The 288,358-nt window shown below is 44.9% G+C and overlaps 2 protein-coding genes across 8 annotated transcripts in view; one reads left to right on the plus strand and one right to left on the minus strand.

Annotated features, from left to right (window-relative positions):
- The first annotated feature begins 1,908 nt into the window (after positions 1-1,908).
- On the plus strand, positions 1,909-199,880 carry INPP4A (inositol polyphosphate-4-phosphatase type I A). Of its 6 annotated transcripts, none has more exons than XM_073590559.1 (26): positions 1,909-2,060; positions 77,213-77,277; positions 81,359-81,540; positions 86,014-86,058; positions 94,646-94,764; positions 102,462-102,578; positions 105,601-105,680; positions 106,548-106,659; positions 115,801-115,891; positions 120,982-121,129; positions 121,935-122,065; positions 125,218-125,322; positions 127,115-127,223; positions 129,126-129,143; positions 133,355-133,538; positions 139,812-140,030; positions 147,810-148,062; positions 153,090-153,122; positions 154,392-154,564; positions 156,480-156,603; positions 157,321-157,447; positions 159,125-159,265; positions 159,718-159,815; positions 171,010-171,122; positions 171,748-171,902; positions 193,221-199,880. In XM_073590559.1, exons 3-26 carry the CDS (start codon positions 81,450-81,452, stop codon positions 193,351-193,353), a joined length of 2,919 nt encoding a protein of 972 aa, XP_073446660.1. In that variant the 5' UTR covers positions 1,909-2,060; positions 77,213-77,277; positions 81,359-81,449; the 3' UTR covers positions 193,354-199,880. The 6 variants fall into 6 exon arrangements, with proteins under 6 accessions (XP_073446660.1, XP_073446662.1, XP_073446664.1 ...); XM_073590561.1 differs by having other exon boundaries at positions 147,810-147,948; XM_073590563.1 differs by lacking the exon at positions 153,090-153,122 and having other exon boundaries at positions 147,810-147,948.
- Positions 199,881-272,135: 72,255 nt separating this feature from the next.
- SCIMP (SLP adaptor and CSK interacting membrane protein) overlaps positions 272,136-288,358 on the minus strand; it is a 64,746-nt gene continuing 48,523 nt past the window's right edge. For both annotated transcript variants that reach the window (XM_073590600.1, XM_073590598.1), the window contains 3 exons: positions 274,522-274,608; positions 273,792-273,893; positions 272,136-272,570 (listed from right to left, as the gene is read on the minus strand). In XM_073590600.1, coding sequence (XP_073446701.1) covers positions 272,497-272,570; positions 273,792-273,893; positions 274,522-274,608 — 263 coding nt within the window. In that variant the 3' untranslated portion in view covers positions 272,136-272,496. The remainder of the gene's footprint in view (positions 272,571-273,791; positions 273,894-274,521; positions 274,609-288,358) is intronic.

The following is a 288,358-nucleotide window of genomic DNA, read 5'->3' on the forward strand; positions in this document are numbered from 1 at the left end:
CAAGTTCCCTTCCTCCCTAAATTGCGGATGCTTATTCATTTAGATCAGTCATGCAGCTTATACTGGACAGATAAGGTTTTGCCAAAGGCAGGTGCAGACTGGCCCACGGGGGGACCAGGTGAGTCTTCCGGCGGGCCGTACCCAGTTTATTATTTTGTAGACGCAGAAGTCAGTGGGAAATGTAATACTTGTATGTTGCTGATCAATGGCCCCCAGAGTCAATATTACCGCTGGGTCCCTTACCACCCCAGTCTGGCACTGGCCAGAGGACACATATTTAGACAGGAAGCCAGTAAGGCTATCGACATGATTTATTTTGCTTCCTTTAATGACCATCCTGCTGTAATGTCATCATGAATAAATGGTGGGGCGCAGTGTCGGACTGGGGTGCCAAGGGCCCACCAGTAACATTGACTTTGGGGGCCCACATTTCACCTGTAAACAAATATTACATGACCCTGGTTCACAAATTTACCTCTCTTTATATTAATAAAATGGGTAGTTTGGTTAATGAATGAGATGCTGCTTTTTTCTGTACAGAGAGAATCAAGTGAATTATAATAAGAATCTTTATATAGCGCCAATATATTCCACAGCGCTTTACAGTTTAAAAGTTTCAAAACACAAGTCATAAGTAACAACGTTAACAATACAATAATTAAAGCAAAATAAGACGACCCTACTCGTGAGAGCTTATGTGGTAATGGCCCGGATTGGGGGGTGGTCCACTGCTTACCGCGACCAGACGACACAGACACCAGACGGAGGCAGATTTTGGTTGCAACAAGTCCGAGTTTATTGGCCGTCCTCCTGACGACCGTAGCCTTACACCGCAGCTCCTTTACAGCTCTCCGTATTCAGGCCCGGGTACCTTCACCTTCCTTCAGTCGCAGTGACGTTCCTCTCGGATCTTTCGCTGGGGCTGCCCTAGGCCTATCTACCGCCACCAGTCTGAGGTTGTCGTCCAATCGGCACCCCCGGGGCCTCGTCTGTCCTGCGGTTCTTTGTGTCAGGGCCACCCCCCTGACTGTCTCTTCCTATCAGTCCTCGTTGTCAGTTCTCTGTAGTGATTCTTCTCCTCCTGTGCTCCTCCCGGGACTAGCCGCACTCTGGAACCCACTCCTGCTCTATTTATCCCCCCTCCTCGGTTCCTATCTCCCCGCCCCCATGACTAAGCGGTTTCTAAAGCCCTAAGCTGCTGTCAAGTCCTGAACTACTCCCCCCTGCCGTCTTGTGGTCAAATATAGGTACTGCACTCCTTTTCCATCTTCCCCAGCTGTTTCCCTTCTGTCATTACAAACATCTGTCTACAGTGCACAAACCGTCCCTTCTCCCTTCAGTCAAGTCACCTTCCCCACACTTATAATCTACAATGAGGTGGGGGAGGTACAAAGTACAGGTGTGTATTTACAATGATGGTCCAGCCATCTTGAGGGATGGATGGAGATAGTGAATGGGCACACATCCACATAAAATGACTGTGATTAGTGAACGTGATAGGCCGCTCTGAACAAATGTGTTTTGAGGGAGTGCCTAAAACTATGCAAGTTGTGGATAGTCCTAATTTCTTGGGGTAGAACAGTATGACAAGTTTGACAATTATGACAAGAACTGCCCACACTGTAAGGTTGGGGGCCTAGATTTGCACAGGGGCCCGCCGGGGATTCCCCTGTGGGTCAGGCCGAGCCTGGCGGTATTTGGCCTTGGAGTTCTGAGTATTCATGAGGGGAAAGGTAACTATTTAGTGCTATATTTCCAGGAGGAAAGGACCAGCCTGCTGCTTCCGACTGATGTTACACAAGGTATGCACTCACTGACCCCTCATGTAGCCCACCTATAGGCTGACAGTGACAGGAGGAGCAGCCCCGGCTCTGACCACAATGCGCGCGTACAGTCCCCAGACAGCAGCTCTGCTGCGGGGCGGGGCCAGTGACGTCAGGGGGCGGAGCTGGAATCTGTGCTGTGGCTGTAATGCCGCTGCTGCTGCTGCTGAGAAGAAGGACGCATCACCAACCTGCAAGGAGTGGCTGCTCTCCCGCTGCCTGACACCCGGCATGGAGGTAGGGGCCGCGCACAGGGCGTATGCGGGCTGACTGACAGCTGTCACACGGCGCTGCCAGCCTGGGAGGAGGACTCGGGGGCCTGCAGAGCACTGGTCCGGAGACAAAGTCCAGGCTCCGGCAGCCTCGTTCCAGACGTGGTGGGCCGGTCATACAATAAGGCTGCCCTTACTGCTGAGCCTGGTCCGACCTCTGGGACACTGGGTCTGTACGGAAGGAGGTGACACAGTGCGTGATGGATCCGTGTATATTACTGATAGATCATGCGTGCCCCGTGTGTGTGATGCATCACCTGTCTGCTGCTCTATCATGTATATATGTATGATGGATGGAAGGACATGATAAATTGTGTATGATGTATCCAGTGAGGTGATGGTACATATAGTGGTAGCTGTATACTCAAGGAAGCCAATACTGCCCAATATTATATATGTATTATGTATGACCTATATACCATACTACCTAGGTTATTGTTTCTTATCAGATAATTCTTAATATGTATAGTGTATGTAACAAGGTGATAATCCATATTCTGAGTAGTAATGAGAATCTGCCCCCAGAGATTATTGTATCTGAAATGTTGCGTTACCAGTGTGAGACATGTAGGTCAGGAGAGCAGACTGTCAGTCATTACGTGTCTCATGCTGGAAATGATGTCTAGAGGCAGATTCTCTTATAGATCAGTGTCCGGCCCATAGGAATAGTTCATTTTATATATAAAGGAAAACATGGATTTCTCCGGATTAAGGCATCGGATCCGATATCAAGGTATCATTTTATTAATCTTCCTATGACCTACATGCCCGTATAGACGGCCTAGGAGGTTGAGCCTACTGACAGATTCCCGTTAAAGGGAATCTGTCACCTATTTTCTTTGGCATATAAGCTGCGATCACCGCCATCAGGGGCTTATCTACAGCATTCTGTAATGCTATAGATAAGCCCCCGATGTAACCTGAAAGAGAAGAAAAACACGTTAGATTATACTCAGCGGGGGCGGTGGGTGTCGTGGTCCGGCGCCTCCCATCTTCATACGATGCCGCCCTCCTCCTTGCTTCTCCCTCAGCTCCTGCGCAGGTGTACTATATCTGTCCTGTTGAGGGCAAAGTACTGCAGTGCGCAGGCGCCGGGAAAGATCAGAGAGGTCCAGCACCTGCGCACTGCAGTACTTTTCTCTGCCCTCAACAGGTCAGATATGGTACACCTGCGCAGGAGCCAAGGGAGAAGCAAGGAGGAGGACACCATCGTATGAAGATGGGAGGTGCTGGACCGGACCGCGACACTCACCACAGCGGACCACGACACCCATCGGACCGGACCGAACGCCGGGGTGAGTATAATCTAACTTTTTTTCTTCTCTTTCAGGTTTCATCGGGGGCTTATCTACAGCATTACAGAATGCTGTAGATAAGCCCCTGATGGCGGTGCCAGCAGCTGATAGGGCTAAAATGGGGTGACAGATTCCATTTAACACCAGTGGTAGTTGGGAGCCCTGTTGGAGATTTTGCATTGGGGCCCATGAGCTTCGTACTACACCTCTGTATGTAAGGTCTCGTTCTGATGCCTCTTATTCTCTCGTCCGTTTTGTATCCACGTTATTTACGCATAGAACAAGTACTCGTTGGGTTAAGTTCCCACGATGAGGTTTTGACCCTCCATATTTTTGTCTTGCCGTTCCAGCACAGTGATGGGATTTATAGAAATCTCGTGCCCACTCTGCTTTTTTTCCGTAATGTAAACTGACCTGCGGTGCGTTTTTGAAATTTGCAGCTTGACAATTTCTCTTGTGGCTCCACTGAGTTTTCTGTCGGATTTTCCCCATAGACTTGCGTTAGATGCAGATAATCCGCAGGTAACAAATGCATCACCTGACAGGTTTTTGATCTCTTGGATAATGTTTTCAATAGCATAAGCAGATTAGAAAAACGCCACACAAACTGACATGCTCATTCAGCCCAAAAATGGATCCTCACAAAATAATGTGTCTGAATGTCATATCTTGAAACCCATTGACTTTGCTGGGATGCCCAGAGTCACTGCATTTTACTGTAAAAAACGGATCCACAAAAACGCTGTGTGTGAATCATGGCCGTACCCAGCGAGGGGCAGGGGGGCAGTGGCCCCCCTAGAAGCAGGGGCACTCGCCTATCAAAACTCACTTGTATGCTGCAGTGCTCCCATCCTGCACCAGCTCCAGACTGCAGGGGGCAATCTCCCCTCCTCTGTCCTGTCTTCAAGTACTGTCACACTTAGCGATGCACCAGCAATCCCGACAACGATATGACCCGGTCAGGATCGCTGGTGCATCGCTAAGTGGTCGATAGTGAGCTGCCACACAGGCAGATCTCACCAGCGACATAGCAGCAGTCGGGGGTCGCTACTTACCTGTCAGACGAGGCGATCCTGACATCCTCCCGCCCGTGTCCGCTCGTCGCCACAGCAGGAAGCCGACGACGAGAATTGGCCCAGGCCCTTCTCGCGCGATCAGCGATAACCAGCGGGGGAGCCGGTCAGAGGTAAGTATCACACACAGCGATATCACTAGCAATATCGCTGCTGCGTCACAAAACCAGTGACGTTATAGTGATATTGCTAGCGATATCGCTTAGTGTGACGGGGCCTTTCTGCCGTCTTCACCAGAGAGAGGAGGGGGAGGGGTGCCTGCCCTGCACAGCATCTGATTCCTGGGCCCCGAGCTGGAGAAAGTGAGAAAGTTGTGCACACGCTGCAGCTGGCAATAAGAGATAGTCTGCAAGAGGGACATGCTGGAAATCTGATTGGAAAAGTGAGAAAATTAGTTATTGCCGCCAGAACCCCTGAAATCGATTCCATCTTGAAGAGACGTGCTGGGAAAGGGGCAATTGTCGATCAAGCCACTCTGTGGGGCAGCAATTATTTAATGATTGAGCACTTGCGAGTGCAATGCGAGAAACTCGCACGTCAATAGCCGGCACTCGGGACCGGAGTGTACGGCTGCCGGGTATTGATGCGCAAGTTTCTCGATTTGTACTCGCAAGTCTGACCCCGGCTTAAGGCTGGTTTCATGCTTTTTTTTTTTTTTTTCACTTTTACAATACAAATGCTTTTACAGCGCCAGTTCACTTATAAGCGGTCATGTGACAATTGCTCAACCGTTTCTTATAGATATGGCGAACCCTCAGGTAACCCTAAATGAAGGTCAATGGACACAGGTGGCTGAATTGAAGGAATTGCTTAATCACCCATTTACCGGTGACTAAAAAATTACAAGCTGAGGATTTAGCTCCTGGCATTTTCAAAAGGGAGTGGAAGAACTTGCTATTTTACCTGTCCCAAAGAGGAGGTTTAATCGCAGATGGCATTTCTGCTTCAATGAAATGGAGAGAGACACAGCTATTGGAAACTAAAATTTTTCTGGCAGCTGTTTATGTGGACCCAAGTCATCGTATATTGCTTGATGATCAACAGCTTACTAAAGGAAAAGAAGCTCTGACTGAGGTAGCAGTTAGGATGAGTGGCCTACAGGAGGACTGCCAGGCGCAAGAGGACTTGGGTCCTGACAGTGCTACTGCTGCCATATCTTCATCCTCATCAGATGAGGAGTTTGACTTTGACAAGTATTTGGATGACATGGAGCAGGCAAAACGTTGCCGCAAGGAAAAAGTTTTCACTCCATCTCCTATAGGAAGCAGATTGACCATATTTCAGCAAAATGTTTCTCTTGCTCTCAAAGAAATAGAAAAATTCAACCATTCATCAAAACTGACTGTGCATGAGGCAATTCCTTTATACCCGGAAATTGTTAGAGATGTTGCCCATGTGGTTACAGCTTTGCCTCCAACCCAAGTTAGTGTAGAGAGGTTGTTCTCTGGCCTTAAAATTATTAGGTCAGATTTGAGGTCATCTATGAAGGAGGATCTGATGGAGGCGATACTATTTCACAGAACAAAATCATAGACTGCACAGATGTTATTTAGTATGTTTTTTTTGAAAACTGTTTTTATATGTGTGTGTGTAATCGATATTACATAGTGTATTACATATTTACAATTAATTAGTTTTTTGTGTTCTAAAGTTGTATTCCAATAAATATGTATTATGTTTTATCTAAATATCTTGATTATTGTATCATAAAAATGATTAAATGTCTGATGTTCACATTGTACTACAATAAATTTTTCACTTAAATATAAGCAATATATGTCGGAGTCGGTGTAAGGGAAATTGAGGAGTCGGAGTCGCAGGTTTGGCTTACCGACTCCACAGCCCTGGTAATCGGCACATGGCTGTATCAGTAAAGTTGTGTTAAAGTCAAATACCCAAAAGAATAAAAAACAAAGCCGCTTCATTTAACACATGACATATCAGCAAGTGGCAAAAACCGCAGCCTCAAACAAAAAAAAAAAAAACCGTAACCTAATTTACTTATAGAGGGAAGAAAATCTGCAATCAAAAACTCATCAAACTCGTCTGAATTCGGCCTAAGGCCGGGGTCACACTTGCGAGTACAATGCGAGAAACTCGCACGTCAATAGCCGGCACTCGGGACCGGAGTGTACGGCTGCCGGGTATTGATGCGCGAGTTTCTCGATTTGTGCTCGCAAGTCTGACCCCGGCTTAAGGCTGGTTTCATGCAGTTTTTTTTTTTTTCACTTTTTACAATACAAATGCTTTTACGGCGCCAGTTCACTTATAAGCGGTGATGTGACAATTGCTCAACCAGATAACAGAGTGGAATCCTGACTGTGCGGAATCCGACCATGCGCAGTGCGCCTTCCGGAACGCGTACACCAGGCTTCTGAGGCTCCATGTAGTGCGGGGAAAAAAAAGCTGTGCGCATGCGCGAGGTATGTATCAGTGCTGGTGATGACGCCAGCTTTTGTATGCCAAGTTATCACGGCCACAGGGGCGTAGGCTGACTAGTCTGGGGAAACTAAAGCCTCATCTACTAGTAGTCAATGCCCTCATTTGCATATCATAGGCGGACTTTAGAAATACTTTTTCTAAAGATCTGTTTATGTGTGCTATGTAGATACAACTGCTGGTGGTTCTTGGGACCTGACAGGTTCCTTTTAAGCTTTTGTTGCTGGTCAAGAGGCTGCATATTGCATGAATTTGCAAATAAAGAGTCTCAAACACTGGACTAGCCAGATCTTCCTCCAGGGAAGGACCCAGCCAAGGGGTGGCTCCTTTCGGAAACCACCATTACCACCATATTAAGTGGCCCTTTAAGTCAATATCCAGCTCTTTATTTGCATATTCGTATTTCCCAGGGAGCATTGCACCTAGGATTTCACTGTGTTTGAGCGCCTTTGCCGGCTGACACAGTGTTTCCTTTTACTGGTCTCCCTGAGGTCAGTGATTGTTTCGTGATGTTGGTGTACTAAGCATTGCTCCCACCTAGCCACAATCCTACTCCACACTGATGAGGGGCAACACCCCGAAACAGCTGTCTGTGGATGGATACCTGGCCTTGGTATTTTCCTTGTCATATCTGTAAACTCGTGGAGCTGGATATTGACTTAAAGGGCCACTTAATATGGTGGTAATGGTGGTTTCCGAAAGGAGCCACCCCTTGGCTGGGTCCTTCCCTGGAGGAAGATCTTGCTAGTCCCGTGTTTGAGACTCTTAAATGAGGCTCCTTATTCGCATATTCGTATTTCCCAGGGAGCATTGCACCTAGGATTTCACTGTGTTTGAGCGCCTTTGCTGGCTGCTGCAGTGTTTTCATTGACTGGTCTCCCTGAGGTCAGTGATTGTTTTGTGATATTGCATGAATTACCTATTGGAATCCACCCTCCATGGGATCCTGATCACGGGATCCCCCACTTTCTCCACAAAGAGGAATATGTGATTGATGTGTCTTGTGGTTTTCATATACAATAGATAAAACTACCGGACAAAAAGTAGGATAATAGTACAGTCTTGGCCAAAAGTTTTGAGACTGGCACAATTTTTGTCCGGCCTCATTGATTTTAAAGGGAATCTGTCACCCATATTTAGTGATATCATGTAAAGATATCACTAAATTGTGCGTCCCAAAAGGATTCTAGTAGGGCTTTTGACTCCCCCCGACCCTGCACCTTTGAGGCATAAATACCTTTTTTGGCTTGTTGGGGACGCATGCAAATCGCCGCGGTCCGGTCTGATTGGTGTGGCTTAGTAGTCTCCCCCCCCCCCCCCCCCCTCCTCGGCTTGCTTCACGTAATCTTCGTCTGTGAATACCACAGACGCCGTTGGTTTCCGCGCTTACGCAATGTAAAGGCCCCTGGCGCCTGCGCAGTATGCATTGCCCAACTGTGGGCGAAGCATAAAATCGCTACTGCGCAAGCGCCAGTATTTTCCAGCGCGGTCTATGCCCCAGAAGTCTTCACATGCAGGACACACAGGGCATAGGCCGCGCTGGAAAATGCCGGCGCTTGCGCAGTAGCGATTTTATGCTTCGCCCACAGTTGGGCAAAGCATACTGCGCAGGCGCCGGGGGCCTTTACATTGCGCAAGCGCGGAAACCAATGGCGTCTGTGGTATTCACGGACAAAGATTACGTGAAGCAAGCCGAGGAGGTGGGGGAGAAGACTACTAAGCCACACCCATCGGACCGGACCGTGACATTTTGCATGCATCCCCAACAAGCTAAAAAAGGTATTTATGCCTCAAAGGTGCGGGGTCTGGGGGAGTCAGAAGCCCTACTAGAATCCTTATGGGACGCACAATTTAGTGATATCTTTACATGATATCACTAAATATTGGTGACAGATTCCCTTTAACTCTTTTAGTCAGTAGTTTCTATGGTTCCTGAAGTACAATTATAAACATTTCATAAGTTTTTACATTTTTTATTGACATATACATCAGGTTTATGCCAAGACTTTATTTACAGTGCTGACTCTTATTTTTCAAGACTTCTGTAAATCACCCTGGTATTCTGAACATCAGCTTCTGGGCAATATCCTGACTGATAGCAACACAGAACCTGTGCTTGGAGTTTATAACAATGTCTGTGTTTTTGTTTGTACACCTGCTTTTTGAGAATTGACCACAGGTTCTCAGTGGGATTGAGATCTGGCGAGTTTCCTTACCATGGACCCAAAATGTTAATGTTTTATTCACCGAGCCCCTTAGTTATCACTTTTGTCTTGTGACATTGTGCTCCATCATGCTGGTAAAACCATCGCTCATCATCAGTTTTGCTCCTGCATTGTTCCTGTTGGAGGATATTTAGATACCATTCTTTGTTTATGTTCTTAGGCAAAATTGTGAGTGAGCCCACTCCCTCAGATGAAGAGCAACCCCACACGTTGATGGTCTCAGGATACCTTACTATTAATATGACACAGGACTCACAGTAGTGCTTAACTTTTCTTCGCTGGACAATCATCCTGTCCCAAGCCATCTGAAGGGGGCTACAAATATTGAATCTTTACAGAGACGTGATGTATTTATCAATAAAAAAAACATCTGACTAAGGCTATGTGCACACGTATGCAGAAAATTTCTGCATGAAAACCGGGCTCCTTCCTAGAAAACGCGCGTTTTTGCACGATTTTTTTCCGGAGCATCCCCAGACACACAGAAAATAGCCATAAATGCGGAATTTACCGCAAAATTAATGAGCATGCTGCGTTTTTTACCGCGAAGCGTTTTTTCGTGGTAAAAAAAATCAATATGCACAAAAAGTGCAAAATGCATTAAAATGAACGAGAAGCTTCTTTTAGGCGTTTTTATGGCGGATTTTTTGGTAAATCCATGGGAAAACCGCGAAAAACCCCCGCAACGTGTGAAAACAGCCTAAGGCCAGGGTCACACTTGTGAGTGTTATGCGAGAAACTCGCGCATCAATACCCGACACTCGTGACCGGAGTGTGCGGCTGCATCGAAATACATGCAGCCGCACACTCCGGTCCCGCGTACCAGCGACAGTGCCGGGTATTGATGCGAGAGACTCGTGCAAGTTTCTCACATCACACTCGCAAGTGTGATCCCAGCCTAATAGATCTAGCAGCAAACTTTGTAAAAAAAAAATCTAAATTTGTGTCAGCCTCCAAACTTTTGGCCAGGACTCCAAAAAGTTACTTTTTGGTTGGCGAGTTCTCATCTAAAATGGCATTTATAATTCTGCATGCTACTTAGCTGAAATCTCTCCTGAATCCCTGCTTGTTCCGTGCTTGGATATAATATTCGCTGGAGCATTTGCTGGGGATAAATCACGTGGACTTGCTGTGGGCATTGGCATTGAAATGTAGGATGTAATTTAGACTGGTATTGTTTACCTAGAGTATAAAAACTAGTATTTTAGGCTTGGGCATAAAATGCAGCAGCTACTTTGCATGGGTATGTTCTATTTGAATATGCAAATGAGTTAATATCTGCCTGTTTTTTTTCCCCTTTGTTGCTTGCTGTAGCTTTGTGAGTAAGTTTACTACTAAACTACTGTAGAATTCCACTTTCCAATATCTTAAGAAATGTCATGTATTATATTAGTAATTTCAATTTTGCTGTAGCTACTTGATAAACAGGGGTCTTAGATGGATACATGACATGATAATTAAGATATGATTATAATTTCTAAACTTTCCTAATTTGCCATGAAAGTAAATATTCCCACAATAAATAAAATATGCAATATTGTAACTTTGAAGTAAGAACCCTACATGTCTTCTGGTTCTGGTTCCCTTTTAAAAGGTCTGTCTGGGACTTTTACATGGATGGGCAATCCTAGAAATAACTTATCAAGCAACTTGACAATTTAGCTCTTATTAAAAATCCTCTCTCTTCTCAAGAATGGGAAATTTTGTTTTATTTTATAATTTACAGCTTGTTGCCTTGGATACCGGTCACCTCTACTGAGTATCATAAGTGGCCAGTTTCTTAGGCAAGGAGTGTGCGTTTGCAAGCAGTTTGGAAAACACTGCTGTATGGTAAACTCCAGCCCTCACGGCCCCGCATCATGTTTTCAGGATTTCCTTAGTATTACACACATGAGTCTGTCAGAATGTGTTGAAAGGTCCATTTCCTGTAGAATACCAAGGAAATCTTGAAAACACGTTCTGTTGGTGGCCGTGAGGGCTGGAGTTTGGGAAGCACTGGTTTACAGCTAGCAAGAGCTGCTCTGAAGCTGCGCTTCTTCCATGCTGCGGAGGCAAAACTACCTCTGCTTGGAAGGTGCACAAATCGGACAATCTGTGGAACTTTGCGGCAATTCGGATGGGACAATCCGTGGAACTTTGCTACGATTCGGAACCGTCTATCTTCAGGAGTGTACTTGACCCTGGCAAGCCCAAAGCTGGGAGGCAGAGTAGTGTGTAACGTGGTGCGGGCGAGTTACTTGTCTTCCACGCCCTGGCCTGCTACATGAAAATTCGGGTCCTGGCTGGGTGTGTGGACTTCAGCTGTGATGGCGGTATGACCTTGCCGATCCCAAGATGCCATTGTTTTCGGCTGGTGTTGCAGAATTCAATTAGAGAGACCATAGTTCATAAATAAATGTATTTTTGCTGAGCAATAACTTCTGAGGAACTATGTATAGCAGATAGTAGGCATTCATCTTCATGGATGTTTCTGTTGTTACATGGAACAATATCACACGCTTCTTCCTCCCTTTCCGGGAGTCACTCTCGCTTTCCACTTCACTTATCTCTTCTACCTCAACAGAGCCGAGCACACTGTCCCGGGAGCATCCTCATCCCCAATTACGGCACTACAGTTCAGCAAACGAGTCCTATACTTCCACCAGCAGTTCCGTGTTCTTCTTACCTTAGGGGGGAGTTTTCTATGCCAACATGGCCACTACTTAGCTTTCTGTTTTACTGATGCCTCTGGACTGCCCCACGGGGATTTCCTCTTTGTCTCACCTACGATTCCTTCTCTGTCCCGTTACCCGACTGACAGACAATTGCATAGCATCCCGCAAGACAATCTGCACAGGCTCAGCTACTTTTTACTTTCCTCTCTTTCACTCTGGACCGACTCCAGACTGCGATTTCCTTCTCTGTACGATCTTACTATCCGCTCGGTTGTCTATTGGCACAGGACACCCACTGATCACGGTTCTGCTCTTCAGTCAGAACTTTGGTCTGCTACTGCTGCAGGCTTGTCCCTGTCATTCTCCACAGAAACTCCCTGTTGTCCCCATGTTTAGCTCCTCCCCCTGGGCTAGTCCCAACTGTCAACTCCAACTCTTCCTGCTGTGTTCTAATACTGGGTAGAACACAACTGTTATACCCCAAAATATTAATCATTAGACATTTCAAACACCATTGTTTTTTTTACATACAGTATCTTCAAGGAGGAACGTTGGCAACACTTCCACCTTCTTACATACCGTAAGGGTATGTGCACATGTGGAGTAAAATTTCTGTATCTCTTGGTAGAAAAAACACAGCTGCAAAAACAAGCATTTTTTTCATGCATTTTTGACTGATTTGAGTGAAGTCAATGGTGAAAAACGCGGACAATTGGCATGCTGCAGATTATTTTCTGCATGTCAAAAATACTCAACGTGTGCATGATGCGTCAGGTTTCTCATTCACTTTGCTGGCATCACGTTTTGTCATTAATTGGCGCAGAAAAAAAATGCAGCAAATCTGCAACGTGTGCACACATCCTAAAGAGGATACCTTTCTTGATGTTACCTACTCCTGGAAAAAACTTCTTTACAGTTGTGGCCAAAAGTATTGACACCCCTGCAATTTTGTCAGATAATACTCAGTTTCTTCCTGAAAATGATTGCAATCACAAATTCTTTGGTATTATTATCTTCCTTTAATTTGTCTTAAATGAAAAAACACAAAAGAGAATGAAGCAAAAAGGAAAACATTGATCATTTCACACAAAACTCCAAAAATGGGCCAGACAAAAGTATTTGCACCCTCAGCCTAATACTTGGTTGCACAACCTTTAGCCAAAATTACTGCGACCATCCGCTTCCGGTAACCATCAATGAGTTTCTTGCAATGCTCTGCTGGAATTTTAGACCATTCTTCTTTTGGCAAACTGCTCCAGGTCCCTGATATTTGAAGGGTGCCTTCTCCAAACTGCCATTTTTAGATCTCTCCACAGGTGTTCTATGGGATTCAGGTCTGGACTCATTGCTGGCCACCTTAGAAGTCTCCAGGGCTTTCTCTCAAACCATTTTCTAGTGCTTTTTGAAGTGTGTTTTGGGTCATTGTCCTGCTGGAAGACCCATGACCTCTGAGGGAGCCCCAGCTTTCTCACACTGGGCCCTATATTATGCTGCAAAATTTGTTGGTAGTCTTCAGACTTCATAATGCCATGCACACGGTCAAGCAGTCCAGTGCCAGAGGCAGCAAAGCAACCCCAAAACATCAGGGAACCTCCGCCATGTTTGACTGTAGGGACCGTGTTCTTTTCTTTGAATGCTTCTTTTTTCTCCTGTAAACTCTATGTTGATGCCTTTGCCCAAAAAGCTCTACTTTTGTCTCATCTGACCAGAGAACATTCTTACAAAACGTTTTAGGCTTTTTCAGGTAAGTTTTGGCAAACTCCAGCCTGGCTTTTTTATGTCTTGGGGTAAGAAGTGGGGTCTTTCTGGGTCTCCTACCATACAGTCCCTTTTCATTCAGACGCCGACGGATAGTACGGGTTGACACTGTTGTACCCTCGGACTGCAGGGCAGCTTGAACCTGTTTGGATGTTAGTCGAGGTTCTTTATCCAACATCCGCACAATCTTGTGTTGAAATCTGTTGTCAATTTTTCTTTTCTGTCCACATCTAGGGAGGTTAGCCACAGTGCCATGGGCTTTAAACTTCTTGATGACACAGCGCACGGTAGACACAGGAACATTCAGGTCTTTGGAGATGGACTTGTAGCCTTGAGATTGCTCATGCTTCCTCACAATTTGGTTTCTCAAGTCCTCAGACAGTTCTTTGGTCTTCTTTCTTTTCTCCATGCTCAATGTGGTACACACAAGGACACAGGTTGAGTCAACTTTAATCCATGTCAACTAGCTGCAAGTGTGATTTAGTTATTGCCAACACCTGTTAGGTGCCACAGGTAAGTTACAGGTGCTGTTAATTACTTAAATTAGAGAAGCATCACATGATTTTTCGAACAGTGCCAATACTTCTGTCCACCCTCTTTTTTATGTTTGGTGTGGAATTATATCCAATTTGGCTTTAGGACAATTCTTTTTGTGTTTTTTCATTTAAGACAAATTAAATGAAGATAATAACAAAGAATTTGTGTTTGCAATAATTTTCAGGAAGAAACTGAGTATTATCTGACAGAATTGCAGGAGTGTCAATACTTTTGGCCACAACTGTAATTGGTCCATAAACTATATTTTCCAACCTTTTACAGTAAAAATACTTCCTTGCTTGAGAAATCTAATGTTCTAAATTGCAATGCCGAGCAGTTACTGAAGCAACGTGTAAAAGTTCCTTCTTGCTGCTGTGAAATTTTAGTTCCTTTTCCTCCCCACATTTGCTTTCATTTGTGGTTTTTAAGCGATATTTTTCTTTGGTTATTACTTGCAGATAACATGGTAACACAGAACCCATAAATAAATAAAGACTCAGACACCTAAGTTGGAAATCAATGGCCGTGGTGTTTATTCAGGGTTACATGAATAAATTAAATATGAATAAACCAACACCATAAACTTTAACGGAACCAATCCGCTAATATACTGGGCGATTTTACCCACACGCCAAGAAAAGAGGCGAGGCCCCCCACCAAAACAGCAGAGCCATTGTTCAATCATAGACTGAAGGTCCAAATTGAAAATGTCTAATCCAATATCAGATAAGTGGACAGAATCACTCCTATACAAACCGGGAGTAAGGCTATGTGCCCACGTTGCTTGTTAAAACGCACACAGAAAACCGGACTCCTTCCCAGAAATCGCACATTTTTTTCCGCGTGATTTCACCGCGATTATGATCGCGATTTTCACGTGCGATATTCAAGCACTTTCCAAGCGATTTGAAGCATCGCTTGGAAAGTGATTGACAGGTTGGTCACACTCGTCAAACATAGTGTTTGACAAGTGTGACCAGGTTTTTACTATTGAGGCCGCCTATGCGGCATCAATAGTAAAAGATAGAATGTTAAAATGCTAAAAAAAAATAAAAAATCGGGGTATATTTACCTTCCGGCGTCCCGCGCTGCATTCCCGAGCATTAGCGTTCCCAGTAATGCCTTGCGAGACCTGTGATGACGTAGTCTCGCGTTACTATAGCGATCTCGCGAGACTACGTCATCACAGGGCCTTGCCGCAAGGCATTACTGGGAACGCTAGGCCGGGAATGCAGCGCGGGACGCCGGAAGGTAAATATACCCCGATTTTTTTTTTATTTTTTGTTCTTTTTTTTACAGGGGTATGGTACCCAGGGCCTGGAGGACAGTCTCCTCTCCTCCACACCGTGGGTACCAACCGCACATGAGACGCTTAACTTCCCGCATGGTGGGCATAGCCACATGCGGGAAGTAAGCGATTCTCATGCATTCCTATGGGTGCGGAATCGCGGCAATTCTTTGCGATTCTGCACAAAAGAATGAGCATGCTGCGATTTTTTTCTGTGATGCGATTCCGCCGCGGAAAAAAGCGCAGCATTAGCACAGCATGTGCGGAATGCCATAGGAATGCATGGGGGGCGTTCTGTACACGATTTTTAAATGTTTTCGCAGCGTTTTCGCACCGAAAATCGCGGCAAAAACGCTTAAAAATCGCTACGTGGGCACACAGCCTTAAGCCTTCTAGGCCCCATGGTCTGAAAGAGAAACCATGTAATAGAGACACAAAACGTTCCATCTTTGAATTGACTCTCTTTCTAATCTTGTCCAGAAAAATTAAATTTGGAGTTGACCAAAGTAATCTAGGCACAATTTCGGAAAAAAAGCAAAAGAAGGACCACTAAATTAAAGTTTTAGGAACGATAGATCATTCCTCATAAAGGATAAAAGATCCAAAGTTTTGATTTTTCCGATCTCGTTACCACCCAAATGAATAATAATTAAATCAGGTGGCGGCATGGTAGACGATAGATGTTCTAACTCATGAACTAGATCTCTCCATTTCATCCCCCTGATGGCGTGTCAGGGGACGTGAAGAAGGGAAGCACTAAAGGAAAGTTTTTCTGAATAACAACGCTGACTAGCTCTTTTCCGAGCCCAATAAATAAGAGTGTCCAATTATCCATACTGTCAAAGGATCTGCAAAGGGAATGATAGAGTTAATAACTATACAGATTAGGATGAATATATAACTTAAACCTTTTTGAATTCCATCTGCCTAATTTCATAATTTTTTCATCACAAATCCCCAATCTTGCTGCTTCCATTGCAGGGCCAATTTTAAATGAATGAGAAGAAATTTTCAAATGACCTTTACCTAATCGAACCAAGCATTTTGTAAAGATTGCATTGAATTGGAAAATAGTGGCCGACTCTTTGTTAGCATGAACAAAGAGCGGACCGGGATATCTGGTCTCCTAGATAACCATTCCCTTAGATTTGCAACTGGACAGGTAGAGGAATTGGCAACAGAGTTTAAAGAAATATTAGCACCCCTACCCAGCTGGTCCGTCTTAGATTTTCTTATATGCAAGACAGCATAAGGGCCATTAAATAAAATGTCTGAAAACATCAACCCAGATGGAGCAGACTTCTTGGCAGAGACAGCTTCACCTACCCTGAGAGCAGCGAGAAAAAGGTAACCCCTTTCTGCCATATGATGTACTATCTCGTCCATGTGCCCTGGGACTTAATTACCATGGACGAGATAGTACGTCATATGCGATCAGCGGCGCTCACGGGGGGAGCGCCGCTGATCGCGGCCGGGTGTCAGCTGATTATCACAGCTGACACCCAGCACTATGTGCCAGGAGCGGTCACAGACCTCTCCCGGCACATTAACCCCTGGCACACTGTGATCATTCATGATTGCAGTGTACCGGGGGCATAGGGGAGCATCGCGCATGGAGGGGGCTCCCTGCGTGCTTCCCTGAGCCCCTTGGAACAGCACGATGTGCTCACGTTGTTCCGAGGGCCTCTTCCCTGCAGGCCTCCAGATCCAATATGGCCATGGGGGCCATCGGGGTCCTGCAGGGAGGCGGCTTTCTAAGTGCCTGCTGAGAGCAGGCGCTGAGAGAGCCTCCTCAGTGCCTGTCAGATCGCTGATCTGACACTGTGCACTGCAAAGTGTCAGATCAGCGATCTGACCCTTTATAGTAATGTCCCCCCCTGGACAATATAATAAAGTAAAAAAAATATCGTGTAAAAATAATTTTAAAAAATCCTAAAGAAAAAAATCCCTAATTTTTTTTGTAAATAAAAAAACAAACAATAAAAATACACATAGTATCACCATGTCCGTAACGACCCGCCCTATAAAACTGTCCCACTAGTGAACCCCTTCAAAAAATAAAAAACAAGGCAAAAAACAATGCTTTATCATCATACCGCCGAACAAAAAGTATATAAACATGGTACCGCTGAAAATGTCATCTTGTCCCGCAAAAAAACAAGCTGCCACCCAGCATCATCGGCAAAAAATAAGTTATAGCTCGCAGAATAAAGTGATGCAAAAATAATTATTTTTTATATAAATGTTTTTATTGTATAAATGTGCCTAAACATAAAAAAAATATAAATGAGGTATCGCTGTAATCGTGCTGACCCGAAGAATAAAACCGCTTTATCAATTTTACCACACGCGGAATGGTGTAAACGCGCCCCCCCCCCACCTAAGAAATTCATGAAATGCTGTCTTTCTTCATTCTGCGTCCCAAAAATCGGAATAAAAAGCGATCAAAAAATGTCACGTTCCCGAAAATGGTACCAATAAAAGCGTCAACTCGTCCCGCAAAAATAAGACCTCACATGACTCTGTGGGTCAAAATATGGAAAAATTATAGCTCTCAAAATGTGGTGATTCAAAAACTATTTTTACAGTAAAAAGCGTCTTTTAGGCTGTGTGCACACGTTGCAGATTTTGTGTTTTTGCCGTGTGCTCATCGCAAACAGTGGTTCCCCCCACATATGAGGTATCAGCGTACTCAGGACAAATTGCACAATAACTTTTGCAGTCCAATTTCTCCTGTTACCCTTGGTAAAATAAAAAAAATTGGACCTGAAGTAATTTTTTTGTGGAAAAAAAAAGTTAAATGTCCATTTTTTTTTAAACATTTAAAAAATTCCTGTGAAGCACCTGAAGGGTTAATAAAGTTCTTGAATGTGGTTTTGCGTACCGTCAGGGGTGCAGTTTTTAGAATGGTGTCACTTTTAGGTATTTTCTAGCATATAGACCCCTCAAAGTGGCTTCAAATGTGCCTGAAAAAAAATGGTGTTGTAAACATGAGAAATCGCTGGTTCCAAAATTGTGCTGATGTAAAGTAAACATGTGGGAAATGTTACTTATTAAGTTTTTTTTGTGCAGTATCTCTGTGATTTAAGGGCATAAAAATTCAAAGTTGGAAAACTGCAAAATTTTTGCAAAATTTCCATTTTTTTCACAAATAAACGCAAGTTATATGAATGAAAATTTTACCACTAACATGAATTACAATATGTCACGAGAAAACAACATCAGAATCACCGGAATCCATGGAAGCGTTTCAGAGTTATTACCTCATAAAGGGACAGTGGTCAGAATTGTAAAAATTGGCCCGGTCATGAACGTGCAAACCACCCTTGGGGGTAAAGGGGTTAAACAAAAGGCCGCTCTAAACAAAACTACTTCGAATTGGTTTAAGCATACTGAATCTATAATCATACATAGATCTTTTAGTAAAGAAAAAAAAAAAGGACGTCTAGTATCATCCCTTAAAGGTGCCTTTTTTGAACCCTTTTAGAAACTGTTTCACGGGGAATAAACTAGATAGGGGAGGTTTGCCAGCCAATTTTTGAAAAAACGATAGAGAGCGATTTAGATACAGCTGAGTGAGATTGGCCTCTATTATCTAGAAACTCAGCAAAACTTAAGGTACTGTCACACTTAGCGATGCACCAGCGATCCCGACCAACGATATGACGCGGTCAGGATCGCTGGTACATCGCTAAGTGGTCGCTAGTGAGCTTCCACACAGGCAGATCTCACCAGCGACATAGCAGCGGTCGGGGGTCGCTACTTACCTGTCAGACGAGGCGATGAAGACGTCCTCCCGCCCGCGTCCACGCGTCGCTCGTCACAGCAGGAAGCTGACGACGAGAAACGGTCCAGGACGTTCTCGCGCAATCAGCGGGGGAGCCGGTCGGAGGTAAGTATCAGACATAGCGATATCGCTGCTACGTCACAGAAACCAGTGACGTTATAGCAATATTGCTAGCGATATCGCTTAGTGTGACAGGCCCTTTAAGGCTGATAGTTCAGAAGACTCTAGATAATTGTTGAATGAGCAAAAATTAACCCATTGCTTCCATGTGGCTTAGTAAACAGCTTATGATTTTGCTGCCAAAGAGTTCTCGATGCACGTGGGAATTAATCTTGAACTAGGTTCCAAACGTGAGGGGGGCAGGGCGTCGGGTCATTGTCGGAGTCTGGAGCCAAAAGCCGGAATGTTGCCCACTGCCGGTGACAAATAGAGTCAGCTGTCAAAGTTTTATTGCTAGGTAACAATTTAGATTTTAGCTAAATATTAAATTTCAAACAGTGTAAAACTAAATATCTAAGGATTCTAGCGGACAAAATGTTTTTTGAAGAAAGAGTGTTGGTGCAAAGAACTACACCTTGGTTATCGGTCAAAATTACAACTCTTTTATCCCTTAACAATGGGCCCCAGAGAAAAATACCCATGAAAATAGAAAAAAGGGCTAAAAATATTGTATTGTTAGTAATTTTTGGCAAAATCCATGAATCCAGCCAGGACTGCCCTAACCAGTGTGAAAAGCAGAAAACACCAAAACCAACAGAAGGATTAGACGAAAATAATAGGGGGATTGAGTCAGAAAAAATAAAGGGCCTGTAAACAAGAAATACCATTAATTTCGTCAAGAAACTTAAGCCACACCCTCCTTAATACTAGCACTTACCCGGACATGAGATCCAGATGAATGAAGGCATTTAGTGACGTCATAAAGACGCCTAGAGTATACCCTTCCCATTAGAATGACTCTTAATGCAAACCAAGGAGAGATTGGAGCTCTTTTAAGGTAACCTTTTTCTTCGAGAAGACCAACAAAAGAGCATCACGCAGCTTATGGATTTTTTCGATGGGAAGCCGACATTCCATTTTTGATGAATCTAACACTATGCCCAAAAATTCCAGAGTATTTACCGGATGGACTGTTTTTTCTTCTGCAATGAGAGCTCCAAATTCATTACATAAAGAAATAAAACCGTTAAGAAGATTAAGGCAAACCTTGGAACCAGGGGACCCTATGAATAAAAAAAATTGTCCAAATAATGCAGGACGCCACCTTCGTCAAAATTTGATTGGACCACCCAATGCAAAAAGGAAGAAAATAATTAAAAGTAAAAACAAGAAAGGGAGAAACCCATTGGAAAGCATTTATCAAAAAAGAATTTACCTTCAAAAACAAAACCTAGTGAATTGAAACCAGCCGGGTTAACGGAGTATATGAAAAACAGACTGGATATCAGATTTGGCTAATAATGCATGCCTGCCATAAATCCTAAGAATGTCTACTACTGCGTCAAAGGAAGCATAATGAACCGAACATAACGATTTATCCACTTCATCATTTAATAAAAAAACGTGAGGAAAAGTTAAGTAGTGGATAAGTCTATAAGAACCCGGTTCCTTTTTGGGCACTATACCTAAGGGGGAAATGCGAAAATTTACAAAAGGAGGGTGGTTAAAAGGGCCGGCAACACGGCCTAAACTAATTTCTATATTAATTTTAGACCTGGCTATTTCCGGAAATTCAGATAAAGAATTGAGATTTTTAACAACGGTGCAGCCAGAGCAGCTAAAAGGAGGTACGAAAAAACCTAAGGAAAAACCCTGATTCACGACTCTCTAAATCAGGGTAAATGCTTAGCCAAGGCAACATTTTTTACCAACATCACCGGAGTCGGAGCGTTTAAGAAAAATTTCTTTACTTTGAGAGGGCTGAGAATTCAAAGCTTACCTTTTGAAGCATTTAGTCAAAGAGTGAGACCCACCACAGAGAGAACTCTCATGCCTAAACCTACAATTGTGAAGCCATTTACATGAAGATTTGTTTTAAGCGAAGCATATTCCTTTTTTGGCAGGTAGGGCAGACGGCTGTTTAGAAAATGAGTGTCTCTGCGGGAGCATCATATTTACCCAATGGCCCACGTCTTTCACTCCCCATTCCACCTTTGGATGTACAGATAGTTATGATCAAGCATTTAGGCAGAAACTAAGCCAGGCCATGCCCCCAAAGTTACGGTAGGCCTCTAAAATAATATCTAGATGCTAGAAAAGCCCAGTACAGAGGTTAGGAAATTCCTCACCAAGAACAGCAGAGTAGATTACAAAAGCCTGGAGCCACTTATTAAAGGACCTAGCGGGACCTTTAGAATCACTACTAAATCTGTCCTCCCTTTTGTCCAATTTACTCTGCTGATATCTCTGAGAAGGAAGTAAAGAAAACAGATCTACATAACTCTTGCTTCAAATGAGTTCCTTAACAGAGGAACCCAATTGAAAACCAAGAGGTGACACCTCACATATAAGAGCCTCCTTAAAGAGTGACTGAGGCACATTAGCAGTTATAGGATTAAGGCCAGGCTGAAGCTCCTTAACTATAGAAGAACCAGCTATTGCTAATTCTCCCATAGTTTCAGCAAGAATAGAGCTAATAAGGGATTTTAGCTCTATTTGAGACAAAGACGGGGGCACAGAAAGCATCTCACCCCTTCTTGAATTGTCCTGGTCAGGCAGCTGGCTCCCACTCAAGCCCAAGGCAGGGGGCCAACGGAGCTGATCCGGGACTTACGGTTGCGATGTCTCTTCCTCCTCTTGGTCCGAAGCAGCCGTTCTCCATGCGAAGGTGGGGGCTGAGTCTGCAGGGGGTCCGGCATACAGCCGCCGGGGGAACCGCCGGCGGCAGGCACCGAAACGGCAAGGGCCCTGCAGCGCATTTACGGCCGCAGCTGCGAGATGGTTCCTCGGCGGCTTCAGATGACGCGGACGCTGGGTGATGACGGTGCCGGAAATCTCGCACAGGGCTGCGAGACTTCCTGGAACGGGGGAGGAACGACTTCGCATGCACATCCTGTGCGCGGCTTCCGGAGCTGGGACGCTGACCGGGAAGGAGTATGCGAGCCTCAGTACACTCTTCCTTCTTGCGCTGCCGCCAACCCCCGCCGGCCGGCGGGGAGATCGTGGGCAGGAACTGGAGCAGAGACTTTGCCCGCTGCCAGGGCAAGTTTTAAAGCTAGGCAGCTCTTCATCCACTCCGCTCCATCCTCTTCACTGGCTCTTTTCACAATCTGCTGCAGTAAGTTGGGCTGTATCCATCTTCTTTCTTCATAAAAACTAATGCGCAAAGCTGGGGAAAACTGGTATATTTATACAAAAATTCTTCCCACTCTTTACAAAAACTGACCAATCCGTTTACTCAAAAAGAGCGTCAAGGAAAACTGGAAAAAACAGAAATAATTAGCTCATGACAGACAGCTTGACCGTTGACCTTTGACCCAGAATAACATTGCAATATGACGGATGTTACACAATACTCCTGAATATGAATTTTTAGATAAAATTAAAAATATGTAATAGGGTCCGTGTTCCCATGCGACCCGCCCCCCCATACTACGCTACGGGGAGGGCATACATTCTATTTATATGGTGACAATTACATGGTGAAAAAACTTCTTATAACTAAGGGGAACACAGTCTCCTTTCGCCGCCACCTTCTGCTCTTCTGCATAGTTCTTACAAAAATTGAGATCAGAAGTTGGTGAGAATCTGTGGTCCAGAACCGTGTCCCCCCAAATCTTTTTCACTTTCTTTGCTGCCAGGATGAAGCACTTCAGGCAATTCATCTCTCTACTCTCCGTGCAGGCGACAACCCAGGATGTATCCAATGATACCGATCCCACTTGTCTCAGGACGTATAGTCTTCTGGTTAGCATGGAAGACTCGAGTAATTCCAATTAGACAAAGAGAAATGACCCAGTTTTTAACCCCTTACCTACAATTGACGTAATATTCCGTCCATGTGACCATGGGCCTAATTACCATGGACGGAATATTACGTCATCGCGATCAGCGGCGCCCACGTGGTGAGCGCCGCTGATCGCGGCCGAGTGTCAGCTAATTATCATAGCTGACACCCGGCACAATGTGTCAGGGGCGGTCACGGACCGCCCCCGACACGTTAACCCCTTGCACACCGCGATCAAACGCGATCGTGGTGTACCGGGGGTTAAAGGGAAGCATCGGCAGGGAGGGGGCTCCCTCCGTGCTTCCCTGAGCCCCCCACAGCAGCGCAATGTGCAGCGCTGCTGCGGGGGGCTCCTTTCCTCCAGGCCCCCGAATCCAAGATGGCGACGGGGGCCTGAGGAAGCTGGCTTCCTCAGTGCCTGCAAAGCGCAGGCATGAGGAAGCCTTCAGCAGTGCCTGTGTCAGATCGCTGATCTGTCACAGTGATCTGTGATGTGACAGATCAGCGATCTGTCACAGGACAGTGATGTCCCACCTGGGACAAGGTAATAAAGTAAAAAAAAAAAGTGTTAAAAATAATTAAAAAAAAATCGCTAAATAAATTAGTAAAAAAAAAAAAAAAAAATATTCCCCAATAAATCCATTTTTTCAAAATAAAAAAACAAAAACAATAAAAGTACACATATTTGGTATCGCCGCGTCCGTAATGACCTGCCCTATAAAACTGTCCCATTAGTTAACCCCTTTAGCGAACCCCTTAAAAAATAAAAATAAAAAACGAAGCAAAAAATAATGATTTATTATCATACCACCGAACAAAAAGTGCAATAACGCGCGATCAAAAAGACGCATATAAATATGCATGGTACCGCTGAAAACGTCATCTTGTCCCGCAAAAAACGAGCCACCATACAGTATCATCCGCAAAAAAATAAAAAAGTTATAGCTCGCAGAATAAAGCGATACAAAAATAATTATTTTTTATAGAAAATTGTTTTCATTGCAAAAAAACGACAAAACATAAAAAAACGACCTAAATGAGGATTGCTGTAACCGTACTGACCTGAAGAATAAAAACGCGTTATCAATTTTACCGCACGCGGAATGGTGTAAACGCACCCCCCCAAAAGAAATTCATGAAACACTGGTTTTTGTTCATTCTGCGCCCCAAAAATCGGAATAAAAAGCGATCAAAAAAGTCACGTGCCCGAAAATGGTACCAATAAAAACGTCAACTCGTCCCGCAAAAAATAAGACCTCACATGACTCGGTGGGTCAAAATACGGAAAAATTATAGCTCACAATATGTGGTGATGCAAAAACTATTTTTACAATAAAAAGCGTCTTTTAGCGTGCGACAGCCGCCAAACATAAAAACCGCCATAAATCGTAAATCAAACCCCCCGATATCACCCCCTTAGTTAGGGAAAAATAATAAAATAAAAAAAATGTATTTATTTCCATTTTCCCGCTAGGGTTAGGGCTAGGGTTAGGGCTAGGGTTAGGGTTAGGGCTAGGGTTCAGATTAGGGTTAGGGGTGTGTTGAGGTTAGGGTTGGAGTTATAATTGGGGGTTTCCACTGTTTGGGCACATCAGGTGCTCTCCAAAGGCAACATGGTGTCTGATCTCAATTCCAGCCAATTCTGTGTTGAAAAAGTCAAATGGTGCTCCTTCCCTTCCAAGCTCTGCCATGTGCCCAAACAGTGTTCTACCCCCACATGTAGGGTATCAGCCTACTCAGGACAAATTACAAAACAACTTTTGGGGTCCAATTTCTCCTGTTACCCTTAGGAAAATAAAAAATTGGGGGCAAAAATATAATTTTGCGGAAAAAAATGTTTTTTTTATTTTCACGCCCAGGCGTTATAAACTTCTGTGAAGCACTTGGGGGTTCAAAGTGCTCTCCACACATCTAGATAAGCTCCGTGGGGGGTCTAGTTTCCAAAATGGGGTCACTTGTGGGGAGTTTCAATAGTTTAGGTACATCAGGGGCTCTCCAAACGCACATGACACCCGCATACCAATCCATCAAAGTCTGCATTCCAAAATGTCACTACTTCCCTTCCGAGCCCCGACGTGTGCCCATACAGTAGTTTTCTCCCACATATGAGGTATCAGCGTACTCAGGACAAATTGGACAACAACTTTTGGGGTCCAATTTCTCCTGTTACCCTTGGGAAAATAAAAAAAATGGGGACTAAAAGATGATGTTTGTTGAAAAAATACGATATTTTTATTTTCACGCCCGGTCGTTATAAACTTCTGTGAAGCACTGGGGGGTTCAAAGTGCTCACCACACATCTAGATAAGTTCATTAGGGGGTCTAGTTTCCAAAATGGGGTCACTTGTGGGGGGTTTCCACTGTTTAGGTACGTCAGGGGCTCTCCAAACGCACATGACACCCGCAGACCAATCCATCAAAGTCTGCATTCCAAAACGTCACTACTTCCCTTCCGAGCCCCGACGTGTGCCCATACAGTAGTTTTCTCCCACATATGAGGTATCAGCGTACTCAGGACAAATTGGACAACAACTTTTGGGGTTCAATTTCTCCTGTTACCCTTGGGAAAATAAAAAAATGGGGACTAAAAGATGATGTTTGTGGAAAAAATACGATTTTTTTATTTTCACGCCCGGACATTATAAACTTCAGTGAAGCACTGGGGGGTTCAAAGTGCTCACCACACATCTAGATAAGTTCCTTGGGGGGTCTAGTTTCCAAAATGGTGTCATTTGTGGGGGTTTTTTACTGTTTTGGTACATCGGGCTTTCCTAACGCAACTTGGTGTCCGATCTCAATTCCAGCCAAAAACGTCAAATGGCGCTGCTTCCCTTCCGAGCTCTGCCATGCGCCCAAATAGTGGTTTACACCCACATGTGGGGTATCAGCGTACTCAGGATAAATTGCACAATATCTTTTAGGGTCCTGTTACTTTTGGAAAAATAAGAATTGAGGGTGAAAAGATTATTTTTGTGGAAAAAATATGATTTTTTAATTGTACTGCTGTACGTTATAAACTTCTGTGAAGCCCTTGGGGGTTCAAAGTTCTCACCACACATCTAGATAAGTTCCTTGGGGGGTCTAGATTCCAAAATGGTGTCATTTGTGGGGGGTTTCCACTGTTTTGGTACATCAGGGGTTTTCCAATCGCGACATGGTGTCCGATCTCAATTCTAGCCAAAAACGTCAAATGGCGCTGCTTCCCTTCCGAGCTCTGCTATGCGCCCAAATAGTCATTTACACCCACATATGGGGTATCAGCGTACTCAGGACAAATTGCACAATAACTTTTAGGGTCCTGTTACCCTTGGAAAAATAAAAATTGGGGGTGAAAAGATCATTTTTGTGGAAAAAATATGATTTAATTGTACCGCTGTACGTTATAAACTTCTGTGAAGCCCTTGTGGGTTCAAAGTTCTCACCACATATCTAGATAAGTTCCTTGGGGGGTCTAGTTTCCAAAATGGGGTCACTTGGGGGGTTTCCACTGTTTAGGTACATCAGGGGCTCTCCAAACGCGACATGGCGTCCGATCTGAATTCCAGCCAATTTTGCATTGAAAAAGTCAAACAGCGCTCCTTCCCTACTGAGGTCTGCCATGCGCCGAAACAGTGGTTCCCCCCCACATATCAGGTATCAGCGTACTCAGGACAAATTGCACAATAACGTTTGCAGTCCAATTTCTCCTGTTACCCTTGGTAAAATAAAGAAAATTGAACCTGAAGTATTTTTTTTGTGAAAAAAAGCTAAATGTTCATTTTTTTTTTAATATTCATAAAATTCCTGTGACGCACCTAAAGGGTTAATAAACTTCTTGAATGTGGTTTTAAGCACCTTAAGGGGTGCAGTTTTTAGAATGGTGTCACTTTGGGTATTTTCTATCATATAGACCCCTCAAAGTGGCTTCAAATGTGAAGTGGTCCCTAAAAATAAAATGGTGTTGCAAAAATGAGAAATCGCTGGTCAATTTTTAACCCTTATAACTTCCTAACAAAAAAAAATTTTGGATCCAAAATTGTGCTGATGTAAAGTAAACATGTGGGAAATGTTATGTATTAAGTTTTTTGTGTGCCGTATCGCTGTGATTTAAGGGCATAAAAATTCAAAGTTGGAAAATTGCGAAATTTTCAAAATTTTCGCCAAATTTCCGTTTTTTTCACAAATAAACGCAAGTTATTTGAATGCAATTTTACCACTACCATGAAGTACAATATGTCACGAGAAAACAATGTCAGAATCACCGGGATCCATGAAAGCGTTCCAGAGTTATGACCTCATAAAGGTACAGTGGTCAGAATTGTAAAAATTGGCCCGGGAGTTAACGTGCAAACCACCCTTGGTAGTGAAGGGGTTAAAGAATCCTGTTGATAAGTTCCAGAAAGGCTAAAAAACTAAAATTTTAAATCGGCACCGTGTCATTTCCTTCAGCGTTTTTTCACCTATAGAAAGCAACGAGAAAGTAAAAAATGCTGCAATAAACGCAACAACTCTTTTGGCAAGTAAAACTAACTTTATTAAATATGTGCTATAGACAAAGGACATATGTCATTCGCATCTAGAAAAAGGATGCAAATAATGCTAAGAAAAGGCACGAAAACTGGGTTTTTCCTGCCAAGAGTAGTTTTTCCTGCAGCAAAAACGCTTCATGTGAACATAGTCTAAATTATCATATGGCGCTTAGCTCTAAAGTCTGTTTTTTTTTAGATTGTTTCCAGTGCAAAAATCTTACCAAAAAGTGCATAAAAAAGCACAATAAAAAAGACACATTTTTCCCCCAATTTACATTTGGAAACAGGCCAAAGAAATGACAATTTATGCCTTTACTAACATTTGATGATAAACGCACTGAGAAAACTTGACTTGTCCAGTATAGATGCATTTTTGTATTCAAATGAATGGGAAACTTGTTGCGAGCAGATTTGAGAATCATTTTTTAATGTGATTTTTCAGAGCTGAATCTCTACAAAAAAACGCATTAAATACCGTTAACCTACTCTGTTGTGCTGTCTTGCTTTACACTGCAGCGCTGCACTACGTCGTTAAGAGAAACCCATATTGGCAGATTTTCAAGAGCAAAATAAAAGCTGCTCTGTGATTGGTTGCTGTGGGTAACAGAGTTTTTATTTCAGACAGTTTCATACTTTACAACTAGTAATACTGGCTCTCTGCCATTGTTAATTACAACAGCAAACCTTTGTATTGCGCTACTCTCAACGGACTCAAAGTGCATAAAAAGGAGATCTATCGCCAGATTTCACAATGTAAAGTGCACAAAGTATTGTATATAATATATATATATATATATATATATATCTCTTAGACCTGATAAGGTTGGTGTATTTGATGTCAAAATTGATTTATTCTAATATTAAAATAAGCATTTTTTGAGTTCAGCCAAAAATTGAAATATCTCATAAGTTCAAGTATATTCAGTGTCCACCAGCCTAGCCTGTCTGACAGCTGCAGCTTGTACTGAGCACTGTGAGAACTCAGCAGGAGCCAAGTCACTGGAGCTTTCAATCAGACACAGTGGGCGGAGACTCATGTAAACTTTCATAAAGGATTATGCTTCCTTCCTCTGTCAGGTATGGAGTGATTGTTGGCATTCCCTTTAATTTGTATGGCAATTGTGACCAACTCTCCACTGACAGAAACATCCGGTCCCCAGCCTCCCTCCATCCGGTACACCATACTCCTTTTACGTCTCGGCATGTTCTTGTGTGATTCCCGGTGCCTGGTCAGATCACGTCTTCCTGCTCCAGCGCCCAGGACTCTCTGCTACCGAAGTACCGCTTTGATTGAAGGTAGGCAGGTTTTCATTTTTATGCCGCACTTTTAACTTTGTTTTAATTACCCATTATTGTTAAAAGATTTTTCTTTATTTATACAGCAGCAGCTTTAGCGCAGTGCACTATTATATTTTGTTTATAATAATGTTTTAATGTAGCCACTGGGCGCTGCCATCTTGATTTGCAGATCTGTGGAGGACTCATACAGTCTGCAAATATGGCCGTCCCTGGACATAGGAGACAGTGGTCGGTTCCCGACTAGTGTTGAGCGATACCACCCGATTCTGATAAATATCGGATCGGAATGGATCGGCCGATCTAAAAAAAAAAAGTATCGGGTATCGCCGATTTCAATCCCAGAAGTCCCATTCAAGTCAATGGAACTGAAATATCGGAATTAAAAACCCCCTTTCTTTCCCTATAGGTTAATTCTACATGAAGAAGCACAACTAATAATAATGTAGAATGTATTGGGGGAGGTGTAGGAGACATTAAAGCCATAGAGGTTTAGCCCAATCAAATGGAATAGCAGGAATTACATTTTTTTTTTCAAAGACGTTTGGAGTTACAAAGATATTTACTATGTTAACCTCTTTTTATATTTTGTCAGATATGTATGTTTCACTACTTCCATGCTCTTCACCTTCTTTTTTACTTCTCCCACACTTTCTCCTTCATCATCCTCAGCAGCATCTTTTTCATCAACTTCTTCTTCACCTTATTCATCATCTTCTTCTTCACCTTCTTCCTATTATTCTTTTTTTTACATTCTTCATATTCTTTTTATTCAACTATTATTCTTCTTCATATTCAACTTCTTCAGCTTCTTCCTATTTTTCTTCATCATATTCTTATTTGTGTCAGGCATTCCTGTAGTTGTTATCTATAAAAGTTTGAAGATTACACCTTCCGTTCAGCCTGTGACAACAGATTTACAACAGGATTTGTCCGCGTTCAGTTTGGCCTGCAGCAGCAGACCTTTTCCAGGGGCACCACGAGGAGGAACGGGCTCACCCCCATACACTGCTTAGTCTTCTTCTGCTTATAAACTAGATAATATCATTTGCTCTGATTTTTAGTCTTATGCTTAATGTTCTTCTGCTTTTGGTTTTTCTGCTTCTTGGTCTTCTGTCTCTTGTTGTTCTGCATCTTGGTGGTTGTCTTCATGTTCTTTGTCCTCTTGGTCATCTTCTTGAGGGTCATCTTTTTGGTCTTCTTCGGTGTGGTCTTCAGGGTCGTCGTCTTCAGGGTCATCGTCAGGGAGATCCAGAGTGATAATCAAAAAACAATTCCACAAGCTTGAACTTGGAAAAGTAGCAGAAGGTAAAAGAAGGCTGAGGAACTGCCGAGAACCAGCTGACGGTGCTGGAACCCGGGGGGGCAGCAGAAGGAACAAGAGCCAATGGCCCAACCGTGGACCAGCTGACGGTGCTGGAACACGGTTACTAAGCAGGAGGTACCTGTGCTACAAAGCACTACCAAGGACCAGCAGACGTTGCTGGAACTCGGATACCGAGAAGGAGGCACCTAGGCCAAAGGCTCTGCCGAGAACCATCTGACGGTGCTGGAACCCGGGTGGGTAGCAGAAGCTGCAAGAGCAAATGAAACTAGCGAGGACCAGCTGACGTGCTGGAACCCGGAGGGGCAGCAGAAGGAACAAGAGCCAATGGCACAACCGTGGACCAGCTGATGGTGCTGGAACACGGTTACTAAGCAGGAGGTACCTGTGCTACAAAGCACTACCAAGGACCAGCAGACGTTGCTGGAACTCGGATACCGAGAAGGAGGCACCTAGGCCAAAGGCTCTGCCGAGAACCAGCTGACGGTGCTGGAACCCGGATGGGTAGCAGAATCTGCAAGAGCAAATGAAATGAAACTAGCGAGGACCAGTTGATGGTGCTGGAACCCGGAGGGGCAGCAGAAGGAACAAGAGCCAATGGCACAACCCTGGACGAGCTGACGGTGCTGGAACACTGTTACCAAGAAGGAGGCACCTAGGCCAAAGGCTCTGCCGAGAACCAGCTGACTGTGCTGGAACCCGGATGTGTAGCAGAAGCTGCAAGAGCAAATGAAACTAGCGAGGACCAGCTGATGGTGCTGGAACCCGGAGGAGCAGCAGAAGGAACAAGAGCCAATGGCACAACCGTGGACCAGCTGACGGTGCTGGAACACTGTTACCAAGAAGGAGGCACCTAGGCCAAAGGCTCTGCCAAGAACCCGCTGACGGTGCTGGAACCCGGATGGGTAGCACAAGGTACCCATGAAAAAGACAAACTTGCAAGGCCGTGAGCCGGCCGAAGTTACCTAAACCCACAGTCCTACAGGGGGTGCTTGTCCTATTGGCACTACGGAACCAGCCTTTATTACCAGAACCCGCAGCCCACATAGGAAGCACCTAAACTGCAGGCACCATAGGCTCGACTAACCCGACGGCAACACGACAGGACAACGTATTGGTGGCAAAGTGACGTTGACACTACCCGGAAACAGCAGGCATGCTGCAACCAGGCTGGGCAGGAGGGAGTGCCTGTGCCAAAGACACTTCCGAGAACCAGCTGACGGTGCTGGAACCCGGATGGGTAGCAGAATGTGCAAGAGCAAATGAAACTAGCGAGGACCAGCTGATGGTGCTGGAACCCAGAGGGGCAGCAGAAGGAACAAGAGCCAATGGCACAACCGTGGACCAGCTGACGGTGCTGGAACACGGTTACCAAGAAGGAGGCACCTAGGCCAAAGACACTTCCGAGAACCAGCTGACGGTGCTGGAACCCGGATGGGTAGCAGAAGCTACAAGAGTCAATGGAACTACCGAGATCCAGCTGACGGTGCTGGAACCCAGAGGGGCAGCAGAAGGAACAAGAGCCAATGGCACAACCGTGGACCAGCTGACGGTGCTGGAACACGGTTACTAAGCAGGAGGTACCTGTGCTACAAAGCACTACCAAGGACCAGCAGACGTTGCTGGAACTCGGATAGCGAGAAGGAGGCACCTAGGCCAAAGGCTCTGCCAAGAACCAGCTGACGGTGCTGGAACCCGGATGGGTATCACAAGGTACCCATGAAAAAGACAAACTTGCAAGGCCGTGAGCCGGCCGCAGTTACCGAAACCCTCAGTCCTACTGGGGGTGCTTGTCCTATTGGCACTACGGAACCAGCCTTTATTACCAGAAACCGCAGCCCACATAGGAAGCACCTAAACTGCAGGCACCATAGGCTCGGCTAACCTGACGGCAACACGACAGGACAACGTATTGGTGGCAAAGTGACGTTGACACTACCCGGAAACAGCAGGCGCGCTGCAACCAGGCTGGGCAGGAGGGAGTACCCATGCCAAAGACACTTCTGAGCAGCAACTGGCGATGTTGGAGCCCAGGATCAATCACGGAGCAGGCTGAGGCATACTTGGAGCAAGTTTTATATCGGTTGTACACTACTACTGATTGTAACCGTACTACACTTAGGCCTCTGTCTCTACTGTCTCTAGTATTTCTTCTGGCCTCCAACCCTGCCAGTTGCTGCTCTGAAGTGGCGTCTGCACAATCCACACTTGTTCCTCGGTTACAGGGGCTCTGTCACGTCAGTGGATCCCCTGATGTGTGTCCGGCAAGGTCTCCTGCTCTGTCCACATTCCCACTACTAGTAATGGGAATGTGGACAGAGCAGGATATCTTGCCGGACACACATCAGGGAATCCACTGACGTGACAGAGCCCCTGTAACCCAGGAACAAGTGTGGATTGTGCAGACGCCACTTCAGAGCAGCAACTGGCGGGGTTGGAGGCCAGGGGAAATACTAGAGACAGTGGAGCCAGAGGCCTAAGTGGAGCATGGTTAAAAATCAGTAGTAGTGTGAGTTTAGAGGCAGCAGGAGACTTTGCCATCCACACAGCAGGGGAAAAGCTGGCGTTACTGAACCCCACTGACACAGGAGCGAGTGTTTCTATCTGTGCGGACGGCACTTCCAGGCTACAACTGGCTGAGTTGTAGCCCAGGATCAATGCTCTGAGCAGGCTGAGGCCTACTTGGAGCGAGGAGAAAATACGATGTAGTGTGAGTTTGGAGGCAGCAGGAGACTTTGCCATCCACACAGCAGGGGAACAGCTGGCATTACTGAACCCCACAGACACAGTAGCGAGTGTGGTTTTTCTCTGTGAAGACGGCACTTCTGAACACCAACTCGCTTTGTTGGAGTGGAGCCCAGGATGAGGCATGGAGCAGGCTGAGGCCTGATGGTGTTGGCATGTGGAGGCAGCAGGAGACTTTGCCGTCTACACAGCAGGGGAACAGCTGGCATTACTGAACCCCACAGACACAGTAGCGAGTGTGTTTTTCTCTGTGAAGACGGCACTTCTGAACACCAACTGGCGTTGTTGGAGCCCAGGATGAGGCATGGAGCAGGTTGAGGCCTGATGGTGTTGGCATGTGGAGGCAGCAGGAGGCTTTGCCGTCTACACAGCAGGGGAACAGCTGGCATTACTGAACCCCACAGACACAGTAGCGAGTGTGTTTTTCTCTGTGAAGACGGCACTTCTGAACACCAACTGGCGTTGTTGGAGCCCAGGATGAGGCATGGAGCAGGCTGAGGCCTGATGGTGTTGGCATGTGGAGGCAGCAGGAGACTTTGCCGTCTACACAGCAGGGGAACAGCTGGCATTACTGAACCCCACTAACACAGGAGCTAGTGTGTGTTTCTCTGCGAAGACGGCACTTCTGAACACCAACTGGCGTTGTTGGAGCCCAGGATGAGGCATGGAGCAGGCTGAGGCCAACTTGCAGCACGTTTTATAGAGGTTGTAGACTACTACTGATTGTAACCGTGCTCCACTATGGCCTCCGGCTCCACTGTCTCTAGTATTTCCCCTGGCCTCCAACCCCGCCAGTGACAGCTCTGAAGTGGCGTCAGCACAATCCACACTTGTTCCTGTGTTACTTGGGCTCAGTCCCGTCAGTTGATCCCCTGATGTGTGTCCGGCAAGGTCTCCTGCTCTGTCCTCATTCACACTACTAGTAATGGGAATGTGGACAGAGCAGGAGACCTTGCCGGACACACATCAGGGGATCAACTGACGTGACTGAGGCCAAGTAACACTGGAACAAGTGTGGATTGTGCAGACGCCACTTAAGAGCTGTCACTGGCAGGGTTGGAGGCCAGGGGAAATACTAGAGACAGTGGAGCCAGAGGCCTAAGTGGAGCAGGGTTAAAAATCAGTAGTAGTTTGAATGTGGATGGAGCAGGAGACTTTGCCGTCCACACAGCAGGGCAGCAGCTGGCGTTACTGAACCCCACTAATACAGGAGCTAGTGTTTTTCTCTGTGCAGACGACACATCTGAGCGACAACTGGCTGTGTTGAAGCCCAGGGATTATAGTTCAGGTGGTAGAAACATGAACACAACAGAAGACCTGGATACAGTTGCCAACCAATTATTTAGTCGGGAAGAGGACTGGCAAATTCTGGGGAGATCCAGGCCTTGTTCATTTTCAGAAAAGTAAGCCGGTCGACGTTATCGGAAGAAAGTCGCGTGCGACGGTCTGTTAGTACACCACCTGCGGCACTAAAGACGCGTTCCGATAATACACTGGCAGCAGGGCAAGCCAGCACCTCCAATGCATACTGGCTAAGCTCTGGCCATGTATCCAGCTTAGAGACCCAAAACTTGAAGGGGGAAGAGCCATCTGGGAGTACACTCACAGGGCAAGACATGTAGTCTGTCACCATCTGACAGAAACGTTGCCTCCTGCTGACTGGAGCCATCAGTGATGGTGTAGACAATTGTGGCGGACACACAAAACTTTGCCACTTTTAGGCCATAGTGGTCTTGCCTTGTGCTGAGGCGCTGCCTCTGCTCCCTCTTTGTGCCGAGTTTCCTCCACTGGCTCGACGCACAGAGGTGCTTTGTAAAGCACTAGCACCACTGCTGTCGGGTGGAATGGAAAACATGATGGACTGCACAAGTGTGTCTTGGTACTCCCGCAGTTTACGCTCCCGGTTCAACGTTGGTATGAGGGTTTGCAAGTTGTCCCGGTAGCGAGGATCTAGGAGGGTGTACACCCAATAATCAGCCGTGTAGAGAATGTGGGCGATGCGGCGGTCGTTTCTCAGGCACTGCAGCATGAAGTCAACCATGTGCTGCAGACTCCCAACTGCCAAAGAACCGCTGTCCCCTGCTTGAGGCGTGATCTCTGCCTGCTCTGCATCACCCCACCCTCGCTGTACATACTGACTAGAGCTTTGTGTACCTCCCTCCTCTGGAGAGATGTCTTCCTCCTCCATTGACTCCTCCTCATCCTCCTCACAAAGTGTCCCCTGCCTAGGCCTTTGTGAGGAACCACGTAGCGCAGACTGTCCAGAAGCAGATGGCATTTGGGACTCCTCATCCTCCACCTCTTCCAAAACCTCATCCCTTAGTGCTGCAGTGTTTTGTGAAGCAGGCAGATAAGGGGGACAGTCATGCTGACTAGTGCATCATCTGCACTTGCCATCCGCGTGGAATCATCGAAGGCATGCAAAACGAGGCAGCTGTCCTTCATAGAGGCCCACTCAGTGGTGCTGAAGTGTGAACGGCGCACAGTGCGACTTGTTTGCACCTGATGCAGCTGGTACTCCATGACTGCTGCCTGCTGCTCACACAACCTCTCCAACATATGTAACGTAGAATTCCACCTGGTGGGTAGGTCAAATATGATGCGATGTTCCGGAAGGCGTAATCGGCGCTGCAGAGCAGCAAGGCGCGACCTTGCCGTGCTGGAACGCCGCAAGTGAGCGCACTCTATGCGGATCTTGTGCAGCAGTGCATCAAGATCCGGATAGTCCCTCAGAAAGCTCTGCACGACCAAGTGAGTGAGGTTGCCTAGGCCAAGAGCTGCCACCAGATTTCGGCCATTGTCACACACTACCAAGCCCGGCTGGAGATTCGCTGGCACAAACCACACGTCGCTCTCCTGCTTCATGGCATTCCAGAGCTCCTGCGCTGTGTGGCTTCGATTCCCCAAAGAAATTAATTTCAGTACGGCCTGTTGACGTTTGGCCACGGCTGTGCTCATATCGGTCATAACAGGCTCCTGCTGCGCTGTTTCAGGGGAACTTGAGTAGGAGGAGGAGTCAATATGTACAGACTGGATTCCTGCAATCTGTGGAGTTGGCAGAACACGTAGAGCGCCACTCTCCAGATCTGTACCCGACTCCACAACATTGACCCAATGGGCAGTGAGGGAAAGGTATCGTCCCTGTCCATGGTTACTGGTCCACGCATCAGTGGTCAGGTGGACCTTGCTACTGACGGCGTTTAGTAGCGCATGTTTTATGTTTGCCTCCACCTGTTTCTGCAGGGCAGGGACGGCTCGCCTGCTGAAATAAAAGCGGCTGGGCACGGTGTATTGTGGGACTGCCAATGCCATGAAGTCCCGGAAGGTGTCAGTCTCCATCAGCCTGAATGAGAGCATTTCAAGTGCCAGTAGTTTGGCAATGCCAGCATTTAGAGCCTGTGCTCGGGGATGGTTTGCAGAGTATGGCCACCTTTTCTCCCATGCCTGTGCTACCGATGGCTGCCGAGTGGCCTGGGAGTGTGAGGATGACTTGGACCGTGGTGCTGTGGGTGGAATGTCACAGGGTCTCCGGACAAACAGTGCCAGAGGTTCTTCCTTGGCGATCCTGTGAGGAAGCCGAACCAGCTGTGTGTGAGCTGGAGGAAGAGGCCCCAACACGAGCTGAAGAGGTGGTAGGTGGTGCTGTACGTTGGCCTACGTCTTCAGTGTGTCTGTGTAACTCCACCTCGTGCTTGGTCCGCACATGTTTCCACATATTAGTGGTATTGAGGTTGCTGACATTTTTTCCTCTTTTGACTCTCTGATGACACAGCTTGCATTTGACAAAGCAAATGTCATCTGTAACTGTGTCAATAAAGGACCACGCACTGCAAGTTCTGGGAGCGCCCGTTTTGCCTTTTGAAAGTGGAATGCTCCTAACGGGTGCCGAAGTGGAGGCTACAGGCAACCAAGTCTGCCCCCTCCCTCTCCCTCCGGTTTTGGCCGTTCGGGGAATCTCTTCCTCAGAGCTGCTCTCACCACCTTCCTGTTCCTCACGCCATGATGGGGCAAGGACCTCATCATCTACACTCCCCTCTTCAAACACCTGCTTCTCCTGGGTTGTCTCGCCAGCACCATACGCACCAGAAAGTGGTAACTGAGTCTCGTCAACATCTGATGCATACTGAGGTCTGTTGACCAAAGATTTGAAAGTCAGAGTATCACCAACTTTCTGGAGCTATTACAATACAGGCAGGTAACCTACAGTTCAAAAGATGAGGCTCCAAAAAAATTGGGTAATACTAATCTGGCTGCAGCTGAAGGGCACAAGCCAGAAAAAGGCTCCTATATCTACTCCTATATAGTGTTTGCAACCAACCAATGTAGATGGATATGGATAGATGCACACTAATAGGAGAAGAAAAAATGAGCTGCAATTAAAGAAAAATATGTGTGAGGCAGTGACGCACGCAGAGCTGCCTACAACCAGACGTAGCTGCAGGACACACTACTCGGAGTGAGCTGCACTCACACAGTCAGAGACCTCTCAGACAGCCGTGAACAGTGCAGCTAAGTGGGCACTAGCACTGACAGGCTGCAGAAAGGCTCCGCTGTGTACTCCTAGAGTGTTTGCAACCACCGTAGATCAGAGGTGTATCTAGGCTTTCTGGCACCCGGGGCAAGAATTCGGTTCGGCGCCGCCCCCATGTGATTTCCACATTTAGCCATGCTCTCCCTAATGCTCTCAATGTTCAGTGAAAAACTGAAAAAAGCAGGAAGAGAAGCTCGTTGTCACAGGACCATAAGTATTAAAATAGCACATATGAGTGAAGTGTCCATGTGATGACTACTGGAACCTGCAGAGCTGAATCCTGACATTGCAGCTTCTGAATTCTCACAATTAATGCACTGCACACTTTTAGGATTCTCCCGTACCGGTGGTAAGAGTACACGGTCATGTCAGCACAAGCATGTGATTTGTATACTTCTGGCCACATTCCGACTAGACGTGCCCGGCCTCGCTCCGTTCATTTTCATTGAGTGAGGCCACACATGTCTAGTCAGCATGTGACCGCATGTATGTAAATTACAGGCATGAGAGAATCCTGACAGTGTGCAGTGCGCACTGTTAGAATTCAGAAGTCTGCAGTCACATAGAATGTCTGCATACTCAGCATAAACCTGGACAACCCCTTTAATGTTCCTAACATAAATAAGCGCATGAGAATAAGTCAGTATCACAAATAACATTTACATCCAGGTACCTCATAGATGACGTCGTCTCTGGAGTCATTCTCCTTCTTTTCTTCTTCTTGTCCAGAACGCATGATGAGTTTTCTCATCCACATCTCATCTCTGCAGACTTCCATCTTCTCTGGTCTTCTGCACCAACTCTCCATGCGATGCCCTTAAAGATAGAAGTGTCATTATAATGCTCCTAAATAAAAATATCTGCAATATACTGTCGCCTCACACTATTCCCCTCCCTCCTCATACTGTCTCCTCTAACATCCCACCTGTTCACCATACTGTCTCCTCATATATTTACCCCCTCACTCTCTATATTGTCTGCTCACACATACCCCTGACTCTCCATATTGTGTCTGCACACATCCCATCACCCTCACTCCCCATACTGTGTTCACATACATTTTTCCCTTCGCTACTCATACTGTGTCCACATACATTTACCAGTTTGCTCCCCATACTGTCTGCACCCATCCCCCATACTGTATCCTCATACATGCCCTCATACATACTCTTCATTTTGTGTCCTCAAATCTCCCCACACACATTGAATCCCCCCATCCCCACTGCAAATACCACCACACATTAAATCCTCCCATCCCCACTCCAAATCCCCCCCATCCCCATGCCAAATCCCCCACACACATTAAGTACCCCTCATCCCCACACCAAATCCTCCCAGATATTAAATCCCCCCAACCCCCACTCCAAATCTTCCCACACATTAAATAACCCCCCATCCCCACTCCAAATCCCTCAAACACATTATATATCACCCCCACTCCAAATCCCGCCCTCCCATCTTCAGTGGTTTCTTTAGCTCCTCAGTGGAGCACATTTAGGGCTCACTCTCACTTGCGAGAGACTCGCACGATTCTCATGCGAGTCTCTCGCATGAAAACACGGCACTGCAGCCGGCACTGGGACCGGAGCGTGTGGCTACATAGAAATACATGTAGCCGCTCACTCTGGTCTGAGTGCGGACGGCAGTCCCAGGTTTCATGTGAGATACTCGCACAAGAATCGTGCGAGTCTCTCACAGGTGAGTATGAGCCCTTACCACCAGTGTTCGCTCTGTGCACCAGCGAGTGATGTCAGCAGCGTGATCACATGACATGATCACATTGCTGGCGTCGCTCTGACCCGGCTGTCAGAGCTTCAATTGTGCTGGCTTCTGTACAGATGCCAGTACAATTGATCCCTGGGAGCCGGCACACTGCAGCTTCTCTGCGCCGGCTGTCAGCTTGACAACCGACACAAAGAACGGCCGACTCCCTGGCTCCCTACTTGCTGTCCTATATGTTCCTCATATTTCTCCCCCTCGCTTCCAATATGTTCCTCATATTTCTTCCCCCTCGCCCCCAATATGTTCCTCATATTTCTTCCCCCTCGCCCCCAATATGTTCTGCATAGTTCTCCCCCGTCGCCCCTATATGTTCCTCATAGTTCTCCCCCCTCGCCCCATATATTCCTCATAGTTCTTCCTCCTTGCTCCCCCATGTGTTCCTCATATTTCTCCCCCCTCGCCCCCCCATATGTTCCTCATATTTCTTCAGCTCCATTGCCCCGTATGAAGCTGGAGCACTTACCACCAACCACAACACTGCCTAAGCATCACTGCCTGCCCTGTGTCTTTGCCTCTGAAGAGCCAGCGAGTGACGTCAGCAGCGTGATCGTGTGACCTGATCACGCTGCTGGCGCTTCACTGATGCGGAAGTGCCGGCGGCGTCAGGGCTTAGAGATAAACAAGTGAGTGTACTAGCGTCTGAAGACGCTAGTACAATCCTTGGGAACCGTCGCTTAGCACTTTCTCTGAGCCGGCTGTCAGTTTGACAGCCGGCTTAGAGAATGGGAGAATCTAAGTGTGGGGGGCGGCAGAATGCCGCCGACGGGGAGCCTCCTTCTGGACCGCCGCATCAGACGGCCCGACGGCGCCCCTCTGTGGGCTGCGCCCGGGGCAAATGCCCCGGCTGCCCCCCCCCCCCGTGGATACGCCCCTGCCGTAGTTGGATACGGATGGATGCACACTAATAGGAGAAGGAAAAATGAGCTGAAATTAAAGAAAAATATGTGTGAGGCAGTGACGCACGCTGAGAGGCCTACAATCAGACGTAGCTGCAGGACACACTACTCAGCGTGAGCTGCACTCACACACAGTCAGAGACCTCTCAGACAGCCGTGAACAGTGCAGCTAAGTGGGCACTAGCACTCAAAGGATGCAGAAAGGCTCCGCTGTCTACTACTAGTGTTTGCAACCAACGTATATGGATGCGGATGGAAGCACACTAGATAGAATTTAAGAAAAATAAGCAGCTCAAAAAGAAAAATATGTATGAGGCAGCAGTGATGCACCCTGGGCGTCCTACAACCAGACGTGGCTGAAGGACCCACTCCACAGCGTGAGCTGTACTCACACAGCCCTTGCAGACAGCTGTGAACACTGCTGCTAGGGAAAAGAAAGTTACAGTGGTGGTTTATGTAGCCTGGTTAAAGCACAATATGTTTGGTAGAATCGCTATTTCTAACTGTCCCTCACAGTCTTCAACAGCAGCCTGTACCTAACTGAATTCACAGCAGAGTGACCAGAAATGGCGGCGGCGGTGGCTTTTATAGTGCATCATGACATCATTTCAGCAGCCAATCACAGCCATGCCAATAGTTAACATGCCTACATGCCTAACAGGATGTGCCCACACTTCTGAGGATTCCCATTGGCTGAATCAAAGCGAGCGGGCTGATAGCATTATGGGAACTTCCGATTCCGGTATCCGATATGAAAAAAGTATCGGAAGTCAGTATCGGAATTCCAATACAGCTAATATCGGCCGATACTTGCGGTATCGGAAAGCTCAACACTATTCCCGACCCTAACATTACAGCCTCATTAGCAGTGAGCTGGGCATGACCCTGTGGGCTGCACAATTCACTGATTGCTGTAGGTGTGGCTGGGCGCCATTTTACTGTAGCCCAGTGCTATCCCCTGAGCTCCACTTACCCTCTATCACAGGACCACTTGTGGCATAACAGGTTCTGTGTTGTGAGGAGAGGCTGTAGATATGGAGAAGGTGGACAGCAGAGAGAAGCGCTCACTGGAATCGGAGGATGGAGAGTGGTGAGTGCTGGTGACTTGCCTCTATGCTCCTCTGTCCTGCTTACTCCAGGCTCTGCACTGTGCTTCCATCTCCACTGGCCTTCTGCTCTGCCTCCGCCTCCTCACTCACACATGGTCCCAGTGATCTCTGGTAATCTGGCACCTTCGCTTTTATGACAGATGGCTATCTGAGGACAGTGACATATACAGCCGATAGTCTAGTGTATCACACTCTCCTGTGTGATAGTCTGCTGAGCTGTGTATCTAATCCTATCCTGTGTGATACTGACTTCTGAGCCGTGTATCTAATCCCCTCCTGTGTGATACTGTCTGCTGGGCTGTGTATCTAATCCTATCCTGTGTGATACTGACTGCTGAGCCGTGTATCTAATCCTATCCTGTATGATACTGACTGCTGAGCTGTGTATCTAATCCTATTCTGTGTGATACTGTCTGCTGAGCAGTGTATCTAATCCTATTCTGTGTGATACCGTCTGATGAGCCGTGTATCTAACCCTATCATGTGTGATACTGACTGCTGAGCTGTGTATCTAATCCCCTCCTGTGTTTTACTGCCTTCTGAGCCGTGTATCTAATTCCTATCCTGTGTGATACTGACTGCTGAGCCGTGTATCTAATCCTATCCTGTGTGATACTGACTGCTGAGCCGTGTAATTAATCCAATCCTGTTATACTGCCTGCTGAGCCGTGTATCTAATCCTATCCTGTGTGATACTGACAGCTGAGCTGTGTATCTAATAATATTCTGTGTGATACTGACTGCTGAGCCGTGTATCTAATCCAATCCTGTGTGATATTGACTGCTGAGCCGTGTATCTAATAATATTCTGTGTGATACTGACTGCTAAGCCGTGTATCTAATCCTGTCCTGTGTGATACTGACTGCTGAGCTGTGTATCTAATCCTGTCCTGTGTGATACTGACTGCTGAGCTGTGTATCTAATCCTATTCTGTGTGATACTGACTGCTGAGCCGTGTATCTAATCCTATCCTGTGTGTTATTGTCTGCTGAGCCGTGTATCTAATCCTATCCTGTGTGTTATTGTCTGCTGAGCCGTGTATCTAATCCTATCCTGTGTGATACTGACTGCTGAGCTGTGTATCTAATCCTGTCCTGAGTGATACTGTCTGCTGTGACGTGTATCTAATCCTATCCTGTGTGATACTGACTGCTGAGCCGTGTATCTCATCCTATACTGTGTGATACTGACTGCTGAGCCGTGTATCTAATCCTATCCTGTGTGATACTGACTGCTGAGCCGTGTAATTAATCCAATCCTGTTATACTGCCTGCTGAGCCGTGTATCTAATCCTATCCTGTGTGATACTGACTGCTGAGCTGTGTATCTAATAATATTCTGTGTGATACTGACTGCTGAGCCGTGTATCTAATCCAATCCTGTGTGATATTGACTGCTGAGTCGTGTATCTAATAATATTCTGTGTGATACTGACTGCTAAGCGGTGTATCTAATCCTGTCCTGTGTGATACTGACTGCTGAGCTGTGTATCTAATCCTGTCCTGTGTGATACTGACTGCTGAGCTGTGTATCTAATCCTATTCTGTGTGATACTGACTGCTGAGCCGTGTATCTAATCCTATCCTGTGTGTTATTGTCTGCTGAGCCGTGTATCTAATCCTATCCTGTGTGTTATTGTCTGCTGAGCCGTGTATCTAATCCTATCCTGTGTGATACTGACTGCTGAGCTGTGTATCTAATCCTGTCCTGAGTGATACTGTCTGCTGTGACGTGTATCTAATCCTATCCTGTGTGATACTGACTGCTGAGCCGTGTATCTCATCCTATACTGTGTGATACTGACTGCTGAGCCGTGTATCTAATCCAATCCTGGGTGATACGGACTGCAGAGCTGTGTATCTAATTCTGTCCTGTGTGATACTGCCTGCTCAGCCGTGTATCTAATCCTATCCTGTGTGATACTGACTGCTGAGCTGTGTATCTAATCCTATTCTGTGTGATACCGTCTGATGAGCCGTGTATCTAACCCTATCCTGTGTGATACTGCCTGTTGAGCCGTGTATCTATTCCTATCCTAAGTGATACTGACTGCTCAGCCGTGTATCTAATCCTATCCTGTGTGATACTGACTGCTGAGCTGTGTATCTAATCCTATTCTGTGTGATACTGTCTGATGAGCCGTGTATCTAACCCTATCCTGTGTGATACTGACTGCTGAGCCGTGTACCTAATCCTATCCTTTGTGATACTGACTGCTGAGCCATGTATCTAATCCTATTCCGTGTGATACTGTCTGCTTAGCCGTGTATCTAATAGTATTCTGTGTGATACTGTGTGCTGAGTTGTGTTTCTATTCCTATCCTGTGTGATAAGAGAAAACAAGGGCAGGGGCGCAGACATAGGGCTTCACCTGGTATAAATCAATTAAAATATAAAAGTACTCTGGAGTACTCACCCTTTATGGGTTGTGTTCAGACACAACCACTCTCAACGTTTGTTGCAGTCATATAGCTGCTGCAGAGCTCGTGCAGGTGGACAGCGTCCACTAGGTATCATAAGTTGAGGATCCAAGAAAAGCACTTCTGAGCATCCGCGCTGCTTTAGTTATAAGAATTCTTCAGAAATCCATATAAATCTTTCAAGTTCTTTATTATATGTACTACAGAAACTACGCGTTTCGAGGTGACAAACCGCACCTCTTCTTCAGGTTACAGTACAGAGTTGTCTGTACTGTAACCTGAAGAAGAGGTGCGGTTTGTCACCTCGAAACGCGTAGTTTCTGTAGTACATATAATAAAGAACTTGAAAGATTTATATGGATTTCTGAAGAATTCTTATCACTAAAGCAGCGCGGATGCTCAGAAGTGCTTTTCTTGGATCCTCAACTTATGTATCCTGTGTGATACTGACTGCTGAGCCGTGTATCTAATCCTATTCCGTGTGATAGTCTGCTGAGCCGTGTATCTAATCCTATCCTGTGTGATACTGACTGCTGAGCCGTGTATCTTATTCTATCCTGTATGATACTGACTGCTGAGTCGTGTATCTAATCCTCTCCTGTGTGATACTGTCTGCTGAGCCGTGTATCTAACCCTATCCTGTGTGATACTGACTGCTGAGCCGTGTATCCAATCCTATTCTGTGTGATACTGTCTGCTGCGCCGTGTATCTAATAGTATTCTGTGTGATACTGTGTGCTGAGTTGTGTATCTATTCCTATCCTGTGTGATACTGACTGCTGAGCCGTGTATCTAATCCTATTCTGTGTGATACTGTGCTGAGACGTGTGTCTAATCCTCTCCTGTGTGATACTGACTGCTGAGCTGTGTATTTAATCCTATCCTGTGTGATACTGACTGCTGAGCTGTGTATCTAATCCTATCCTGTGTGATACTGTCTGCTGATCTGTATATCTAATCCTCTCCTGTGTGATACTGCCTGCTGAGCTGTGTATCTAATCCTATCCTGTGTGATATCTGCTGAGCCATGTATCTAATCCTGTCCTGTGTGATACTGTGCTGAGCCGTGTATCTAATCCTATTCTGTATGATACTGACTGCTGAACCGTGTATCTAATCCTATTCTGTGATACTGTCTGCTGAGCCGTGTATCTAATCCTATTCTGTGATACTGTCTGCTGAGCCGTGTATCTAATACTATTCTGTGTGATACTGTGTGCTGAGTTGTGTATCTAATCCTATCCTGTGTGATACTGACTGCTGAGTCGTGTATCTAATACTATCCTGTGTGATACTGACTGCTGAGCCATGTATCTAATCCTCTCCTGTGTGTTACTGACTGCTGAGCCGTGTATCTAATCCTATCCTGTGTGATACTGACTGCTGAGCCGTGTATCTAATCCTATCCTGTGTGATACTGACTGCTGAGCCGTGTATCTAATCCTATCCTGTGTGATACTGACTGCTGAGCCGTGTATCTAATTTTATCCTGTATGATACTGACTGCTGAGTCGTGTATCTAATTCTCTCCTGTGTGATACTGTCTGCTGAGCCGTGTATCTAATCCTATCCTGTATGATACTGACTGCTGAGTCGTGTATCTAATCCTATCCTGTGTGATACTGCTCTTCTGAAATACTCTGGGCTACTGTCACCCTGCTGGTTTTATGCATGATCTACATGGTGGTATTGTGTATGATCCATATGGCGGTATTATGTGTGGAGTATATGGCGGTATTATGTGTGGAGTATATGGCGGTATTATGTATGGAGTATATGGCGGTATTATGTGTGGCGTATATGGCGGTATTATGTGAGAACACTATGGCAGTATTATCTGCTAAAAGAGGATCCATTCTAGGGTGGTTCTGGCTGAGCACCTGCACACAGGTCAGGGGTAATAGTTAGGTGCAGTCAGGGGTGGGCTGGTGAGGCAGCTGAAGAGAGGGGTCTCATTTTTATCGTTACTATATGGCTACATTTCGCCTGTCGCCTCGCTTTCACACATCGCCAGGACAGGATCTGAGGAGGGGAATGGGGTCTTTGCATGCAAAGTCTGGATCAGAACAGGCCATCAATCAGCAGAAATGTTTCCTGGATTTCTGTGGAGCAGACAAGAAGACGGTCCATCCATGTGTATAAAACACAGCACTCTATGTACAATCCCTGGCACCGAACAGGGTGCCCCCCCATAGGCCAGCACATTGCTCTCCTGAAATACTCTGTGCTGCTGTCACCCTGCTCCCAGAATCCTTGCTGCCTGCCATCCTTGGTGACTGTTTACTTGTCAGTAACTTTGCAGTCACCATCAAAATGGCTGCCAACTGTGTTCCTAGATGTCATCCTCTCTTTTCCCTTAGCAAACATCCAGAAGGGGAGGAGAGGAGTGACACCACACCCATTTCAGCAGATCCCGCCCATAATTACTGCAGGGCAGTAATGTGAGCTAGTTGTATACTAGGTTTTTGTGCCAAATTTCAGTAGCTGCTCCCCCTAGTGTTAACAAGTGGAAATGCCAAACTTTTTAAAATTATTTTTCATATTTTACTAAATTATAAACAAATGATAATATTTTTTAAGAAAATTCTTTCCATTTTTTTCAATTGCTGAAATTTTTTTTTTTTTATGGCACCTTCCCTTTAAGGGGTAAAAGGAGTATTCACATCTCCATGAACCTATCCCAATATGTAGTAGGTGCAATAATAATAATATTAGCAAATACCTCCAACTAGAAACGTAATTTATTCTTTTGATTGACCTGATGTCACCTACCCCATGTGCAGGGCATTGCAGCAGCTTAGGTATCCATGGTTACAACTATTCATATAGTGACAGTTAATTGTTACTGGTTACCTAAGGCCTTTTTCACATTTCCATTTTTTGACGTCAGTTGAAATCTGCCAAAGAATAAAAAAACGGATCCGTTTCCGTTTGAGAACAAATGGATGTACCGGATCCGTTTTATGAGAGAGAGAGCTATTGAGGGGTTCAAATGCTAGTCCATGCAAATCTGCCGGGCATGCGCACTTGCAAATAGCGGTCTGCCACTACAAAAAAAAGTTTCAGAGTCCGCCTGCTCCGCTCGGGAGGCGCTACAATTCTAACGGATCCGTCTAAAAACGGATGCAACGGACGACCGTCAGTCAAAATCCGCCACTAATGCAAGTCTATGGGGGAAAAAACGGATCCACCAAAAAAGGGGCGGGTCTGTTTTTTTCTAAAACTGGCGGATTTTGACTGACGACAAAAAACGGAAGTGCGAAAAAGGCCTAAGCTATTGCAATGCCCTGTACATGGGGTAAGCAACATAGCGAATCAGAAGAACTATACTACATTTCTAATTGGAGGTATTTGCTAATGTTATTATTGTTACACTTTCTACATATTGGGATAGGATCTTGGTGATGGGAATACCCCTTTAAATACAAACTTACTATTATAAAACATCAGGGAGGCTTCTGATAAATGAGTCCGACCTTCCGGAAGAGTTCACATTTCACCTAGGCGCTGCCCAAATCCCACTGAAACCAGTGGTTCTGAAGGTTTCCTGAGCATGATGGCGGAATGCTCTATCGCTAGATGGTGCCTCAGCATTCATGTGCACATTTGGGGACTGTGCTCCCTATCCACTGAGGGGAGAGACCTGTTAGTCTAAGATGAGTGGGGCAGGGAGAAGCCTCCAGAGACCTGCCATTGACTAGTCCTCCTCGACATACATATAGCCTCCACCAGCTTTTGAAAGTGTTTTCCCTGAAATACTGCAGCGATGTAAAGTATACAGGACTGCACAAAGTCGTCTACTTGGACAATCCCTGTGTATTCCCCTCCACAAAATAATAACACTCTGACCTTCGGTGTCAGCACTGGCTGTCCCTGGGCTTGCGTGACATAACAATGTCACACAAGCCCCAGTAGAGCAAGTGCCAACAACACTGGAACGCATCCGGCCCAATAGGTGAGTATAAGTGTTATTTTACAGGGGGAAAATCTAGGGATTGAGAAGGGGTTGTCCCCAAATTAAATGCGATTTTAGCCTGTACTGTCGAAGTGACAGCTGTAATTCGGTTACTATTAAGTTGACTAGTTTTCACAAATCCCCTCCTCCAGTGTTCTAATTTCTATATATAGTGCTTTTTTGCTACATGTTAAAGTATATTTGTTTGTTTTACCTCACAGCCTGACTTCCTCGTTCAATGACTCTATTTGACCCCTGATCATGCGATTTACGGTGTAGAAGTTCCACAGTTAATGCACAAGTACTGCCACAAGTTTTAGGCCTCATTCAGACGTCAAGTTTTTCTCGTACATGTTCTGTCCATAGATCACGTACCTATTGTAGTCTATGGGGCTGTTCCCAAGTCCATATTTTTTTTCGGACTTAGTGGTCCACAAAAACCCATGCTAGTCTATGGGTCCGTAAAAATCATAGACCGCACATAGATGCCATTCATATGCTATCCATAAATATGTAAGAGCAGCTTTTCAGTTATCTTTTTTTCAAATCATATGAGAGAGTCATTGATGAAACTATATATTGTATTTCGGTACAATTGGAAATGATGGCGCAGATTTTACTTTTCTTAGTAAACAGGGCAGGACTGTTTACTCCTCCATTGTCTCCATGATCAGCAGTGCTAGTTAAGCCGTCTCCTGTTCTACAACCCTGTCCATTTACTTGAATGGTCCTGTGTAGTGTCGCCCACAAAGAAAATGGTCAGGGGCATGGCTATACAAGGAAAATTACAAAAGGACCCCCAACACTTCCTTCAGGTACTCAATGATAATGTAATGACATATTCTACAATTTTTTCATTAGCATCTTACATAGGAATAAAGGTACAGTTTGTGGGCAAGTAATATTTTTAGCGACATTTTGGGAAACCATAATAATTTCATTAGTAAAATATATATCCAAAAACCAGAATACAGGTCAGCAGTTAGTGTGAACCCTAAAAAGAAAATAATTACAGGAACTATTTGTTCAGCGTCAAAAAAAATAATGGGCTACACTGAAGAAAGTCCCTTATTTTTGTAGACCTTCCAGGAATTCGCACATGGTTGGCAACCCTGTTAGGAATACCGCTTTATATTTTTCTTTTTGTTACTTTTCAGAAGTGGTTTTACAATTTCTGAACACCCCTGTCCTCTGGCAGCACTTCTTGTGTATTTCACTTCATCTCCTCTTCCTCTCGCTGTCGGGGTACCTCAGGGCTCAGTCCTTGGCCCCCTTCTCTTCTCTCTCTACACGGCCCCAATTGGATAGAGCATCAGCAGTTTTGGCTTTCAATACCATCTTTATGCTGATGACACACAACTATACACGACCTTACCCCCATGGTACTACAGAACGCCAGTGACTGTCTGTCTGCAGTCTCCAACATCATGTCTGCCCTCTATCTGAAACTCAACCTCTCCAAAACTGAACTTCTGCTCCCGCCATCTACTAACCTCCCTAAACCTGACATTTCTCTCTCCGTGGGTGGCACCATAATAACACCCCGGCAGCAGGCGTGCTGTCTGGGTATTATGTTTGACACCTAACTCTTCTTCACATCCCATATACAATCTCTTGCCCCCTACACCTAAAGAACATCTCTAGAAAGCGCCCTTTTCTGACCATGGAAGCAACAAAAATCCTTACTGTCGCCTTGATCCACTCCCGCCTGGACTACTGCAACGCTCTATTAATTGGTCTCCCCGTTACTCGACTTTCCCCTCTCCAGTCCATACTTAATGCAGCAGCCAGGGTCATCCGTCTGGCTAATCGATACTCAGACACGTCCGCTCTTTGCCAATCGTTATATTGGCTGCCCATTCATTATAGGATCCAATTCAAAGTACTTGTTCTCACCCACAAAGCTCCTCACAGTGCGGCACCACCCTACATCTCCTAACTCATTTCTGTCTATCGGCCTAACTAACCGCTGCGCTCTGCAAACGACTTTCGACTAACCTCCGCACTAATCCATACCTCCCACTCCCGACTCCAAGACTTCTCCTGCGCTGCGCCAATCCTCTGGAATGCTCTACCCCAAGAAATTAGGACTATCCACAATTTGCATAGTTTTAGGCGCTCCCTCAAAACACATTTGTTCAGAGCGGCCTATCACGTTCACTAATCAAAGTCATTTTATGTGGAAGTGTGCATGTGTAGCCCATTCACTATCTCCATCCATCCCTCACTCCCTCAAGATGGCTGGACCATTATTGTAAATACACCATTGTAAATACACACCTGTACTTTGTATCTCCCCCACCTCATTGTAGATTGTAAGCTCTCACAAGCAGGGTCGTCTTATTTTGCTTTAATTATTGTATTGTTAACGTTGTTAAATTTGACATGTGTTTTGAAACTATTAAACTGTAAAGCGCTGCAGAATATGTTGGCGCTATATAAAGATTATTATTATCATTATTATTTATTTTACTTACCCTCCGCGAGTCTCCGCTAATGCTTCGTTTGAGAATCCCAGTGCATTCTAGGATACTTGAACAAAGCGTCATCAGGGGTCAGAGGCTGCGGTCACTTACACAGCCCCTACCCCCTCCTTGAAACGAAGCGTCATCAAGGGTGGGGCTAGTCCCTGCGCACTGTGTGATGTGTACAATGACAGCGTGCTGTCTATTGCCGATTCAGATCAGCAGTAAAGCGCTGGCAACAGAGTTGTCAGAATACCCTGCTAGTGACATCACTGGTCTCTGCATGCCGAGTATTCTGACAACACGCTCTGTTGCCAGTTCAGGTCAGCAGTAACGCACCGGCAATACTCAACATGCTGAGACCACTGACATCACTTGCAGGGTATTCTGATAACACCCTCTATTGCTGGCTATTTACTGCTGATCTGATCCACCAGCAGAGAGCATGCTGTCTTTGTGCACATTGTGCAGGTACTAGCCCAGCCCCTGAAATGTGCATCACTAATCATGCTTCAATTCAGCGAGAGGGCAGGGCCTGCGGTAGTGACCACAGCCTCTGACCCGATGATGCTTCGTTTCAGCGAGAGGGCAGGGCCTGCGGTAGTGACCACAGCCTCTGACCTGATGATGCTTCGTTTCAGTGAGAGGGCAGGGCCTGCGGTAGTGACCACAGCCTCTGACCTGATGATGCTTCGTTTCAGTGAGAGGGCAGGGCCTGCGGTAGTGACCACAGCCTCTGACCTGATGATGCTTCGTTTCAGCGAGAGGGCAGGGCCTGCGGTAGTGACCACAGCCTCTGACCCGATGATGCTTCGTTTCAGCGAGAGGGCAGGGCCTGCGGTAGTGACCACAGCCTCTGACCTGATGATGCTTCGTTTCAGCGAGAGGGCAGGGCCTGCGGTAGTGACCACAGCCTCTGACCTGATGATGCTTCGTTTCAGTGAGAGGGCAGGGCCTGCGGTAGTGACCACAGCCTCTGACCCGATGATGCTTCATTTCAGCGAGAGGACAGGGCCTGCGGTAGTGACCACAGCCTCTGACCCGATGATGCTTCATTTCAGCGAGAGGACAGGGCCTGCGGTAGTGACCACAGCCTCTGACCCGATGATGCTTCATTTCAGCGAGAGGACAGGGCCTGCGGTAGTGACCACAGCCTCTGACCCGATGATGCTTCAATTCAGCGAGAGGGCAGGGCCTGCGGTAGTGACCACAGCCTCTGACCCGATGATGCTTCAATTCAGCGAGAGGGCAGGGCCTGCGGTAGTGACCACAGCCTCTGACCCGATGATGCTTCAATTCAGGGAGAGGGCAGGGCCTGCGGTAGTGACCACAGCCTCTGACCCGATGATGCTTCAATTCAGCGAGAGGGCAGGGCCTGCGGTAGTGACCACAGCCTCTGACCTGATGATGCTTCATTTCAGCGAGAGGGCAGGGCCTGCGGTAGTGACCACAGCCTCTGACCCGATGATGCTTCGTTTCAGTGAGAGGGCAGGGCCTGCGGTAGTGACCACAGCCTCTGACCCGATGATGCTTCATTTCGGTGAGAGGGCAGGGCCTGCGGTAGTGACCACAGCCTCTGACCCGATGATGCTTCAATTCAGGGAGAGGGCAGGGCCTGTGGTAGTGACCACAGCCTCTGACCTGATGATGCTTCGTTTCAGTGAGAGGGCAGGGCCTGCGGTAGTGACCACAGCCTCTGACCCGATGATGCTTTGTTTCAGGGAGAGGGCAGGGCCTGCGGTAGTGACCACAGCCTCTGACCCGATGATGCTTTATTTCAGCGAGAGGGCAGGGCCTGCGGTAATGACCACAGCCTCTGACCTGATGATGCTTCGTTTCAGGGAGAGGACAGGGCCTGCGGTAGTGACCACAGCCTCTGACCCGATGATGCTTCGTTTCAGCGAGAGGGCAGGGGTTGCGGCAGAGACCACAGCATCTGCCCCCTCATGATGCTTGGTTTGAGTATACCAGCATGCCCTGGGTTTCTCAAATGAAGTTTCATCAATAAGGAAGTGGAAAAAAAAATAGAAAAGAAGGTAGTGTAGGTAGAGAAAGCTAGGGATTTTATAACTCAAATATATTAGAAGATAGCTTAGATGATGGCACTAAATAGATAGGGATTTAGGATGAAAATGACTTCGGACCAACCCTGTAAGATCTAGGGAAACACGGAAAACTCTCTGCCTTGTTTCTGGTACCCATCCATGACTCTATCACCTTTGTAGCATGATGAATTGTCATGCTGAAAATGTCTTTCTGCTATAGTTTAAATAGCTACCATAAAAGATTGAAGTCACAATAGTTTCACTATTCAAACGTCCATCAGGGGTATCAAACTCAACATTGCACATTTGGGGTTTATAGAAAGGTTCATTCATGCTGCATGTGCTGCCCTCTTATCCGCATGGAGCAACAGGAATCTGGATTCATCTAACGATGTAATATCCAGTTGGCACTCTTTTACATAGTGGGGTCTTGTCTTTCTGTCTACTTTAGACTGCAGTGGCTCTCAAAATGGTAATCTGCTGATGGAGCCCATACATGCCTAGGAATGGCGAGGTGCGTTCTGACACGATAGTTGTGTTATTAGTGGAGAAACAAATGGGTTAATTCTGCGCTGCCGTAGACGAAGGGATGAAGGATGCCAAGCCGAGTATAAGTGGTTGTCCTGAAGAAGAGGTTTTATACTTCGAAATGCGTTGACGAATAAATCACTTATGCTTGGATTGGCAGCCTTCATCCTTTCTTCTACGGCAGCGAAGAATTAACCCATTTGTTTCTCCACTATTTATACATAAATCTCCTCGTGGGTGTGCAGCAGCCTTAATTGTTGCTAGTGGTTGTGTGCATACAACTTGACCAGTGAGCACAGCTGTGCAACTCTTTTAGGCCCTATTTTGTGCTTCTCTCTCTCCAGTCCTTTCTCCTTCTGACATGATAGTTGGAGCATCAGTGTTTTATTCTGCTGCAATATGCTTTACTATGCACCATCTGTTCATCGGGATGATTTTTTGACGTCCTGCTCTGACCCTTTTCTGTGGATGTTTCGCCTTGTTTACATTGTTTTCTAGTCATATTCTCAACACCATTGCACAAAAAAAAAACTAATAAGATTGTCAATTTTAAATACTGACTCCAACAAGTCTAGTAATAACGATGACTGTGCCTCGTTCGAAGTGGCTCATTGCTGGAATTTCCCATTCTAATGTAGATCACTTTCAGTGTAAATCCACACAAAAACTGCGCTCGCTGAATTTTACGTTGCATGTGAGTCACATGTCTAATTTCTAGTTACATGTCTAATTTCTATACAGGAAGCTCCGATCGTGAAAGGGAAGGTGTCTCTAATAAAGTGACTACCGTATTCTCTCTCTATAATATTATGTATAAAAATATGTGTAATTTAAAGAGAATCTGTCAGTAGATTTTTGCTACGTACTGTAAAATGAGAGCACCATAATGTAGAAGCTGAGATGTCAATTACTAGTCTGTGTTTTGCTATTTTAATACAATGTTTTATCAGCAGGAGATTATCACTACGGGACAAGCGACTCGTCCCTCCTAGTCCAACCATACCCCCACCAGATATTGGCAGCTCTATCTCACTATACAGTGTACACAGAAAGCTGTGATATGGCGGGGTTATACACAACTCACCACCTGAGATCTGCAGCAGAGAAAACTGTGATTCTATCATAACTGCTGCACCCAATAAACTAAGGCTAGGTTCACTTTTGCCGTTGAGTCCGCAGCGTATCGTCCTCAAACACATGCTAAAGCGTTTGCGTTCGATAGGCCAATGCTATTTCTAGGCGATTTTTTTAAACACAAGCCACATGTGGCTTATGTAAATTCTGGCGTATGTAACTCGCACACATGTCGTTGCGTACGCTTGCGTTCCCATAGATAGTAATGCGTTTTTTTTACGCACTTCATCCGCAGTTAGGCTAGTTTCACACTAGCTTATGGAGGAGCTGCGGAGGGATGCGGACTTCCTCCGTGAAGCTCTGCCCACGGCCGCACCTCCTCCAATCAGCTCCGCCTCCATCGGCATGCGGACCGCGTACCCTATTTTTAGCATTGGGTACGCAGGCCGTGCCAATGTATGCGGATGCCTTCGCATGCGTCGTTTTGACGGTGCGGAGACCTTCGCCGAACGCAATGTGTTGCATTTTGATGACGCATGCGGAGGCATCCGCATACGTCGGCACGGCCTGCGTACCCAATGCTAAAGATAGGGTACGCAGGCCGCATGCCGACAGGCGGGGCTGACCGGAGAAGGAGCGGCTGTGGGCGGAGCTTCACGGAGGAAGCCCGCATCCCTACGCAGCTCGGCCATACGTTAGTATGAAACTAGCCTTATCCGCAGGCAGATGACTGCGGATATTTGATGCCGCAAAAATTGCAACATGATGCGCTGCCTGCCGCACACTGCAAAACGACGCAAACGCAGTGAACGCATGCAAACGCATGTCCATGTGTACACCATGTTAAAGATTGGTACGCGTGATGCATGCGGATGTATGCAGATGAAACGCTGCGGACACAACCGCAAATGTGAAACCTGCCTAAGTGATTGATTCGCTGCAATCAGGGTCTCATCAGGGCCTGCTGTCAGATTAAAAACCTGCAGACAGTCTGTTCATGATATCAATATATATACTGTACACAAGCGCTGAGTGTAAAAATCCAAACACCTAAAAGTATACAAAATTAACATTTTTCTGTAAGTGCAAAAAAAACACAACAACATTAAAACTTATAGACCCAGGCTCAAACTGACCCATAGGGTAACAGGGGAATCCCTGCAGATCTGGACCCACCCACCCAACTGTATGGACAGTACTTGGCATAATTCACTTGATTCACTCTGTACAGAAAAAGCAGCATATCATCCCTCATTTCCCATACTACCCAGTCTATTTTAGTATAGAGATATAGGTAAAGTTGTGAATGAGGGTAGTGTAACATTTGTGTGCAGGTGAATAGCCCCCCCCCCCCCCCCCCCCAAAGTCAGTGTTACTGGTGGGCCCTTGGCACCCCAGTCCCACTGTATAGATAATAATTAAGAGTTGGCAAATGTAAGAGTTTCTATCAGGATGTGCCCAATGACACAGTATGCGCCTCTGAGATCATTGCTGCATTCTTTCTGTCTTATCTGCAGTTTTTACTTTTAGACAATGATAATATATCTGACTTGTTGTCTATTGCATTCAGTCCCAGATTTTACCTTCCCAAGTTCTTGGAAAGATACATTGAAAGTTGTACGTGGACACTTAATCTGTTGCTGTGATCAAGGCCATTTTGCCCTACAAAGTAAACAATTGTATAGCTTGTATTCAGCATGATTCCCTCTTGATCGGTCGTGATGCCCACTATCTGCGTCAGCCTTCACTTGCGGTGTCAAAGCAGTTTCCTAAGTGGAATTTGTAGAAACTGAGCAATCCTGCCGTCTGACCTTCTCCAAAGCCGCTCCGCTCCCTGTGTGCCTATTAATAGTGCCTCATTTGTCTCCAGGACAATATCCAAAATATGAATTAATTGTATGCTGTAAACGCAACGTCAAATGTTTAGGTGTACAGCTTCACTGCATCCTTATGTGTAATTGTGGGTAATTAACGAGATTGCCAGCATTTGGTCTAGGGACCTTGATTTCCAAGGTCTAGTGTGAAGTTTCCACAGTCAGTGATGGTTTGGGGAGCCAAATCATCTGCTGGTGTAGGTACACTGTGTTTTATCAAGACCAAAGTCAGTGCAGCCGTCTACCAGGAAATTTTAGAGCACTTCATGCTTCCCTCTGCCGACAAGATTTTTGGAGATGGAAATTTAATTTTTCAGCAGGACTTGGCACCTGTCCACACTGCCAAAAGTACCAATACCAGGTTTAAAACCAACAGTATCACTGTGCTTGATTTTCCAGCAAACTCGCCTGACCTTAACCCCATAGATATGGGGTATTGTCAGGAGGCAGATGAGAGACCCAACAATGCAGACGAGCTGAAGGCTGCTATCAAAGCAACCTGGGTTTCCATAACACCTCAACAGTGCCACAGGCTGATCACCTCCAGGCCACGCCACATTGATTTCCTTCACGCAACATACCTTGGACATTTATCAAGTGAGATACTTGAATGCTTTTGCATTTTATCCATTGCCTTTACAAAGTTCTTCATTAGTCCCAACTTGATATGCTGTGGTGGTAATACAGTCTTATGTGGGTCCACAAGTGCAGGATGCAGGACATTTTTACTCCCTGGCTGAAGTGAATATCGAACAGGTTAGTCTCTTTTATTGTAGTGATATTCTCTTGCATGGCTATCCAACTCACACAGAAAGCCGCCCTACTTTGTGTATCCACCCTGGAGATCAAATAAGAGGCTACCGCCTTTAACTCATCACAGAGGGGCCACAAATGTTGGTCATAGTTCAGGCATCTCTACAGCTGTGTCATGTTGTCATAGGTTTCTTTTATGTGGACTGCATAACCAACTGGAATTGAAATTAGTGCATTACCATTAGGCCAGGGTCACACTGCGTTTAGGCAGTCCGTTAGACGGACTGCTTTACACCGCGGTGTAGCGCAGTCCGTTAACGCTGCCATTCAGCCCCATTGTCGGGTGCATCTCTACACATGCCGTAAAGCGGCACGCGTTCGCAATGTGTGCCATCATTCACTGACGGAGCCTTGGACGCGGGCTGCAGCATCTGAGGCTCCGTCATCGCTACCGCAGATGAATCATCCGTGCTAGCACAGATGATTCATCTGCGCTAGCGGGTATAGCATAATGCGATTGCGTTATGCTATACCGTTAACGCAGCCCGTCAATGCTATGCATTGAACGGGCTCCTTATCGTAATGTGAACCTAGCCTTACGCAGCAAGACAGCTTTTAGGCTTGTTTTGGACAAATCGATGAGGAGCCTCCATTCCTCTGGATTATGACTTATCTTCAGAGCTTCCATTAAACTATTGATCCTTTGCATGCCACAAGATCGCCCTTTATGAAGGAGTATTGGACAAAATCTTTATCACGGTTGTAGAATAAAGATATCACCCGCTAAGAGGTTCCACTGCTATAGCCTGGAACTTAAGAGCTCAGCCTTACACTTGGGCAGATCCAAATCTTTAATAAGATTGTGGAGGTGTGGTTCAGTTGAGGTTGCTGACAGAAAGTCTGGGTCATGAGAGGAAGATGCTTCATGACACCAAGTGCCCTCTTCTTCCTCACTTGATATGACTGAAAATGATTCTTGTTCTTTTGGAACCAACAGTTCTTCAGTATGTGCTACTGGGTGTATTGCAGATGGATTGTTCGCATACTGTAAAGTCCACTTCTTCCTTGAAACTCCTTTCTTAAAGCAAACCCATCAGCAGGATTTTGCTAAGTAAACTACAGACATTGTTATGTTGAAACTGTTATACTGATTAAAATGCTACCTGGGTTGAAGAAATCCGTCTTGTGGTTCTTGTGTAATCAGTGTTGGAAGTTTTCAGTTAATGAGATACCTATGCTCTGGGGCGGGGCTCTAGGCAGAGTTTTATATTCCTGCTCTAAGCCTTGTTAATGCGAGAATGAGGCATATCTGAAAAAAAATGTAGAAAAATGTCAATATGCTGAGAAACTGAGCTAAGAAATCATAAAACTGTATACCTTACACACAGAGCATTTTTACACACAGAGCATTTATAGGAGGTGATGCGAATGTAATTTGGATTACGTCATTGGAGCGGAGTTGGCATTTTTTTGATAGGTCAACCTAAAGGTACTGTCATAGAATCGTAGAGTTGGAAGGGACCTCTGGGGCCATCTGGATTCACTAAATCATCGCAGTCAGATGTCTGTCCAGCCTCTGTTTGAAGACTTCCATTGAAGGAGAACTCACCACTTCTCGTGGCAGCCTGTTCCACTCATTGATCAATCTAACTGTCAAAAAGTTTTTTCTAATATCTAATCTGTGTCTCCTCCCATTCAGTTTCATCCCATTGCTTCTAGTCTTTCCTTGTGCAAATGAGAATAAAGATGATCCTTCTACAATGTGACAGCCCTTGAGATATTTGTAGACAGCTATTAAGTCTCCTCTCAGTCTTCTCTTTGGCAAACTAAACATTTCCAAATCCTGCAACCTTTCCTCATAAGACAGGGTTTGCAGACCGGTCACCATTCTGGTCGCTCTTCTCAGAACTTGCTCCAGTTTGTTGATGTCTTTTTTTAAAATGTGGTGCCCAAAACTGGACACAATATTCCAGATGAGGTCTGACCAAAGAGGAGTAGAGGGAAATAATGACTTCACATGATCTACACTGTATGCTTCTGTTAATACATCCTAGAATTGCATTTGCCTTTTTTGCTGCTGCATCACACTGTTGACTCATATTCAGTCTGTGATCTATTAGTATACCCAAGTCTTTTTCACATGTGCTGTTGCTTAGCCCTATTCCTCCCATTCTCTATATGCTTTTTTCATTTTTATTGCCCAGATGTAGTACTTTGCATTTTTCCCTGTTAAAAACCATTCTGTTAGTTGCTGCCCACTGCTCCAGTTTATTTATATCTTTTTTAATCCTCTCTCTCTCTTCTCTAGTATTAGCTATCCCTCCTAGCTTTGTGTCTTCAGCAAATTTAATCAGTTTACCCTCAATTCCTTCATCTAAATCGTTGATAAAGATGTTGAACAATACAGGGCCCAGGACAGAGCCCTGTGGTACCCCACTTGAGACATTCTTCCAACTGGATGTGCAGCCATTTACGACCACTCTTTGGGTCCGATCACTAAGCCAGTTATGAATCCACCTAACAGTTGCCTTGTCCATTCCATACTTAGTCATTTTTTCAATAAGGATTGTATGAGATACTTTGTCAAATGCTTTGCTGAAGTCAAGATATACTATATCTACAGCATTTCCTTGATCCACCCAATCAGTGATTCTATCATAGAAGGAAATTAAGTTAGTCTGACTTGACTTATTAGTTACAAACCCATGCTGACTCTGTTTAATCACTTCATTCTTATCAAGGTACTGACATACATGTTGTTTAATAATTTGTTCAAAGATCTTTCCTGGTATAGAAGTCAGACTCACCGGCCTATAGTTGCCTGGGTCCACCTTCTTCCCCTTTTTGAAGATAGGAACAACATTTGCTCTTCTCCAGTCTTCTGGGACTTCTCCTGTTCTCCAAGAATTTTCAAAGATTATGGAGAGGGGTTCAAAAATTTCTTCTGCTATCTCCTTCAGTACTCTGGGGTGTAATTCATCTGGACCTGGAGACTTGAATTCATTTAGGTTAGCTAAGTGTTTCCTCACTATCTCTCTGTTTATAGATATCCTGGATTTTTCTATTCCCTTAATAGGACAGTGAAGAACAGTTGATGTTACATTTCCTTTCTGAGAGAAAACATATGCAAAATAGGAATTTAAAAGTTCGGCCTTCTCAACATCCTGTCTTACCATTTCATCATTTTCATCCTGTAAAAATCCTATAGCATCTTTGACTTTTCTTTTACTTTTGACATATCCCCAAATACCTTTATTATTGCTTATGACATCTCTTGCAAGCCTCAATTCATTGTCAGCTTTAGATAATCTGATTTGTGCCCTGCAGGTTCTGCAGACAGCATTATATTCTTCTTTAGATATGCCTCCCTCTTTCCATTTTATAAACATTTCTTTCTTCCTTTTTAGCATGTGCTTAAGTTCTGTGTTCATTCATCCTGGTTTCTTTAAATGCTTCCTATTCTTCCCTCTTTTCGGAATTGTTAACAGTTGTGCTTTGAGAATTTCATTTTTCAAGATTTCCCATCCTTCCTGGACATTTTTGTCTTTAAGGATATCCAGCCATTGGATCCCTCCAATTCTCTTTCTGAATCCCTTAAAATCTGCCTTTCTGAAATCTAACCTTGACGTCTGAGTCTTCACAGGTCTTCCTCCTCTAGTTATCCAAAACTCTAAAATAGCATGGTCGCTACCTCCTAGGGTCCCAGCCACTTTTACCTCCTCAACCATTTCCTCCCTGTTTATAAGGATTAGATCCAAGGTAGCAGTTCCCCTTGTTTTCTCCCCTACCTTTTGGAAGATAAAGTTGTCAGCAAGAGAGGATAAAAATTTCCTTGACCTGTTAGTTTTGCCTGAGAGAGATTCCCAACAAATGTCTGGATAGTTGAAATCTCCCATGACAACTATGTCTTAATTTTTGGAGAACTTGGCCATTTGATGCATAAAGAGTTCATTCATATCTTCAGCTTGCACAGGCGGCCTGTAGTAAATGCCTACAATGGTGTCCTTTCCATTGTTCTGTCCTTGTATTCTTACCCAGTTTCCACAGAACTCCCAGTCTCTGAAGCTTCAATCTCTGTGCAGATATACGCGTTTCTAACATACAATGCGACACCTCCTCCTCGTTTATCAAGTCTGTTTCTTGCAAATAAGTTGTATCCTTCTAGTCTTGTATTCCAATCATGTGTATTGTCCCACCAAGTTTCAGTGATTCCAATGACATCATATTTCTTTTCCTGTGTTAGTAGTTCCAATTCTCCTTGTTTGTTGCCCATGCTTTGTGCATTAGTATAGAAACATTTTAGTTTGTGATTGGTTTCTCTTTCTCCAATATTTTTATTAATTAGATTCTTTCGTCTTTGTTCTTTCCTTTCCACTTCTTATAGCAGAGTTCTCAATAGCATTTGTCAGGTGTATGGCTTTTTCTGGTCTTTTGCTTCCCTTCCCATGTTGTTCTAGTTCAAAGCTTTCCTTACAAGTGTAGCAAGGCGACTTCCAAATACATGTTTTCCATTTCACACTTAGCGATGCACCAGCGATCCCGAACAGCGATATGACGCGGTCAGGATCGCTGGTGCGTCGCTAAGTGGTCGCTAGTGAGCTGCCACACAGGCAGATCTCACCAGCGACATCGCAGGGGTCGGGGGTCGCTACTTACCTGTCAGACGAGGCGATCCTGACGTCCTCCCTCCCGCGTCCACGCTCCACTCATCTCCACAGCAGGAAGCTGACAGCGAGAAACGGTCCAGGACGTTCTCGCGCGATCAGCGATAACCAGCGCGGTAGTGGCTGGAGGTAAGTATCAGACATAGCGATATCGCTAGCAATATCGCTATAACATCACAAAAACCAGTGACATTATATCGATATTGCTAGTGATATCGCTTAGTGTGACAGGCCCTTAAGATGATAAAATACTCAAGGGAAGGCTTAATGCTAAATAGATGATGTAATATACTGTACTACCTAATGCAACAATAATGATGAAATAAAGATGCAATTTTCCTATAAGCCTATATGAAAGGTGTCATAAGTAATTACAACTTCCTGGATCTTGAAAATTAGTGCCAATCAGAAAATTTAAGCACCATATTCATTTTAAGAAACACAAAATTAGCTAAGTTCAACTGTTTTTTATCTCTGAACCAATTTGACTGTAGAACAGTGTTATAAGAGTTGTACAAGAGCTAAGGACCATTTGTGGAGAGCTACAGAATGGACTGGAATCAGCAGCTACAATTGTTTCAAAGAAAATTAAGTTTTTGCACGAAGTATTAAATAAATTTCAGTAATAGTGTTCAATACTTTTTTCCCATGTCATTTCTTATTATTACTCATAACTTAATTTATGGACATCTTGGGCTGTGTGAATTGAATGGGTTGTTACTAACATCTGGTGAGAATTTCTTTAAAACTACATGTACAAGAGAAAAGATACCCTACACACCTACCCCTGCATTATAATACATGTTGTTATAGGAGAGTTCAAACATTCGTGTACCATAACATTAAGTCCTATTACACATTTTCCATGATTATTCATGGTTTGAAAGGAGGATTAACATTCCAGTTCATATAATCTTGATCATTATTATAGGTAAGAGGTCTATTAATAACTTTTCTAGCATTGATACTATGGTGCTTACTTATCTTGCGTATCTTTTTACCAACCTATTGAACAGGGTGAAAAAAGACTATTTTAAAATAAAGGGTTATACCTGCCAAAAATCAAGTCATCCCCCCATTGGATAGTGATAGTGGGGCCTGGTGCTAAACACTCCCACCCAGCATTTGGATTTCTTAAGAATCTGCATCTTCAAGGTACAGATAAAGTTGAACAAAATGATGAAACAAGGGACCGTCATTTTTCTGCTCCACCACTTAACCTGTGTGTCTGAGTCTCAGCCACCAGGCCATGATTACTAGTTTGCATCGGCTGTGCTGAGCCTCAGTCCTAACTGAAGCTGATCGGGGGAACAATGCTAGCTGTGTATTTTTTTTATTTTTTCAGTCAGTACTTGGGGACAATCATACTGGGGCGAAGCTGGAACAAGGTATTTTGGTGCCCTAGGCAGATGAAGCTGACAGAGACTCCCCTCCCCCTCAGTCTCAATGAACCCTCAGCACCCAAGTAAAGGAATGAGTCAGAGACTAAGGTAAAAGGACCCCTAAGGTAAGGATCTGCAAGGAAGAATGGCAGAGGATCCCCAAATCCATAGACCACTCTTGCCACCGATTTAGTTGTTTCTACTGATGTCACGTCCACAAAGTGGTGGATTGTTTGCTCCGCTCTGTTAATGGGGCAGGACAGTTAGGCAGTGAGAATGCGCCTGTTCATTAGAATGATTTCAGAAGTCCCGCTCCGTTAACTAATGTGCCCGTTAGTGTATGTCCTTAACAATGGTAAGGAGATGTTGGGAGTTGTAATCTGTCATTAATAGACTGCGGACCATACAGGAACCACAGTACTAATGAAACGTAGTCCGTATCAACAAGTGAACATTTATATACAGGTGTCTTATAGGTGACATCTTCTCTGATTGAGTCTTTTCTTTCTTTTCGTCTTCATCTTATCCAGACGCCCTAATGACTTTTCACATCCACAGCTCTTCTCTCCAGATTCCTTCTTATTTGGTCCTGAGCAGCACATACTCACACAGTGCCTTTTAAAAATAAGTGTTTTTAAAATGCTCCCAAATAAAAAATATCTGTCCGTACTATGACCTACATGAGCCTCCTATAGTATATGACCTCCACATTGTCCGCCTTAATGAACTACACCCACCACCCTGTCTGACATTATCAGCTGTAACCGCTACACCATCTGCCCTTATGAACGATGGCCTATACCATGGGGGGGAGGCTGCTTCAGATATTGTTATAGTGGTAATGTCCCCCACTTCTATACTAATGTCCCCCCATCCTGGGCCTTTTCCTGGTATAGATGCCCTTCCATCCTGGTATATATAACTCACCATTCTGGTATATATGGCCTCCCTATACTTTTATTTATGGCCCACGATTCTGGTATATATGGTTCATCATTCTGGTATTTATGCCCCCCAACCTCCATCACACCACAAACATAAAAAAATATCACCACAGTCCTTCCACTCCCTTGTAGCCCAGCTTCATGACATCACTACCATGCGCGCCCACATGCTGCCATAATATTCACTGCTTCCCACACCCAGGATTATGGGCGTGGGGAGCAGTAAATATTCATTGTCTTTACTAGCAGGCACATGTGATTGTGCAGCCACTGCAGGAAGCCGGCGTCTACCACTTCTGCCTGCAATTAAAGGAAATCAATATTCACTCCCATATCTGCTCCCCACTCCCATAGTCCCACCCATCCCTCAGCGCCAACTTCAGTGCAGGCAGGTGGGTGGGATTATGCGCATATAGAATAGTGAATATTCAGTTTCTTTAATATCGGTCACAAGTGTTTACCGCAGTAGCCGCCCCTGCCTCCTGTGAAACTGCTCCTCCGCCGCCGCTTCACTCCCCTCACACTATAGTTGGCAAACTAAAAATACGGTATCCTTTTTTTTTTTCCCCCGCAATCTGCACCATCAGGGAGGCAGGAGATAGTGCCCTTGGCGGGGGCCTACCCCTTGTCCTGGCCCTGCTTGATGAGAGCTATAGAGAGATTGTGGGGGTCATCATACCGCATATGGGGGGCCATCATTCTGTTAGGACATCAAACTTTTTGGGGGTGGCTGTATGTGCATCATTCTGTGTGTGTAGAGGGACTGTGAAGGCATCTTAGAGTGGGTGGGGACATGGAGAGGACCTTATAATGTGTCTAAGGGTCTGTGGGGACATCAAGCTATGGAGGGATCATATTGTGTTGGGTCTTGATAATGTGTGCAGGGGAACTTCAGGCCTCATATTGTGGAGGGGTAACTGTTGGGAAATCAAAGTGTGCATGGGGAGTTTTGGGGGGTATCATTCTTTTCTGGGGGCACTGTAGGGTTATACTGTGCATTTGGAGGCAAATTGTGTTGGGGAATTCACTCTGGGGTTATCATACTGTGTGTGGGGGGCGGGGCAGGGCATTTTTGTGGGCATCATACTCTATGGGGCCAGTAATGGGGTATCGTAGTGGATAAGAACACTGATTGACTTCAGTAGGAGCACAATTACTGTAATATTTACCCCTCTCCCTGTCTTGAATATTTGAGTCAATGTTTTCTGTGACAGCGCCTATGCACTGTGACGTCTCCTACTCCACCAAATATTTTCTTTATTTTTGGTGGAGAGAAGGAAAGAAGGGCCAATTAGGACTTTTGCATTGGGGCCCCATGATTTCTGTTTACATCCCTGGAAAGGAGATAATTTGCTGATTGTTTCAGGTCCAACTTCTGGGGCAGCCACATTCTGAAGGAGTAGACATGCGCCTGCTCAGCCTCCACTCCATCGTTATCCGTGGACCTGTGCAGCTACAGCGAGGGTCCTGTAAGCAGTAAAGTGCCCTTGGCCACCTTATATAACTACTGCTATTCTGGTTGAAGATTTTTCAGACGATAGCATAAGTTATTTGTTGGTTGTCATTACTTTGTGGTTTACCTATATGAATGCCTGCTTGTTTGTTCTTTTGGGGTTCGATAAAAAGAATAAGGAAAATTCCTAAAAATGTTTCCACCAGGTTACCCTGCACCATAATATTTAATAGGATGCACCAGTGATATAGACTGGCGGACCGCCCAGATATTGTGCCAGAATCTACATCTTCCACAATGCTCTTATACAGAAAATAAACAAGACAGGAAATTATGTCTCGTACATTAAAACAAGCAAACTTTTTTTTTTTTTTTTTTTTTACATATGTTTTAAGAACGTTTCATCTATTTATTTATTTATTTTTTTTTTTGGTGGTTGACTTTCTGAAAAGACAAAAACCATTTTCCGGTCATTCATCGTACAATGAAAACATTTAGTTTCATTACTGTTTTTTTCCAGTATAAATTTTCCCTTTCTGTTTCTGTACACATTTGCTTCTAGACATGGGGTTACCAGGAGATATTTGTGTACAGGTGGCCTTGTATCAATACAAAGGTTAGGAGCGGTACAAAAGCGATGTGCGAAACCCTGTTTGCAATTCAAATTGTTTGTCGGCATGGAACCTGTGGTGTCAGTCCGGGAGCATGTGCTTGTCAATGCAATGCAAAATGTCTGACCCGCTATGACATCCATGCTTTGTACATTTGCTTTTTTGGAAATTCGGTGATAAAGCTGAAAGAGCATCTATCCCTGAATATGTGCTGTCCCCACAGAAGGTCAGAACCAGTTCAAAGGTGATATGGTGAGACTGATGTACAGTTGTGGCCAAAAGTATTGACACCCCTGCGTTGGCAACACTTCCACCTTCTTACATACCGTAAGGGTATGTGCACATGTGGAGTAAAATTTCTGTATCTCTTGGTAGAAAAAACACAGCTGCAAAAACAAGCATTTTTTTTCATGCATTTTTGACTAATTTGAGTGAAGTCAATGGTGAAAAACGCGGACAATTGGCATGCTGCAGATTATTTTCTGCACGTCAAAAATACTCAACGTGTGCATGATGCGTCAGGTTTCTCATTCACTTTGCTGGCATCACGTTTTGTCATTAATTGGCGCAGAAAAAAATGCACCAAATCTGCAACGTGTGCACACATCCTAAAGAGGATACCTTTCTTGATGTTACCTACTCCTGGAAAAACCTTCTTTACAGTTGTGGCCAAAAGTATTGACACCCCTTCAATTTTGTCAGATAATACTCAGTTTCTTCCTGAAAATGATTGCAAACACAAATTCTTTGGTATTATTATCTTCATTTAATTTGTCTTAAATGAAAAAACACAAAAGAGAATGAAGCAAAAAGCAAAACATTGATCATTTCACACAAAACTCCAAAAATGGGCCAGACAAAAGTATTGGCACCCTCAGCCTAATACTTGGTTGCACAACCTTTAGCTAAAATAACTGCGACCAACCACTTCCGGTAACCATCAATGAGTTTCTTACAATGCTCTGCTGGAATTTTAGACCATTCTTCTTTGGCAAACAGCTCCAGGTCCCTGATATTTGAAGGGTGCCTTCTCCAAACTGCCATTTTTAGATCTCTCCACAGGTGTTCTATGGGATTCAGGTCTGGACTCATTGCTGGCCGCCTTAGAAGTCTCCAGTGCTTTCTCTCAAACCATTTTCTAGTGCTTTTTGAAGTGTGTTTTGGGTCATTGTCCTGCTGGAAGACCCATGACCTCTGAGGGAGACCCAGCTTTCTCACACTGGGCCCTACATTATGCTGCAAAATTTGTTGGTAGTCTTCAGACTTCATAATGCCATGCACACGGTCAAGCAGTCCAGCGCCAGAGGAAGCAAAGCAACCCCGAAACATCAGGGAACCTCCGCTGTTATGAATGAGTCACCGTAGGAGGCAGACACAAAAATAGAAGCTACGTCCAGAAAACCAGAGAAGTTGGCAACTATCAGATTGCAGACCCCTGAACCTATCAACACAACTAGCAGTAGCCGTGGGGGGTTCCTACGATGCCCTAGACCCCTCGATCACAGCCGGAGCGCTAAATAGCCTAAAGACAGAAAAGGAAATCTAAACTGCCCCAGAGCAGACCCCAAAGTAAAAGGCAGCCCCCAACATATAATGACGGTGAAGCAAGATGAAAAAACACTCACACAGATAGAAAGATGGGCTGAGCAAATGATGGGGCCCAAGCTAGCTAAACAGAACAGGAAAGGAAGGTTGCTGTCTGCAATCTGCTAAAACCCTATAAAAGACATAAGCCAACAAGCTGATATGAAAAAGACCCTGAAGCAGCTAGGCTTCAAAAACTAAATCAGCACTCAGGTATTTTCAGAAGACAGAGCTAAAGGAATTCAGCACACCCCAGCAGGGAATGGCAGAAATCCAGAAAAACAAAGCAAAGCAAAGTCTAAGCACAAATGCAAAAAGCCGAGCAGAAAACTTAGCTTTAGAGGAGCAGGAATTCAGACTGGTGTCCAAGGATCCCACAGAGAAATCACCCGCAGGGCAGAAGGGCGTCGGCAGCCTTATATCCAGTCAGTAACTCCACTCAGCCAGTCATCATCATCAGACTCAGGTGTTTGATAATCAGGCTCACTACCTTTCTTTACCAGAAGAGGGAGTTCCTCGGGCCTCAGTAGTGAAGGGGAAAATGAACTCACAACACTCCGCCATGTTTGACTGTAGGGACAGTGTTCTTTTCTTTGAATGCCTCTTTTTTTCTCCTGTAAACTCTATGTTGATGCCTTTGCCCAAAAAGCTCTACTTCTGTCTCATCTGACCAGAGAACATTCCTCCAAAACATTTTAGGCTTTTTCAGGTAAGTTTTGGCAAACTCCAGCCTGGCTTTTTTATGTCTTGGGGTAAAAAGTGGGGTTTTCCTGGGTCTCCTACCATACAGTCCCTTTTCATTCAGACGCCGACGGATAGTACGGGTTGACACTGTTGTACCCATGGACTGCAGGGCAGCTTGAACTTGTTTGGATGTTAGTCGAGGTTCTTTATCCAACACCTGCACAATCTTGCGTTGAAATCTCTTGTCAATTTTTCTTTTCCGTCCACATCTAGAGAGGTTAGCCACAGTGCCATGGGCTTTAAACTTCTTGATGACACTGCGCACGGTAGACACAGGAACATTCAGGTCTTTGGAGATGGACTTATAGCCTTGAGATTGCTCATGCTTCCTCACAATTTGGTTTCTCAAGTCCTCAGACAGTTCTTTGGTCTTCTTTCTTTTCTCCATGCTCAATGTGGTACACACAAGAACACAGGACAGAGGTTGAGTCAACTTTAATCCATGTCAACTGGCTGCAAGTGTGATTTAGTTATTGCCAACACCTGTTAGGTGCCACACGTAAGTTACAGGTGCTGTTAATTACACAAATTAGAGAAGCATCACATGATTTTTCGAACAGTGCCAATACTTTTGTCCACCCTCTTTTTTATGTTTGGTGTGGAATTCTATCCAATTTGGCTTTAGGACAATACTTTTTGTGTTTTTTCATTTAAGACAAATTAAATGAAGATAATACCAAAGAATTTGTGTTTGCAATCATTTTCAGGAAGAAACTGAGTATTATCTGACAAAATTGCTGGGGTGTCAATACTTTTGGCCACAACGGTATCTGACCTTATCACAACGCGATCTCCTCACTCCCGGTGCTTACTGTCATTGGAAGTATCAATAGAAGAGGAGCGATACGCTGTAATATCAATATCTGATATAGGTCCAGTGCATCTCTCTCTGTCACGACCCTTGTGATGACCGTGTTGTAGGGTTAGACGCATCAGTCTTACCACTGGAATAGCCGGTTATGACATTTTCATGTGCCTTTGCTATTTTTTTTTCCCCCTGTATGACGCTGCCTGTTATGAATGTGCAACGTCATATAGGGGGAAAAAGTAAACACCCCCTGAGAAGAATCTCTGACGCCCCCTTTGGTGGAAGGAGCCTAAAGCCCCCGTTACACACTGCGATATCGCTAGCAATATCGCTGTAAAGTCACCGATTTTGTAACGTTGCAGCGATATTGCTAGCGATATCGCTGCATGTGATACTTACCTCCGACCGGCTCCCCCGCTGGTTACCGCTGATCGCGCGAGAAGCTGCTGGATCATTCCTCGTCGGCCACTTCCTGCGGCGCTTCCTGCTGTGACGACGAGCGACGCGTGGAGCCGGGCGGGAGGACGCAGGATCGCCAGCGATGTCGCTGGTGAGATCTGCCTGTGTGGCAGCTCACTAGCGACCACCTAGCGATGCACCAGCGATCCTGACCGCGTCATATCGCTAGTCGGGATCGCTGGTGCATCGCTAGGTGTAACGGTACCCTTAAGGTTTTAAAGCCATTATGTTTGCAATGAAGAGGAGAAATAGAAAGATAAAAGCTTCAGATTATCCAGCAATTAAGTCCCTTTACCATAATGTAGCTAGTTTACCATCATAAAAGTGGTGAAAGGATCTCTTTAAGAACAGTAATCCAGTAGCATGAGGAATGCTATATAACCAATTAAGAATATAATATATAGTGCTACTCCAAAATACACAAGTGTGAGACGGGCCATATTGGTAATGCCAGTAAAAGGGGTTATCTGATCACAAAATATTGATAACCTACCCTTAGAATAGGTTAGAAATATATGAGATTGGTGGGGGTCTGACACCCTACACCTCCACTGATCAGCAGTCATAGACCCTGTCTGCAATAGGATGAAGACATAGTGAATGGAGTTGCAATGTTCAGCTCTACTCACTGTGTAGCAGACGCTGCCAAGTACTGCAGAACAGCTTGTTTTATGCTTTTTTTTTTTTTTTTTTTTAATTGGAACTGTTCTATATTACTCGTCAGTGGCTTCTTCACATTGAATGGAGCTGCAGATTACAGGTCAGCCTGAAATGTTATCATTTCAGCCAGTGGCCAGATGTTAACAGCTGATCAGTGGAAATGCCAGTTGCTGACCCCCACAAATCCGATAGATCATCTATATCTTGTGAACAGGCAACACTTTGTTTATTTTTCTATTTCCAAATCTTCAAGTAGTGAGCTTACTTTTCCTGTATAGTTGCACCAATATTTCTTGTAGCTACATAATGAATAGTGATGAGCGAGTACGCTCGTTACTAGAGATTTCCGAGCATGCTCTGATGTTCTTTGAGTAGTTTGGGCGTGCTCGGAGATATATTTTGTGTCGCCGCAGCTGCCTAAATTACGGCTGCTGGACAGCCTGAATACATGTGAGGAATGCCTGTTTGTTAGGGAATCCCCACATGTATTCAGGCTGTCTAGCAGCCAGAAATCATGCAGCTACGGCGACACAAACTAAATCTCCGAGCACATCCAAACTACTCAAAGAACATCAGAGCATGCTCAGAAATCTCTAGTAACGAGCATACTCGGTCATCACTAATAATCTATATAATTGCCTTGTAATGTTTTAATTTCCTGTTCTGTCCAGATGTCACCGTATCCCAGAATTCCCAGCGGAGGAAGTTCACTGACCACCATATTGGGACACCCAAGTGATGGGTGTCTCAATATGGAAACTGCTACTAGTACCAACCTATTCCACGGTACCACCAGCAGAACACCATCGCAACACACACACACTCTATACGCTGTACGCACCTCACACTCACGCTCTCACACATTCACGCACACACACTCACATTCACACACTCATACACTCTCACACACAGTCACACTCACACACTCACGCGGCCTCTGGCGAGGTACCACCAGCAAAATACCGTCGCACTGCGCCTGCGCGAATTCCGCACAGGCACAGTGAATCATTCGGCTGATCCCGGCGGCAGATGCGCAACGTGTCTACAAACAGAGGAAGCTGGTCACATTAAAGGGGTTTTCCCATGAACGAAAGTTCATTTTAAAAATTGTCTGTGTCTGACCGTGTACGGAGCATATCATGTCTTCTGGGCAGGGGAGGAAGCAAAATACTATACTGACATTCCAGCAGGGGATCACAGGTGATTCATTTTGTGAGGTAAAATATTTCACTGACTGTTTTTAAACAATATTTTACCTCACAAAATGAATCCTCTGCAATCTCCTGCTGTAATGTCAGTATTGTCTTTTGATTCCTCCCCTGCCCAGGAGCTGTGGTATGTTCTGTACACGGTCAGACACAGGGGTGAGAGAGACAGAGCACAGGGGGGAGACAGCTCAAATGGGACAGCACATGAGGGGAGAACACAGCACAGGTAGGAGAGAGACAGCAGACAAGAGGGATAGCACATGGGGTAGACAGGTCAAAGAAAAGAGCACAGTCGGGAGAAGTCAGCACATGGGGAAAGAGAGAGTGGATAGGTGGGTGAGCACATGGGGAGGGGAGATTCTCAACGCTGCAAAGCCTGCCCCCATCGTGACATTACCGCCCTCGCATCGGGCATCCATCTAGTGAAGCAATAAGCACTGTGCACCCTCAGTACCACAGCTGCAGCAGTGTTTTTTACAAAGTTCTGTATGGTGGAAATAGGCGGATCAGTGGCTGGATGTTGCAGGATCCTTGAACCTCACGTATATGTCCATGTGTATATAGACCTGCAATACAGAACCGTATTGTGCTCTGAATTGAAGTCCACAGAGTCTCGTTTCGCAGTCGTATGCATGACCCCATTGACAATGCAGTTCTATCACATTCAGAATTCGTGTGATCTGCGCACACTTTTTCCTTTGCTTTATTTTGTAGATATATGTTTTACTTGAGACATACAAAATTAGGATTTTTTGAAAATAATATTTTGTTTCACCTTTTTCTTAAACATGCATTGGAGCAAAAAAAAAAATCATTTCAGTCCTGTCTGAGTTGTGTATTCAGGCAGGGTGGTAGTTGTCTTTTTTATGGATCAGAAATGTCTGAGCAAAAATGCAATGGAATCTTTCTGTCCATGTATTTTTAAATACTTTGTAGATATTATTAGTATATATCTTATTTTATCTGATGTCTTTGAGCTGCGTTTTACTTGTACTTCCTCAGACAAATTGCTCAATTACAAGTTAAATGTAATACTGTCTAGTGGCCTCTCTAGGATGAAATGAGGTTATGTCGATGCATTTTCATCTACCTGCTTAACCTGCTCCGCAGCGCAATTCACAGCAGACGGAACCACTGCATAAGATGAGATTTTTCAAAGGTTTGCCCTCATTTTGTGAATCTCCAGTGACAAGACAATTCATTTCTGAATTTAAATTCTCCATTCCCAGCAGGTTTGTATTTCTTTGCAGAAAATTAAGTTGCTAAGTGAAAACTACTTTCCATTCTGTATCCTAAAGGGAATATTAGTTATCCTAAATATACTGTATAGTTACAGAGTATAGGCTGGATAGTGGATATGTAGGGTGCACAGATAAGTATCTAGGTTTACTGGCACCCGGGGCAAGAATTAAGTTTGGAGCCCCACCAATGTCCCCTGAAGCACATATGCAATTTGCACACTTGGGGTACATTCCCACAGTCAGGAATCGGCAGCACTTTGAATGCAGCACATGTCTTCTGCGTCCAACGCGCTGCCGGCTTTTGAATGCAGGTGATTCCGCATGTGTTCATTGAACTGTGCAGAATCGCCGGATCCAATATGTAACCGCCTGGGTGGTGGAACCACTGTGCCAAAGCCCAAGGAAGACCTGGAGGGGCGTGACTAGGAGCCTCACCCAGTCTGACCACGGACACGCAGCAGCTAACGACACTGCAGTCCGTGGACAGACAAGGGAGGTGATCCGGATGCTACTCCAGGGCTGAGCTTGGGTAAATGGCAGCTGACCCCTTAGATCGGATAGCTGGAATGGCCTGTGGGAATGTCCAACAGATGCAGGCAGAGAAGATGACAGGAACCGCAGGTGCAGACAGGACAGTCTGACGGAGAGATGAGCATGGCGGGTGCAGCTGGCTCTGCTGCTGTTGAGGAGAGCACACCGGCGGGTGCAGCTCTCTGTTGCCGTTGAGGTGAGCACTAGCTGGTTCAGCTGCCATTGAGGTGAACACTGACGGGTGCAGCTGGCTTAGCTGTCATTGAGGAAAGCCACTACATTCTAGGGTCCATGTGTCTCCATCCTGCCGTCGAAACATATTGCGCTTGCCGCTTTCAATTTAAATTAAAAAAAATACCTTTCTCCTTACCTGGCCACTCTCCTGCGGCGATGATCTATCCAGGCATTTCAAGCGCACACTCGTCGGTGAATGACAATGATGTCATATGCCGGCGACGTGCACGCTGGCATCAGCTGCCAGCCTCTGATTGGCTGGCGGCTTTAAGCTATTGCCATGCGGGCCCACATGGCAATAGAGTTTAACTGAACCTCCGTCTCAGACTCAGGTTCATTTTCTGCATTGACGGAATCCTGCCGCTGGGGCCTGATGAGCAGAAGAGTCGGGGCCCAATGCGGGACCCCTCTGCTCATCGGGCCCCATATGCCAGTCAGGGCAGTAATGCCCTGATGGCGGCCCTGCACCCAGTAAACTAAGTGATACATAGCTGGAATCGGGTTCTCTTTCATACATTATGCTGATTTCAGAAGCTATAGAAAAAAAAGAGATTCCCTTTTAAGCTTTACACTTCTATGGCAAAACAAAAGATTAGTTATATTCACCACATAACAATATTTTCAGGCGATCAGCTTCTAGTGATCGTGTAACTTAACATGTGCCGCAGCGTTTACCTGTGACTACACTACACTTCTGCAGCCTATGATTGCAATGCAGGTCTTTTTAGTCACAGATATATAGGACAGTCTAAACATAAAGGTAGTGCACAAGAATAGTCAGTAGACCTAGAAGACTTTCCGCTGCAAACCACTTCCTATGTATGGACCTACATTGGTGGCAGCTGTGTGTACAGACAACGGCAAGGAATCCAGAAAATGTTGCTATCTGGATTTACAGATTTTTCTCTGTTTTTGTGGATAATCGGCAGCAAAATCCAGGGTTTTGTCTGGATATTGGTCTATTTATTGAATTCAACCAAGAAAATTTGCAACAAACATTGCTGTAGAATGCACAGGTCTCTTTCTGCGCAGAAAACATACCAAACACACTACCAAACATAAAAAACCCCATGTTAGGACCTGTGGTATGGCTTCTATAGAACTGTCTTCAATTTCTCTATCTACACAAATATCTAAAAAGGAAGTGAGTAACAGGAATGTGAACAGGCACTTATGCAAATAAGGGATTCACAGTGCTTTCTGTGTTTGGATGGTGACGTGCATGTAAAAATAGGAGTATTGAAACATTTAGACATATTTTAAAGGAGTTGACCCTCTTATACTCTTAGGACACAGTTTAAATACTTTTAATCTCTTTATTCATGATATCATCGTAGCACAAGTTTGGTTTATTTGTTTATCGATTTGTTTCCAAATAATTTACAATTTGTAAGGACACATGTATACTGGGATCGGTTAGGGGTGCATTTTTTTTAGGGGTTCCAGGTCACACTAAGGGTACACTCACACTGGCTTATATTCTCTCATTAGAGAGAATTGGGCTAATTATGTTAATGACACGCGCATCAGAGCTTGAGCCGAGTGTCATCTGAGTGGGATCCAATTCTCTCGCATAAGAATATCGCAGCACAGATGCGGAGAAGATGGAACAACCTAATTTCTCCATCGTCTCTGTAAGTGTACATCGGACTGCATTCGGATGACATCTGAGTGCAGTCCTATGTATCACAAGCACCCATAGACTTGTATGGGTGCACGTGATCTGAATATCTGAGCCACACGCTGCATGCTGCTATTTTCCAATACTGAATCAGCATGAGAAAATAATTGCAAATCTGAGCTGCTCCATAGTATAATGGTGTGCTGAGTGCTATCCCGATAAAACATCACATAGCACTCGCCAGTGTTATACGCCAGCGTGAGCGTACCATTAATGTGATTAAAACATTCACATGCTCAAAGCATCAGGCCTGTTAACCTCCAACTTTGCCTGTCCTTTTCCCTGACTTCTGCTAGTTAGGCTAGGGTCACAACACAGTATTTTCTCTCATCCGAGAAAATTGGTCCGATTTATGCTAATGACACTCTGAGCAAACTCTGATTAGAGTGTGATTATAGTGGGATCCAATTTTCTTAGATGAGGAGAAGTTGGGAAAAGCAATTTATCCATTCTGTCTGTGAAATTCACACCCCACTCGGATGTCATCCAAGTGCAGTCCGGTGTTTTTCACAGACTCATTGACTTGCCTGGCTGGTTGTGATCCAAATATCGAATGCAAATCGTGCATGCTGCGATTTTTTTTTTTTTCTTTCCTCTGGCAGATTGTAATTGGACATGTGCCCCATAGAATAACAGTGGTCCAACTGCAATCCAGTATGTTGTCAGACCGAAAATATGGTCGTCTGCATAAGCCCTAAAGGAGAGTCATCTCTTCAACTAAAGGCCCACATACACGTTAGATAGCTGTCGGCTGAACTCCCAACTACCCCACAGATAGGAATGATCGGCCTAGCACTGCTCTATCCTCTATTAGGGCCCCGTCACACACAGCGAGATCGCTGATTTTGTGACGCATCGGCGATCTCTTCAGCGATCTCGCTGTGTGTGACGTGACCTCCATCAGCGACCGCTCCCCGCTGGGTATCGCTGATCGTGCAGGATCGTCCTGGGCCATTTTTTGATCGTTGGTCTCCCGCTGGCCAGCGCCCATCTCTGCGTGTGGCAGTGGGAGACCAACGATCAGCAATGCTGCACTCTGGTATCTAGGGTAAACAGCGGGTAACTAAGAGCCGCACGGCTCTTCGTTACCCGCTGTTTACTTTGGATACCAGCTTGCTCGCTGGTCCTGATCGCTGGTGAGTCTGTCTAGCTATGTCCCAGCGATCCCATCCATGTCGGATCATTGGTGGGATCGCTGGGACATCGTTGTGTGTAACGGGGCCTTAGAAAGTCACTGCCAGACTTCTCTGACGACAGCGTATCTCCTGGAAGAACAAAAGGATCCACCATTGAAAAGCCAAAAGGCCAGTTCCTTTTCCTCCTTATATATTAGATTGTCGGCTTATCCCATCAATATCGGTGTGTTTGGCCAACTAAAAGGGGTATTCCCATCTCCAAGATCCCATCCCAATATGGAGAAGGTGTAGTAATAGTAATATTAGGAAATAGTTCCTATTAAAAATGTAGTATGATTAGGATTGACAAAAAACTAGCTCACATAACAATCAGTTACATTTCTTGCTTTTAAAGCCCGGGTGTGTTCCCTGTATTTGTAGGAAATTGGCGCTGTCAGGATTCTCTGGTGCCGGGAGCGGATGGTCATGTGACCGCAAGTATACAATATGCATACTCCCGGGCACATTCCAACTAGACTTGCTCAATGAATTGAGCAAGGGATGCCCACGTTTAGTCGGAATGGCGCACGCTTGTTAAATGAAGTGACCTGGCCTTTCTTCCGGTGGCTTCTGTTTGGAAGCCACTCACTACTTTATATATTCAGTTAGAAAAAAAATTCCATAAGCCGAGAACTTGACCAATAAGACGCCAAAGTAGTTGTTTCAGGAAAAAAACATTGCTGGCATTTTCCAGAAATATTTTTCGCCAGTAAAACAAAACTGGAGGCATATGGGGCTGCCACAAGTGATCAGCGAACGTGCTCGGATAAGGTATTTTCTGAGCATGCTCTGGTGCTAATTGATGCTCAAAAAATATGTTCGAGTCCCCGCGGCTGCATGTCTCGTGGATGGTCGACATCTGCAACACATATAGTGATTCCCTAACAAACACCTTATCTGGACACCTTTGCTCATCACTAGTTGCTGCAACTTCATAAGTCTTCATATGTGCCGCAACATTTCTGTTATATGTTTATTCATGGCTATATTTTCTCAGTGACAGCTGCCCGTCATCTGGCCATCATAAATTCTTCTACAAAGTTTGGTAGAAAGGTTTTACTATATAAGCAATGTGTCTTCTTACTCGCCTTCCCATGGCTGGCATTTCTACCATGTCGCTTCCTGATGAGCACTCCTGTTAATTACCAATGTGTGGAGGGACTCTGTACCCATTGCTTAAGGCCTAAATATAGCCCAAACATCTGCCAGAACATTAACTCAGAAGGAAATAAAAATGGAGTAGACTACTGTTAGCTTAAAATAGCTGTATATGGAAAAAACAATAGATATCTCACATTGTTGTAAAAAGCAACAAACGACCATGTAACCAACATAGACCCACATGACGAGACTGACATGGCGACATCGTATGATTGCTGTCACTTAGAATGTCCAATATGCATTTATCGACTTATGGTTTTGTTTTGCAGGGATAACGTGTGATTGGAAAATGGAGGGAAGCATTGCGATCATGTAGAATTTATAGAACATGAAAGTAAGTACTCCCAGCTGGCCTCTGATCTTCTGATTCTGCAGCAGTCATTCTGTGGTAAAAAATAACGGTGAATTGTTTTCAGCAGGTCTATATGAGTACAGAAATACCAAGTACATCTTTTTTTGGTGTTTTAACAAGTTTATTTTCTTATTAAAAAAAGTTAAAATTAAAAAAACTACTTGTGTTAGCAAGTTCTGAGACCCATAAATGTTTTTTTTTTCTCCAGTCGACTAATCTATGTTGGGGTATGTGCAAATGACACGTAGGCATCTGGTGTTTGGTTTTTTCGCATTCCCATTGATTTCCATTGAACAGTATGGTGTGTCTTACAAGCGTACAAATTCTGAAGAATGGTCAGCTCTCTTCCTTTAACCACTTAACATTTTTGGAACCCTTAAAGTGAACCTGTCAGCAGGATTTTGCTAAGTAAACTACAGGCATTGTCAGGTTGGCACTGTTAAACTGTTTAAAATACCTGAGGTGAAGAAATCTGTCGTGTGCTTCTTGTGTAATCAATGGTAGAAATTTTCAGTTAATGAGATGCCCGCAGTCTGGGATGGTACTGTAAGCAGAGGCTTATCTTGGTGCTCTAGGGCAGAGAATCCAAGGAAAGACATGCCCACAGTCCACCCTGAAGCACAAACATGTTCCTCATCATAGTGACAGTGAGAGAGAGACAACCTGATTTTGCTTCGGGGCGGCCTGTGGACAGGTCTTTCTTTTGGTTTCTTTGGCGCTCTGTACCTCATTTGTATGCATTAGAGACATAATCAAGTTAGCTTTAGTTCAAGGGGTTTTAGAGAAACTGTGTGCATCATTTAGTAAATACAGGCATTTTTCACATAGCCCATCCATTTTTCACAGATATGGCAGCTGCCAAGTTAATGGCTGCATTGTAGGGATCTGTACTCACTCGGCTGCGGTAAGCACAGGAAGCGGTATTGCAGAAATGTCCAAGCAAGTTTATTGAAACTGCATAAACTCCCAGGCTCAACATTCGCTTCATCTCCTTTGAGATCACCTCTCGGTGTGCTTCGGGAATCCGGTATGGCTTCAATTTGACCTAGACATGAGGCTCCGTCAGGACGTCATGCTCTATGACCTTCGTACAACCTGGAAGCTCTGAAAACAGGTCTCTGTTACACTGTAGCAACTCTCGGCACTGCTGCTTCTGCGAGCTCAACAAGGTGTCTGCCACCTTAACATCCTCCACACCGACATCGGACTTGGCCAGCAGACATGGAGCTCCCATGAGTTCTCTGTCCTGCCATGGTTTGATCAGATTCACGTGGTACATCTGGTAGGGCTTGCGCTTCCCCGGTTGGTGGACTTTGTAGTTGACCTCACCAACTTTCTCCACTACCTCCTAGGGACCCTGAGAAAACCAAAAACAAATATCCTGATGTAAAAAATAAATTGCATGAAGGTAGTAATAATAATAAGGGTATTTAGTAAACGTAATTTTGATCAAAAGAATGAACAAGCCAAAAGCCGAAATCACCCCCGATAGAAGAGTGGTAGAGCATATGTCAGCCAGATGCAAGAGAGGATGGCCAACGTGATGCCCATTGTGAAGGAACACCTCTTCAAGGCTCAGGAAGCCCAGTCCAGGGTGTATAATAGATCAGCCAGGGTAAGACAGTTCAACCGAGGGAATAGAGTACTGCTGCTGGTGCTCACGGTGGAGACCAAATTCCTGGCCAAGTGGCAGGGTCCCTAGGCGAGAATGTTTCTGAGTTGGAAAATCCATCCTGTCTGCCCTGTGCTATTACTAGTGGTTCAGTCCCTCAGTCCTTGTTCACATTTATGTCACTTGACAAGTGGAAAGGTTTTAAATACAAGAGAGGACTGTCCCACAAAGGTTGCCTTGAGGAGGTGTTCCTTCACAATGGGCATCACGTTGGCCATCCTCTCTTGCATCTGGCTGACATATGCTCTACCACGCTTCTATCGGGGGTGGTTTCAGCTTCCCAGGATTCTTTCACCACATCCAGGAGACCTCTAGGGTGCCGTTCATAGAGCAGTTAAAATGGGGAGAAGCCAGTGTAAGCTTGGGTAACTTCCTTGATGGAGAACAACAGGTAAGGAAACATAGTCCCAGTCTTGGCCGTCCATCTCCACTGCTTTTTTTTAGCATCAAATTCAAGGTTTTGTTATACCCGTCCACCAGTCCATCAGTCTGTGGATGGTATACAGAGGTTCTGAGCTGGGAAATCTGCAGGGACTTGCACAGCTCCCTCATGACCTTCAACATGAAGGGGGTCCCTTGGTCAGTTAGGATCTCCTTTGGCAGCCCAGTTCAGGAGAAAATATGGATCAGCTTCTTAGAGATACGCTTGGCAGAGGCATTTCTTAAGGGTACCGGGTAGCATAATCCAGAATCGCCAATATATATTAATGTTCTGTTGCGGATTTTACCAGAGGACTCACTAGGTCCATCGCTATTCGCTCGAATGGCACCTCGATGATGGGCAATGGTACCAGTGGACTGCGGAAGTGGGCTACTGAGGAGTTCAGATGACACATGGGGCAGGAACGGCAATAGTTCCCAATTTCTCTGTATCACCCAGGCCTGTAGAATCTCTGCAGAATGTGCTCCTGGGTCTTATCTGCCCCCAAGTCACCACCCAACACAAGGGAATGAGCCATGTCTAAAACCTTGCGTCTATAGGAACCTGGTAATAGTAGCTTCTCTATTACCTCACCTCTTGGCTTGGTTACTCTGTAAAGCAGATCCCCATTCACAGCAAAATGAGGGAACGACTATCGGCCCCCGGCTCCTGAGGCACAACATTTAACACCGTTACATTGTCAAATGTCCCTTTAAGAGTTAGGTCCCTGACTTGGGCGTTTCCAAAGTTTCTCCCCGGACACCTCCAGCTCAGGGACGTTGGACTCAGTGGATGCTGCCTCATCCTCCTTGCCAACAAGTACACAAAATGGAAACCTGTCATCTGCAGCCTGCGACGAGGTTTCTTTGGGAACAGCCTAGCTGTTGTCCGAACAGCCAGACGTCCTCCCTTTCCTCCACGAGTCCCAAAATAACAAAGTCTCGCCCTATTATAGGTGCAATAGGTCCTTGACCACGCCGACCTCATTGGACTCGGTGCCACAGTTTGTGTTTATGACCACTTGGGCCACAGGGTAGTTTTTTGTTTTGCGTCGCCATGGATACAGTGGACCCCCACCTTCTTTCCAGGAATTGGCCGATGGGGAATTGTGGCCCTCACTAGGGTTACCAAACTACTTGAGTCCATCAGACCGGTCACTTGCACCCCTTTTACTGACATGGGGCATTCCTGCGGTCCCTCGCCTGGTTGAGGGACAGCACTGCAGGCGGGGTATGCCAAATATAAGCAGCGCCAACCTAGGCTATTGTCTCGGTGGTCATGTGGCAATGGGTGGCTATGTGACCTGAGGTATGACACCTCCAACAAGTTAGAGGCTTTTAACTCCCCCTTTTTTGTGTCTGCCCCTTTTGGGACTCCCAGTATGGGGAGGCTTCGCCTCTTTGCTTCCCAAGGCCCTCTTAAGCCCTTGATACTTCTCCAACAGGCTCACTATGTCATCAGGGCCCATTAAAGTGGATACAACTGTTTATGTGCACTGGTTTTCCATTATATAACTTAGTGACTTGTGCCCAGTATGTGTACTGATTTTCCCAAATTCTCAGAGTCTTTAGGCTCCACTAAACAGTTTACAGAGTGTCCTTGAGTTTTGGAATGTAGGTGATTACTTTTTACTATCTAGGTCATTATCTCTGTCAGATATGAAAAAATGGTATTTGATTAACCTTTCTAACCTCAATATTGTTTTAGTACAGCATATTTCCTTGTGTTTTATAGCCACCTTTTACTGTATCTACAGTATAGCAAACTATCTCCTAAAAGTTAATCCCTAACAATATTTAAAGAAGATCCGACAATATGGAATGTACAGCTCCTTCACAGGGTTCTAACAGTTGATCAACAAACTTGAGATGATTCTTGCATACTACATAAATAAAGTTGACTAAATTCATCATTTATATATTTTGTGTTAGTTTTTTTTTTTCTTCTAATGTTTGATTAACTTTTTTCAGCTGTGGCTCTCCTCCACTGACAGTTAAAAATTCAAGGATAAAAACTTGTCGAAGGCCTAGAAGATAGTGAGCGGCACCTACTCATGCCGAAATGATGGCAAGACAACGTAGTCCTCGCCATGCGGCCAGGCCTCATTCTACCATCGATGTTACTTCTGAAATGTTAGGATTGTCACTGGCAGGTAAGTACTTCTGGTAAAAAGAATTTGAAATTGCCATAGGTGAAAGTCAATCTGTATTCTGAAGATTCAATATATATATTTCTTTAATAGTTTCTCATAGGATAGAACAGGGGCGCACAACATTTTTTGGTCCAAGGGCCACATCGCTATACTGGACCATTCACAAGGGTTGCAGAAAAGGGGGTGCTTAAATGAGTAGCTCACCAGAACCACTGTCACTACACAAATGCATCACCAAAGCCAAGTTTTGATTTTTTGAGGAGGATTTGGATTGTGTCTGTGTCGTTTCTGTTCCAAAAACTCAATGGGAACATACCCAAACTTATTCTGAGTTTTTCAAGCAGAAAGTCTCCAAATCCTTCTCATAATCTCAAAATGCCAGGTTTTGAGGAGTTTTAACATAGCAATGTAGCACATCATAATACCAGTTATGGATTGTTACATTTGTCCAAGATCAAATGCACCGTCAGTATACGACTCCTTCACCAGACCCGCAGTCAGTAGATGAATTGGTTCACCAGAAACATCATCGGTACATAAATCCATAACCAAAAGCACCGTCAGTACATGAATCCATCACCAGAACCACAGTCAGTACATGACTGTAGCAGCAGCACCACGTTTAGCACATGGATATTTCACCAAGCTTAGTACAGCGATCAGTTGCAATGTCAGGCCAGCCCTTTATACACTTGTATTGCATTAATCTGCAACTCTCAGTATGTTCGTTACACTTGTAAGGAGATACTGGGAGTTGTTGTCAGACTTTCTTCTCCAATACTGTTCCTCCACTCTCCCACCTCTACACAGTGTCCCCCACACTCCCATCTCTCCATACAGTCCTCTCACGCTACCACCTCTCAATACTGTCCCTCTACACTTCATTGGATCACTGTGGTCCCCTTTTTTTTCCCCACTGATGGCAGTCGCATCGGTCAGACCCTTACAGATCACAAATGGATAGTTTGTGCAGAGGAGAAAGCCATTAAAAGGATTTTCCAGTTTCACCATTTTTTTGCTCCTTACCCTTGCAGAAATCTAAAATGACAAACTGAGCTGGTACTCATCTTCCCCTGCTGATGTAGATGGCATGAGACTGAGCTTAATGATTAGCTGCAGTGGTGATGCGTACTGTAGCTGTGAAGTCACCGCTGCAGCCTGTAAACAAACATTGGGGCAGTGACAGACTGCGTTTAAAAAAAAGAAATAAATGATTTGCCACATTTTTGTGCCTGTCTAAAAAAGACGAATACTGCCATAACTAAAGCCAGACAGTATCTAAAGTGACTCCATCAGCTTAGAATACAGTTTTTTTGGGGGATGCCTACGAACCCCAACATAGTGCTCGGTGGAGAGAAGTGTATTGATGTGAACCTAGCCTTAGTGGAATACTAGATGCGCACTGATGTCCACGTGGGGTATGCAAACTTTTCTTTTTGTATAGTTGTTGAAGTGTGTTTCTGGCATTGTTGATGACTGGAATGCAGTAGTACAACTTATATTCTCATTTTTTCCTTTCTTATCATATTGCTTTAAAGGGAAAATATTTTTTTTCCATTTTCTTTTAACCTGTGAGGATCCTGGCATTGTATGGGAGCCTGCAATTCTGCCTTGGTCTAGATCGGGGCTACACATTTTGTTTAGCCTGTACATGACATCTAGACACATACTGGGCTTGCTAACACTGCTACATTTGTGGATTTGCTTTATAGCTTTTAGCCCATAACAGATGGCATCCTAATAAAAGAATATAAAATCCCTCATCTGCCAAGAAGTGAAATAAAATGTTTCATCTTTGTCCTGGCCCTGATTAAATATGAGCAGACCCAGTCAGTCTATGTTCACATGCAACGTTTTCACAAGGCAGTAAAGACGATGTTTTCAAAACACCTGTTTTTTCAGCGTGTTTGCAGCTTTTTTATGCTTTTTATTTTTTTGCAGCATTTTTGGGTATGAATTACATATCTGATCTGTCTACAATTCATGTTTAATAAAATTAGTTTTACTCACCAAAAACACTTAACAAATGCAGCAAAAGCGCTGCAAAAATCACCGTTGTGTTTTTTTCAGCATATTTTCACTTCTTCATTGCTTTGTATGGTTGAAAAAACGCAGAAAGAATTGACTTTTTCTGCCGATTTAAAAATATGCTTCCATTCTCAAATTCGGTCAGGAAAAAAAAAAACAAAACAAGTGTGTAGATGAGATTTTTGATATCTCATGGCTTTTCCTGATACTGTAAAACGCAGCTTTTAGTTTGCCTAAAAAAAAGCAGCAAAGAATCACTGCATCTGAACGCTGCCTTACAAAGTTCTCAAAAAACAGACTATTTTACATGTCTTAGTACCACCATAACAGTGATGGCTCTAATGACCCCATAAGTGAGCCTTCTCCTACTTTCTAACTCTGCTGTAGGAAGGAGTGCAATATTTCTGTTATCTATTACATTATTATTATTATTATTATTATTATTATTTATATAGCACCATTGATTCCATGGTGCTGTACATGAGAAGGGGTTACATACAGATTACAGATATCACTTAAGGCCCCGTCACACTAAGCGACTTACCAGCGATCCCGACACCGATATCAAGGTGTCAGGATCGCTAGTAAGTCGCTATGTGATCGCTGGTGAGCTGTCACACAGACAGCTTCACCAGCGATAAGCACAGCGATGCCGAGCGCCCGGCATCGCTGGCCATCCCTGTAAAAAATAGAATCAAAATAAAAAATATAGTTATTCTCACCTTCCGACGTCGCGTTCAGCCATCCTGCCTCTCTCCACGCTCTGGTCCCAGTGCTCCTTTGCGAGAATGACCGCGAGATGTCACGGTCTCGAGGGATAACAAAGTCTCACGGTCATTCGTGCAAAGGATCACTGGGACCGGAGCGTGGAGAAAGGCGGGATGGCTGAACGGGACGTCGGAAGGTGAGAATAACTATATATTTTTTTTTACTATTTTTTACACCTGATCGCTGGTCTCCCGCCTGTCACACACAGCGATGCGTGCTGGCCAGCGGGAGACCAGCGACCAAAGAAATGTCCAGAGGTTTCTTCCAGCGATACAGGCAGGGGGGCCGCTCGCTGATCGCTGTCACACACAGCGATCTCGCTGGTGAGATCGCTGTTACGTCACAAAAGTTGTGACTCGGCAGCGATCTCGCTACAGAGATTGCTTAGTGAGACGGGGCCTTTACAGTAAACAAACTAACAATGACAGACTGATACAGAGTGGAGAGAGGACCCTGCCCTTTCGGGCTTACATGCTACAGGATGGTGGGGAAGGAGACAGTAGGTTGGTGGGTTACTGTAATGCATATCACCGCTGCAGCCAATCACTGAGCGCAGCAGCTTTGCCGATGTAAACAGCATAAGCCCATGAGGTCAGTGATTGTCTGCAGAGGTAATGTGCACTGTACCCATGATGTTACCGCTGCCCCCAATATACCGAGACCAGGGCAACAGCAGATATGGGTAATATGACTACTAGCTGCATTTTTTATATGTATGGAGTGTTTGGGGATATGTTTCCTAAAAGTGGAAATCCCTTTCCAAGGCTTAGGGCCCCGTCACACATAGCGATCTCGCTAGCAAGATCGCTGCTGAGTCACAAGTTTTGTGACACAACAGCGATCTCACCAGCGAGATCGCTGTGTGTGCCAGCGATCAGCGACCGGCCCCACTGCCGGTATCGCTGATCGCTGTAGGAAACTGCTGGACATTTCTTTTGTCGCTGGTCTCTTGCTGGCCAGCACGCATCGCTGCGTGTGACAGACGGGAGACCAGCGATCTGCTGGTAACTAATGTACACATCGGGTATCCAAGGGACGTGCGTCCCTTAGATACCCGATATGTACGTTAGTTACCAGTGCGCTGATGCATGGAGCTGGTAACTAACGTACACATCGGGTATCTAAGGGACGCACGTCCCTTGAATACCTGATGTGTACGTTAGTTACCAGCTCCCTGCATCAGCGCGCTGCTAACTAACGAACACAGCGACGCCGCGCGCTCGGCGTCGCTGTGCTGATCGCTGGTGAAGCTGTCTGTGTGACAGCTCACCAGCGATCCTGACACGTTGATATCGTTGTCGGGATCGCTGGTGAGTCGCTATGTGTGACTCCAGTTTTAGTAATGTTTCCTCTGCTCATTTGTCTGAGCTATGTACTTTGCACTCAATGTATAGATGAATTCTTGGAGCGATGTGCAACGGTGTTAGCAATCATTGCCAACCTCTCGGCAGAATTCCTGAAATATAAAGCTTGTATACAGCCCGGATGGTAATATGAGCAACAGGCGGGGCTGGCATTCTTTTACTGTAAGTGCTAGGTAAGGGAGAGAAAATCAGCAGTGATGATACGGCAACACACAGACCCTGTGCTCCTCATGGCAGCCTGTACGTAGTGTAGGGTCTTTTGTATGGTAATGTATCTGATCACTATTTAATTATATTTACTTTATGTTAATAGGAAATTTCCAGGATCCAGATGAACCAATTTTGGAATTTAGTTTGGGTAAGTTTTAACAAAGTTTTAAGAAGCTGCACTTTACCTTTAAAATGTTGTAGATATTGTAAGTTTACTTTAAAGTACTTTATAGAAGAAAAATGCTATTTCCGCTCTCACCGAATGAAACAATGTTCTTTATTGTGGCATATACAGGACAGGTAGTTAAAGCAACCCGTAGCCTGCGGCCGATTCCCACCATCCATGACGCTTCCTCTGGCCTTCATGTGAAGCCCCAAGGAAGGGCATTTATGACATCCGTAACCATGTGTTATTTGCTTCTACTTCCCGTCCCGTACATGCCACTGTAAAGAAGATTTGCTTCATTTTGTGAGTGCAGCAATGGGACTTTTCGTCTATGAAGTATCTAAAGACTGCTGTCTTTTTGCTGAGCATTTCCAAAGATTGCTGTTTGACCATTTTCTAGATTCCTGTATATTGCTCCGCCAGTGACTTGAAGTGTAAGCAGTGCCGACATTCAGTATGTGTTATTGGACTCATTTACTTTATAGTTTATCTGCTCAAAAATTAGGCAACACTTAAATTTTCCGTTCCATTGTGTAAATTAAGTTGAAAATCTTCACCAATATAAATTGTATAATTATTTGAGACAAAATGATGTACCAACAGTCAGTTGAAACCAAAATTGTCAACCAAACGATGGCTGATTTCAAAATTACACCGAAAACCATAGACTGACCCAATCTGCATAACTTTCAATATGGCAGTTCAATAATGTGACTCAGTAGTGTGTTGTCCCCACATACCTGTGTACACTCCTAATGCCATCTTGGCTTGCTCCTGATGAGGAGGCAGATGGTGTCCTGGGAGATCTCATCCCAGACTTGGATCAAATCAGTGAGCTCTGGGCAGTGTGTGGTGCTTCTTGTTTGTGTCAGATGCACAGATCCATAATGTCCAAGAAGTTCTTAATTGGATTCATGCTTCTGAAACATAAGGGCCATTCATTGGCATTAATGTCTTTTATCACCCATGAACTGCTTATACTCTTTGGTCACATGAGTCTGGGCAATGTCTTGTACCAAGAGGAACAAAAGGCCACTGCACCAATGTAAGGTCTAACAATAGTTCTGAGAATTCATCCTGATACTTAACAGCTGTCAGGTCACCGTTGGCTCATGTGAAGATTTGTATGACCCTCCAAGGATATGCCTATTGTGATAAAATACTCCGGGTTCGCCTTTGCTGGGGTCAAAGGTCACGTGCGTTCAGCATGAAACTCAGGCGCAGAGCTGGATTCGGGTATAACTGACCCTGGGTCAGGTTTATTAACGGTGAAAGCAATGCAAAAAGGAAATAAAACATAAAACAAATCCTTGCCTGTCCGGCACTAACTAAACAATGGACAACCTAACTACCAACTGGCGGGCTTCTCCCGTCCAGCCAAACCACAGTTGCAGTGGGCACTGCTTCCACTCACGTGTGTCTCTCACACAGACAGGCTCTCTGTGTTCCCAGGCTGAGACACTCGCACAACCACCTGGCATCCTTTTATATCCACCTCCCATTATTCATTAGCAAGCAGGTGCGATACTGACCAGATAGGCCACATAGGAAACGAATCTGGGCGAGATATACCTGCCCTCATCCACTATTCCCACATGATTCTCATATATCCCCCCCCCCCCCTGCTCTGACCACTCCGGTCGAGCAATGACACCCGCCAAACAGTGCACTCGGGACAGGGCATCTGCATTCCCCATCTGTACCCCTGGGCGGTGCTCCACAGTAAAAGTGTAGGCCTGCAGGGCAAGGAACCAAATTTTGAGACCGCATTCAGTTTCCTGAAGTCATTGCAGAACCGGATGGTGCCGTCTGGTTTAGGAATTAGCACAATCGGGCTGGACCAAGCACTGTGCGATTCCTCAATGACACCTAACTCTAACATTGCCTTCACTTCTCGGGAAACGGCTTCACGGCGCGCTTCCGGGATTCTGTAGGGCTTTACGTGAACTGTGACACCAGGTTCCGTTACGATGTCATGTTCCATGAGCGTAGTCTGCCCAGGTTTTTCTGAGAAAAACTTTTGGTTGTGAAGTAGACACTGCCTGACCTCAGTCTTTTGCCGCTCCGAGAGAGTCTCTGCCACCCGTACCTCCGGTACGGTATGCGAGCAGACGGGACGGGCCAGCTCCGCTGACAAGGCAGACCGATCTTTCCAGGGTTTTATCAGATTTACATGATAAATCTGTTCAGGTTTCCATTTACCTGCCTGATATACTTTGTAGTTTACTTCACCAACTCTTTCCTTAATCTCAAAGGGGCCCTGCCACTTTGCCAGGAACTTACTGTCCACCGTGGGGACCAGGATCAACACCCTATCTCCGGGTGCAAACGTACGGATCTTGGCGCCCCTATCATAGATTCTTTTTTGGGCTCCTTGAGCCTGTATCATGTGTTCTTTGACGATAGGCATAACAGCCGCAATACGGTCCTGCATTTGTGTGACGTGATCTATCACTGTTTTAAACGGAGTGACCTGACCCTCCCAGGTTTCTTTTGCAACGTCTAACAGTCCGCGAGGACGTCGGGCGTACAATAACTCGAAAGGCGAGAATCCCGTGGAAGACTGGGGTACTTCCCTGATGGCAAAAAGCAAATATGGAAGTAAATAGTCCCAGTTCTTCCCATCCTTGTCTATCACCTTTCTCAGCATCTGCTTCAGAGTTTTATTGAACCGTTCGACCAACCCGTCTGTTTGAGGGTGATACACGGATGTGCGTAACGGTTCGATTTGTAACAATCGGCAGAGCTCCTTCATTACCCTGGACATAAAGGGGGTCCCCTGGTCGGTGAGTATCTGTTTTGGTATACCGACCCGACTAAACACATGCACCAGTTCCTTGGCAATCGTCTTGGTGGCCGTGTTACGCAAAGGGATGGCCTCCGGGTAACGAGTGGCATAATCCAAGATGACCAGGATATGTTGGTGTCCACGTGCAGACCGTGGAAGGGGCCCAACTAAATCCATCCCAATCCTCTCAAACGGGACTTCAATAATAGGTAGGGGTACCAAAGGGCTACAGAACCGGGGCTTAGGTGCAGAGGCTTGGCAGTCAGGACAAGACTCACAATATACACGAATATCGTGATGCATGCCTGGCCAAACAAAACAGTGTAATATCCTTTCGGTGGTTTTCTGGACTCCTAGGTGACCTCCCATCACATGTCCGTCGGCCAGGTCCAGCACCTGCCGCCGGTAGGGTTTTGGCACGACTAATAGTTGCACCGTATCTTCCCCCTTTTTCTCTATCTGATAGAGTAAATCATTCTCCAGAACCATGTAAGGATATGCCAGCCTAGAGCCAGGTTCTACGGGTACCCCATTTATCACTTTTACATTCGTCCTAGCCTGAGAAAGGGTAGGATCCTTTATTTGCTCGCTTTGGAAGTCATCTTTCTGAACTTCTAAATCTGGCAAACGGGGAGGTGGACGGCTGTCGGCCTCCTCCTCTTCCCCGGTCTCTTCCGTATCACCCGCCATGACTGAAAACGGGAACTGCAGGTCATTTCCCGCAGACTCTTCCGCCGAGTCTTCCGGGGAGACCTCTCCCAGGGATTCGGGACCCACATGCGCCCTGGGAGAAGAACCATGTACACTATTACCCGAGGGCATCAACTGATTCTCCCACAATTGCCAGAAGTGGGGAAAATCCCGGCCCAGGATAACATCATGCAATAACGCCGGGACGAGTCCCACTTTATGTTGCACAGACCCATAGGAAGTAGTAATGCATATGACCGTGGTGAGGTACGAACAGGTGTCTCCATGCACACACGTTACAGAAAATTTGTCTGATGGTCCAGTCGGGGCTGACACCAGACTGGCCTTCACCAGAGTCACCACACTTCCCGAGTCTAACAATGCCACCACATTTTTGCCATCAACAGTTAAATCACACAAGTGTTTTTCCACATCCTTTTGACCGGCATTCACACTCACTACCCGTGCAACCATAGACATGCGGTTGTTAGAGTCTGTGACGTCGCACTGCATGGGTTCAGTAGTGACCGGACAGTTCGCAGCAATATGTCCCATCTCTTGGCAGCGGAAACACCTAACGGGCCCCTTGCTTAGACCATAGTTCGTTACTCTCGGCCTCGCAGTGCGGGCAGTCCCGTTTTCCTCCCCCACTGTCTTAGGGATTTTTCCATCTCCCCTACTCCCTGGAACAGTCTTACCGGTTCCACGTGGAGATGATGAAGAACGAGGTGGGGTAGCGTCGTCTCGGAGTCCTTCCGCCACGGAGTAACGTTCAACCAGATCCACCAGTTGATCTGCCGTCGTAGGATTTCCATGGCTTACCCACTTCCTCAGGGCTGGCGGTAGAGCTCTCAAGTACTTGTCCATGACGACTCTCTGGATTATCTCTGGCGCTGTCAACACCTCGGGTTGTAGCCACTTCTTCGTCACGTGGATCAGGTCGAACATCTGTGACCGCGGTGGTTTATCCGGTTGATAAGTCCATTGATGCACTCTCTGTGCACGGACAGCGGTCGTCACTCCCAGCCGGGCCAAGATCTCGGCTTTCAGTTTGTCAAAGTCCTGCGCGGCTTCAGGCTCTAAGTCATAATAAGCCTTTTGGGCCTCACCGGAAAGAAACGAGGCAATCAGGCCGGCCCATCGTGCCTTCGGCCATTTTTCTCGCACCGCCGTCCGTTCAAACGTGGTCAGGTATGCCTCGACGTCATCTTCGGTCGTCATCTTCTGCCAGTACCGACTCACGTGAATCACTCTCGACTCGGCTTCCAGGTTAACCTCATGTAGGCTTGCCAGGCGCTGCGCCACCTGCTGGAGAAGCGAACGATCGGTAGCTGTCATGTCCACCAACTCCTTCAGCTGGGCCATCATCACCCGATTAGCTTCTTGCTGGAAGGCGGTGGACTGTACCAGCGCTTTCACCACGTCCTCCATGCTCATGCTTGCAACGTGATGCCCGCGTTCTCCACCACAATGTGATAAAATACTCCGGGTTCGCCTTTGCTGGGGTCAAAGGTCACGTGCGTTCAGCATGAAACTCAGGCGCAGAGCTGGGATTCGGGTGTAACTGACCCTGGGTCAGGTTTATTAATGGTGAAAGCAATGCAAAAGGAAATAAAACATAAAACAAATCCTTGCCTGTCCGGCACTAACTAAACAATGGACAACCTAACTACCAACTAGCGGGCTTCTCCCGTCCAGCCAAACCACAGTTGCAGTGGGCACTGCTTCCACTCACGTGTGTCTCTCACACAGACAGGCTCTCTGTGTTCCCAGGCTGAGACACTCACACAACCACCTGGCATCCTTTTATATCCACCTCCCATTATTCATTAGCAAGCAGGTGCGATACTGACCAGATAGGCCACATAGGAAAGGAATCTGGGCGAGATATACCTGCCCTCATCCACTATTCCCACATGATTCTCACACTATCCAGTCAATCACTGGCCCACCATCATACCGGTCATGTTGGATGAAGTTGCGGGCAAAAGAACGTTCATCATCATTTCTCCAGACTCTTGTATATTCATCACATTTTCTTGAGAACCTGCTCTAATTTGTGAAGAGAACAACGTGCCAATGTTGGACCTGCAAATTCTGATGTCTGGCTAATGTGAATCAAACTGCACAGAGTTGAGATGTGAGCACAGTTTCCACTGCAGGATGTCATACTCTCAAGCCATGTTCAGGGGGTCTGCTTCTGGCTGTTTGATCTGAAATATACACACCGGTAACCCTCTGATGTCAAGTTGTAGAGCTCTAGTAGGTCTTCTCCCATTCCTCCTCCTACAAAAGTGGTTTGGTACCGTGTTAGCCAGTAGAAAAAATATATAAAGTGCTCTCAGTGAGAGAAACAAAATTGGAATCTTGTGGGTATGATCCTTTTTTTTTTTTTTAAACTGTTTATTTTATTATCTGAAAAAGTTTTTTTTTAAAACTTAAACACGAAAGGTTACACTTTAAGAAAAAGAGAAATGGAAAAAATTTTCAACCTCTCTCTCCTTCCATCAAATACAACGAAACTTTTAGACAGGGGGGAGACGTAGGGAAAGATAGGGAAGGGTATGAAGGAGTATTTGACACATTTTGCATACAGATCAGCATATCAAAATATATAAACTGTGCTCACTGGCGGTTAAGTGCTATTGTTCACAAAAAGGTCCCAAGGGGACCATATCCGTTGATATTTTTCCAGCTGGTTATTAATACATGCGGTGAGGTATTCCAGTCGCCTTGTTTCCTGGATTCTCTGTTCTAGATCTTGAATGGTAGGGAGAGAAGTCTTCTTCCAGAACGAGGATATAAGACTCTTTGCCGAAGTCCAAATATGTAGGAGCAGCCTGGCCGAGTCCCTTGAGATACCCATAGGAGGAACATTAAGGAGATAATTGAATGGATCCAAAACGACCTCAATCCCCAAAACTCTGTGGATCAACCCCCCCACTTCCCTCCAAAACGGAGCCAGGACATTACAGTCCCAAAAAATGTGGGTGAGAGACCCTTTATCTAGCTTACATCTCCAGCATTGGTCTGGTGTGTTGGGGAAGAGTCTATTCAAGACCTCAGGGGTATGGTACCAATGCATCAGTATTTTGTATTGGTTCTCTTTATGTGTGGTGCATATGGAAGTCTTTGCTGTCTTTTCCCAGATAGTCTGCCACATTGGTCTCGGAATCACTCTTCCCAGATATGTTTCCCACTTCGTCATGTACGAGTGCTGTATTTCCATATGTGACGAGAGTATGTCATATATTCGTGAGATTAATCCCTTAGTTGATGGACCCTGCCTGCAGAGGCCCTCAAATGGGGTAAGTTTGGGGAATGTAGTTGATTTGATCATTGATATAGCTAAGTGACGTATCTGGGCATAGGTGTAGAAAGCTTCTTTAGGAAGTCTAAATTTTTCTCGTAGGGCCGCAAAGGGGAGTATTGTGTTGGTGCAAGGGTCTATAATATCTACAAAACAAAAGAGTCTAGCCCGGATCCATGGGGTCGTCACACGACTATCTGAACTATTTTGTAAGGCTGTTGTGTATAAAAATGGCGTCAGTGGAGATTCGGTTGGTGCTAGTGAGAAGGCCTTCCTGGCCGCCCGCCACACTCGTCTCGTGAGTACCATGGGACCCAAAAGACTGGCATCTGTGGCATTTGAGGAATTTCCATACAATAAGGTAGCTGGGTGAATAGGGGCCAGCCATCTCTGTTCCACCTCTCTCCATCTATCCACTGAGGTCAAATATGGTCCAAGCAGGGACACGTCTCAGGTGTGTGGCTAAGTAGTATTTCCATATATCAGGGAAAGCTAAGCCACCCAATTTTCTGGGGGATATCAACACCGTTTGGGCAATTCGGTGGCGTTTGTGAGCCCAGACGAAGTTATTTAACGATTTTTGGATTCGTCGGATCACCAGTCTCGGGATCGGTATAGGTAATGTCTCCAGCAAGTATAGTAATCTTAGAAGTATCGTCATTTTAACGGAGGCCATTCTCCCAAAGAATGATAAATTGAGCTTTTCCCACTTGGTCAGTGTCTTTTTTAGGTCTTCCAAAAAAGAGGGGAAATTACGGGAGTATAGCGTTTTGTATGTGTCTGTTAAGTAAATCCCTAAATATTGGATTACCATATCTGAGCTGTTTTCTCCAAACAGCCCTTTGATCTCACACAACTTTCACACCACTGATGTAATCTTACCTAATTAAGGATTCTCTCTTCAAGCTCAGCATTTGTTTATTGAAATGTCCATGTATCACACCAGCATATGCGTTAAACTGTATATAAATAAGGTTTCTTCAAATATTTTATTATATCAGCCTGATGAAGGGACGCAAGCAGGCCCAAAAGCTTGCTTTGTAACATTATTTACTATTATTTGTTAGCCATTAAAAGGTATCATACCCACAAGATTCCTATTTTGTTTCTCTCACTGAGAGCACTGTATATATTTCCTCCCACAAAGGAGCAGATACCTGTCCTGCTGGTGGGTTGATGTTCTTCCGTGGCCCTGTCCTGTTCTTTTTGTTCTAGCATCTATTTCCTCCATACTCTTAAGACTGTGCTGGAACACAAAAATGCTTCTTGCGATGGACTGTGTGGAAGTGCCATCCTCAAGGAGCTGGGCTAATACCTAAATGGGCTGCACGTACCACCTCGTATTACTAATAATGATGAGTAATCTAGTAAAACACAAAACTAGAGAAGAATCCGTCAGGAAGGATAAGGAGAGAGTAATTGTCTGTGGCGACCGCATGCAGAACCCTTCCCTTTGTGGGGTTGTCTTTCAGTCTCCTCTGTGAGACACCGTTTATTACTTCAATTTTCTCCAATGTAGGTAAAATTGATTTCAATCACTTGTGCTTCCTAACTGGACAACTCGATAACCTTGAAGGTTAATTGTCTTGAGCTATATAAAGTCACATGATGCTGTATGTAATTCATAATCTTTACTGCTGTAAATGCCCCATTAAAAGTAAGTGGGCGTCTATATTTAATAATTTTATATCTGTGCAAGCTTCATCCTAAGCTATACTGTCAGATGTGAGTTTTGCTTGTCAATGATGGTACCTAACTTTTTTTTTTTTTTTTTTTTACAGCATGCAGTGAACTGACTACTCCATCACTTGAGCGGAAGCCGAATAGTTTTGTTGCTGTTAGTGTCACAACGCCTCCTCAGGCTTTCTGGACAAAGCATGCACAGACAGAGATCATCGAGGTGAGAATGCGCTGGTCGAAGGTAGCGGAGAAGTGTGCTGCACTAAAACCACTGTGGATGCAATAAACCAAACATAGACCTATACCCAAATTTTTGACTTTTGTTTGACCTAATAGGTGATATGGATAGTGGTTATCTCCACTCTTTCTTAATGGCTTAAGTGCCCACTAAAAAACATTTTCCTCTGCCGGATCAGTGCCATACTAGCGATTCCGACGTTGTAATTCCTGTCAGTCACATGTCCACTGATTGGTTGCAGCCTTTGAGTATTCCGCCAGGTCAGACGTCTGCTGGATAGAATAGTATAGAATACTGAAAGGCTGCAGCCAGTCAACCGATACGGATATGTGACATCGAGGAATTGTAGTGTTGGCATTTTGCCAGCCTGGAAGGTGGCATTATGTTAATTTCCTTTTTAGTTTATATAGGGTAATTAAGAAGGGGTTGTCCAGTAATGGGACATCTGCTTAGGTTTGAACCTCTGCTTTCTGTAAAGCCTGCTGACAGATTCCCTTTAAATGCCTGCTATTGGAAAAGCTTGTGACCAGACCTTCTCTAATAAGCGAAGGAGGAGAACTGGTAATATTTATAAATTAGCAAGTGCTACAAAATCACATTTACAATACATTTGGCAAATAAAAATTAAGTGGCTAACCCTGTTTAAACACTCCAGCTATTTTCTTAACATTATTATTTAATAATATTGTAGAAATTACAGAAGTTTCAGCATATCCTATGTAATGTATATAGCAGAGTTTCAATGTATTTTCTGTGATGTATACATCAGAGTTTCAGGGTACCCATGTGATGTATACAGGAGATTCTATGTGTATCCAATGTGATGTATTCTGCAGAGTCTCATTGTGTCCCATGTGATGTTTCCAGCGGTCTGTGTATACAGTGTGATATATACAGCAGTTTGTGTATCCCATGTGATGTATACAGTAGAATCTCATTGTATCTCATATGATGTATACAGAAGTCTGTTCATCCAGTGTGATTTATACAGCAGTCTATGTATCCCATGTGATGTAAACAGCAGTCTGTGTACACCAAGGGATATATTTAGCATTCTGAGTATCACATGTGATGTATACAGTAGTCTTAGTGTATCCTATGTGAAGTATACAGCAGTCTGTGAGTCCTATGTGATCTATATAGAGCAGTCTGTGTCTCATGTGATTTCTACAGCAGAATATCAGTATATCTAATGTGATCTATACAGCAGAGTCTCTGTATATGTCATGTGATGTATACAGTAGAGTGTCTGTATATCCCATGTGATGTATACAGCAGAGTCTTATTGTATCCCATGTGATGTATACAGTAGTCTCAGTGTATCCCATGTGATTTATAAATTTCAGTATCAGTGTGTACTATGTGATCTACAATATACACCAGTACACCAGTCTGTGTTTCCCATGTGATGTACATAGTAGTCTCAATGTTTCCTATGTGATGTATACAGTAGTCTCAGTGTATCCCATATGATGTACAAAGTAGATTTTAGGTGTATCTTATATGATCTATACACCAGTCTAGGTGTTTCCTATGTAATGTATACAGCAGTCTCCGTTGTTAGTTTGTCACTAGGTTTCGAAAAATTTGGTTGTGTCAGTCTACATCTGTGTGTGTGTGTGTGTGTGTGTGTGTGTGTGTGTGTGTGTATGTATATGCAAGTATGTTAGCACAGCTGAAATCAGTTTGGCTGATTAGAGAAGCTATAAACCTGACCTTCCTTTGAGCTAGTTGAGAATCTGGAGCATTACATTCGTTGGTTCCATTAAACTCTCAAAATGGCCAGAAAAAAGAACTTTCATGTGAAACTCGACAGTCTATTCTTGTTCTTAGAAATGAAGGCTATTCCATGCCAGAAATTGCCAAGAAACTGAAGATTTTCTGCAACGGTGTGTACTACTCCCTTCGGAGGAGAGCACAAACAGGCTCTAATCAGAGTAGAAAGAGAAGTGGGGACCCCACTGAGCAACAAGACAAGTACATTAGAGTCTGTAGTTTGAGAAATCGACGCCTCACAGGTCCTTAACTGGCAGCTTCATTAAATAGCACACGCAAAACGCCAGTGTCAACGTCTACAGTGAAGAGGCGACTCTGGGATGCTGGCCTTCAGGGCACAGTGGCAAAGAAAAAGCCATATCTGAGATATCTGAGACTGGCTAATAGAAGGAAAAGATTAATATGGGCAAAAAAACACAGACATTGGACAGAGGAAGATTGCTAAAAAGTGTTATGGACAGACGAATCCAAGTTTGAGGTGTTTGGATCACACGGAAGAACATTTGTGAGACACAGAACTGAAACAATGCTGGAAGAGTGCCTGACGCCATCTGTCAAGCATGGTGGAGGTAATGTGATGGTCTGGGGTTGCTTTGGTGCTGGTAAAGTGGGAGATTTGTACAAGGTAAAAGGGATTTTGACTAATGAAGGCTATCACTCCATTTTGCAAAGCCATGCCATACCCTATGGACAGCGCGTGCTTGGAGCCAATTTCATCCTACAACAGGACAATGACCCAAAGCACACCTCCAAATTATGCAAGAACTATTTAGGGAAGAAGCAGGCAGCTGGTATTCTATCTGTAATGGAGTGGCCAGCGCAGTCACCAGATCTCAACCCCATTGAGCTGTTGTGGGAGCAGCTTGACCGTATGGTACGTAAAAAGTGCCAATCAAGCCAAACCAACTTTTGGAAGGGGCTTCTGGAAACATGGGGTGTAATTTCTCCAGATTACCTCAGCAAATTAACTGCTAGAATGCCAAAGGTCTGCAATGCTGTCATTGGTGCAAAGGGAGCATTATTTGACGAAAACAAGGTTTGACGGAGAAAATTATTATTTCAACTAAAAATCTTTTTTTTTAACCTTGTCAATGTCTGGACTAGATTTTAAATTCACATGGCAACTCATTTGATTAATAAAAGTATGAGTGTGAACGGTAGTGTGTGTGTGTGTGTATGTATGTATGTATGTATATGTGTGTGTGTGTGTATGTATGTATGTATGTATGTATGTATATATAATATTTTGTGAGAATCATGGGGGAATAGTGGATGAAGGCAGGTATAACTCGCCCAGATACCTTTCCTATGTGGCCTAGTCTGGTCAGTATCTCACCTGATGACTAATGAGCAGAGGGAGGCAGGTATAAAAGGATGCCAAGTGGGGTGTTAGTTGCTCAGCCTGGGGAACACAGAGAGCATGTCTGTGTGAGCGACACTTGTGAGTGAAAGCAGTGCTCATGGTAACCGTGGTTTGGCCGGATGGGAGAAGCCCTGCAGTTGGTAGTTAGATCGGGCCCTGTTTAGTTAGTGCCGGACAGGCAAGGTTTTTGTTTTATACTATATTTTTTCGTATGTTTTGCTTTCACCTGAAATAAATCTGACCCAGTGTCAGTTATGACCGGATCCCGGCTGTGTATCTGAGTTTCATGCTAAACCCACGTGGCCTTTGACCCCAGCAAAGGCGATCCCGGAGCGTTTTATCACAATGTGTGTATGTGTGTGTGTGTGTGTGTGTGTGTGTATATATATATATATATATATATATATATATATATATATATATATATATATATATATATATATATATATATATATATATATATATATATAATATTTGTCTCATCTTTATGTCTACTTTCAGCCACACAGAGGCAGTTAGCTAATGTGCATACCATGCTTTTTCTTTCCTTTTTTCTGTTGGCCCTTTTTGCTCATTAATCCTGGAGAGCGAGATACTTTGTTTCCCAACAACCCATCTCTACATGGGAGCATACATTTATGCAGTGTGATATTAGGAACGATCTAGGATCACAAAGGACTTAATTTGATTGGACAAGGAATATATACCTTGTACAGTCATTATATGAGGTCATCCTCTGTCTTTTACTACATTTAAATTAAAAGTTATCAGTGACTGTAACTACCCAAGTAGGTTTCCTTTAGGCAATTTGAAACGTCTTTGCTCATTTTTAGCTGCATTGAAGGACATATAGAGAGGCAGGGAAGGTGGAACTGAAGGAAGTTGCACACTTACGATGCAGAGCAGGCTATAAATCAAAGCGGCGGGTAGTGATTCCAGCATGCTCAAAATATAGTGAGCAGTGATTGTGACCGATCCCTGCCCTGCCTATATGACTGAAAGCGAGTGGCTTCAGGGAGGATATAATTTTCTCCCTGTGGCTGCTGCTCCAGTAACAAAGGCAGGCATGATTTTAACGTTATTTCTTTAAATGGCCAGTTCCTTTTAAATGCAGCTGTCGCAGATTGACGTGGTTAAACATCAATGATCTGAGCTAACTCCATTTGCTGCTGTTTTAGGTAGGTGCCAGCTCAATACACCCGGAACCGACGTGAATGTAGCCAGTGTATATTGTGAAATTTGATGATAGATCTGCTATAAGTCAGCACACAGCATTATTATTATTATATATATAAAGCACCATTGGTTCAATGGTGCTGTACATGAGAAAGGGTTACATACAAATTACAGGTATCACTTACAGTAAACAAACTAGCAATCACAGACTGATATAGAGGGGAGAGAGGACCCTGCCCTTACGGGCTTACATTCTACAGGATGGTGGGGAAGGAGACAGTTGGTTGGGGGGTTGCAGCAGCTCTAGTGATGGTGAGGCGGTAGCTCAAGTAGTGGTGAGGAGGCAGCGGGGATCACTGCAGGCTGTAAGCTTTCCTGAAGAGATGGGTTTTCAGGTTACGTCTGAAGGATCCGAGTGTGGTTGATAGCCGGACGTCTTGGGGCAAGAAATTCCAGAGGATGGGGGCTATTCGGGAGAGGTCTTGGAGGCGGTTGGGTGAGGAGCGAATAAGTGTGGAGGAGAGAAGGAGGTCGTGGGAGGATCGGCGATTACGTGAGGGAAGATATCGGGAGATTAGTTCAGAGATATATGGAGGAGACAGGTTATAGATGGCCTTGTAGGTCAGTATTGGTAATTTGAATTGGATACGCTGAGGGAGTGGGAGCCAGTGAAGAGATTTACAGAGGGGAGAAGTGGAGGAGTAGCAAGGAGAGAGATTAATTAGTTGGGCAGCAGAGTTGAGGATGGACTGGAGAGGTGCCAGGGTGTTAGCAGGGAGGCCACAGAAAAGGATGTTGCGGTAGTCGAGACGGAAGATGATGAGATCATGCACAAGCATTTTAGTAGAGTGAGGGTTGAGGAAGGGATGGATTCTGGAAATATTTTTGAACTGGAGGCGGCAGGAGGTGGAGAGAGCTTGGATGTGCAGTTTGAAGCCCAGGGCAGAGTCAAGGGTTACTCCGAGGCAGCGGACCTCCAGTACGGGGGAAAGTGTAATGTCGTCACTTGTTATAGATAGATCGGGTAAGGAAGATCTGTGAGATGGGGGAAAGATGATCAGTTCAGATTTGTCCACATTCAGTTTGAGGAAGCGGGAGGAGAAGGAGGATATGGCTGATAGACACTCCGGGATTCTGGAGAGCAGAGAGGTGACTGACGTCTGGGCCATAGAGGCAGATCTGAGTATCATCGGCATAAAGGTGGTACTGGAATCTGTTGGACTTTGAGTTGCCCCAGGCCAAGTGTATAGATTGAGAAGAGTAGGGGTCCTAGAACAAAGCCTTGGGGGACTCCCAACAGAGAGAGGGTGGGATGAGGAGATAGTGTGAGAAGCGCTGAATGTGCGGTTGGAGAGGTATGAGGAGATCCAGGATAGGGCAAGGTCTTTGATGCCAAAGGAAGAGAGGATCTGTAGTAGGAGGCAGTGGTCCACTGTGTTGAAAGCAGAGGACAGGTCTAGAAGCAGGAGTATAGTCCGTTCGTTTTGGCTGTAAGTAGGTTGTTAGTAATTTTGGTCAGGGCTGTCTCAGTGGAGTGGTGGGGGCGGAAACCAGATTGTAGATTGTCAAGAGCAGGTTAGATGAGAGATGGGAGGAAAGTTCAGTGTGGACGGGCGGCTCCAGGAGTTTGGAAGTGAATGGAAGCAGCGATATTGGGCGATAGCTGGACATAGCGGTTGAGTCGAGGGTTGGCTTTTTAAGGATAGGTGTGATTGTGGCATGTTTGAGAGCAGAAGGGAAGGTACCAGAAGTTAATGATAGGTTGAAGAGGTGGGTTAGGGATGGGAAAAGAGTGGTGGCGAGGTTGGGGAGGTGGTGGGATGGGATCGGGTCGAGTGCACAAGTGGTGAGGTGTGATTTTGAGAGAAGATGAGCAAGCTCCCCTTCAGTGAAGTTGGATAAGGAGGTTAAGAGTTTTGGGCATTGGTCTGGTATACAAAGGGGTTGTGGTGGTTGAATAATAAAGACTTGCCGTGTTTGGTCTATCTTGTTTTTGAAGTGCATGACAAAGTCCTCAGCAGAGATTAGGGAAGTCGGAGGGGGCATTGGTTGACGGAGGAGGGAGTTAAAAGTATTGAACAACTGAGAGAAAGTGAAGGAGCCAGGTAGAGAATTGGTCAATGAAGGCAGTGGTCGGGCCTGGAGGTCGGTATATGACAGCCACTTGGAGGTTGGAGGGAGAGTAGATGTGGACAGAGTGGACTTCAAAAGAGGGGAGGATAAGGGAGGGAAGAGGTGGGAATGGGTTGAAGGTGCAGTTGGAAGAAAGGAGAAGGCACACTCCTCCACCATGTCTGTTGTCAAGGCGAGGAGTGTGGGTGAAGTGAAGTCCGCCGTAGCATAGCGCAGCAGGGGAGGCGGTGTCGGAGGGTGTCAGCCATGTTTCAGTGAGGCCAAGGAAGGAAAAATTGCGAGAGGTAAAGAGGTCGTGAATCACATGGTGTTTATTGCAGATGGAACGGGCATTCCAGAGTGATCCAGAGAGATGGAGCAGGGTGGTGGGCGTGAAGGGCACGGACTTGAGGTTGGAAAGATTTTGGGTATTTATATTGGGTTGGGAGCGCTAGAAGGGGGTAGTAATGGAAGGTATGAGCTTTGGGGGTCCAGGATTGGGAGATATGTCGCCAGCAGTGAGAAGCAGAGAGAGGCAGAGCAGGTGGGAGAAGGAGAGTGGATGACATGTTTTGTGTTTTATTCGGAGAGATGTGAGGTTGAGGAGCAGGTCAGCGGAGGATGTCAGGTGGGGAGGCAAGAGGGAAGGAGAGATTATTACTTGGTTAGAAGGTGCTGGGGTTTGTGGATAGCGAAGGAGAGTGAGGAGTAATGGAGCCAAAGCCGTAAGAGCATATCTCGGCATGATGAGTGTAAGTGTGGAAGAAAGAGAAAGAAATTTAGTGTATTTAAACACAGTGGTTAGTCTTGCCTTCTGTTCACTTCTGGCTCATTTCTTAACAGAATCAGACCAAAGACAGCATGTGATCTTATATCTAGAAACTGAGGCGCTGCTTATATTCAGGTATTCATTTGACTTCTGTGCCCTTAAAATGACTAACGTTGTCCTTGACACTACTTGCGGCTATAATAGACGAGGAGAGCTGTTATGTTACTAGCTGGCAAGTCATTCTAGAAGTTGAGCCATAATGTTTGTTCCTGGCACCGTGCCTCTCATTTGTAACATGAGCTTGAAAGTCAAACACAAGAGTGGTATTGTGCCCTAGAAGGCCAGTCATTCCTTTGGTTTCTCTGTAAAATGTAACAGATATTGCTGTCATTATCCCAGTATGTTTGCAACTAATCACAATAGTTTCCTTGACTGCAGAAGAAGGAAAATTAACCAATTGTTTGAATTTCATTTATCTTTCAGGGGACGAGTAATCCTATATTTCTTAGCAGCATTGCCTTCTTCCAAGACTCTCTTATAAACCAGATGACGCAGATTAAGCTGTCTGTGTACGATGTCAAAGACCGATCTCAGGGAACTGTAAGTGGCGTACATCATTTCTTTTTTTTTCATTTTTAAAAAAATAAAAGGAAATTAAAAAGGGGCAGAAATAAGTTTGGGTACTTGCCCATGATCAGGAATATCAGCGTTTTGGACGCAGCTCACCTACTCTGCATCCAAAACGCTGCGTTCTACAATACAAGTCCCATGCCCACTGTGCTTCTTTTTACCGCTGCGTAGACTCACCCGTGGTGCGGGTTTACCAGTCGCAGCATGCCAATTTCCACAATAGAATGTATTGGATGCGGACAATCCACATGCAACTGCATGATTGATTGCGGCGTTTTCGACGCAACAAAAATATGCTGCGTCCAAAGCGCTGCTATTTCCTGATCATGGGCACGTACCCTACAACATTTAAGTGAAGGTTCATCTGCATATAGCATTTTGTATTCGGGAGCAGCCAGTAATAATATATTTGTATCAGACTTTCCCCTCGTTTCGGCACTGGTAATTTTCTTGATAAGTCTACAAGCGTAGACAAATCCAATTTCCATGACTTTCCTGCAGAAAACAGGTATAGTATTCTAACAATAAAGGACGCATGGGCCAAATTCCAAGGCAGTATGTTTTTCGGAGATCCATTATAAGTCATTGTTGTCTCGTAGGACCCATTCCATCCTGATCGGTCATATCTGTAACCAAGACCTTGTACCGCACTCTTGATCTTTTCTTCTTGTTTTAAACTAAGCCCCCTTGTAAGTACAGACCTGAACTTCCATTAAACCCTTAACTTGCTTCTCTTTGCCTTCTTTCTTGCAGGGAACAAAACATTGACTTCTGATGTGTTTTTCCTTGTGTTTTTATTAAAGCACTGGAAAGATTTAGGAGTCAGCCAAATTCCAGCAAATTACATGGGGCACTTGGAATGATAAATTCGGTGCATTTTGCTAGACATACAGTGGGGCAAAAAAGTATTTAGTCAGTCAGCAATAGTGCAAGTTCCACCACTTAAAAAGATGAGAGGCGTCTGTAATTTACATCATAGGTAGACCTCAACTATGGGAGACAAACTGAGAAAAAAAAATCCAGAAAATCACATTGTCTGTTTTTTTTTCATTTTATTTGCATATTATGGTGGAAAATGAGTATTTGGTCAGAAACAAAATTTAATCTCAATACTTTGTGATATATCCTTTGTTGGCAATGACAGAGGTCAAACGTTTTCTGTAAGTCTTCACAAGGTTGCCACACACTGTTGTTGGTATGTTGGCCCATTCCTCCATGCAGATCTCCTCTAGAGCAGTGATGTTTTTGGCTTTTCGCTTGGCAACACGGACTTTCAACTCCCTCCAAAGGTTTTCTATAGGGTTGAGATCTGGAGACTGGCTAGGCCACTCCAGGACCTTGAAATGCTTCTTACGAAGCCACTCCTTCGTTGCCCTGGCGGTGTGCTTTGGATCATTGTCATGTTGAAAGACCCAGCCACGTTTCATATTCAATGCCCTTGCTGATGGAAGGAGGTTTGCTCTCAAAATCTCACGATACATGGCCCCATTCATTCTTTCATGTACCCGGATCAGTCGTCCTGGCCCCTTTGCAGAGAAACAGCCCCAAAGCATGATGTTTCCACCACCATGCTTTACAGTAGGTATGGTGTTTGATGGATGCAACTCAGTATTCTTTTTCCTCCAAACACGACAAGTTGTGTTTCTACCAAACAGTTCCAGTTTGGTTTCATCAGACCATAGGACATTCTCCCAAAACTCCTCTGGATCATCCAAATGCTCTCTAGCAAACTTCAGACGGGCCCGGACATGTACAGGCTTAAGCAGTGGGACGGACACGTCTGGCACTGCAGGATCTGAGTCCATGGTGGCGTAGTGTGTTACTTAAGGTAGGCCTTGTTACATTGGTCCCAGCTCTCTGCAGTTCATTCACTAGGTCCCCCCGCGTGGTTCTGGGATTTTTGCTCACCGTTCTTGTGATCATTCTGACCCCACGGGGTGGGATTTTGCGTGGAGCACCAGATCGAGGGAGATTATCAGTGGTCTTGTATGTCTTCCATTTTCTAATTATTGCTCCCACAGTTGATTTCTTCACTCCAAGCTGGTTGGCTATTGCAGATTCAGTCTTCCCAGCCTGGTGCAGGGCTACAATTTTGTTTCTGGTGTCCTTTGACAGCTCTTTGGTCTTCACCATAGTGGAGTTTGGAGTCAGACTGTTTGAGGGTGTGCACAGGTGTCTTTTTATACTGATAACAAGTTTAAACAGGTGCCATTACTGCAGGTAATGAGTGGAGGAAAGAGGAGACTCTTAAAGAAGAAGTTACAGGTCTGTGAGAGCCAGAAATCTTGATTGCTTGTTTCTGACCAAATACTTATTTTCCACCATAATATGCAAATAAAATGAAAAAAAAACAGACAATGTGATTTTCTGGATTTTTTTTTCTCAGTTTGTCTCCCATAGTTGAGGTCTACCTATGATGTAAATTACAGACGCCTCTCATCTTTTTAAGTGGTGGAACTTGCACTATTGCTGACTGACTAAATACTTTTTTGCCCCACTGTATCTCTTTTCCTCATTGCTGGTGTGTTCACCAATTTAATACTACAAATTACAATTTTTTCCACAATTTTTACTTGGAGCATTTTATGACTCTTATCAGCCCTCTCGCCAACCATTCCTCTCTCCGTGCAGAGGCGTTGATTGACAGCGGTCCGGTGACTGCAGCCAAGGAGAGCGTGGACACATAGATATGGCGTTTAGCGCTGAACCCGGCATCAATAAGCTGGGTATTAGAAGACTGATAAAGTGCTCCTAATACCTTTTAGGGGCTAATCCTGCTGACTGACCAGTTCCCTTTATAGAGTGGATATTGACTTTCAGGCTTGCTAGCTCCAATATGTGGCACTAGGGTTCCTGTCTTCTATTAATGTGGCATGGCAGTTGTCATGTTGGCAGCTGATACATCTGAAAGCGTATTACGACATGATGTTTTACAGTAAAGCAACCTTGAACTTTATGATCTAAGTAATCTTCTTGTCTTCTTTCCATGCAGATGTACTTGTTGGGCTCTGGAAAGTTCATAGTGAAAGATTTGCTGCAAGAGAAAAACCACAGGTTACATTTACCATTATGGTCAGTGCTATCTGTATGATATCATGTACTTCTACACATCACGTATAGGTTTTTGCTATGAAATCTGAGAGCAGCATGATGCGGGTGCAGAGACCCTGATTCCAGTGATGTATCTTTGGGCTGTGTTCCTACGATGAGTTTGATGTGAGTTTTTGACGCTGTGTATTTTTGCTGCTTCAAAAACGCAGCGTCTTACAGTTCCAGCAAAGTGGATGGGATTTATAGAAATCTCATGACCACTGTAAATTGTTTTACTGAGCTACAGTGGGTTTCACATTTGCAAACTCAAATTCTCTTGCAGGTACGCTGAATTTAATATACGGGTTTTCCCCACAGTGGAAATGCGCTGAATTGTTTGTAATCCACCCATGACGTTTTGTCAAAGCCAAGTACCAGGAAGTATAAAAAAAAAACAAAGCAGCCTGATTTAAAACATGACATACCAACAAGAGATGTAAAAAAACAATAAAAAGCATGTAAAAAATGCACTAAAAAGTACAATGAAAAAAAAATGCAAGTAACCGAATTTACATACAGATTTTCTGCAGCATCAACAGCTCATCGTGGGAACATATATTTAGAGGGCTGCTTGCAGGTTTGATAACAATCCTGTTTTATCTCCTGTGGATTTATCCATTCCCTGAATGCCGAGCTCTGTATAGTCCTGCCCATATCACTGACAGCTTGAGGGCAGCCTATGTAGGAGATAAATGTTGTATTTGCATATGTATATTAGGCCAACTCATTGCATTTTCTTTCTTTTTTTGGAGGGGGGGGAGTTTGTGTTTTTAGTCTATTTTTGATTTGCCCCAAATTTGTTTCCATTTGTATTTTTAATGACCGTGAAGTCTGTATCCTTCTCTACAGGTCTGCTGAGCTGCAGCGTGTAGGAAATATTACGGTTATAGGCTGGCAAATGGAGGAGAAAGTGGATCAGCAAGCGCCTGTGTCCAGATCGTCAGATACTGTTAATGGAAGAGTAAGTGTTTATAATAACACTTTTAAGATCAGATTTTCGAACCAGCGCTGGCGTCCTTTGACATTGTAAAGGCTGAATCATTATTCGCCTGTTTCTGTAAAAGCATTTTTCTTTTTGGATCACTAAACCAAGTATCATGGTTTCTAGTGTTGAGCGAGTATACTGGTATTTCCGAGCATGCTCGGGTGATCTCCGAGTATTTTAGCGTGCTCAGAGATTTAGTTTTCGTCGTCTCATCTGCATGATTTGCGGCTGCTAGACAGCCTGAATACATGTGTGGAATGCCTGTTTGTTAGGGAATCCCCACATGTATTCAGCCTGTCTACAAGTCGCAAATCATGCAGATTACACGATGAGAAATAAATCTCCGAGCACGCCAAAATACTCGGAGGACACCTGAGCATGCTCTGGAAAACCCATGCAATGAGCATACTCGCTCATCACTAATTGTTTCCCCAACTACGGTAAAAGGAACCTGTCATGTCACCAAATGCTATTAACCTGCAGATATAGGGCCAAACTGCAGGTAAACAGTGTTAAAACCCTTCCTGGCCTCCTTACTGAAAGCACATCTATGGGAGCTTCCGGCTTTCAGTCATAGAGGCACGGTCGAAGCAGCTTCAGTCACACATTGAGTGGCGGCTGTGTGTGCGCCCTGTCACTGACTGACAGCCTGCTCAGTAGTGTATCTGTGAAAAGTGAGCTGTCAGAGTGCTCCCATGACTGAAGTCCAGTGGCTTTCAAGAGGGAAATAAGTTCATTTTTCCCCAATAGCCGCACTTTCATTAAGGCAGCCAAACAAAATTGGAAGCAGAAATGTCTACTGAGAATAAATATCATATGCGCATACCCTTAGTGAGTTCTCCCTTGATGGAATTTTTTTCTTACTTTTATAGCCTGTCTTCCTGCCAGGTTGTATAAGATGTGTTTATTATAAAAGGAGCGCTTGGCCACTTCCGATGATCTTTATTTTCTGCAGAAGGATAGGTATACTCCTGTAGCACCTACTGTGGTAGTCCCAGATGATGGATCCCAAATTATCAAATATTGACTGCAGAAATACATTGAAGTGTAATGTACGGTAATTGTGTTATATTTCTCACCAGCCAAATACATGCACCCTTGTGTTATACTTCTAGGATAACTCTTTATATTTACGGAAAAATGTTTAATATTATCATTTTGATTTATAGATGTAATCAATGTAACCAGTTCGAGACTGGGAGATTCACCCCCGTTCCTGACCAGGCTCTTTTTTTTCGGATTTTTTTCATACCTGCAGTTTAGAGATTTAAAAAATTTTCTCATTTGGGTATTCAAACAGTTTTTGTCTTTTTTTTCAGGATACATGGAGTTTTAGTTTTGTCACTGTCATGTTATTATTATTTTTTTTTCCTCCAGATTTTCTGTCAGTATCGATGGAAAATAAGTGTCTCTTTTTCCCATTTTTTATTTGTTTATGACTGCATGGGACCACCGAGATACATTTTAAAAATATGTTCCTTATTCTGTAACAATCATTTGTATATGTCGGGCAAGTTTTTTCTCTCCTTCGTCTCATTGGGGGACACAGATACTGTGGGTGTATGCTTCTGCCGCTAGGAGGCTGACACTAAGTGAAAAAAAGAGGTTAGCGCCTCCTCCGCAGTACACACCCTCGCCCCTATTGCGGGCGGAAATCAGTCTTTTGCTTAGTGTCCTATGGAGGCACACACAGTCTGGATCTCTCCAGACTATTTTTTTCTAGTTTACTATGAAGATGAGACAGGGGCGACGGATCCTATTGAAAGGGTCCGATCTCCCCAAACCATCAACGGGCGAGCATGCATTGAGTATCGTCTCCGCGTATACTTTCCCGCACCGAGGGACATATCTGGGACTTTTCCCCAGACTTCTATTTTTGTTTGTTATTTTATGAAGATGAGACAGGGGCAACACATCCTATTGAAAGGATCCGATTTCCCCAAACCATCAACGGGCGAACACGTGCGAGTATCCCTCCACGTATCCCTTCCCGCGACGTAGGACATTATGCCAGACTTAGCCCTGTCCACCCCTAGGTATTGAAACCATGGGCTTGCACAGAGGCACAAGACTAGTCTGTGCGGCCCCCACTGCTCCACCAACGCTAGACGGCGGTGCTGCAAGGTGGCGGACGGTCCCTCTCCTCACCCCCTGAAGGGGTTAGATGGAGCTAGGGTGCCTGCACCGTCCTATTTTTTATCAAAGACCCCCTCGCATTCCTGCGCTCAGGCTGAAGAGGATCATCGGTGAGGAGAGGGTCGGGGAGGGCTCATGCGAAGATTTCGGGCTGGAGCCCACAGCCGCAGCACGCCTCGCGGCGTCCACTAGCCATGCAAGAGAAGGGCTGGATCCGTCAGGGACAGGAAAGCCGCGCCAGGCAGTAGTGCCATTTTTTGGTACTGTGCCCCCCTCCCGGTCGGGTAGGGGAAAAAATGAGGCCGTGGCTTTGGCCGGAGCTAGGCCGCGGCCGGAAGTTCCACCCTCGGTGCCGCGCGTCACTTCCGGCAGCCTGCCCTGCACTCGGCGGCGGTAAAAATCGAGGCTTCGGAGCACGGGCTAGGCTGCAAAGTGGGAGTACCGCCCCTAGAGCGGTTTTACAGGCTAGTGCGCGCCACAGATGTCGGCGTGCGATTTAAAGGAAGCATCCAGGTTGGGGGGGCGCAGGACTGGGGTAAGTGCTGCCCGAGAGGCCACGCTATAGAGAAAAACGAGGGGCTACCTCTTCCCCATATTCCCAGCAGCGGACAGATAGAGCATGTCCGAAAAAAGCAAAGACGCACACGTTCTTTTACGCGGCATGCATCTCTTGTCGGGCTGCGTTTCCGCGGGCGCAGAGCAAGCGTTTATGCGAAGCCTGCGAATCCAAACGCGCCCAGGAGCCCTCCCCTGCGAACGCGACCAATGTGTCAAATTCCCCGGAGTGGGCCCGATCACTGTCACAGTACATGACCTCGCTTACGAGAGCAATAGAATCCCTTCAAGCCCCAGATAGGGGCAGGGACAGTGTCTCGACGCCTTTAGAGGGAACCACCACCTCACAGGAGCCTCCGGCCTGCAGGGGCCGCTCTCACTCCAGACAGACCCGGGGGAAACGAATCCACACGGTGTCGCCCAGTCCACCTGTGCCTTCGGCATCCTTAAGATCTGCTTCTCGCTCCCCGTCACCAGTGGTTGATAGCGAGCAGACCTCAGATTGCGACTCAGGCGAGCCCCTTGACCTGGACACTCCAGAGTCACGTGAAACAGTGGACAGCCTCATAGAAGCCGTCAATCAGACCCTGGGGATTGAGGATGATACCGCAGCGGCTACAGGGCATAAAGTGGCATGTAAACGAGTGAAGCGGCCGCACAGAATTTTTTCCTCTCACCCTGAGTTTGAGGACATAGTGCAGCGGCACAGAGAACGGCGTTTTTCTTGGGTTAAAGGGCACTCGAAACAAGGTATCCGTTTGCTCCGGACCTCCGTAAACAATGGATGGAATCCCCGATAGTGGATCCTCCGGTTTCACGCCTGGCCACTAAGACCCTGTTATCTGTCCCTAGCGTTTCCTCGATTAAAGATCCCACGGACTGCCTTATTGAGAGCCTTGCTCGTTCAGTATTTGAGGCGTCAGGGTCTGCACTCGCTCCCTTGTTCGCAGCAACTTGGGTAGCCAAGGCTATGATATCATAGTCAGAAACATTAAACAAGGTTGTGCAGGAGCAGGATCTACCTGCAGAGATCTCGGAGGTCACAGGTCAGATGACGATAGCCGGAGATTATGTAATGAATGCGTCTTTGGATGCGGCCAATTGGTCAGCACTTGTTGCCGCTAATGCAATCTCTATCTGAAGAGCCCTATGGTTGAGGACATGGCGGGCCGATTCTAATTCCAAGAAGTCCTTGACTTCCCTGCCTTATCAGTGCGGCCACCTATTTTTGGATCAACTTATCTCCGACTCCACAGGAGGAAAGAGCGGGTTTCTCCCTCAACAGAAGGTTAAACCGTTTTTTCGTCCCCCGGTTCAGGCACATTTTTGGGCCTTTCGCAGTGCCACTGGCCATTCTAAGCCGGGCGTGACGGCATTGGTCAGGTGGAGTCCACTAAGCAGCCTGAGCCTGGTCCGGGACCAGAATAGGAGACCGGTCCGGAGTCATGCGTTAAAAGACTCCGGGTGGACTACGGGGTCCAATTCCACCACCTCAGGCCGCCCCAACCAGTATAGGGAGCGGCAGGTCATATAGAGCCAACCCATTCGGGAGAATGCGTGCTCAACAGGCCAGATCGAGGGGACCCAGATCCTAAAGATCATCGGCCAAATGACTCGAGGTCTTTACCAGACGACGCCAGCAAAGTGGGCGGCCGCCTACTCTGTTTTCACCACGTCTGGGCCAACATCGCTCACGACACATGGGTAAAAGAATTGGTGTCCTCAGGTTACAAAATAGAATTTGTCAGATACCCTCCAAGATGGTTTTTTCTTTCCCGGCTTCCCAGGGTGGATACCCAGGTAAGGGCTCAATTGGGAGCCATGAAGTCGCTCCTGCACAACGGAGTCATTGTTCCAGTGCCGGAACACGGAAGAGCTCAGGGGTTCTATTCCAACCTTTTTGCGGTTCCCAAAAAAGGACGGGTCTGTCAGGCCTGTTTTGGACCTAAAGCTTCTGAACAAATTCATCAGGATCAGACATTTCCGGATGGAGTCTCTCCCCGTTCAGTCATAGTGGTCATGGAGCAGTGAGAATACTTGGCCTCAATTGACAGCCAGGACGCATTTCTGCATATTCCCACTTTTTCCTCCTCATCAGAGGCTTCTACGCTTCGCCATCAGCCTTCAGCGTTTTCAGTTCGTAGCGCTACCCTTCGGGCTAGCCACGGCTCCCAGAGTGTTCACAAAGGTTATGGCAATTGTCAGGGCCACACTGCATTCTCGAGGCATAGTCGTCTTGCCTTTTCTGGACGACCTCTTGGTCAAGGGCCCATCAATACGGGCATGTGAGGAAGGTGTCAACATCACGCTAGATACTCTTGCCGCTTAGATGGTTGGTCAGTGCAAAGAAATCATCCCTTGTGCCAGCTCAGAGGATCTCATTCCTAGGAATGATCTTCGACACTTACTGAGGGTTGGTAATTCTCCCTCAGGAAAGGGCGCTAGTCTCCGGCAGGGAGTCCGGACACTACGCCAACCAGCACCTCATACCATCCGATCCGCGATGAGGATCCTAGGGAAAATGGTGGCAGCAATGGAAACAATACCTTTCGTCCAGTTCCATCCTTCACCCCCTGCAGCACGCCTCGTGTCAGCCTGGGACAAGAATCCTTTCACGCTCGATCGGCGGTGCCAACTGTCCTCTCAAGTCAGGCAGTCGCTCGGATGGTGGATAACCATTTCCTCTCTGGCCTAGGGAAAACCTTTCCACCCAGGTCATGGGCTGATAATGACAATCGACGCCAGTCTCCTCGGTTGGGGAGCGGTGTTTCGCCACCACACAACCCAGAAACGGTGGTCGCCACAGGAGGCATGCCCCGATCAACTTATTGGAGATATGAGCAATTCGGCTGGCTCTACAGAAGTTTCATCACTTTCTAGCAGGCCGCCCCGTCCGGATTCCATCGGACAATGCCACGGCGGTGGTTTACATAATTCGTCAGGGGGGCACCCGCGGCAGAACAACCATGCGCGAGGTGGAGCACGTTCTTCAGTGGGCCGAAGCAAACCATTCGGTGATTTCGGCTGTCCACATCCCAGGCGTGGAAAATTGGGCGGCAGACTTCCTCAGCCTGCAGGGTCTTGCATCCGGAGAGTGGTCTCTACATCCCGAAGTTCTTCAATAGATTTGTCAACTGTGGGGAGTTCCGGATGTGGACCTGATGGCTTCCAGAGTGAATGCCAAGGTGCCCACATATGTCGCTCGGACCAGGGACCCGCAGGCATTCGCGGTGGACACGTTGGTTCTGCCATGGAACCAGTTTCGCCTCCCATATCTATTTCCCCCACTGCCACTACTCCCGAGAGTCAGCAAAGGGATCAAGATGGAAGGGGGGCCGGTGATTCTGCTGGCCCCAGACTGGCCCCGTTGAGCGTGGTACGCAGATCTAAGGCAGCTGCTCGACGACGTTCCTGGGCACCTGCTAGAGCGCCCAGATCTACCGTCTCAAGGGCCTATGTGCCACCCGAACTCAGGGACCCTGTGTTTGATGGCAGGGCCGTTAAATCTTGGATTCTATCCCAGGCAAGGTTCGGGAGCAAGGTGGTCGCTACAACGATTAGCGCCCGGAGGCCTGCTTCAGCATGAATTTACCACCACACATGGAAGGTGTTCTTTTCTTGATGTCGAGGCCGCGGTGTTTCTCCGCTAAGATTCTTGATCTCCAACATCTTGGTTTTTCTCCAGTCGGGCTCAGAGAGCCCGGATAGCTCAGTCGGTAGAGCATTAGACTCGGGCTTTGCCCCAGGTTTCCGCAGGAGACAAATGTCGGCCTTATCCGTCCTGTTCCAGTGCAGGGTTGCTACCAATTTGCAGGTGAAGACTTTTCATCCTGGGAGTGTCCCACTTGATATCTCCCTATAAGGCGCCGATGGACGCCTGGGTTCTTAACATGGTCCTAAGTGTTCTGCAGGAAGCTCCATTGGAACCACTTCAGAATATCTCTTTGAGGTACCTTTTCTGGAAAGTTGTTCCCCTAGTGGCCATCACTTCCACCAGGCGGGTTTCAGAGCTGGCGGCTCTATCCTGCCGAACTCCGTTCCTCACTTTCCATAGGTATAAGGTGGTCCTCAGACCAGCCCCTCCTTTTCTGCCGAAGGTCGTGTCCTCATTTTCACATTAATGAAGATGTTGTTTTGCCTTCATTTTGTCCACACCGGTGCACCGTGTGAAAAAGGCTCTTCACACGTTAGACCTGGTAAGAGCCCTCCAGAGGAACGTGTCGCGGACGGCACCCTTTCGTCAGATGGACACGCTGTTCGTGCTCCCTGAAGAGCACAGTAAGGGACTCGCTGCCTCAAAGTCGACCATAGCCAGATGGATTCGTTTGACTATTCAGGAGTCCTACCGCATAAGAGGCACGCCGATTCCAGCAGGGATCAGAGCGCACTCTACCCGGGAGGTGGGCGCCTCTTGGGCGCTTCAGCATCAGTCTTCGACGGAACAGGTTTGCAAGGCAGCAACCTGGTCCAGCCTGCACACATTTGCCAAATATAATATCCATGCTCAGGCCTCGGCGGATGCGAGCCTGGGTAGAAGGATTCTCCAAGCAACGGTGGCGCACCTTTAAATAGGAAGTGCATGTAGCTTGGATCGGTGAGTCAATCTCCCACCCAGGGACTGCTTTAGGACATCCCACAGTATCTGTGTCCCCCAGTGAGACGAAGGATAAACATGGATTTTTGTGAGTACTCACCGTAAAATCCTTTTCTCCGAGACGCTCATTGGGGGACACAGCACCCACCCTATTAGCCAGTTGGCTCTTGTTTAAATGAATATGAGTTTACTTATTTGATATAAGGGTGGTGTTTTCCTTTGGACATGTTGTACCTGTATTAAGGCTGATTTGTTGTCCTCCTACTGCTTTGGCACCAAACTGATTTCCGCCCGTAATAGGGGCGAGGGAGTATACTGCGGAGGAGGAGCTAACCTCTTTTTTTCACTTAGTGTCAGCCTCCTAGCGGCAGAAGCATACACCCACAGTATCTGTGTCCCCCAATGAGCATCTCGGAGAAAAGGATTTTACGGTGAGTACTCACAAAAATCAATGGTTTTTTTTTTTTTACATTGCTATTTATTTTTTTTATTCATTCATATTTTTCCCTGCTATATTTTATTAAGTTATTCATTTTCATTTTTTGTTCGTTTATTTTACACATTGTGCCTCATAAAAGATCATAAAAGACCTTTGTGGGGGGAGGGGGGCATCTCCGTATATAAACATTTTTTATTTTCATCTTTTTTTTTTTTCTCTTGTAACTGAGGCTGGTATACTAGTGGTCAACACCAAAACATGTAGACATATCCAGTTTTTTATTTGAAAAAAGGATCGAACTTAACAATGCAAACCTATGTGTCCATGAAATTAAATCAGACGGCACTCAGAAGTGGCTCCCCTCAGATTTTATTTAATTCTACCATGTATACATTTTTTAATGTGTATATATAATAAATTTCATGTTTTTATTGTAGTATTTTTTTCTTTGAGCTAACACACTTACCCCAGACACTGATGAAAATCTGATCCAACGACTGATGAACATCGGTAATTTGTTTGCTTTCTCAAAAAAACACTGATGTTTAAATGAGGATTTATACGGCCAGCCGGTCCTGCTGAAATTGGCGGGTTTGGCTTACCTCAATGCATTCTGTCGTCATGTACTGGATGGGCTGCCTGAGATTAAGCATTTTTGTGCTACTATCAGGATCCTGTCAGTACCGGCGAAACACCATGGCTGAGCAGGGTGACTCACTGACACTGAGGCCCGGAGTCAGATGCTGCGGGGGAAGCTCAGGCAGACGGGATCTGAGCAGCGCGGTGAGAGGGGACACTAAGGCTAGCAGGAAGCAGAAGGACCTGCGATCATGTGACCACAGGGGGCGGGGCTTAGCGTCTTGCTTCTGGAGATGAGTGAGGGATGCTACTGGGACCCTGGAGTAGAGGAGAGGGGAACTCAGGTCGGACAAACGGGGGTCATACACGGAGAGGGCAGTGCGGTACAGGAGGGGCGAGCAGAGAATAGTCAGAACGTAGGCAAGGAGTCATACACGGAGATAGCAGTGCAGTACAGAAGGGGCGAGCAGACAATAGTCAGAACGTAGGCAAGGAGTCATACATGGAGATAGCAGCGCAGTACAGGAGGGACAGGCAGAACTCTTAACGGGTACAGAACCAGATCAGAACCAGACAAGCATAAAGTAGCACAGGCACAACAGGGTCACACATACTCGACCAAGGTTCAAAGTATAAGCAAGGAGAAATGACCTCACAATGAGGCTATAAGAAGCCTCCTAGAATCCCAGAGTGAGGCCGTCCAGATTAACCTATGAACTACCTAATCCCACAAAATAAGCAGATCATGACATTACTTGATTTTCTGAGCTTTTGAACTCATAGGTTTGTTTTTTTTTGTTTGTTTGTTTTTTAGACGGTAATTCCCGTTGATGAAAGTTTAACAGAATCTTTAGGAATTCGCTCAAAATATGCATCACTGAGAAAAGATACACTATTAAAATCAGGTAAGTACATTGGTTTCCAAAGTTCTGTCCTACACTAATCTGAAAATGAAGGTTGTATGGGCATTGGTCTCCCAGATGTCTACACTTAAAATAAAGCTATCCTTCTAAACAAATAGCTGAAGCTTGCCAACTCTTCAAAGCGACATCATAGCTCGGGCACCGAATACCTACCGTTAGGCCTCATTCACACTTGCGTACAAAATATCGGCCACATTCTCATCCAGGAGAGTGGGAGGATTTTTTTTAGCACACATGTGCTGTCCGTATGCAGTCCATTTTCTTTTAAATTTATTTTGGAGTGAAATTGCAGCATGTTGCGATTTTTTTTTTTTTTTTTTTCTTATGCTAAATACAAGTGTGAAAAAATGCGCAGATCTACACTACCTCATTGAATACCATTGGTATTTTTTTTTCTTGCAAGTGGGATCGAGGCCTTTGGTAAAAATGCTCATAAATACATCTGGACCGATGCCCGATATTAAGGACAGAAGGATGTCTTCCACTAGTCTAGCTATTACGTTATCCATGTCTTATCTCCTACATTGACTCCCTCTGCTTATCTCCATGTAAGGAGGTGGTGGGGAACCTCACGTGACTCCACTCCTCTAGTAGCTGCTCACAGGATTGCGACACCTCATTGTTTATTAATGTGAAATGTAATATTTATGTACTGTAATGTCATGTGTCTGTCAGGTATTGTGTATAAGCTTAGGGATAGAATAGGAACTTAGATAGTATAGTACCATAGGGGGATTAGTGTAGAAGGGGGCATATTAGAGATATAGACTAGAATAGACTGGAGTGTTAGTTAGATACAGGCAGCATAGGGGTTAAGCAAATGGGAGTGGTCACAGAGCAGAGAGGTATAGGACAGGCACTTCCTGATTAGAGGATGAAGCACTAGCAGCCTTGCTTAGGGCAGGGTGCATGCAGTAGCGAGTCCAGACGAATTGATGGCCGTGGGGATAAAGCTGTGACAGCAGTAAGGGGCCCCAGGCCAAGAATAATGTAATTGGGCCACCAGTTCAACAGAACCATCCCCAAGAAGGATCTGGGGTCTAAGACCGGGGTGGGAGTAGCTGAGATGGCAGGTAGCTGGTCACGTGGAATGTACAGATGGGACACGGACTGTGCAAAGAGACTGCCCGGATGGCAGAGAAAAGGAAGACACAGACAGAACAGAGTTTAACTAGGTATGGCAATGAATGCCGGGAGGAAAGAGAGAGATTACATAAAAAATTGAGTCTGCCCGGAAGGCAGGGAAAGTGCAGAATACATGGCTCTGTGTGAATTATGCTACCCGTGTGTTGAATATACTGCTGTCCAGTAAAGTTAAGCTGCTGGAAAAAGACCTCGTCTCTGAAGTGATTTGTGGAGCTCATAGATGCAGAGCAGACATGACAACAGCTGAGGGGAATCTCCTGTAAGTGTGCTGTGGCACATGCTGCACGTGCAGCAGGAAGGACTTTGCATTTCATCTGTGGGGTGCTAGGGTGTGGGAACACTATAGCTCGTTGCCACGACTACCACCCTGGCCGCCTTACATCCATTATCTCATATTTTATAGGTCTCGGTTACCCTGATGTGTATTACTTATGGCCCCACCTGCATACCTATAATATCACCTAGTTCTTATGACAGACTCCTGGTCAGAAGAAGCTACTCACCACCCCTATATCTTCCTGGAGCGAAATTATGCCTCTTGCATTCTGATGTTTTGTTTTTTTTAAACAAAATTTCCAAATGTCAAATTGGTTGTGGCATGATCTGATCTCGAAAACTTCCTTTCCCTGTCCCCAAAAGGAATTTAATCTTACCAACCAACTCTTATAAACTGACATTTTTTTCTATCATGGGAAAAAGAATTACCGTATTTTCTGGCGTATAAGACGACCCCCCAACTTTTCCAGTTAAAATAGAAAATCTTCTTAAAAGTCGGGGGGTCTTCTTATATGCAGTGTGTCATCTTCTATGCCCGGTGTGGAGCAATCTGCATATGGCGGGGGAGTGGTCCCGATGACGAAGGTAGGGTGTAAGTGGAGTTATCATCCCCCTTTTACCTCATTGGTGGCAGCGGTGCTATCTGCAGGTCTATGTGCTGGGGATCGGCGGCTCCTCCATCTGCGGTGTGGCGACTTTGTGCTGGGGGTCGGCTTCAGCGACGGCTCCTCTTTGTCCAGCGTGGGGGCGCTGTGCTGGGGGGCGGCTGCGGTGGTTCTTTCGGCAGCGTCGGGGCTCCTCCGGCATTTCCCCAAAGCCCGGAGACCCAGGCAGCTCCATTGCTGAGATGCGGTGGCCTCCGGGAAAATGGTCGCCGGAGCCCGTGCATACTGATTCAGATCTCGTCTCCCGAGATCTCGGGACGAGATCTGAATCTAAGCATGCATGGACTCCGGCGGCCATTTTCCCGGAGGCCACCGCATCGCAGCAATGGAGCTGCCTTGGGCCTCCGGGCTTTGGGGGAATGCCGGAGGAGCGCCGACGCTGGACAGAGCCGCCGCAGCCACCCCCCAGCACAGCGCCCCCACGCTGGACAAAGAGGAGCTGCTTTGACCCCCGGCACAGAGCCTCCACATTGCTGAAGAGGAGCCGCCGCACCGCTGCCACCAATGAGGTAAAAGGGGGGTGATAACACCACTTACACCCTCCCTTCTTCATCGGGACCACTCGCCCACATTATGCACTCGGCGTATAAGATGACCCCAGACTTTTAAGAAGATTTTCAGGGGTTAAAAAGTCGTCTTATACGCCGGAAAATACGGTACGCATTAACCTATATGATGCTGATACAAAGTCCATTCTATCCAACTCACATGGTTTCTCCAGATACGTACTTTGCCAGAAAATTCCTATAAATTACTATCACGATGGCACAGGACTTCTGACCTATTACGCCACTTAGGTTTAACAAAGTCCAACCTATGTTGAAAATGTGATAAGCACAAATGCACACTTTCTCAAATCTTTTGGTTCTGCCCCAAAATCAAACTGTTTTGGGCGGAGATCTAATTAGGACTCATTAAACATACTCTAACCCCTGCGGAAATCCTACTATCTAGGTCCACAAAATATTTAAATCCTAAAAATCCCCCGACAGGTGACAATCCAGCAGCTATCAGCTGTACACTAACGTTGACAACTTGCTGCATCAGCTACGATCAGTGTTGGCACCGATTATGGTCGTTTAACCCCTTAAATGCCGCTGTCAGTATGGACTACGGAATCTAGATGGTTAACAGAATGTGGCGGCTTCCTCGGCACCCTGAGATCATGATTGTGTGGTCCTGATGATTACCATGGCAATTCAAGGTCAAATAAAGGCCTTGGAGTCTGCCGGCTACAGTGGCCTGTTCAGCAGTTATCAATATTTAGGTGGTAATAATAAACCTTTTCATTCCTGTCATGTCACTTTGCATTCATGCCTGAAAAGGGTAAATAAACTACCCAAAACCAATTTTGAATACGATGAGGGGTACGGATTTTAAAATTGTATCACTTTTGGGGTGGGTTTCCAACATATAGACTTGACCCCCCCCCCCCAAAGTCACTTCAAAACTGAACAGGTCCCTAAAAAAAAGTGTGTTTTGTAAATTTCCTTGAAAAAATGAAAAATTACTGCTACATTTTTTAATCTACTAAAATTCTAACAAAATAAAACGAAATTTTACAAATGGTGCTGATGTCAAGCAGACATGAGGGAAATGTTATTTATGAATGTTTTTGCATAGTATGACTATCTGGATTAATGGGATAATCATTAAAAGTTTGAAAATTGCACATTTTTTAAAACATTTGGCAAATTTCTGGTATTTTTTTTTATAAACAAATGCAAAACATATTAACCTACATTTACCATTATCATGAAGTATAATGTATACAGTCTCAAAATCAATGTGATAGTTTGAAGCCCTCCAGAGTTATTACTACATAAAGTGACACATGTTAGATTTTTTTTAAAAATGTCCTGTCACTAAGGGGTTAATCCCCCCCTAAACTGGAAACAAGTTAACACCTCCTTCCCACTCAGACTGGATAAATAAAATGCATCTATTACATCGCCTTGAAGAGCTTTCCTATCTGGAAATACCATACCCATCTACAGTTTCTCAAAATTTGGGCACCATGGACTAACAAATCCCATCACACAAAAATGCACATTCCACCTCACATCCCCCCTAATCCATATTGACCCCTATTCCTCCTCCCCTCTCTCTTTCCGCCTTCCACCGGATGGTACCGTACTTTGATCTCACTTGTCATCCACTTCTTATCTCCAATAGAACACAACTATTAGAGAAAATTTAATGCACACCTAACCCATTGTACAGTACTCTTGACTTGTCTAATAGAGGTTGTCCACTGCCTGAACAATCCTTGTTTTAAATAGATATTACTTCTTGTAAAACCAAAATGATATATACTTAAGTTCCTCCATGGCACTGTTCCAGTGGTATCGGTGCCAGGTTTCCCGGGGATTGCTTAACATTGGGGCTGCAGAGCTCGCGTGGCATAAATCAGCGGTGGCTAGTGGGGTGCTGCACCCTCACGTCTTCTGCTTGTCCGAGGCTCGTCAAGAGAAAGTGAAAGCGCAGCAGCCCAATAGCAGTCACTGATTGGCTGCAGTGCTCACATGGCCTAACCATGCGTTGCGAGCCCCAAAATATCCGTCAATGACATCGCTGGAACAACAAAGTTGTGGCAGGTGAATATATATTATTTTTAGTTTACAATGGGGACTACTTTATTTAAAAAAGGGTTGGCAAGGTATTGGACAACCCCTATATAATTGCTTAATGCCAAATTTTCTTTATGACCAATCGGGTGTATTACGTTCTTGGCTTCATAGTTATAAACCATGCAATGTACACATACTACATTTTTTTACAATATTTAATCAGAAAACCCCAGTGGCTATTTCTGCTCAGGCCAAATCTCACACAGCGTATCTGTCTATCGAATATATTTTTCGAATCTGCCTGTTCTAGTTGTCGCATGTTTAAACCTCTAGATGAATATTTCTCTGTACAATACAATTCCTAACTAATAAGCAGTTTTACTTCCGTAATATTTTTCCTCCGTCTTCATTCCAGTGTTTGGTGGTGCAATCTGTCGTATGTACCGCTTTCCTACAACAGACGGAAATCACCTCCGCATATTAGAGCAAATGGCTGAGAGTATCCTCTCCTTGAACATACCTAGACAATTTGTTAAGCTCCTTCTTGAAGAGGATGCAGCAAGGTGAGGTCTATGTGTCTGCTCGCACAAGTATACAAAAAAGTCACTGCATCATTGGCTGCCAGTGGGTGAAGGAGACTGATTAAGGCTAGAGCCTGCCCACATAACAAACATTTACAGCAGCACCAAGGTGGGGGGATACATAGAGAAATAAAATGGTCAAATATTGACTCACTGTGTGGGTGCACCACATCGGGCAAAGCATACTTCTGGGGCTGAATATCAAGCACTGTAAACTTTCTACTGTGCATGCGCTATGCATCAATGGAGAAATGTCAAAAATACAAAAGCGTTGTTCGATTACCACATTTTCCGTAGCTGTGGTTAATTGCATCCTAGAGAATGTGCAACATTCGTCCTGGAAATGCATTTTCTCATATCCGATAAAAATCTGTAAATTTACAGTATTGTACCAGCAGTCCTGATAGTCATGGAAAATTGGGATTGTATGTATTCTTAGATACTATAAACACAAGACCTGGCCAGTTTCCTGCCCCTTTACGAAGGGTGCTGGCTGACTGCCTCATTGATTAGCTCAGCTATCCCCCTTCTCTTTCACACCTTATTCAGTGTCAGGCAGGCTGACTAAGCTACTGAACAGGATTAGTCGTCCATCCCCTTTTTTCCTGTGCGGAGAGGGGGAGGATGCTCACTTTTAATTCTGGAAATGCAAGTAAAGCAGAGGCGGATGCTGAAATTTCAATATCACGGCAGCTTTTTTTAAAATTAAAATCTATTACTAAATTTATCTTTATATTAAGTTGCTGTTTCCCTTCTAATGAGATTTTCCCAATCTTGTCTTGCACAGGGTGTGCGAACTTGAGGAACTGGGGGAACTGTCTCCGTGCTGGGAGAACCTTCGCCGACAGATAGTAACTCAGTATCAGACGATTATTCTAACGTACCAGGATAACCTGACTAATCTCCATCAGTACAAAGGTCAGATGATGAAATTTACCATCAGATTTTGGGGTCTCGGTTCTTGTTTGTAGAATGCTAAACAATGTACAAAATCCACAGTGGATTTATATGCAAGCAATGCAGATCTTGCCACAAACTCATTGTCCTGTTTCCCCACTGAAGTCACAATCTGTGTAGAAGCATCTTAACTAGTGATGAGCGAGTATACTCGTTGCTTGGGTTTTCCAGAGCATGCTCGGGTGTCCGAGTATTTTAGCGCGCTCGGAGATTTAGTTTGTGTCTCCGCAGCTGCATGATTTGCGGATGTTAGGCAGCCTGAATACATGTGGGGATTTCCTTACAAACAGGCAATCCTCACATGTATTCAGGCTGGCTAGTAGCCGCAAATCATGCAGCTGCGGAGACACAAACTAAATCTCCGAGCGCGCTAAAATACTCGGAGAACACCCGAGCATGCTTGGGGGGAAAACCCGAGCAACGAGTATACTCGCTCATCACTAGTCTTAACCCTAATTCATACAATTTGTTTCCGAGCCATGGAATTGTATCAGGGAGATGTTATATTATAATAAGGAATGGAAATCTAGAAAGTCAAAATATATTGGAATGTTGTAGAAATTTCATTATTGAATGATTTGGGAGTACCCCTGTCCATATGCTTCTATGTGATGAGAGAGCCTCTAACACACAGCACCTCTTGCATCTTGTGAACTCTAGAAAAATGTTTATTCACATAAATGGTTGCCATGTAATTACTACTGCTGCAGCCATTGAAGGGGATAAGATCAGGTGACAACCATTTTCCCCTGCAAAATGATCGGTTTATTGGAGATTTTATTAATTGTATCACTAGCAGTCAACTGATTGCTTCAGGGCCTTGCATATGTAAGGGCATGTCTTTGATGAGATATCTTCTTCAACTTGCTTAAAGGGAACCGGTCACCTGGTTTTTGCCACCTACTCTGAGAGCAGCATAATGCAGAGACAGAGATCCTGATTCCAGCGATGTGGGCTGCTTCCGGTAGTTTTAATCAGTGGCGTAACTGCAAAGTTTTGGGTCCCGGTGCAAACTTTCAAATGGGGGTCCCCCCATGGCACATACACGCACATATCTGCTCCGTACACACGCGGCTCTGCTCCGTATACCACGTAGAAGCGCGGCTCCACACACATTGTACACACACATGGCTCCGCTCCGTACACCTCGTACACACACGGCTCCACTCCGTACAGCTCGTTCACACGTGGCTCCGTACACCTCGTTCACACGTGGCTCCGTACACCTCGTTCACACGTGGCTCCGTACACCTCGTTCACACGTGGCTCCGTACACCTCGTTCACACGTGGCTCCGTACACCTCGTTCACACGTGGCTCCGTACACCTCGTTCACACGTGGCTCCGTACACCTCGTTCACACGTGGCTCCGTACACCTCGTTCACACGTGGCTCCGTACACCTCGTTCACACGTGGCTCCGTACACCTCGTTCACACGTGGCTCCGTACACCTCGTTCACACGTGGCTCCGTACACCTCGTTCACACGTGGCTCCGTACACCTCGTTCACACGTGGTCCAATACACACTGTACACACGCGGCTCCGCTCAGTACACATTGTACACACACACAGCTCTGCACAACTCATACACACATGACTCCGCTCCATACACCTCGTACACACGCGGCTCCGCTCCGTACACCTCGTACTCACACGGCTCTGCACACCTCGTACTCACACGGCTCCGCTCCGTACACCGTGTACACACGCGGCTCCGCTCTGTACACCTCAAGACACACGCGGCTTTGCTCCGTACACCACAGACACATGCGGCTGCGCTCCGTACACATTGTACACACGTGACTCCGCTCTGTACACCTCATACACACATGGCTCCGCTCTGTATACGTCGTACACACACGTTTCCGCTCTGTACAACTCATACACACACAGCTGTGTTACATGCACACTGTAAACCCCTCCTGACCCCACACATAAACTTACCCTCATCCATGAAGACCAGCACAGCAGAGTCCTGCATACACTGAGGCCCCGATCATGTGACCCCCTGACTCCTCCCCTCCTGTGACCTCATCACAGGTCCTGTGCACAGAACAGCCATCGTGTGCTCCTGAATGCGCACCTTCCCCCTGCACTCTGTAGTCACGGAGCTCCATGACTGGTCACTAAGAGGTGTCGGCAGCAGGTCTCATCCTCTATCACCTGAGGGGGGTGGAGTGCAGAGCTCAGGGGGAGGAATAACAGTCCATGCTGGAGGAGGGGGCGCAGGACGTGATCGAAGCCCAGTTCCCACATGAAGCCGGCTGCTTCTTTGCTGGACTGGGCGGGCCCCTAATCACTCCGGGGCCCCGTTGCAGCTGCGACCCCTGCGACCTCAGTAGTTACGCCCCTGGTTTTAATAATATCACAGTTTTATCAGCAGGAGATTCTCACTAGAGGACTAGTAAACCTGCTGCCAGGTAGTTGTCCATATTCATGAGCTCTGTATAACCCCACCCCCCACTACTGATTGACAGTGTTCTGCCTATGCACAGCGTACATAAAGAAATTTCTGTCTACCATTCAGAGAACTGATAGATCTGCAGCAGATATAATGGTGATTTTATAAAAAATCTACCGCACACAGCCCAATTAGTAACACATTGCTGTAATCAAGGTCTCTTATTTCTACATTATGCGGATGTCTCCTATGGGGTGATAAAAACCTGCTGACAAATTTCCTATAAGCGAGAGAAGATGTCTCATATGGGGTAGCAAAAACCTGGTGACAGATTCCCTTTAAAACTGGAATGGCTTTGGAGCTGAATATAACATCGGCAACTGAGTCACTGTATCTGACCTGTGACTGTTGCAGCCTCTCCTCGCATGCTTTACCGGAAATCTACCTATACACCCTAGATAACTGTCAGGTGAAAACAAGGACATTTTTGCATTTACTGTTCTAAGTAATATATTAATACGAATGTGCATGTCAGATTTCAAGGACTGTACTTTGGACTAAGGAGTAAAGTTTCTCCTTGTGGAGATTCACATGTCAAGCCTGGCATATCAGAGTGAGGAGACTTAAAAGCCATGCATGCTCCTCTGGGAAATTAAGTGTGCAAATTGTCTCTTCATAAGTACTGTACTATGAAATTATTTTGTTTTCTAGGTGTTTCTTTTAAGGCAAGTAGCTTAAAAGCAGACAAGAAACTAGAGTTCGTTCCTACCAATTTACACATTCAAAGAATGAGAGTTCAGGATGAATCCACATCAGGTATCGCTGTCATATATAATGGAACTGCTATTTTTAGAAAAGATCTTATTTATACTACAGCGCTAGGGAGCAACTGCTTTCAAGCCATTGAACAATGTGTGACTACTATTCTGTTCCTAGGGAAAAAGGCCTAACGACCATAGTCTTCTCAGCAGGGTTGACCTGAATCCCAAGCAACCAGTTTGTCTCAGCTTACACTTAGACTTAATTGCATGAAGGATAAAGAAGTTTGGTTTCTTAAAAAGGTGGAGCTTATTATTTATTTATTTTGCTCCCTTATATAGCGCCATTAATTAATGGGGCTCACTTCATAGATTCCCTATCAGTATGTGTTGGAGGAAACTGGAGAACCCGGAGGAAACCCACGCAAACACGGGGAGAACATACAAACTCCTTGCAGATGTTGTCCTTGGTGGGATTCTAACCCAGGACCCCAGCGCTGCAATGCTCCAGTGCTAGCCACTGAGCCACCGGCTGCTTACAGTTAATGGCCACATATATTCAATTTTCTAATATAAACTGAGCACCAAAAATGATGCAATCTATGCGAAAAGTTGTTAAAAGATGCATATGAGCTACTGCGAGGGGCATAGCCATAAACTTTTAGGTTAGATATATACCCAATGAGAGACTCGGAGTATCAGACCAGAGTATCATAAAATACAAAAGTTTATTAAAGAGAACATAATGTAAATATTTCCCATGAAATATAAGGTTTAAGGCAAAGGACACATGGTGTCAAAAGCACCGCACAACCGTGCACAGAGTAGTTACAGGTATGGAAATGAGACAAATCCACAAGAATATTACTAAACTTTACATAATCAATTATGTGTATATATCAACAGATAGGGAAATGACAGAAACAGCCCATGATTAGGGACATAAGTAAGGTAATGCGGCCCATGAAAGCATACCCGGTTATTATTGGTGAGACCTTTCTTCCGTATTTTCAGGGTTATGCTTTCATGGGCCGTATTACCCTACTTATACTATCTTTAATAAACATTTGTATTTTATGACACTCTGGTCTGATACTCCGAGTCTCTCATAGGGTATATATCTTTGTGGAGTTTCCAGTATTATTTATTCCAGTTATTGATGAACATATAGTTGAGATAATAGGATATTGCTATATGATGTTTGAAGTTTGGATATTACTAATTTTTAACTTTTAGGTTAGGCGGTTTTATGAAATGGTTTGCTCTGATGTAAGGTATATGTATATACACTGTGTTAGAATAAGTTTACAGCTAGCTTGCTTTTTTATCTGCCCCTGCTATGTGATCTTCCTTATTGTTTACTGCACGTTTCCAAGGTAACAGGCCACCGCTACGGTTTTGCAGCAGTGGTAAAACATGCACAGTTGCTGCAGTGTCGTTTACACTGAGACCAGATGATACCTTTTGAAGCCCAGACGTATCCCGGCCAGTTCTCTACCGCCCTATCCATTTCTATATCCACAGTAGCCTAGGAGCCATTCTACAGCACTGTCCACTAGTGATGAGCTAGTGATGCTCCGATAAGGGGTTAATAATCTTTGTGCAATTTACTCTTAACAATAAATCTGTCCCAATATTTCTTTATATGGCGCTAACTGGCTACTTTGGCCTAATAGCATGGAATGGGATGATATAGGAAACCACACGCAGATACACTGTGGGCAAAGCGTGGTACCCTCACGGCCTTGGCATAACACACTGCACCAGTTACCAGTTTTCACCGTAGGTTTTTTCAATGCAATAACTTGTGTTTAAAAAGAATACTAAACCTCATAAACTTTTGACTTCAGATCAGAACTATGATATAGTCACTATAGGAGCACCGGCTGCACATTGCCAAGGTTTTAAGTCTGGTGGATTGCGGAAGATGCTACACAAGTTTGAAGACGCAAAGAAAAAGTAAGCTAGGGTTTAATGACATCACTGATTTATTTATTACCAGTAATTTTGTTAATCATATTCAGCCATGTGCTGCCTTCCAACTAGATCCACTAGATCTTTTCTAATGACAAGCTTAAAGTATCATTCATTGCCTTTAATTCAGTTCTGCCATTCAGTCTGACAGGGGGCGGCACAATTGTAAAAGCATCCATCCGTATGAGGCTTTAGAAAGGTTGTCCCACAATTACAATCTCTGGTGATGGCTTATGGTTCCACATCCTGGACCTACACCACTTTCATGAACATGGATCCTAGATCCCTTTTTTATATGTGATCTGTTTCTTCACTCACTGTCCGGAGCAGACACTTATGTGACCAGACACATTCATCTTGGCACTATATTATCAATGGAAGCCACGGACAGATGGGCCTGGTTATTATGTGACCCTCCCTCAGCAGCCATGTTCTGGGCTAGAGTCTTCCAAAGTCAGTGAATTAGACTGTAAAAAACTAGAGGACTGCACAAAGTATGTATCCAGTAATAAGATTATTGGTAACTAGATTACTGGTCCACATCCTGTACTTCTAAAGATGATTACATGTGGCAAACCACTTAATAAAATATGATCCCTATCAGACCTCGGCATCTTTCCATGTCCAATGTCAGAGCAGCTGGTAGAATGGAATTATATGGACTCTTCAAATCATTGTATTTGACTAAATGACAAAGTATTATGGAACATCTTTGATAATTCTAAGTATTTCTATTTACTGATTGTATGCTTAAACCTTACAAAAGGCTGTGTATTATGTACAACCCCGTCCACTTGCACGGTTACGTTTTCAGCTCGGAGTCCCCTTCCATTAGCCAGAGCAAATAGCTACTATGAAGACCAGCTCTCACCAAGTGCTCACCATGAGAAGATAGTCTGCATAAAACATGTCTCTGGCATATGCATCTGTATGCCTGTGTGGGCCATAAACCTGCCACTAATTTCCCCTATGTAAGAAATAATTTTTGGCATACAGTGTTTTAGAAAAGTGTAGTTGAGAAAGCAAGTTGAACAAACAATTTGGCCGGACCCTGGTCCAGCGACCAAGTCAGTATTTTATGATTGCTGGATCAGGACATGGCCAGGGCTGTGGAGTCGGTAAGCCAAACCACCAACTCCGACTCTTCAATTTCCATGACACCGACTCCACCAAAATGGTCTCCGACTCCAACTCCACAGCCCTGGGCATGGCGCACTACCTGTAGCAACCCCAGCGCCTCTTTTGGTTAGTATGCCCTCACTACATTATGCATGTGGTGCTTTGCAACATGATGATCTTGTTGGGCCATCTAATCAGAAGAAGCGTCTTGCTATTCGAAGTAGAAGGTTCACATTGCCCTTATCTTGCACATACAGACTATTGACGTGGCCCTGGACCAGGACACTGCAAATCTTTTTTTGCTCAATTGTAAATTAAAAACCATTTAGACGAACATATACTGATTTATGCTGGCCAAACATATTCCATAGTGATTCAGCACAAGCTTGGTTCCTGATATCCTGTGGACGTGTGTATTCCCATAATGTTGATCCTGAACGTAGTGTGAGCCTAGATCCCCAATTGCCCGTTCCAGATACAAGTTCCTGTGGCAATATCACCTGGTTGTCGATGGTTGTAAGAGTCTTGTTTGAGCACCCTAGTGGATTTCATCAGAGAAAACATTATTACCTGCTACCTATTTTTTTGCCCATAATTTCAATTTAAATATATAAGTTAGTAAATATTTGGTGCCAGGCTAAGGCTCTACTGAGGCCCACATGTACCCCCCATGGAGACCTACCCAAAAATGCAGCTGTTTTTGTTAAGCTTTTAAAGAAAAAAACCTTTTTGATCTAATTGTACGCTTTGTTTCTTGGCTCCTTATAGCAGTTATGAGGAAAGTTGGTGAGTTGGCTTTGCAGCATCCATGACACCATATTTGTTTTTCCATGCATTTTGTGATACCGTCTGTGGTTTTGTGTGGATGTTTCCATTATTGCATTGTGGTGCTTTCTTTTAAATACACTTTTCTATCCTTCCGGCCATTAGACTGGGCAGAGGAACCCAAAATGCTGTTGCTGCTTCTCCATCTAGCCACACCTGGACGTGGGATAGTCTCCTGCATAATTGTCCGTGCTGTTAGAGGCTTTTAGAAAAGGCCGCGAGGTTTATTTTTACGCATGTACCTGTCATGCCAATTACATTTTAGACATAGATCCTCTTGATATTTAATCTCTGTGGTATAGTCTTCTAAAGCACTAAGTTAGGCTAGTTTTACACTAGCATTCTCGGGCGCAGGGCTGCCGCTAAGCTCCGCCCTGGCCACGCCCCCTCCAGTCAGCTCCTCCTATGATCGCATGACTCTGCATGCGATCAGCGTACCTTATATTTAGCATTGGGTACACTGAACGTGCAACACAGTGCGTTTTTGTGCGCTGGGCGCAGCGCCAAAAGGGCGCGCGCCAGCAAAATCAGACCAGCGCACGATCAGTGTACCCAGCGCTAAATATAGGGTATGCTGCAGTCATAGGAAGTGGCCGGGGCGGGGCTTAGCGGCGGCCCTGCGCTGCGCCCGAGAACGCTAGTGTGAAACTAGGAGTGTATTTTTAAAGCAAAAATGTTTGCATTGTTGCAATTTATATAATTATTTATTTTGCAAGATTTTTACTGAAACCATTAAAGTAAACTTCTTTCTACTTGTCAGTCAATTAAAATTTGCAGCAATGCTGTAGTATTTCAAAGAAATCTGACACTGGGTTTTTGTTATCCCTCTAAGAGCAGCCTGAAGTAGGGGGAGAGATCCTGATTCCAGTGATGTAAAGGGGGTTTTACACTAAGCGATATCGCTAGCAATATCGCTAAAACGTCACCGGTTTTGTGACGTTATAGCGATATTGCTAGCGATATCGCTATGTGTGATACTTACCAGCGACCGGCTCTCCCGCTGTCCATCGCTGATCGCGCGAGAATGTCCGGCTCCATTTCTCGTCATCTGCTTCCTGCTGAGACTTCCTGCTGTGACGACAAGCGACGCTGGACGCGGGCGGGAGGAGGTCAGGATCGCTGTGTGTGAAAGGTGAGTATCGTGCGCTGCGTCGCTGCTGCATCGCTGTGAGATCTTTCTGTATGAAAGCTCACTAGCGATCATTTAGCGATGCACCAGCGATCCTGACCGGGTCGGATCGCTGGTCGGATCGCTGGTGCATCGCTAAATGTAAAAGGGCCTTATCACTTACTGGGCAGCTTGCCTCAGTCTTGATAAAATCATTATTTTATCTAAATAAACAACAGATCACACAAGCGCTTACCAAGCAATAAACACTAATAGTTCCCCAGCTGCAAGGTCTAGTGTAGGTCGGTGTCAGCCCACAGTTTTAAAACAAATCCAAAACAAACAAAAAGACCTTCGCTAAAAGGATTAAATAGAGGCTGTAAAAGTGGACAAATGATGTACAAAGGCACCACCTAAGTTAACATGTATCAATTCAATAAAGGTACAAACTACAAATACCATAGATAATCGCACATAAAACAATAGCACTAAATACTCATCCTCAAGGAAACTAGCATGCACTCACCAGAAAAAAAGGGGATGATGATGAGCGCTGCAGAGGATCAATCACACAGACGCGGTAACAATGCTGGTTTGTGCATGAAGCGACGCTGTGGAAAAAAAAGGTGAGTGTGTCCCGCAATAAACAAGGACATAAATTACAGAGACAGCAGGGGTTACATACCAGGCAGAAGTAACTGGAGCACAGTACAGGGCAATAATGACTTAGGGAGTCCGTGCACAGATGGCGTGCTGCCAAAACAAGAAGCGTGTGCGCAAGGCACAGCGGAGAGCAGGATGTGAAAGGAGCGGGAAGGGAAAGCCCCGGCCGAAGGCTTCCCTGAAAACCCGCTTAGAAACGGCCGCCCGAAAGTACCTGGGTGTGTGACGTCACAGCCTGTACGGGGCAGTAAACAGGCCAAAAAGCAAACCAACACGTTTCGAAGGCGCAAACTGCCTTCTTCATCAGGGTCATGAAGAAGGCAGTTTGCGCCTTCGAAACGCGTTGCTAAGCGGGTTTCCAGGGAAGCCTTCGGCCGGGGCTTTCCCTTCCCGCTCCTTTCACATCCTGCTCTCCGCTGTGCCTTGCGCACACGCTTCTTGTTTTGGCAGCACGCCATCTGTGCACGGACTCCCTAAGTCATTATTGCCCTGTACTGTGCTCCAGTTACTTCTGCCTGGTATGTAACCCCTGCTGTCTCTGTAATTTATGTCCTTGTTTATTGCGGGACACACTCACCTTTTTTTTCCACAGCGTCGCTTCATGCACAAACCAGCATTGTTACCGCGTCTGTGTGATTGATCCTCTGCAGCGCTCATCATCATCCCCTTTTTTTCTGGTGAGTGCATGCTGGTTTCCTTGAGGATGAGTATTTAGTGCTAATGTTTTATGTGCGATTATCTATGGTATTTGTAGTTTGTACATTTATTGAATTGATACATGTTAACTTAAGTGGTGCCTTTGTACATCATTTGTCCACTTTTGCAGCCTCTATTTAATCCTTTAAGTGCAGGTCTTTTTGTTTGTTTTGGATTCATTATTTTATCTGCTCTAGATCTCTGAATGCTAAATTTTGGACAGCCTCACACAAATCACTGAATGACAGCTTTCTGTGTACTCTGTGCATAGGCAGAAAGCTGCCTATTAGTGGTGGGGCTGGTGATACTGAGCTTTGAATGTGGAAGACTACATACATGGCAGCGGGTTTACATGTCCTGTAGTGATAATCTGCTGATAACATCTCTTTTTTTATCAAAACTGCAGAAAGCAGCCCAGTAAGTGATACATTGCTGGAATCAGGGTCTCTCTGTATCTACATGATACTGCTGTCAAATTAGATTGGAAAAATCTGCTGACAGTTTCCCTTTAAAGGAGTTGCACACCCCTGAGGAAATTTTCAGCAAGCCTTGCTGCTTCCTAATGTTGTGTAATGTACACACTGCTAGGATTTCGCTCTGCTTGTCAGTTCCAGTAGCTGTCACATGACCACAAGTATGTGATTTGCTTAGTGGAGGTCACATGGCGATAATACAGAAACTTCTCAGTACATTCTATTGAGAGAAGTGGTTAAGACTCTTCGGTACATGGCTGCAACTATGCAGATCACTTATTCACATTCACAAATCCTAGTGGTGTTTACATTGCGCACTGTTTGGATTCGTCCCAAAATTTCCTCAGGGGTTGACAACTCCTTTAATTAATAAAAATCTAGAACTTAAATAAGTCACCTGTGCACTTACCCAGGAGGCTTTAGGAATACATTAAAAGGATATTCCAGCGATATCACTTATACATGGGATAGGTGATAAATGTTAGCTCATCGGTCCGACTTCTGTGACTTAGATAGAATTAGGGGATCCTTAAGGGTAGAGACTGACTGCCGTATAACTCGTGCGTTGATCGCATTGCACTTCGCGGACTGGCCCGGCACCTTTCCTAATCCGAGCATGACAGCGTGATGTATTTCTATGCAGCTGTCAAGCTCCGGTCAGGAGAGCCGACAACCAGTACAAGGTTTGCGTTGTGATCCTCGCACAAGTTATACGGCAGTCTGTCTCTGCCCTAACACTCTATTCCAAATTCTCACCTCCGTTCTGTGCTAGGCGGTCAATGGGATGGTTCGAGCTGTTGTAACACTAGAAACACGGTTACCATCGAGTAGATACAAGTAGCTGATCTAATTTGCTTAGGGCAGAATGGTCATGTAAGGTAGTTGTAATTATTCGAGACTGTAAAATGATGTATAAATGACTGTTGCAAGTAACACTGCATGCTGTATTCGCAAGGCCATTGCCTGATCTCTGCTTCTCTTATTCTTGCTGGAGTTTTAGCAGATACATTGTATTTAATGCACTTTTCACAGTGTTGCAACACATTGCACCCAATGAGGAAATGTATTTGTGGTTCTGTTTTTCATCTCTTGTTTACCTGCTGTCATTGTCATGTACACCGTGTCATGCACCATGTCCACCCGCTATAATATATGTCACAGTCCGTCGTATATATTTATTTCAGTGATTGGCGGTAATTTTTTCTTCCCTCTGTGTTGTCATTTATTTCCAGCACAACCGTCTGCCCTCAGTCCATTGTTTACATCCCACAAGATATCATTCGCGCCAAGGAGATCATTGCCCACATTAATACCTTGAAGACACAGGTCAGTTATTATGCAGAGCGGCTGTCCCGAGCGGCAAAGGACCGATCAGCAAATGGTATTGAGAGGACGCTTGCTATTTTAGCAGATAAGGTAAAGCAATTTTTTTTGTTAAATTTTTAGATTATATCTTTTTTTTTGGTTACAAATATTACCAGTATCCTGCTGCTTTTATGCGTCTTAGGCTTTGTTAACATTTGCACTTTTTTGGGCGGATTTCTGTTCCGTACAATGACTGAATCTGAGCATGATAGAAAATAAAGGTCTGTTTCCATTAGGCCTCTTTCACACGTACTGGAGACACGGACACACGTAGATGATTGGGTCTGTGCACATATCTGTGTTTCTCCGTTTTTGTTCAGCTGCACGGATCAAACAGACCCATACAAGTCAATGGGTCCGTGTAAAGACATACTGCACACGGATGCCGTCCATGTGCTTTCCGTGTGCGTTTTTAAAGTTATAGGGTTAAAATTGAATCGAATTGTTTCAAAACCAGGCTCTGGTACGTATCCACACGGATCACACACGGATGGTACACAAGGACATACGGATGCCACACGCATGTGACAAATGTACACACGGACACGTATATCTCCGGTACTGGAAATATCAGGACATGTGAAACCGGCCTTAGTTGATGTGCGCCATTTAATGACCACCAATCGGCAATTTGATTTTTGATCGCCGGTCATTTAATTGCCTGTTTACACAGCCTGACCGCACTTCCAATGTTCACTAAACGATCTAGAATAGATTGTTCTGTCCACATAGGCTGCCTTTGCTCTCGGCAGCACAAGTTTTTACACAGGACCCTTGCGATGTCAAGCATAACTACTTTTATAAAAAATGGTTTCACCTAACAAACAAGCGTTTTGCTCTTTTATCAATAATCTTGAAGTGTAAGAGAAGTTATCGGCGCCCAATAGGAACCATTGGCAGTTACTGTACAAGACAATATCTCACAGCATTATTTTTGTTTCAGCGTTTTTCGTGGAATTTCTGAAGAGGGACCTAAATATGCATGAGAAATATGCTGCCTGCCAACTGTTTCATCAGATTTGGCACATGTAAACATTTTTGAAGCCTTGGTGGTGTACTCACTCATGCTTTGTATCTGTTCCTGTGTTTATGAGCATAAACTAAAAGAGAGTCATTCAGGGCAATATTACATTATGAAGAAAGCTCATCACTTAGAGCTTGAAGCAGAAGTGTATCTAGGCTTTCTGGCACCCGGGGCAAGAATTTGGTTCGGCGCCCCCCCCAAGTACATATGCGACATGCACAGTTAGTCATGTACCCACGAGCTGCTCTCCCTAATGCTCTCAATGTTCAGTAAAAAACTGAAAGCAGGAAGAGAAGCTCGTTGTCACAGGACCATAACTATGAAAATCGCATATGAGTGAAGTGTCCGTGTGATGACAGAGCTGAATCCTGACATTGCAGCTTCTGAATTCTCACAACGAATGCACTGCACACTTTTAGGATTCCCCCTTGCCGATGTACAGTCATGTCAGCACAAGTATGTTATTTGTATACTTCTGGCCACATTCCGACTAGACGTGCCCGGCCTCGTTCCGTTCATTTTCATTGAGTGAGGCCACACACGTCTAGTCAGCATGTGACCGCATGTATGTAAATTACCGGCACGAGAGAATCCTGACAGCGTTCAGTGAGCACTGTGAGAATTCAGACGTCTGCAGTCACATAGAATGTCTGCAGACTCAGCACAAACCTGGAGAACCCCTTTAATGTTCCTAACAAATAAAAACATGAGAATAAGTCAGTATCACAAATAACATTTACATCCAGGTACCTTATAGATAACGTCGTCTCTGCAGTCGTTCTCCTTTTCTTCTTCTTGTCCAGAACCCATGATGAATTTTCTCATCCACAGCCACCTCTGTAGACTTCCATCTTCTCCAGTCTTCTGCAGCAAATCCCCACACGACGCCCTTAAAGATAGAAGTGTCATTATAATGCCCCTAAATACAAATATCTGCAACATACTGTGGCCTCACACTATTCCCCTCCCTCCTCATACTGTCTCCTCATATATTTACCCCCTCACTCTCTATACTGTCTGCTCACACATATCCCCGACTCCCCATACTGTGTCCACATACATTCACCCGTTCGCACCCCTTTCTGTCTGCACCCATCCCCCATACTGTTTCCTCATACTCTTCATTTTGTGTCCTCAAATCACCCCACACACATTAAATACCATCCCCACTCCAAATCCCCATCTCTAATCCCCCACACACATTAAGTACCCCCCCATCCCCACTCAATAACCCCTCATCCCTACTCCCAAATCCCCCCACACATTATGTACCCCCACTCCAAATCTCCCCACACATTATGTACCCCCACTCCAAATCCCCCCACACATTAACCCCCATCCCCACTCATTAACCCCTCCACACATTAACCCCCATCTCCACTCATTAATCCCCCATCTCCACTCATTAACCCCCATCCCCACATTAACCCCCTTCCCCACATTAACCCCCATCTCCACTCATTAACCCCCATCCCCACATTAACCCCCATCTCCACTCATGAACACCTCCCCATCTCCCATCTTCGGTGGTTCTTCAGCTCCACAGAGGAGCACACTTACCACCAGCGTTTGCTCTGGGCGCCGGGAGTGACGTCAGCAGCGTGATCACATGACCTGATCACGCTGCTGACGTCGCTCTGACCCGGCGGTCAGAGCTTCAATTGTACTGGCGTCTGTATATATGCCAGTACAATTGCTGCCTGGGAGTCGGCGCGGCCTCCTTCTCTGTGTCGGCTGTCAGCTTGACAGCCGACACAGAGAACTGCCGACTCTCAGGATGGGGGGCGGCAGAACGCAGCCGCCAGGGGAGAGACACTGCCGACCGCTGCATTAGGCGGCCGGGCGGCCCAACTGCGCCCCCCTGCTGCCTGCGCCCGGGGCAACTGCCCCGGCTGCCCCCCCCCTGGATACGCCACTGGCTTGAAGTTCCAAAATACGTGATTGGCATCTCAAGAAAGAGATCTTCTATGAAATATGTACTCCATAAGAACTATGTTCCTCCGTGAGTCAACTGGATCAAGGTGACCCAACATGTTCTTGACATAACCCCATAACGATCGCCGATACGCCTTTTAACGGCGGTAATTAAGGCCACTTAAACCACAACGCTGTTAATTCACGGCACTGTGGAGAAAGTAAATTGCGCCCCCCAGTGTCGGATTTTTTCCGTGGTCTCGGCTGCCGGGGGTAGCCGAGACCCCAGAGAACATGAATCGGGTCGGTTTTTACCGATCCCACTTTTGCAATCGCCGTTATTAACCCTATAACAGCGATCGCAAAAAAAAAGCCGCGATTTTGCATTTAATTTCTCTTTCCTCTGATGTGATCGCACATCAGAGGAGTGAGAAGTAGGGACCCCGATCCCCCCCCCCCCATACCTCCCAGTGGTCCTGGATTCCCTCCCGGTGGTCCTCTGTCCCGCCGGCGTCCTCCGGTGGGCGCCGCGATCTTGGATCCGGACGAAAATGGAGGCCGCGAATCTGCCGGGTGGCAGATCCATTTTGATCACTATGATAAACTATCATAGTGATCAAAATATGAAAAATAATAAATAACCCCCACCCACCCCGTTTATCACCCCCTTAGTTAGGCAAACATAATGAAATAAAGAAAATATTTTTTTTTTCATTTTTCCGTTAGGGTTAGGGCTAGGGTTAGGGTTGGAATTAGGGTTAGGGCTAGTGTTGGGGTTAGGGCTAGGGCTAGTGTTGGGGTTAGGGTTAGGGTTTGAATTAGGGTTAGGGCGGATTAGGGTTAGAATTAGCATTAGAGGTTAGGGTTGGGATTAGGGTTAGGGATGTGTTGGGATTAGGGTTGGAGCAAGAATTGAGGGGTTTCCACTATTTACCAACTTTGGGGGTCTAATTTCTCCTGTTACCCTTGGGAAAATAAAAAAATTGGGGGCTAAAAAATCACTTGTGGAAAACAAAAAGACTGTTTTATTTTCACAGCTCTGCGTTATAAACTTCTGTGAAGCACTTGGGGGTTCAAAGTGCTCACCACACATCTAGATAAGCTCCTTGGGGGGTCTAGTTTCCAAAATGGGGTCACTTGTAGGGGGTTTATACTGTTTAGGCACATCAAGGTCTCTGCAAACGCAACATGACGCCCGCAGACCATTCCGTCAAAGTCTGAATTCCAAAATGGCACTCCTTCCCTTCCAAGCTCTCCCATGCGCCCAAACAGTGGTTCCCCCCCACATATGGGGTATCAGCGTACTCAGGACAAATTTCACAACAACATTTGTCGTCCAATTTCTCCTGTTACCCTTAGGAAAATAAAACATAGCGGGCTAAATTATCATTTTTGACGAAAAAAAATGATTATTTTATTTTCACTGCTCTGCGTTATAAACTTCTGTGAAGCACTTGGGGGTTCAAAGTGCTCACCACACATCTAGATAAGTTCCTTAAGGGGTCTAGTTTCCAAAATAGTGTCACTTGTGAGGGTTTTTCCACTGTTTAGGCACACCAGGGGCTCTTCAAAAGCGACATGGCGTCCAATCTCAATTCCAGCCAATTCTGCATTGAAAAAGTCAAACGGTACTCCTTCCCTTCTGAGCTCTGCCGTGTGCCCAAACAGTGGTTTACCCCCACATATGGGGTATCAGCGTACTCAGGACAAATCTCACAACAACTGCGGGGGTATGATTTCTCCTGTTACCCTTGTGAAAATAAAAATTTGGGGGCGAAAAGATCATTTTTGTGGAAAAAAGTTTTTATTTTTACGGCTCTACGTTATAAACTTCTGTGAAGCACTTGAAGGTTCAAAGTGCTCACCACACATCTAGAAAAGTTCCCTAATGGGTCTATTTTCCAAAATGGGGTCACTTGTTGGGGGTTTCCACTGTTTAGGAACATCAGGGGCTCTCCGAAAGCAATATGGCATCCGATCTCAATTCCAGCCAATTCTGCGTTGAAAAAGTCAAACGGCGCTCCCTCCCTTGAGAGCTCTGCCGTGCACTGAAAAAGTGGTTTACCCCCAAATTCTGGGTATCAGTGTATTCAGGAGAAATTGCACAACAAATTTTGTGGTTCATTTTCTCTTTTAACACTTGTGAAAATAAAACAAATTGGTTCTGAAGTAAATTTTTTGCAAAAAAAAGTAAAATGTTAATTTTTTTCCTTCCACATTGCTTTAGTTTCTGTGAAGCGCGTAAAGGGTTAATAAACTTCTTGAATGTGGTTTTGAGCACCCTGAGGGGTCTAGTTGATAGAATGGTGTCACTTTTGGGTATTTTCTGTCATGTACACCCCTCAAAATGACTAAATATGATGTGGTCCCTAAAAAAAATGGTTTTGTAAATTTTGTTGTGAAAATGAGAAATCACTAGTCAACTTTTAACACTTATAACTTCCTAACAAAAGAAAATTTGGTTTCCAAAATTGTGCTGATGTAAAGTAGACATGGGGGAAATGTTATTTATTAAGAAATTTGTGTGATACATCTCTCTGATTTAAGGGCATAAAAATTTAAAGTTTTAAAATTGCAAAATATTCAAAATTTTCGCCATATTTCCATTTTTTTCATAAATAAACACAAGACATATCGAAGAAATTTTACCACTAACATGAAGTACAATATGTCATAAAACAACAGTCTCGGAATCAGCGGGTCTGTTAAAGCGTTCCAGAGTTATAACCTCATAAAGTGACAGTGGTCAGAATTGTAAAAATTGGCCTGGTCATTAAGCTGCAAACTGGCTCTGTCACTAAGGGGTTAAATCCCTTGCTTACTTGGATTGCCCTAGTTTTAGCGCATTCACCAAATAGTGAGATGGAAACTCCAGGAGATAAGATCATGTGCGAATGCGCTGATACTCAATCTACATGATTACAATTGATATTATGTTAGCCTAAGTGAAGCCATTGATGAAGTGGGGATGGAGCTGGGCAGTGAGATTGCCTGAGGAGAGGTTCTCTCCATGGCCTAGAGGGCGCCAAGCACCTATTTTACATATTATAAAAAGTCAATTTATTGAAAAGAAGCCAATGAATTTTGGACCTTACCTTCTTCTTAGAGCAAGCTGCCATACGTAGAGATGTGCTTACTTTATAACATCATTTTGCCCTGACAGACTCCCTTTAATTCAGCGTGCGCTTGTGCTCAAGTGCAACTCCACTGACCTGAACAAGGGAGTCCGGGCACGATATGTGGGCAGAGGATATAAGTGAAGAGTGATAGATAGCTAAGAGAATAGTGTGACTCGAAAATTTGCAATGTTCGTTCTACGATCCAAAAATACAAAAGCCCTAATATGTTGCTGTATGCCATTTTCTTTTTCTTTTTATTGTGCCCAGACTAGACAGCTTGTCACTGTATGTGACTGCAAACTGTTAGCCAATGCAATACATGGACTTAATGCTGCTCGCCCAGATTACATAGCCTCCAAAGCCTCTCCTACATCAGGGGAGGCAGAGCAAGTTGTGCTGAGGAATGACCAGGATACTCTAGTGGCAAGGTGGACAGGAAGAAACAGCAGATCATCTTTACAGGTGGATTGGCATGAGGAAGAGTGGGTAAGAATCTGGTTTTACAGAATAATTTCATTTTCAACATTTTATTAATGTATTGTTCAACCTTAAAAATGGCTTATAAGTTCTGAGAAAAACTCCAAAAGATAGCGTTAGATGGAAGTATAAGTCTTATCTCAGATATTTAGTATTAGAAAATCAGATTATTTCCCTTAGCGATGCATTTTTTTCCCTTTCATTTTATCAGAGTGAGCTCAAAATCTAGTTGCAATTGTCATATAAGAGATATCAACTGCGCACCAGGAATGGGGAGCTTATTCTTATCCCTAGCAATTGAATGGTAGGGAGTTGGCGGGATTCAGGGTGAACAGATCAATTTGACTGTTCTAAAACTTTGTTGCGTTGCTAGTCCACAGAACACAATAATAATGGCTTTAACTATTATTTTTCCAAATTTCTCCAAAGTGAATTATACGCGGTGAAATGATTCACCAGTGTATCCCAATGGGCAGAAAAAGTGTGGTGTTATATGGCCCAGCTAAAGGAGGAGGATATATGTGACTGAGGGGTTCATTTGCTAGAGGAAGACATAGCTGCTTCCAAAGGGTTAATCTTCTTGATAATGACATAGCTTCTTCTACTAGAGGAAGACATAGCTGCTTCCAAAAGGTTACTCTTCTTGATAATGACATAGCTTCTTCTAAAGAGTTATTCTGCAACAGGGGGGGCAGCTGGTTTTATTGGAGTAATCAGAGTTTCTCATTTACACACTGACTGTTACAGTCTGTGACAGTTGCTGCTTCCTTTACCCTTGTCCTGTTGCTCCATAATACACAGGAATCTATCTTACAGTGCTTCCTGTGATAATTACATGGCATAAAACAGCAGCAGAACTGATCTCCTGTGTTTACATGCTGCACACTTAGTTTTATTCCGCAAAGTAGTATCTTCCAACGCAGAAGCATAAAAGGGGTATTCCCATCTCCATGATCCTATCCCAATATGTCGTAGTGTAATAATAATATTACCAAATATCTCCAATTATAAATATAGTATCGTTTTTGATTCGTTGTCTTTCCTCATGTGCAGAGCATTGCAGGACCTTAGGTATCCATGGTTACAACCACTATTAACTAGCGAACGAACTATCACTATATCAGTGGTCGTAACCATGGATGACTAAGGTCCTGCAATGCCTGTACATGAGGAAAGAAACTTTAAAGGGGTATTCCCATCTACAAGATCTACCCCAATATGTAGTAAGTGTAATAATTATAATATTAGCAAATGTCTCTATATAGAAATATAGTATAGTTTTTTTTATTCAGGATATCTCTTTCCTCAGGACCTTAGGTATCCATGATTCCGACCACTAGCAACTAGCTAACTAACTCTCACTTTCAGTGGACGTAACCATGGCTATCTAAGGTCCCGAGAAAAGAGATATCCTGAATAAAAAAAGCTATGCTACATATCTAATTAGAGATATTTGTTAATATTATTATTGCACCTACTACATGTTGGGATAGTATCTTGGAGATGGGCATACCCCTTTAAGTCTCACAAGATTATCAAGAGTAGCCTCCCTTTCTTAAAGTGACACAGCTTTTATTATTAAATTAAAGGAGATCATTATTGTTTTTCCTGATAAAAAATGTATTTAAAAAATGTTTTATAATTTTGTCTTCAGTTGATTCATGAGGCTTTCCATTTGGTGATGGGTCTTCTTCATGTTTGCGATGTGCGGGCCCGGAAGTTCCCCACCCCTGTCGTAGAGAGTAGCATATCACACTGGTGTACAGAAGGGCTTTTGAGCAGAGGTTCTCTCTGTATGATCTTTAAAATTCCTAATGGAGCATAAAGACAAGGTTTGCCTTAATGAGATGAACCTTTTTTTAGATGATTAAAAAAGGCATCTTTCCATCTACACCAATGTTTATTGCATGAGTAGAAAGGGATTTACAGATAAATCTGCTGCGCAGCTTGTCAAGAAGATATCCAATGGTGATGATGGTGTTGAACAAAGAGAAGTTTTATTATTGTACTTGTTTCAGAGTTGAACAGTCTCCTTCATCAGGAAAAAAACTACAATGCGGCCATATTAATTGCATGGTTTCTAACAATTTCTAGTAACTTTATGCACAAGGATTGTTTAAAATTACAAGGAAGATTTTGTAAGAACGATATGCCTTGATTGCAGCAAGCAAGCAGAATCCTTGTTTGACTTCACTGAAGCAGACGGGGAGCTACAGTTACTGACCACACAGCTAAATGGACGACACTTAGTGTATTGATCACGGGAAAAACTGTTTGCTACAGCAATAATATGCTTACTGTAGATGGCATCATTTTTTATTTAATGTACCATAGATGGCTAGCTATATTTCGGCCAAGTATGATTAGTAACACAACATTTTGCAAATGATTCCAAAATGAGATATCAACTTACCTGAAATGTGTAATATCTAATATTTTGTAATTCATAAATACTTTGCTTACACTGAAAAAATACAATAACTAATATAAATTCAGCCCTAACTAATTATCAAGTATTCCCACCATTAAAAATGATGTCCTATGAGCTGCTGAGACCCCCCATCAGTCCTCAAAATGAAGGGACTGCAGCCCTAGATATTCTTTCCTGAGGCACTCCAATGTATTGATGTATTCACATTAAAGTGTCAGTTGGCTACACATTTCAGAGATCTCCTTACATAGGCGCCAATTTTAACCACTTCTGCACAGTCCGTAGACTTTAAACATCTGGGCAGTCCACACTTTACTCTGCAGTGACATTCTCAAATGTCACTGCAGAGTAAGCTGTTTGCATGTGATAGTGCAGAGGTGAGGACAGTGAGCCCTTTACAGAAGGCAGACATGGTTTATTCCCATGTTTGCCTTCCCTATCGCTGTATAGATAATGCAGAACAGCACTGTTATAAGAATGGGAAGCACTGACAGTGTTTCCTCCTTCAGACCCTGCGATCATGTGAACACTGGGTGTAGTGAAAAGCAGGAACTAATGGGTCCTAAAAGACACAATCTTTTCTGCTAAGCAGGCAGGAGACTTAATCTGCCAAATTACATGGGGATAGCAACAATATAAAGAATGTTTTATATTCAAATGCCCCCCCAAAGGCTTTTTAAGATCTAATGGAGCACAGCTTGTGAAATAAATGAAAATATACCGTAAGAACGCATGAAAAAGTAAATGATAAAAAAAAAAGATATAGTGAGTCTGGATTGCTGTTTCTATCCCTGCCCCTTAGAGAATATATCAACTATATAAAATAATTTCTATGGAAAGAGGAACAGAATTTAAAAAGTCCTTTTGTGGTGAAGAAAAAATAAAAATAACATTTTGTGAAAAATAGATAAGTATTTCCTATTTTTCTTTACATTTTCCCCTAGCAAAAAGGAGTAATAAAATAATATAAAAATTAAACCCCATTTATTGCAAAAAGGCAAAATGTATTTGAATATCTGGACGAGACTAAATTTTAGAGCCGTTAAATGAGCATGTAAGAAAAAACCTGAAAATGTGCCTTGTCAGGAAGGGGGGAAATGTAGCACGCTTATATTCTGGTTAAAGACCCTACAAGACAGGGGTGGAAAAACCACTATTATGCGACTGCAGATCCAGTATAAAATGTATATCTTTATTAGACAGATACATAGAACCAGACAAAAACAGTGCTCAGTAGTACATTATAGGACAACCTACGCAAACATGGGAAGCATGGCAGACCCCCCTAGAAACCCCAAGTAGTATAATACAGAATTGAGCCAGAATTATATGGCAAGATAACCCATGTCACCTAAATTATTCCATACATGGTACTATCACTATTTTTTATTATTTCTTATGTGACTATAATCTTAATAGTCATATATATCTGGACAAGACCGACCCTAATTGTACATCACACAGAAGGCATAACCATATAAATGGAACTGAATATATATGCACATAGGGCGCTGCATTAAATCACTAAATGGCCACATAATATATATAACTAGCAATTGCCGGTAACAATAATACCCTTGGGACTCCTACATTTACCGCCCCACTTTGGTAAGGTTTTACCGCTATTGATTTTTGTTAGCATATTGCCCTTTTGGATAGATAGGGTACTGTATATAGAAATAGTGACCACATGTTAGAACTGAATTGAGACTGGCAATTGCCATATTTAACTTTGCAACAGGGCTGTGGAGTCGGTAAGCCAAACCTGCGACTCCGACTCCTCAATTGCCCTTACACCGACTTCGACTCCGACTCCCACTCCCACATATATTGCTTATATTTAAGTGAAAAATTTATTGTAGTACAATGTGAACATCAGACATTTAATCATTTCTATGATACAATAATCAAGATGTTTAGATAGAACATAATGTCTATTTATTGGAATATAGCTTTAGAACACAAAAAACTAATAAATTGTAAATATGTAATACACTGTATAATATCGATTACACTCGTACATACGGTACAGACCAAAGTTTGGACACACCTTCTCATTCAAAGAGTTTTCTTTATTTTCATGACTATGAAAATTGTAGATTCACTCTGACGGCATCAAAACTATGAATTCACACATGTGGAATTATATAATTAACAAAAAAAGTGTGAAACAACTGAAAATGTGTCTTATATTCTAGGTTCTTCAAAGTAGCCACCTTTTGCTTTGATTACTGCTTTGCACACTCTTGGCATTCTCTTGATGACCTTCAAGAGGTAGTCACTGGAAATGGTCTTCCAACAGTCTTGAAGGAGTTCCCAGAGATGCTTAGCACTTGTTGGCCCTTTTGCCTTCACTCTGCAGTCCAGCTCACCCCAAACCATCTCGATTGGGTTCAGGTCTGGTGACTGTGGAGACCAGGTCATCTGGCATAGCACCCCATCACTCTCCTTCTTGGTCAAATAGCCCTTACACAGCCAGGAGGTGTGTTTGGGGTCATTGTCCTGCTGGAAAATAAATGATGGTCCAACTAAACACAAACCGGATGGAATAGCGTGCCGCTGAAAGATGCTGTGGTAGCCATGATGGTTCAGTATGCCTTCAATTTTGAATAAATCCCCAACAGTGTCACCAGCAAAGCACACCCCACACCTCCTCCTCCATGCTTCACGGTGGGAACCAGGCATGTAGAGTCCATCCGTTCACCTTTTCTGCGTCGCACAAAGACACGGTGGTTGGAACCAAAGATCTCAAATTTGGACTCATCAGACCAAAGCACAGATTTCCACTGGTCTAATGTCCATTCCTTGTGTTCTTTAGCCCAAACAAGTCTCTTCTGCTTGTTGCCTGTCCTTAGCAGTGGTTTCCTAGCAGCTATTTTACCATGAAGGCCTGCTGCACAAAGTCTCCTCTTAACAGTTGTTGTAGAGATGTGTCTGCTGCTAGAACTCTGTGAGGCATTGACCTGGTCTCTAATCTGAGCTGCTGTTAACCTGCGATTTCTGAGGCTGGTGACTCGGATGAACTTATCCTCCGCAGCAGAGGTGACTCTTGGTCTTCCTTTCCTGGGGCGGTCTCATGTGAGCCAATTTCTTTGTAGCGCTTGATGGTTTTTGCCAATGCACTTGGGGACACTTTCAAAGTTTTCCCAATTTTTCGGACTGACTGACCTTCATTTCTTAAAGTAATGATGGCCACTCATTTTTCTTTACTTAGCTTTTTTCTTGCCATAATACAAATTCTAACAGTCTATTCAGTAGGACTATCAGCTGTGTATCCACCAGACTTCTGCACAACACAACTGATGGTCCCAACCTCATTTATAAGGCAAGAAATCCCACTTATTAAACCGGACAGGGCACACCTGTGAAGTGAAAACCATTTCCGGTGACTACCTCTTGAAGCTCATCAAGAGAATGCCAAGAGTGTGCAAAGCAGAAATCAAAACAAAAGGTGGCTACTTTGAAGAACCTAGAAATATAAGACACACAGTATTTTCAGTTGTTTCACACTTTTGTTTTAATTATATAATTCCACATGTGTTAATTCATAGTTTTGATGCCTTCAGAGTGAATCTACAATTTTCATAGTCATGAAAATTAAAGAAAACGCTTTGATTGAGAAGGTGTGTCCAAACTTTTGGTCTGTACTGTGTGTATGTGTGTATATATATATATATATATATATATATATATATATATATATATATATATATATATATTATATACACATACACACACACACACACACACACACACACACACACACACACACACACACACTATAACTTATAGCAAGATAGAGCCTAGATCCTCAGGCTACATTCACACTATGGGCGTAGCCAGGATCAAACCTGGGGGGGGCAGAACCTCATACTGTTCCGCAGAACCTCATACTGCACACCTCAGCTGCTGCAGAATCTCATACTTCACACCCCTACACTTGAAAATAAAGCCTGCACCTTAAGAAGATGTGGTGGTGAATGCAGTCTATTTATTCCAACTATCAATTGATGTTGATGTGTTACTGAAGACGAGCAATGCCTGTCCTGGGCGTCCTTTTGGGCAGCTATGAGGTGTACCTGACTGGTGCTAAAAAAAGGGAGTGTTAGTCTGTGTGCTACCCGGCTTTCATTCTTTTTGGTACAGATATGATATGGATAGACAGATATGGATAAATGGATATATAGATAGAGCAGATTTCTAATCTGCTTTTGCTATTGAAAACATTATCTATGAGCTCAAAAACCTTTCTTCAGGTGATGCAGTTTTTTAAAAAGCTGATCTGCTTTTGCAACTGAAAAACGTATCCTCAAAAAACGCAGGAAAAACGCTGTGTGTGAATGTAGCCTTAGGTCAGGAATATAACAGCCATTTATAGGACATTTCATAACTTTCCCAAATTCCTATGAAAAAATATTCAGCACATTCTGCATTGAACTACTGTACCCAATTTATTATATATTTTAGGAGTCGGAGTCGGTCCATTTTATACCAACTCCGACTCCACCAAAATGAGCACCGACTCCACAGCCCTGCTTTGCAGCCATCCTGGTGTGGTGACATAGGTGTTTATATTTGAGTATCATCAGAGTTGCTTTCTGAATAGAGTATTATTGTTACCGGCAATTGCTAGTTCTATATTATATGGCCATTTAGTGATTTAATGCAGCGCCCTATGTGTATGTGTGTGTATGTGTATATATATATATATATATATATATATATTCAGTTCCATTTATATGGTTATGCCTTCCGTGTGATGTACAATTAAGGTCGGTCTTGTCCAGATATATATGACTATTAAGATTATAGTCACATAAGAAATAGTAAAAAATAGTGATAGTACCATGTATGGAATAATTTAGGTGACATGGGTTATCTTGCCATATAATTCTGGTTCAATTCTGTATTATACTATTTGGGGTTCCTAGGGGGGTCTGCCATGCTTCCCATGTTTGCGTAGGTTGTCCTATAATGTACTACTGAGCACTGTTTTTGTCTGGTTCTATGTATCTGTCTAATAAAGATATACATTTTATACTGGATCTGTAGTCGCATAATAGTGGTTTTTCCACCCCTGTCTTGTATTAGTTTTCAGCAATTGATCTATATTTTGGCCCGACACAACAGCGGAGGCAACTAGGTGTAATTTATTATGCCAGGAATATGTCCTCTAAGTCTGATTGTGTTTATGAGTATTTCTTTTGATTTTTTCTTTTGGTTAAAGACCCTGACATATATCATTGTATGATTGTAATGGTTTCTATTGTTTGTTATGCTGTGTTATTGTGTTAAATGGAAAATAAAAGCCTGACCTATGCCGCAGTATGCCTACTATATATTTCTGCTGCTTGTAGGAGAAAGTGTGGTCAAATGTTGAGAAGAGCCTGGAGTGCATTATTCAGAGGGTAGACAAGCTTCTCCAAAAAGAGCGTTTACATAGTGACAGCTGTGAAGACGTCTTCCAATGTGAGATAAGCTGTACTAGCAAGAAAGGTAATGAGAGACGCAGAGCATATTGGATAAACCCCGAGGCCTCCGATGACGAGGCTGTGTTATCATCCACATCATCTCCACCATCTCCTGCATGCCATCCTTCTCAGTTGACAAGTGCGTATGGTTGTGACTTCTCTCCTCAGCATCCTTGCTCCTTCAGCACTGACTTCACAATACCAGACTGGCTTACACGGATTCCCAGAACGTATAACACAAACATGTCAATCGTGGCATTCAGTTTTTATACATCAGGGCATGAAAATGGTTGCCGGACACTTGAATCCATTTTTTTTAAAGGCACGAATCTCTTTAAATAAATACCATAGGCATACTCACCCTTCAGCACCCCTGCAGACTCAGGGCAGGAAGCACTGGAGGTCTGTGGCAGCTCTGGAAGCGATGTCTGTTCGGTTCAGAAGTTACCGAGACCGCTGCAGCCTGTGATTTTCTGCAGTGGTCAGGTGATTAGAGGAGCATGTAAGCGGATGTCTTTGTGACACATTCTTCTAGTCATCGGACTGCTGTAGATAATCACAGGATGCAGCTGTTCTGGTAACCTCGGAGCGGAGAACAGACATCGCTTTCAGAACCGTCTCAGACCTGGATCCGCGGAGTTGGTGAAGAAACAGTATATTTGTTATTTTAAATCTATTCATGCCTAGTAAAATCAACCCTTTTAATTCTCATACTGTGACATTTTATACTGTTAAATGAAAATTAAAAGGGCAAAATTATGTAATAATTAGTCAAAGTAATATCGGATATTAACACTCAGGAGATAAGTAAAACAAGTCCATAGACAGTAATGTCCTATGATACATTCTTGTAAGTTTTCCACTTGTGGTCATTTCTGGTATTGCGAGTCTCATTTTCCTGCTGTAAATACTGTGTGCACGCCTGCTTGAGTTGTGTCTGCTCTGTGTGTGAACATAACATTCAACTGAATTTCTCTCCTTGCTGTTAGAATTGGACTTTTATTTGTGTAGAGTGTACTGACAAAGTGGGAATAAAACTGATCAGGTATCAGTACTTTGCAATGAAAAGTCCTACCATGTCAAGCATATTCTAGTTTTACATAGCTTAAAGAGGATATCCGGGACTTTAAATAAAAAAAAGTGCCTAAGCACGAACAGGCAACTACCATCCTGTTGTACTTGGCGCCGGTCATTGACTGCTCCTGCCGGAGATTCTGCTGCTCCCTGTCAACAAAGCAGCAGTTTCTCTTCATGTTGACAGAACGTGACTATTGGCGTCATGCTGATTGACAGCCGACTTTCCCCAATTAGACAGCTGTCAATCAACATGATACCAGTAGTCCCGCCCTGCTGACATGAAGTCAGCAGAAGTCTGTGACCCTTTGTGCTGGTGGAGAACCGCGTTGGGTACAACAGCCAGGTAGGTAGCACCTATACCTGCCTATTAGTGCTTAGGCACATTTTATTTTTTCGATATCCCCTTTAAGGCACAAAGACAATATATTTGGAGGAATTTATCACACTAGTGCATAGGAAAAAGAACAGCAACCAACTAAATTCCGGCTCTTATTTTTCAGATGCCCTTAGAAAAGTAGGAGTAGCAACCAAATTTGTTGCTATAGGGTAACTGCTCCATTCCACTAGTTCTGGTAAATCTTCCCCACTTTGTAGTAGTCGATCGGTAGGACTATTGTAATAATGAAACTTATAGTTCATCTCGATTCACTCTTTCTAGGATGAAAAAAAAGCTGAATGATGTTTATCACTGAGATTTTACTAAATGTTAGACTGAGCCCTTATAAATGTCTAAAAAAATGATCTTCCAGGGCAAATTCACTCTTGATCTATGTTATTTATTTCCAAAGTTCTTTTAGTTAAAAGCAATAAGCAATATAAAAGTTATAGCAAATAAATTTATGTAGTTTTTAGTAATTAAGAGTTATACATTTTTTCAAGTTTTTAACTTTTTGATTTCTCAATCTGCCCTGGTCATGTGTACAGTCTGAATACCTATGTGTCCTCTTAAATAGGCTAATTTTAGATGTTCCTATTGATTGACGGCAATCAATAATCTTAAAAACCTTGAAGAATTGATAAAAAAATTAAAGCAACTGATTTTTCAGATTTAACTATGCTGTTTTAGGCCCCCTTCACAGGTCAGTGTCTGGTACGTGTGGTGACAGTTTTCACACATACTGTAGACACTTACACAAATTGACCTATTCAAATTTATAGGTCTGCGCACATGTCAGTGTGTTTCCACAGACCGTGTGTCCGTGTGCAAAACACATTGACATGTCCGTTTTTTGACAATACAGTCCGCAATACATACTGTACAGATGACACCCAGATGACATCTGTGTGTCATCAGTGTGACACGAACAGGCGTCTGGGAAAAGGGCTACAATTAGCGCTGTACCTAGGCGCTGGGTGCTGAATCTATCTCTCATCATGGTCTCCCTGCGATCAGCGCGACCACAGGATGCTGATGACACTTGTAGTTAGCACCTATAATCTGTGTGTCGTATGTATTACATGAATAAATAAAATAATTTAAAAAATAAACGGCATGGGGTCGTCCTTGATTTTTCTAATGAGCTAAGTTAAAGCCAACAGCTGTGGGCTGGTCTTTATATTCAGGGAAGGGGCCAATAGCCAGCCTATTAATAACAGTTTACAGCTGTTTGCTTAGCTTTTACTGGTAAAAAGTGGAAACTGAAAAAAAAAATGATGCGCGGTCCTCCCTAATTTTATTAACCAGCAAAGGCTAAACAGACAGCTACGTGCTGATATAGGCTAGGAAGGGGCCATGAATATTGGCCCCTTCTGAGACTAAGAGCATCAGTCTTCAGCCATGCCAGAAATGGCACATCCATTAGATGTGCCAATTCTGGCGATTAACCTCTGCTCTTCCCACTTGCTCTGATGCGGTGGCAAGTGGGATAATAGTTTTGGGTTTGAAAGCAGCTATTTTATGTCTGCTGACATCAAGCCCAGCGGTGAGTAATGGAGAAGTATCTATCAGACACTCCTATCACTAACCCCATAGTCAAAATTAATAAACTCACACACAGTGAAAATTCTTTTTATTGAAATAAATACGTTCAGAACCACTTTTACCCATTTAGTACCGTAAAAATAAAAAAATCAAAGTAATCCTAACCAAAGTCAATCCATTATGTTGAGGCCCCGCGACGATCACCGACTCTGCTACATCCATGTGGTGTTGTGAGCGGTGACATCAGTGATGCGACCGCTCACCATGCCAACCGGAACACACTGAGCTTAGCATGAGAATGCGGCTGCAGTGACGAGCAGTGATGTCATTAAGGTTACCGGCATCGGTTCCCACGCTAAGCTCAGTGTGTTCCGGATGGCATGGATTGAGTGGTTGCATCACTGATGTCACCGCTCACCACACCATCTGGATGTAGCAAAGCTGGTGATTGTCGTGAGGTATTATTAATAGGCTAGGAACCTTTATGGCTATTTGCCCCTTCCCAGAATATTTACACCAGCTCCCCCCAGCTTGTCGGTTTTCCCTCTGCTGGTTAGGAAAATTAAGGGGGACCCCACATTGGTTTTTAAAATGTATTTATTTATTTAATATGCACGATATGCGGGTGCTGACTTCAATTCTCATCAGTGTCACCTGGTGGCATGGAAACCAGGCGACAATGATGACGGTTTTATTCAGCGTCTGGGAACAGCCCTAACTGTACTGCTTTTTCCCCAAATGCCAGTACGTGTCACACTGATGCTGCATACGGATGCCACACAGATGTGACACATGAACACGGATAGCATCGGTACTGCCAATAATATCAGGACGTGTGAAAGAACCCATACCTTTACTTGAGTGAGCATCTTCCAAGCAAATGACTTATTCTAGATTATGTATTTGGTGTTGTCACCCGTTCACCAAAACACTGAAGCACAGACCTTTTAGTTTTAGTAAAAAATCATTTGTGTCTTTAAACTTTTTTCTGTAAGTTCCTATTTAGTAAGGTTCAAAGAGGGGCAATTTTCCTCAAAAAAGCGCCATGTTGAAGGGCCATGACGCCAAGATCTCCAGAGGTCTTCCTGTCAATTCAGCTGACTGGTTGGGAAGAATCTTGATTTAAGGCCCATTGTTATGAACTTAGATTTAAAGGGGTATTCCCATAACCAAGATCCTATCCCAATATGTAGTAGGTATAATAATAATATTAGCAAGTTCCTCCAATTATAAATGTATTAGAATTTTTCTGATTCGCTATATGCAGGGCATTGCAGTAGTTTAGGTATCCATGGTTTTGACAACTAACAGCTGTCACTATATGAGTGGTCATAACTATGGATACCTAATGCCCGTAACATGGGGTAAGCAACATAGCGATTCAGAACTATACTACATTACTAATTGGAGGGACTTCCTAATATTATTATTATTACATCTACATAATGAAGTCCCTTGCATGAATCTACAGCTAGAATTAATCCCTGGCGTGCTACAAATAAACTCTGCTAGCCCCTTCTGCTTTCTGTCAGTGTTCCTTCACAAGCTTAGTACTGTATTATCTACTACAATGCTTAATTAAACCTGATTTGCTAGCAAGTTTTTAAAGGGAGTCTGTCTCCGCAAAGTGATATTTTATGTAGGGAATATAGGCCGTATCAAAAATGCACCTTTCTTTTGAAAATGGCCTCCTCTGTTTTGCAAAAAAAAAATAAAAAATTAATGTATTTGTATATGCTCATTAGGATGCACCCTTAGCTTGGATGATCAGTCAAATGCACCGTTCCACCCACTCATTTTCCATGTGACTCTCACCCTCTTGATTGATAGTGCTGGCTTACCCTGAAGCCAGTGTCTGCAGAAATCACAGGCATTTGCTCTCAGTCAAGAAAGAAGTAGGCAGCCGCTTGCGAAACGAGTGGGAGGAACAGTGCCCCTAATTAGCCGCCCATAACAAAGTTGATTTTCTGCAGAAAAGGAGGAGTCGATTTTAATAGAAAAGTTGTTGCTATTCATAGGAGCTGTATTCCCTGCATGGCAATATACTTACTTTACCATGTCAGTTTGGGGTGACGGACTCTGTTTAAGTGCTTATTCCTTTCTTTTTGGTACGATAATTTTATTTGCTGCTCCTTAATCATGCATGTTGCCCCTCCATTTCTGTGCAGATAGCAGCTCGGGTGCAGAAGAACCTGGACCAGGTATGTGCTACTTTCCATTCATTGCTTCTTCCCCCCACTAATTCTGGTTTCCTCTGAGCGCAGAGTTTTGCTCCTGCAGGTCACGCTGATCGTAGAGATGTAATCATTCTCCGTTGTACTAGTGGGGGCTTTTACAATTACCATTATGATGGCGTTTTTTATGCCGTTTTTTAACTTTATCTTGGGAGGGGAAATATTGACGATTATTCTTCTCTTGTGTTGCTTCAATTCACCTATGGGTCTTGGCATCAAAGTGATACTTTTGAAAGTGATTCACTCTAAATAAAGTTCCTCTAGATGGAAGGCACTCTAATAAAAATGGAAAGCTTGAGCATTGAGTGTCTCATTCAGTATATTGCTTGGATGTCAGACTGATGGCATGGGTACAGAAACTGTGCGTTTGGTCATCAGTTGGAGGTTTGATCTAAAAAATGTAACCCCTAAAGCACCAGAATCTTTGTGTGACAGTAGAAATAGGTATGTGTTCTACCCAAACCTGTAGCAAAGCATTCGTTCAGTGTATAATATCTGTGAAAGTGTACAGTAACTTTTATATTGCCCAATATGTTGCAACAAAATAAAAACTTCAGCTTGTCACCAAAAAAGGCTTTCAGCCCATGTTGGCTTAAAAATGAAAAAAGTGTTGCTGACAAATTGTATCAGGACATTTGTGAAATGTTTCCTTTGGGCTGTCAAGTAAATGTTTTGTTTTTTTGGAAGGGAATGGAGATCTGTGAAATAATAAAGCAGCCAAAACTCACTATCACCAGACGTTTCATCGCGGCTGCTCCAGTTCTTCCCACTCTCTGCTTACTTCTGGGCAGCTAAACGGGATTGTAGAGGCCATCTTCTGGCCTCAGCGATATCAAGTGGTTAAAGGCAGTCTGTCAGCATGGAATGACTTTTCAAACCAAGTACAGGCGCTCAGTGCACCCTTGGCGTGGGCAAGCATTTAAGTGCTCCCTGCCACCTACTTGTTTTCCCCTTATCTCTTCCCCCTCTTCTTTGATTGACAGCTGTGGCTTCAGAAAGGAGACATAAATGGATAGAAAATAAGTAGATAGCAAGGTGCACTTAAATGTATAGCCCCACAGGGGTGCACCAATAGTCTGTGCTTGGTTTCAGCAGTCATTCTCTGCTGACAGAATATTGGGTGAAAGTTTGATATTTTTGGGAAGTACATGTATTTGCCCTTAGCTATTCCATAATAAAAGAAATAGTATCAGTGGTAGTCAGGTATTTATACTAATAAGCTCTGGTTTTCTGTAGGGGAATGGAGTGAGGCCCTTTACCCCTTACTGAGTACACTAACAGACTGTGTGGCCATGATGAGTGATAAAGCAAAGAAAGCCATGGTCTTTCTACTAATGCAGGACAGCGCTCCAACAATCGCCTTGTGCTTGAGCCTCCAGTACCGCAGAGATGTTGTCTTCTGTCAGACGGTATGTGTACATTCATTGCCCAATCTCTCACAGCTATCTACACTGCTGAACCCATACTATATATTACCAGCTGTGTGCATACTCTAGTGCTGTGTATGGTTTCATCTGTAGACTGTTCAAGCTTTAACAGGGTCATCTCCCAATCTGTGTCAGCCACTTGTGATCCATTAGTCAGATGTCTAGGGGTCATACGCCTCTTACCTAACCAGGATCTTGAAGGATATTTAAGAGAACGTAGTTGTCTAATTTGGAATAAAACCATCTTGATTAACTATAATGAACACGTCTATTAGCCACAGCAAATAAAAGCTCAATACAGAGTCAGCTCCTCAGGAGGACCTAACATGTCAATGCTTTATTTCCCCTCTGGTGGCACTGCAGGGTAATTTGGAAACTTTTTATCAGATTAATTTGAAGTTGATCTTTAGAGATTGCTCTCTCTTTCTTTCTTTCTCTCTCTTTCTCTCTCTCTTTCTCTCTTTCTTTCTCTCTCTTTCTTTCTCTCTTTCTCTTTCTTTCTCTCTTTCTTTCTCTCTTTCTTTCTCTCTTTCTTTCTCTCTTTCTTTCTCTCTTTCTCTTTCTTTCTCTCTTTCTCTCTTTCTCTCTTTCTCTCTTTCTCTCTTTCTTTCTTTCTTTCTCTCTTTCTTTCTCTTTCTCTCTCTCTCTCTCTCTCTCTCCCTTTCTTCCCCATTTCTCCTCCTTCCCCCTCCCTCCCCTTCTCTAACTCACTCTGCCTCTCTTGCCCAGTTTCCCTCTCTGTCCCTATTTCTCCCCCTCTCCCTATCTCTCTCCCTCTTTGCCTCTCTCTCCCACTCACCTTTCCCCTTCCTTTCTGCACCTCTCTCCCTCTCCCTATCCCCTCTCTCCCTCTGTCTCCATCCCCATCTCCCCTTCTCCCCCCCCTTCTCTTACCCTCTCTTAACCTCTTTCCCTCTCTCTCCATCTGTCTACCCCTCTCTCCCGCTTCTCTTCCCATCTCTCCCTCCCCTCTCTCCCCCTTTCTACTCCTCTCTCCCCCTCTCTTCCTCTCTACCCCTCTCTCCTGCTCTCTCCCTTCTCTCCTCCTCTCTCCCCCTTTCTACTCCTCTCCCCCCCTCCCCTTTCTACTCCTCTCTCCTCCTCTCTCCCCCTTTCTCCAACTCTCACCTCCTTTCTACCGCTCTCTCCTCCTTTCTGCTCCTCTCCCCCCCCTCCCCCTTTCTACTCCTCTCTCCCCCTTTCTCCAACTCTCTCCCCCTTTCTACTCCTCTCTCCCCCATTCTACCCCTCTCTCTGGCTATGTACACATGGTGCAGATTCTGCTGCGGATCCGCAGAGGATTTGGCCCTGTGGATCCGCAGCAGAACTGCATGTGATGTACAGTACTATTAAAGGCAATGTAAATCAAAATCCGCAGTGCACATGCTGTGGGTTTTTCCGCACAAATTTGCTGCGGATTGAAAACTGCAGCATGTCACTTCTTTTGTGCAGATTTGCTGCAGTTTTCCTCCTGCTCTATTCTAGAAGTCTGCAGGGGAAAACCGCACAAAAACTGCAGAAAATCCGCAGGTAAAACTCAGGTCATTTTACCTGCGGATTTAGCAAAAACTGGAGGGAAAATTCCTCAGCAGTTTCAACACTGTGTGCACATAGCCTCTCTCTTTCTACCCCTCTCTCCCACTCCTCTCTCTCCCTCTGTTCCTCTTTCTACCTTGCAGAGGTATATTTGTTGCACCCCAATAAATAAATAGCTTGGTTGAAAAATATTGTCAACCAAGAAAAGACTTGTTGGATTTGTAAAAAAAAAAAAAATTGTTAATTCTGATTGATTGACACCCCTCATATCCATTCACATCCTTAGATAACCCCTTTAGATTTGCTTAGAAAAAACTGCAGATATATTTTACATCATGTTCAACATATTTATCTGTTTTAGCTAACAGCGCTGATCTGTGGCTTCATTATCAAGTTGAGGAACTGTCTGAATGACGATGGTTTCCTGCGCCAGTTATACACTATTGGTCTTCTGGCGCAGTTTGAAAGTCTTCTCAGCACGTATGGTGAGTGTTGTGTAGGATGATACACTGGCGCAGGGTACACTACAGCTGTGCCTTCCGGGGTCATATGGCTAAGAACCAGGACTGAGCCTATAAGAGCTTTCATTGTGCCATGAAGGCCTCTTTCAGACTTCAGTTTTTCACTTACGAGTTCTATCAGTGCTTTTCACAAATAGAACTTGTACATATTATAGTATATGGGGTTGTTCATATGTCCGTGGATTTTTGCTTGTCCAAAACACAGAGACTTGCCTGATTTTTATGCAAGTCATGGATCAAACTCACTAATGCAAGTCTATTGAGCTGTGAATAAATTGGATAGCACTCAGATGCCGTCTGAGAAATCTCCAGACTTTTTTTAATGAAATTTTGATGATAAAAAACTGTCACTGATCAAAGTGGTGAAAAATTGTCAGTTTTTTGCATACAAGGAAAATGTCTGATGCCTGAGTGAGTCATTACAAAAAGCTTACATAACTTCAGTGATTGTTTCTGATACCTTCAGATGGTAGCTGACGTCGCTCTACAATGACCATTGTCAGTGACTGCTACAAATGCTTTTTGTTAGGTTTGGGGCTACCTGAATCAGCAACTTGTTGTAGAACAAGAAAGGCTTGCCTTTATCACATAATCTCTTCAATTTCTGAAATTTTCTACAGCAATTCATGCTATTATTTCTTCCAACACGTGTCCCGTTGTTGTCCAACTTTTGCCCTTTAGGAGAAGAGCTGGCCATGTTAGAAGATATGAGTTTGGGCATCATGGACTTGAGGAATGTGACCTTCAAAGTCACCCAGGCCATATCGAACTCCTCCACTGATATGTTGCCGGTGATAACTGGAAATCGGTGAGATAATGTAACTTGTATTATTTAGCAGAAACTCAGTAACAATGTCAATCAAGAAATTGTAAGCGGAAAGAAAACCAATTGTGGTAGTTAGCCAATAGCAAATGTATAGTAGTAAGCTAATGTATAGTCATTATTACCCATGAAATTACTAGATTTCCAAGCAGCAGATGCTGGCTGTGACGCTAGTCACTACTAACGGACATATGTGAAGCAGGGTAGTCAAGAGGCATAGTCAGGTTACTGTCTGAGGTTGGTCAGAATTCCAGGGAGGTGGCAGATCAAGACAGAGGGGCTAGGCAAATGGATGATCAGAGGCAAGGTCAGGCAGCAATAGATCAGAAACAGAGCACTGAAAAACAAGGCACACAAACACCACCAAGCTAAGGCTATGACTGGCAGCAATCAGATACAGACAACCAGCTAAGTAGCCAAGTAATAACCTTGGATGGAAGACACCTGAAGGAAACCCAGCAATTCACAGCCCTGATTAGAAGACTGGACTGTCACTCACAACACTGACAGCTCCGCATGCCCCAATCCCAGATTAGGCAGCTCAGCCATCAATCACAATACCGACAGCTCAGCACATCCCATTCCCCAGATTGGACAGCTAAACTGTAACTTACTGCGTCAAAGACACAATGAGTGGTGGAATCGTGACGCTGGCTCTGTCATTTTAGGCGGCTATGTTTCACTCTGTTGGCCAGCTGATAAACCTTCAGTCTAAGGACCAGTCCTCTCTGGTGACTAGTCCACAATGCTGGAGAATTCTGCCTCCCCGGCTCTTCTTGAGTGACAGCTCGCTCTATCAGGTGGCTAGCCTCTTGGACCAGTCACTCAGGTGGCATGGTCCCAATGTGGATATTAAATGTATGATTTCTCTCATGACACAGTATTTCTGAGTAAAACATTCATTCTTGAAATGATGACTCTGATTCTTGCTGCCCAATGATTTTTAAATTAAAGTATTATGATTGTACTGAATTTTGAGCTCTATATCAGAAAAACGGAACTCCAACTGCTATTAAGATATGTCTAGGAAACAGTCTTTGAAGAAGTTTTTACCTGTTTAGATACAAAAAAAAATTACAAAATAAAGTTCAAATTTTAATGTTCACTTTAAAGCTGTGAATATACTGGTATCATGGATTCAGTTTTTAAAGTATATACTATATGACCAATCTATTTGGTTACTGATCCTTGTAGATTCTGTTGATTCTTAATGAACATCTAAACCTGCTGTTTTAAATATTATGCACAATAAGGGTATGGGCACACGCTGCGGATTCTGCTGCGGTTCCGCAGCGGATTTGGCCGCGCAGTTTTTGCTGCGGTGTACAGTACCATAATATCCTATGGATATTAAAAACCACAGTGCAGACGGTGCGGATTTTTCCGCGGTTTCAAAACCGCAGAAAGAATTGACATGTCTATTCTTTCTGCGAATTCCGCTGCCGTTTGCCATCTCCTCCATTGTGGAGATGAAAAACCGCAGGCCAATCCGCAGGTAAACCGCAGGTCTTTTGACCTGCAGATTTACCTGCGGATTTTACAAAATCCGTGCTGCCAAATCCGCACCCCATTCCGCAGCGTGTGCACGTACCCTAAATATTTTTAAAGTAGAGAACAGAATATCAGTTTTTTTGATGTGAGATTTGTTATGTATTTTTCAAGTGATGGATTTAATGTTCGCATCCCATTGCCGAGCGCCTTGTTTGATGCCCTTCCTCGCGAGATTCAAAGTGGGATGCTGCTAAGGGTTCAGCCAGTCTTATTCAACGTTGGGATCAATGAACAGCAGACACTGGCAGAAAAGTAAGCTTGATCATGAGGATGGATAGATGTGTTTCTTTTTTTTTCTATTATAGAGTATTTTTGAAAGTATAGACTGGGGTAATATTTTATGTCATTCTTAGACGACTGTGGTTGCCCGAGCTGTATGGATATGCTTGTGCTATATGCAGCCTGTACCAAATCAGCAGTACCAGCTTTGTTGCTGGAGTGTCAGGAAGACATGCTGTTTTGTTTTTTTTCTGTATCCAAATGGGGACTCGTGACAGAAATGCGTGGTTAGCCATTTGTAGTGCTCCTCTTGGATTATAAACCAGATATACTTCTATTTTGTATTTCTTGACTTCTAACTTATCTACCTTTTACTATGGTATACACCAATGATTAGATGTACATATGACTTGTGTGCTGTTTTTAAGTACTTAGTTTGACAAGCGCTATAATATTTTGCATATGTTGGTTTTTTATGAACCAAGATTTGGAGATACGTCGCTGCAGGAAGTTATAAACATTGAAAGCTTGGTACGACTTAATTCTTACTATGAACAGTTCAAGGAAGTCTTACCGGAAGACTGTAAGTGTCTACTGAATTATTGTGATTTATGGCAAATAAGAAGCAATTAGTGAATGTACAAATTTTAGTAAATTTTTGTATTTCCAAACAAGGCTATGTTCACACAATGTGAAAAATTTCCACTGCAAATGTGGGCTCAAATCTGGTGCAAAGATCAATTTGAATTCACCCTACTGTATTAAAAAGCATGTCCACTGTGAAAACCAGACCAGCAGTGAATCAGCATTCTAGAATTGTAAAAATCTGCAGCATTGTCTTATCCTCTTGTGGAATTTTTTCTGTTAAATATGGATGGAATTTTGCAAACCCCATTCATTGTTATCGTACATAAAATTACTGCAGATTTGTGGTGCAGAATTCACACTGCAAATCAGCAGCAAACCTACGAATGTGTTAACATGGTCTAAATAACAAGTCTGTAGCACATGTTCAGTGAATTTCCTTTTCCTTGATACTCTTCTTAAATGTATGAATACATAAGCATTTTGGTTAAAGAGGATCTTTCACCAAATTTTTCATGTTGAATTGGACACACAATGTAATAGTGACTGCAGAGTTGAATAAAACTTTGTTTTTTATTATTTTGCCTCTCCCTTTCAGAGATCTTAGCAATCAAAGTATTTTGCACCAATTGAGTTAACTTTTTTTTTTAAGACCAAGTGGACTTTACCAGACAATTTTCATTGGCGTGTACTTCTTTGGCCTTTAATAAGCAGAACATGTCCCCACTATAGCAGACAGCCTTGAAACCACCTGCATGATTAGAAGGCATGGATAACTAATACCTTTCATATAAGATCCCTGTGGGGAAGAGACAGTAAAGCTGAATTTACCTGTGTCACATTACAAACCCTGCTCTCATGGCACTGTCAGCTTGACTATACTGTCCTTCATCCTACAATACCTGCCCATAGTTGTGTCAGTAATCATGCTATTGTCTGTTGTGCTCAACTTGTAATCGCTCTGCAGTGAGATCAGAGCAGGATACTTCTGTGTGAGATGTAATTAAATCGCTGCTCTCACGGCAGAGTAAGTACAAGTTGCTCTGAAATAAGCGTGATTGCTCTCAGACATAGTAATCAGGAGAGTTGATGTAAGGGTTTGTAACATGACACAGCTAAACTCAGCTGCACTGCCTCCACCCACCATTGACTCATGCAGGAGAGTAGGCCAGGAGATCAGAGCAGTATCATTACATTTCATACACTGACAAACTTAAGTTATTGTGAGGTTTGTTCTTCTTACCTTTGCATGTTTTTGCCTGCTTATGATTGGTCAGCATCATATAGTAAGAGGAAGTACCTGCCCTCAGTGAAAACTATCTGGTATACCCACTTGGTTAACTCATTAGGTGCTAAATACTTTGATTGCTAATGTTTCCACAACATAGAGGCAAAATAAAGATATTCTGCTCTACAATTAATATTGGATTCCGTGTCCAGTTCAACTTGAAAAATTTGGTGAGAGATCCTCTTTAACTACATCTGCCTTGGGAATTGGCTGTGTCCATTTTCATACAATCATCCCTGGATGTACTGCGCTGGGGCTAATTCACATGACTTCTGTGAGGACCGCAATGGTCACGTCAGAAGAAATTTGATGTGATTGCAGTCCTTATGGTGTTTTGCTCTCCTATCTAAATCACTAATCAGTGTACACTTTTCGTCTCATTTGTCACAATTCTATACATTAGAATTAGAGTCATGTCTATAGTGCACACTGCGATCTTTTCACATAGGTGCACTGTTCCAGTGGAAAATTGCTTATGTGAAGTGGTGCTTTTTGGATGCAGTCCATTGTGCACTTGTACTGAAAAAATAATCTGTGTAGTTTTATTTACTTGTACATATATAACTAGTGATGAGCGTATTTGTTGGGAAAACATTTGCCAAACATAAATTTGGCACAAATATGGTACATTAGGATTCGTGATCAGAAACCCGAGCAAAATTTTATAAAATCTGTAAGATTTGGTAAAAGTGCGGGAAAATGTTTGCGTTGCCACAAAAATATTTTCAGCACTTTAGCAACGATAATGGTGTATCATGAGTGTTTGGCACGTGTTTGATCAGGGGAGGGGGTTTGTAGAGCTCAGGCGGCGTTCTTGTAAGCACAGCAGTCATTTTTTTCCCAACTTTGTGTGTACTTTGCGGCTAGCGAATCAGGGCGCAGGGAACGCCTATAATGTCCTGACACAACTTCATTGTGTCATTGGCTGTAGAAATCACATGTCCCTCTCCATATAAATAGCGGACATCTTGTTTTGACACTGTAACAGCATAGAGAGGCTGCTCCTGATGCTGCCACTGTTAACAGCAAGATTTTAGCTAGTCAGGCGTTTGTATATCAGTTAGATGGTGTCCATTGTGGCTGTAAAATTTACCTCCAGGAATTTTTTTTTTGTTGGGGGGGGGGCATTACTGAGGTTCACAAACGAAGCCAGCAGGGCACATGTCCTTACAAGTGTGTTGTGCACTGCTTCTATTGTGCTCCGTGCACGAATATAGCATTCTAGTTAATGTTTTTTTCACTAGCTAAATGTGAAAAAGCCTGCTGTATCCCACATTTTAGCTAGTTCGCTCAGTGGTTGTATATCAGTCAGATACTGTAGGTAGCTAGTGTCCAGTGTGGCTGTTAAATTTACCTTCCAGCACTTTATTTTTCTTTTTTGGCCATACTGAGGTGCACAAAAAAAAGCCAGAAGGCCACGTGTTGTGCACTGCTTCTATTGTGATCCATGCACGAGTATAGCATTCTAATTCACATGTAGCTAGTGAAAAAATATTAAACAGCCTGCTGTATCCCACCTTGTCATTTAGTGCTGTGGTGATATAAAACTGTCTGCAGACCTAAGGCACATTAAAAAAAAAAAAAGTTATAATTTTTTCTGTTGCTAAAGATGAAACAGCCTGCTGTATCTCACATTGTCATTTTGTGGCAGTGATATGAACCTGTCTGCAGACCTAAGGCACATTAAAAAAAATTATAATTTTTCAGTTGCAAAAAGTTAGACAACCCTCCATATCACATTTTGTCATTTGTTTGGGTTGAAATTAAGCTGTAGAGGCCTGATCCAGACGCCACATAAAATTCTTCTGTTATTAATGTCATATAGTAAGGGACCTGACTTTAAAAATAGTTTGTAGCATCTAGTTTGTGGCATCTAGTGTGTTATAGAGGCCAGATCCATAGGCCACAAAAAATTCTTTTGTTATTAACATCATACGGTAAGGGACCTGACTTTAAAAATAGTTTCTAGCATCTAGTGTGTTATAGAGGTCAGATCCATAGACCGCAAACAAATTATTTGGTTATTAACGTCATATAGTAAGGGACCTAACTTTAAAAATAGTTTGTAGCATCTAGTGTGTTAGAGGCCAGATCCATAGGCCACGGAAAAAATTCTTGTTATTAACGTCATACAGTAAGGGACCTGACTTTAAAAATAGTTTGTAGCATCTAGTGTGTTATAGAGACCTGATCCTTGGTCCAAAAGAAAATTCTTCTGTTATTAACTTCATACAGTAAGGGACCTGACTTTAAAATTGTTTGTAGCATAACAACTTTGTCATACTGGCCTCATCCACACTCAAACGATTCTTTTTTCTGTGACTAACACGATACAGAACGCCATATTTCAACTTTGAATTTACTGTCCCTGAAATTCAGCTGTTTGCAGAGGTGTTGCAGAGTTTAAAATCTAATTTTTGGTTGCTAATACTGTGCTCCTTCCACATTATCTGAGCAACAAGACTGGGAAAAAGCGAGGCCGTGGTAGAAGGGGAATTAGGCTTGGTGTTCAAGGTGTACGTGGGGTAGGTGGTAATGGTTTTGAAAGCACTAGTGAAGCAAAGTCAAATCCTATGCAAAGACAACTGCCGACTTATGTTACTGTAAAGGCTACACCACTACCTTTCTTTGGCAGACGCACAGCGGTACAGCTTGTCGATGATGCCCAGAAGGAGCATGTACTCGAGTGGATGGCAAGTGCAGCTTCAAGTTGCCTCTCCTCCTCTTCCTCCACCTCAACATCACACCCAGTACAGTCCACAGAAGTGGCACCCAAATTCTCTTTGCTTTTCCCCGCATCCCAACTATCCAACCGTTCAACTGACTGTACGGAACCACAGATGGGTGAGTCTGAAGAGCTGTTCACGCATTCTATGCCATGTTCTTCAGAAGTGTACTCAAAAGCTTCACAGAGGAGGAAATCTGCACCGATGCCCAAAATTTTTTAGCTTCTATCCGGGGCAGGAAGAAGTACGGTCTGAACAGCATCCTGACCCTTGTCATCAGACGTTAACTCCGGGGGGAAGGTGACCCTGATGAGACTCAGATATCTGAAGCTTACGCGGACTGTACTGTGCTGTCAGGGCAAGAAGAGGAGGAGGGTGACTCCAGTGACGAGGAATGTGATAACACAGAGGATGATGATGAGGTGTTAGATCCCAGTTGGCATGAACATAGAGGCACACAGCTGAGTAGGTTATCTGAGGAGGAAGACGAGGAGGTTACGCTGCACCGTCCATCGCAGATACGTAGTGATGCAGCCACGATGAGTGATGCATCCTGTCATAACTGTACCTCTGACCAGCAGGGTCCACGGGTCTGCAGCTCGCAGGAGTGGCAAAGGTTACCTAGCCTGGGCCTTTTTTTGACACTGCAAAGGATGAGCCAGCTCACGTAATTTGCCAGCTTTGCAAAAAAAGGTAAAATGTGCAATAATTTGACTACTACACGTATGAACCTTCACATGTGCAATCAACATGCTTTACTGTGTGATTCCCACTGCGCAAAAATGCAGACCAGCGGATCTCAACAACCATCATCCGCCCCATCAATCGCATCTGCTGCTTCTAGCTCTTCCTCTGTTACCATGTCAACTATTGGGACACAGGTCTTTGACCGCAGAACCTCGGGTTCTTTACCCGATCGAGTGACACTGAGAGACCGCTTTCAGTTGTAACGGAAGTGGACATGCCTGCTGTTTTTGACCAATCTCGGAGAACGATCACACCACAAGTTTCTTAATCCACAGTAACATCTCCGCTTGCACAGTCCAGCAGTTTGTCCGGTTCACCGTACTCTGCCCTCTCACAGCACTGCAGCCAGCCCATGGTTCTGCAGTTGTGGTCACGGAAAAGATTGTTTCCACCTTCGCATGACAAAGCTAAGAGTTTGAACTACACCATCTCCAATTTGTTGGCCACGGAAATGCTGCCTTTCCGCCTGGTGGATACAGACTGTTTCCGAAAGCTGATGGCCGTCACAGTCCCCCAGTACCAATTACCCAGTCGCCATTACTTTTCTAAGAAAGCTGTGTCTGTGCTACACCAGCATGTCGCAGACAACATCACCCATTCCTTGACAAAATCTTTGTGTGCCAGGGTGCATTTCACCACAGACACTTGGACGAGTAAGCATGGCCAAGGGCGTTACATCTCTCTGACTGGGTGACTCTGGTGGCTGTGGGGACAGGCAGTGCTCCACAAGTCTTGGAATCCCCAAGGCTTGTAGGACAAGCCTCTACATTTAACACTTCCGCCACTGCTTCTGCCTCCTCCATCTCCTCTAGGGCCTCCACCTGCGCCCCCATCCTCTGCATTCGCGAGACACGTGTTCCAACAGTGCATAGCGAACCCCCACCACCTCCGTACGGCGCAGCCAGGGCTCACCGTAATCACTCAGTCTTAAAATTGATATGCCTTGGAGATCGCAGTCATACAGCTGAAGAGTTGTAGACAGCTCTCCAGGTTGAATTTGATCAATGGCTGTCCCTGCTGAACCTGCATCCAGGGAAGGCCATGTCCGATAGAGGTGCAAACCTAGTGGCAGCCCTACGGCGAGGCAAACTCACACATGTGCCTTGCATGGCTCACATCCTCAACCTGGTGGTACAGCGTTTTCTCAGCCACTATCCTGGCCTGGGTGAGCTGCTCCAGAATGCATGTAAGCTGTGTGCTAATTTCCGCCGTTCGCACCCCTCTGCTCATCAACTTGCATCGATACAGAGGCCTTTGTCCATGCCAGTTAAAAGGTTGATATGTGATGTGCCGACACGGTGCCCATGTTGCAGCGACTGTGGCAGCAGCAACTATCCCCGATGCCGTATGTCATGTCATATAGTTTGGGCCAAAGCAGTACGGATGTGGTGCATATCACGTTTACAGAGTGGGCACAGATTAAGGACCTCTGCACCCTTCTGCACAGTTTTGAAATGGCTACTAAGATGGTTAGCGCTGACTATTCCGTCATCAGAATCACTATTCCGTTCATCTATTCCGGTGGCTCAGTGGATAGCACTGCAGCCTTGCAGCGCTGGAGTCTTGGGTTCGAATCCCACCAAGGACAACATCTGCAAGGATTTTGAATGTTCTCCCCGTTGTGGTGTAGTAACCACTGTGTCCGCTAGGGGGCACTGTGTGGGTGTCCCAGGAGAGAGGATGAGTGGCAGGATGCTGAATGATCGTTATGTATCCCAAGGTAGGTGGCCTTGGGATGGAAGCTTGAATATGTGTGTTGATCAGCAGAGGTACTGTTGAGCTTTCGTTACACTGTGTCAGGGAGAGCTTTCCAGGTAGCTGGTGAGATGGGCAGGACCAGCTACCTACAAACCCACCTAGGGGCGGTGTCTAGAACGTCATAGTAAAGTATATGTGTGTGAATGATTGAAGGACCTGTGATGAGGTCACAGCCATGTAATCTGGTGGGCGTGGCTACGGACCATATAAGGTGGCCAGGGTAGGTCACATGAGTGAATGCTTGGACCCGGTTGGTCCGTATGGAAGGTCTCGTCTGGGCTGACGTGGCTGCCTTCCTGACAGCATGTGGACGCTGTGCTTAATGGCTGCAAGTGCCTGAGAGTTCCCAGGGAAGGGAATGGACGTTTGCAGAGTGGTGAAGCAACCATGAGGTAACTCGGCAACGGGGTGAGGCTAGGGAGCCTGCGTATTGGACATTGCATAACCTGTGTGACTACAGGGTTAACAGAGTGGAGCTCTGTCATGGACGCTATGCTGTTGATAGGAACTTTCTGTTGCTGATTCATAGTTTATGTTGCTTAATAAACCGCATGGACTGTTGGAGTTATATGAGAAACCCGTGCCGGACCTGGTTATTTGGCTGCCTAGCGAGTATCCCCTACCTTAATGACAAGCGCTACCTTACACTGTGTTTGCGTGGGTTTCCTCCGGGTACTCCGGTTTCCTCCCACATTCAAAAGACATACTGATAGGGAATTTAGATTGTGAGCCCCATCGGGGACAGTGATGATAATGTGTGCAAAACTGTAAAGCGCTGCGGAATAAAAATAAAGATTATTATTATTATCCATATGCTTGAGCAGAGTTTGAATAGCCTGCGGGAGGAGATGGTGGTCCCAGAAGAAGAGGGGGAAGCAGAGTAGGCTGAGGCAGGGATAACATTGTCTCTAAGTTCAAGACTGTCGTCACACAGGCGGGTACCAAGGAAGGGTGGATTACTGCAATCGAGGGGGGGGCTGGTGATAACACAAACTTATCGAAGGTGCAAGATCCGAGGAACAAATAGAGGAGGAAAAGGTGATGGGTGAGCAACTGTCGAATAAAGAGGATAATCCTCCCCTCTCTGTTGTTCATGGTTGGTGGGAGGGGACGGATGAAACGAGCCTTATTGTTACCCAGCCACCAACACAGCGTGGGCTCAGATCTCATGGTAGAGCCTGACATATGAGTGTCTTCTTGCTGCATTATCTGCAACATGATCCCCGTATAGTTATGATTAGGAATAATGCTGACTACTGGGTTGCCACTTTATTAGATCCACGTTATAAAACCAAACTTTGCCAGGTGATTCCCGCACTAGAAAGGGACCCGCAAGCGCTTGAGTATCGACACACGCTTTTATAGAACCTTAAGAGAGCTTTTCCCCAAGACAGCAGGGAAGCACACAGTTTGCATCACAGCTGTAGACTTCCAACCTCCAGCATGTCAATTCGTCAATTCCAAAACATTAGTAGCAGCAGCAGTGGTGGAAGTGGAAGAAGCAATTTCTGTGAGCCCTTTGACACTTTTTTTTTTAGACCAACTTGTGCACCAGCACAACAGAATCCAAGTCTTACACGTGGTGAATGAATGGAGAGGATGGTGCAGGAGTGTCTAGAACTTTATATCAGTACCATAGGGAGGGTTTGGACCCTTTCACACTTTGGTCTTTCAAAATGAAGGTGTGGCCTGAGCTCGCTTCACATGCCTTGGAGGTTTTATCGTGCCCGGCAGCCAGCGTTCACTCAGAAAGTGTCTTCAGCGCTGCTGGTGGTGACCTGATGGATAAGTGCATTCAGCTGTCCCCTGAAAGTGTAGACCGCCTAACTTTCATCAAGACAAGTCATGGATCTCCAAGGACTTTTACACCCCAGTCGCAGACTGTACAGACTAGGTGATATTGCATTTTTTAGTGTGATGCATTAATGTCACGTAACTGCACGCTGTGATATCTTTAGTGTTGCTTCTGTGGCTGCAAATTTGTTGAAATGTGAACATGCATTGTTGGTCTACATCTGCTGGGTTAACTGTAGTGGAAGACGTGTCGATCCCAATTATTCTATTTCTATTCTCGTGAAAGTTATTCCACTTCAATGGCATCAGGCCCTCATTTTTTAAAATGTGAACACTCCTGGTTGGGTGTCCATCTGCTGGATTGGGTGTAGTGGAAGACCTGTCGGTCCCTATTATACTATTTCTACTGTGGTGAAATTGATGACACTTTTGTGGTGTCTGCCAATAATTTTTGGAAATGTGAACACTACTGGTTAGGTCTCCTTAATGCGTATTGCTGTAGCAGTAGGCCTCCGAGACCATCAGGCCTCCACCACCTTGGATTCAACTGCCCGTGTTACTATCCTTTAAATTTTTCTGACAATGGTAGTCTACAAAACTGATATTTGTGCCACCTGAGTATGGATCAGTGTGGATCAGTATGAAAGCAGGTAGAGGTGTTGCATGTGGTATCAGGGCTCCCAGCAAATGGGCTCTTCACCGATCCCTCACCCACCTCGCCTTACTGTGACATTCAATTGAAAGCTGTAAATGCCGGCCCAGACCCTGAGACCTCATGCCTGGCTGATTGCTGCAGTGCCATGCTGCAATTTGTACTGTGGGTGAATTGAGGCCACTTTCCTGGTGTCTGTCCCTCATTTGATGTGTTTTGGCAGCATTTGGGGCTATTATAAGGTGTTATACATGCGTTTGTTTTTGCCTCCCATTGAGGTGAATGGCATTAGGTTATGTTCGGCGAATAATCAACGTATTAAATGCCGAATATTGCCTAATCGGCGGACATAAACCGAACATTGAAATATTTTCTCATCTATGTATATATAACCCTAAGGTGACACTACATTATCATTAGTGTAGAATCTCTAATATGGGCCTACAGCCTGTATTCAGCACAGTGCCACTCCTGTCCTGATATACAGTACATGAATACAGGGGATGGAATTGTATGAATATGGAATATGGTCCAGCAGTAACACAGTGCTATGGAAATGGTTAATATACAGTGGGGAAAAAAAGTATTTAGTCAGTCAGCAATAGTGCAAGTTCCACCACTTAAAAAGATGAGAGGCGTCTGTAATTTACATCATAGGTAGACCTCAACTATGGGAGACAAACTGAGAAAAAAAAAATCCACAAAAACACAGTCTATTTTTTTTTTCATTTTATTTGCATATTATGGTGGAAAATAAGTATTTGGTCAGAAACAAAATTTCATCTCAATACTTTGTGATATATCCTTTGTTGGCAATGACAGAGGTCAAACGTTTTCTGTAAGTCTTCACAAGGTTGCCACACACTGTTGTTGGTATGTTGGCCCATTCCTCCATGCAGATCTCCTCTAGAGCAGTGATGTTTTTGGCTTTTCGCTTGGCAACACGGACTTTCAACTCCCTCCAAAGGTTTTCTATAGGGTTGAGATCTGGAGACTGGCTAGGCCACTCCAGGACCTTGAAATGCTTCTTACGAAGCCACTCCTTCGTTGCCCTGGCGGTGTGCTTTGGATCATTGTCATGTTGAAAGACCCAGCCACGTTTCATCTTCAATGCCCTTGCTGATGGAAGGAGGTTTGCACTCAAAATCTCACGATACATGGCCCCATTCATTCTTTCATGTACCCGGATCAGTCGTCCTGGCCCCTTTGCAGAGAAACAGCCCCAAAGCATGATGTTTCCACCACCATGCTTTACAGTAGGTATGGTGTTTGATGGATGCAACTCAGTATTCTTTTTCCTCCAAACACGACAAGTTGTGTTTCTACCAAACAGTTCCAGTTTGGTTTCATCAGACCATAGGACATTCTCCCAAAACGCCTCTGGATCATCCAAATGCTCTCTAGCAAACTTCAGACGGGCCCGGACATGTACAGGCTTAAGCAGTGGGACATGTCTGGCACTGCAGGATCTGAGTCCATGGTGGCGTAGTGTGTTACTTATGGTAGGCCTTGTTACATTGGTCCCAGCTCTCTGCAGTTCATTCACTAGGTCCCCACGCGTGGTTCTGGGATTTTTGCTCACCGTTCTTGTGATCATTCTGACCCCACGGGGTGGGATTTTGCGTGGAGCACCAGATCGAGGGAGATTATCAGTGGTCTTGTATGTCTTCCATTTTCTAATTATTGCTCCCACAGTTGATTTCTTCACTCCAAGCTGGTTGGCTATTGCAGATTCAGTCTTCCCAGCCTGGTGCAGGGCTACAATTTTGTTTCTGGTGTCCTTTGACAGCTCTTTGGTCTTCACCATAGTGGAGTTTGGAGTCAGACTGTTTGAGGGTGTGCACAGGTGTCTTTTTATACTGATAACAAGTTTAAACAGGTGCCATTACTACAGGTAATGAGTGGAGGAAAGAGGAGACTCTTAAAGAAGAAGTTACAGGTCTGTGAGAGCCAGAAATCTTGATTGCTTGTTTCTGACCAAATACTTATTTTCCACCATAATATGCAAATAAAATGAAAAAAAACCAGACAATGTGATTTTCTGGATTTTTTTTTCTCAGTTTGTCTCCCATAGTTGAGGTCTACCTATGATGTAAATTACAGACGCCTCTCATCTTTTTAAGTGGTGGAACTTGCACTATTGCTGACTGACTAAATACTTTTTTTCCCCACTGTATATAGCTTAAAGTGACTTTTTAGATTTGCTTTTATTATTTGTTTATTTTAGGTCTCCCACGGTCTCGGAGTCAAACATGTCTCCCCGAGCTGCTCCGGTTCCTTGGACAGAATGTCAATGCAAGGAAGAACAAAAATGTTGACATCCTATGGCAAGCTGCTGAGGTAGGCAATTTTACTAGTTTATTATTAGTGAGAGAGTACTAGATATACTGTATGCAAACTGTATAAATCTGTGTGTGTCCATAATATAATATATAAAACAGTCAGCTATTGACTTCATTTCACAATAATATTACTCTGACTCCATTGTACAAATCTTTAAGAATATGTTGCAATTATTATAATTTTTAATTCAACATAATCAGAGTAATATGCACTTACAGTATGTAAGGCCGGGATCACACATGTGAGAAACTCGGACGAGTCTCACATCTTAATACCCGGCACTGCCGCTGGCACTCGGGAGCGGAGCGTGCGGATGCATGTATTTCTATGCAGCCGCACGCTCCGCTCCTGAGTGCCGGCGGCAGTGGCAGGTATTCAGATGCGAGACATGTCCAAGTTTCTCGCATGTGTGATCCCGACCTAAAAAGGAATATATCCATTCCGGGGAGTTCCTCCACATTGTTCTGTTTGCAGTTTTCCAATAGTGCTACGTCATCATCTATCTTTTATTTTGTAATAAATAATGCCCTAAACAGTTGCTATGAAAATTCTGGAAAGTATTTTTGAAAGGCGATTTTCTTCTGTTTTGTGTTATGTCACGTGAGTTCTCCCATGTTCTTAGATATGCAGACGACTAAATGGTGTTCGATTTACAAGCTGTAAAAGTGCCAAGGACCGCACAGCCATGTCCGTGACGTTGGAGCAGTGCTTGATTCTACAGCATGAGCATGGAATGGCGCCACAGGTTTTTACACAAGCTCTGGAGTGCATGCGAAGGTAAGCGAAATCCCGCTTGCTCAATGGCTTTGTTTTATTTCCCCTCACTACAGCAACCAGGCGAGCTACAGATGTGTGCTTCCCAGAAAAAAATCCAGGTAACAAGGTTAGAAAGAAGCAAAAGTCTAAACGTTATATATAGTTTATTATGTAATAAAGGTGAAACTCCTAATGCAGTAAAGTGGTAATAATAACAAAAAATAATTCTCGTTTTCTGCACTTAAATTCATTTGGAGACCTGATCACTGGGTTTTTATTGACCGAAAACTGTGGTTGTTGGGAATGCATCTGCAGGTTGCCCTGGTTCTCTAGTCATAACCTCTGGAGAAGGATTGGGTCACCTGTTGCTTTCCAGATGTTTTAGTTAAACGGCTGGAAGGTGTCGGGATACCCACATCGGCTCTAGGCATATACCAGCTTTTACTTGTCAGGTCACCGAGGCTGTGTGGTTTGTCATGACTGTTCCTACCCTCTCCATCTCGCCTTGTTTGTACAGTAGATCCGCACCTATGTTCTATGTGCAGCAGCAGTAGAGATGTTACTGTGGAATAAAAGAGAAGTTGTGATTTATATCCTTTCAGTGTTCTCATTAAAACATTGCCTTGGCATTTAACCCCTGCGCACCACTTACCACAAGAAAGCTTAAAGGGAATCCGTCAGCAGGATTTCCCATCCTAAATTATTTGTGTGCATTTTCACTCTTTCAAAGACATGTTCCGCAATACCTTTACATGGTTAGTCTGTTCCTTCGTTACGGAGAAATCATCATTTTAATTGATATGCAAATGAGGCCAAAGAGCTATATGTAGATCTGAAGCCTCTGTCACTCCAGCCTGCCCAGTGCCACCTCCTTTTGCTTGTCTGAGAGCCTCTATGATGTGTGACTTCCGATTAGCTGTCAATCAAGCAGGTAGAGGCAACTTTGGGTAGAGAATAGAGCTGGAGTGACAGAGGCTTCAAATCTATAGCCTCATTTACATATCAAATCAAGCGCTGATTGCTCAATAATGGAAAAACGGTCTGCTCATGTAAGGGTATTGCTGGGCTTCTCTTTGAAAGAGCTATGTGAGCAAATAAATAGTTTGAGGTGTGAGATCCTGCTGACAGATTCCATTTTTGCAACCTCTTTCCCTGTGTAGTGTAGAAAAGCTTCTCAGTCTTGTTCCCTCCATACATGTCTATGAAATGTTTTTGCTACACGCAAATTCTTCATCCCCTTTTAACCTTTCTGTTGGGTTCACTTATTTGACCCTTTCTATTTTCTAAAACTTCAGCATATGACAGATTTATTCACTTTCTTTTTTTTACTGGAGCATATACATTTATCCAACTTTTCTAAGCTAACGTTAGAACTTAACACGTTATTTGAAGTAATTTACATTCTATTTTCACACTGTATAACAAAGTGGTTTGTAAAGTAGATAAATTGGTTACTGTTAGTTTTTGTTTAAAGAGTAAGTTTATGAAAATAACGTATTGTTTAGGCCCTTCAATTCCTTGCGGATCGGTGGAGATCTGAGTTCTGAGACTCACACCGATTGCTAAAAAGACCACTGAGAAGAGTGCAGCTCTGGAGGCAGAAGCTCAAAACTCCTGCCTTAGCGTGTGTAGAAAGCAAAGTATGGTTTCAATAGAATTTTTTGAGACTTTTTGATATTTTATGCCACCAAGTAGCTTAATCTGGGCGTGGATAGCTGTGAAAATGAGCTGTAAGGCAGATTTATGAATTGCAAAACGTTGCACAAAAAGTTGCAAACTCACTCCAGGGGAGAGTGGTATGGCATTAAGAAGTGAAAAAAAAAAAATCTCTCTACAAAAGTGTTATATGTAAAGAGGGTCAAATTTCTCGGATATTGTGTGAAATTTTGCTAAGTTTGGTTCAAATAACAGCATCTCAGACACCAGCAAAACTGAATAATCTACAGGAAAGTTTAATACCATTACTAATACATTCCATCACTGATCCTGAGCTACAGCTGCATTCATCGTTCTGAAAGCTTCATATCTACGACTTGCAAATTTCATCTCTGCATAAAATATACTTTGTCTCGTTGCACTTCTATCAGTTGTTTTTGTACACTAGCCATGTAAAGTTATTTCATTGTAAACTATTTCTTGTGACAACTAGAAAAACTGTGAATGCAGCTCTTGTACCATCATACAAGCAGTAAGATGTGTTCAGAAAAGTTAGGCCTCACTCGGAAAGACATATTGTACCTGCCACGGGAAGGGTTGCAAGTGAAACTCACCGATGCAATCTCCCAGGAAGACAGGTCCTGAAGACAGCCTCAGGCTCCCAGGAACGCGGGGCGAACGGGACTGAAGAGAGATTGCTTCAGGCCATATAGGACCTGAAGCACCTGACTGATGGGGGTGTGGCCTAAGCTCCAGAGAGCTAGGAGCTGAAGGAAAACTGCTAGAAAGGTAACTACAGGACAGAGCTACCAAGGGGCATAGACAGGAACGTAAACCAGATAAGGCCGGGGTCAGAGCACGGGATAGCACTACAGTACCAAGGGATTAGGCAGAACAGATAGTCGGGGCCAGGCAGAGGTCAACACCAAATGGACAGAGAAGGTACAGAAACAGAATCCAACAAGCAGTGTCCAGAGATCAGACCGAGTCAAAAACCAAGATATCAGGCAAACCAGCACACGACACTAAACACATTCAGGGGTCAACACACTCAGCCAAGGGCGAAAGTATCACTGACAAGGGAAATTCCCAAAAGAGGGCTATAAGAAGTCCACCCAGGGTCAGAGTGAGGCTACAGAAATTAACGCTAGAATAACCAAGCCAGACAAATCATGACAAAGGGTATCCGTGACTCATGTGAGCTTCACATAAATGATCCAGTACCATCCCACACCCCATAATTCCTTCCCATAACCGAACCCCAGATCCCAATAAAGGACAAAGCCAAAGTTGGATTAATTGGCCACAGCAGCCACTTATTAACATTTAAAGTACAACAATTTACAAACAGTTCCCTCCCAAAAGGGGTGGATGGTCCTCGAAGCCCAAACCCCTGAATACCGTAAGTATCCACAACTTTCACCTTGGCCCCATGTTAAGTCTTACCCCCAGCCGCTAGGCACCAGCTCGAGGATAGATAGCAACCAACCTGGCCAAAAAAAAAAACCATTAACGGGCCCACTAATTATCCCTTCCACGGGATTGTAAATACCCAGTGCACTTGAATTCACCAAGGGGAGTCCAGGACCTCGTAAGATCCCCCCCCCCCCAACCAATCTGCCATTTTCCAATTCCATCAACTTCGAGGACCTCCCCCCCGCCAAGAACATAAATGTTCTGACCCCCTCAAACATTTATGTCCCCCCAAACTCTCAAAGCTGTTTCGACGCTCTCTTGCCAAGCACCACATGTCTATACCAACCGCATTCAAATGCGCACCGTCGGTCCTCCAAAAAGCACCTACACCCGACTCCAAACCCATGTGTCTCACAACAACCGCCCCATTCCTTGCCATAAAGTGAGAAACAGCCTTGTTCACCCCATCTACCGACCGTGCTCTCCTCCACACTTTTCGGAAAACAATGTCCGACCAAACAATCAGAAATTTTGGGAACATTACCCATAAACGCAACATGACCTTTATTAACTCCCTACAAGGCCTCTTCCCCCAAATCGTTACCCCCAAATGTATTACAACTAAAGCAGAGACCCGATCCAGGCGCACAAAGCGATGAAATTCAGGCAACAACTGTCTCCATACCATCCCCTTTTACCAATCCAACGCAGGGTTACCGAGTCCCGCGGAAAACCTAACTGTCGCCCATCCGTACGAACTGCTGCTCTCTGTGCGGCCCAGAAAACAAATGAGTGTCCCATAATCCACACCAGCCAATGATCGTTTTCTGCAACGGAAAAGAAAAAACAACAACACCGTTAAGAACTTACAAGCATATAAGGAGCCAACTCATATCAAAGCTGGGCGAACATACTACCGGAATCTCTGATTCCCAACGCCCAATCGTCTTCACCACTACTTCACATAAACCCATCCTGGCAGCTTCCGTAGCAGCCCAGATCCGAAAGGAATGTCCACTGCAATCAGAGGACGAAATGCCCCCCAAATCCAAACAGTGTCTGAAAACCGCAATAAACTGGAAGCGTGACAGAAAAGACCCATGCGCATGAACTAACAATGGGTCACCCAAACTGCCCCCACGTTTCATGAAATTATCTACAGAAACCACTGGACATAAGGGAGAACCTTGAACCCGAAACAACACCACTTTACAACCTTTACCAGTCACATCAGTCTTGGAAGAATGGATGAACACTACCACCCTATCATCAGAAACATATACATCTTCCCGTAATAATCCCCCCTTTTTTACCCTGGAAGGGCTGACCAATTCTCCTAAGCGAAATGCCCTGAAGAACACCAAAGCAAAAGCTGCGCGAAATAAGTCCACCTCCCAAGCGGAAGAACAAAAACTAGATAATTGCTCTCCTATGACCAATAAAACTTCATAAGATACTGGCCTCCTACCCATTGACCTCCACCGTTTTTTTCCAACCCTTAACCGTTTGAAGTGCCAAAAATGATTTTGTTGCATCCAGAATCCCTCTAACCTTAAAACCAAAGGATAAACCCGCTAGAATCTTGATCTTAGACACTGACCAACCCGCCTCCCAATAATGACCTACAAGCAACAATAGTAGACTCTCATCCTTCATGTCAGCACCTAATGATGCCCTCCAAGCCTGCCACACCGCCCAGGCTTGATCATATTGCCTCCAAGACCTGACAGATAATGACTTAGAGAATAACTCCTTCACTGCCCAAAGGGCAGGTTCCACATTTCCGCCGGGAACTTCAGGCCCACTGAATCCACTTCAATTCCCGACTTCAAAAACTGGTCCCTCTGTGAATGAAAAATAGCATCAGCAACAGGATTAGCAACCCCTTCACCCAATTCTGCCACAATCCATAAGTTAAACGTCAAAATAGATAAACCATGTGTTGCAATACTTTTACAATTTCTGGTGACGCTGCAGATAGCATTTTTATAGCCGCCACCGTCCCAGTGTGTTCGCAATGAAAACAAATTTTTCTGTCCCGCACCGCTCCTCCCCATAACGATAACGCTGCAACCCTTGGGAACAATTGAGCCAATAGCTGATTTGCAACCAAGCCCTGCTCACGCCACGCACTAGGCCATTCAATCATCAACCATTTGTTTTTAAAACACAAGCCAAAACCGAAATATTCAACTACCTTAAATGAAAAACCCAAAACCTCCGCACTCTCCATCGGCCGAATCCAAATCAATTTACCATTGTAGTCCGCTAAAAAGAGTGCTCACACTTTTAAATCCTCTTTCAATTCCTTTTTTAGTCTGATAAAATGTAAGGGAGATTTCACTCCCGCCGTCGCCAAAGACAACCGACGACAAAAAGCGCACCCAATCGACATAATCCTACAGGCAAAATTCAGTTTGCCCAATAATGATTGTAGATCACGTAGAGTTATCTTCCTTGAAATGCATGCGTGTTGAACCTCTTCTCGTAGAGCAAACACTTTTTCGTCCGGCAATCTACATTCCATAGCTACGGTGTCAATCTCAATACCGAGAAAGGTTAGAGAAGTTACCGGCCCAACAGTCTTGTCCTCCGCCAGCGGAACTCCAAGTCTCTTAGCCGCTCTCTCTATTGTCCGCAACTAAATTGAACAATCGGGGGCTTGGACCGGACCAATAAACAAGAAATCATCCAAGTAGTGTATGCACGAGTTTAAGCCTGACACATCTTTAACAACCCATTCCAAAAACGTACTAAAGGTTTTGAAATAAGCGCACGATTGCGAACAACCCATTTGAAGACAGCGGTCAACAAAAAAAATATCCCAAAAGCAGCCCAACGGATGCATGCTACTGGGATGCACTGGTAATAAACGAAAAGCCGCTTCCATGTCCGTTTTTGCAAGCAATGACCCCTTTCCGCATACCCGCACCCAATCCATAGCAGCATCAAAAGATGTATATGAAACAGAACACAATTGTGATTCTATCCCGTCGTTCACCGATGACCCCTTTGGAAAAGATAAATGATGAATAAGCCTAAATTTATTGGGTTCTTTCTTAGGAACCACCCCAAGCGGCGACACCCTCAAGTTACTGAGTGGAGCCGTTTCAAATGGACCCGCCATCCTACCCAAAGCGACCTCCTTATTTAACTTCTCAGAAACCACATCCGGAAACTGAAATGCAGACTTTAAATTCTTTTTTAACAACCTAACCTCCTGCTCCACAAAAGGAATTTTAAAACCTTCCTTCAACAAAGAAGCTGCCGCAGCATCAGGGTACCTATTTAGGTATCCCGCCATTGCGTCCAGACGAACCGGCGTCTCCCCTTTTTTCAGCTGCATCCCCGCCTCTCTGTTTAACCCCCCAGAGACACTTTGCTGCTCCATGGGTGCCCCCGCATTCCGAACATTCGTGTTTAAATTTACACTTACTCCCAAATCTACAGGTCCCTTCGTTAAATGCAAAGCACAGTCCCTTATGCATTGCCGCTGAGTGCCTTGACTGACCTGAACTGCCAGTGCCAGAGTCTATCAAGGTTAAAACGCTCCAACGGTAACAAGAAAAATAATTCAACATATCCCCCCTTCCATATCTTTTCCCTAACCTCCTTTTTTAAATGTGACCCCAACAGACCTTCGAAACATATGTACACCTCACCCCTGGCTGAATCGTCTAAAACGAATCCCATCATTCTTGTCCGCTTCTCCACTAACCCCCGCACTTTGAATTGTGCATTCCAAGTCACCCGTGCGTTTCCTTCCGACGCCCCTCCGCCACTCATTAATGAAGATGGAACACCCGTCCCTGGACTAGGATATACCAAACCACTCCCAAGACCCGATGCACCCCAAGAACCCGCATACTGCCCACAATTCCCAAGCCATGAGGCTGACGGTGACACTCTCCCTTCATGCCCACACACCCTGGCTAAATCCCTAATGCCATGTAATATTAACCCAATACCCCCGCTAACCCCCCCAGATATTACTTCTCTGCCCTCAGGCAAAGCTAAGCGAGGGTCAAAAAGAAAATAAAGGTCACTCTCACCTAGCTGCCTGGGTGCTGTGTGCCCAGCAGCCGAAGGTCCAGGTTCCTGATGCGTGGGTCCAGTTCTCCTTCCCAGCTGGTCATCTGTCAGTCCAGCAGCTTCTGGGTCTCCCCACAAGCCAGGTCGCCAACCTCCCACAGAGATTGTGGTCGCTACCTGTATAGGGACCCCCGGATCCGCCGTTGTGCTGGTGCTGGCGTGTGTGTCCTGCTGCCCACTTCCAGATAACTCCCCCGCCATCCGGAACGGGGGTGTATAAGAGGCGACCGAGGTAACCGACTGCTGCCCGCTCCCATCTGCAGCCATACTCTCCTCCCCCTCCCCATGATTCTGCTGCCTCACTTCATCCTGCCCTGCTGCTGACCATGCGCTGTTAGTAGGGTCAGCCGACTGCCGTTCGTTTTGTTCGAAACGCTGAGGGACCCCCCGGTAAGGCCCCCGTCCCCTGGATTCCCTAGCTCCACGTCGCCGAGCAGGCCCCGCTGCCACGCAGGTGCCCGCCGCACCAGGTCCAGACATTCCCCTCTGTGCTGCATCTGATGGGAGGCCAACCCCTCCCCCTGCTGAAGGCCCCGCCATCTAGCTGGATTCCTCCCAGCTCCCTGACGGGTTACCGCAGGCACCGCCAGGAGCCGGAGGGTCCCCGGAGGGGCTCCTTATGCGGCGCCGGGCCCGAGGAGTGACATCAGGATTTAGGCATTCCGGAGGCCTAGTCCTCCGCGCCCCGGTGTCCATCTGAAGGAGCGTGAGGGACTCCTGTCACTACCCCTTGAAGCAGGCCATTCACAGAAGCCTGCAGCCATTCGGTGCCCTGCGTCCCCGCAGCATTTCTCAGCTGCTGCAGCAAGGCCTTGACATCCATCACTGGAATAGGTACTCCACAGCTTCTTGAATGGGCCGGTGAGTACCTAAAATGGTTGCCTCGGTAAAATGGCCACCCCCTTTTATATGGCCCCCTTTTCCCCCACCACAAAAAAATCCCCACTCCCACCTGCATCCCTGACCTAAACTCCACCTCTCCTAGACCCACATTGATTAACCCCATAAGCACTGAGTTTGTATGTCAGCTCCCTTTATTCCCTTGTCACCTCGTCATGTCGGCCTCCCCTGAGGCCAGGGGCTCAGTACGGCCTTTCTTGACAGTACCCATGTGTTGACTGTCTGCATACCCTGAGGTACAGACTTCCAACAAATTGAAAAACACTGAACATGGGAAAGCTGTTTTTCAATTGGAAGAGGATGGTCACATGACCCTCCAACAGCATCCATTTTGAGAACAGGAGAATTGTACAATCTTTGAGTAGGCCGGCACTTTTACATGCAACAAGAAACCATTAATACTTACAGTATATTTTAGTAAGTACTAAAAAATCATTGTCATGAGCGCCACTACTGCTGCCACCAATTTGTCACAAGCGCCCACTTGCTCACAGCACACTTGCCTAGAATGTGACACTGCTTTCCACTCATTCAACGTTCACTTATTGCTTTAGGCCAACAATTAGCTAAGCACACCCCGCAGACAGTCCATGGTACGCTTTGTTTCCACCATTTGCCGTTCTACGTGGCCAGAAAGATGCCTGCACTGGGCGGTACACTATTACACATGCACCCGCAGCTTTCCCAAGCTCTGGCTAAAAGGTAACATGACCAAGCTATTTTCTCTCCTCGAGATTGCGAGTATGTTAGAATAACAAGGGAAAAACATATTCAATTTTTGATTTAATACACAAAAGTGCAGAGGTAAAAAAATGAAAATACAGAAAGATATAAATTGTATTCTTGAGAGCTTCTGGCAGGGAAGGCCGCAGGAAATATAAATAAATCTGCAATACTCGTTGCATTTCTTTGGGTCTGACCAGGATATTCCTTAGCTGACGTGATAAAAGGTCTCCCACACCCCTTACTCCTCCCTCTATTGAGGTAAGAAGGAGTCAGCTGATGACATTCGATTCAAATTCAGTTTTAGCCCTTATTTCTGCTCTGGGTCATATTTTTCCCCAGAAACCTCTTAGAGAATCAATTTGGCCCTCATTGTACTAAACATCCTTTAAGTGTTCTACACGTACCACACATGAATATGATACAATACTGTACAAAAGTTTGGGATCAACCAGACAATTTTGTGTTTTCCTTGAAAACTCATACTTTTATTAATCAAATGAGTTGCCAAATGAATTTAAAATCTAGTAAAGACATTGACAAGGTTCGAAAAAAAGATTATTTGAAATAATAATTTTCTCCTTCAAACTTTGCTTTCGTCAAAGAATGCTCCTTTTGCACCAATGACAGCATTGCAGACATTTGGCATTCTAGCAGTTAATTTGCTGAGGTAATCTGGAGTAATTTCACCCCATGCTTCCAGAAGCCTCGCCCGCAAGTTGGTTTGGCTTGATGGGCACTTTTTGCGTACCATATGGTCAGGCTGCTCCCACAACAGCTCAATGGGGTTGAGATCTGGTGACTGCGCTGGCCACTCCATTACAGATAGAATACCAGCTGCCTGCTTCTTTCCTAAATAGTTCTTGCTTAACTTGGAGGTGTGCTTTGGGTCATTGTCCTGTTGTAGGATGAAATTGGCTCCAATCAAGCACTGTCCACAGGGTATACGGCATGGTGTTGCAAAATGAAGTGATAGCCTTCTTTATTCAGAATCCCTTTTACCTTGTTCAAATCTCCCACTTTACCAGCACCAAAGCAACCTCAGACCATCACATTACCTCCACCATGCTTGACAGATGGCGTCAGGCTCTCTTTCAGTATTTTTCAGTTGTTCTGCATCTCACAAATGTTCTTCCGTGTGATCCAAACACCTCAAACTTGAATTCATCTGTCCATAACACTTTTTTCCAATCTTCCTCTGTCCAATGTCTGTGTTCTTTTGCCTATATTAATCTTTTCCTTTTATTAGCCAGTCTCAGATATGGCTTTTTCTTTGCCACTCTGCCCTGAAGGCCAGCATCCCGTAGTCACCTCTTCACTGTAGACGTTGACACTGGTGTTTTGCGTGTACTCTTTAATGAAGCTGCCAGTTGAGGACCTGTGAGGCGTCGATTTCTCAATCTACAGACTCTAATGTACTTGTCTTGTTGCTCACTTGTGCAGCAGGGCCTCCCACTTCTCTTTCTACTCTGGTTAGAGCCTGTCTGTGCTCTCCTCTGAAGGGAGTAGTACACACCGTTGTAGGAAATCATCAGTTTCTTGGCAATTTCTCGCATGGAATAGCCTTCATTTCTAAGAACAAGAATAGACTGTCGAGTTTCACATGAAAGTTCTTTTTTTCTGGCCATTTTGAGAGTTTAATGGAACCAACAAATGTAATGCTCCAGATTCTCAACTAGCTCAAAGGAAGGTCAGGTTTATAGCTGTGCCAACATACTTGCACAAGGGTTTTCAAGGGTATTCTAACCATCCATTAATCTTCTTACTCAGTTGGCAAACACAAAGTACCATAAGAAATGCTGGAGTGATCGTTGTTGTAAATGGGCCTCTATACACCTATGAAGATATTGCATTACAAACCAGACGTTTGCAGCTAGAATAGTCATTTACCACATTAACAATTTATCGAGTGTATTCCTGAAACATTTAATGTTAGCTTCATTGGAAAAAACTGCTTTTCTTTCAAAAATAAGGAAATTTCTAAGTGACTCTAAACTTTTGAACGGTAGTGTATATCGATACTTTTGGGATATATTGAACTCCTGTGGATTGCCCGCTACCAAAATTTTTACAATTTTACCCACAGATGCGAATTGGCTCTTTGATCATGGATATATCCATGGATTCTGTAAAGCCAGAATTCTAATTAAAAATCCTTCAAATATTGTTTTACCTTGTGCTGTCTATGTTACAGACAGAATGGCTACACAATGTGAAGACATTGAGGCCCTGGTGTGCACGTGGCGGCATACAGGACACATTTGCTGGTCCAGATGATTATCCAACATTGACAGCTACAAGGGATGAGCGAATAGCTTCGGATAAGAGCTTATCCGAATAGCTGCATCGGGAACCCAGATACCTGGAGCACTCCCATGAACAGCTGTTCGGTGCCGCAGCTGCATATGTAGCCGCTGTTTCACTGTCACAACACATTTATGACGCATTTATGGAGAACCTAACAGTCTCTCCATGCATGTGTTGTGACTGTCACACTTCCGCGACACATGCAGCTGCAGAGCTGAACAGCTGATCATCCCGAGCGCGCCAGGTATCCGGGTTCCCGATGCAGCAATTCGGTAAGCGCTATAGCTATTCGGATAAGCTCTTATCCAAAGCTATTCACTCATCCCTAAGGGTACCGTCACACTTGACGACGCATCAGCGATCCCGACAATGGTGCGACCTGGTAGGGATCGCTGGTGCGTCGCTACGAGGTCCCTGGTGAGATGTCAAACAGTCAGATCGCAGCAACGATATGGAGCGATACGACGGTCGTTGGGATCCTGTCTCTCACACCTGTAGTATTGAGGTCGTTCGCCGTTGTCCCTGTCAAACACAGCGATGCATGTGGGACACCAACGATCAAAAAATGGCCCAGGACATTCGAGCACGATCAGCGACATCGCAGCAGGGGCCCGATTGCCGCTATGTGTCACACGCAGCGAGATTGCAGGCGAGATCGCTGTTGCGTCACAAAATCGGTGACGCAACAGCGATCTCGCTACCGATCTCGCTATGTGAGACGGGGTCTTAACAGCTACCTGTTAATTACTGTGTGTACACTCTCCAAGTCTTTTCTTCATCAGATAACCTACTTCAATTACCTGTTCACAAAGGAGGCTGCAAGTAGTGATCACTCCCTGAGCCTTCGATCTGTATAACTCATATCTCCAGTTATGACAATCCTGTCCCCAACACATCTTTTAAAATAAAGATAAGTTGCTAACTACATTGTATTTACATCTAAACTATGGATGTTAGTGATGTGGTTGGATTTTCAGCTGTCTCAATGTAAAAGTTATGCTCAAGGTTTAAGTAACAGTTTGAATATTGTAAGAGAAATGTATAGTGTTTTGTAGTGGGATCTTAAGTAGAATAACGAGGCTCAGGAGTCTATTGTGTTATATGTATAATGGCATCTATATATAACACACATATAATGGCAGTTTCCACAAAATAAACATGGCCTTTCTGCCATAATGAGAAAACAAAAGAGAAAATATAGCACAATCCATATGTCTGCGGAGATAAAACAACCAGGTTCACCATGGTTTAACACAATGCGGCTCTCTGGAGCTGCCGGCTCCAGATACATCGAACACCCACCCTGGCAGGAGATATGGTGAACAGCCTCCCACCCATACTTCAGCTGTTAACTTATAAGCCTAGCCTTTAAAATGGCCGATTAACCCATCTTGGCACTTAGTGTGCTGGAACAAACTTCCAGGTTTCAAATCACTGAAGCTAATAGCCTCAGTGAAACATATCTCCCCTCCATCCAGTACTTTGCCAGTGACTTTGTTACATATTCCCCTTCTCTGCCCAAAGCCGAGGGTTTTGGCACCTTCAGTCACCACGCAGGGAAGTCTAAACAGGGCATCTGCATTACCATGTAGTTTCCTGGGCATGTGCTCCACATGAAAACTAAATTCCTGAAGCGCTAGAAACCACATAGTCGCATGGGAATTCTTTCCGTTCCTTTCCCTCATCCATCTCAGGGGCGCATGGTCTGACACTAGCCTGAACTTTCGGCCTAATAGGTAGTACTTCAGTGTGTCAACTCCTGATTTGATGGCTAAGCAGTCTCTCTACGATTACATAGTTCTTTTCACAGGAGAAAAGTTTCCTACTCCGGCATTAGGACTGGCTGTGCGCCACTATCTATTTCCTGGGACAACACAGCTCTCAATCCAATCTCAGAGGCGTCTGTCTGGACCACGAACTCTTTACTGAAGTCAGGTGCGACCAAGACCAGCTGTTTACATAGGGCGAGCTTCGACTGCTGGAACCCCATATCCGCTACAGGGGACCATTTGGCCATCGACGTCCTCGTGCTCTTAAGAAGATCAGTTGTGGGTGGCTATCATGGCTAAATTTGGGATAAATAACCGATATTCTCCCTCAAATCCCAGAAACACTCTAACCTGCTTCTAGGAGACTGGTTGCAGCTAATTCTGGATTGCCTCCATCTTCTTCACTTGCGGCTTTATTTCACCCCTTCTGACGATGTAGTGCAAGTATTTTGCCTCTTCTTTCCCCATAGCGCAATTCTTTTAGTTTAAGGTAAACCCTGGCTTCCTCAGCAAATCCTGTACCGCCTGGACCTTCTGCAGGGGACTTCCCTAATTCGGGCCGAAGATCACAATGTTGTCCAGGTAAACTGCGGTATACTTTTTGTGAGCAGCTAGGATCTGGTCTATGGCCCTCTGGAACGTAGCTGGGACTCCTTGCAGCCCGAAAGGCATACTGGAAGCAACCGTCAGATGTCGAGAAGGCCATTTCCTCCTTGGCACTTTGGGACAGGAGGATTTGCCAGTACCCTTGCATTAGGTCCAGGGTGGAAATGTATCTGTCTCACCCTGTCCTCTCAATGAGTTCATTGACCCGGGGCATTGGATATGCATCAAATTTAGACACCTTTTTCAGCTTTCTCTAGTCGTTACAGAAACGCCACTCTCTATCTGGCTTTTGCACAACGACAGTGGGGCTGGACCAACCGCTTTTTGACACTTCCATGACGCCCAGGCTCACCATTCTTCTCACCTCCTTCGAAATCACCTTGTGGGCTTTGGGGAATCGATATTGCTTTTGATTCACTCGCACATGTGGTTCTGTCATAATCTCATGTTCAACAACCTGCTTTCGTCCTGGCAACTCAGTAAACAGGTCTCAGTTCCACTGAAGCAGTTCTCGGCACTGGTGTTTCTGATCCGATGACAGAATCTCTGCCACTGTTACATTCTCGACCTTGGCTTTAGGACTGGTTCCCAGCACATTGCTTCTACCGGTGTCTCGCCATGGTTTTAGCAGGACCTTGTAGTGGACGTCACTCGGCTTTTCGACCACCTCATATGGCCATTGCCAACTGGCCACAAATTTGGTGAAATTGGGAAAATTTACTTTCCACCGTGGGGATCAACACCTACACCCAGTATCCAAGGCTAACCTGTCTCAGTCTCGCTGACCGATTTGTACACCCTTTCCAGGGTCTCTTGTGCTAGAAGAGGCTGTCTCTCACAGTCTGCATCAAGTTCACAATCCTATCCTGCATCTGGATCACATGCTCGACGATGCTCTGGTTAGGAGTAATCTCTGCGTCCCAGGTCTCCTTCGTAAGGTGCTGTCCATATAGCAGCTTGACTGGTAAGAACCCCGTAGAGGCCTATGGAACTTTCCTAATAAAGAATAACAGGTATGGAGTAGGTAATCCCAGTCTCGGCCATTCTTCTCAAGGACCTTCTTAAGCATGGACTTTAGGGACTTGTTGAACCCTCTTCACCAGGACATCCATCTGTGGATGGTACCCTGACGTCCTAAGTTGTGTAATGTGGATTGCTTTTCGCAACTCCCTCATCACTTTGGACATAAAAGGAGTTTCTTGGTCTGTCAGGATCTCCTTTGGCAGGCCTGTCTGAGAGAAAATATGGACTAGCTCTCAAGATATACTTCTGGCAGAGGAATTTCCCAGAGGTACCGTCTCCGGGTACCGTGTTGCATAGTCCATTACCACCAGGATGTACTAATGCCCCCTGGCGGACTTAACTAGGGGCCTGACAAGGTCCATGGCAAACCGGTCAAATAGAATCTCTGTAATGGGCAGTGATACTAGGGGACAGCAGATGTGGGATACTGAAGCAGTTAGCTAGCAAGTAGGGCAGGACCGGCAGTAGATAACATTCTCTTTGTGACATCCAGGCCAGTAGAACTTCTGAAGGACATGCTCTTGAGTTTTGTCTACTCCTAGATGCCCACCCAAGACATGAGAATGAGCCATGTCTAGTACCCTATGCCTATAGGAACCCAGTACTAATAACTGCTCTATCACTTCCCCTCTCAGCTTAGTGACCCAATATAACAGCTCCTCATTTAAAGCAAAATAGGGAAACATGGTGTAAGCCCACGATTCTGAAAGGGAATCTGTCACCTATTTTTTGGTATATAGGCTGCGGCCACCGCCATCAGGGGCTTATCTAAACCATTCTGTAATGCTGTAGATAAGCCCCTGATGTAACCTGAAAGAGAAGAAAAACGAGTTAGATTATACTCACCCAGGGCTGTTCGGGTCCGGAGGGTGTCGCGGTCCAGCGCTTCCCATCTTGTAGAGATGACGTCCTCTTCTTTGCTTCCCGTCGCGGCGCAGGCGCACTGCTCTGCCCTGTTGAGGGCAGAGTAGAGTACTGCAGTTCGCATAGTAGGAGACATATGTAGACCCAGCTATTGATGATCACCACGTACACTAGACCATGTACTACTGTTTTTACACCAGTCCTTTTTATTAGTGTACAGCTGTTTTGTATAGAGGACAGTCTTGGCCATGAGATGGATACAGTGTTTCTAGTATCTACATAACCAGTAAATGACTATTTGTTAGAAGCAATCTTTTTTATTTTTTCAACTTTTTTTGATCTTTTCATTTCCATTGGTTATACAATTTCAGGGCATTTAGAATTTTATATTCATGTATTTGGCCTTTATGTCATCTCCAGTTTATAATAAAGTAGATATCTCAGGAGAGCATACACATAGACAAATTTACATCAAGCAATTAATGTTAATGCCCTGAGGTCTGGTTATTATCACCAGAACATTTTTATAGTAATGAGAAATCTTTTACAGTGGCATACAACTTTCTCAGACAATGTCGTCTGACAGCTTTAAAGAGTGACCATTGTTTTGATTTTTATTTCATCTAAAATCTGCTTCTTTCACTGTCAATTCAGGGGTAAAATCTATTTTCAGTGAAGACAGATTTTTACACTACTGAGTTAGTAGATGACGGCTGGTGCTTATAAGAGTCTATGGTGAAAGGGAGGGTCTAGAGGCAGACGTCTACAAGACAATATGCGGCAAGTTCTCCTGAAAAGACAGTTATGTTTTTTTTCTTCTTTATCCCATAGATTTAAAGTAACTGTCATTTTAGGTATACTTACAGCACAATGTCTGTGTTTGCTTCTAGCTCCTTTCTTCTCCCCTTCCACTCTCCATAGAATCTTCTAAGCACCATCTGTAATCTCCTAAGTCAGTAATGTGAAATTCTGTCTTCATTGAATACAGATTTTACAGCTTTTACCATTTGAAAAAAAGATTTGAAGATCAATCCAGGAGAAGAAAGAAGCAAATTTATGTAAAACAATATTTTACAAAGTTTCTTATTTCCATATTTACTGTTGATTTGTTGAATGAAAATTAAAACGGTGGTTACTATTTAACATTTTTTCCCTCTGAGATTGAAAGGGTCAAATCTTGTACTGGTTTGTTGATGGTCTATTTGCATTTAGATGCCACTGCTTAGCAGCATGATGATGCATGGCAGCATGGACTAAGTGGCTCTTTGCACTGAACCAAACATGGAAATCTGCCAGTTTTTTTTATTTTTCGCTTCACTTGTCTATGATGCATTCTTATGATTTCTCTTTTATTCTCTCTTTTCTCTTCTTTTGACTCCACATTGCTACTTTTAATTTACTTACATCATCTTTAAATGTATGTTTCCAATATTCTGTGACCCTCCTTTGATGCATATTTTTATGTTTTTTTATTTGCTATTTACCCTTCTCTTCCAATTTTTGGTATATTCCATTTTTTTTTTTTTTTGGGGGGGGGGTGCGGGTTCCATAATGTTATTTTTTTTTTCATTTGCAATCCCAAATTATCCTCTTTGCAGCATTGGAACTCGAGAAATAGTCACCCAGAAGAACTTGAGTGGCTTGGTTCCGATCCGAGATTTTAGGCTGGATCCCAGTCTCCTCTACTCTATTCCATTGTTAGCATTCAGCCCAAATTTGCTCATAGTCTGGGTGTTCCTCAGCATTGCATACTTGGTTTCCAGATTTCGTTGCAAATGAAGAAGAGGCAAAAGCATTTATGCTTGGAAATACAAAGTTTAATGGGATCACAGGACTTTCTCGCACTGTTGACTGAGCTATGTCCTGTATTTAATGCCTTACGGTTTTCATTTTACATTTGAAAATTTTCTAAATTTTCGGTAGCTCATAGGAATTGGGCAGACCATTGTTGTATATATGTATTTACGTTCAGCTTACTACTTACCTCATGTCCTTGATGCTGCTTTGTATCTATAGTACCATACATTGGCACTATGTAGCGTATGTACCAATCTTCAGTATTCTATTGAATTTTGTACTATTCATGCTGCTTTCACGACATACTTTATAGGATATACGGTATTTACCCATCTATTCCTCAATGGCCAAGCCATAGATGCAAGTCTAGCTGAGGCTTCATCTTTTGGCAGCATGGTGGTAGCTGCACATTTGCTTTCATGGTCAGTTCTGATCAATCTAAGGCTTGATTACGCTAAAGATGCATGCACTTTGAAAATCTATATTTTTATGTAACATTTTTAACACACACAAAAAAACAATCTTCCTCACCTGCTGCCTGTTGTGCTTCCATGTTTATATAGTATATACATATAGCCTTGGAATATAGCTCGCGCACCTTCTATTTTTCCCATTACTTTGGGCACCTGTGCAATTTGGAAGTGACATGGATGTGTAAAGCCATTGTTTGCTCCTGAAAAGTGCCTCTGCACAGAAAAATGCCCAATATAAAGCTTGCATTTTATTTTATTTTCAATTCTGCTATGCCTCCATGTTCCTAGAAGATTGGGATTTTACCATGTTGGATATGCTTCATCCTATGTTGTTGATAAGCTTTTATTTCACATAATGGACCAGATATGATCTTATTTGTGCATTTATATAGATGTTAGGAGCTGGGAAATTGATTCCTGTGGTCAATTTGGAATTTGTAGTTTACATTATTTGTATCTATATTATTTGACCCTACATCTCACTTATTTCTAGCTGCAGTTTAGATTTAATTCTTGGTTTTTAGAAAAAGAAATCAAAATTTGCTTCCATTCGTCTTCTCAAGGTAGTAAGACCACAAAAATGTATTACCTTGTAAATGCTTTTTACACTTTATGCTGATAAGGTCCCTAAGCCAATCCATACACTTTCTGTATACATCAAAGCCCTTGAAATGTGGCAGAAGAGATGTGTGTGACCAATACACCTCACTACTATAAAAACCCTATCCTTTTAGGAACCAAATAGACATAAAAACTGGAATGCAAGTAATCAGACCGGCGCTACAAATACATACACAGCTTAGTCTGAAAGCTTCTGGCAAACCCGGCAGATAAGGTGTGCTCTCTGTCACAAAGAAACCAAGATTGGAACTGAAAAGAGGTTGCCGCGCTAAAACAGCACTGTGTGATCAGAACTGTGAATGACAAATGCAATGTTATCACTCCAAAAGGACAAATGGTGATACTCACTGGTGACGAGACTTGCTGCCGCTGATGACGGTGCTCATAGACGCCACATGTGAGTGAAGTGAAAGGCCAATGGGCATGTAGTACTGGTGCACTACAGGGAGCGTCCTCCCGTTTGCACAAAAAGAACACCCAAAATCCCCACAAGAGAGCGCGCCCCACAAGCCGGCAGGCAGCCTCGGCCGATGGCGTCTCCGTGCAGTCGCGTGGCGAGCGGGGGGCGTGGTTAGCGGGGGCCGTGTGGTGTCAGCGGTGACGTCACCAGTCCGTGCAAGACGGACGTGTGCAAGGGCCAATCTACGCGTTTCGGGGGAGCCGTCCCCCTTCCTCAAAGCCTCAAAGGTGTGGAACCTGCACTGCCGCTGTCACTCTATATACCCCCGCAACCCTTGTGCAACGATGACGCACACATAACCCAATGCTGGCAGCATTATGCCCATAGGCAGAAACTGTGTTTACACTGCAACAAGTTATTAAAACCTTTATAAACTCAAACTTTAGTGGAAATAAAACTGGAAGTTTTTTAGAAACTAAATGTTTAAGAGCTTGATGTTAAAACACCTGAAAACAAACACCACAAGAAAAGAGAGAAAAAAATAAAAATTATTACATAGATATAGAGAATATATGCTCATACCCATAAAAAAGTTAATTCTTTATTACAATTGAAAAAATATTGTATTACAAATAAAATAACAATCCAATCCATAAACACCTAAAAATCACAACCTTAAAAGGATGAATTAATACGGGGGCTAAAATAAGAAATGAACTGCAATGTGTTACAAAGCATACAGTTCAATTTCATGATTAAGATCCTTTGGCACCAGACTATCCAGCACAAAGATCCACTTGGATTCAACTCTAGACATGCTTTTTATGTAATCCCCACCCCTGGGATTTTTTTGAACTTTTTGAATGCCAAAAAATGAGGATCCCACAACTGCCTTGCCGTGTTTTTCGGGAAAATGGCGGGATAAAGGATGTCCCACAAACCTTTTAGAGATGTTATCTAAATGTTCCTTTATCCTCTCTTTGAGTTTCCTTTTTGTGCGGCCAACATTTGTCATACAAAGTTCTGATCACACAGTGCTGTTTTAGCGCGGCAACCTCTTTTCAGTTCCAATCTTGGTTTCTTTGAGACCTAAAAACTGGAAAAAACATTTATCCTGACCCACAGATATATAAATATGAATATTAGATGGCTTAACCAAATCCTATTTTATACCCTCACTCATGCCTCATTTTGTAAAAAAATTCTTCTTTTTGATCTGCGCAATGCAAACCATTTTTTAGCGTTAAGTGGTACTTTATATGTTTAAGAAATGGACATTACTTATTGTATCTGCGTTTATATATGGCCTGGTAAATGAGTAAAACCTAGGCTTGCATGTGCTGGCTATTCCAGCTGTGTACTAATTATTTATAGGGATGTCTGACCTTCATTTTATGCAATATATCCATTATGTTATTTTATGTAGAGTATAAAGCGTAGAAATAGTTCTTAGTCATTAGGTGGTATAGTGAACCATGTTAAAGATCAATGACATTTCTACTGTTGGTTACTACGTGATGTGCTTGAAGGAAATAATTCAAAGGTTATAGCTGTATATGTACCGTACATACAACTTCAGCTCCATTTTAGTATGCTCATAGGTTCCGCTGGGGCTTATGTTTGAACTGTCCACAAAACAGGATTCTGAGGTATGCATCGACAGTGCCACAGACTATTATGGTGCCGACAGAGGGAACGTGTGTTCCGACGCATCCTTTTGGGCGTGTATGCCTACTGGAGAAGGAAGCTCAGGCGTAGTAAGCTTAAATAATCCGTATAGATATGTCCGTTACCTGCTCCCTCTATTAACCAGAATAACGAGTGATACTCTTGAGCAGCTCCCAATCTGGAGGACTTGTGCCATCCTTGAATTACATATTTCCTCTGCAGGGGAAATGCTTGGCCAGCAAACCTGGTGTTTGCCGGGATGCCAACAGAGACCAGCAGTGATCACCTGACTGCCATGGCAGCCTCTTTCTAAAAGGGTTATCTATAATGGGACGGCTCATTTAAAGGGGTTGTAGGAATTACAATATGTAGCAATCTGGGAAGTGATATTTGGAATCCTTTTTATTAGTCAGAGAAAAGGTGAAGAACCAAGGCCCTTAATCAGCTAGTTACCAGATGTAGGATAATATTCAGTGTATTGTTACACTCTAGTAGGTCTGCCATACATGTGGGTATAATGCTTTTTTGGGCTACTTCATTCTTTGCTCCAACTTTTGCTTAAGGTCTGGCATGGTCCCAAAACTGTTCTGTTTAGGTGACATGGTGTGCTCTGAGGTTTACCTCCTTTATCTGTTCTGTCTGTAATTGTTCTGTCAATGCCTAAAAGAAAGAGTGTTTGTTTTGTTTTCCATCTTTTCTGAACACCTCAAAGTTTGCACCTTTACAAAAAACTATGATTTGATCCTTTTTCTTTTCTCCTGGAAACACAGCTGCTATAGCCCACTTGCTGTCATGCTTTACATCTCAACACAAAATATAATAAATTACACTTTTTTTATTCCACCAGAAACCAGCTGCTAGAAATGTTACCCTGCACATTCCATGACCTTAGCATGTGTTCTTGGACATCCTCATTTAATATTGCTGCTCTGGCCACTGCTTTTGCCCATGCTTTTCATTTGTTATTTGTGCAAGTTTTATTTTCTTTTGTTGTGCCTGTTTTTGTATTTTTGTTTTTCCGTAGTGAGGGCTGTCGGCGAGAAAACACCATGAAGAACGTCGGATGTCGCAAATATGCATTTAACAGTCTGCAGTTGAAAGCGTTCCCAAAGCATTACAGGCCTCCTGAAGGGACTTACGGAAAAGTGGAAACCTAGCTTCTACCATGTGAAACTCCTCTTGCAATATCTGTAGATTTGCATTTGTTCATGTGTATATAAAAGATGATGTTCTTTGATGGAATCTGGAGACACCGATCTTTAAACAGCATGCACAAGAAGATCATTTTGCATAATGTGTTAGGCGCACCTCCCACCAACAAGGCTACTTCTGAGATGAATGTCTTAGTGATCTTCAAGTTAGACTGAAGGAGCGGTATAGTTAAGTCCATGGTTTTACGATCACCCCACTGTTTTTTTTCCAAGCAAAAAAAAAAGTAACTGATTTTGGATGATGGGCTGTAGATTTCGTTCTTAAACAATTTTTATGTGCACAAGTAGTGGCTTGTTTGAAACGTAGACAGTGATTTTCCAAACTAGAATGTGGAGTAACGAGAAGGATGTAAGCCAGTCTCTCGGAATACAAACATATTCAGGAGCAAATTTTAATAAAGCATGTGAGCTTTAGGTGATCAGCTCAGGGTTGGACTGGCCCACCAGAGAACTGGAGAATCCTCCGGAGGGCCCTGCCTTCTCCTTCAGGAGGGTTCATAGTGCAGACCTTGCAGCTGCTATGGGGCTCTTGAATAGAGGAGAAAGGTGGGCCCTCAGAATCTAATCCTCTGGCGGGCCCAATGTTCTTCAGTCTGACACTGAGCTCATAGATTTTTTTTTTTTTTTTTTAAGAGGATAAACAGTAAGTTACAATAACTACTCCGTAAATATCATCTTGCACATACCCCAGTGCTTACAAGCACACATTTTTCAAAGTTTCACATTTAGTTTTTTGGCATATTTGCCATGAGTACAGTTTCCGAAATGCATCAAGTTCCATAGTTTCGACTTACTTATATATTGAGTTATAAAATTGTCAGGTATTGGAACTATGATACTGTATAGGATATGCAAAAACATTCAAACAGCAGCTCGTTTTCATACAATGTCTAGTCTCTTAATAAATTTATTCTGTTTTTAGTTGTAAAATAAGTCACAACAGATAGTGATTTTTTTTTTTTCTTAATTTGTTATAAATATTGAATGTGTGCTATGGTAAAGATTATAACAAAAATAATAAATTCCCCTAATACAAAAACCAATTAGCATAATCTTTTTTTTTTTTTTTTTAAGAAGTTGAAAAGGATCTAATATCCATGGCTGAGCACCGTTATTCTGAACATTGAGTTATTTGCACCTATAGTTATCGATATTCTATATATTTTTTACAATTGGCCTAAAATAGTCTAAATGCCATTATGTAATATATAATATATTATATAAGAATGATTAATGATAAGAGTGCCTTTATGGGATATGCTTGTGCCCTTGTTTCTATGAAATATAAATATACATTTAATAATTTTATTAGTACTAGCCAACTCATTTAAGAAGTAAGGCTGGGTTCAGACGAGTCTATGAAAATTGTTGGTTTTTCATCCAGTTGAAAGCCGTATGACGTCTGTTTTTACATCCACAATTCCAAAAATAATAAAAAGGTCCAATTCCATTTCCTATTAATGGATACTTTTAAAAATGTGTGGTGTCAATATGACGGCTCCATTCAGTTGTATGGGTGAGTCTCATTTGAAAAACTGAAGAAACTAGTGCATGCTGCATTTTTTAAGCTAATCTGAACAAGACCATTTTCCCACATGCTATCTATCTTGCAAACGGACCAAAAAATGGATCATCTAAAACCTGACTTAAATGATTTGAAAATGAATGCTTAAAGGAGTATCTTCATGTTTGGACGTTATTCCTATCCATAGTATTGGGGGATAACTTGCTGATTGCTGGGGGTCCGACTGCTGGTATCCCTTCTTGAATGGAACAGTGGTCAAACATGCTTGCTGGAGGTCTGACTACTGGGATCCCTTCTTGAATGGAACAGTGGTCAAACATGCTCACTGCCACTCAGTTCATTCTATTGGGACTGCCAAGGGCCATCCGAGTGCAGAACTCTTTTATCCCTGGTATTCCTATTAAGAATGAATCAAGAAGAAGTGCGAATGATCTACCACCCCTCCATTCACACTAGACTCTTCAGAGCCTCGGTTTTCAGGACTTGTGGGGTTATAAGCTGTTGGACTCTTGCATTACCAAAATTATCCCCCATCCCCTAAATAGAGAATATAACTTCCAAACTTTAAAAAAAAAATTGTGGTTTGGCAGCATGAATTTGACAGGTTCCCTTTAAACCTAAAACTCGTAAAAGGGAATCTCCACTCCTAACACACTGGGAGCATAAAGACAAAAGTAAGAGCTTTACAAAATGTTTAATAGCCCATGACCAGTGTGATGAGTCGCTGGTTAATGCTTTAATATAATTATATAAAATTACAGATTAAACTGTATAGTTCCATCTTTAAATATTCATTATTCTTTATCTGTATAATGATTATTGACAAAATGTTAAATAGTGGACTGCAGTATAGTGTTACCTCAGGTTATTTTTTAGTTTTTTCTAGGTTTACACCATTTGTGACTTTGCATATACAGTGAAAGAAAGAAATATTTGATCCCTTGCTGATTTTTGTAAGTTTGCCCACTGAACAGTCTAATTTTAAGGATAGGTTAATTTTAACATTGTGAGATAGAATATCAAAAATAAAATCCAGAAAATCACATTGTATAAATTATATAAATTTATTTGCATTTTACAGTGAGAAATAAGTATTTGATCCCCTACCAAGCATTAAGAATTTTAGGCTGATCTCTCACCTGCCCCAGATCGATGTCAAAGGACAGTCATTTTGTATTTCTTCCATTTTCTTACTATTGCACTAACAGTTGTCTACTTCTCACCCAGCGTCTTATTTATGGTTTTGTAGCCCATTCCAACTTTGTGCAACTTGTCCCTGACATCCTTAGAAAGCTCTTTGGTCTTGCCCATGTTGTAAGGTTAGAGTCTGACTGATTGGGTCTGTGGACAGGAGTCTTTTATAAAGGTGACTATGTAAGACAGCTGTCTTTAATGCAGGTAACGAGTTGATTAGGAGCGTCTAACTGGTCTGTAGGAGCCAGAACTCTTAATAGTTGGTAGGGGATCGAATACTGCAAAATGCAAATACATTTATATAATTTATACAATGTGATTTTCTGGATTTTATTTTTGATATTCTCTGTGTTAAAATTAACCTACTCTTAAAATTATATACTGTTCATGTCTTTGACAGTGAGCAAACTTACAAAATCAGCAAGGGATCAAATACTTATTTCCTTCACTGTAGTAAGCGCTTACCTTTGAATCACAGCTCTTGTTAAAACCACCCTCCAACTAATTGCAAGGAGAGAACATTTATCTATTCCCTACCTTACATAATAGAAAAAGACTTCAGGTGATCACTTTGCCAGTGGCACAGACATTGAGATTACTGATATTTTTAACTAGTTTGCTGGAAGCAGAAAACACATTTAGCACAAATCTTTATTTCTGAAAATTTTCTTGAAAATGTATGAGAACTCTGAATATGTAGATACACCTTACATATGCAATCTCCATTTATATGAACGCTACATTTAGAAATTGGTAATGAAAAATCTAACATCTAATCAGAAGTAAATGGCAATCGTATTCTAGATTTTTGTCGGTTTCAATGCCAGAATGGTTTGTTGTATGTGTGCAATGGCTGTAAGATGTCATATCATGAAGCCAGTTTGGGCTTTTTACTGAGTTATTTTATTGAAGCATATTTTCTTTTTAATAATAGTAGAATAGAATAGTTCATCAAAATCAGATTGGTAGGGTTAAGACACCTGGCAACCTCTACCGGGTACCAAATGGATGTGATCAGTTGCGGAGCATCACAGCACAGCTCCTGCATAGTGGCCGAGGCCGGACCCAGCTTCCTTTATTCAAGTGAATAGGGATGGATATGCAGTATCCTGCTGTGGCCACTGTGCCGATGATGGAGCTATGCAGCTTGGCAACTATCACATTCGGTCGGCACTGGGAACAGCTGATCGGTGGGGGTGCCTTGTGTGGCACCCCTACCAATCTTTTATTAATGCACTATCTTAATATTGAGCCAACAATATGAAGGTAATGAATGACCCCTTTAATGATGGATCTGTTTTTGGAATTATTATGCTGCTTGTAATCTCTCTCCACATTTCTATTACCGCATGCTCTCACCTTGAACTGATATACAGCTGAAACTAGACGTTTACATACACTATATAAGAAGACACATCTGCATGTTTTTTCTCAATAACTGACATGAAATCTGAATAAACCTTTCCCGTTTTAGGTCAATTAGGATTACCATAATTACCAAATGCCAGAATAATTAGAGAGAGAATGTTTTAAGGCATTTTTATTACTTACTGCAAAGTCAAAAGTTTACATGTACTAAGATTACTATGCCTTTAAACAATTCTGGATTGCCCATACGATTTGTGCAGGTACAAGGGAAGTGTTAGCAAGGAAGACAAAATACATAACGGACTACGTTCGTTTCGTGCCTTGCTTGCACTTCTACGCGCCCATTCTCTTGCTGAATGGACCCGGAGAAGCGCTAGCCAGTCGCGAGACAGCCGTAGTCCTTTGTCTTTGTCTCCACTTGCTAAAACTTCAATTGTACCTGCACAACCGCACTTTATCAATATGTCCATTTGAAGGAATTAAAGGAGTTTTAGCCACAAAGGTTCGGGTGACTGCTGCTTTTTCATTTCTCTTTTTCAACATTGTTTCTGCACAGTAGCCCTCTTCAAGCTGTGTCCACCACTGCAGACACCCTTTTATGTGCCTATGAAGCTGTTAGTTCTGCACAGGAGACCAGTGATCAGAGTATTCTGTTTGAACACAGCATTATGCAAACCTTTTATCAGTTTATCTTGAGATCATATGATACTAGCTAGAAATGTAGAAAGTAAATACTATCCGCACAATGATTGTGAAAAAGACTATTGTATCCGTGATATGTTCAGCAGAAAGATATTTTAACTTTTAACACTGACAAGACTATTAATCCTTACAAGATTTTTCTTGTAGCTTTTTCTTTCAATTGCACACGTTTCACATTTTTCAGGCATTTGCCTCCTACACAAGTCTACAGAACAGTACCATACCTAGAGAATCTGGCGTTGAATGAATGAAAATAACCACAAAAAAATTCTGTCATGACCACCAGCTAACATATGACTGCGTTGTTTTAGAATATGGAAAGCAAACCTCATTGTACTGGGGAGGGATAGAAAAAAGCAAACCTCATTGCACTGGGGAGGGATAGGCAAGTGAAAGGATTTTAATCAGCTCACCTTACAATAGAATAAATGGCCCATTTATTGGTTAATCTATTTATACATCATCTCCCCATCTTCCAATAGAGGCAATGGAAAGGGGAATTCGGAAGAACATCTTTTATAGATCCATGTAGAAGCCCTAGAAGACCTTATCTGGTCAGGGTGTGGTGCAGGTGGTATGGAACACACACCAAGCTGGTTTCCAGGTCAAAAATGAGAGAGTCTGTGAGTACTAAATTTCAGTTAAATTTCAGTACCAATAAGAAAAATTAAAACATAACTTTTACTGTGCAATTAAAAGCATAATGAGAAAGGATAAAAAACTTAGGGGTCCATATGCTTATGCATTTCGGGTTAGCAACCCTTATTTATCCAAGGAAGCAATATGCCATCTTTCCCCATCCCCACGACAGCTATAATTAACTATTAATCTATCAATGAATTCAAAATGCTTTATAGTTAAGAAAATATCTTCTGTTGTACATTGAATTAAAACTGATGAAATCTCCAGCTTGGAGTTAGAACAATACAAGACAGCAGTATAGCAGTAAATAGAATTAATTAGAAATATTTTTGTGGGGGATTAATCTCTGTAATCTCCTTTCACTGTAAACCCCAGTAAGACCTATCATATACTCATTGATAATTAGATTGTTTTGATATTTTCCTCGTATCCTTTGTACAAATCTGTGTTAATTACTGTTTCTATAGTGGGTGTAACCTAAATACCATGCGGTAGTTTAAGGAAAAAGCAGTTCAGATTAGAAGTGCTGACATGTTCGGTGTAATATAAGTATTGTTCGGCCTTTCAAACGTTGTAGCTGCCTGAAGAAGCAGAATGCCTTGTAAGCCTGGCTGCTAAAAAATTGCATGTGGATTCCTTTCCTTTCAATAGACCTGAAATGGTGAAGTGATGAAACGTACAACTGTTACAAAGAAATTATGTAAAGAATCATCTCGGCAGTAACCCCTGCTTGTATAAAGAAACATAAAACTGTTATCCCTGGTAAATGAAGGCAATGACTACTAATGCAGCTGGAAGATCTGTTATGTCGGTCATGTTTTGTAACCTTTGCACTTGTAAAGATATTGTATGATACAACACATTTTTTGTTGATGTGTTTTAACTTGCCAAGCACTGTATACTTATTTTTACTTATTTAATTTTGCCAGGATTATGTATTATTATGGTTCTTGTTTTCTTGTAATCTCCCTCCACTTGCTTAGTGTGTCTGCTGTAAATGTGCTAGTCTTGAAATAAACATCTGACGAATGTTGCACAGACACTATGGTGTTCCTTTTTATTTTGCCATGAGACATTAATGATTTCCTGCTTAGACCACTAGAATGTAAAAAAATGTGGCGATGACGTATGAAAGTTCTGGTTACACAAGTTATTTGCTCAAGTTCCAAAATCTAAAATGCGGAACTATTGTTGCAATGTGGCCCAATTGGAAAAAGTGAAGAAATTAAATAGAGAAAGGATGAAAGGACTATTTTGGTCTCGCGGATGTTTTAAGCCCATATCAGCCACTGATACGCATTAAAACAGCGGTGGTTAAGGGGCATTATTCCTTCATCGCCTTTTTAAAACTGCGATCGGGAATAAAGGTATAGCATCCCCCAGAGTCCAAAAATCTGAGGTGTCTCAGCTACTAGGTGTAGCTGAAACCTTGGAGAACATGATCAGAGATGGATTTTCTGGTCCCTGATTACGTGATTGCTGTTATGAGTAACGTCCATCAAATGCCAAAAAAAAAGGTACCCGCTATTAAAATAATTTGTCTCCTGACATGATCTACATGTCAGAGGGAAGAGAAATGATGTCCCCGAGCCCATCCCCCAGGCCCTCCTGCTTCGTCTCCTCTTCAAAAAACAATGGCAGGCACATGAGAAGTGTTCCCGTTGAGATCGTCCGGTTGTCTTGTTCTATTCAAGTTGTGTCTAGAACTTATGATATATGGGTACTGAATAATTTTAGTGATAAAATGCAAGGAGCGATTTATATAAAGGCTCATGAAAATGGCAGGTCAGGTTAATATTTCATGGCACGTACAGGAAGTTGTGGAACCTAACAAAAGACGTGCCATCCTTAAAAACCTCAAAGGGGTTTAATCACTCTGTGGTATTTTTACAAGAAACACAATTGACACCAGAAAATGCTCAATCCCTAACCAAACCCTGGAGGGGCCCTGCATTCCACTCCACATTCAGCTCGTATGCCAGAGAAGTTAGCATATTCATATATCAAAACTTGGCATTCACCTGTGAAAAATCTTTGATAGACTCAGAAGGAAGATTTATTTATTTGGTGTCTCTTTTGTATGGAATACGGATATGTATGGTGGAAGTATATAGGGTGGGCCATTTATATGGATACAACTAAATAAAATTGAAATGGTTGGTGATATCAACTTCCTGTTTGTGACACATTAGTATATGGGAGGGGGGAAACTTCAAGATGGGTGGTGACCATGGCGGCCATTTTGAAGTTGGCCATTTTGGATCCAACTTTATTTTTTTCATTGGAAAGAGGGTCATGTGACACAAACTTATTGAGAATTTCACAAGAAAAACAATGGTGTGCTTGGTTTTCATGTAACTTTATGCTTTCATGAGTTATTTATAAGTTTATGACCACTTATAAAATGTGTTCAATGTGCTGCCCATTGTGTTGGATTGTCAATGCAAACCTCTTCTCCGACTCTTGACACACTAATAGTAACACTGCAGAAGAAATGCTAGCACAGTCTTCCAGTATCAGTTATTTCAGATGCTGCACATCTCGTATCTTCACAGCATAGACAATTGCGTTCAGATGACCCCAAAGATAAAAATCTAAGGGGGTCAGATAGGGAGACTTTGGCCATTCAACTGACCCATGATGACCAATCCACTTTCCAGGAAACTGTAGGAATGCTAGGACCTGACACCCATAATTGATGGTATGGTGTGGTATATGGGGTACAAAGATAATGGGGCCATTCTTCATCAATGGAAACCTCAATGCCACTGGATATCTGAAATTGCTACATGATGATGTGTTGCCCTCTTTATGCACTGAAGATGGCACGTTCCCTGAGTTTTTTTAGCAAGATGGTGCACCACCACATTATGGGTGTCAGGTCCGAGCATTCCTACAAGGAATCTGGCCGCCTTAGACTAGCATTTCTTCTGCAGTGTTGCTATCAATGTGTCAAGAGTGGGAGAAGAGGGTTGCATTGAAAATCCAACACAATGGGCAGCACTTTGAACACATTTTATAAGTGGTCATAAACTTGTAAATTACTCATGAAAGGAAAAAGTTACGTTAAAACCAAGCACACCATTGTTTTTCTTGTGAAATTCTCAATACGTTTAATGCGTCACATGACCCTCTTCCCATTGGAAAAAATAAAGTTGGACCCAAAATGGCTGACTTCAAAATGGCCGCCATGTTTACCCCCACCTTGAAAAGTTTCCCCCCTCCCATATACTAATGTGACACAAACAGGAAGTTGATATCACCAACCATTCCCATTTTATTTAGGTGTATCCATATAAATGGCCCACCCTGTACATTCCGCCCCCCTTTTTCAATGAAAGTTATACAAATGATTCTCCCTTTTATATTTGAATGTCCATCTACCCCGTTGATTGTTATTGGAGATTTTAATACTTAGCTTAATGTTACTCTAGACAAATATCGTGAGGTACAAATGGGGAGAGGCGAGACGAACAACAAATTTCCATTGGCTTGTCAATAATCGTGTTTTTCGACTTCACATTCGTCCTTGTGAAGAATAGATCTTGCCCTTGGAAATAAGTTTCTGCTACCTTGGATTGCTAAAGTAGAATATTTCACAGGGCAATTATCTGATCATTCCCCATTATTAGTGGTTCTTAATATTCTCCCTTCCATTAATTGGCTGGGTCAGGTGTGGAAGTTCAATTCATATTGGATGGCTTTATTTGAAAAATGAGAGGAGATACCTAAAAAATCCTCTTTAATAATATGGGATACAATGAAAGCCTACCTGAGAGGTATGTTAAAGAGATTTCCCATATCAAATCTAAAAGTCGATCCCTCACTCAAACTCTGCAGCGCAGTGTAGATGACCTGTAACAATGTTATGTGGGTACACCCTCTTTGTCCCTCAAATATAAATGGGTGGAGGCCCAAAAAGCCTAAATACTGATCTCCTTGAGCATGCGGATTATAGGAAATTTTTCACTAAACAAAGCTTTTACAATGAGGGGAAAAGTGCCAGTCATCTTTTAGTCACAATAGTGGGAGGGCAGCAGGGTTCCTCCGTTATTTCTGCAATTAAAACTTCTGATGGATCCATGGTTACCGACTCAGAAGCTATTTTGTTGGATTTCTTTACAAAATAATAAGGCCCCAGGTATGAACGGGATCCCATCTGAATTTATATAAAGAAATAGGTTCATAGATGCTGTCTAAGCTACAGGAGGTGTTTCTTGAGGCAATTAGAGTGGGGACATTACCAGATTCCATATGTGAGGCAGCAATAGTTCTCATCCCTAAACCAGGGAAAGGTCTAACATGTACAGACTCATATAGGCCCATTTCATTATTGTCAGTGGATATAAAAATTCTAGCCAAGGCACTGGCTTTGAGGCATCTTAAAGACCTCACACATTTGGCACAAGGAGACCAGACGGGATTCATGCCCATGAAATCAACCTCAATAAACCTGAGACATCTATACATTAACCTTCAGACGCACCCACTAAATGTGGGAGAGAAGGCAGTGCTCTCACTCGACGCAGCAAAGGCTTTCAACAGCATCAAGTGGGAGTACCTTTGGTCAATTATGAGGGCTATGGGCTTTGAAACAATCATTCCTCTCATGGATTAAACTGTTATACTCTAATCCTAGAGCTAAAGTCAGGGCTAATGGCTCCTTGTCAAACTCCCTTAAGTTATGTAGGGGACTAGACAGGATTGTCTTCTATGTCTCTTGCTATTTGTCTTGGCTATAGAGCCACTTGCTGTTAAGTTACGATCTAACAGAGGTGAAAGGTTTTATCTAAAATACAATAGAGTAAAAAGTTACGTTGTATGCCGACGACCTTCTGAAGTTCTTTGAGGATACTGATAATTCCCTGGTAAACACTATTGCAGTTGTAAATTGGAGATCATTCAGGGCTTTGATTTCAACTGGGATAAGTCTATATTAATGCTGATAGATGAATTATCTCAAAACTCTAAAGTACACCAAACACACTTGACAGTGCGACAGGAATTAAGATATTTAGGAATCCATATATCTGTTCATATTAGAGCCTGTCTCTTGAATCTGCTCCCCTTGTATGCGAAGTTTCAACAAAAAAGCCAAATACCTGGTGCAAGATACCTTTATCGGTGATTGAACAAACAAACCTGGTTTAAAATGATACTGATGCCCAACTGCTTTATATTATCCACAACACCCCGGTATGGATTCTCCTGGAACACTTTTACAAATTTCAGGCTTTGTTTAGGGAACTGATTTGGAAAAGGGGGAAAGCTCGGATTAAATATGACACGTTACAAAGGGATAAAGAGGAGAGAGGATCTTGCACCAAATCTATGGCTATATTTCTTAGCTACGCAGCTTCAACAGCTGAAACTACTGCAGGGTAATAATGTGACCGTGCTGCAGGCCCATACAGAAAGTATCCCGATTATCACCTTTTTCAAGAAGAGCTACCTGGGGAGGTAGCAAAATAAGTTTCCAATGGTGCTACTTATGATAAAGACATGGGAAAAAGCTAAGCAGTTGTTAAACATAGATGGGTATACACCATTTACCCCAATATGGCAAAACCCTACAGAGATGGCTAGATTAGAGAGCTTTAGCCCCTAGAGAAAAGTTGGTCTGGTTGCTGTTGCCTAATTCCAAATAAGTGGGGCGGTTACAATTTTCTAACAGCTAAAAGAGTAATTTCTTCTCCCAAATAAGTATTTCTTCCAATATCTCCACATACAACATGCTTGGGTGTCTTGTATGCTTAAACCCTACCAAGGTAAAATACTCTATGTCCTACCATTGTTATAGCTGAATGAAATGCTGGCTAAGTCTCATATTATCTTTTTGGAGACACTTGTCTTTGTCTAACACTCCTTAGTTTTCCACATATGCTTTATATCTTCCATTCTTAGCTCTTTGTTTATTGCAGTTGGAACCTCATTATGTGCATAATCTTGCTCAACTGAAACGTATCTTTCGTTGCACTGGCATTCTACTAGACATACCCCCATTTTATTCAGCCTTTTCCAGCACTTGCTTGTTTATTCTCATTGACCACTAGAAGTAAGAAATCCATGTGATGACTTTTTTTTTTGTTTCACAGACACTTCTGCACTTTTCTTCATCCTTTTAACATGTTTTAATATATAATTGTTCAATAAAGATTATACTTTTTATTATTTTGCCTTTGATGTTTCCCTCTTTTTTTGGTTTTCTCAGTAGAAATTGCACAATAAATTGTATGTCCATTTTCTCTTTTTACTCTTGTAAAAATGCAAAATTTGGGGATAAAAGAGCAATTTTGTAGGAAAAATTAGATTTTTTATTTTCACGGTTCTACATTATAAACTTCTGTGAAGCCCTTGAGGGTTCAAAGTGCTCACCACACATCTAGTTAAGTGCCTAGTGGGGTCTAGTTTCCAAAATGGGGTCACTTGTGGGGGTTTCCACTGTTTAGGCACATTAAGGGCTTTCCAAATGCAACTCAGGAAAATTTGCGCAACAAATTTCGGGGTTCATTTTCACCTGTTACCCTTGTGAATGTAAAAAAAAAATGGGGCTAAAGTAAATTTTTTGTGAAAAAAAAGTAAAATGTTCATTTTTTCCTTCTCCATTCCATTAACTAATGTGAAGCACTTGAAGGGTTAGTAAACTTCTTGAAAGTGCTTTTGAGGACTTTGAGGGGTGCAGTTTTTATAATGGTGTTACCTTTGGGTATTTTCTGTCCAAAGACACTTCAAATGTGATGTTGGAAAAATGAGAAATTGCAGATCAACTTTGCACGGTTCTAACTTCCTAACAAAAATAATGTGTTTAAAAATGATGCAGATGTAAAGTAGACATGTGGGAAATGTTATTTATTAACTGGAAAATTAAGAGAATCTGTTGCGCTATTCCATGAAAATAATGAATAAAGTAAAAAATAAACATGTGTTTCCTAACTGACACATAAAATATCATAAAAATAGGAGTGAGCATATATAAACGTAACATATTTAAACTACACACTATGGCATAATAAACAAAGTACATATAAGGTATTTATATTCAATGTAAAAAAAAATTTTTCCACTTGGAACAGTCCTGATGGTGTTGCCTTAAAGTCTTGGATAAAATTGCTGTGCCTTAAGTCACCATGGGCCATAAAAGGGGGATACTTTAAAGTAAAATTAAGATAAGTTGAAGGTAGCACCTTGATTGCCACTCAGTGCCAGGAGTGGTACCACAATGCTTCCGGCACTTAAATCCCCCAAATGCTGTGATCGAAATCAATCGCAGAATTTAGAGAGCAGGCATAGGGTAGAAGCCCCCTCTGCCCTTGGATCGTTGCTATGGTGACCCGGTATCGTCATGACGACATCCAGGTTGGCAGAGCTGACAAACTTGCTAAATCGTGCTCAGTGAGTGATCTAACAAGTTGGTCTGTCAGTGCAGCGCTGACAGTTTGTACAGCATAGAAAAGTTCCTCCAAAAATTGTAAAAGTATTTAAAATATATATATATATTGTGCGCATAAATATATTTATTACAAAAATAAAAAAGTACACATATTGGTATCGCCGTGTCCATAACGACCCTACCTTTAAAATTGTCCCATTAGTTAACCCCTTTAGTGAACACCGTAAAAAAGGAAAAAAAACTGCTTTATCATCATACTGCCAAACAAAAAGTGGAATAAAATGTGATCAAAAAGACAAATGCAAATAAAAATGGTACTGATGAAAAGTCATCCTGTCCTGCAAAAAAACAAGCTGTGAAACAGCTCAATCAGTGTAAAAATAAACATATAGCTCTCAGAATAAAGTGATGCAAAAATAATTATTTTTTCTAGAAAATAGTTTGTATTGTGTAAAATTGACGAAACATAAAAAGTTATAAATGTGGTATCGTTGTATTCTTACGAACCTGAAGAATAAAACTGCCTTATCAATTTTTCCACATGTGGAACAGTATTAAAAAAAAAAACACAAAAGCAATTCCTGAATTGCTGGTTTTGTTCATTCTGCCTCCCAAAAATCAGAGTAGGAAGTGATCAAAACATGTCATGTGCTGAAAATGGTACCAATAAAAACGTCGACTCGTTCCCCAAAAAACAAGCCCTCACATTGTCATGATCCCGGCTGGATCTGACAGTTTAAATGCACAGATTGAACTTTTTTTTTCCTTTGGCTTGGTGCCAAAGTGGGTTGATTGCCCCAGGTGGCCATTAGAATTATTACACGTGGTGTTTTGCATTCTAAGTTGCCCCGGTGGTGGTTAGTGGTAGTGCACTTTAGTTTCTTTGGTTTAGTGCTGCCAAAGTGTGATTGCCCCTGTGGCCATTAGACTTATTACACATGGTGTCGTTCATTCTAAGTTGCCCCGGTGGTGGTGAGTGGTAGTGCAGTTTAGTTTCTTTGGTTTAATATGCACTTAATTACAAATCAGGTGTTAGGCTCTATATAAGAGAGCCAGGTGTGTTCAATCACTGTTGGTGATATTGTGTGTTCATTTGGCAAGTAAGCCTGGGGGAGGAAGGAGCTGAACATGAGTCCTGCGCAGCCCAGCCAGAGGGGACGAGTGGCAGCTAGGTGGTCTGCAAGAAGGGCTGGCATGGTGTGGTGGAGTCACAGTTTATGGTGTTGGCAGGAAGTGCTTGCATGGCTTGGTGGAGTGACGACTATGGAGAGAGTTGCACTCAGCATGCGGGACTTGGTTGCTGAGAGCTGGACTCAAGCATGCTTGACTTTTTGGGCAGGAGCTGAACTCATCTTTGGGACTCTGTTACTGGACTTCTGCAATTGGTGGTGGACACTGCTCCAAGGCTGCACTATGGTGAAGGATCCAGTTATGGTGATGGATCTGGGTGGAGGAGAAGATGCATGCAGGTGGTGGGCTCTGTTGCTAGGAGCATACGCAACAGAGCAAAGCTAAGTGGTGTTTCCCCTGTTTTGTCATCTTTCCTCATGTGTGTTTTAGTGCAGTGGTGGGATTAGTTTCCGCACCGACCAATTCCCTAGTGAGGGTTTAGGTCAGGGCGAGCTAGGGTTTGTAGGTTCCTGTTGCGCGCCCGGTGCGGAATCGGCATAGGGAACGTTAGGAGTGCAGGGACACTGGCTCAGGGGAGCTCAGGAGGTCTCCACTTCCCTATTCCCTATCGCAGGGCCCACCATTGTTAATGTTTCCCAGGTTTCCCTTATTGTTTAAATTCGCCCCACTGGAGGCGGTGTATCCAGTGTCACGTGTGTCATATGGGTTCGCCTTGCGGTACTCGCTGCGTCCAGACACACCTGACCATGACATTATCACCAACCCAACTTTTTTTTTTCTGGTGAGCCTTGGCCATGTGGAGACCGCTGAGTAATTGCTGCCGGGCCTCACAGAGGTGAGTGGGGAGCGGCAAGGTGTGTTAGAGCCACTGCAGCAGCAGTTATCAGGGTCTGGGGTCTCTGCTCAGGCAACCAGGAAATCAAATTGGCGGCTTTGGCAAATTGCGGGTCTGGCAAAAGCCCCTTGAGTCGCTGCTGGGGAGCGGGACTTGTTCATACAGGTGGACGTAACCAGACAGGTGGGTGGAGTTGGTGATCCCCATGGTGCTGTCTAGGGTTCCCCGAGGTGAAGGGGTACGTCCTTGTAGTGAGCAGACTGGTGTTATAGTCCGCGGGGCTCACGCCAAATCTTCTATACCCCCGAAGAAGCTGCCCCCTCCTGGTCGTGTGGAGGTGACCAGCGAGTGTATATTTCCTCCATATTCGTGTCCCCTTCTCCTCCAGGTGTGAGCGGCAGGTGTGCTGCGGGGGAGTAGGGACAAATCTCACCCCTCGCCATTAACCAACCCTGGGAGGCACAGACCTCATGGTGAAAGGGTTGGAGGGTGGTGTCCCTTGGTGAATAGTGAGGGTGTGAGTGTGGTGACAGCAGGGGGATGCCTCTGTTGTCGTGTCCAGATGGAGTTCACCAAATATATGACAAACGAATGTGTGCAATAAACGTTCAGGTCCAGACCTGTGTGTGAACGAGCATGTATAGGTGGCCACCAAAAAACATCTTGTGGAAGTGTGTTGTGGAGTCTGATCAGCTCATAGCAAACATACATAAACTCGTTCCCCAGGTCTTTGCTGTGGAGATGAGTGGTGCCTCCAGAACACATATTGCCAATACCAGCGGTGCGTTTGTCATTACCCTGAAGTGTCAGGTAGTGATTGGGTGAACTCAGGATCTGGGCATCCCCGCTGTAGGTGTTTCCCTTATGGGGAGTGGTCTTGAGGGTCCCGAGGCCCCTCATTAAGGAGGGGGTACTGTCATGATCCAGGCTGGATCTGACAGTTTAAATGCACAAATTGAACTTTTTTTCCTTTGGCTTGGTGCCAAAGTGGGTTGATTGCCCCCGGTGGCCATTAGAATTATTACACGTGGTGTTGTGCATTCTAAGTTGCCCTGGTGGTGGTTAGTGGTAGTGCACTTTAGTTTCTTTGGTTTAGTGCTGCCAAAGTGATTGCCCCCGATGGCCATTAGAATTATTACACGTGGTGTCGTTCATTCTAAGTTGCCCCGGTGGTGGTGAGTGGTAGTACACTTTAGTTTTTTTGGTTTAATGTGCACTTAATTACAAATCAGGTGTTAGGCTCTATATAAGAGAACCAGGTGTGTTCAATCACTGTTGGTGATATTGTTTGTTCATTTGGCAAGTAAGCCTGGGGGAGGAAGGAGCTGAACATGAGTCCTGCGCAGCCCAGCCAGAGGGGACGAGTGGCAGCTAGGTGGTCTGCAAGAAGGGCTGGCATGGCGTGGTGGAGTCACAGTTTATGGTATTGGCAGGAAGTGCTTGCATGGCTTGGTGGAGTGACGACTATGGAGAGAGTTTCACTCAGCATGCGGGACTTGGTTGCTGAGAGCTGGACTCAAGCATGCTTGACTTTTTGGGCAGGAGCTGAACTTATCTTTGGGACTCTGTTACTGGACTTCTGCAATTGGTGGTGGACTCTGCTCCAAGGCTGCACTATGGTGAAGAATCCAGTTATGGTGATGGATCCGGGTGGAGGAGAAGATGCACGCAGGTGGTGGGCTCTGTTGCTAGGAGCATACGCAACAGAGCAAAGCTAAGTGGTGTTTCCCCTGTTTTGTCATCTTTCCTCATGTGTGTTTTAGTGCAGTGGTGGGATTAGTTTCCGCACCGACCAATTCCCTAGTGAGGGTTTAGGTTCCTGTTGCGCGCCCGATGCGGAACCGGCATAGGGAACGTTAGGAGTGCAGGGACACTGGCTCAGGAGAGCTCAGGAGGTCTCCACTTCCCTATTCCCTATCTCAGGGCCCACCATTGTTAATGTTTCCCAGGTTTCCCTTATTGTTTAAATTTGCCTTACTGGAGGCGGGGTTTCCAGACTTGTATATACGTGTAATGTCTAAATTCGCCAGTTTGAGGCGGTGTATCCAGCTGCTCGTCCTATTATTTAAATTCACCCCGCTGGAGGTGGTGTATCCAGGGTCACGTGTGTCATATGGGTTCGCCTTGCGGTACTCGCTGCGTCCAGACACACGTGACCATGACACACATGACTGTCGACCAAAATGTGGAAAAATTTTAGCTTTCAAAATAGGGCGATGCAAAAACTAATTTTTGAAAAATAAAGCTGCCAAACATCAAAGAAGATATCAATCTGGTATCGCTGTAATCACACCGACCCAAAGAATAAAGTAATCTAATCACTTATACCGCAAAAGAAATAAAACCAATTCTTCACCTGCTGTTGATTTGTTCATTCTGCCTCCCAAAGATCGCAGTAAGGCTCGGCTCATATTTATCCTGTGCTCTACACTGAGCACTTACCCTTGGGTTTCTGTGTAAATCTCTGAAATACTTAATTCATATGGAACCCCGGGCAGAAGATTTCCTATAATGAGGAAGATGGATGAACTGTGCATGCCATCAAACCTGTGATCCGAAATGTCCATCTTTTTAGGCATGCATAAAAGTGCAATTCGCCACAGTTTTGTGCACTTTTGAAAACAAGGACAACGCCAGACCAGACAGAATTCAGAGTAACTCTGCTGCCTCATTATAGTCAGTGGCTCCTCTGGGGGTTTTATGTGAATCGTGTCACACAGAGATATAGATGGAATCCCCCATATAAGTGTTCAGCGTAGAGTGCAGGATAAATGTGATCCCAAACGTTATGTAAAATGTTACAAGCAAAAGCTTCCAATCCACAAAAAAGCAAGTCCTCACTCAGGTCCATCATCTGTCAATGGAAAAATCTGGGGTTTCCGTCAATGGAAATAACTGGGGTTTCCACATTACTGGTAGCACAAAGGCTCTGGAAAAGCACTATGGCTCCTCGCCCTCCAAAAGAAGTCCAGCGAATGTTGTGCTCCCAAATCCAAATGCCCCCTCCCTTCTGAACACCACAGTGTGCCTAAACCGCAGTTAGCATCCACATGTTTGGCATTTCTGTAGCGATGAGGGCTCTCCTAATTTATGAGGGCATATCTCCAGAAGCAGGAGTTGGGCACAACGCACTGGTCACTGCAATGTACTGGTCACTACAATGGTAGTTTGCAATTTTCACTCAGCAACATAGTTTGTTTCTGGAAAACACCAATGGAGTAAAAATCATCACTACACCTGTAGATAAATTCCCAAAGGGGTATAATTTCCAAAATGTGGTTACTTGAGGGGGATTCTGTTCTTCTAGCACTTAGGGGCTCTGTTTATGGAGTCCAGGAACTATTCTAGAGAAATCTGTGCTCCAGGAGGCAAATAGAGCTCTGTCCATCCCTCCTGAGTCTTGCAGTGCTGCTAAGCAGTACTCTACAGTCATATATAAGGTAGATCACAAAACTCAAGATAAAAAGCGGACGGCACCGCTGTTACCGTGTAACTTCAGATGATGTGCGGCATGCAGAAGCCCAGCAGCTGGGAATCTCGGGTGCCAGACCTGGAAACAGTCAATCCTGGGAATCCATGCAAAGAGAAAAGGTCGCACTCATCGCGATTAAAGTTTCACTGATTTATTGACATATCATGAACATGTCAAGTCGGGGGAGTGACATAAGGAGTGCAAGAAAGGCTGACAACGGCCGTTTCGCGCTGCTCGAGCGCTTCAACGGGTCAAACAGTGGGGGGAAGTGCCGGGTTCATATGAAAATCACATCACTCCGTACCTCCTCCCTCCACAGCTGCTGTCTAAGTGACATTAGTGAATTAAAAAAAATGCTGAGATGCATTACAACATACAAAAAGCATAAGTACAACTTACTGCACAAGCAGAAAAATGGTTACATCGAGAGATAATAAATTACAATACATATTCATATATCAAAGACTACTGTTATTTTCATATGTCAAAAACTACTATTTTTTTCTTTTCTTATGGGAAACATCTGCAGACATATGTATCCAGAGACCAAACTGTCTCACTATTATTGAACTATTAATATACTCACAGGGAAGAGAAAAAAAAAATCTTTTTAAAAAATTTTTTTTCAAAAAAATTCTCTCAAAAAATTTTTAAAAAAAAATGTGTTTTGTGTGCAACTGAATATCTGTTTTTTGAGCATTCTCATAAAACACTATGTACCTCCATAGCTGTATCTTATTATGGATGAACACAAAAATAAACTATCAATGACAAATCTCAATCATAGCGGACAAAAACCACTGCACCGAAAACGCACAATGTGTATGTGCACTTATACAAAAAACAAGTCACTATGCGATTCAAATGCTACGGGAAAAAAAACAACTAAATACAAAAAGATGTCTTTGCCTCAAATATGTGGAAGTTCATCAAAGCTACAATAAGAGACTCCAGGAAAAAGTACCAACCAAAAAAGCCACGTGAACATATGTGACATAGTTCTCCTATCAACTTAAAGGGAAATGAGGGAAAATATAAACTCCTTCATAAAAAAACAGCCATGTCTATTCTATCATTAAAACCCAGCGGACCTGTCGCCTGTGTATTCATAATCCACCTGGATTTTCGTTGTAATAAGATTTTATTTAGATGCCCTCCCTGCGGCGGTAAAACCACCTTCTCAATTCCTGCAAAGGAGAGAACATTAGGGTCATTTCCATATGCATCTCTTACATGGATAATTAGACGTGGGACTCCTTTTCCCGTTCTAATGGACTTAAAATGCTCACGAAAGCGAATGTATAGCGGACGTATAGTTTTGCCTATGTAGAAAAACCGACATGTGCAAAAAATCACATAGACTACATGGTCTGTCTTGCATGTGATCAAATCTGTAACTGTGTGTGTGACCGCGCCCATGTGTAGTGTACGATCAGTACGATGAAATTTACAATATGGACAATGGCCACACCTGTAATTCCCTTGTGGTGTTCCTTTACTCAGCCAAGTGTCACGCTTAGTGACGATCCGATTCTTAACCAGAATATCTCTAATTCTTGTACTTCGCTTACATGAGATGAGGGGCCCTCTAGATACTATGTCGCTTAAATCCCTATCTTGTTCCAAAATGTGCCAATTTTTTCTAATTGCTGCTCGTATCTGACGATCCATGGGACTTTCTTGCACTCCTTATGTCACTCCCCCGACTTGACATGTTCATGATATGCCATATATAGGGTAGTTTTACATTCATCAGAAATTGTGGGACAAACTTTGGTGCCATTTTTACACACTTGCCACTGTAAAAATGTAAAATCTGGGGCTAAAACAAAATTTTCGTGGTAAAAAATTTAATTATTTTTGTCTTCACTGCCCAATGGTATAAAATTCTGTCACCCACCTGAGGTGTCCATATGATCATGGTACCCCTAGATGAATTCAGTGAGAAGTGTAGTTTATAAAATGGTGTTTCTTATGGGGGGTTCTGATTCTCTTGTAGCTCAGGGGCTCTGCCAATGTGACATGGCATCCTCAAACCAGTACAGGAATTTCTGAACTCCAATATGGCGCTTTCTCCATTCCGAGCTTTGCACTGTGCCTCAAAAGTAGTTTTTGATCCATATGGGGTATTGGCGTACTTAGAAGAAATTGCACAGCAAATTTTGGGTTTTACTTTCTCCTGTTACCCTTGTGAAAATAAAAAAATGGGGCTAAAATAACATTTTTGTGGGAGAAATGTGATTTTTTATTTTTATTTTATAAACTTCTGTGAAGCATCTGGGAGTTCAAGGTGCTCACCACACATCTAGATACATTCCTTTAGGGATCAAGTTTCCAAAATGGAGTCACTTGTGGGGGGGTTTCACTGTTTATTCACATCAGGAGTTCTTCAAATGCTACATGACACCTGCAAACTATTCCATCAAAACCTGCGTTCCAAAATGTTACTACTTCCTTTCTGAGTCCTGCCGTGCACCCAGTCATTTTTCACCACACATGGGATATCTGACTACTATGAGAAATTGCACAATACATTTTTGGGTACACTTTCTCCTGTTACTCTTGTGAAAATAAAAAAAAATTGGGACTAAAAGAAAAGTTTTGTGGGAAAAATGTTATTTTTTTTTATTTTTTTTTTATTTTCCCAGCTCTATATTGTAAACTTCTGTGAGGAATCTTGGGGTTCAAGGTGCTCATCACACATCTAGATAAGTTCTCTGAGGGTCTAGTTTCCAAAATGGTGTCACTTTTGGGGGGTTTCCACTGTTTAGGCACATCAGGGGCTTTCCAAACGTAACATGGCATCCACTAATTATTCCAGCAAATTTTGTATTTAATAAGTCAAATGGCGCTACTTCCCTTCTGAACTCTGCCATGCGCCTAAACAGTAGTTTTCCCCCTCATATAGGGCATCGACGTACTCAGAAGAAATCGCACAACAATTTGTATAGTGCAACTTCCCTTTTTATACTTGTGAAAATGCAAAATTTGGGGCTAATAAACATTTGTGGGAAAAATGTGTGCTCACCACACATCTAGATAAGTTTCCTGAGGGGTCTAGTTTCCAAAATGGTGTCACATGTGCGGGTTTCCACAGTTTAGGCAAATTTTACATTCAAAAAGTCATATTACCACATAAAGTGACACTGGTTGGAATTGTAAAATGTGGCCTGGTCATGAAGTTGCAAACAGCCTTGAGGCTTAAAGGGGTTAAAAATTGATAATTGTTTGGATTATTGTGCTTTACTTGAGTTGCATTTTTTTATATAAAAATTATATTTTTTTTTTTTCTTCAACTGTACTATAGGAAATATCTACTATACGAGGGGCAATCCAAAAGTAATTATAATCAATAATAAACACAATGAATATAGTCAAAAAAAAATGTATTTTTCTACATAGTCTCCTAACAAGTCTATACATTTAGTCCATCTCTTTTCTAAACTTAGAATTCCCTTCGAAAAAAATTCTTGATCTTGACCCTCAAAAAACTCCCCAACAGCGGTTATCACGTCGCTATTGTCATCAAATTTCTTGCCCCGGAGGTGGTCCTTGAGCCGAGGAAAGAGAAAGAAGTCACTGGGGGCTAGATCTGGTGAATAGGGGGGGTGTTCCACCACTTCAAAGCCCGCTTCTTGAATGGTAGCCATGGCAACTGCAGCTTTGTGAGCCGGTGCGTTATCTTGGTGAAACAGCACTCCAGCACGCAGTTAGCCTCCCGCAATCTTCTTATTTGTTCTGCGTAGTAGGAGCCCATAATAGTGGCTCCCTTCTCCAAATAGTCCACCATAATAATTCCTTCAGCGTCCCAAAAAACGGACGCCATAACCTTCCCTGCTGAGCTTGACACTTTGAATTTCTTCGGCGTCGGTTCGTCGGCTCGTTTCCATGTCATCGATTGTTGTTTAGTTTCGGGATCAAAGTGGTGGATCCAGGTCTCATCCATGGTCAAAAAACATGACAAAAAATTCTCCTTGTCTGCTTGGAACTTTTCGAGATTTGCTATTGAAATGTCAACTCATTTCTTCTTTTGCTCGTCGGTTAACATTTTTGGCGCCCAACGCGCGGAGACCTTTCTCATATGCAATTCTTTTGCAAGGATTCTTTGAATACTGCCATATGAGATCCCTGTGACCTCAGCTACATGCCTGATAGTCATTCTTCGATCTGCCAACACAACTTCTTCAACTTTTTTCATGTTTTCTTCATTGAGGGACGTGGATGGGCGTCCTTCGCGATGTTCATCTTCCGTCGATGTTCTTCCCAGCTTAAATTCCTTGGCCCAGCGTGCAACTGTGGAATATGGAGGAGAAGAGTACCCCAATGTTTCCACCAAGTCGCTGTGTATGACTTTGGTAGACATTTTTTTCAAGCAGAGGTATTTGATGACAGCTCTGAGCTCGTTTTTTTCCATTTTTATGTTCACTCCTTGGCAGTTCATATTCAAATGAATGTAGCTCCCGGGAATCGTGGCCTATTTAAGTGATTTTTTTTTCCTGGACTAGTGGGTACCTAAGAGAGAAGAAAACATTTTATTTTAATTTCTGTGTGCAATAAAAATAACCGATTATCATTACTTTTGGATCGCCCCTCGTATAATCATCTAATTCTGTCTGTCTGTAACAGAAATCCCACAGCGCTGATTGGTCGCTCCCTGCCGGCTGCGACCAATCAGCGCATTCGAACGATGCATGCCTCCGTCGGGAGATCTGCGACGCGGGAAGAGAGAGAGACACTGAGACTAGAATACCCGATACTTTAGAATCTGGCCACCATCTAGTTGTACCATATTTATCAAATTGGGCTAGCACTTAAAGACTTCGTACAAGCCCCTCAATTTAGCAAATTTTCAGGGACTACCATGCTGTGTGATTATATCCACCACCCAGCCTTGACAACCACATGGTGTCCCCCACTGTCAACACTGTTTACTGTAATGGAGTGGACATGCCTGACATTAAAGGCAGCTGTCGCATGAGTAGGGACTGATAAGTATTTTAAAATTATGGAATTTTATAAAGTTCTGTAATCAATTATAGCTTTCTACAGATTTCTTTCATTTTAAAGGTATATTATACTCTATAAATAATTGTAGAGTACCATGTTTAATTTTTAAAACCCTATATAATTGTTGTATAGGTTTTTATCACAAAAAAAAGTTTTATGCAGAAATCTTTGAAGTTCTATAAATAATTCTATATCTGCCAAGAAAAATTCTGAGTTATGTAGAATTTATGAACTATTGTAGAGTTCTGTAGAGTTCTATAAACTTTTGTAGGGTTTTGTCATTAGATTAGACAGAGTTAATAGAAATCTTTCACCAATCACCACATGATTAGGGGTTTTGCTGGGGAACACTAGGAACCACACCTGTGCAGGAGACACTTGGTGTCCATAACCATAGAATTGCTGAACACTGCGGAGGAAAGAGAACAGTAGTGCGCATGCTCAAGATTTCCTCTCAAGCGACCGATGTCACAGGGACAGAGTGATGCTGATGGGAGGTAAGATATGTGGAGATGAAGTGCGGAGGCAGAGTTATCTTCCTGGCAACAGCCTCCCCAGAGCCCGGAAGAGGTAATTTACATAAACGGATAAAAAAATGTTTAAAATAGGTCAAATGTGGTGATAGATTCTCTCCCAAGTAAGAAATTGAAACTTTTTAAGTCTTTATTAAATTGTATAATCAATTGTAAACTTCTGTACAGTTCTATAAGCCTTTGTATAATTCTGTATGGTTCTATGAACAATTGTAGAGTTACAAAAAGATTTACTCAAGGGTGGATAAAAAAGTGCCACAAGATAAGAGTAGAATGTGCAGCATGAATGATGATACAATGATGATACAATGATAAAGTAATAAAAATAATAATAATAACAAATGGCAACATTTTTTGTGAAAAAAATGCCTTTATTAAAATATATTGGCACAACAATAAAGTGCATTAAAATTATATATATATATATATATATATAAAATCATAAAAAAGAAAAAATAATAATAATAAAATATAAAACCACATATGCGGTATACTTGTGTATATTGGAAAACCCGTTCCATAACAAGAAAGGCTTAATTAATAATACAGGTAAAAAAGTGCATAATTATAGTGACACAGAAAAATAAATATACATTAATAGATGTGCCAAAAGTGCAGCTGTGCAAATAAGTAAAAAACGCCCTAAGGCGTGTGCTATTAAACCAAAAAAATACCTGTAAGCCAATGACCGCAATGTGGATAATATAATGACGCGCCCCGACGCGCGTTTCGGAAATAAAATCTCCTTCGTCAGGGGGATAGATACATCATAGTATGGACGGACGATTATTTATAGGGGAATCAATTAAACCCAAAATACCACAACAGCGCATGCGCCGCTACTAAAACCCGGAAGTCAAGGACTAATCCAAGTCATGTGATCGAGTACTTCCGGGTATAGTCAGACGCCGTTGCCATGTAAATCAACAGCGTCATCAATAACAAATACATGTAGCTGAATGCTCGTTAGAAAGTAGCAGCTCACATATGGCTAAACAACGGCTTATTTAATAGCATCCGCGGGTGGTATAATAATATAATGAGGGAGAACACAGGCAGAGAACATAGCGGCGCATGCGCAGACGCAGCAACACGGAAACCGAATGGTGGCAGGCGAAAAAACGCCGCCACCATGCAAATCACCGGTGCCAGGACCGCGCACACGCACAGTTCAATGCAAATGACTGCCTCAAATGAATGGAATGAGAGGAATAATAATAATAGTGAGAAAAATAATAGTGTGTAAAAAATGACGTGATGAATAGAAGAATATGTATATATAAACATGTAATAGTAATTTTATGATAAAACATGAAAATTGCAATGGTGCATGAAAAAATAATAATGTGAATATACAAGCACAATAATAAAAACAACCATCCAAAAAATGGAAAAAGAAAAATGAATAATGAAAATAAAATAATATTCATTTTTCTTTTTCCATTTTTTGGATGGTTGTTTTTATTATTGTGCTTGTATATTCACATTATTATTTTTTCATGCACCATTGCAATTTTCATGTTTTATCATGAAATTACTATTACATGTTTATATATACATATTCTTCTATTCATCACGTCATTTTTTACACACTATTATTTTTCTCACTATTATTATTATTCCTCTCATTCCATTCATTTGAGGCAGTCATTTGCATTGAACTGTGCGCGTGTGCGGTCCTGGCACCGGTGATTTGCATGGTGGCGGCGTTTTTTCGCCTGCCACCATTCGGTTTCCGTGTTGCTGCGTCTGCGCATGCGCCGCTATGTTCTCTGCCTGTGTTCTCCCTCATTATATTATTATACCACCCGCGGATGCTATTAAATAAGCCGTTGTTTAGCCATATGTGAGCTGCTACTTTCTAACGAGCATTCAGCTACATGTATTTGTTATTGATGACGCTGTTGATTTACATGGCAACGGCGTCTGACTATACCCGGAAGTACTCGATCACATGACTTGGATTAGTCCTTGACTTCTGGGTTTTAGTAGCGGCGCATGCGCTGTTGTGGTATTTTGGGTTTAATTGATTCCCCTATAAATAATCATCCGTCCATACTATGATGTATCTATCCCCCTGACGAAGGAGATTTTATTTCCGAAACGCGCGTCGGGGCGCGTCATTATATTATCCACATTGCGGTCATTGGCTTACAGATATTTTTTTGGTTTAATAGCACACGCCTTAGGGCGTTTTTTACTTATTTGCACAGCTGCACTTTTGGCACATCTATTAATGTATATTTATTTTTCTGTGTCACTATAATTATGCACTTTTTTACCTGTATTATTAATTAAGCCTTTCTTGTTATGGAACGGGTTTTCCAATATACACAAGTATACCGCATATGTGGTTTTATATTTTATTATTATTTTTTCTTTTTTATGATTATATATATATATAATTTTAATGCACTTTATTGTTGTGCCAATATATTTTAATAAAGGCATTTTTTTCACAATAAATTTTGCCATTTGTTATTATTATTTTTATTACTTTATCATTGTATCATCATTGTATCATCATTCATGCTGCACATTCTACTCTTATCTTGTGGCACTTTTTTATCCACCCTTGAGTAAATCTTTTTATACACACCGGATGGTCTGCCATCCTTTTCTTGGGAGATTGGTTCAATCACACTTTTTTATATATTTATATTTATATTAATGTGATTATTACACTTTATATTAGTATTTTGTGTGTTTGTATTTTTTCTCCTTGTCTATTCTCAATTGTAGAGTTACATAGTTCTTTCCAATCATGTAAACGGTTGAAGACTTCTAGAGTAATTGTACAATTGTAGAGTGAGTGTTACAGATTTTAACAACTGTAGGGTTCTATAAACAGTTGTAGAGTTCTATTGAGTTCTATAAACAATTGTTAAGTTCATTTAAAAATATGGAGAATTCTGTAGAATTTTTCAAAGTCCTATAAATAGTAGATATTGACTTTTACTATTGCTACTTCCTATCGATGGCACTAGAGTTCTAGTCCTCTTCCTCTCAGAAGAGACAATTTGCATATAAAGAATTGCGGAATGCAAATGACTTATTCAGAGCTCTACAGACAATTGCAAAGTTCTATTAATTTCTATAAACAAATATAGAGTTCTATAAACAATTTTGAGGTTTCTTTACTATTATTATTATAGCATTATTTATTCCATGGCGCTTTACATGTGACAAGGGGTATACATAATATAAAACAAGTGCGATAATCATGAACAATACAAGTCACCGACAGGTAGAGGAGGAGAGAGGACCCTGCCCACAAGGTATAGTGAAGCAAGGGTTATTCAGATCAATAAGCATTTGTAGATTTCTGTTGATTTTCATAAATTTTATAGCATATTATAAGCAGTTCGAGTTCTATAAGTTTTTATTAATAATTGTAGATTGTTATGTAGTCAAGGAGTATTTTATTGCCAATTTTAGCGAGGTATAGAAATACACTTGTTGAGTTCTACTGAGTTCTATAAGCAATTGATGCGTTTTCACATTCACAAATTCAATACCCCTGAAGGTCAGGATGCAAATGAATAGTTAATGGAGGGTAAACATCTCTTCTGATTCTCATTACTGTAATTAGAGGTAAGTAAATAAAGGCCCCTTTACATTTAGCGATGCACCAGCGATCCCGACCACGATACGACCCGGTCAGGATCGCTGGTGCGTCGCTAAATGGTCGCTAGTGAGCTGCCAAACAGGCAGATCTCACGAGCGATGTAGCGACGCAGCAGCGGTCGTTACTTACCTTTCAGACGCGGCGATCCTGAAGTCCTCCCGCCCACGTCCTCTCATCGCTCGTCGGCGCCAGCAGGAAGCCCTGCAGGAAGCCGCCGCCGAGAAATGGAGCTGCACAATCTCGCGCGATCAGCAACAGACAGCAGGTGAGCCGGTCGGAGGCAAGTATCACACATAGCGATATCACTGGCAATATCGCTGCTGCGTCACAAAATCGGTGACGCTTTAGGCTGCATCAGAAAACTCAAGTTAGTAGGATTTCTTTTTATTGCAAATTGTAGTGTATATATTACAGTATTTCACATATTGACTTTAATGGGGCTTAAAGCAGCATTAAAAAACAGAAGTAACCCAACATTACCCCATGGTCAGTTGAATAAACTATTTTATCACTAAAAACAAAGAGTAGTTAAATACATAGGAACAAAATGAGGGTCAGTATCTATTGTGAGGCATTTATGAAAATCATATACAAGGGTCGGTATGTTTCCTCCAGAATGTTTATGGAAATTAAACGGAGGCCAGGGGGGTAGTCGTAGCTGAGGGTGGCAGTACTGGCACACCCTGGCCCTCCGCCACATTAGCACATTGTAGTCCTCTCACTTGTAAGTAAGTCAGGGTCCATTCCACAATGCCGCAGTTCCTTTTCTTTTAACACCACACAATGATAGCCAGAGTTCAGGTTCATCTTCAACAAAACAATTTTGCTCAGCTCGTCCAGCTTAGTCTCAGAAACAGCACAAGGTTCTTCACAGAAAATCACCATTCCGTTCCCTGTACTGTCCCTCACTCCTCCAGGAATATCCCCCGGATCCGCCGGTACCACAGCTTCCTGACTAGTCAGACTAATCCGCTTCAGGGGTTCCCCGCCCACTTCCCTCTCCAAAGGTGAAGTTGAAGAATAGCTCTCCCATTCTTTACTAGGCCGTAGGCTTCGGATGTTCATCTTCAACAAAACAATTTTGCTCAGCTCGTCCAGCTTAGTCTCAGAAACAGCACAAGGTTCTTCACAGAAAATCACCATTCCGTTCCCTGTACTGTCCCTCGCTCCTCCAGGAATATCCACCGGATCCGCTGGTACCACAGCTTCCTGACTAGTCAGACTATTCCGCTTCAGGGGTTCCCCGCCCACTTCCCTCTCCAAAGGTGAAGTTGAAGAATAGCTCTCCCATTCTTTACTAGGCCGTAGGCTTCAGATGTTAAGGGTTGTTCCCACGAAATTAGCTGCTACTATTCTTATGCTGCCCTGATATTCCTCCACCACATGTGACTGTCCGCTCTTAGGCCCTGGACTGCTGGACTCCTCTACTTGAACATTCCCCCTGGACACAACTGTCCTGTCCTTGCTCCCGGCTCAAACTAACTCCAGGAAGCTCCCCCCAACTACTCTCTCTAAGCCCCTCCTAACCAGACAAAATCCTATTGGTCTAGCTAATCCCTATCCTAGTCTACTGTGCTTCCCCCTACTGGTCTAAGCAGTGGCGGATTATAATGAGGTCAATTTGGGCAGTTGCCCCGGGCCCAGTGGGGTTAAGGGGCCCACAGCCCAGGCCAGTAAATTGCCCCATTATAATCCGCCACCGCGCAGGGCCGGATTATAGGCAGGGCAGGCGGGGCTTCAGCCCCGGGGCCCCCACCACAAGAGCTTCTAAGGGGGCCCCCACCACATTCCTGCTGGCTGCTGCAATGGCACTCCATCTTCTCCCCACCTAAAAGTGAGTGACTGTGGGGGCGGCATTATGTGCTCTGCTACCAGCAGCATCTACAAGTAGCGTGAACGCTGATGCTGCTGGTAGCGTGCAAAGGCTTGTGATGAGATCACAGGAGGTAAGGTGTCAGGGCCCCCGATCATGTGACCCCTGTCTCCTCCCCTCCTGTGACCTCATCACAGGTCCTGTGCGCACAGCACAGAGCACTGATAGCAGCCATGAATGTGGAGTGCGGCTCTGCGGGTGGAGGTCGGTGCTGGAGGCTCCATTATTCTCTATGTGGAGTGCGGCTCTGCGGGTGGAGGTCGGTGCTGGAGGCTCCATTATTCTCTATGTGGAGTGCGGGTGGAGGTCGGTGCTGGAGGCTCCATTATTCTCTATGTGGAGTGTGGCTCTGCGGGTGGAGGTCGGTGCTGGAGGCTCCACTATTCTCTATGTGGAGTGCGGCTCTGCGGGTGGAGGTCGGTGCCGGAGGCTCCATTATTCTCTATGTGGAGTGCGGCTCTGCGGGTGGAGGTCGGTGCCGGAGGCTCCATTATTCTCTATGTGGAGTGTGGCTCTGCGGGTGGAGGTCGGTGCTGGAGGCCCCATTATTCTCTATGAGGAGTGCGGCTCTGCGGGTGGAGGTCGGTGCTGGAGGCTCCATTATTCTCTATGTGGAGTGCGGCTCTGCGGGTGGAGGTCGGTGCTGGAGGCTCCATTATTCTCTATGTGGAGTGCGGCTCTGCGGGTGGAGGTCGGTGCTGGAGGCTCCATTATTCTCTATGTGGAGTGCGGGTGGAGGTCGGTGCTGGAGGCTCCATTATTCTCTATGTGGAGTGCGGCTCTGCGGGTGGAGGTCGGTGCTGGAGGCTCCATTATTCTCTATGTGGAGTGCGGCTCTGCGGGTGGAGGTCGGTACCGGAGGCTCCATTATTCTCTATGTGGAGTGCGGCTCTGCGGGTGGAGGTCGGTGCCGGAGGCTCCATTATTCTCTATGTGGAGTGTGGCTCTGCGGGTGGAGGTCGGTGCTGGAGGCCCCATTATTCTCTATGAGGAGTGCGGCTCTGCGGGTGGAGGTCGGTGCTGGAGGCTCCATTATTCTCTATGTGGAGTGTGGCTCTGCTGGTGGAGGTCGGTGCTGGAGGCTCCATTATTCTCTATGTGGAGTGCGGCTCTGCGGGTGGAGATCGGTGCTGGAGGCCCCATTATTCTCTATGTAGAGTGTGGCTCTGCGGGTGGAGGTCGGTGCTGGAGGCCCCATTATTCTCTATGTAGAGTGTGGCTCTACGATTCGTGACCCCCGTCACGTGACGAGGGGGGCCCACAGAGTCTGAACTGCCCCGGGCCCTGGCTACCCTTAATCCACCCCTGGGTCTAAGTCCTACACTATCCCTATATCTTTACAACACATCAACATAAGAACAATGCAATATACAATGTATAAACATTACATGGCATATGAAATATACCAGGGACATATGCAAGGAGTGCTGGGCACTAAACTGGCCCCCCGTACCACTTACAGAAACATACTGAACCTACTGGAGAGTGGTGTAATCACAGCCATAGCTGTGGTAACAATACAAAATAAAAGTATAGACTGGGTAAAGCTATCTGACCAACTCAGATTAAGGAAAACCTGACATGGGCTATTACCTTTCAGGAGATCTGTAGGAAGGTATATGTATGGATATCTCCCTCCACTTCAGGCTTTTCAAGTCACCCATGGCATTTAGTCCTGCAGTTAAGGGTTGGGTGTGTCAGTGTTGGTTTGCAAGCAGCATAGCAGGTGGCTATGTGAATGACTGTATGCTTGAAATTGAACACAGACCAGAACCAGAGACTAGATGCAAAGCCATTGAACGGACTGATACAGACGTTCCGGCTGTGAACCGAATAATAACAATTGGATTTTTCTCGTATGTTGGCAAATTGATATTTCAGTTGAACTTTCTTGGGTCAATACCTCATTACAGCACAGATGTGAAAGTCGCTGCCTTACATATGGTGGAGAATGCGGGCAGTGTGAACTAAAACATACCCCCATCACCTTCCGTGATGAAGCTTGCAATGTTACAACTCTGGCCCACGGATAAGATGAAGGATCTCCTGCAGCAGATGGTCCACTCCATGGAGCAACAGAAGCGGAAAAATCATATTTTTTTCCGCAAACATGATCTTTTAGTCCTCATTTTTTTTTATTTTCCCAAGGGTAACACAATAAATTGGACCCCAAAAGTTGTTGTCCAATTTGTCCTGAGTACGCTGATACCCCATATATGGGAGAAATCTACTGTATGGGCACACGTCGGGGCTCAGAAGAGAAGTAGTGACGTTTTGGAATGCAGACTTTGATGGAATGGTCTGCGGGTGTCGTGTCGCGTTTGGAGAACCCCTGATGTGCCTAAACTGTGGAAACCCCCCTCAAGTGACCCCATTTTGGAAACTAAACCCCCCAAGGAACTTATCTAGATGTGTAGTGAGCACTTTGAACCCCCAAGTGCTTCACAGAAGTTTATAACGTAGAGCCATAAAAACAGGACGTTATGAAAAAAGGAAGTTGTAAGGGTTAAAAGTTGACCAGCGATTTCTCATTTTTACAACACCATTTTTTTTAGGAACCACGTCACATTTGAAGTCACTTTGAGGGGTCTATATGACAGAAAATACCCAAAAGTGACACCATTCTAAAAACTGCTCCCCTGACTGTACTCAAAACCACATTCAAGAAGTTTATTAACCCTTCAGGTGCTTCACAGGAATTTTTTGAATGTTTAAAAAAAATGAACATTTAACTTTTTTTCACAAAAAAATTACTTCAGGTCCAATTTTTTTTTATTTTCCCAAGGGTAACAGGAGAAATTGGACCCCAAAAGTTGTGCAATTTGTCCTGAGTAGGCTGATACCCAATATGTGGGGGTAAACCACTGTTTGGGCGCATCGCAGAGCTTGGAAGGGATGGAGCACCATTTGACTTTTTCAACGCAGAGTTGGCTGGAATTGAGATCAGATGCCATGCCACGTTTGGAGAGCCCCTGATGTGCCTAAACAGTGGAAACTCCAACCCTAACCCCAACACACGCCTAACCCTAATCTCAACCCTAACCCTAGCCCTAGCCATAACCTTTATGGGAAAATGGAAATTAATACTTTTTTTAATGTTATTATATTTCCCTAACTAAGGGGGTGATAAAGGGGGGTTTGATTTGCTATTTATAGTGGGTTTTTATGTTTGGCAGCTGTCACACGCTAAAAGACGCTTTTTATTGTAAAAATAGTTGTTGCATCACCACATTTTGAGAGCTACTATCATTTTTCCATATTTTGACCCACAGACTCATGTGAGGTCTTATTTTTTGCGGGACGAGTTGACGTTTTTGCACCGTTCCGCGTGTGGTAAACTTGATAAAGCGGCTTTATTATTTGGGTCAGTATTTTTTGGGTCTTTTTTTATGTTTTGGCGCTTTTATACAATAAAAACAATTTTATATAAAAGATAATTATTTTTGCATCGCTTTATTCTGCGAGCTATAACTTTTTTATTTTTTCACTGATTATGCTGTATAGCTGCTCGCTTTTTGCAGGACAAGATGACGTTTGCTAAATATGTGTACTTTTATTGTTTTTTTTATTATTTACAAAAAAATAATTTATTAGGGAATATTTTTATTTAATTAGGATTTTTTTTTTTTTAAATAGTTTTACACTTGTTTTTTTTTTCACTTTATTACTTTGTCGCAGTGTGGGACATCACTGTATAGTGTCAGATCGCTGATCTGACACTTTGCAGTGCACTGTCAGATCAGCGATCTGACAGGCACTGCAGGAGGCTTTCTCAGCGCCTGCTCTCGGCAGGCTCTTCGAAAGCTGCCTCCCTGCAGGACCCCGAAGGCTCCTGCAGCCATATTGGATCCAGGGGCCTGCAGGAAGGAGGCCTTTGGAACAACGCAAGCACATCGTGTTGTTCCGAGGGGCTCAGGGAAGCATGCAGGGAGCCCCCTCCCTGCGTTATTCTTCCCTATGCCCCCGGTACACTGCGATCAAACACAGCGATGCGCGCTGGCCAGCGGGACGCCGACGACGAAAAAATGGCCCAGGAGATTCCTGCACAATCAACGATATCCAGCAGGGGGGCCGGTCGCTGCTGTGTGTCACATGTAGCGAGATCACAGGCGAGATCGCTGTTGCGTCACAAAATCGGTGACACATTAGCGATCTCGCTAGCGATCTCGCTTTGTGAGACGGGGCCTTTAGGCTATGTGGTTTCACGTGGACCCATCCTGTGTGACACGGCTCGCAGGCCGGTAACTAAAACAACAGGACGCGGCACGTGATACTGTCCTGTGTGACACGGCTCGCAGGCCGGTAACTAAAACTACAAGACAAGGGGTAGGGAAACAGTTACAACGGTGGGCTCTGCGATAGGGAAAGGGGACGTGGGGACCTCCTGCACTCCCCTGAGTCAGTGTCCCTACTGCTCCTAACGTTCCCTATGCCGGTTCCGCACCAGGCGCCGATCACGAACCTGTCGCCCTAGCACACCCTACACCTATACCTTGCTAGGGAGCTGGGTGGCACAGGCACTGGCCCCACCGCTGTACTAATACACACTAAGGAGAAAACACAAACGGGGAAACACAACTTAGCTTTACTCTGTTGTACTTGCTCCTGGCAACAGAGTCCACCACCAGCATGCAGCTCTCCTCCTGAATCACTGCCACCAAGCTCTGTCAGAGCTACCAGGAAATTCCCTATGACTCCCTTCACACCAGGGCCCTGACTGAGCTGCCAGGACCCCTCTCTAGATCCTTCCTCCACCAAGGATGGTTGAAATGAACACTATCACCAACACTGATTGCAACACCTGTGACTCTTTTATAGCAGAGCCAGCAATCACACCTGCATTATAAACATGTGCACTTAACTAAAGAGACTAAAGTGCAATGACGCTCACCACCACCGGGGGCAAACTTAGAACAAACGACACCACAGTTCAATAATCCTAATGGCCACCGGGGGCAAAAACACCTCAAGCACAGCTTAGGAAAAAAAAGGTTACCTGTGCTCTATATCAGTCATGATCCATCATGGATCATGACAGTACCCTCCCCTTATTGAGGGGCCTCTGGACCCTCAAGACCGCTCCCCATGAGGGAACCATCTACAGCGGGGACGCCCAGACCCAGAGTTCATCCCAGCAACTACCTGCACGTCAGGTTGGTGACAAACGAGCCCGCTGGTATTGGCAACGTTTGTTCTGGAGGCTACACACATCTCCGAAGCTCTGACCTGGGGAACGGGTTGTGTATGTGTATGTTTGGTATTGGGTCGCCCACCCAGGGCTGGCGGGGGTTACTCGGTACCGGGCCTGATGAGCTTCAATGGGAGATGTCACGGCAGCTGGGACCCGGCCCGTGGCCCTGGGCGCCCATTGTAAAAGGGGGGAAAGTTCAGTGTGCTTATGTGGATTAAAGTTTATGAATTGATTTGTGACGCCACCTGTGGTGTTCGGCAATGATGATGTTAAGCCGACGCTACAGACAGATCCTATGGGACAGATGGTATGTGCAGCAATGATGTTATAGCCCTCCACAGGCAGGGATGTAGTCCCAGGGCAGTATAGGTGAAGTGACACGTAGATGGTGCAGTGTCAGGCGCAGGGGGATGCAGCAGTGCTGAGCAGGTTGACGCAGGAATAAGTGGAGGGCACCAGGGCATGTAGTTCAAAAGCTTTACTCACAGTCTGTTGTGGTACCAGGGGCCCGCATCCGTGCCATGCCCTCCGGGTCAGGAGCTCAGCCAACCTCCAGGCGAGATGAAGTCCTCCTTTCCAACACTCTGCCAACATGTGCCTTTTCTGAACGTCACCCTTATTGGGCCTTTTGTGAAGTACTCACAGTACTGAGTTACACTGGAGTTCCTCCTGTCAGATGTTCCTATGAACTCTACTTGTACGGCAGACAGCTGTAGCCTGCTTCGGGGACTCCTTACTACTTAGTCCCGGCTCACTCACGATGCTGTTGTGCCCCCAAGTCTGGTGTGGGAATAAAGTGGTGACAACTTCTATTCCTCCGGTGTCTGCTGCAGGACCATTAGTATCCATACAACCTCAGGGACCGGATCCCGGCCATGCGCATAGAACTTGGGAAGGGTTCTCCTCTAACCCTAATCCTTAGTTCTCTTCTTCTCCTCATGTTCCGTACTAATCCTTTCCTTCTTATGGAGAGTTAGGCTTTCTATCAAAGTTCCTTTCCTGTGCCAGCGGACCCAGGTCACTGAGGTCGGCTGCAGCACTTCCTTCCTTCCATCCCAGTCAGGGGATCTTCTCTCTCCGACTGACCTAGTCAGACTCTCTCCAATCCTACACTCTTCCCGCTCTTTTGGTGCAAAACTAAACTCCACCCGCCTCCCAGCACGCTTTGTGTTCCAAGCAGGGAGCCACCAAAGGGTGCTTTGCTACACTACTATGTTGTGTGGGATGCAGGTGTTGGAGTGTGGTCAGGTGCCTCCACCTTACCTGGATGGTGGGGTACCACACCTAAGGAGGAGGTGCAGTACCTCTGTGGCGACTGAACCCTCAGGGGCGCCATATACCTCCCCCGTTAAACACAGCATGTCCGCGGGCTGCAAAAGAAGAAAAGATGGACAAATACAGGAACATACAAAATTTTTGTAATGCTAAATAAACAGCTCTTATCTAAACTTCCCAATGTGGGAGGCACTCACTCTTGAACGTTGCACACAATTTTAACTATCTATGCCCTAATACAGTACCTAATTCAAAGTGCTATTGGCAGTAAACTCACTACCACATCAAGTATTATCATTAGCACATTTCTTCATCATCTCTTTTTACATTTTCTACTTTCTACTATTAACCCTAAGTGACAACCGCCGATGCCTGGTTCGTCACCTGTAAATTTCAAATCTTTATTCAAATATTAGCACTAGTCTAATTTCTATAAAACATTCACTACTTACTTTTTCTATCAAAAATGCTAAACATTATTAATATGTGCAATATAGACATTTATCCAGCCAAGATGTCTTGAAATGTCCTTATTCCAAACGTAAAACGCTAATTAGTGAGGTAGTCCTTATTCTTAAAAGACTTATGTAAAACCAAAAAAGGGCACCTAAAGAGGTGCAACTATATACATTACAGTTCTGGATCATTCAGTGTCCATGATGTCCACAGTTCAGTAAGAAAAATGCTGCCAATAAAACTGGGCAACAAAACTGGAATCAAAAGGGAAACCTCATGATAGCAAAAATAGAAAAAACAGGCACCATGGTGCAAATACCCTCCTGGGTAACAGATCTAGTTATTGGTATGCTCTTTAGTGTTGGTGGTCCCCTCCTGGGGTGCTGGAAGCTGGTGACTTGGGCTGCTTCCAGGGAAGAACTTGCGGACATCCTCTTCACTTGATGCCTGAGCAATCACTGGACCATTTCTGTCTACGGGCGCCGTCCCTAGCACCAGGATCATGGTCGGGGCAGTGACCGTACCTGATGCTTCTCGATGAGGCTCCGGTTCTGGCACGGGTACAAGGTGGCGAACCATGGCAGCCATAACCTCCGAGGCTGCCTGGTAGACGGACGGCAGCTGGGTCTTTACTGGTGCAGGGTTGGCACCTACCAAGGCCTCCGGAATGGACCTGCGCGGCCGCGCCAAGACTGGCTGGGGTCTCAGCTCCTGCTCCAGTGCCTGCTCCGGGACTCTCATATACCTCCTCTGGGCAGGCCGCATCCAGTGACAGCAGTGGTTTGGAGGTGGAGGTGGGCGCTGTAGGTGATATCGCAGCGGTCGTATGCCCCGCAGGGGCTGCCTGGGAGCAAGTGGTTTTTCTCCATCGCGTTCTCCTCGCCTCTGACCGTCCTCCATTATAGTGTTCTCTCCTTCTTCTTCCTGTCTGGACTCTTCCCGCCACCAGCTCTCGCTCCTCCTTCTGAGGGCGGCGTCTTCTTCCTTCTCCTCCATACCAAGCCAGTATACGAACCCCTCGGGGGGTGGACCACGTTGCGGCTGCACAGAAGTTCAGGCAGGGGAGGCCCAGGACAGTTTGCGGTCTTTTCTTAGGACCACCCATGTAGTCACGCCCTTCTTCTCCGCGACGGCGGCCATTTTTAGAGTCCATTTCACAGTCTATCAATTTGGTTATTCTGCACATTGTCAGCAATCTTTACGTCCAATAAATCTTAGGCACACAGAACCCGGTGGCACCGGGCTTCGTCATCCTGTTCGTGACGCCAAGTTGGGACGCCCACCCAGGGCTGGCGGGGGTTACTCGGTTCCCTGGCCCTATGAGTTTCAATGGGAGATGTCACGGCAGCTGGGACCCGGCCCGTGACCCTGGGCGTCCATTGTAAAAGGGGGGAAAGTTCAGTGTGCTTATGTGGATTAAAGTTTATGAATTGATTTGTGACGCCACCTGTGGTGTTCGGCAATGATGATGTTAAGCCGACGCTGCAGACAGATCCTCTGGGACAGATGGTGTGGTGCAGCAATGATGTTATAGCCCTCCGCAGGCAGGGCTGTAGTCCCAGGGCAGTGTAGGTGAAGTGACACGTAGATGGTGCAGTGTCAGGCGCAGGGGGATGCAGCAGTGCTGAGCAGGTTGACGCAGGAATAAGTGGAGGACACCAGGGCATGTAGTTCCAAAGCTTTACTCACAGTCTGTTGTGGTACCAGGGGCCCGCATCCGTGCCATGCCCTCCGGGTCAGGAGCTCAGCCAACATCCAGGCGAGATGAAGTCCTCCTTTCCAACACTCTGCCAACATGTGCCTTTTCTGAACGTCTCCCTTATTGCGCCTTTTGTGAAGTACTCACAGTACTGAGTTACACTGGAGTTCCTCCTGTCAGATGTTCCTATGAACTCTACTTGTACGGCAGACAGCTGTAGCCTGCTTCGGGGACTCCTTACTACTTAGTCCCGGCTCACTCACGATGCTGTTGTGCCCCCAAGTCTGGTGTGGGAATAAAGTGGTGACAACTTCTATTCCTCCGGTGTCTGCTGCAGGACCATTAGTATATCCATACAACCTCGGGGACCGGACCCCGGCTTTGCGCATAGAACTTGGGAAGGGTTCTCCTCTAACCCTAATCCTTAGTTCTCTTCTTCTCCTCACGTTCCGTACTAATCCTTTCCTTCTTATGGAGAGTTAGGCTTTCTATCAAAGTTCCTTTCCTGTGCCAGCGGACCCAGGTCACTGAGGTCGGCTGTAGCACTTCCTTCCTTCCATCCCACTCAGGGGATCTTCTCTCTCCGACTGACCTAGTCAGACTCTCTCCAATCCTACACTCTTCCCGCTCTTTTGGTGCAAAACTAAACTCCACCCGCCTCCCAGCACGCTTCGTGTTCCAAGCAGGGAGCCACCAAAGGGTGATTTGCTACACTATTATGTTGTGTGGGATGCAGGTGTTGGAGTGTGGTCAGGTGCCTCCACCTTACCTGGATGGTGGGGTACCACACCTCAGGAGGAGGTGCAGTACCTCTGTGGCGACTGAACCTTCAGGGGCGCCACAGCATGAGCTAGTAACACTCCACAACACACTTCCGCTGGATGTTTTTTGGTGGCCACCCATACACGCTCGTTCACACACAGATCCGGACCTGAACGTTTATTGCCACTCGTTAGTTTGTCACCACTTGGAGAGCTCTTTCTGGGATTGAAAACAGAGGCGTCCCCCTGTGTCACCACACTCACACCTCTGAACCTCACCAAGGGGTACACCCCCCCCCAACCCCTTCCACCCCGAGGTCTGCGCCTCCCAGGGTTGGCCAATGGTGAGGATTGAGACTTGCCCCTACTCTAAAGCAGCACATCTGCTGCCCTCACCGGAGAGGAAGGGGTCCATTGAAGAGAGACGGCAGAGACCGTAGTCCCTAGGCAGCAGCCCTCACACGACTGCCCCCAGCTGGCTACTTCCCTCGCCCGCCAATCTTTTACCTCCAGTACGCCACCAGCCAAAACCTCTGCTGACATAGTACCTTGGGAGGGCAAAATGGAGGAAATGTATACTCCCTGGTCGCCTCCCTCCAAGCGACCAGGAGAATGCGGCTTCTCAGATGGCACAAATAATTTGGCGCGCAATGGGCAAGCCTTCAGGACATGACCAGTCTGCTCACAGTACAAACATGCCTACATCACTCCCCGAACCGTAGGCAGCTCCGTACACAAACTAGCTCCTCCTACTTGCATAGATTCATCAGGAGACTTGGCATGAACTGGGCAAGCTCTCATAAAATGGCCAGGCTTCCCACAGGAAAAGCATACCCCCCCACCATGACGAGCCACAGACACCCCCTTTTCTGTATCAACAACACCGGGCTGTCTGGGTTCCTCCGTCCGCACTGGTGGGTCCTCCTCCCTAGTGAGGACATCAGGGGGCACTTTTTGTATATGTCTTTCCCTAAGGCATCTATCCACCCAGATGGCAAGGGACATGGCGGCCTCCAGCGACCTGGGAGCGGCGTACTGCACCAGAGTATCCTGCAACTTTGGAGAAAAACCCTGCACAAAATGACTCCTAAGTGCAGGGTCATTCCACTGAGTATTAGTGGCCCATCTCCTAAACTCTGAGCAGTACTCCTCAGCGACCCAGGCTCCCTGTTTACACCTACGGATTCGAGATTCCGCCAGGGCGACGCCATCAGGATCCCCATACACAAGCGCCAAAGCCGCAAAGAACTCGTCCACGGACTCTAAAGATGGAGAATCGTCCGGTAGGGAGAAGGCCCAGGATTGGGGATCCCCTTTAAGAAGGGACATAATGATTCCCACCCGTTGCTCTTCACTCCCTGATGAACGAGGGCGCAGCCTGAAATATAATTTGCAGGCTTGCTGAAACACCAAGAATTGAGCTCTCCCTCAAGAAAATCTGTCAATGAGGTATATCTTGGGTTCTGGCTGAGCCTGTCTCTGAACCAAGCCCCTAAAGCCCACCTACTGCTGCAGTTGCTGCACCAACTCACCGCGCAGCCCCCTAATCTCCTCAGTAAGGGTCTGCAGCATTTGGGCAAAGGTCTGAACTGGTTCCATGGCTCAGCAGAAAAAAAAGTTGGGGTTGGTGATAAATATCACGTGGACCCGTCCTGTGTGACACGGCTCGCAGGCCGGTAACTAAAACAACAGGACGTGGCACGTGATACTGTCCTGTGTGACACGGCTCGCAGGCCGGTAACTAAAACAACAAGACAAGGGGTAGGGAAACAGTTACAACGGTAGGCCCTGCGATAGGGAAAGGGGACATGGGGACCTCCTGCACTCCCCTGAGTCAGTGTCCCTACCGCTCCTAACGTTCCCTATGCTGGTTCTGCACCGGGTGCCAATAACGAACCTGTCACCCTACACCTATCCCTTGCTAGGGAGCTGGGTGGCGCAGGCACTGGCCCCACGGCTGTACTAATACACACTAAGGAGAAAACACAAACGGGGAAACATAACTTAGCTTTACTCTGTTGCACTTGCTCCTGGCAACAGAGTCCACCACCAGCATGCAGCTCTCCTCCTGAATCGCTGCCACCAAGCTCTGTCAGAGCTACCAGGAAATCCCCTATGACTCCCTTCACACCAGGGCTCTGACTGAGCTGCCAGGACCTCTCTCTAGATCCTTCCTCCACCAAGGATGGTTGAAATGAACACTATCACCAACACTGATTGCAACACCTGTGACTCTTTTATAGCAGAGCCAGCAATCACACCTGCATTATAAACATGTGCACTTAACCAAAGAGACTAGAGTGCAATGACGCTCATCACCACCGGGGGCAAACTTAGAACAAACGACACTACAGTGCAATAATCCTAATGGCCACCGGGGGCAAAAACACCTCAAGCACAGCTTGTCATGGTTAGGACATGGTTAATGTCCTGTTCTGACAAGGTTAACATTGCCGGCCTCTCTTTGGATCTGGGAGGGGTATTTATGCTCACTCCATACTAGCATTCTCTGTCAGTTATACTGCTATTCTGGTGTGTCTGACCCCTGGTGTGTGTGTACTCTGCATTGTTTGTTTGCTTCCCATGTATGACCCGGCTTGTTCCTTCACTCTGTACTCCGTCTCTCGTTTTGGTACCATTGTCTTTTCTGGTTCTGACCTCCTGGCTTGGCTATCGTTACTCCGTTACAGTTTACCCCTATTGTACCGTCTAATACCTGTTCTGGTTTTCTGATCTATTGCTACGTCCTGACTATTCATTCTGTCTAAGCCCTTTGGTACTGTCCTGCTATCTCGTGCTTTGACCCGGCTTGATCTGGTGTCTGTCTCTGTCTATGCTCCTTGGTAACATTGTCCTGTAGTTACCCTTCTAGGAGTTTCCCTGCAGCTCCTAGCTCTGTGGAGCTTAGGCCACGCCCCCAGCAGTCACGTGATTCAGGTCCTGGAGCATGCATTGTCACCACTGCTGCTCGCTCCGCAGGTATCTTTGTGCACAGTCTTTGTACTCAGGACACGCGCCCTGGCTCAGTGAGCAAGTGCAGTGCGGTGTTCCTGACATTATAACTGACCGTTTCAGTTTTTTTTTCCTCTGAAGGAAAAAAAAAAAAGTGTGTGTTATCCTCATGGATCCCATACAAGCCTTGGCTGATCAGGTCAAGCACCTGACCCAAATGTTCCATAAACTCAATGTGGAACAGCGCACGATGGCCCATACCCAGCAACAGTTGGTGGTTACTGTGCAGGGGGCTGTCGATGCAGGGGTTTCTAGTTCTGGGGGTAGGGATGTGTCATTAGCGTCCCCCGAATCTCCAGTCAAATTGCCCGATCCCTTCTCAGGGGATAAAAAGGAGTTCAGGTCTTTCAGAGAAGGATGCAAGCTTTTTTTTTCTCTAAGGCCCCGCTCCTCCGGGGATGAGTTCCAGAGGGTGGGGGTCATTATTTCCCTACTTCGGGGGGCTCCGCAAGCATGGGCTTTCTCTCTGTCTTCCTCTGCTCCTGAACGTATGTCAGTGAACTTGTTCTTTGAGGCTCTGGGGCACATTTATGACGAGCCTGATAGAGTGCGTCTGGCAGAGGATATGGTGATGAGTGTGACACAGGGAAGGCACTCTGCTGAATGGTTTTGCTCAGAGTTTAGACGTTGGACCGCCGAAGTATCCTGGAATGACGCCGCCCTGAGGGGGTTGTTTCGCAGGGGCCTTTCTGACCATCTGCAGGACGCTCTGGCATTACATCCGCCTCCTGATACCCTGGAGGACGCCATGATGCAGGCGGTCTGTATGGACCGGAGACTCCGTGCTAGAGGAATGATGCAACAAGAGTCTCCCTTGTACCCCAAATTGTGTGACACTTCACCCGTATCTGAGCCCATGAACGTTGGGTCAGTCTCGGTTAAGGAGAAAGAGAGAAGGCACCGCAGAGACAACCTACTATGTTTTTACTGTGGAGCCTCTGGACATTGGAAAAGGAATTGTCCCTCCTGCCCTTCTTCAGAGAAACCTTCAGAGAAACGACTGAGTCTGGGCAACAATCGAGGAGGTTGTCCAGACTCCCAGGTACATTTTTTCTCACGTATAAAAATGGTCCTCCAGGTTGAATTGGAAATTGCTGGCGGTCCTGTTATGACCACCGCCTTTGTTGACTGTGGTTCCTCCATTAATCTGATTGATGCCCAAGTTGTGACTCTTAATAAGATAGGGACAGTCAGGTTAAAAGACCCTGTTAAAATTGTGGCTGTGGATTCATCCCCTCTTACCCGGGATGGAATTTGTTTTATGTCTGAAGTTTTTTCTATGAAAGTAGGTTCCACTCATGTGGAAAATTTAAGTTGTTTCGTTATGAATAATCTGCCTGCAGGACTGGTATTAGGAATGCCCTGGTTGCAACGCCACAATCCTCTTATTGATTGGGTGAAGGGGGAGATCACCCGTTGGGGATGTAATGATAATGGTCTGTGTTGTAACCCGATTGCTTTTGTCAATCCGATAAAATCTGTATCTGTGTCATCTGTCGGTCGGGAGGGTATTCCGGAGTACCTGAGAGACCTTAAAGATGTGTTTTCTGAAAGCGAGGCCGAGGCGCTCCCACCACATAGACCATATGATTGTGCTATCGATTTAGTACCTGGAGCCAAATTACCCAAGGCTCGTTTGTTTAATTTGTCCGGGCCTGAGCGCCAAGCTATGAAAGAGTACATTAAAGAAAGCCTTCGCAAGGGGCATATTCGGCCCTCGGTCTCACCCGTGGCAGCGGGGTTTTTCTTTGTAAAGAATAAAGATGGTGGGTTGCGACCGTGCCTCGACTTTCGAGAACTGAACAAAATTACTGTTAAGAACACGTACCCTCTCCCGTTGATTCCTGATCTATGCAATCAACTCACGGGGGCCAAATGGTTTTCTAAGCTCGATCTACGAGGGGCTTATAACCTTATAAGGATCCGGGAGGGGGACGAATGGAAAACAGCGTTCCTGACAACTGAGGGGCTGTTTGAAAACCTCGTTATGCCCTTCGGCCTCACTAATGCTCCTGCGGTTTTTCAGAACTTTATTAATGTTGTTTTTTCTGACTTGATTGGACGTTATGTAGTCATTTACCTGGATGACATCTTGATTTACTCTGAGGACAGTCAGTCACACTTGCATCATCTGCGTACAGTGCTTATGAGACTCCGGGAGAACCATTTGTATGCTAAGCTGGAGAAGTACTCATTTTTTATGCAAGAACTGTCTTTTCTGGGTGTAATTGTATCCGGGGAGGGATTCCGCATAGATCCAGGGAAGGTTCAGGCCATTACAGATTGGGTGCAGCCTCATGACCTGAAGGGGTTGCAGCGATTTCTGGGCTTCGCTAATTATTATAGGAAGTTCATTAAAGGGTTCTCGCAGGTGGTAAAACCCTTGACGGACCTCACTCTTAAAGGGGCAGATGTAAAAAGTTGGTTTGTGGCCGCAAAAAATTCCTTCCTGGCATTAAAGAAGTGTTTTACTACAGCCCCTGTGTTGGTACAACCCGATTTGTCAAGACCTTTTATCGTCGAGGTCGACGCTTCGGAGGTGGGGGTGGGGGCAGTATTGTCACAGGGCCAATCTACCCTGACTAACCTCAAACCCTGTGCCTTTTTCTCTAAGAAGTTCTCGTCGGCCGAGAGAAACTATGATGTCGGTAACAGGGAACTGTTAGCAGTTAAATTGGCCTTTGAAGAATGGAGGCATTTTTTGGAGGGGGCCGCTCATCCCATTACGGTCGTCACTGATCATAAAAACCTGGCCTATATCGAGTCTGCTAAGAGATTGACCCCCAGACAGGCTCGGTGGGCACTTTTTTTTTCTCGATTTCAATTCACCATCACGTTCCGACCAGGGTCTAAAAATGTAAAGGCAGACGCCTTATCCCGAAGTTTTGATTCTGTGTCCCCTCCAGAACCTCCTTCCTCCATTCTTCAACCGGGAGTGGTTGTAGCCGAAATCTCCTCTGAGTTACAGAGAGAGATTCTGGAAGCACAAGCACAAGCTCCTAGGAATAAACCCCCAGGTAAATTGTTTGTACCCGAACAATTCCGTCCCACACTCCTTCAAGAATTTCATGACTCTATGTTAAGTGCACACCCTGGTATTGCAGCTACCCGGGGGGCAGTAGCTAGGGGTTTTTGGTGGCCCTCTATGGGTACTGATATAAAAAGGTTTGTGAATACTTGTGGGGTGTGCGCGCGCTCTAAAAGCTCTCAGGTCCGGCCGGCCGGGGAATTGGTGCCTTTGCCAATTCCGGATAAACCATGGACACACCTGTCCATGGACTTTATCACTAACCTTCCACCTTCCAAGGGCAACTCAGTGGTATGGGTAGTGGTTGATAGATTTTCTAAGCAAGCCCACTTTGTGCCATTACCTGCGTTACCATCTGCTGAAACCTTGGCTCGTTTGTTTATACAGCACATTGTTCGACTGCATGGAGTGCCTGTGAACGTGGTGTCGGACAGGGGTGTGCAATTTGTGGCCAGGTTTTGGAGAGAGTTTTGTATGAAGTTGGGGGTCACGTTGTCATTCTCCTCTGCCTATCACCCGGAATCTAACGGACAAACGGAACGCACCAACCAGTCATTGGAGCAGATTCTGAGATGCCTGGCCTCCTCCAGACAGGAAGACTGGTGTGAGGTATTGCCCATGGCAGAATTTGCATTCAACTGTCGGGTTAATCAGTCTACCGGAAAGCCTCCCTTTCTGGTCAATTATGGGTTTGTTCCGCAGTTTGGGGAATTTTCCCGTATGGATTCGGATTGCCCTGGTGCCGAGGGGATGGTACAACAATTAAAAACCCTCTGGAAGAAGGTACAGGGGAACATCTCCAAAGCCCAGAAGAAGTTCAAACATTTTGCAGACAGGAGGAGGGGGGTGGTTCCTGCGTTGACAGTGGGGGAAAAAGTCTGGTTGTCCACTCGTAACATCAAACTTAAAATACCCTCTATGAAGTTGGGCCCCAAATTTATTGACCCATACAAGATTGTAGAGGTGATCAACCCGGTGGCATACAGATTACAGTTGCCCACCTCCTTCAAAATCTCTAACGTTTTCCACAGGTCCCTATTAAAACCTGTGGGGACAGTTAGAGAAGATCCCTCATCCGTGGCTCCACCAGTGTTGGTAGAGGGTCAACTGGAGTACGAGGTAGGGTGCATCATTGATTCGCGGTGGGTGCACCGGAGACTTCAGTACCTTATCAATTGGAAGGGATATTCCGTTGAGGATCGATCGTGGGTTCCGGCCAGTTCGGTGCACGCTGATCGACTGGTGCGGGCTTTTCATGCCAGGTACCCTGAGAAACCTGGGGCTCCGGTGGCCCCCCCATTAAGAGGGGGGTACTGTCATGGTTAGGACATGGTTAATGTCCTTTTCTGACAAGGTTAACATTGCCGGCCTCTCTTTGGATCTGGGAGGGGTATTTATGCTCACTCCATACTGGCATTCTCTGTCAGTTATACTGCTATTCTGGTGTGTCTGACCCCTGGTGTGTGTGTACTCTGCATTGTTTGTTTGCTTCCCGTGTATGACCCGGCTTGTTCCTTCACTCTGTACTCCGTCTCTCGTTTTTGGTACCATTGTCTTTTCTGGTTCTGACCTCCTGGCTTGGCTATCGTTACTCCGTTACAGTTTACCCCTATTGTACCGTCTAATACCTGTTCTGTTTTTCTGATCTATTGCTACGTCCTGACTATTCTTTCTGTCTAAGCCCTTTGGTACTGTCCTGCTATCACGTGCTTTGACCCAGCTTGATCTGGTGTCTGTCTCTGTCTATGCTCCTTGGTAACATTGTCCTGTAGTTACCCTTCTAGGAGTTTCCCTGCAGCTCCTAGCTCTGTAGAAGCTTAGGCCACGCCCCCAGCAGTCACGTGATTCAGGTCCTGGAGCATGCATTGTCACCACTGCTGCTCGCTCCGCAGGTATCTTTGTGCACAGTCTTTGTACTCAGGACACGCGCCCTGGCTCAGTGAGCAAGTGCAGTGCGGTGTTCCTGACACAGCTTAGAAAAAAAAAAGGTTACCTGTGCCCTATATCAGTCATGATCCAGCATGGATCATGGCATGTTGCCTCTCTCTTTGTTATGCTTGCTGTTCACGAGTACCACATCGAGTAACGCGCTGTGAAGGAACTAGGAACCAGCTAGCGGCCCATGACCCCTGCGGCCCAGCACACACATGGTTGAACATCAAACCGGTAATTGACATGATCCATTTGCTTATATATTTTGTAATACTACGATGTTTATTTGCATATCTGACCACTGTATATGTGTAACCATTGTGTAAATAGTGTACTGTCTAGTGTGCCCATAACACGATTAAATATATAATTTAACCTTGAGCTGCTCTTTTATCTCGAGCCACGAATCCACACGTCTGCATTCTCTGCTTATCTTTCCATGCTACCGGGGCTGGTTTCTAGCCCTATATAATTCAATTAACGGACCAAGCTTATATCTAATGAAGAACTGGTTGCAGTTCTACCAGGCTAGTAGTCCTCTGTTTCACTGGTGCTAGTGAAAGAAGCCTATCAGCCTGTCAGGGTTGTGAGCGAGTGTTAAGCCCCGTTAGTGACTGCGTGGACCACATTCTCTCACTCCATGTGCCTCTCTCTTGGCCCGTGTGGACAGGGCGTGTCTGTGTAAAACCATACCAAGCTGACATTACGTGTCCCCAGGAGGTATGGAGCGTCATGTTGGTGAAAGTGGGGAGACCGCACTAAGTGTTCCGTCTGACATAATAGTGATCACAATAAGTTTAAATATTTAACATGTGAAGATTTTCAAATATGCAGGGGCATTGCTTTTGTCAACAATCCAGGGCTAAGGCCCCAAAGCTCTGGATCTCCGGTGACCACCACATTGAACCGTGACAGCTGCATCATGATGCTGGTGTAATGAAGGAAACCGGGCTGTGGGTACCTGTGAGACACTGGGTCCGGAATTGCCTAGGCCATGTCCAGTGCTGTGGGGGGAAAGAAATGGGAGTCAGAAAGGATCCATGACCTAGAGAGAAGGGGCGTGGTAAGCGAGGGGAAGAGGGAGAGTCAATCGCATTAAAAGGGAGAGCGTTCCCGCCAGAAGGAAGAGAGAGCAGGGACCGGCTGTGCGCTGCAGAGCGAGTTGAAGCGCAGAGCAGAGACCCAGGATGGGGTCAGTGAGGACTCCCGGGTACTGTTGGGTGTACAGAGAGACGGGCGCTGAGTGAAACGGCACGGTGCAGGTATTTGGGTACTTCTGGTGTACTGAGGGACGAGCGCCAAGTGACACATCATGGTGCGTGCATCCAGTTGTTGGTGGGTGCGCAGGGGAGCACACGCTGAGTAGGGACTTGTGCATAGCTTCACAATTTGGCTCTGCATGTCAATGGACTAGGGGCTCAGCGGGCAAAACTGGTGACCGCCCACTGTCGCCAGAAGCATGACCATGTTTTGGACGGGAAAGCCTGAAGACGCATTGTTGTCCTCCGCCAGCATTCCATCATCTATCAGACTGCAAGCAACTAAAGGACAGCGGAGTTACTGTAAATTAAAGTTGATAGAAAGACTGTTGTGTTGAAACACAATTACACTGTTTAACCTGTTCTCCTCCTTCCTGTTATCTCCCTGCGAGGATTTCATTATTGTTAATTAAACCGCACTCCTGTTAACCCTTGCTCTGCGACTTTGCGTTACTGCATCTGTTTACCTGCATTACATTTGGCGTAGTTGACAGGATGCAGTCCTTGAATGCAGAGGCAGCTGACCAATCCATGATGAGTGCCCCGAGGTCTAGCTTGCCACAGGGGGCCATGCTCAGCAAGCTTCCAAAATTTACGGGAATTGCTGTAAAAGAGAAATAGCGCAATAGTGCATTATCCGGTGTGCAGATAACAATTGCAAGTAATACACTCACCAAATGGAGTTTTGTAACAGGCAATGGAGGATTCGCTGCTGCAGAACCACAGATCCACAAGGGACCGACATAGAAGATTCAGAATAGGAAAAATGTGGTCAGACAATCCATGCTGCGAATCACTAAAAACTCGGATTATTAATACAGTGGTCTTTATTCTACGCGTTTCAGAGTTTCACAGAACTCCTTCCTCAGGACAAAACCACCTGAGGAAGGAGCTCTGTGAGACTCTGAAATGCGTAGAATAAAGACCACTGCATTAATAATCCGAGTTTTTAGTGATTCGCAGCGCGGATTGTCTGACCACATTTTTCCTATTCAAAATTTACGGGAAGTAATATAATGCTGTGGGACTGGCCCTAGCGGGTTAAAAGCATGTTGAGAATGCATCCCATGACCCCTGCAATGCCAGATGAAATTGCTGTGATGACCCCGGATGGTGAAGCTCGGTGTTCCGTGATGTTTCGCCCTCCTCATGAATGGGATACTCTGGACAAGGTGATGCAGATCCTAGAAGAGATGCATGGGAATCCCACCAACGTTGGGGAATTACAGATGCAACTGTTTCACCATATTCAGAGGGAGGGGGAGTCTGTGACTCAGTATATTAATGCACTGCAGGAGGTGAATGCGCATATCGCTAAACGGGATGCTGTGGGGGCTATAGAAGCAGGATTCACTGATGTGACACTGAGGGATCAGTTTGTGACAGGCCTCAGGGACGTGCCGCTTAAACAAGCTTTGCGAGAGTGCCTTCGCACTAAACCGTGTATGACCTTCCTAGAAATAGGGGTGGAAGCGCGCGTGAGAGAGCAGCAACAGGGTCCTTGGCAGGGATGGTCCAGAGCAATGAGGTACCCACCCCGCCCACGGCTGAACCAGAGTGGGCCCGGGAATTCTGGAAAGAAATATGGAAAATGCAAGAAGAGTGGTCCAGCCTTAGAAGCATGCCCGCTTTAGCCCAAAATACGTCGAGAGAGGAGCGAATAAGAGTCCTGCTTGTTCATCAAGCCTCGTCAGGGAGCGAGACAGCCCCTTGCAGAATGGGATCTGATTTGTTTCTAGTGTGGGAACACTGGACACAACGCCTGAGGTTGTGCAAGATGGGGACGGTCCCTACATGGCAGCCGTTAAACTAGTGGGCTCTGTGGCTGGGGGACGCAGCCCAGAGCCTGAAAGGCCAAGGAGGAGAGACAGGAGTCCCGGAGGTTTAATCTCTACGAGCCCTACTGTCTGGGCTGAAGTGAAGGGAGGAGCAGTTCATTGTTTAATTGATACCGGATCGCAAGTGAACACCATGCCAGAAGCTTACTTTAGATGTCATTTTGCAGAACTGGCGCTGCCGGAGTGGGGCCCGGTGATCAGACTGACAGCAGCCAACCAGTTGCCCATCCAGGTCGTAGGGGTGGTCTGGATGAAGATTAGTATGTGGAAAGGATGTAAGCCGAAAAGGGGTCGTGTTGGTCGCCGGGGATGTCGGTGGCGGGCCTGTGGTGACTCTCGGGATGAATGTAATGAAAGAAATCAGATCTCTCCCAATCAGTGAGCTGCGAGAGGCCTTTTTGGACCGTTGAAGCCCGCAGACGCCCCAAAGAAAGGTATTTCAGCAACTGATTGGAGCTGCCCAGGCTCAGGAAACGTCAAGCGAAGGGAAAGTTCTACAGTAGGAAAGGTGATGGTTCCCGCAGCTGCTAAACTTACTCTACCACCAGGTCAAACAGTGCTCACGTTGCCAGTATGAGCCTGAACGCCCCTCGAGGGGGTGGAGGTGCTGATAGAGCCGACATCGGTGGATCAGGTACCCCCAGGACTCCTCATAACTCGGACATTAGCCAACCTGGGAGAAGATAGCCTCACCCTTTCACCTAAGAGTGAAGTGGCTCAGGTCCTGGGAATGCCAGAGCAACTGGTGCAACCAGAGGCTGTGCAGTTGGCAGTAATGCAAAGAGATCCCTGGACCCTAGCCATTACAATGACAGCGGAGCACCCATCTGAAAGCACAAAGGAGGGTCGTCGAATCTTGGAGCAAATGCGGGACTCTCACCTCAGCAGGTACAACTGTTGGAGTGATAGCAAGAGTTCTTTGCCCGTCATGAATATTACTTTGGGTGCACTCAAGCTATCACCCACAAAATTCCTGCAGAAAGTACTGCAACAGTTCGGGAAAGATATTGGCAAGTACCTCCTCAGATGTATAAAGAAGTAAAGGAGATGCTGGCTCCCCTGCTGCAGAACGGAGTTATACGGGAAAGTCAGAGCCCGTGGGCGGTGCCCATTGTTTTAGTACGGAAGAAGGACAGAACTCTGCATTTCTGTGTTGATTACAGAAGACTGAATGCTTGTACAGTGCAGGTGTAATGACACCTAAGGTGTCACTAGCGCTCTCTAGGGGGCACCATCAGAGGGGAGCATTAATGAGCGCAGGCAGAAGGCACGCAGTGCACACGGACCTGAGACTAGTGTAGTGAGAACAAGACCTGCCACTAAGGCCTCTTTCACACTTCCGTTTTTAACCATCAGTCAAAATCCGCCAGGTTTTGAAAAAAACGGATCCGCCATTTTTTTTTTTGCGGATCTGTTTTTTTCCCCATTGAGTTGCATTACTGGCGGATCTTGACGGATGGCCATCAGTTGGATCCGTTTTTGTGAGGATCCTCCAAATTTTTTGTCATCCGCCGGCATGCCTGGACGGACCTTGCAACGTTTTTTTTTGTTGTTGGATCCGCATTTTCCAGTGCGCATGCCAGGAGAAAGGAAGTCAGGGAGAAAATTAACCCTGAAATCCTTTCTGGCGGACGAAAATAATTCTCTCTCTTTCTTCATTCTGCGGATCCGTTAAAAAACGGATCCGGTGGCATCCGTTCACATCAGTTAGGAACGGATGCGCTTTTCCGCCTTTTTGGCGGATTTTAACTGAGACAAAAAACTGAAGTGTGAAAGAGGCCTAAGCGATCACGTGACCAGGGGGCGGAGCCACTGCACGTGAGTGCAGGGAAGGACACTGAGCGCACAGAGCACAGGCCAAAGACAGTAAACATGGTCAAGGAAAGCTAAGAGTCATAAGCCAGATGAACGTGCAGTACCTAAGGACAAGACGAAGAGTAAACGGGGACAAGCCAAGGGGGTCAGATAACCAGGAGAGACAAATCAGTACTAAAGCAGGATACAGAGTCAGAAGTCATGGGACAAACTGAATCATACACAGCAAGGCACACAAGCACAGAGGCACACATTTAATGACGAGTCACCTGGGTCAGCAACCACTATCCGAGTATACGGGAGTATCACCGACACTGAATTCAGGTTCTGCCAACATTAAATAGCCACCTCAAAACCAAAGAGATGTGGAAGGAATTAACCCTGACCTGACCAGGATGGAGGCGGAACCATCCTGTTCAGAGACATGACAGCAGAACTCCTATCCATTGCCCCGAATTGAGGAATCAATGTCTGCCTTGGGAAAGGCAAAGTACTTTTCATCCCTGCATCTGGTCAGCGGGTACGTGCCCATGGCTGAACGTCACCAGCTAAAGATGGCATTCATATTGCCTATGGGACTGTTTGAGTTTAATAGGATGCTCTTTGACCTGACCAATGCCCCCGGGACATTCCAGCATTTGATGAAGAGATACTTGAGAAACTTGAATTTTGAAGCAACACTCATTTACCTTGATGACATCATTGTTTACGCGGCCATCTTTGAAGAACATCTTTAGCGACTGGAGCAAGTGTTGAGTTGGCTGCAGAGTCGTGGCCTGAAGGTGAAGCCTAAAAAATGTCACCTTTTCCACAAGCAAATTGAGTATTTGGGACATATTGTATCCGGTGAAGGCGTGCGGCCTGCGCATGAAAAGATAGCAGCAGTGCAAGAGTGGCCAACCCCGATAACAGTGAAAGACGTGTGGGCCTTCTTGGGGCTTACCGGGTACTACCGAAGATTCGTGAAGAATTTCACTCATCTCGCTAATCCATTACTGGAATTACTAAAGGGACTGCCTTCGGGTTCGTCGAATCGAGCTATTCAATGGGGAAGCAGCCAGGAAGAAGCCTTCAGAGCCTTGAAAATGGCCTTGACAGAGGCCTCAATACTCACCTGTGCGGATTTCTCACAGTCCTTCATCCTTCACACTGACGGAAGTCTACATGGTCTAGGGGTCGTTCGATCACAAATGCAGGGAGGAAAGGAATGAGTGATAGCCTATGCGAGCCGGTCTCTTCATGATTCTTATCAAAACCTGGACAATTACAGCTCCTTCAAGTTGGAACTGCTGGTGTTGATGTGGGCTATGACCGAAAAGTTTGCAGTGTATTTGTCCGGATCTGAAGTGCTAGTGCGTACCAATAATAATCCCCTAGCTCACCTGGAAAATGCAAAATTGGGGGCCTTGGAACAAAGATGGGTGGCCCGCATGGCGAAATATTGATACAAGATCGCTTACCGGACCAGGGCTGAGAATACACACCTTGACGCTCTCTCTCGAGTGACTCATGAGCGGCCCGAACGTGACAGAGATGAAGAATTGGAGGCAGAAGAGAGTCCTGGTTTTCGGGACCTTACTAGGACATTAGTGGTGACGCAGAAGCAGATTCTGTATAAAACTTGCCCAGCTGAGGAAGTGGGTGACCCTGAAGCAACTACTCAGCCGGCGAGAGAGAGATGCTCTGTCCCCAGGGGCTCTGCAGATTCTGAGACAGTGGGAGAGGCTCCAGCTGGAAGATGGATTGCTGTACAGAAGAGTACAGCTATTATGAGAATTGGGGGTTACTGTACTTGGCAAGTAGTGCTCCCAGAAAAGTTGATTCCCATGGTGGCTACGGAGGCCCATGAGAGAGAGGCTCACTTTGGTCCGGAGAAGACGTTCCAATGGCTACAGAAGCTGGTGTATCACCCCCAATTGAGAACTGCAGTAGAGGAGGCTAGTCAAAGATGTCGGAACTGTGAACTAGCTAAAATTCCAGCGCAAAGGGCCCCAACGCAGACCATTGTGACCAGGGGTGGATTAAGAGTAGCCAGGGCCCGGGGCAGTTCAGACTCTGTGGGCCCCCCTCGTCACGTGACGGGGGTCACGAATCGTAGAGCCACACTCTACATAGAGAATAATGGGGCCTCCAGCACCGACCTCCACCCGCAGAGCCACACTCTACATAGAGAATAATGGGGCCTCCAGCACCGACCTCCACCCGCAGGGCCGCACTCCACATAGAGAATAATGGAGCCTCCAGCACCGACCTCCACCCGCAGAGCCGCACTCCACATAGAGAATAATGGAGCCTCCAGCACCGACCTCCACCCGCAGAGCCGCACTCCTCATAGAGAATAATGGGGCCTCCAGCACCGACCTCCACCCGCAGAGCCACACTCCACATAGAGAATAATGGAGCCTCCGGCACCGACCTCCACCCGCAGAGCCGCACTCCACATAGAGAATAATGGAGCCTCCGGCACCGACCTCCACCCGCAGAGCCGCACTCCACATAGAGAATAATGGAGCCTCCGGCACCGACCTCCACCCGCAGAGCCGCACTCCACATAGAGAATAATGGAGCCTCCAGCACCGACCTCCACCCGCAGAGCCACACTCCACATAGAGAATAATGGAGCCTCCAGCACCGACCTCCACCCGCACTCCACATAGAGAATAATGGAGCCTCCAGCACCGACCTCCACCCGCAGAGCAGCACTCCACATAGAGAATAATGGAGCCTCCAGCACCGACCTCCACCCGCAGAGCCGCACTCCACATACATGGCTGCTCTCAGTGCTCTGTGCTGTGCGCACAGGACCTGTGATGAGGTCACAGGAGGGGAGGAGACAGGGGTCACATGATCGGGGGCCCTGACACCTTACCTCCTGTGATCTCATCACAAGCCTTTGCACGCTACCAGCAGCATCAGCGTTCACGCTACTTGTAGATGCTGCTGGTAGCAGAGCACATAATGCCGCACCCACGGTCACTCACTTTTAAGTGGGGAGAAGATGGAGTGCCATTGCAGCAGCCAGCAGGAATGTGGTGGGGGCCCCCTTAGAAGCTCTTGTGGTGGGGGCCCCAGGGCTGAAGCCCCGCCTGCCCTGCCTATAATCCGGCTCTGCGCGGTGGCGGATTATAATGGGGCAATTTACTGGCCTGGGCTGTGGGCCCCTTAACCCCACTGGGCCCGGGGCAACTGCCCAAATTGACCTCATTATAATCCGCCACTGATTGTGACTTCTGACTTGGAGATATTGATGATTAACCACTTAGGTGTGGGCTCAGCACATGTCGGGTATGAACAATGTCTGGTGAAAACTGACCACTTCACCAAATTCGCTGTAGTGACTCCGACCCGGGACCAGACTGCTGAGTCTGCTGCACGGGTCATTTGCAGAGACTTCATCCGGGTGTACGGGAAAAGGCAGAAAAGTTCCCGCTGAAGAGGAGGGAGAGCAGGGACCAGCTGTGTGCTGCGGAGCAAGTTGAAGCGCAGAGCCGAGACCCAGGACAGGGTCAGTGAGGGCTCACAGTTAACGTTGGACGCACAGAGAGATGGGCGCCGGGTAAAGCAGCACGGTGCAGGTGTTCGGGTACCGACGGGTGTACCGAGGGACGAGCGCCAAGTGACACATCGTGGTGCGTGCATCCAGTTGTTAGCGGGTGCGCATGGGAGCACACACCAAGGAGAGACTTGTTGTCATGGGGTTACCGCAACAGATCAGAGCCAGAAGACCGCAGCATCTGGTGGCTCCTGCTCCGTCGCTGAGAAGACGCACTTTTCCAGTGTATTAAACGTGTTTGTTTCTTTCAGCAGAACAGGGGTTAATCGGCCATGTGGGAAACTCCTGCATTCAGCTGTGCTCTGTTAGCCACTTCTTTCCCCTATAAGAGCTAGGCTTATTAACCAGGTTCTTCTCTGAGTTAGCATTTGCTACATAGATCTGGAGTGGAATAAGCTGGTGTTTGGAGAGCTTGAGGAGTTTATTTGCAACTGTTGCTTGGTTTGTACTCTTGGAAATTCCTCGTCCTTTCCCATCTTACTTTCTTCCCCCTCCCAACAATCTCTGGTGAATACCTCTGTTATATGTGAGTGTATATTTTGTGTGTGTGTAGTTTTCTTTTTACCCTTGTCTGTGTCCCTCTGTCTGTCCTGATGGTGTACTGAGGTACACAGTAGCGCCTCTCTTCCCCAGAAGGGGACAGATGTAGGGCTTTTGTAGGAGATAGGGCAAGGGCGGAGGCCCCAGCATCTTCGCCATCTGAAGTATCCCGGGGAACAGGGCGAGCTAGGGCTCCCCCTAGTGTTAGGGCCAGGAAAGGTGAACCCTGGTCCCAGGTCACTCGCCAGTCGAATCGTGACATTAACTCAGACCGTAAACAATTTTTCTGATCCATGATGGATCCTATCTCAGCTCTGACAGGACAGTTGCAGCAGCTCAGTTTGGAGGTGGCGTATTTGTGCACAATGGTTTCAAAGCACCCTGTTACATCTGGTGTGGGGATCTCGCCCTCCAGGCAAACCATTGTGGAGCCCAAGGTCACATTGCCAGACAGGTTCTTTGGGGAGCGGGACAAGTTTGTTGTGTTCCGTGAGGCCTGTAAACTTTATTTCCAGCTGCGTCCGGTATCCTCAGGTACAGAGGAGCAACGGGTGGGGATTATAATCTTGCTCCTTCAGGGGGACCCACAAGCATGGGCATTTTCTCTCCCATCTGACTCCACACAGTAGAGATTTTTTTTCAGGTTTTGGGCATTGTGTATGATGACTCCGATCACGTCTCCGTGTCTGAGTCTTCTCTACGCAACTTCAGCAAGGAGACCGCCTGGCAGAGGAATATTGCTCCGAGTTCCGGCGGTGGGTCACAGACACTAGGTGGAATGACCCGGCCCTCCGTAGTAAGTTCTGTGAGTGCCAAGCTGCCCTAGAGAAGACTCTATAACCTCTCAGGTCCAGAAAGGCAGCCCATGAAGGACTATATTACAGAAAGTCTAGCTAAGGGTCATATCAGACCGTCCTCATCTCCTATTGCTGCGGGGGTTTTTTTGTCAAGAAGAAAGATGGGCGTTACATCCTTGCCTGGATTTCTGGGAACTCAATGCGATCACTGTCCGTGATTCGTATCCGCTACCTCTGATCCCTGACCTCTTTAATCAAATTATGGGAGCAAAATGGTTCTCTAAGATGGACCTCATGGGGGCGTACAACCTCATCCACTTTAAGGAGGGGAATGAGTGGAAGACTGCGTTCAATACGCCAGAAGGACGCTATGAGAATCTGGTGATGTCTTTTGGGCTGACGAACGTACCCGCCGTCTTTCAGCACTTTATTAATGACATCTTTAGTCATCTAGTAGGCAGGTTTGTTGTGATCTACATGTATGATATTCTTATTAATTCACCTGAACTTGAGTCACACCAGGGACATGTCAGGCAAGTCCAACACATAGTACGTGTCAATAAATTGTATGTCAAACCCGAGAAGTGTATGTTCTCGGTTGAGGAGATCCCTTTCCTTGGATATATATTGTCTGCCACCGGTTTTAGCATGGATCCGGCGAAAGTCCGGGCGGTATTGGAGTGGGATCGTCCTGAGGATTTGATGGCATTTTAAAGGTTCTTGGGTTTCGGCAACTACTACCGTAAATTCATAAAAAACTTTTCGGTAGTATCCAAACGACCAAGAAGGGGACGGACTTCTCCAAGTTGTCCAGTCCTGCCAGGGAGGTGTTTGACATAATGAAAAGGTGTTTTGCTTCTGCGCCAATTCTTATTCAGCCTGACGTCACTCAACCTTCCATTGTGGAGGTGGATACATCCGAGGTGGGAGTGGGGCTGTATTGTCGCAGGATGCGTCTCCTGGTAAATGGCAAACGTGCACATACTTTTCTAAGAAACTGTCACCAGCTGAGAGAAACTATGATATTGGTAATAGGGAACTCTTAGCTATCAAATGGGCATTTGAGGAGTGGTGTCATTTTTTGGAGGGAGTGGTTCACCCAGTGATGGTGATCACTGATCATAAACATCTGGTTTACTTGGAGTGGGTGAAACGTCTTACACCACGTCAGGCAAGATGGGCATTATTCTTTACCAGGTTTAATTTTTTATTACTTTTAGGCCGGGGAGCAAAAATGATAAGGCAGACGCCTTGTCCCGAAGCTTCCCTGAGGGAGGAGATAAGTGCAAACCTGCACCTATTCTACAAAAGGGGTAGTGATCGCGTCTATCTGCTCCAATCTTGAAAAGTAGGTTGCTTACGCTCAGGGGGAGGCTCTTGCTACCTGTCCACTTAGTAAACTGTTTGTACCAGGCAATCTCCATCTTAGAGTCCTCAATGAACATCATGATACGGTGTTGGCTGGACATCCTGGGAATAAGGCCTCCGCGGATCTACTTACTCTGCGTTTTTGGTGGCAAGGTGCTCATAAGGATGTTCGGGAGTATGTGGTCGCCTGTAATATCTGTGCGCATTCTAAGACCTTGCATACTCGTCCGTCAGGAGCTCTCCAATCATTGGAGATTCCCAGCAGACCTTGGACTCATTTGTCAGTCAATTTTATTACTGACCTACCTGTGTCTGCAGGGAACACTGTAATCCTGGTGGTGGTGGACAGGTTCAGTAAGATGTCTCATTTTATTGCTTTACCAGCTTTGCCTAATGCCAAAACCCTGGCGCAAATTTTCATCAGGGAAATAATCAGACCCAATGGGATCCCTACTGATATTGTCAGGGATCGGGGGGGTGCAGTTTATCTCCAAATTCTGGAGGGCAATTTGCACCCGTCTGGGATCCATTTTTCTTTTTCTTCTGCTTTTCACCCTCAGTCTAACGGGCAAACTGAACGGATTAATCAGAATTTAGAAACATATCTAGATGTTTCGTGTCTAAGAATCAGGAGGACTGGGTGACCTACTTACCGTTGGCTGAATTTGCAGTAAATAATCATTGTCAGGAATCAACTGGTAAGTCCCCATTTTTAGGGACATATGGGTTCCATCCGCAGTTTAGTTCGTTCAATAGTAATCGCCCTTCTGAATTACCGGAGGAAGAATGGTTTTCATCTTCTATTTCTACCATATGGCAGGGGCTGACTAATAATTTGCGAAAGATGGGTTCCAAGTATAAGAGTGTGGCTGATCTGAGACGTTTGGTGGGTCCAGACCTGTGTGTTGATGACTTGGTATGGCTGTCCTCAAGGAACATTAAGCTGAAGGTTCCGCCTTGGAAACTGGGTCCCAGGTTTATTGGTCCTCAGAAAATCTTTGCTATCGTAGCATTCCGCCTTGCCTCTGCCACCTACCTTTAAAATCCATAATGTATTTCACCATTCGCTTCTCAAGACGTACGTGGCATCTGCGATAACTTCACCTTTGCCAACTTCTGAAGTTTTTTTTTTTACCCTTGTCTTTGTCCCCCTGTCTGTCCTGTTGGTGTACTGAGGTACACAGTAGCGCCTCTCTTCCCCGGGTGGGGGAACGGGACAGAAGTAGGGTTGTTGTAGGAGATAGGTCAAGGGTGGAAGCCCTGGCATCTTCGTCATGAAGTATCCCGGGGAACTGGTGAGTGACCTGGGGCCAGGAAAGGTGCCCCCTGGTCCCAGGTCACTCGCCAGTCGAATCATAACACTTGTGCGGAGTTTCACAATTCGGCTCTGTCGGTGAATGGACTAGGGACTCAGCAGGCAAAACCGGAGACCACCCGCTGCCACCAGAAGAGTGACTGTCTGTTGGGCAGGAAAACTTGAAGACGCAGTGTTGGTCCCCGCCGGCATTACATCATCTATTGGACTACAGGCAACTAAAAGACAGCAGAGTCACGATAAGTTAAAGTTTACAGAAAGACTTGTGTTGAACCATATTTATCCTGTTAGCTTGTCTTCCCCTTTCCTGTTATCTCCCTTTGAGGAGTTCATTATTGATAATTAAACTGCACTCCTGTTAACCCTTGCTATATACGTTTGCATTACTGCATCTGTTTACCTGCTTTACAAAGGCATTACGCCGTAAAGACAGACATCCAAGTCAGGAGTAAAAATAAATATGCCATTCCAAGTAGGGACCGTCTCCCAACTCGTTTCATCCCATCTAGACTTGGGTACTCGGTACCGGGCCGGTATCAGTGGGATGTGTCACAGCAGCGGTGACCCAGACTGTGGCCCTGGGCACCCAAGTAATAGGAAGATGTGAATGGTGGAATGTAGTTAGATGAATAGTTCGTGACGCCACCTGTGGTGTTCGGCAAGGGAGGTGTTAAGCCGACGCTGCATGCAGATCCGCTGGGACTGATGGTATGGTGCAGCAAAGATGTAAAGCTCCCCACAGGTGAAGCTGTAGTCCCAGGGCAGTGTAGATGTGGTTGGCACGGGGATGTTGCGGTGCCGGAAAGGTAGGACGCAGACAAGACACAGCGGGGTGCAATTTCTGTACCTTTACTTGATAACTGCAGTCCAGGGTCCTGAATACAGGTGGTACCGGAGCAGGCTAGCCTGGAAGCAACTCAGGGATTCTCTCTCAGCAGATGGGCTGTGCAGTCTCCTTCCTAGCGCTTATTTGAGGGATCTCCAGTACCGAGGTACACTGAAGTTCCTCCTGTCAGATGTTCCCAAGAACTCTACTTGTACGGCAGACAGCTGTAGCCTGTTCCAGGGACTCCTCACTCCTAAGTCCCGGCTCACTATCAGTGTTGCTGTTGTGCCCTCAAGTCTTAGATGGGAGTATTGCATTTACAGCCTTCTACTCCTCTGGTGTCTGCTGTAGGACCATCAGTGTCCATACAGCTGTGGAGACCAGGCTCCAGTTCATGCGCTCTTGCGGGAGACAAGCTCTTCCTCTCAGCTCTATTTCAACGCTCCTTCCTCACGTCTGCACACTTCACCCTCCACAGAATAACTCCTCACTCCTTCCTCTTAGCCCTCAGAGAGCACTCCTCCCTTGAATTCCGGTTCAGAGCTCCCCCTGCTGGCCTGGAGTGGAACTGTGTTGCATGTAAGATTAACTGCGAGAGAGACCCATCATTGCCTCCAAGCCTGGCATTACCCTCCCTGGAGGAAGGCAAAGCCACTGTGGTGGCCATACTCCTGGGGGCGCCACAGACTCATCAGAGGATATGGCAGCAGAGAAAGGAGAGCTCTTCCATGTCAAGTGTTACTCAAGAGCCTCCCAAGGGGATTTGGGGCTTATTGGCAGGTGTCAAAGTTATGAAGAAATAAGTATATTCTTCCCCTATTCACCATAAAGCAGAAAATGTATTGTATGTTCCATCACTATGGGATTTATACAAACTCCAATATTCATAATTTTATTCTAGAGACATACGTCTGGGATGGCAATTACAGCATTTCATTTGCAGTAAACCAGTCTCACTTGAATTCAAAATGCATTTCCCGGGCACTTTGTTATTTATGTTGAAACACTAGTATTGTTGTCCAGCCCTCGGAAAAGAGTTCTCTTGTCTCAATTACCTGTCCAAGCTATTATTATACTTTGGGACACCACAGGTGCATCATTCTTTCCATGGGGAACTGTAGTGTCATGCATTTGAAGGGTACTGTGGGGCGTGTGTTTGTATTTTTGGGGACAACATACGTCACCACGTGAACACTGCCGGAAAAGGCCAAAGTCTGCCGAGTGCAGTGAATACCAGCAGAAGTTAATGAGTGGCCCCGGAAGCAGATGCGGCTGGGAGACAGCGGGACGGGAGGACATGCGCTGGACAGGTAAGTATAATTATAATGTTTATTATTAATTTTCTGCTTTTTTTTTTACAGCTCCCCCCGCCCCATCCAATATCTGTAAAGTCTGAGTTCGGGGTTCGGACGCAAGTTCACTCATCTTTGGCCACGAACTCAAACTTTACAAAAAAACTCGGGTGAACCCGCTGTTACGTGTTACAGAACCACTCAGCACCCAGAATATGTTGTGCAGTTATATGTATGTATAATAGGTTCTATGTGAGATGCATGTCCCTAATGCATCAGCCCACAGGCTGCGCCCCTGGGCAGAGGGGACACGATATTCTCCTTTTGTCCGCCCACCCCCCACCTTTGTAATTCCCACAGTAAACATCGGCAGGCTCCGGCCACCTGCGGCTTTTGTAATGCATGTCTGGCCTGCCGCTTTTCTATTGGCCTGCCCTCTGTATCTGTGTGGTATATTCTGTGTCCTGTGAGTAAAGTGTTGTCAGACTGGAAATACGTGGAGAAGCCGTGATCTTTTATATGCGCCCATGTAACCAAGGAATTCCAGCCAGCGTCATTCATTCAGACTCCAGCCAATGCAGAGCGGACCTCTGAAAACACGGGGTGGTACTGAAAGAGGTACCCCAGCTTGGGTAGACCCCATTACACCCGCCGATCCCGAACATCGGGGAGGGGTGGGTTCACCCATCACTAGCCGTTACCTGATTCATTGTTTCTGAACGCTGCATATGGATCGCCCTCGCACCCAGGGCGGCGGGGTGCTCGGAGCCGGGCCCATGGGTTTCAATGGGAGATGTCACTGTAGCTGTGACCCGGTCCGTGGCCCTGGGCGTCCATTGTAAAAGGGAGGATGTTTGAACGTGTGGATGATGCTTAAAGTTTATGAGTGAATGATTTGTGACTCCACCTGTGGTGTTCAGCAATGAAGATGTTAAGCTGACGCTGCAGACAGATCCTCTGGGACAGATGGTGTGGTGCAGCAATGATGTTGTGGCCCTCCAGAGGTAGGGCAGTAGTCCCAGGGCAGTGTAGGTGAGGAGATAGGGAGGAGACGTAGATGGTGCAGTGTCAGGCACAGCGATGTAGCAATGCTGAGTGTGTTGGCGCAGGAATAAGTGGAGGACACCAGGTCATGTAGTTCCAAAGCTTTATTCACAGTCTCTTGTGTGTACAGGTGCCCGCATCCGTGCCGTGTCCTCCAGGTCAGGAGCTCAGCCAACTTCCAGGCAAGATGAAGTACTCCGTTCCAACACTCCGCCAACATGTGCCTTTTCTGAACGTCTCCCTCCTTAGTGCTCGTAGTGAAGTACTCACAGTACTGAGTTACACTGGAGTTCCTCCTTTCTGATGTTCTTAGAACTCTACTTGTACGGCAGACAGCTGTAGCCTGCTTCGGGGACTCCTTACTACTAAGTCCCGGCTCACTCACGTTGCTGTTGTGCCCCCAAGTCTTGTGTGGGAATAAAGTGGTGACAACTTCTATTCCTCCGGTGTCTGCTGTAGGACCATTAGTGTCCATACAACCTCGGGGACCGGACCCCGGCCTTGCGCTTAGAACTTGAGGAAGGGCTCTGCTCTAACCCTAGTCCTTAGTTCTCTTCTTCTCCTTATGTTCCGTACAAAACTATCTTTTTAAGGAGAATTAGGCTTTCTGAATATCTCTTTCCTGTGCCAGCAGATCCAGGTCACTGAGGTCTGCTGCAGCACCTCCTTCAATCCATCCCACTCAGGGGATCTTCTCTCACAGACTGACCTAGTCAGACTGACCTAGTTCTAATGATCTCCCACTCTCTTGTGCAGACTAAGCTCCACCCACCTCCCAGCACTCTTCGTGTTGCAAGCAGGGAGCAACCAATGGTGCTTTGCTACACTACTATATTGTGTGGGATGCAGGTGTTGGAGTGTGGTCAGGTGTCTCCACCTTACCTGAATGGTGGGGTACCACACCTCAGGAGGAGGTGCAGTACCTCTGTGGCGACTGAACCCTCAGGGGCGCCACACATATCCTTTGCAAATTCAACCGTTTATTCCCTCATTTAGCTGTTTACCTCCCTGTGTGGAGAATTCCCCTGTTAAGGTAAAGTTATTAACTTTTGCTCTGCCTTCTGTCCCACAACCTGCTTACAGAAGCACTCTGCTCCCAGGGACATATGGTATCATCCCTATCTGTCTGCATCTTTATTTTCTATCACTGTCATACCTGTCTATACTGAGCGTTTTCACTCCTATAAGAGCAGAGACCAGTGTGATAGTGATAGATAATGAAGTTGCTTAGAGGCAAGGACAACTGTAATATACTTATCACTGGTAAGTGGCTGTGAGCGGTCTTCTAAGCAAGTGCAAGAATGTCCTGGAGAGCTGCGTATATGATACGTTCAGTCAACGCTCTGAGTAAAAAAGGTGAAAGAGGGAGTTTGAGATTCAACACAGGAGTAAATATTCAACAAAAAGGTAAACTTAACAGTCTGATCTTTTCACAGGGTGGAGGCTTGAAGATCCCACAGATGACGCGTGAAGTCTCTTGCCTGGTCCTGGAGCAACGTGAGGCACTGTCTCCAGACAGTCGCCATGCCTCCTGACTCTCCTATACGTAGCTTTGCAGTCCCGGAACAAGGTGCCGGTGGAGAAGGAGCCTGTGGTAGTATACTGTCCGACCACGCGTGGTCCACCTGGTCAGGCCTGCAGCCCGCTCCATATACAGTCCGCTGTGTGGTACGGGACGTCACTTTGGCCTGGGAGGTGACCAAGCCCACAGTCATAGGCTGCTCGCCGTCTGTCGGTGTCTGGGATGGCAGTAAGCAAAACGGCCTGGACTTCTGGTATCGTGCTGCGGAGAGTGAGCAAACCTTCCCCTGCTGCATAAGCTGCCTTTCCATCAAAGACCCTGCCTTCCCGTGCTCAAAGCCTTTTATCTCTGACCCGCCCCCTGCAGTCAGGTGCCCAGTTCTGTCCTAGTCAGAAAGTCTCCCTCCTGGCAACAAGGGTGACAGTCCCAATAGTTCAAGCCCCAAAACGAGAGAAGCACTGCCGGATGTATTGCTGGGGATGTTACACTGGCCGGGGTCCATCTCCCTACACTCCCGCTCTCCTTTTGCTTGCCATTCCACGGGAGAGTGTTTCGATGAAAAACATGAACAGTTTTTCTCTTGAACAGTTTGCCGCCACACAAATTCTTCTTGATTGTAGCGATTGGGGGTATTCCAGCTCTAGCTCACTCGGAGCTCCGTAGGTCAGAAGGAATAGTTGAGTTTCTTAGAGTGGTCGAGTCTGGTTGCATAACAGCCGGTGAAGGTGTGTCAGTTTCCACCGGGGTAATGTCTTCGAGGACTTCAGGTACTTGTCTTTCCTGTAAATTTCCACGTGGTTGCTCAAAATCATCTTCCTCTTCACATTCTACAACTGATGGCGAAACTTCAGCGACATCTGGAATTTCCTCCTGTTGAACGGGATCCTTCGACAGACAGGGCCGAAGCATATTACAGTGGACCACTCGAGTAGTGGGATTTTCCTTTTCCTCGGATTGAATTTCATATACTGGGCCTTCAGAACTAATTCGCAATCTTATAAGGTACGGATTTTTCTCCCACCGGGCCTCCAGTTTGTCCCGAGGGTGTTTTTCCCACACTAACACACGGTCATCCGTCTGAAGATCTATTCCCTGTAGCGGGGCCCGTTCTGCATGCTTCAACTGCTGGAATTTAGTCTGCACCAGATGATGTAAAGTTTGTAACCGATGGCAATGTTTTCGAACCCAGGTGGACACCCCATCCATGGGTAGTCCTCCTCTGGGTCCAGCTCCAGGTCGGTGATCCCTTTTCCTTCTCGACCAAATAACAAGGTGTAGGAGATGTATCCGGTGGTTCGGTGTACCCGATTATTGTACACCCACACTAATCCTGCGACATACTCCGGCCACCGAGCCTTCCGGTCCTCCTCCAGAGTTCTTAGCATTTGAATTAACGTCCGGTTGAAGCATTCGCAGGCTCCATTGCCCTGAGGGTGATATGACGTGGTACAAGATTTCTCGATGTGGTATATCCGATAAAGTTCTTCCATTACTTTTCCTAGGAAGCAGGCTCCCTGGTCCGAATTAATACGCTTTGGGCACCTGTAAATCTGGATGAAATTTTTACAGATGGCATGTGCAGCGGATTCCGCAGTCTGATCTAGAGTTCCATCACTAGACAGTGTTCATACCCCTGATGGGCCGGTCCGATGGTCAGATAATCTGTCATTAACAGTTCCAGCGAGGCAGATGACATGATTGTTTGAATGGGAGATCTCTGTTCTGGCGGTTTTGCTACTGGACAAGTTCTGCAGAGCCGGCAAACCTCCTCCACTACAGCTTTCAGTTTGGGATTGTAAACAAACCGCTGTAACCACTGAAAGGTCGTTTCCAGACCAAAATGTGCTCCCCATTCATGCGCCTCGATGGCTACCTCGAGTAGCAGTGTTTCTGGAATTACTACCTGCCAAGTGGCTCCCATCTCCTTCGGTAACTGGATTTTATGGTACAACAACCCATTCTTCATTCAGAGGCGTTACCACTGTCGAAGAATCTGTAGGGTCTCTGATGAAAGGGCATTTCTTTCCTCTAGACTGGGAAGTTTCTGGGACATTACCGATTGTCTCATTATGGCCATCTCCGTATCCTCCTGTTGTAATCGGAACCAAACATCGCGTGTTCGCCCTAAGACGCCTTCCCGTGCCTGAACTTGTGCCTGCTCCTGCGTAGCCACCACCATCCTGACAGGGTCCCAGAACCCGGGGATTTCCTCATCTTCCAACTACTCATCTCTATCTTGACCTGGTTTCACATGTTTCACCCTAGATAAGGCGTCAGCATGAGTATTTTCAGCCCCTCTTTTATAAGTGACCTTATACCGAAACTTCGCCATTCTGGCTACCCATCGTTGTTCCAGAGGTCCCAGTTTTGTGTTTTCCAGGTGGGCCAGTAGATTGTTATCAATATGTACCAGTACTTCGGAGTCAGCCAAATACTCCCCGAACCTCTCTGTCATAGCCCACATCAACGCCAGCAACTCCAGCTTGAAGGAACTGTAGTAGTCCGGATTTCGTTCAGAATCGTGAAGGGACCAACTTGCATAAGCGATCACCCTCCCTTTCCCATCCTGTATCTGTGACAACACAGCCCCAAGTCCATGCAGGCTTCCGTCAGTGTGAAGAAGGAACGGTTGAGAGAAATCCGTGTTGGTATTTCATGGGTTATGGCTGTAGTGCAGCCAAAGTCATTCTCATGATGTGCAAATACTTCCCGATATCGCCCCAGTAGAGCCTCCACCTGCTGTACCTGTGACGGGGTAAGTTTGGACAGCTCAGCTTGCATTTGTTCCAATATCTGGCGCCTTTCCTGAATATGCTGAGGCTCTGATGCCAGAGAAGCATCCACCGTCACGTTCCAAGGGCCTCCCTGAGTTACCGTCAGTTGTACAACCTGAGGTGGTATCACTTCTTCGGGCATACTCATGATCCGGGCTACTTCACTTCTAGAGGAGATAGTGATGTTGTTTTCTCCTAAGTTGAAGCAACGCATGGGAACCATTCCATCATGGACAATGGCCTATGAACGAGCCACCAGGAGCCCTTGAGGCAGTCGTTCCAAACCCGACGGTTAAATTTGGACCTCTACTCCTTCAAGCGGTGTGCGAGCCCGAACAAGCAGGGTGAGCACAGTCTATCCTGGCATCAGGACGAGCTTGGCCGCGGCTGGTACGATCACTTTCCCCAACGTAACCCCTTCACTGGATGACTCTTGGGCATGTGCCCCGCGGATCAGCTGTTGGAACACTCTTCTCTGGGCAGTGTGCGGGCTCCACTGCTTCAGAACCCCTCCCGAGGGTTCATTAATGAGGAGACTTCCAAACCCCTTGAGGACATTCATTCCCAGAGTGATGGCATGTCCGCTATTCACTTCTCGGTGTGTCAACACTACCCCCATTCATCCCAAGTCCTTACCACAGATGGTTATCTGCATCCACACCACTCCTGCGAGCGGAATAGGCAAGTGATTTGCGGCTGTCAGCTTTATCACCGGGCCCCTTTCGGGCCGCATGGCTTCCGGATAATGTCGATGGAAATAGGCTTCCGACATAGTGGTCACCTGTGAGCCTGTGTCTACCAGACAATGCGCTGCTCGACTGTCCATTTTGGCCCAGACCAAAGGGCACATTGAAACTAAATTTTAGGGACTACTACTACTCCCTTGTGACTGTTCAGGCTCCGGGCGGTGTCTCCCAGGCTTGGAGCCTTCTACTTTAATGGATGGCATTGTTTGGGCCTTCGTCGACATGGACACTCTCTAGCCAAATGTCCAATCTCCCCACAATTGAAACAGGTAGGTGGTCTCTATCGATGGAACATTCTTGCTTCTCGTCGGGGGTCTGGACCATCTCTGCTCCCTGGTGGATTCAGGGGATTTCCAGACTTCTTTACTTCAGCCAACTCCCCTCCTATATCCTGAAGTTCTTTCCGCAGTTCTTCTACCCATTGAGGTTCGGTGATCTTATTTACGGCTATCAGTGTAGGAGGGGGAGCCCCCGCTGTGTAGCCGGACCGGAACCAAGGGGACTGTCACCAAGGTTCCTAGGGGGACTGTTTCTGGGGGACATAATTGGAGGACGGACCAGAGAGTTCTAGAAGGGATGGGGCAGAGCAAGCATAAAAGGGGCTGAGGACGCCAGCAGGGGGCACTCGACCAAGCAGGAGAGAAGGAGCAGGAAGGCTAGAGGGAGCCAGAGCCAGAGCTAGAAGAAGGGAGCAGCGACTGGGGGGACTGGAGAGAGACTCACCGCACATAAGAGACGGCACCGAGCCGTCCAGCAGAGAGACACCAACTGCCCAACCGCGCTCCTTGTGGCCACCACCGCCCGTCTCCAGCCCGCGGTTGCGGCCTGTCCGCTGCCGCCCGCGGCCGCCGCAGCTCCACACCAGCCCGTGGCTGCATCCTGCCCGCTGCTGCTCGCGGCCGCCACAGCCCGACTCCAGCCAGCGGCTGCGGCCTGCCCGCTGCCACCTGTGGCTGCCGCAGTTTCCCTCCAGCCTGTGGCTGCGGCCTGCCCGCTGCCGCCCACGGCCACCAGAGTTCGACTCGGCTTGTGGCTGCGGCCTACACACCCTGGTCCCCGGGCAACGCCGTCCCGCCTCTGCCGGGAGGTGCAACGCAGAGAAACTCTTCAGGGGCCTGCGGTGCCCCCGCTTCGCCTGGGCGTAGGAATGCCCGAAGTCTACGCCAGATCAACGTCGGCTGGGCCCAGTGGCTGAAACGCCGAAACAACACCGACCACCTCTCTGCCGGACGTCAGAGAGGATAAGTGACATGTCGTAGTTAATACCCTATAGTTTTTTTGACCCATAGTCGGCCATACCGCGGCGCTATAGTGATTGGTCTCGACCGGATAGTCGTTTTCGTGTTACCAGTGTATTCTTGTTTTGATCCCTGCAAGGATAACTGCTGTTAGCTTGTTGGTTACTCAAGATAGCCCCTATAGGTATAAATATAAAAAAAAAGTTACATCTCAAGTTCATCCCGTCTCCAGTCTCATCACTGTTTCCCGCGTACCTGCGAGTACTACACCTCTCCGCTCTGGACCTTCCCTACCGGGACTGTCACCCCCTACTCTTGTTCCTGGGTGCTTGCTTCGCTTCCTATCTCAGAAAAGGTCATGCAGGGGTTCACTCGCATGTGCTCCCGTAGGGCCTGTTTTGTCAGCACGTCCCGCAAGCCCATCACCAACTGATCCCGCAGCATTACGTCAGTGGGGCCTACACCCATGCCGTCCTTTCTAACAATAGCAGTGTGTAACTCCTGGAGAGCACTCATGTACTGAGTCACGGTCTCCCCCTCCATCTGAATATGACTAAAGAGTCGCATCCTCAGTTTCCCTACGTCCGTGGGGTCACCATTGGTCTCTTCTAAGATTTGCAGCACCTTTACTAAAGTTATCCCGCTCTCTGGGGGGTCGTAACATGACTGAGTCTCTGGCCTCCCCACCTAATGCCATTATGGCCACTTAGGCCTCCAAAGCAGCGGTCATGGGATGCATCTGTAGGGTGTAGTCCTCATCATCCCCCTAATGCATTCAGTCCAGCTCCACAACATGGCATTGTTCCCCATGAATTTAGGGAGATTGTTCAATATCGCTCCAAGGGAAATGCTGGACCTAGGGTCGACCCCTACCGCTTGATCTGCCGCCTCCATGCTGGTAGACTGCATTCTGCCGACTACACCAAATGAGAAGAGCAAACAGCAGGAACAAGGGATGCAGTGACAAACAGGAGGCAGATCAAGCGTTAACGGGTATTTAATACAGGAGTCACTCCTCGCATGGAGATAAAAAGGTGAAAGAGGGAGTTTGGGATTCAACACATGAGTAAATATTCAACAAAAAGGTAAACTTAACAGTCTGATGTTTTCACAGGGTGGTCTCTTGCCTGATCCTGGAGGAACATGAGGCAGTGTCTCCTGACAGCAGTGATGTGTCCTGACTCTCCTATACGTAGCTTCGCAAACCCGGAAAAAGGTGTCGGTGGAGGAGCCCGCGGAGCTTCCTTGGAAGGATAAAGTTCAGCGGTGGAGGTCGGGAGTATACTGTCCAACCCCATGTGGTCCCCCTGGTCAGGTCTGCAGCCTGCTCCGTATACAGTCTGCGGTGTAGTACGGGACATCACTTCGGTCTGGGAGGTGAGCAAGCCCACAGTCATAGGCTGCTCGCGGTCTGTCGGTGTCTGGGATGGCAGTAAGCAAAACGGCTTGGCCTTCTGGTATTATGCTACGGAGAGTGAGAAAACCTTCCCCTGCTGCGCATGCTGCCTTTCCGCTAAAGACTCTGTCTTCCTGTGCTCAGTGCCTTTTATCTCTGAGCCGCCCCCTGCAGTCAGATGCCCAGTCCTTCCCTGGTCAGAAATTCTCCCTCCTGGCAACAAGGGTGACAACCCCAATAGCTACGGCCCCAAAACGAGAGAAGCACTGCCAGATGTGTTGCTGGGGATGTTACTGACCCGGGCCATCTCCCTACATACACAGAACAGCCACTGTAACCCGCCCCTGGCTCTACATTACGATCGGCTGACAGCATGACTGAATGGATGCTGCCTCCACCTCCCTGACTGAATACCGAATGCTGGAGGGGAGGATAAAGATAATTTTCTCCCTGCTGTATTCGGCTACGTGCAGGCGAGGGGCAGCATCGTAAAATTGTTATCCTACAGATTAACTGCATAGCTGCAAGTTATCAGCGTTATTTCTGGTGACAGGTTCCCTTTAAGCAGAGGTCCGTGATAACTTGCGATATCTCGCTATTCTTTAGCGAGGACAGGAACCCGGAAGTGTCATCATACGTGCGGCTCCCGGAGACACCGTTGAACTTGCTTAAAAGACCACTTTCGGTAGACTTTGACGGTAGTCTCACATACTGTAGGGCATAAAATATATAAATGCTACTGTGGCGCCCCTAGGGGTATGGTCACCACAATCGCATTGCCTTCCTCCTGGGAGGGTGATGTCAGGCTTGGAAGCAAGGAAGGGTCTCTCCAGCAGTTTATCTATACATGCAAAACAGTTCCCACTCCAGGCCAACAGAGGGAGCTCTGAACCAGGATTGGGGGAGGAGTGCTCGCTGAGGGCCAGGAAGGGAACAGTTAGTTAGTGTGAGGAGGGTGAAGTGTGCAGACGTGGAGAAGGCGCTGGGAGATCGAGCAGAGAGGAAAGGCTCATCTCCAGCGACTGCGCATGATCTGGAGCCTGGTCTCCATGGTTGTATGGATACTAATGGTCCTGCAGCAGACACCAGAGGAGTAGGAAGTTGTAAATACTGGACTCCCACCTAAGACTCGGAGGCACAACAGCACGGTGTGAGCCAAGAGAGAAATAGCGGCTACAGCTGTCTGCCATACGAGGAATTCTGAGAGACGATAATAAGGAGGAACTCCAGTGCAACTCAGTACTGGATGCCCCTCAAGTGAGCTCTAGGAAGGAGACTGCACAACCTATCTGCTGAGGGAGAGAGCCCTGAATTGCTTCCAGGCTAGCCTGCCCTTGTACCATCTGTAATCAGGACCCTGGACTGCATTTGCCAAGTAAAGGTAAAGAAACTGCACCCTGTCGTGTCCTTGCCTCCTTTCTGCTACTTCCCTGGCACCGCTACATCCCTGTGCCTACTACTGCACCCTTCCCGCAACGCACATCTACACTGCCCTGGGACTACAGCTTCACCTGTGGGGAGCTTTAACATCTTTTCTGCACCACACCATCAGTCCCAGAGGAGCTGCATGCAGCGTCGGATTAACAACTCCCTTGCCGAACTCCACAGATGGCATCACGAACTATTCATCTAATCAACTACATTCCACCATTCAATCCCCTTTTTACATTGGGCGCCCAGGGCCATGGACTGGGTCACCGCTGCTGTGACACCTTCCCCTCTGAGTTACTGGCCCAGTACCGAGTACCCCAGAGCCCTGGGAGGGCGACCCAACTTGACGTCACAAACAGGATTACGGAGCCCGGCAACCCCGGGTCCTGTGTGCCAGAGACTGTATTGTGGATTGTGAACTGTTGGTGCCATTGCCGCCATTATCCCGCTGCTTGGCGCGCGCGGGAAAATAAAAGAGGCGGGACTTCGTGGGTGGAGCCTGCCGGAGAGCGCAAGGCAGTGAAGTCCCGCGCGGGAAGAGGAAAAAGCGCGCGAGAAGTGGGAGGAGCTGAGGCCTACAGCCCAGAGCATCGAGCCTGCGAAGCGGCCGCCAGTAAGCTTGCTCAACCCCCGGCCCTGGCTAACATTAACTAGGGGGGCAAGAGAATGTCTGAGCCATGCAGCAATGCAGCGGCGGATGCCGCCACCAACCGCTCAGCGCCGCAAGATGATGGATCCAATAGGGCTGCGGCTCCGATAGTGCCCACCGGAGCGGTCCCCATAATGCCGCTGTCTATGCCCTACATACCGGGAGCAGCATGGCTACCGCAGTATTCGGGGGAGTCGCATACCCTGAGTGAATTCAAAGAGAGACTGAGCAGTTTGTTTGAAGTATACCCTCTGTCTGAAAGCCAGAAAGTGAACATCCTGATTGGGCAGCTAACGGGTGCAGCGCAGAGGGAAGTAAAAGCCTGGCAGGACACTGACAAAGAGACTGTTAAAAAGATTCTGGCCAAGCTGAGAAGCACCTTTGACACCTGCACTGCAGCTGAAATCAAGATGAGATTCTTTGGATGCAAACAGAAAGTGCAGGACAGTATACGGGACTATGCTCTTAACCTGCAGGAGGCGCTGCAAGCAGTTATGCAAATTGATCCTGACAGTGTGAAGGAGGAAGACAAACTGTTAAAGGAGCAGTTCATTGAAGGACTCACATCCAGTAGCCACAGAGCGCAGCTGCGCATCATAACCCTACAAAACCCTGACCTGGACTTTGCTGATTTCAAGGACAGGGCTATTCGGGTACTGCAGGAACCATCTGTCAGCCGTCCAGCGCTCCCTAGGCGCCCAGCGATCATCTACCACCAGGAAGCAACATCTTTCCCTTCTATCCCTGTGGAGGCTGATGCTCAGACTCTGGATAAAGACCCAGCTGCAGATCTACGTCTTCAGGTCCAGGAGTTGACCAAAGGAATGGCTGCACTAACTAAAACTGTGCAGTCCCTGCAGGTGTCCTCAAGGAGAAGGTCCAGCTGGCTTCCAGTCCAGAGGATGTCCCGTGGCTCCGGAAGAAGAGGATTCCGCCACTCCGAGGAAGGAACAACGACTGCTATGACCAGGACGGACGTCCCATCTGTCGTAACTGACGCCGGACAGGCCACATCGCCAGGTTCTGTCATTTAAACGAGCAACCCCTGGGGCAGAGGGCCAACCCCCAGGAAAAGGATCCCCAGGCCCAAAGAACTGGAGAGCCAAGTATGTTGGAGGTCGACCAGTCCTCCCAGTGGTGATTGATGGCATTCCCATGAACGCTTTGCTGGACACTGGCTCTCAGGTGACCACCATGCCGTATGTTCTCTACAAGCGGTATTGGGCTGACTCTGAACTTACCCATGGCCCAACTGAGGAACTGACAGTAGTTGCCAGTAATGGCCAGTCTTTACCCCAAGTAGGATGTAAAGAATTTACTGTTAAAGTTGGTAGAGTAGAGCTAAAATCTCAAGGTCTGTTAGTTGTGGATATTGATCGACGTGAATGTAATCCCATGATGACTCTTGGTACCAATGTAATTGAAAACTGTCTTTCCGAGGTTATTGTCTTGTTGCAACAGGTGGCTGAGACTGCTGGTTCCAGTGAACAACGAGTCCTGCAGAAGGAGATCAAGGCCCTAATGCAAAGACAACAGGTAGAACTCTCTGGCGGAGAAATTGGCAGCGTCAGAGTGAGTGATGCTTTCCCCATTGCAATACCACCCAGATGTGAAATGTTGATTTGGTGTCGGGCAGCTATAGGTCTCAGAGGAAAAGACTACCAGGCATTGGTAGAACCAGTGTACTCTGATAGCAGGCCCACTGTCCTGACAGCCAGAGGGGTAGTTGATGTCCGAAAAGGGAGAGTACCTGTACGCCTCTTGAATTGTGGGGAGAAGGAGACCACAATACCTCGGTACGCCACAGTTGCTAAGCTGCTCACTGTTAGTAACAACGCATTGCAGGTAGCAGAGCCCTTGGTCTCATCCGATCAGGTGGAGGACAATGGCTCTGTGAAGCAGCTGGAGGAGTTTAGCCAGCAACTGCAGGTGGGGACTGACTCTACACCTTCATACCAGAAAAATGGGGTTTACAGAGTGACCCAGGAGTAAGAGCAGGTATTCAGTAAACATCCCCTAGATTTTGGGAAGGCAAAAGGGGTTCAACATCATATCCCCACTGGAGATCATCCAACCATAAAAGAAAGGTACCGGCCTATACCCCCAACACAATACCAATGTGCTAAAGGTATGTTGAGAGAGATGAAGGAAGCTGGGGTTATCAGAGACAGTTGTAGCCCATGGGCAGCTCCCATAGTTTTTGTAAAGAAAAAGGATGGTGTCATGAGAATGTGTGTTGAGTGTTGATTACAGGAAAATTAACAGCATTACACATAAAGATGCCTACCCATTACCTAGAATTGAGGTATCATTAGCTGCACTTAAGACTGCTAACTACTTTTCCACCTTGGATCTCACTAGTGGGTATTGGCAGGTTCCCGTGGCAGAGGCAGACAAGGAGAAAACAGCATTTACCACCCCAATGGGTCTCTGTGAGTTCAACTATATGCCATTCGGGCTCTGCACCGCCCCAGAAACATTTCAACGGCTGATGGAGTGCTGCCTGGGACACAAGAACTTTGAGACAGTCCTGTTATACCTTGATGATGTCATTGCTTTCTCCAAGACTTATGAAGACCATCTGGAACACCTGGCTGAGGTGTTTGAAGCCTTGTCCAACTTTGGCCTGAAGGTGAAGCCTTCCAAATGCCACCTCCTGAAGCCCAAGGTACAGTACCTCGGTCATGTGGTGAGTGCAGAAGGTGTGGCACCTGATCCGGACAAAGTCACAGTCATCCGGGACTGGCCGAAACCCAGCAACCTCCATGAAGTACGCCAATTCCTCGGACTGGTGGGCTACTACCGAAGATTCATCAAAGGCTTTACTGAAATAGCCACCCCTATGCAAAATCTTCTGGTGGGGCAGTCCAAGAAGACCAAACAGAAAAATTCCACCTTTGAATGGACTGAGGAATTGGAGAGATCCTTCACTCGACTAAAGGTGGCTCTCACAGGTGATGAAGTTCTGGCCTACCCAGATTATGACAAACCCTTTGTGTTGTACACTGATGCCAGCAACGTGGGACTTGGAGCAGTACTGTCACAGGTACAGGATGGCAAGGAAAGAGTGATCTCTTACGCCAGCAGGAAGCTTCGTCCTACCGAAAGGAACCCTGACAATTATAGTTCCTTCAAACTTGCCATAGTCTGGGCTGTCACTGAAAGATTCAAGCATTACCTAGCTTCAGCCAAGTTTACTATCTTCACGGACAACAATCCGTTGACCCACTTGGAGACTGCAAAACTAGGTGCACTGGAGCAGCGATGGATGGCTCGGCTGTCTAACTATGAATTTACCATCAAGTACCGAACAGGGCACAAGAATGCCAATGCTGATGCGCTGTCCAGAATGCCTAATTTGCCAGATGCAGGAGAAGACCCTGAGGCTCTTGAAGAAATAGAGCTACCTCCCTTCCACCGGCCAATTGCGGCCCAACGTGCTCAAGGAGTGAGAAACAGACGGTCTGGCTTGAAGGAGGTCACTCTAAATCCATTGCCCCATCATGACTGGGCAGAAACGCAGGATAGTGACCCCGCAGTCCGCCTGGTGAAGGAGCTACTGTCACAAGCTGACTCACGCCCAGAGTCGGATGCTCCTGAAGAAACCCAGGACGCAGTTGTGGAAGGAAAGAGGCCGGCTGTTCATCTATGAAGGAAAGCTGTGTCGGAGAAGTATCAATGCCCGCACTCATGAGCTGGTCTGGAAGGTGGTAATCCCAAAGAGAGAGGCATCAATGGTCTTGGAAGCATACCACAATGGAGCTGGACACTTCGGATGGAAGAAGTTGGAAGCATTGCTCCGGGAGAGGTTCTACTGGGCTGGTATGAGGAAAGCCATTGAAAAGTGGTGCCGGGAGTGTGGACAATGTAACCTGCGCAGAAAGGATCGAAACAGCCAGAGAGCCCCTCTGCAGCCAGTAGTGACCAAACAGCCACTCGAGTTGGTCGCCCTGGACCATGTGAAACTGGTCCCAAGCCGGTCAGGATACATCTATGCTCTTACCATCGTGGATCACTACTCAAGATTCCTGGTAGTTGTGCCTGTCAAAGATCAAACAGCCAGGACAGCAGCCAGAGCCTTCCAACAGCACTTCTGTAGACCACATGGGTATCTTGAGCGAGTGCTTACAGATCAAGGTCCCACCTTTGAGGCAGAAGTGTTCCAGGAATTCTGTAACTTGTATGGGTGTAAGAAGATCTGGACAACACCGTACCATCCACAGACCAATAGCATGTGTGAAAAGATGAACCAGGTAGTGATTGATCTCCTGAAGACATTGCCTTTGGAAGAAAGCAATCTCTGGCCAGAAAAGTTACCAGATCTGGTAGACCTTTACAATCACATTCCTGTGAATTCCACCAACTGTACTCCAGCCTACCTAATGAGAGCGAGGCCTGGTAAACTGCCTATTGATTTGGATATGCGAGTCCTTACACCTGAGGTGACGTCACCAGATGCTGACTGGGATACAGAAAGACAACAACAGTACAGAAAAGTACAAGAGTGTGTAGACAGGAGTCTAGCACAAGCAAGACAAAAACAAGAAAGGCACTACAACCAACATGCACATGCAGTTCCCTTGTCACCAGGAGAGCAAGTCTTAAAAAGGAAAAGAAGATTGCATAAATTGGATGACCAATGGGAAGCTGAACCTTACACCATTTTACCCTCAAACTTTGACAACATCAAAGTATGCCTTATTAGTAAAGATGGAGGAGAAACTTCGGCAGCAATATCAAGAGACCATTTGAAATTGTGCCCTGACCTATTGAAGGAAAGAATGGAAGAACAGAACAACATCCAACCCTTAGCGGAAGAAGAGAAGGTCAGCACTATACTTGGAGAATTCCCTGCAAATTGGACTAAAATAAATGATGCCATAGTGGTGCCAGTGATAACATTTCCCGAACTGGTAGTACCAGAAGAAGTGATTCCAGAGAACTCTCAAAATCAGGAAGTTCACGCAGCAGATACCGCATCAGCAGTGGAGCCAGAGAACCCTCGCCCTGCCAGTGGTGAATCTGTTATGCCCACAGGGACTCTAAGAGCTAGCAGACGCTTACTGCCCCGTTTACACGCAACACCAGTAGTTAGACCCAGACAAACAGTTCAGTCTATAACAGCAACAGTATTACGCAGATCTACCCGTACCACACAAGTTGTACCACCCATTAGATTCCGTAGCTAAAATAAGTTAAAGTAATGTAACTGTTAACATGTAAATACGTAACCGTTCAAGTTTTGTGCCTACAGATAGTCTGTAAGAACTTTCCTTTTTTTGAACTTTCACCTTGTTTTCATGGACAGTGAACCACAGGACTGTGTGTGGTCATCAATCTTGTAAATAGTTCACCATTTGCCCAGGAATGGATCATGGACGTTGATGCATGAACTTATCATCACAGGCCTATTTTTGGAGCTTTTGGTTTTTGTAAATTTTTCCCTTTTTCAAACCTTGTAACCTTTATAATTATTCATATTGTTTACATGTTTTATATGTTTTTCATCAGCCCAGGAGTGCTGACTTTCACTAGGGGGAATGTGGCGCCCCCAGGGGTATGGTCGCCACAATGGCATTGCCTTCCTCCTGGGAGGGTGATGTCAGGCTTGGAAGCAAGGAAGGGTCTCTCCAGCAGTTTATCTATACATGCAACACAGTTCCCACTCCAGGCCAACAGAGAGAGCTCTGAACCAGGATTGGGGGAGGAGTGCTCTCTCAGGGCCAGGAAGGGAACAGTTAGTTAGTGTGAGGAGGGTGAAGTGTGCAGACGTGGAGAAGGCACCGGGAGATCGAACAGAGAGGAAAAGCTCATCTCCAGCGACAGCGCATGATCTGGAGCCTGGTCTCCATGGTTGTATGGATACTATTGGTCCTGCAGCAGACACCAGAGGAGTAGGAAGTTGTAAATATTCGACTCCCACCTAAGACTCGGAGGCACAACAGCACGTTGTGAGCCAAGAGAGAAATAACGGCTACAGCTGTCTGCCATACGAGGAATTCTGAGAGACGATAATAAGGAGGAACTCCAGTGTAACTCAGTACTGAATGCCCCTCAAGTGAGCGCTAGGAAGGAGACTGCACAACCTATCTGCTGAGGGAGAGAGCCCTGAATTGCTTCCAGACTAGCCTGCCCTTGTACCATCTGTAATCAGGACCCTGGACTGCATTTGCCAAGTAAAGGTAAAGAAACTGCACCCTGTCGTGTCCTTGCCTCCTTTCTGCTACTTCCCCGGCACCGCTACATCCCTGTGCCTACCACTGCACCCTTCCCGCAACGCACATCTACACTGCCCTGGGACTACAGCTTCACCTGTGGGGAGCTTTAACATCTTTGCTGCACCACACCATCAGTCCCAGAGGAGCTGCATGCAGCGTCGGCTTAACAACTCCCTTGCCGAACACCACAAGTGGCCTCACAAACTATTCATCTAATCAACTACATTCCACCATTCAATCCCCTTTTTACATTGGGCGCCCAGGGCCACGGACCGGGTCACCGCTGCTGTGACATCTTCCCCTCTGAGTTACTGGCCCGGTACCGAGTACCCCACAGCCCTGGGAGGGCGACACACTACCTATTTGGCCATAATATGCAATATATCATGCTGTGATTGTCATTTTTAGATACATGCAGGCTTTTTTTCCCCAGAAAATAGAGAAACAGAGAAATAATGTATCAGGATTTTATTCAGAATATATTTTACTGCTATAGTTTTTTATAGTATATGTCTCTATTTGAAATGGATTTAATAAAATAAATACAATTTTTTATATATACACACATCATATTATTGATTTTGATATTTACAATAATGTGTCTCCAGTTATGAAAATATATGAATTTCTCAGACAGTACTTGTCCTCAAACACTGAAGAATATTCTTAAAATGCATCAACACTGGGAATAAACGTATATTGCACTGATCTCTCTTTTTCAGTGCATTTGGATACTAAAGTTAAGCGCAATCAACTTGATAATCAAAAAAATATTTTACTATTTTGTTTGGGATTGAATGATGATATTCCAAGGTCAGATTATTTCAACGTCATCATAATCTTCATTTTCTGAAAGTACTTCAATGTATTCCAGGTCTTTATTACACACTGAAAAAAAATGTAGATATAAAAACATATACAGAAGATAGTTATACATCACATAGCAGAAAATGTTAGCTTTTTTATTACTGTGTAGGAGTGTCATTCTATTGAAGCAAAACTACTGTATTTAAACATGTTACTAGTATGTGACAGCGCTGATCATGAAAGTGTTCTTTGTTTTCCACACAGGGCGGTATGACTGGAAGGCAACGGTAGGCAACTGTCTAGGGCGTTACATCCTGCCTCCTTGGGGGGGGCACAGTTTAAAAAAAATATATAACTATCTGTCTAACTGTGTCTGCTGTCCCTGGTACTCAGCACATTGATCGCTGGTGTGCAGGCACCAGGGCTGCCACTAGGAATTTCGGGATCCCATACTGGCAAAATTTTTTGGGACCCCTTGAAACTCCACCCAGGGTCTACCCTAGCCTCGCCTTCACCCCTCGAGCCTTCCTCAGGCCAATCACCCTCTCTTGGAACACTCCGCTTCTGTGCCATGTCCTCCCCATCACACATTAACAGTTCTCATCACCAGATCACAAACATTTTCAATGAAATTTACCAAAGCTACAGTATATTGTTAGGGACCACTTCACTGTTAAAGTGACTTTGAGGGCCTATGTATGGAAAAACCTGCCAACAAAACCCCATTTTAATATTTACATCCCTCCAAGTATTGTTAATCCTTCAGATGCGCCAACGGAATTAATGAAAACTAAAAAAAAAAAAGACATTTTTTACTAAAATATTGCCTTAGCCCCAAATTTTTCATTTTCACTAGAGTGAAAGGAGAGAGGGATGCCTTTCCCTTTCCCAACCTTCTAAATGCTATGATCAATATTTATTACAGCATTTGGAGGGTGAAACAGCCAAGGGTGGTGCTGTCACAGGCCTTAACTATCATGGCAGGATATTGGCAATCAGTTAAGCTGAGCTCCCGGTGGTGAATATGGAGGCACAGCTCCTTTGGACGTACTTTATAGCCTTCAGTTCCATTTGAGGGAACTCCATACAAAATAGTATGTACCGGTACATACAATGTTGCCAAGGAGTTAATGGGGACTATGGAACTAGCAGAGCTGGAGAGGCAGATTATTTAAATGGTTAGTGTGGTAATTTGTATTTCACTGATGTCAACATCTCTGAGAAAACCCTTAAAAATAAGGTACATGAAAAATGTTACCATGTATAAGTCACTTTCTGTATCTTTATGTATTTAATCAATACCTGTGATGTGTCCAACAGAATCATAAGATGCAGAAGAATATCTGTCATTTTTGTTGGTTTTGTGAAAATCTGCATCATATTTATGTATATTATATTCAGAATCTGTGAAAACAAAAACATTTATTTGTAAGTAAATATCTATGGGAATCATATAGGGGTAGTCTCATGTTATTAAATTAATTTAATTAGACAGCTTGAAAATAAGCAAGTTTCCAATTGACTTGCTTTTCCTACTTGCTGTCATTCCCCTGTTATGAGAGCTTTTATCTTACACAGTGATCAGCATGTTTCCAAGGAGATGGACCACCAAAACCTGGCTGAGTATGCACAGTACCTACATTCCCGAGTGAGGAGTTAACTCCTAACATCCCAGTCAGCTCTCTCCAGCCCATGATTTCTATATAGCAGTTAGCTGCTGTTATCAGGCCGGTAAAATCACAATCCTCAGCTCTCAGCATTGCCATTTTCCAGAGAAGTAGACATGATCACTCCTCTAACTTTTCTGAGCCATGTGCTTGTTCAAATGCATATGTAAATATAGTGATAGGAATGTGGACTTCAGAGCAAACAATGAATGATCATTTATGTTAAGTAGCAGGAAGAAGCTCTAGGATCCGAACTATTACACAAGAAGTAACTGCCCCCAGGATCCAGGAAGTAAGGAGACTGCAGAGCTCTGAGCTGCTCAAGAGACAGCTTGAGAATAACTGTTTAATAGCCTAATACTCACGCATTCCTTGTTTCTGAAGAGTGACTGGCTCTTTGTTTACAGTGGCATACATTTGTTGGTTTGTAATAACATTTTCTCGAATGGTATCTGTAAACAAAACCACAGCAAAATAAATAGTATATATACATACATACTATCTCCATGAACTTGAGGGGAAAAAAAAGATAAACATTTTTGAGACACTCTAATAGTAATGTGTGATGCCATTTCTTAATGGTTTTCTTTCATGAAGACAACCCTGTCCATATGCCCTTTTAAGGCTGGTTTTACACTTACCGTATTTTTGCGGGCCGATTTTGCGGCCCCAATAGCTTTCTATGGGGCCGCAAAATCGTCCCGCAAAAATTCAATGGTGCGCCGTATGGCCGTGAGGGCCGTATATACGGCCATGAAAAAATATTGAGCTTGCTTGATATTTTTCACAGCTCACAAACACGGCCCCCATTTAAATCATTGGGGCCGCAAAAACAAACGGAAGTTTGTTCTTGCAGCGCGCCGTCACTTCCAGTTTTGCGGAATACCGTTTTTTTTTCTCCTATACTATTTCCATAGTATTGGAAACAAAAAACTGATATCCGCAAGCATTTTTTGCGGCCCGTTATTGCAGTACAACAAATAAAATGCAACGATACGGCCCGCAAAAACGGGCTGCAATGACGGACCGCAAAAAATGCGGTAAATGTAAAACCAGCCTAAAACAGACAAAACAGATAGGGACCCCTTTTGTGATCTACAAGAGATGCTCTAAAAAAGCAATGCCTGACTTTGTCAAACCAATTTCCTGTGCATCTGCCCGTACTTTTTAATATAGTTGCGGCAATGGTATAGCAATGTGAATTAGCCAAACATATGTGTCAGACCAATCATAACCCATAGGCTCATTAGACATGTGTTGGGACAATTACATATTAAAGAAGTTGTCCACTACTTGGACAACTCATTGTCATACCCCACGCTTGGCCCCGATAAAATAAAAAAAGCTTATATTCACCTCCCGTGCCCATGTTATTCCTGCGATGTCAGATTGGGATATGTGTGGTAATATCTGCACTGCTGAATCACTCAAATTCCAGAGATTATTAGTACATGAGGATTTATTATTCAGAAAAATAAAGCCACATGTACTAATAATCCCTGGAATTTGAGTGATTCAGCAGTGCAGAGATTTACCACACATCCCAATCTGTATCTAAACGACTGGTCTTTCCTGGACTATGGATTAGCCTTTTTTTTTTAACCTTCTCAGATAAGACACTATTTGCGTTCTTTCCTTCAACAATGTTTATAGGATTCCCACGGTGTCATCACTCGCACTCTCCGGGGCTCCCGTGCAGTTGTTGTGACTTGTGACCCCGGCGTCCAATCAGCACCGGCGTCACTGTCCCCGCCTTCTGAAAAACTGAACATGAAGAGGAAGTCCGGACTGCAGCTGATCTCTGACTTCCTCTTCATGTTCAATTTGAATGGGTAGTATTATCTGAGACCGGAAAGAAAATAGAGCTTTATCTGCATGAGCCCTTAGTCACATACATTTCATGTACAACATTTTTTTTAATTAATTTCTGATTTGTGGTGCCAATTAAATGCTCATAGTCCATAACAGTTTGCAGCCAGATGTTGCCTAGGACCCAATAGAAAGCTATGCAACTTTTTTTTGTGTTAATTGTGTTTTTGTGATTATTCCATTTCTCAAAGTTGCAGTGCATTCTGAGACCGGTGTTTTTGTTTTCTACTATTTTGTAGCATTTTACTTACAGACCTTTATTGCATTCCTGTTCCTTATTAAAAAAAGGAACTGCTTCCACCTCCATGACACATATATCCATCATGTAGAGGTTGGAGGAGGATGGAGTGGGCTTACAGTAGAAGTTGAGCCCACTACACAAAGGGTAGGTGTCGGCTGTGTTTCATGCAGTGATCGGAGCTAGCAATCACTGACAGCAGCATTTAAGTGGCTCGATTGCAGTGGGGAATCCATTCGGAAAAAGTCTGATCTATCAAAGTGTTAAATTATTTAACCCATATGGTAAAAGAATTGCTGTTTTTTATTGAATCGTCACGCCTCTTCACCAAAAATTCTCACAAGACCATATAAATAAGTAGTCAGTTAATACCAGAAAACTCCAAACAATTTTTTCTTTTTTTGCGATCTATGTGCAATATGTACACAATCCTTTTGTTTTTTTACAGCAGCGATTAATAATTTACAGGACCATTGTAGTTTCTGTAGTTTCCCATGTTAAAGATTTGCAATGTATCCATAAAAGAAAAGGTATGCTATAAGATGACTCCTTATGGCATCAGATTCTTTTTTGCGCAGTAATTGAGTTAAATTGCTGAGTCTCATCCAATACATGAAAGAAACTAGTGCATGCTGCAGGGTTTTTTTCACACAGATTAGATCTGTGCAAAAAAAATAGCTCCTATGCTCTGCCCCAAAAACATTTGTCCGAGTGCTGTCAATTTTTTCACAGACAACACTTGTGCTGAAAATATGAAATATATCATGCGAACCTACCCAAAAAGTGATAAAATACCAGATGTATCCTAAAATATTATAAAAAACTACATCTTGGCACACACCAAAATAGAATGTTATGGATCTTGGAAAATGGCGACACAAATCAATTTACAAGAATTTTTTAAGGCACTATAATAATTATATATATATATATATATGTGTATTTACAGTGTATATATATATATATACACTCACTGGCCACTTTATTAGGTACACCATGCTAGTAACGGGTTGGACCCCCTTTTGCCTTCAGAACTGCCTCAATTCTTCGTGGCAGAGATTCAACAAGGTGCTGGAAGCATTCCTCTGAGATTTTGGACCATATTGACATGATGGCATCACACAGTTGGCGCAGATTTGTCGGCTGCACATCCCTGATGCGAATCTCCCGTTCCACCACATCCCAAAGATGCTCTATTGGATTGAGATCTGGTGACTGAGGAGGCCATTTGAGTACAGTGAACTCATTGTCATGTTCAAGAAACCAATCTGAGATGATTCGAGCTTTATGACATGGCGCATTATCCTGCTGAAAGTAGCCATCAGATGTTGGGTACATTGTGGTCATAAAGGGATGGACATGGTCAGCAACAATACTCAGGTAGGCTGTGGCGTTGCAGCGATGCTCAATTGGTACCAAGGGGCCCAAAGAGTGCCAAGAAAAAATTCCCCACACCATGACACCACCACCACCAGCCTGAACCGTTGATACAAGGCAGGATGGATCCATGCTTTCATGTTGTTTACGCCAAATTCTGACCCTACCATCCGAATGTCGCAGCAGAAATCGAGACTCATCAGACCAGGCAACGTTTTTCCAATCTTCTACTGTCCAATTTCGATGAGCTTGTGCAAATTGTAGCCTCAGTTTCCTGTTCTTAGCTGAGAGGAGTGGTACCCAGTGTGGTCTTCTGCTGCTGTAGCCCATCTGCCTCAAAGTTCGACGCACTGTGCGTTCAGAGATGCTCTTCTGCCTACCTTGGTTGTAACGGGTGGCAATTTGAGTCACTGTTGCCTTTCTATCAGCTCGAACCAGTCTGCCCATTCTCCTCTGACCTCTGGCATCAACAAGGCATTTCCGGCCACAGAACTGCCGCTCACTGGATTTTTTTTCTTTTTCGGACCATTCTCTGTAAACCCTAGAGATGGTTGTGCGTGAAAATCCCAGTAGATCAGCAGTTTCTGAAATACTCAGACCAGCCCTTCTGGCACCAACAATCATGCCACGTTCAAAGGCACTCAAATCACCTTTCTTCCCCATACTGATGCTCGGTTTGAACTGCAGGAGATTGTCTTGACCATGTCTACATGCCTAAATGCACTGAGTTGCCGCCATGTGATTGGCTGATTAGAAATTAAGTCTTAACACACAGTTGGACAGGTGTACCTAATAAAGTGGCCAGTGAGTGTATATATACTGCTCAAAAAAATAAAGGGAACACAAATAGCCTGTTGCAAATGGAATAGTGTTCCTTTGTTTTATTGAGCAGTGTACATATATATATATATATATATATATATATATATATATATATATATACAGTACAGAGCAAAAGTTTGGACACACCTCATTCAAAGAATTTTCTTGATTTTCATGACTATGAAAATTGTAGATTCACTCTGAAGGCATCAAAACTATGAATTAACACATGTGGAATTATATAATTAACAAAAAAGTGTGAAACAACTGAAAATATGTCTTATATTCTAGGTTCTTCAAAGTAGCCACCTTTTGCTTTGATTACTGCTTTGCAGGCTCTTGGCATTCTCTTGATGAGCTTCAAGAGGTAGTCACCGGAAATGGTCTGCCAACAGTCTTGAAGGAGTTCCCAGTGATGCTTAGCACTTTTTGGGCTTTTGCCTTCACTCTGCGGTCCAGCTCACCCCAAACCATCTCGATTGGGTTCAGGTCTGGTGACTGTGGAGGCCAGAGTGTGCAAAGCAGTAATCAAAGCAAAAGGTGGCTACTTTGATGAACCTAGAATATAAGACACATTTTCAGTTGTTTCACACTTTTTTGTTAATTATATAATTCCACATGTGTTAATTCATAGTTTTGATGCCTTCAGAGTGAATCTACAATTTTCATAGTCATGAAAAGAAAGAAAACTCTTTTGAATGAGAAGGTGTGTCCAAACTTTTGGTCTGTACTATATATATATATATATATATATATAGCAACATGTAAAAGTTTTGACACCCCTGGTCAAAATAACTGTTATTGTGAACAGTTAAGCAAATTGAAGATGAAGTTGAAGAGATGGAATGATCTCTAAAAGTTAAGGATGTCACAATTCCTTTGTTTTTAAGGTAATTTTGACTGGGGATGCCCAAACTTTTACATGCCACTGTATACATACCGTATATATACAGGGCAGGTTGAAAAAAATCACAAAAATGAAAATCATCACTCTTGTGATGCTTTAAACATAATTAAAAAAGCAACAAACAGAAATCTCAGGTTATAAAACGCATAGGTTTTTAAAAAATGAAAAATAAATAAATGCCATGAAAATGCATGTAAAATATGAATATTTAAACGGAAAAACTTTACCAAGGTACATGTACATGAAGATTTTGGCTATTTATGAACATGTCTATGATTTAAACTTAACATTTTGGACTACAATTAAACTAGTTCATGTAATATGAGCAAAACTTATTAACTCTTTAAATCAAATTTAAGCATTCAGTGCACCCTTGTGGTGAAATAGTTAAGTGCAGCATCCATCTATTTCTAACACCCGTAAAAAGGGTTTTCAATCAAGGATGATAGGGTAGAGATAGATGCAGAACAAATAGGTGGGAGGGTGCACTGAAATGTTTGGCCACGCCAAGACTGCACCAAGCAGTCTGAGTTGGCCTCACAGAACTGGGGAGTAATGGCAGCCAACGGTCACTGTGGTCTCCCCAGCCGACAGGCAGTCCTCAGCCAAATAAAAAGGGAGAAGTCGTGGAAGGGAAGCAGGATCAGCCTGTCTCAATAATCAATGTACCTCAGTTGAAAGAGGAAAAAAACTTGCTTTTACTTGAGCAGTTGATGATGATGATGATTTCATCTCTCTACAGTTATTCAGTACACTGAGCCAACAGCCCCTTATGGTGTCATGAACCCAGCTCTCTTTTGGCAATTTGTAGTGGAGTTCCTCACTCCTACTGCATATAGCACTGTATGTTCACTAAAACGTCTCCTCTCAGCCTGGACTTTGGCATCCATGGCACCTAAGGCTTACAGGAAAGTACCTCATCTCTCTTCCCACTGCTCACAACTAAGGATCATATCAAGACATCCATCATCTGATCCCTAACTAATGTCATCTGAAAGCTGGGTACCGTGTCCCATGTGGCTGCACAGATTTCGCTGAAGTCCAGACAGTGATCACAGCAAAGGCACTGTCCGGCCTCCTTGATCAACAGCACCACTCAATCCCAGGGGTGCAGCGTTGCTTCTCCTGGGCTTGACAGTTGTCCTTTGGTGGGCAGCTACCTACCAGTTTTCACGATAGCCTTACACTAGAGTAATTACATCTGTGCGTGTTTGTGTAAAAATGGCTAGAGAGCTGGCTTCTCACACCATCAGAGTTCACAGACATTTGTGACGTCTGACTTTGCAGGGCGCCACACCTGCACTTGGTTTCAAAACATTTTGTGCTGACAGACTCTTTAGATTCACTTTTTTATGGTTCACCTTATTCCCAAATCATAATCCAAATAACAAGTCAATATCTAATATTGGTTAAATGAATATTTGTTTGTGACGAAGCTTCTTGAAGGAGAATCTCCCTCCGGTGTCTTGTCTACAATAAAAGACCAAGAAAGCTAAAGACCAACCCTTTATTTCACATTGAACGTGTAGGGGATAGGATGAAAAGAGAAGCCTGAATTGTCTGTAAATTCTATAAAAACAAACATTTTGTCATGATCCAGGTTGGATTATGACAGATAAATGCACTAGTAACCTTTTTTTTTCTTTAAGCTGTGTGTTTTAAGGTAGTTTTGCCCCCGGTGGCCATTATGATCATTGCACTGTGGTGATTTCAGTTCTAGTTTTGCCCCCGGTGGCCGGTAGGGTCATTGCACTCTGGTTACTTTAGTTTAGTGCACGTGATTATCACTAACAGGTGTGATTGCTCTGGTTTAACTATATAAGAGTGCCTTGTTCGCTCACTCACTGTTGGTGATATTGTTCTTTTCCAACCATCCTTGGTGAAGGAAGGAGCTAGAGAGAGTTCCTTGCAACTCAGGCAGAGCTATGGTGTCAGCGAGGAGTTCTTGTAAAGCATGGTGGAGTGGCAGCTATGGTGTCAGCGAGGAGTTCTTGCAAAGCTTGGTGGAGTGGCAGCTATGGTGAAAGCTGCACTCAGATGCTGGACTCTGTTGCTGGAAGAGAGCTGCACTCAGATGCTGGAGTCTGTTGCTGGAAAGCTGCACTCGGATGCTGGACTCTGTTGCTGGAAAGCTGCACCCGGATGCTGGACTCTGTTGCTGGAAAGCTGCACCCGGATGCTGGACTCTGTTGCTGGAAAGCTGCACCCGGATGCTGGACTCTGTTGCTGGAAAGCTGCACCCGGATGCTGGACTCTGTTGCTGGAAAGCTGCACCCGGATGCTGGACTCTGTTGCTGGAAAGCTGCACCCGGATGCTGGACTCTGTTGCTGGAAAGCTGCACCCGGATGCTGGACTCTGTTGCTGGAAAGCTGCACCCGGATGCTGGACTCTGTTGCTGGAAAGCTGCACTCAGATGCGGGACTCTGTTACTGGAAAGCTGCGCTCAGGTGTTGGATCCGGTTGGAGGAAAAGATGCACTCAGATGTCGGACTCTGTTGCTTGGAGCATTAGCAACAGAGCAAAGCTAAGTGGTGTTTCCCTGTTTCTCACTTTCCTCAATATGTGTTTTAGTGCAGTGGTGGGATTAGTTTCTGCACCGTCCATTTCACTAGAAAGGGTTAGGTGCAGGGCGAGCTAGGGTTTTAAGGTTCCTGATCGGCGCCCGGTGCGGAACCGTCCTAGGGATCGTTAGGAGTGTAGAGACACTGACTCAGGGGAGTGCAGGTGGTCTCCACATCCCCGTTCCCTATCGCAGGGCCCTCCATTGTATCAGTTTCCCTGGTGTTTCCATTTATGATTTAAACTCGCCCTGCTGGAGGCGGTGTATCCAGTTATACGTGTAATTCTGAAATTCGCCTGCTGGAGGCGGTGTATCCGGCTGCACGTTATATTATTTAACCCCTTAAGCCCCAAGGGTGGTTTGCACGTTCATGACTGGGCCAATTTTTACAATTCTGACCATTGTCCCTTTATGAGGTAATAACTCTGAAACGCTTCCATGGATCCTGGTTATTCTGACATTGTTTTCTCGTGACATATTGTACTTCATGTTAGTGGTAAAATTTCATTTAAATAACTTGCGTTTATTTGTGAAAAAAACAGAAATTTGGCAAAAAATTTGAAAATTTCGCAATTTTCCAACTTTGAATTTTTATGCCCTTAAATCACAGAGATACGGCACACAAAATACTTGATAAGTAACATTTCCCACATGTTTACTTTACATCAGCACAATTTTGGAACCAACTTTTTTTTTTGTTAGTTAGTTATAAGGGTTAAAAATTGACCAGCAATTTCTAATTTTTGCGACACCATTTTATTTTTATGGACCACATCACATTTGAAGCCACTTTGAGGGGTCTATATGATAGAAAATACCAAAAACTGACACCATTCTAAAAACTGCACCCCTTAAGGTGCTCAAAACCAAATTCAAGAAGTTTATTAACCCTTTAGGTGCGACACAGGAAATTTTTGAATATTTAAAAAAATGAACATTTAACTTTTTTTCACAAAAAAAATACTTCAGGTTCAATTTTTTTCATTTTACCAAGGGTAACAGGAGAAATTGGACTGCAAAATTTATTGTGCAATTTGTCCTGAGTACGCTGATACCTGATATGTGGGGGGGAACCACTGTTTCGGCGCATGGCTGAGCTCAGAAGGGAAGGAGCGCCGTTTGACTTTTTCAATGCAAAATTGGCTGGAATTCAGATCGGACGCCATGTCACGTTTGGAGAGCCCCTGATGTACCTAAACAGTGGAAACCCCCCACAAGTGACCCCATTTTGGAAACTAGACCCCCAAGGAACTTATCTAGATATGTGGTGAGAACTTTGAACCCACAAGGGCTTCACAGAGGTATATAACGTACAGCGGTACAATTAAAAAATCATATTTTTTCCACAAAAATGATCTTTTCACCCCCAATTTTTATTTTCCCAAGGGTAACAGGACCCTAAAAGTTATTGTGCAATTTGTCCTGAGTACGCTGATACCCCACATGTGGGGGTAAACCACTATTTGGGCGCATGGCAGAGCTCGGAAGGGAAGCAGAGCCATTTGACGTTTTTGGCTGGAATTGAGATCGGACACCATGTCGCGATTGGAAAACCCCTGATGTACCAAAACAGTGGAAGCCCCCCACAAATGACACCATTTTGGAAACTAGACCCCCCAAGGAACTTATCTAGATGTGTGGTGAGCACTTTGACCCCTCCAGTGCTTCACAGAAGTTTATAACGCCCGGGCGTGAAAATAAAAAAATCGTATTTTTTCCACAGGCATGATCTTTTAGTCACCAATTTTTTTATTTTCCCAAGGGTACCAGGAGAAATTGGACCCCAAAAGTTGTTGTCCAATTTGTCCTGAGTATGCTGATACCCCATATGTGGGAGAAAACTACTTTATGGGCACACGTCGGGTCTCGGAAGGAAAGTAGTGACGTTTTGGAATGCAGACTTTGATGGAATGGTCTGCGGGTGTCATGTTGCTTTTGGAGAGCCCCTGATGTACCTAAACAGTGGAAACCCCCCACAAGTGACCCCATTTTGGAAACTAGACCCCCTAAGGAACTTATCTAGTTGTGTGGTGAGCACTTTGAACCCCCCAGTGCTTCACAGAAGTTTATAACGACCGGGCGTGAAAATAAAAAAAATCGTATTTTTTCCACAAACATGATCAATTAGTCCCCAATGTTTTTATTTTCCCAAGGGTAACAGGAGAAATTGGACCCCAAAAGTTGTTGTCCAATTTGTCCTGAGTACGCTGATACCTCATATGTGGGAGAAAACTACTGTATGGGCACACGTCGGGTCTCGGAAGGGAAGTAGTGACGTTTTGGAATGCAGACTTTGATGGAATGGTCTGCGGGTGTCATGTGCGCTTGAAGAGCCCCTGATGTACCTAAACTATTGAAACCCCCACAAGTGACCCCATTTTGGAAACTAGACCCCCCCACGGAACTTATCTAGATGTGTGGTGAGCACTTTGAACCCCCAAGTGCTTAACAGAAGTTTATAACGCCCGGGCGTGAAAATAAACAAATCATTTTTTTCCTCAAGAATGATATTTTTGCCCCCAATTTTTTATTTTCCTAAGGGTAACAGGAGAAATTGGACCCCAAAAGTTGTTTTGCAATGTCCTGAGTAGGTTGATACCCCATATGTGGGGGTAAAACACTGTTTGGGTGCATGGCAGAGCTTGGAAGGGAAGGACCACCATTTGACTTTTTCAACTCAGAATTGGCAGGAATTGAGATCTGATGCTATGTTGCATTTGGAGAGCACCTGATGTGCCCAAACAGTGGAAACCCCCAATTCCAACTCCAACCCTAACCCCAACACACCCCTAGCCCTAATCTCAGCCCTAACCCTAGCGCTAACCCTAACCCTAGCCCTGGCCCTAACCCTAGCCCTAGCCCTAACCCTAACCCTAATGGGAAAATGGAAATAAATACATTTTCTTTTAATTTTATTATTTTTCCCTAACTAAGGGGGTGATAACGGGGGGTTTGATTTACTATTTATGGGGGGTTTTTATGTTTGGCAGCTGTCACACGCTAAAAGATGTTTTTTATTGTAAAAATTGTTTTTGCATCACCACATATTGAGAGCTATAATTTTTCCGTATTTTGACCCACCGAGTCATGTGAGGTCTTATTCTTTGCGGGATGAGTTGACGCTTTTATTGTTATCATGTTCGGGCACGTGACTTTTTTTTGATCGTTTTTTATTCCGATTTTTGGGACGCAGAATGAACAAAAACCAGCGTTTCATGAATTTCTTTTGGGGGGGTGCGTTTACACTGTTCCGCGTGCGATAAAATTGATAAAGCCCTTTTATTCTTCGGGTCAGTACGGTTACAGCGATAACTCATTTAGGTCTTTTTTTATGTTTTGTCGGTTTTATGCAATGAAAACTATTTAATATAAATAATAATTATTTTTGCATCGCTTTATTCTGCGAGCTATAACTTTTTTATTTTTTCGCTGATGATGCTGTATTGTGGCTCATTTTTTGTGGGATAAGATGACGTTTTCAGCGGTACCATGGATATTTATATGCGCCTTTTTGATCGCGCGTTATTGCACTTTTTGTTCGGCGGTATGATAATAAATCATTATTTTTTGCTTCGTTTTTTATTTTTATTTTTTAAGGGGTTTGCTAAAGGGGTTAACTAATGGGACAGTTTTATAGGGCAGGTCATTACGGACGTGGCGATACCAAATATGTGTACTTTTATTGTTTTTTTTTTTATTTCCAAAAAATGAATTTATTGGGGGAATATTTTTTTTTTCTAATTTATTTGGCGATTTTTTAAAATTATTTTAACACTTTTTTTTTTTTTTAACTTTATTACATTGTCCCAGGTGGGACATCACTGTCCTGTGACAGATCGCTGATCTGTAACATCACAGATCACTGTGACAGATCAGCGATCTGTCACAGGCTGTGCAGCAGGCTTCCTCGTGCCTGCGCTTTGCAGGCACTGAAGAAGCCGGCTCCCTGCAGGCCCCCGAAGGTCCCCGTCGCCATCTTGGATTCGGGGGCATGCAGGGAAGGAGCCCCCCGCAGCAGCGCTGCACATTGCGCTGCCGTGGGGGGCTCAGGGAAGCACGGAGGGAGCCCCCTCCCTGCCGATGCTTCCCTTTAACCCCCCGGTACACCGCAATCGTGTTTGATCGCGGTGTGCAAGGGGTTAACGTGTCGGGGGCGGTCCGTGACCGCCCCTGACACATTGTGCCGGGTGTCAGCTGTGATAATCAGCTGACACCCGGCCGCGATCAGCGGCGCTCACCACGTGGGCGCCGCTGATCGCTATGACGTACTATCCCGTCCCTGGGAATTAAGTCCCAGGGCACATGGATGGGATTAAGGGGTTAAATTCGCCCTGCTGGAGGCGGTGTATCCAGGGTCACTTGTGCCATAGAAATTCGCCCTGCTGGAGGCGGTGTGTCCAGTCACACGTTGACCATCTCACATTTGTATTGTGCTTTTCTCACAATGGACTCAAAGCACAGATTTATGACTGCCTTATGTCTCATTTATTTGGGGTTTACTGCCCTTTAGTTGTCATAATAGCTAAGATGCCTGATGAAGAGACCTGAGTTGTCTCGAAAGCTTGCAACGCATTACCATATTTTCAGCTAGCCATTAAAATGTATCAACAACTGAGGACTCTCAATTTTTAATATTTTTTTAAGATAAAAATAGGCACCAATTTATGGTGTGAGTGCTGCAGTGACCTGATATTTTGCAGTAAACTGAGATGAGTGGCGGACCATGTGACCAATGAAACTGGAGAGACAGATGATTTAATAAGCAAATGGATACTTATTTGTTATTTAAAGAGAACCGGTCAGGCCTAATAACATTATTAACTTGCAGATATAGGATTAATCTGCAGGTTAATAACATTATGGAGGTGCCCAGTTGCAATACTGAAAGTGTGGCACTTTGGAGAAGACTAACTTTCTTTCTCCTGGAAGGTGCTGGCTTTCAGTCATGAAGGCGTTCCCGATAAAATTAAAGTCACTGCTCACAGCTCTAAAACTGGTAGCTGTAAGCATGCCCGTGCCAGGCATAACTGACAGCCAGCTCTACAGTGCATCAGTGCAAACAAGATGTCAGTCACATTGCCGGGGTGTGGTTATAACCGCTGTTCATTGTGCTGTGTGACGTGACTCTAGCCATGCATGCACGCCCAAGTGACTGAAAACTGGCAGCTTCCAGGAGAATTAAACTTAATTTTCTTACAGGTGGCACAATTTTAGTACAGCGGCCATGCACCTTCATAAGGGCTTATACTCATCTGTGAGGAAAACGGACAAGTGCAAGCAGATGAAAAATCAGATTGCACTCTGACCAATGTTAACCTATGTTTCCCTGCTCATCTTCAATTTTTTTCTGAGCTGAAATTGGGCTAAGAAAAAAATCGCAACATGCTGCAATTGTCCTAGTATCTCGGATGAGTCTCACCAATGCAAGTCAATGGGTGTGAGAAAAAAATTGCACTGCACTCAGATCATGTGAGTGCCGTCCGATTTTTAGACGCTCATGTCCTTAAACCCATTTCAACAGCCGCTTACAGTAAAATCACAATGTAACCCAACAAAATAGAATAGATAGAATACATATATACACATAGAATAGATAGATAAAAAGATGAGTGACATATATAATTAGTACAGTGCATGTGTAGCTTACTGTATATGTATTTAACTAACAAATAAATCTCTGAAAAAAGTAGTGTGGGATCCCCGGATCCCCCAACATTTTTTTAACCAGCAGAGGGAAAGTGGACAGCTGGTGGTAGATGTTTATAGCCTGGAAAAAGGGTAATACCCATGGAGCTTCCCAAGCTATTAATATCAGTTCACAGTTGTATACTTAGCCTTTACTGGTTATTAAAAAGGAGGATCCCACCAAACAAATAACATAGGATCCGCTATAATTAATAAACAGCAAAGGCTTTGCAGACAACTGCAAGCTAATATTAATAGCCTAGGATCTAGGATAGGGCCATGGATCTTGGCCCCCTCCCAAAATAAAAACATCAGCTGTTAATGAATCTAAATATACCAAAAACACGTATAATCACCGCAAGCCCATTCCACTGAAGCCAGTGTCTACTGTAAAAGAATTAAAATAATAAACAACCATATTTCTCACCCGTCCGACAAAAAGATAATAATCCAATTGTCCTACGATGCATCTAGCGCTGCTACATCTAGATGGCAGGCTGCATTGTTGCATGATGCGAATATACAGCTTGCCATCCAGCAGAGACACTGAGCTGCGTGTGCTTGCTCAGTTCAGTGCCTCTGGGTGACATCCTTTCAACTCACTGATGTTACCGTGAGTGTGGGAAGGTTCTCTCGCTAGCAGTGCTGTCAGAAAGGTCATTGAAGTTGAAAGCCAATTAACCCCTTTCACCTCAATTACGATCGCACGAGCACCATGGGAACACAGTTATAATGGCACTCGT

This window comes from Dendrobates tinctorius, unplaced genomic scaffold (assembly GCF_039654945.1).
Source record: "Dendrobates tinctorius isolate UK_male_01 unplaced genomic scaffold, ASM3965494v1 ptg000117l, whole genome shotgun sequence".
Lineage (NCBI taxonomy): Eukaryota > Metazoa > Chordata > Amphibia > Anura > Dendrobatidae > Dendrobates > Dendrobates tinctorius.

What these genes read in the sequence shown, in the direction of transcription:
- INPP4A (XM_073590559.1), top strand. Translation starts at nt 81,450, where the DNA reads ATGATGGCAAGACAACGTAGTCCTCGCCATGCGGCCAGGCCTCATTCT. An exon ending in CCATCCTTCTCAGTTGACAA is followed by an intron (nt 148,063 to 153,089) that starts GTGCGTATGGTT and finishes ATTTCTGTGCAG; the next exon opens with ATAGCAGCTCGGGTGCAGAA. An exon ending in TGCAGAAGAACCTGGACCAG is followed by an intron (nt 153,123 to 154,391) that starts GTATGTGCTACT and finishes GGTTTTCTGTAG; the next exon opens with GGGAATGGAGTGAGGCCCTT.